Source organism: Tamandua tetradactyla, chromosome 16 (genome assembly GCF_023851605.1).
Source record: "Tamandua tetradactyla isolate mTamTet1 chromosome 16, mTamTet1.pri, whole genome shotgun sequence".
Lineage (NCBI taxonomy): Eukaryota > Metazoa > Chordata > Mammalia > Pilosa > Myrmecophagidae > Tamandua > Tamandua tetradactyla.
This window is the reverse complement of record NC_135342.1, coordinates 61903924-62120453: the sequence shown is the minus strand read 5'-3', so window position 1 is coordinate 62120453 and position 216530 is coordinate 61903924. Positions and strand designations below refer to the sequence as shown.

At 38.0% G+C, this 216530-nt stretch overlaps 2 protein-coding genes and 2 pseudogenes across 10 annotated transcripts; 1 reads left to right on the top strand and 3 right to left on the bottom strand.

The window, feature by feature from the left end:
* Positions 1–3919: 3919 nt before the first annotated feature.
* ESRP2 (epithelial splicing regulatory protein 2) lies at positions 3920–22102 on the top strand. Of its 5 annotated transcripts, none has more exons than XM_077132804.1 (18): positions 3922–4949; positions 5057–5172; positions 5418–5734; positions 5829–5957; positions 7427–7540; positions 7632–7746; positions 8086–8184; positions 8391–8445; positions 8515–8625; positions 8701–8833; positions 8915–8957; positions 9129–9430; positions 9544–9756; positions 9864–10062; positions 10215–10401; positions 10739–10904; positions 10984–11089; positions 21369–21481. In XM_077132804.1, exons 3-17 carry the CDS (start codon positions 5537–5539, stop codon positions 11071–11073), a joined length of 2154 nt encoding a protein of 717 aa, XP_076988919.1. In that variant the 5' UTR covers positions 3922–4949; positions 5057–5172; positions 5418–5536; the 3' UTR covers positions 11074–11089; positions 21369–21481. The 5 variants fall into 5 exon arrangements, with proteins under 5 accessions (XP_076988923.1, XP_076988919.1, XP_076988920.1 ...); XM_077132805.1 differs by lacking the exon at positions 21369–21481 and adding an exon at positions 11784–11915; XM_077132807.1 differs by lacking the exon at positions 21369–21481 and having other exon boundaries at positions 8518–8625; positions 10984–11915.
* Positions 12023–215999, bottom strand: NFATC3 (nuclear factor of activated T cells 3). 5 transcript variants are annotated; one of them, XM_077132800.1, is made up of 11 exons: positions 215606–215998; positions 140715–141849; positions 138678–138840; positions 105079–105278; positions 104068–104240; positions 96885–97025; positions 86701–86756; positions 85684–85810; positions 45108–46103; positions 29343–29446; positions 14738–14851 (listed from the first exon to the last, which is right to left on the bottom strand). In XM_077132800.1, exons 1-10 carry the CDS (start codon positions 215706–215708, stop codon positions 29346–29348), a joined length of 3195 nt encoding a protein of 1064 aa, XP_076988915.1. In that variant the 5' UTR covers positions 215709–215998; the 3' UTR covers positions 14738–14851; positions 29343–29345. The 5 variants fall into 5 exon arrangements, with proteins under 5 accessions (XP_076988914.1, XP_076988915.1, XP_076988913.1 ...); XM_077132799.1 differs by lacking the exon at positions 29343–29446 and having other exon boundaries at positions 12023–14851; XM_077132798.1 differs by lacking the exons at positions 14738–14851; positions 29343–29446 and adding an exon at positions 41339–43196.
* Positions 46133–55524, bottom strand: LOC143659642 (E3 ubiquitin-protein ligase RNFT1 pseudogene; annotated as a pseudogene).
* LOC143659986 (large ribosomal subunit protein uL18 pseudogene) lies at positions 98420–103919 on the bottom strand (annotated as a pseudogene).
* Positions 216000–216530: the final 531 nt, after the last annotated feature.

The window sequence follows — 216530 nt, the reverse complement described above, 5'->3', positions numbered from 1 at the left end:
GAAGGGTCAGAAAGTGAGCAGCCCCCACCCATTCACACTGACCCTGCCATCCATCCAGTCACCTTGGCTGCAGATCTGGGATGCACCTTGGACACGTCCCTGACCCTCAGATACACATCCAGATGGTCATCAAGTCTTGCCAGTTTCACCTTCCTATATTAGTCAGGGTTCTCTAGGGAAACAGAACATATATATATATATATATATATATATATATATATATATATATATATATATATATATATATATATATATATATATATATATATATATAAAATGTTTTTTTACAGGAATTGTCTCTCATTCAACTGTGGGGATTGGTAAGTCCAAAATTCCACAGAGCAGGCCATAAAACTAGGAACCCCAATGAAGTTTTCTGATGAATCCTCTAGAAGATGGCTGGTGGAAGTAGAGATGGAAATTTTTCCTTCTGTTGCATCAGTTCTCCCGTTAAGGTCTTCAACTGATTGGATGAGACGTCTCTCATTGCCAAAGGCAATCTCCTTTGTTGATTAGCCATAGATACAATCAACTTACTAATGACTTAAATCCACAAAATATCCTCATGTATCGGTAAAACCATTGCTTGATTGACCAAACAACTGGACACCATAAACTAGCCAAGTTGATACATGAATTTAACTATTACACCTCCCAAAGCCAAAGTATCCTCATCCCTACAGCAGCCTTCTTACTGATGTCCCAGCTTATACTTATTCTTGTCAGTTATTCTCCAAATGCCAGGTTGACAACATTAAACACTACATTACTCTCCCTCAAACCCACTCACAATTCTCCCATCACATCCATCTTTCTCACAGTAAGTAAAAACCCTGCAGGGTCCAATAGTCCCATTTTCTTCAACTTCTACCTCCTCTCTCCCCCAGTTCTCTCATCTCTAGCTTCAGTGGCTTCCTTGCTGCCTAAAACAAGACAATCTTATTCCCCAACAGGATTTCTCTGCTGCTCCAGACCACTCTGCAGACCACAGTTTTGAGGACTTGACTGACACCTACATTTAGGCCTCAGCCCAGACATGACCATTGTATTTGAAGCAGCCCCTCCTTGCCTCCCATTAGAATTTAGCCCTGCAACAGCTTTAAACTTTCTCGTTCTTGTCATATCCTCATTCCTAATTACTCCTAGCACAGTCCTTTGTGTACAGCAGATACTTAATATATGTTGAATGAATGAATGATACACCCATTTTCTCTAACCACTCCCCCTCCTCCCACCCTCGTCCCCCAAACAAGGTGCCTGTTAGACCTAGAGGAAAGAGATAGGGGACTAGAAGTTTAGCAGGACTGGAGATGAGTTCTGGAAAAACTGGGGAAATGAGAATGTTCCTATGCAGGGTAACATTCTGGGCAAAGACTAGAAGTAGGAATGAACCCAGAAGCTGAGGAGTCAGGCAAGATGTCACATCTTCCTCAGGTGAGAATACAGCCAACAGCCTCTGCCCCTCCGGTTTCCTGGTCCTTTTGCATCCCCCCACCCTCACTTCTGACACACAGACAAGCTCCAAGTGGGTCAGAGGGGTAGCTGGATTTGGCAACCAAGCCAAGATCCGGGCTTCTGGACTAGTTTGGTAGCCAAAGTTGAGCCCACTTGGAGGCTAATGATGCCTCCCTAAAGCCCAAGGTTCAGTACGCCTCTATCCTCTGCTGACAGAATTTCCCTGGGCTCAGGAGAGGCCAAACACTAACACAATCATGACAGAACCCTGGGGCAAGGGACCCAGAACAGGACATACAACCTAGCTGGGGTAAGGATCATTAGATATGGATCTTGAAAGATAAGTAAGAATTTACCAGAAGAACAAATGGGGGCGGGGGTAAGTAGGTGTGTGCTTGGCATGTTTAGAAGCCTAGAGATCTGAAGAATCTCAGCAGAGTTTCTCTAACACAGGGTGGGGCAGAATGGGTGGGAGTGGAGCAAAGATGGGCTGAGGGCCCTGGAAACTAAGCTTAAAAATTTAGCCTCTGTCCAAGGAGCTAGGAGCCACTAAAAGTTTCAAGCCTGAGGGAAGCAGCCTGGAGTGGTGTAAAGGGAAACCTCCTTCCTCACCTACGGCTTCGCCCGTTGCCCAGGCTCTGGCGACCGAGTCTGTACGCCCCCTGGTGGGTACTCTGTGGAGAGTCGACAAAAGCGCGAAGATGGTAACCCGTTGGCAGCCAGGTCGTTTGCCAGTTACTCTTGAAGCTCGGGAGATTAGGAGGGGTAGCAGCGGGCTTGGCGGGGTGTGTATGGGCCGGAGAGTGTGGATGCCCGCGGACGCCCTTAGCTAGTTACCTCGTATTGTACACCCTCCCCCCGCCGGAACCTTTTTATATCATTCCTAGACTTCCTGGAGGTCCAGGAGAACGACATCTTCCCCTCCTCCACGCCCCGCGTCCGTCGATAGGAGCCCGACCCTGAATATGCCATTGCCTTCTAGTGCCCGCGGCCAAAGCCCCAGCTGCCTTCAGGGCTCCAGCCTAGAGCGGTCGAGGTGAGGCTAGGATTCCCCAAGCGTGTGGCCAATGGGACCCAGTCTCTTCCTCAAATAACCATACTATAATTTAGAAAAGGTCTTTGGCCTCGGGCGGGCTGGGCCTTTCGGGCGTCAATCAACAGGTGCCTATGACTTTGTTTCGGATTCAGCATTCATGAACCCCAAGTAGAACCCCAAGTACGGGAGGCGGGAGCAGGAGCATTTATTAGTGAAGTACGGAAATCTCAAACTACAGTAAGGACCTCTGACACGGAGGGTGATGCCTTGGGAGGATTGTTTGAGAAATCAGGAGGAAGAGTAGGGGCTAATGAGGACAGGGTAAGGTGAGAGGGGGAAAGGGAACAGAAGAGCCTCTGACGCAAAGGCCCTGTGGCCAGAGGGAGGGTTACAGTTGCTGAAATACCCGAAGGCTAGAAGGTAGAGAATGTAGAAAACGATTCATTTAATCAGTAAGTCTTAATGAACAACTTTACTATGGGCCAATTCTGGTGATAGGTACTAGAGATGAGCCTCTGTTCTCCAGGATGGATGTTCTTATGGGTGGAGAGCGGAAGACAATACATGATTAATAAATCGTATCATAAGGTGGTCAGTGCAGGCGAAAAGGAGTTATGAGAGCCGGCTGAAGGACGGAAGTGGGAGGTGTTCAATAGGTTTATCAATAGGGCAATCTGGGAGGTCACAATAGAAGATAAGGGAGCTCAGCAAAGCAGAGGCACCAACATTTCTTTAACGGATTTAGTTTTTCAAGAAAAGCGTCAAGGCGTTAGGATGGGGGTTGAGGAAGTCAGACTTATCTGAGATTTCATTCGCAATTCACTGAAGGTGGGGGTGGCCGGATGGGCAAGCGGGAGTTGGGGGCGGCCACCTCACGCTGCCAGTCTGGGGACTAAGGTTCACCAACCAGCGGTGACCTGGACACGCAGGAGCGCGATTCTAGAGGACTGAGCTCAGAACGGCAAGAGGTACCACATAGGAGAGGTCACCTCGAGCTTAAGTGGGAAGCTTCCCGGAGAACCGCGCTGAAGGAAGAGAAAAAGAATCTTGCGCAAAGGTCTGGAAGTTGAACAGATGGGTGCGGCAGGAGGGGCGAGCCAGGGTAGAGGCCCACGCCGCGGCTCTGTTCAGTGGGAGCGCTAGTCCAAAAGCGGGGGAAGAAGCAGCGAGTGCTAAGAAAGTTTGACAAAGCGCTTTTGCGTCGAACGCGAAAAACGCTTTCAGAACGCGAGCTTGTTGCAAAAACTTCGACCCGAGAAAGACTAACTCCTCCTGGCGCATGCGCTCTTCAGGGCGGGTGGAGGCAGGGCCTTGCTTTGCAATTGCGCCCCGCCCCGCGGACAAATATTTGACATTCCAGGCTTAACTGGAGGGGGCGAGGCCCTACAAGAGACTTGCCCCGCCCTCGGAGCCTGATTCGCTCAGCACTTCCGGGGGTGGTTACACGTCGGGAGAGGCGCCTCCACAAGCCCGCACCTGCCTTTGCCCCTAGGGGAAGCTGGGGCCACGCGAAGCCGCTGGACAATTCCCACCCGCTCCTAGCCACAGTGCCCTGATGAGACTCACTTCCCTCCAAGACGTCTCAGTCTCTTCATCTGTCTAGTGAGGACCCGCTGTTGTATGGGTTCAGCGAGGAAGGCTTCGGAGGCTCTCCATCCACCCCGGGCTCCCTCGTCTTGGGCTGCGCCCCTTCCCTCGGTCTGAGCTGAGGATATTCCCGGGTCCCCTACTCTCCCCACTGTCTGCAAGCTCGGTCGCTGCGCCCCGCTTCTCCAAAAGTGCAAGGTGGGGCCCACGCATCAGTCTCGGGCGGAGCTTGGCAACCCTGTCTTTGCTTTCGCGCCCCTCCCTCTCCACCCCACCGCTTCGATTTTCCTTGTTTCTCAGTCAAGTAAATGGGTGAATTCGGGGAAGTCCGAGGCGGCTAGGGGACGGGCTGTAAAGAAGCCTTACCAAACTCGAAGGGGCGAAGGCCCCTTGGGAACCCTCAAAGTGGGACTGCCGGAAATGGGATGTTGGCCCGGGACGCAAAGAAGCTGGAAAGGCTGCGGTCCGCACGCGTGCGCACCCACACGCCGCTAGCCCCCGTCCCCGCCAACAAGTTCACTATCTTGTTGTAGCAGGCCGACCCTGGGCCTTTCCCCGTCGTCAAGGGGGTAAAAATGGGGAGGCAACGAAGACAGGGAAGAGCCTCCAAGCGGGGGAGGGATGAGGCTCCAGTCCCGAACCATCTGGCTTAGACTCATCCAGGATGCTGTTATCAGTGAGGAGAAGCAGGGGGCTTCCTATAGCCCTACACCAGGCCAGCGAACCCTACGCCCCACGACGACCGCTTTTCGATACTGCACTGCCTGGAGCCGGGCTCAGGACAAGCTCTGCCCCCGTGACCTCTGGTGACCCCAACCCCATAACTCTAATGAACCCCCAGGCGCCTTCACGGGCCTCTGGACGATACCCGGTGAGTCACCGCTCCCCACTTCCCGACCCCTGGTGACTTCCATCGCCCTCAGACGGGTTGTGGCAGCTCCCTACAACCCCCTGAGAGAATCCTGGTGACTTCCACAGGTCCGGCGTGACCCTCACAGACTGGGGAAGCTTGGGGTCCTGCACGTTCTTTTGCGGAGGTCTCACGGTTCCTGGAAGAACTGGGGATATCCCAGAAGTAAAGTAGGGCCAGCCAGGTTAGTGGGAGTCCCAGCCCTACGTGCGTGCCTGGGCCGAGAACGTGTGCGCGCGCGCGGCCAGGGCTGGGTCCTGGCGTCCCCCCTCCCCCAAGGTTCCCGGGGGGGCCGCCCCCGGTCACGTGGCTGCCGGGCCCGGCAGGTAACTCGCCCAGAGAGGGCGGGAGCCGGGGGCTGCCCCGCCTCGCTCCGCGAGGCGCCGCGGGAGCGTCTCAGCAGCGCCTATTGAGCCTGCCCTGCCGCAGGTGCCGCCCCCGTCATACCGTGTCCCGCCCAAGCTGATCCGCGTCTGCCATCGGTCGGTGCGTGCGTGCGCCTCGTCGGTCCGCGTGTGTCTGGCCGATCGCCCTCTTCCTCTGCGGCCATGACTCCGCCGCCGCCTCAGCCACCGCCCCCGGGCCCGGACCCCACCGCAGACTCCGCTGCAGATCCCTGTCCCGGGCCGGGACCCCTGGTCGTACTGTTTGGGGCCACAGCCGGTGCGCTGGGGCCAGACCTGGGCTCCGACGAGTCCGACCTAATCCTCCTGGTCTGGCAAGTGGTGGAGCCGCGGAGTCGCCAGGTAGAATGAGAAAGAAAGAGGGCGGTGGGGCCCTCTGGGAGCTGCAGGGCCCTGGGGGGCGCGGTGGCTGATCGCGTTACCCGGTTGCTCCCAGGTGGGAACGCTGCACAAGTCCCTAGTGCGCGCCGAGGTGGCCGCCCTGAGTCCGCAGTGCTGCGAGGCGAGCGGCCTGAACGCCGACAGTCTAGCGCGAGCCGAGTCGCTGGACAAGGTGCTGCAGCAGGTGAGCTCCGGGGCCCGGGTGGGTGGCGACTCGGCCCGACCGCGGGGACATTTCTCAGCTAGAGAGGAGGCATGAGGAGAGGCCTGGCGCGCCGCAATCAACTGGCCAGGGCGGTAGGACGGGTTTCTGTTGTTTGAAACTTTCAGTGACTCCCGCGTGTGCGTGTGTGCATGCGTCCGCGTGTGGTGGCCATTCCCGGGAGACGCCTTACTTTTCAACCTTTCCAGGGGTCTACTCCTACTGTGGGGTGAGAATGGAGGTTGCGAGAACCCTCTCAGAGTCCCCGGCCAGCGGGGGACAAGCTAAGATGTCTCTATGAAACTGCCGGGCCGGGTCTCTCAGAGCAGCAGCCAGAAGCCAAAAGAGGCAAGGGTCCCGAACATGGCCTTAGGTCATTGTCTTGACCGCTCGAGTCCTCCGCCCACCCGCCTGCCTGGGAGCCGCTGTGGCAGGGGCGTAGGGCGGTGTCTGCTGCTAGTCTAGGCCTGTCGCGGTCGGCTGGCCAGACGTGGGCGCTGTCCTGACCCTGCCTGGGGGCACCTGCCTGCTGAGTGCCGGGGCCACTTCGCCTTGGCTGATGTGCGTGATATTACCCACTGCTGTTTTCTTTGTCTTCACTATGCATTCACTCTTGCCCTCCTCTAGGTTCAGTGTAATGAGTGTTAAGTGCCTTATTCCCAAAGTCATCCTGTGGGTCCTGACAAGTAAAGGAGGCACAAAGATGTTCAATCTGTGTGTTCCAGAAGGGCTCCCAGACTAACTAGTCTCCACTGGGGGAGCATACTGAAAGAGGGCTGGGTTATTCTACCCTGCCAGTAACAGACTGTAAAGTGTCACAGAATTGGTAAGGGTGGGGGAGGGGCTGTGCTTAGTATTTATACCTGTTCTTCAGCAGAGGTGAAGGCTGGGGGAGGGGACCAGGCAGCTTTAGGAGGGCCACCCCCTCTATTAGCAAACAGTTCAATACCAACAGGTCAATAGGGTATGGGTCAAAGCTCATACTGCCCCTGGCGTCCAGGTGTGGTGCCCAGTCCTTGGAGCTTCTCTGCCTCTGGGTTGGTCAGACCTGGAGGCGGGGCTGCCATTGACCATGAGCCATCCGGGCTTCCCCCACCTGTCTGAGGGTGGTGCCTGGTCAGGGACAGGTTTAACCTGCTCTGCCCCACCCCTTCCCACCTGTTCGTCCCACTCCACCAGGTGTTTGTTCTGGCCCCACTCCAGACTTCTTTACTGTGCATGATGGGGGCTTGGGTGATGTATGACTGCCCCCATTCGGCCTGGAGGAGTTAACATTGAACTGGGGGTGGGGTCTCAGGGCCAGGCCCAGCAGGTGTGGCCTCCTCTGCCAGCAGGCTAGGGCTGAACATCCAGCTGAACCAGCTTTGCAGCTTGTGTCCCCCTCCTCCTGCCCCCAGCCCCTGCCTGCCCTGCTTTGAGTCTATGTCTTCCTCCCCACTCCTCATCCTCAGTTCTCACAGCTGGTGAGCAGGGACGTGGCTCTGCTGGGAGGGGGCCCCAACATGCTCTGCACTGACGGGCAGCAGCTGCTGCGACAGGTTCTACACCCCGAAGCCTCCAGGAAGGTATGCCACTAAGGGCACAATGAGGGACTCTTGTGGGGGTTGGCAGAGCAGTTCAGTTCTCATTCAACCCCTGCCCTCCCTGTGTCCCCAGAACCTGGTGCTCCCTGACACCTTCTTCTCCTTCTACGACCTCCGCAAAGAGTTCCATTTGCAGTATCCAAGCGCCTGCTCTGCCAGGGACCTCACTGTGGCCAGCATGGCACAGGGTATCTGTGACCCTGCCAGGGCTAGGTTGAAGGGGTGGCTATACGTGTCTGAGTATGTATGTGCATGCTGGTGAGTTACGGAAACACACATGCTTGCATTTTCTGCTGAGCCCTTGAGTGTACCCATGTCTTATGTCTGTGCTGGGATCCATTTGGAATGTGGGTGTGTGTCTGCATATAAATGGGTTGGAGACCTGTAAGTACATACATGAGCTGGGACAAAACAATTGTTATTTGCTGGGGGTCTGCGTATCTGGTATGGCCAGGGTTAGTGTCTATGTTGGTTGCCCCAAGGCCTCTCATATTAGGATTTCTTCATCATGACTTCTCTGCCCACAGACTTGGGATTGGAAACAGATGCCACAGAGGATGACTTTGGGGTCTGGGAAGTGAAGACAATGGTAGCCGTCATCCTTCACTTGCTCAAAGGGTGCAGTGGTGAGGTTCCTTTTACCACCTATCAACTGCTTTCAAGGCTACAAGGGGAAATGCCTATTATTTCCTCAAAGCACCCCCTTCTACTTGTTACCTTCTCTGAGAAGCCCGTCAGTTCCTTTTCCCTCAACTGTCCTCTTTTTGCAGAGCTTGGTGGGGAGACACCCCCTCCACCAGACCCTGCTGACTCCCATGCCATCTTCTCTCAGGTCAATTGTTTTCAAAGCCCGAGGTGGTAAAGCAGAAATATGAGACAGGGCCTTGGTGAGTTTGGGGCCAGGGTTTGGGGTGACAACAGCTGTACAGCTCTCACCCTGTGCCTTGCCCCCACAGCAGCAAGGCCGATGTGGTGGACAGTGAGACTGTAGTAAGGGCCCGTGGGTTGCCCTGGCAGTCATCAGACCAGGACGTGGCTCGCTTCTTCAAAGGGCTCAATATTGCGAGGTAGGTTTGGTGGGATGGGTGGATCCAGGAGGGTAGGCCTGTCCTGGAGGTGCTAACGCAGCACTGGCTTCGCAGGGGTGGTGTAGCACTCTGCCTCAACGCCCAGGGCCGCAGAAATGGTGAGGCCCTCATCCGCTTTGAGGACAGTGAGCAACGAGACCTAGCACTGCAGAGACACAAGCACCACATGGGCGTCCGCTACATTGAGGTGGGGCTCTGGGTTGGGGGAGGAGCAGGATAGAGCTGAACCAGGACTGAGATCCATGGTCTGTTCCCACTGTACCCATAGGTGTATAAAGCAACAGGGGAGGAGTTTGTAAAGATCGCAGGGGGTGAGTGTACCCCCAATAGGACCTAGCTCCTGTTGGTTCTTAACCTGCATCCCATTTCCCCACAACCCCTGCCTGTCTCTGTTTCTTTGTGTCAGGTGTGGGTGGGTGTTAGGAAGGGTTTGGATGAAGTCTGCAAGTGACTTCCACACTGACTCTCATTCCCGCACCCAGGCACATCACTAGAGGTAGCCCGTTTCCTGTCACGAGAAGACCAGGTGATCTTGAGGCTACGGGGACTGCCTTTTTCAGCTGGGCCAGCAGATGTGTTGGCCTTCCTGGGGCCAGAATGCCCAGTGACTGGGGGTACTGATGGGCTCCTCTTTGTGCGCCATCCTGATGGCCGACCCACTGGTGATGCCTTTGCCCTCTTTGCCTGTGAGGAGCTGGCACAGGCTGCGCTGCGCAGGCATAAGGGCATGCTGGGTAAGCGATACATCGAGCTCTTCCGGAGTACTGCAGCTGAAGTGCAGCAGGTGAGCATCCAGGGCTCCTCACTTCTAATGTACTTCTTCCCCAGGATGGTCCTTTGTCCCCTGTGCTCCTGCCCTACTGGGCATGACCAGCCTGCTGCTCACTTCCCTACCAGGTCCTGAACCGCTATGCATCCAGCCCACTCCTTCCAACACTGACTGCTCCACTGCTGCCCATCCCCTTCCCACTGGCAGCTGGAACTGGGAGGGATTGTGTACGTCTTCGAGGTCTGCCCTACACAGCCACGATTGAAGACATTCTGAACTTCCTGGGGGAGGCAGCAGCTGACATCCGGCCACATGGTGTGCACATGGTGCTCAACCAGCAGGTGAGGCTGCTTCTGGAGGGGGCAACATACATACATAGAAAGGGGTGTGTGATTAGGGGTAAGACATTCTTGTGCAAGACAGACTGCTTACAAGATGGTATGTACAGGGCCGGCCATCTGGCGATGCCTTTATCCAGATGACCTCACCAGAGCGGGCCCTATCTGCTACTCAGCGTTGCCATAAGAAGGTGATGAAGGAACGCTATGTGGAGGTGGTCCCCTGTTCCACAGAGGAGATGAGCCGTGTGCTGATGGGGGGCACTTTGGGCCGCAGTGGCATGTCCCCTCCACCCTGCAAGCTGCCCTGTGAGTTTCTCAGAGGCTAGGGAAGGAGGCGGCCTGTAGAGGTCAACCTGGTATAGCCTCTACTTTGCACAGTGGGGAACTCGTTTTGGCTGCCCTACCCAAGACAGTACTGGACTCTCTACAGATAACACACTCTATACTTCTGCCTCCAGGCCTCTCGCCGCCCGCCTATGCCACCTTCCAGGCCTCCCCAGCCCTCATTCCCACTGAGACGGCAGCTCTTTATCCCTCTTCGGCACTGCTTCCAGCTGCTAGGGTGCCTGCAACCCCCACTCCTATTGCCTACTACCCAGGACCAGCCACTCAACTCTATATGAACTACACAGCCTACTACCCCAGGTACCCAGTTGCTAAAAGAACCCCATAGTCCTGCTCTTCAGCCTGGTTTGGGGGTGATGATGAGTCATGATTACCTTCTTGGGCCAGATAATCCCAGGTTTATTGAAGCTTAGACTTTATTCTGAGACAACAGGGAAGTGAGAAGTGTGAGCTGGCTGATGATATATACAAACTACCCTGGACATGAGAATGTAGACAGGTTTTAGGTGGGGAGGAAGAGTAAGTTAAGAGTACTTACCTAAGAGTAAGTAACACGGCAGGGAGAGAGGAAGAAGGTAAGCCTTGGTGTAGGCCACAGGTGAGAATGCACCACTGAACTCTTCCTCTCCTATCCTAGCCCCCCAGTTTCCCCAACCACGGTGGGCTACCTCACCACACCCCCTGCTGCCCTGGCCACTGCTCCCCCCTCAGTATTGTCTCAGCTGGGAGCCTTGGTGCGAATGCAGGGCATCCCATACACAGCGGGTATGAAGGATCTGCTCAGCGTCTTCCAGGCCTACCAGGTGAGGTTGTGTAGCTAGAGGGCTTGTGGGCCTGACTGAGCCTGGAACTCCTTGGGCTAAGTCTCTGTCCCTTCTACAGCTAGCGCCTGATGACTACACCAGTCTGATGCCTGTTGGTGACCCACCTCGCACTGTGCTACAGGCCCCCAAAGAGTGGGTGTGTTTGTAGGTGAGGGAGCCAAGAGGTAAGAGCTAGCTGATGTCTTCAGCTAACATGCCTCTCCTACATCCAGAAGACTAGTGCCTTCAAACCGGTGGCTTCTTTCTAGCTTGTCAGAGCTCTCAGAAATCACCCAGAGGAGACCAAGTCCCGCTCCACCTCCCACTTAATCCTCTGCTGTTCTTCCCAAAGATGACGGTTGCACTTGTGTGCAGGGCTTAGGATAGAATGGCACCTAGCCTGCTCCCAATGGCCTGTCCTGGGCCACCTTAAGAGCCTTTAGTCTGTCCTGGCTATGGCCCATGCCCATGGAGTCTGTGGGGTTGACAAGTCTACAGGCAGGCTTTCTTTCTTCCATTTTTAATACTGTAAGCCCTGAAGCCTTCAATCTGTGACTCCTTCCAGGAGAAGCAAGGGGACATCTGAGCCTGGTCCTGATGCTCTGCATGCCCCTGTCCCTACTGGTGGGAGGTAGGGAGGCAGGAAGAGCTGGCCCCATCTCCAGGGTTCTTGAAGCTTAGAGGCGACTTGTGCCAGGGGTGTTCCCATCTAAGGATGCTAGCCCTCTCCAGCTTGACACAAGGAATATCAAATGGGAAAATCACAGGCTATTTCAATGGATTGTGTTGCAGTATCTCCTAAGGACACTAGGGGGCAAGAGGCCCCCATGCAGAAATTCAGGCTTGATTTTGCCTATTTTTCATGTACATCTTGGGCAGGTCAGTTGTCCTGAACACAGCAGAAACCATGGAATGTCCTTTGCATCCATTCAAGGGTGCAGAACCTAAGCCTCAGAAGGAATTTGGAACTCTACCCTTACCTATGTAAAATAAATATAGGTTCATGGCCAAGTGGACTTTTTAAAAGCCGCAATGCCCTTAACTTTGGTCCCAAGAATGAGGGGCTCCACAGCAGCCCCAGGAGGTGGAAAACTCAAGACAAGATTTCAAGGAGACGGTTGACCTGTCACCATTTATTGTTTCAGCACTATAAGTGATGAGCCTGAAGTGATGGCTCCTTTTCCCTTTGTATTTCTCTAAGGAGCACTGCACTCCTATAAAAGTTTTTAAAGTACAAAATGTAAAGGAAAACAATCTCAGCTGCTGTAAACATAACTGTTCTTTAACTAAACATCCATTTTATAAAATACAAGCTTTCAACTTGAGCCCATCTGAACCTTAGGGATGACTATCTGCTCTTGAGTATCAAAAACAGCTTAGTGGCTAGGCCCAGCAGAACTCTGATGCTACTGGCTAGCCCTGAGTAAGGGTGAGTTGCACACTGGACAGCAGCACTGCATGTGAATCCAAAGACATCTGTTCCTTTTAAAGCTGTTTTCAGCCATATTTCTCTATATATCTCCAGTAAACAGAAGGTTGCTCAAACTGTTCCTCAACCCAACATCTAGCATGGGTTGGAGGGAAGGGATGGGTACCATCACATGACCAGTTACTCAGTGCTGCTATGAGAAATCAGTTTGCATAGACCAAGGATGACTTGTGCATCAACACCACTATGCTGCACAAAAAAAATACTGACTCTTAAACCAAAGCTTTTACAAAGCTGATACAAAACTGCTTACATAGTATACAATGCTCTATTTTAAAATTTGACTTTTATTTTAAATAGGAAAGCATTTCTAAGTGCTACAGGCATCAAGGTATTTAAAAGGCATTAAAATTTGGTGCATAGCAACTCTGGATCATAGAGGCTCTGATTCTTAAGGTTAGTAGAATAGCCCCCAAAGGGTCTTGCAAGGGGGACAATTGCAAGAATCCATATGAGGCAGCTATACCAGGGGCAGGAGGGTGGAGGCAAGTCTGGTGGCCTTCTCTGACACTTCATCTGAGAGGGTAGCCCTGTCCCCCACCTCCACCCTCACCCCACCCCAGCCAAAGCTTTGTACACAGGCCCTCAAGCAAATCTTACTATTCACACATGGACACAAAACTCACTTCCAAAGAAAGAAAGGTTCAGCTTCAAGAGGGGCCAGAGTGAATTGCTAAAGGATAGACATGTTTCTCTAACTAGCTTTAAGAAAGGAATCTAAAATACAATAATTTCAAAAAGAAAAAAAAAAAGAACATACTTCCTCATCCTGGGTGAACAGCTCCCACTGAGCTGATGAGGTGTTGGATAAAAGGCCAACTCCCTCAGCCCAGCCCTCACCTGACCTCTGCAGAGTCCTGGAATCTAGGGCCCACAATCCCTTGGAATAACAGCTTCAAGCCTTTGACCAGTCCAGCACATTTGTCTCACATATAGGCACTCGATAATTTGCTTCCTGAATAGATGAAAGTACAATATTTCACTTGAAAACCTACTGCAAACTTCAGAGACTGACATAGGCTCAGTCAACTGATTCCATTAGGGGCAAGGAGTGAGGGCAGAATTTGAAAAAAAAAAAAAGGCACCCAACTTGGGCACCTCCTTTGGTAGGCAGCAGGCTGGGATTTATTAAGCACCCCTGCTTTGGGTACCAGTCTCACCAGGAGCAGCACCAGCATATCTTTGGTATGGAGAGTCTGGTCTGTCATGCCACTTCATTTTTAGATTTGCCTCAAAGCCTTTTTGGGAAAAGGGCATACAGATAGGACAGGGTACACAAAATAGGTGATCAGCCTTTCATGCCAATATGAATCTTAAACCATCCTCTTTAATGCATTTTCTCTGTTCCTGTCCTGACGCATAGTTCATTTGTGCTTAGCTCCTAGCACAATCTGGCCTCTAGAAATGAGTTAGAACCAGCAAAGTTGCCTAAACCATCAGGACACTGTGTGGCATTGAAGGTTACAAGACAGCCAAAGGCAGAGATGCTCCCACTTGGAAAAAGCTCTGGGACCAGTGGTCACAAACAGAAGCACATTCTACAGCCTACTTGTTTCTAAAATGGTGGGAAATGAAAGCTAACAAGCTACTCTCCCCCCTCCCTTTCCAAGTCACCTTACATGTACCATTTTACCCAAAGTCCTAAGGGAAAAATTGTATTTCAACGTGGAGCCATTATAGAGAGATTGTAGGAAAATTACCTATTACCTAAAAGTTACAAAAGGGCTATGATCTGGAATGTCTTTTTATACTCCAACACTTCAATGATGGAATGGTCTCTTCTCATCCTATCTAAGAACAGTTTACTTTTATAAAGAGATTCAAGCTACATTTGGCTTTATTTCCTATGAATCTATGAAAGGCTTCAGGACACATGCTGAGTTTCTGAGGCTTGGTGTGGGCTTGAGAGAATTTTTTTTCTTTTGTTTGCCTCTGGAAGGTTTTATCAAAAGTTCTATTTTAAAAATATCATCAAAGCTAAAAGGCCTTCAAATGACCATAAAGCAGTACAAATCACCAATGCTAGCTAAGGAACTGGGGCACCTGCAAAAGCAGCACCTCTGAAATGGAGGGCCTGCTTCATTCACACTCAAAAGCACCCATCATATAAAAGTATCCTATTTAAATACAAAAAGCAAAGCTCATTTCCCCAAAGCTCAAACAGACTGCTGCTCATTTTTAACCAAAGCCTGAGGTGGAAGAATGCTGCTTTCCCCACATGGTGATCCCAACTCCTATCATCAGTCCTGAAGGCCGCAGAGTTGGAAACCCAACAAATCCAAGGAAAGAACATGCTGATATAGACATGGTGATGCACAAAGGTACAGTGAGCACTGTTAGAGTCCATCAGATCTTCCTGAATCCAGGGACTCAGGACCCTGGAGGGGAGCATGTCTGCTCACCCCTATTCCTTGGGAAACAGAAATCTGGGACATGTCTCTCCCAATTATCTCGTTCACTGAAAAACAAGAAAAGGGGAGAGTTGTTAGTGACTTCTGAGTGCCTGACCATATGATGCTCAACACCAAGCTGTACCTTCAAAGACATTCTCCCCTTCCCATGGAAATCCTATAAATGTAAAACTGTCCTTTGAAGTCTACTCCTGAGCTGAATGGCACCAGAAAAGAATATTATTCCACTAGTTGCTCCAGGCCTCTCCTCTCCCTCTCAGTTCAGTTTGAGTTGGGAAGAAGGATGGCTCCTAAAACAAGGAAATATTCTTACTATCACTCTAAAGGCTCATGCTCTGGAGTAGATGATAGGAAGCATTTGAAATGAGCGTTCATCTTAATTTAACTTTTTCTTAATTTGCATCCCTTTGGAAGAGTTTCCCCTTTGTGGTCTCTTCCTCTGTGAAGTAAATGAGAGAATAAATGCTTTGGTCAGGGTAAGCCACCGAATAAACATCCTCTTATGGTGGGGGTGGGGGGAATTTGTATTGTTTGTGATCATTTCTGACCACAGACTTTTCACTTCTGTTGGCCCCTATGATTACCAAGCACCACATGGTGTTTTGAAATCCAGAGCAATCAATATCAATTTTATGGAACCTATATAGAAGGGAATACCCCAAATTGTCCAAACAAGAAACTTTAGTTCTCATATCATCTCATTCTTTGCTTTAACTAAATATTCTATACTGATTCCACTACTACGTATATATACAAGATAACCGAAAACATATCTACATAAAAAGAGCTAAAAGGTAGAAACAACCCAAATGTTTACCAAGTGATAAATACATAAACAAAATGTAGTATATCTATACAATGGAACATTATACAGCCATAAAAAGGAATGAAGTATAAAATCCTAAAACTTGGATGAACATTGAAAACATGCTAAATGAAAAAAGACAGACACAAAAGTGACATATTGTATGATTCCATTTATAAGAAATATGTAAAATAGGCAAATCCATACAAACAGCATATTTAGTGGTTGCCAAAGATTGGGAGAGAGTAGGCGATGGGAAGTGAATGCTGGTGGATACGGAGTTTCTTTCTGATGTGATGAAAATGAAATCTGATATGGTGATGGCTACACATATTTGTGAATCTAAAAACCAATAAATTGTAAATGCACATCGTGTTTCATTGTGCTTTGCTTCATTGCATTTATGTTTTTTTTTTGGGGGGGGGGATGCATGGCTAGGGAATTGAACCCAGTTCTCCAAGGAGCAGGTGACAATTCTACCACTGAAATACATGTGCACCCAGCTAATGTGTTTTTTACAAACTGAATGTTTGTGGCAACCCTGCATCAAGAAAGTCTATTGGCACCATTTTTGCAAAAGCACGTACTAACTTCATGTCTATTTTTGTACATCTCTCATTGCTTGAAACTTTTTCAATAATACTACATCTGGTATGGTGATGTGCGATCTCTGATGTTACTACTGTAATTGTTTTGAGTGCCACAAATCGAACCTATATAAGAGGGTAAACTCATGTGATAAAGGTGTATGTTATGACTGCCTCATCAGCCCACCGTGTGCCCCCCATCTCTCCCCCCTTTTGTGCCTTACTATTCCCAGAGCCACAAAAATCATGAAATTAGGCCAATTAATATCCCTACAATGGCCTCTAAATGTTCAAGTGAAAGGAAGATTCAACTTAGTGAGGAAGACATGTCGAAAGATGAGACAGGCCAAAAGGCAGGCCTCTTGTGCTAAACACTTAGCTAAGTTGCGAATGCAAAGGAAAAGTTCTTGAAGGGAATGAAAAGTGCTACTTACTCCAGTGATAAGAAAGCGCAATAGCCTTACTACTGATATGGAGAAAATTTTAGTGGTCTGGATAGAGGATCAAACCAACCACAACACTCCTTTAAGCTAAAACCTAGTCCAGAGCAGAATCCTAATTCTCTTCAATTTGATGAAGGTGAGGAATTCAGAAGAAAAGTTTGAAGCTAGCAGAGGTTGGTTCATGAAGCTTAAGCAAAGAAGCCGTCTCCATAAAATAAAAGTACAAGGTGAAGCAGCAAGTTATCCAGAAGACCTAGCTAAGATCACTGATGAAGGTAGCTTCACTGAACAACAGATTTTCACTGTACACAAAACATCCTTCTATTAGAAGTAGAGGCCATCTAGACTTTCATAGCTAGAGATTTGAAGTCAATGTCTGGCTTCAAAGCTTCAAAGCACAGGCTGACTGTGCTGGTTTGTATCTGTTATGTACCTAGAAAAGCGTATCTTCTTCTAATCCATCCCTAACAATGCAGACCTATTGTGGTTGGGACCTTTTGCTTAGCTTGTTTCCATGGAGATGTGACCCAGTCCATTCAAAGTGGGTCCTAATCCTCTTGCTGGAGTCTTCTGTGAGAGGATAAAAGGCAGAGACATTTTGGAGAGAACCACTGAAACCAGAACCCAGTAGGAAAATGTACAGAGAAGCTCAGAGACATTTTGGAAAGAAGGACCAGCAGACATTGCCATGTGCGAGATGCCAGCAACTTTCCCAGGAGAACGTATCTTCTTAAAGCCTTAATTTGGACATTTTCATGGCTTTAGCACTGTTAATTTGTAACCTAATACATTTCCACTGAAAAAGCCAACCATTTCTGGTATAATGCATTCTGGCAGCTTTAGCAAACCAAAACATTGACTCCCTTGTTAGGGGCTAATGCAGCCTGTGCCTTTACGTTGAAGCCAATGCTCATGTACCATTCCGAAAATCTTAGGGCCCTTAAGAATTACACTACATCTACTTTGCCTGAGCTCTATAAATGGAACAAGAGTCTGGATGACAGCGCATCTCTTTACAACATGGTATACTGGGTATTTTTAAGCCCACTGTTGAGCCCTACTGCTCAAGAAATAAAAAAGATTTCTCTAAAATATGACTGCTCTTTGATAATGCATCTGGGTCTGATGCATTATCAAGAGCTCTGATGGATACATACGAGATTAACATTGCTTTCATACCTGTTAACACAACATCCATTCTGCAGCCCATGGATCAAGAAGTCTTTTTGACTTTCAAGTCTTATTATTTAAGAAATACATTTCTTCTCTCACTTGTGTTTCGGGTCAAGATGGCGGCTTAACAATGTGCATGTTTTAGTTTGTCCTCCAGAACAACTACCAAATAACCAGAAACAGTACAGAACAGCTCCTGGGGCCACGTCAGTGACCAGACACATAGCGTACCCCAGTCTGGACCAGCTGGACAGGCTGCGAGCACCCCTCTGAACCGTGAGTTCCCAAAGCTGCAGCGGCCAGCACCCCTCCCCCACAGGCCGTTTCCCAGAGGGGAAAGGAAAGGACTGTACCAGCAGCAGGGACTGGGCACAATCAAACGCCAATTGTGGAACTAATTAACAAATTCTGACTACTAAAAATAGGCCCCCAGCTTAGGTGAACCTGATCAAAGCGGAGGTTGCTCATTTTTGCCCCGTCCGCAAGGGGGCAGGACTGACAGAAAAAGGGGGAGAAAAAAAAAAGAAGGAAACAGGTTTTTGTGGCTGTGTATCTACAAAGGCTTGACTGCCTCTGGATACAGCGGCAGGACTTTTCAGGCTGCAACTGCCCCAGGCATAGGCAGAAGTGAGCTCTTTTGGGGGCTTGTCTGGAGCCTGTGCCTTCCCCAGGGCAGGGGTAAAGCCCCACCCAGGTGAAATCCCTCCATCAAGGAATTCAGACACCAGGGCTTGTTAATTTGAAGCCACTAAAACCAGCCTACAACCTCTCCTCTTTTTCCACCACGCCCCCAGCAGGGAGAGTCTGCCAAAGTTAAAGGTACCACATCATCTTATGCTGGTGGGACCTGCAGTCAGACAAGTGCCACACACAGGTCAGGATAAGAAAAACAGAGTCCAGAGACTTCACAGGAAAGTCTTTCAACCTGCTGGGTCTCACACTCAAGGAGAACCGATGCAGGTGACTCTTTCCTCCTGATAGGAGGCCAGTTTGGTCTGGGAAAATCTGGCTGGTGTCTAAAATATCTAAGTAAACCCTCCTAAGTGTGTGTGTGGGGGAAGGCACCACATAAGCAGGGCAAGAAACAAGAAAACAAGAACTGAAAAATTATCCTCTGTTAAACAAAACCTAAGCTAAAGGTCCAGATAAAGCTGAACGGAATGTCAAAGAACAGATAGACAACAAATTCATCCAGCAAGAAAACCCTAGATAAAAGAAGTGAAAGCAATCTCCAGAATAAACTAATTAAGGTAATTAAATGCCTAGACGCCAGCAAAAAAGACCAAATCACACTAGGAAAACTGAAGATATGGCCCACTCAAAGGAACAAACCAACAATTCAAATGACATACAGGAGCTGAAACAATTAATTCAAATGTACGAACAGACATGGAAAACCTCATCAAAAACCAAATCAATGAATTGAGGGAGGATATAAAGAAGGCAAAGAAAGAACAAAAAGAAGAAACTGAAAGTCTGAAAAAAGCAAATCACAGAACTTATGGGAATGAAAGACACAGTAGAAGAGATGAAAAAAACAATAGAAACCTACAATGGTAGATTTCGAGAGACAGAACATAGGATTTCAAAACTGGAGGATGGAACATCTGAAATCCAACAAGAAACAGAAACTACAGGGAAAAAAATGGAAAAATATGAGCAGGGACTCAGGGAATTGAAAGACAATATGAAGCGCACAAATATACGTGTTGTGGGTGTCCCAGAAGGAGAAGAAAAGGGAAAAGGAGGAGAAAAACTAATGGAGGAAATCATCACTGAAAATTTCCCAACTCTTAAGAAAGACTTAAAATTACAGATCCAAGAAGTGCAGTGTACCCCAAAGAGAATAGATCCAAATAGACATACTCCAAGACATTTAACAATCAGAATATCAGAGGTCAAAGAGAAAGAGAGGATCTTGAAAGCAGCAAGAGAAAAGCAATCCATCACATACAAGGGAAGCCCAATAAGACTATGAGCAGACCTCTCAGCAGAAACCTTGAAGACGAGAAGACAGTGGGATAATATATTTAAATTATTAAAAGAGAAAAACTGCCAACCAAGAATTCTATATCCAGCAAAACTGTCCTTCAAAAATGAGGGAGAAATCAAAACATTTTCAGACAAAAAATCACTGAGAGTTTGTGACCAAGAGATCAGCTCTGTAAGAAATACTAAAGGTAACACTAGAGACAGATATGAAGACAGAAGAGAGAGGTGTGGAGAAGAGTGTAGAAAAGAAAACTATGAGTAAAGGTAAAAAGAAGGAAAATTAGATATGACATATAAAATCCAGAAGGCAAAATAGTAATAAGAAAGTACTACCCATGCAGTAATAACACTGAATGTTAATGGATTAAACTCTCCAATCAAAAGACATAGTCTGGCAGAATGGATTAAAAAACAGGACCCATCTATATGCTGTCTCTACTCAAAGGACACGAGGCCAAGGACACAAATGGACATTTACACACCAATGTTTATAGCAGCATTATTAACAATTACCAAGAGATGGAAACAGCCAAAATGTCCATCAACAGACAGTTGACTAAACAAACTGTGACATTTACATAAGATGGAATATTATGCAGCTGTAAGACAGAATAAAGTTATGAACTATGTAACAACATGAATGGACCTTAAGGACATTATGCTGAGTGTGATTAGCCAGAAACAAAAGGACAAATACTGTATGGTCTCACTGATATGAACTGACATTAGTGAATAAACTTGGAGTATTTCCGTGGTAACAGAAACCATCAGGAGATAGAAATAGGGTGAGAAATTGGGTAACTGGAGCTGAAGGGATACAGATCGTGTATCAGGACTGAATATAAAAACTCAGAAATGGACAGCACAATACTACCTAACTGTAATGTAATTATGTTAAAACACTGAATGAAGCTGCATGTGAGAATGATAGAATGAAGTTAGAAAGAAAGATAGATGGTAAAGATCGAGATGGTATCATCTAGGAATGCCTAGAGTGTATAATAATAGGGAAATGTACAATGTACAAATTTTAAAAATGTTTTTGCATGAGGAAGAACAAAGGAATGTCATTATTGCAGGGTGCTGAAAACAGATGATAATTAATACTTTAAAATGTCACCTTATGTGTGAGACTAAAGCAAAAAATGTTTGTTACAAAATTTATATTTTGACTAGAGCATCTCCTAATATAACTCATGTAGATAGTTTGATTGAATATCATAAGTACTTGGAATCTCAGGTAGGACATGAGATTCTGTTGGTTTGTCCAGAGTGATGCCCCGATGAATCCCAGAGTGATTTGATCAGTGACTGGAAAAGTATTTGCAAGCCCCCTTCGAGGAATGGTGAAAGCGGGGAGAAATTCAACTTCCCCAAGTTGAATTCTTGATATTCTCACAAGCAGTGTGGACAACCAAAGCTATAGGCTGAGCCCCCAGTCTTGGGGTTTGTTCATATGAAACTTAACCCCGCAAAGGATAGGTCAAGTCTACTTAAAATTTAGGCTTAAGAGTCACCCCCAAGAGAGCCTCTTTCGTTGCTCAGATGTGGCCTCTCTCTCCAGACAATATGACGAGCAGTCTTACCACCCTCCCCGTCTCTGCGTGGGACATGACTCTAGGGGTGTGGACCTTCTTGGCAACGTGGGACAGAGATCCTGGAATGAGCTGAGACTCAGCATCAAGGGACTGAGAAAAACCCTAGAATGAGCTGAGACTCAGCATCAAGGGATTGAGAGAACCTTCTCGACCAAAAGGGGAAGAGTGAAATGAGACTAAGTGTCAATGGCTGAGAGATTCCAAACAGAGTAGAGAGGTTATCCTGGAGGTTATTCTTACACATTAAGTAGATTATCACTTTGTTGTTCAAGATGTAGCAGAGAGGCTGGAGGGAACTGCCTGAAAATGTAGAGCTGTGTTCCAGTAGCCATGTTTCTTGATGATGATTGAACAATGATATAGCTTTCACAATGAGACTCTGTGAATGTGAAAACCTTTTGTCTGATGCTCCTTTTGGCTACTGTATCAACAGAAGAGTAGAACATATGGAATAAAAATAAATAATAGGGGGAACAAATGTTAAATTAAATTTAGTTTGAAATGTTAGTAGTAAATGAAAGTGAGGGGTAAGGGGTATGGTATGTATAATCTTTTTTTTTTCCTCTATTATTTTCTTTCTTTTTCTGTTGTCTTTTTATTTCTTTTTCTAAATCGATGCAAATGTTCTAAGAAATAATGAATATGCAACTATGTGATGATATTAAGAATTACTGATTGTATATGTAGAATGGAATGATATCTTAATGTTTTGTTTGTTAATTTTTTTTAATTAATAAAAAAAGTTAAAAAAAAAGAAATACATTTCTTAAGGCTATAGCTGCCATAGATAGTGATTCCTCTAGCCCTTAGAAATAGCCTTACTGCTGATATGGAGAAAATTTTAGTGGTCTGGATAGAGGATCAGAAATAGCCTTACTGCTGATATGAATCTAGGCAAAGTAAACTGAAAACCTTCCAGAAAGGATTCACCATTTCAGAAGCCATTAAGAACATTCATGATTGATGGGGGGAGGTCAAAATATCAACATTAACAGAAGTTTAGCAGAAGTTGACTTCTACCTTCATGGGATGCCTTTGAGGGGTTCAAGACTTCAGTGTAGAAAGTAACTGCAGGTGTGGTGGAAACAACAAGAGAACTAGAAGTAGAAGTAGAACCTGAAGATGTGACTGAACTGCCACAGTCTCATAAAACCTGAACGGATGAACAGTTAGTTGCTTCTTCTGGACAACCAAAGAAACTGATTTCTTGAGATGGTATCTACAGCTGGTGAAGATGATCTGAGCATTGTTGAAATGGACAACAAAGGATTTAGAATATTATATAAACTTAGTTGACAAAGCAGCAACAGGGTTTGAGGACACTCTAATTTTGAAAGTCCTACTTCTAGGTAAAATGCTATCAAACAGCTTTGCATGCTACAGAGAAATCTTTCATGAAAGGAAGATTCAATCGATGTGGCAAACTTCATCATCATCCTATTTTAAGAAATTTGATAGGCACTTCAACCTTCACTATCTTGATCAGTCCGCAGCCATCAATACCAAGGTTATTGATTATGACTTGGTTATGGTTAAAGTTATGACTTGCTGAAGGCTCAGATGATGGTTACCACTTTTACCATTAAAGCTTTTTTTTTTAATGGAAGGACTAATTGTGAATATACACAATAAAGCGTTTTTGAATTAACTGTACATTTTTTTACTAGACATAATGATATTGCACAATTAAGAGACTACAGTATAGTCTCAGCATAACTTTTCTAAGCACTGGAAACCAAAAAATTTATGACTCGCTTTACTGAGTCATTCATTTTATTGTGGTTTGGGAACCAAATCTGCAGTATTGCAGAAGCCTATCAGTATACTTTAATATCTAATCTTTTTATAGCTTGGATAGTTAAGAAAAATCAATTCTTCATACTTACATACTCATTATGACTAGAAGGAGAAAGGAGCCAATATTTATTCATTCCACAAATTTATTATCTATGGTTATACTTTATAACTGAAATTTTATCTATATTAATCTTCATAACACTTTAAGATAATTATTATCCCCCTTTACAGATGAGTTAACTGAGGCACATACTTGATAAGTGGTGGAATCAGCTCCAAAATCAGCTGCCACATTCTCAGAGATCAAGAGTAGAGTGGCAGAGAAACCATTAAGACAAAGAAAATGCAAAGAACTGGGCAAATGTGGTGGGGGAGGGAAAGCAAATGAAATGATACTAAGGAAGAGGGAGAGAGGAAGAAAAGTCTGGTTCATTAACACCAAGCTTTTGAGCCTAAGAGAGAAAAGAAAGGTGCTGTCATGACTAGAAATAAGCTATGAAAGAGCAGTTTAGAGAAGGAAGGTGGTAGGTTAGGTGTGGATTTGTAACTGGAAATGAGAACATATGAATAGCAAAATCCAGTGGGCTGAAAGCTACAAAGAATGGTCAGAGCAAGAAGAGATGAAGGAATCTTCATGGTATTCTAGTGCCACTGAAAGGCAAAAGGATGAAAATAATGAGTGGAGTGGCATTGTGCTCTGATGAGAAGACAGGATCCAAGAAAGCAAATATGTGAGCAGTTATGGTTGGAATACAGGCTCTGCCACTAGCTCTACGGGTGGCCTTCAACAAGTTACCTCATATTGCTAAGACTCTATTCCCTTATCTATACAATGATGGTGTTAGATTAATAAGATCTCTTTCACCTGTAGAAATCTGTGGTTTTATAAACGGCAGCACTCAGAAGACATGCAATGAAACAAAGGATGAAGATTTGGCATGACAGCAGTTATAACTCTTTACCTTTGTAAAAAGGTAAGAACTAAAAGTTAAAGGAATTTAGTTACAAAAGGGTGAAGATTAATCAGTGCTGGAGAGCTAATCACTAATAACTGAGAATAAATTCTGAAGGTCACTGGTACAGAGTTATGAATGTCTTTGTCAAATAGAGAATACCTTTTAGGTAAGTTTTCCAGGATAGAACTTCTACATTTTCTCTTCAGTTTAGGTATTAGCATAAAGTGGGGGGAAAAAAACAAAGGAAACCTATGTAGGCAAAGCAATTCCAAGTCACAGAACAGGCAAGAAGCAGTGTTTTCAATGTGGATTCTGGGGTCTGTGGACTAGTCTCATACTACAAAGGAACATAAGGATGGTCCACAATCTCTGAGCATGACCTCTAGCAATACTCCTTACATTAGATTATCAGGAAGCAGCATCATTATTGTCTCCCAAATGGATTGTGATCTTTTGAAGGAAACATCAATTTCTAATAACTGAATAAATGGATCCTAATTTTATACAATCATCAGGAAGCTATATGGAACTAGTACACTGATAGTTCATTAGATGGTAGGGTAAGAAGAGGGCCAGAGAATGTTAACATTAAAACATGGTATTAGATTGTGACAGGGTCTATCTTAGTCAGGCCTCACAGCAGGGACAAAAAGCCAAACATATAAGCAAGTAGTCACATTTAAGTAATCTTTTCCTATCACTTATCCCTCCTCAAAATGATAAAGGCTACCATGAAACACCTTTTTCAATTCTTACGTCAATGCTGAAGTTTTAAAACTACAAGCTGATTAGACATGAAGCTTTATCATCATAAAAAAATTAAAATACGTTGTTTTTCGGTATCATCTTTATGAGGAAATCAATGTTTTAACATTTTCCTGAAGATGAGGCGCCAGCCAGGTCCACCACTAACCATCCATTTAACAAGTACATTTTGATGATAAGGATGAAAACTCTTTTCTGAAGTGACCAAGTAGTTTGGATTATAGAAAAAGTCTGATCAAAGTTGTGTTATTTCTGTTCCCCCTTACTAAAGTTCTGCTGTTATTTTGCCTGGTTGCCTAAAGTCATTTAGCTGAAGCAACCTGGAAGGTTCCTGACAAATTAAGATTTTTAAGGACTATGATAAAGCTAAGATTTTCCATAAAGGAGTACTCAGACTGACTACTCTCAAATATAAATGAAACTACAGGTTTTCTTATGTGTAATTCACTGTTAGTCACTAGATTTAGGTTCCAATTGGACAGGGACCTTGTCTATCTTATTCCCACTGAATCCTTAGTGCTTAAGTAGATACAGAGTGCCAAATAAAATTATTTGCCAACTGAATCTTTAATATAATGTGGGGACTTGGGACAACAATAAATTTTATGCTCAAGTAACTGCTTGTTGAATAATGAATACAAAATTTAGCATAGGGAATCAGAATTGCAACAAGGCACTTTCTTTCACAGTCCTTTGGCAAAAGCTTGAGCCTGGAACTTATACAAGTCCTCTGGTCTCCTTTTCTCCCCACTTTTCCCTTAGGCTGGGGGCTCTGGGCTACAGCTCATACCTCTGGATTCCTGAAACAGCATCCTGTTGTCACTGGCCAAAACTTGGGTGTCCATGTAAGCAAGTAAAAGTCATTACTGGTATACAAGACTTTAATTTTTATGTTAATCATTAACAATCTTATAAACAATAATTAACAATAAAAAACAAAAGTATTGTGTTTATCATTTAAGTTGTTATTTCTTAAAAATACTGATGATTGCAATTTCATTCTTCACTTCCTTTTGGATGCATATATGCATAAATCTACTGATATATTTAAACTCTTCACAAAATATTAAGCTGTTTTCTGTAATTTTTTCCCATCAATTTAAGATAAGAACATAATGACTTACTTGTTACACTAATGTACAAATTTACAATCTTTTGCCTTTTAAAGGGTAGAGTGAGTTAAAAGCATAGAACAAGAGTCAGCAACCCTCAACAACAATGCTAGCAGGTTATGTAGGTTAAAGCATCTAACCCACCACCTGGATTTGCCTGCACCAGCAGAACAGAAGTAGAGTCAGAGTCATCAGCAATATCTGCTGTAAGGAAAAAAAAAACTTCCTATCAAAGAAATGTTCAAATTAGCATTCCGCTCTACACACAAGAACAAAGTGTCTGAATAACGAGAGACCTCTAAGGAGCTATTTCCCATGCTCAAAGGATTCAAAGTTAGAGCTGACAAGAAAGGTATAGTATGAAATTTCACAATCAGGTGGTAAGGGTAACTAGTGGACTCTCTTTTTGGAGTAGATAGTTGCACACTACCATGGACACAAAAGTCCAAAGGGTCTTTGTAAGTGACATATGAGCATATTGACATTTTTGTAAAGGATCTTTGAGTATCATTAGACCCCATTTATATATATGTTATTTCATTTTGAGGTTGTAATGAACATTTACCAAAGCTTGGTTGAATCCATCTTTTCTTTTCTTTCCTAAGCCCCAAGATTAAAGGTATAATGCATTCTCTGGGTCAATGTTCTGGAGATGTTATTTTTATAAAAATAAAGGCTCGTTTAGGTGCAATCAATTGCTGTATTTCACTTCAAGTAAAGAAATGAGAAATTTGGAAGTCAAGGAATATAAACGATTTAAATGGATGAGAAATCTAGTATCACTTTATAGTTTATTACTTTGTAGCAGTTTTGCTAACATGTATTTTTAGGCTACCTGGTGAGTTATAAGAACACTGTTTAAATGAATGAAATACCAAATTCACCTCTTTGCAGCCTGAGTTGAAGAATTTGCTTTAATCAAAATCTGATTAGCTAAATTGTCTCCTCAAACTACAGAAATAAATATCTGAAAATTCAGAAAGTATCTACAGTAGACTACTGTCTTAATTCATTCTCTCCTAGTAATTGAGGTTTAGCTGGTCACATGACCACTCAGCTATAGACTGTATTTCCGATTTCTTCCTTGCAGTTAAATGTGATCATATAATTAGTTTGCACTTCTCTTCCCCCTTCCCCCTTCCTTTGGGATGACAATATGAAAGAAGTCTGGTTCCTGAATTACCATGTGGTGTGAAAGAAGCTTCCAATGTAGTTAAATTATTGCATTTTAGGTTCTCTCTTATAGTAACTTAGCTTATATTATTAACCAAAATCAAACTCAGCACCATAATGGTAACAAAGAATTTAAGTATTTCAAACAAGTACCATGATAATGAGCTTGAGATCTATCATTCCAAGTTGATGACTACATTTTAAACTTCACTCTGAACACTAGGCAGCTTCCAAACAGGATAGAAAATATATGCCCAGTGATCAAAAGATATTCTTCAGTTTCAATATTAGCTAATACTAGTAAAGGAAAATTATCGTGCTTTTCTCACAACTGATTGGAGAGATGAGTCCTATTTAAGAGTCCTTTCTTCATAAGCAAATGCTTGTGTGCATGCTGCTCTACTCTGTAATACAGATCTTTCCTCTAGAAAGCTTGTAACTGTAAACATTCTACACAGACAAATATTAAGTCTTCTGCTGAGTAAACAGTACACAGGAACGTGGAAGTGTATTCAAGTATCAGCATGCACCTTTTGTATCAGCAAAAAAACAAATTGTGAAAGAACAAACACTTATTTTCAATCTAGGTTAAGAGATGGGAATCGGAAGCATTTTAGGAGTATCAGAAGATTCTCTTTTCCCTATTTTTTCTCCCATTTTGCAATTTTCTCTGAACAAATCTTTATTTCTAGAAGCCAAACCTAAGCTCCAGGGCCATAAATCCAAATGACTCACTCCACCACCTGTGCTCTGGATCCCATACCCATGCCTTTTCAAGAACCTTGCTCCATCGCTTTTGTACTCCCTCCCATATCTTTAATCAATCTCAATCTTCCCTCTTCCCCACAAACCCTTAAATACGGGCAAATCTATCTCAAACAAGCAAGCTAGCAAGCAAGCAAGCAACTAAAAACTTTACACCCCACATTCCCTGTGTATCTAGATCTCTCTTTCATGGCTTAACATCTTGAAAGAGTTGCTTATACTGCTATTTCTATGTTCTCATCTCATACTCATTCCTTAGTATCCCTTTACTCCACGGAAATACAAAGGTCACTGATGACCAACATGTTGCCAACACACGAGAAGAGCACTGGGCTAAACACTGGAAGAAATAAGATTGAGTCCTGGTTCAACAGTGGTATGACTAAAGATTTGCTTAATCTTTCTCCATCTGATTTTTTCAATCATAGTATAAGGAATTCTTTTAATTCTATGGATTTAACTCTCCTGAGAGTTTTATATTTATTATTGTAGAAATTTGGTCACCACTTTTATTCTTCTCATGGTTAGATAAGCATGACATGAGACCAGGATAGGTTCAGTTTCTGGGAGAAGCCAAGGTCTGAGGAGTAATCAGGAGGCTTCACTATCCTGAATATTAAAGATTTGGGTACTGGACATGATTACTAAGGCCCCTTTCTAAATCTACATTTTTTAAAAAATGAAATTTTCTAATAATATTTTGGTAATTAAAATTTGAATATTTACAATTTCTATCATATAATTAAAGTGGCTTTGAGAGTCTTTGAAGATAGAAGATGACATGATAGTGAGGGCAGGCTGTGTTCCTAGTTGGTTGATCGAGAGGTCTGAGACAGCCTGTTCCCTCACAGACACAGTTTCCACTATTCCTGCTTCTTCCAAGTGGAACTTCAGATGAACTACCAGGAATGCAATCATAGGACTACAGGGCAGGCCCAAGAGTAAATAATCAGGTTGCCTTTGGCAAATGCAAAATATTCCTGCTTTCATTCCATACTACCTCATATCAAAACTTCCAAGTACTTGACCAGAAATGAGTTAGCTTACACACCTGCTCAACAACCAAATCTACTCAGTATCCAAGCCACAGAATTCATATATGTGGACTTCCCTCTGTTTGGTTTAATAAATCCAATTAAATATTTGCCTTTCATTCAAACTCAGACTAATATAAGCACAGGTGTGGGAGCCTGAGTGTGTAAGTTTTAAAAAGCAGAGTCTTGCAATCAAAGTGTAGCTCCAAAGATAATGAGAGGGCCTACCAAGAAGGTGCCTGTGAATATCCCCTCCTCTGTAGCACATGCAACCCAGCCACTGCATGCAAACATCAGACGTGGGCACAAAAACAATGACATATTTCATCAACACTCACCCTCTAGATTCTCCAGAAAGGAGCTGGACATGACAGCTCACTGTAGTTAGGCCATTTCTCTGCTGAACCTGATGGCTGGTGTTCCAAGTCAGACATAAACTGGTCTGTGTCAAAGAAGACAATATCACTACTGAATGGAACAAACCAGAGGGTGAACTTAATCTACTACAGTGCCCAGCCTGTTTTTTCTATAACCAAGTGGAATTTAATTATTCTCTACCGGCCAATTACTGCATAAAACAGTTTCCCACATTTTAACAGATATGTAGTCCAGATAGTTTAGGTAATGGTTGATTTATATTTTAATATTAAAAGGGCAACAATTTAAAGACTTACAATTATGTTTTTCAGTGGTTTTAAGAGATAAATTAAATTTGGTTTCAAATGAACTAGTTTTTAATCAGATTAGATGAAGTAGTAGCTCACAAGTACTCGTCTATGGCTACATGAGAATTATCTGGGGCACTTGGTAAATCATAAACTTCCTGGATTCTATCTCAGACTACAGGGTCAAAATGTCTAACAGTAGGAGCTCAGAAAACTATACACACAACCAAATTTGTCTGTTACAGAGGAGTATTTTTTTAACTGAAGTTCATATCCATTAGCAGGTTATGATGAAACCAGTATTTTTTTAAAAAGAGAGTAAAATAGAAGATATTATACTGTTATTTCCTTTGATACAGGTTAAAAATTGGTTTGTGAACTTTCTGTCAGTTATACACATGTTTTTGGGTGTATTTATTAGGCCATGTCATAAAACTTACTTCTTATTGTTGGAAGCTGTCAAAAATGTTTGAAAGCCTTTGCACTCAAGATCACCATCAGTCAGTTCTGTGGTCGTGCTGAAGCACTTAGATACCCAGTTAAAGAGATAAATAGGCAAAGCCTCTTTGGGCTATAAGGAATCATTTTTGGCCTTTGCTTTACAACTTCAAACAAAAGGATGTCCTACCATAGATTCTGGAAGAGTGGCTGTTTTACCTTGGAGGAGAAGAATCTGTATGAAATCTCTGAGAATAATAATTAATAACCTCACCGTAGGTAGACAAAGGAAGGAGAACAAAGGAAGAGCCAATCTGTGTAAATTGCAGCCTCATTAAAGACATAAGGAAAAAAAATAGAAATCCCTTTTTTAGGTAAAAATTTTCTACCTCAAGCTTTTTATTACTAAATTTGAGATCACCCACCTAGTTTTCAGTGGGTGATTTAAAGATTACAACATGAGCAAAATATTTTAAAGACTGAAGATATATCGTCAAAAGTACACTTTGCCCAATCTCCACAACTGAATTCTCTAAGAAAGACTTAAAGGTGTAGGTACCTTTGATTCCAGTTAAATCAGCATATAAATATGAAAAAAGAAGCCAGGGAACAAAGTCAAGAGGGCAGCTGACATTGTAGAAGCTTTTGTGAGTTCCCTGACTTAGTGTAATTTTAGACTGCGCTTTATGGAAATTTTGTAGTCCCTGAGACATCTTCCTAGTGCCTTGAAACACTGTTGACAGCTCCATAAACATGTCTGACTTATTTTTCGCTACCACAAAAACTTCAGGTTTTCTCATGGAAGACAATGTGTAAAATGACTAATTTAGGTTTTCACAGCTCTAACCATTAACTCAAAGCAAGGCTTGGAGTACTTTTCTAAATTCCTCTTTTAAAATTTTTATGTCCAGGGTTCAGAATCTGTTCTTCTGGTCTCGAAGTTTTAAATATTAATTAAATATTTACCAATGCTGAAATATATTTGGGGAATCTCAGTGAAATGTCCTCACCTGACCAAGCTGCTTACTTTAGCCATCTTATCAATACCTATATGTTTCTAGTTTACACGAAAAAGGAAATGACCTCAAGGTATGTATGAAAGTAAAGGCTCTAGAATCTTAGTTTTATCATTTACAGGATTGGTGATGTTGGGGGAGTCATTTAACCCTTCTGACTCTATTTCATTATTTTCATAAAGAGAGCAGTGTCTCCTGAAATGTATGTATAGGTACTCTGTAACATTTTTCAGAAATGCACTTACTACTTGAATTGATAAATGTGAGACAATTAATTTATCATTTGGTGACCTCATTTAGTTTCATGGCTCTAAAGACCACCTAAATGCCAACTCCCAAATTTATGTCTTCAGTTTACATCTCACTCCCAAACTTCATACTCATTTATCCAACTGACTACTTGACCTTTCCACTTAAATGTTCGATAGACATTTCAAACTTAGCACATTCAAACCCCAAAGCCAAATCTTTCTCTAACACTTGCTCCATTCCCCATTTTAGTTGCTGGCAACTCCATCCTTCCAGTTGCTAAAGCAAAAAACCTGGTATCATCCTTGGTTTCTCTTTCTCCCAGACCTCATAGGAAATCTGTCAGGAAATGCTATTAGTGCTAACTTTAAAATACATCTCAAATCTGACCACTTCCTACCCTCTCCACTGCTCCTAAACTATCATCATTTTTGGCCTAGGTTACTGCGAAACATCTGAATCAGTCCTTCTGTTTCTGCCATGGCCCCTCTAAAATCTTTTCTCCATCCAACAGCCAGAGTGATTTTGTTAAAAACTAAATCAGATCAGACTCATTTGTTCAAAACCTTATACTACAGTGGCCTACAAGACCCTACATTACAGGTCCTTATAGTATGATTAGGGGATACCTGGGATTACCCAAGAACTTTAAAGGAGATCTGTGAGGTCAAAACTATTTTCATAATAATACCTAGACTTTTTTTTTTTTTGGCCTTTTTTGCTTTCATTTTCTCATGAATTCACAGTGGAGTTTTCCAGGGGCTACCTGGTATGTGATAATTTCATTGCTCTGATAGGTAATGGAATATGTGCCTATATATTCTTGCTTTAAGAAATTCTCAGTTTTAATTTCTAACATGATAAATACTGATAGATGTAACCCACATTAACAAAAGCTCTTTGGGATCCTTAATAATTTTTATGAATATAAAGGGGTCCTTAGACCAAAAGTTTGAGGACTGCTGTCCTACATGTTCTAGCTCCCCAATACCTCCTTGATTTTATCTCCTACTATTTTCCCCTTAGATCCTGCTTGTTTCAGCCACACTGGCCCCACTGCTGTTTCTCAATAAAACAGACATGCTCTCACTTTAGGGTCTTTGCTCTGGCTGTCCTCTTTGCCTGGAATATTCTTCCCACAAGTATCCATATTGGTAACTTTCTCACCTTCAAGTTTTTGATCAAATGTATCCTCATCAATTAGGCTTACGAAGAGTATAGCTTGCCCCCCACTTTACCCCTTACAGCACTCCAAATACTTGAATCTTTTTCCATAGCACTTATTACCTTCCAACATACTTTATAATGATTTACATATTTATTGTATTTATTTTTTATTCTTTGCCTCTCCCCACTAGAATGTAAGTTCTTGATAGCTGGAGTCTGGGTGTTCTGTTCACTGAGGGCCTATACTGCTTAGCATGTAATAGACACTTGTTAAATTTTGTTTTAATGAACAAATGAATACAGATTAATTAAAAATTTGGACAAAGTAAAGTGAAAATGTAATCAATGCATAACTTGATCAATTCATAAACTTTAAATATGCAATAATTAATATTATAGAACATGAATCAATGTTCTATTGTAAAAGCATTGATAACATTATAAAAAAGCTGTAAAAAAAAATAAAGATCATATGTTGTTTTACCCACACTATGAGATTTCTGATACAAAGGAAAAGATTTTAAATTAAAAATTCTACTGTAAGAAAGTCCAGAGCTAGATCCAAATATACAGGGAAATTTAGTCTAAGATAAAGTTAGAATTTTAAATCAAAGGGGGAAATAAGAATTATTTAATAAAATAAATGACATTTGGACAACTTGGTAGCCATCTGAAAAACTGAAACTGGATCATTACTCAATTCTTATATTAAGATAAATTCCAGATGGGTCAACATTTATAAAATCATAAAAGTAACAGAGGCTATAGGAGACAAAAGATTCATAAGTTATATTATATAAATGTAAAAAAATTATTCTTGGTAAAAACCACAACCTGTTGGGAAAACATATTTACCTATAACTCATATCTTGATGAGCTAATAAATCTAACACTTAAGGGACATCTATAAATTAAGAAAATGACCAATAATCTAATAGAAAGTAAGCAATTATGAATAGAAATCAGATATATGATAAAATATTTGCACTTAATCATATAAAAAGTTAGACAACCTTACTAACTGAGATGCAAATTAAAATTACAAGAAGAACATATTTTTTACCCATTTCACTGGAAAATATGCTAATGGAGTACACTAGTGAAGGTATAGGGAAACTGGCACTCTCTCACAATGCCAGTATCAATGTAAACTGTAACAACCCTTATGGCGGACAACTTAGCAATATTTCTCAAAATACTGACCTAGAAATCCCATACCTTGGAATGTGTGTGTGTGTGTGTGTGTGTGTGTGTATAACCACAGATGTCTAAAGATCTGTAAAATTGGCAGGAAATGATATAAGTTAAAAGTTATTCACTGTAGCTGTAAAATGGATAATGGTACATCTATACAATCGAATATTTCAAAGAATACTTTATTATGCAACAGCAAAGAATGCTTACGAAGATTCACTATTACATGGAAAAAGCAAAACGCAGAATAGCACATATAAATGAGTAAAAATAAGGAAAAACATATGCAATTGCTTAGAAATGCATAAAATAGTTTTGGCACAATAGTCACGAAGCTGATAACTCCACCTGCCCAATATGGATGACAACTGGGGACCTAGGAAAGAGATTTTTTACTACATAAACCTTGTTGTACTTTTAGCATTTCAAGCTATATGAATGAATGTCCTACTTGTTAAAAAATAACACGGATTATTTTAAGAAATCCAAATTACATTAAATAATCCCATCTATATAAAAACATCTAAAAATGCTTTTAAATGCACAATATGACTATCAATGACTGAATTTGTTCCACATTCTTGTAGATGTTAAGGCTAGGATGCCTGTAACCACTACTTCCAAACCTACCCTATCTTTCACCAAAACAACAAAGGAGTCTGAGATTAATAATCAGATTTTCAAATTTATCTTCTTGCCTAGTTAGAAATATATATTTCTATAAAGCTAGATATATTCAAACTAGATCTACTTGGGTATATCTATAGAAGTTCTATCAAAAGCTAAGAACCGGCTTAACAACACACTCTTAAACAACAAGTGGGTCAAAGAAGAAATTGCAAGAGAAATTAGTAAATACCTAGAGGCAAATGAAAATGAAGACACACCATATCAAAACTTATGGGATGCAGCAAAGGCAGTGCTAAAAGGGAAATTTATTGCCCTAAATGCATTTATCAGAAAAAAAGAAAAGGCAAAAATGCAGGAATTAACTGTCCACTAGGAAGAACTGGAGAAAGAACAGCAAACTAATCCCAAAGCAAGCAAAAGGAAAGAAATAACAAAGATTAGAGCAGAAATAAATGAAATTGAAAACATGAAAACAATAGAGAAAATCAATAAGACCAGAAGTTGGTTCTATGAGAAAATCAACAAGATTGATGGGCCCTTAGCAAGACTGACAAACAGAAGAAGAGAGAGGATGCAAATAAATAAGATTAGAAATGGAAGAGGAGACATAACTACTGACCTCACAGAAATAAAGGAGGTAATAACAGGATACTATGAACAACTTTACGCTAATAAATACAACAATTTAGATGAAATGGACAGGTTCCTGGAAAGACATGAACAACCAACTTTGACTCAAGAAGAAATAGACGACCTCAACAAACCAATCACAAGTAAAGAGATTGAATTAGTTATTCAAAAGCTCCCTAAAAAGAGAAGTCCAGGACCAGACGGCTTCACATGTGAATTCTATCAAACATTCCAGAAAGAATTAGTACCTACTCTCCTCAAACTCTTCAACATAATCGAAGTGGAGGGAAAACTACCTAATTCATTCTATGAAGCCAACATCACCCTCATACCAAAACCAGGCAAAGATATTACAAAAAAAGAAAACTATAGACCAATCTCTCTAATGAATACAGATGCAAAAATCCTCAATAAAATTCTAGCAAATCAAATCCAACAACACATTAAAAGAATTATACATCATGACCAAGTAGGATTCATCCCAGGTATGCAAGGATGATTCAACATAAGAAAATCAATTAATGTAATACACCATATCAACAAATCAAAGCAGAAAAATCACATGATCATCTCAATTGATGCAGAGAAGGCATTTGACAAGATTCAACATCCTTTCCTGCTGAAAACACTTCAAAAGATAGGAATACAAGGGAACTTCCTTAAAATTATAGAGGGAATATATGAAAAACCCACAGCTAATATCATCCTCAATGGGGAAAAAGTGAAAACTTTCCCCCTAAGATCAGGAACAAGACAAGGATGTCCACTATCACCACTATTATTCAACATTGTGATGGAAGTTCTAGCCAGAGCAATTAGGCAAGAAAAAGAAATACAAGGCATCAAAATTGGAAAGGAAGAAGTAAAACTATCACTGTTTGCAGACGATATGATACTATACGTAGAAAACCCAGAAAAATCCACAATAAAATTACTAGAGCTAATAAATGAGTACAGCAAAGTAGCAGGCTACAAGATCAACATTCAAAAATCTGTAGCTTTTCTATACACTAGTAATGAACAAGCTGAGGCAGAAATCAAGAAACGAATCCCATTTACAATCGCAACTAAAAGAATAAAATACCTAGGAATAAATTTAACCAAAGAGACAAAAAACCTATATAAAGAAAACTACAAAAAACTGCTAAAAGAAATCACAGAAGACCTAAATAGATGGAAGGGCATACCGTGTTCATGGATTGGAAGACTAAATATAATTAAGATGTCAATCCTACCTAAACTCATCTACAGATTCAATGCAATACCAATCAAAATCCCAAAAACTTATTTTTCAGAAATAGAAAAACCAATAAGCAAATTTATCTGGAAGGGCAGGGTGCCCCGAATTGCTAAAAACATCTTGAGGTAAAAAAACGAAGCTGGAGGTCTCACACTGCCTGACTTTAAGGCATAGTATGAAGCCACAGTGGTCAAAACAGCATGGTATTGGCATAAAGATAGATATATCGACCAATGGAATCGAATAGAGTGCTCAGATATAGACCCTCTCATCTATGGACATCTGATCTTTGATAAGGCAGTCAAGCCAACTCACCTGGGACAGAACAGTCTCTTCAATAAATGGTGCCTAGAGAACTGGATATCCATAAGTAAAAGAATGAAAGAAGACCCGTATCTCACACCTTATACAAAAATTAACTCAAAATGGATCAAAGATCTAAACATTAGGTCTAAGACCATAAAACAGTTAGAGGAAAATGTTGGGAGATAGCTTATGGATCTTACAACTGGAGGCGGTTTTATGGACCTTAAACCTAAAGCAAGAGCACTGAAGAAGGAAATAAATAAATGGGAGCTCCTCAAAATTAAACACTTTTGTGCATCAAAGAACTTCATCAAGAAAGTAGAAAGACAGCCTTCACAATGGGAGACAATATTTGGAAATGACATATCAGATAAAGGTCTAGTATCCAGAATTTATAAAGAGATTGTTCAACTCAACAACAAAAAGACAGCCAACGCAATTACAAAATGGGAAAAAGACTTGAACAGACACCTACCAGAAGAAGAAATACGGATGGCCAAGAGGCACATGAAGAGATGCTCAATGTCCCTGGCCATTAGAGAAATGCAAATCAAAACCACAATGAGATATCATCTCACACCCACCAGAATGGCCATTATCAACAAAACAGAAAATGACAAGTGCTGGAGAGGATGCGGAGAAAGAGGCACACTTATCCACTGTTGGTGGGAATGTCAAAGGGTGCAACCACTGTGGAAGGCAGTTTGGCGGTTCCTCAAAAAGCTGAATATAGAATTGCTATACGACCCAGCAATACCATTGCTAGGTATCTACTCAAAAGACTTAAGGGCAAAGACACAAACGGACATTTGCACACCAATGTTTATAGCAGCATTATTTACAATTGCAAAGAGATGGAAACAGCCAAAATCTCCATCAACAGAAGAGTGGCTAAACAAACTGTGGTATATACATACGATGGAATATTATGCAGCTTTAAGACAAGATAAACTTATGAACCATGTAATAACATGGATGGACCTAGAGAATATTATGCTGAGTGAATCCAGCCAAAAACTAAAGGACAAATACTGTATGGTCCCACTGATGTGAACGGACATTCGAGAATAAACTTGAAATATGTCATTGGTAACAGAGTTCAGCAGGAGCTAGAAACAGGGTAAGACAATGGGTAATTGAAGCTGAAGGGATACAGACTGTGCAACAGGACTAGATACAAAAACTCAAAAATGGACAGCACAATAATACCTAATTGTAAAGTAATCATGTTAAAACACTGAATGAAGCTGCATCTGAGTTATAGGTTTTTTTTTGTTTTTTTTTGCTTGTTTGTTTGTTTGTTGTTGTTGTTTTTTATTATTATTACTACTTTTATTTCTTTTCTTTATATTAACATTTTATATCTTTTTCTGTCGTGTTGCTAGTTTCTCTAAACCGATGCAAATGTACTAAGAAACAATGATCATGCATCTATGTGATGATGTTAAGAATTACTGAGTGCATATGTAGAACGGTATGATTTCTAAATGTTGTGTTAATTTCTTTTTTTTTTTCTTTCCGTTAATAAAAAATAAAAAAATAAAAAAAATAAAAAATAAAAAAAAAAAAGCTAAGAACCCTAAGTAAGAGGCCACCTGGTAATACAAAGCCAAACAATGGCCATCAAACTACAAAGGCTTGTTTCACTGTTGAGTTAAAATTAAATAATTAACTTTCATTTGAATTATTTTCATCATTATGGATAATCCATATTCAGAGGAACTCGAAAAAAAGGTATGTATTTTTAAATAGAATACATCTTTTAAAAACTGGTTTTACTATCTTAGGGTAGAAATCAGAAAGTTATATTTTAATTACAGAGGAGGGATTATATAAAAGGATCAATTATGGCTAATTAAGAAATCTTTAAACACATGTGAGGCAATCTAAATTTTGGACAGATCTGGATTCAAATGCCAGCCCCAGTATTTTTGGTTGTATAACACTGAGCAAGTACGTAAGCTCTCTCTAAGCCACATCTATAAAAATAAGGCTAATAACTCACACTTCACAGTTTGTTGGAAAGAATTCATGTGCTAGTAGCCAAGTGCCTAGCACATCAAAAAAAATACTTTATTATTAGGAAAAGTAACCATAATTCATCAACTGCTTTTAAATACACATTTTGAAATAAACTTATTCTGTAGATTTCTGGTGTGCTGGTTGTTTAAGGGTAGCCTGTCTTCAGGCTTTCCCAGCTTACGTATACATTTTTTTAATGTACAAATTTAAACATCAATTTGATCCAGAGAAAATTTTTTTTGTTCAAATGGTAGAAAACAATACAATCATTTAAAAAGGGCTACAATTAATTTATACCCATGAAGATACACAGGCACACCTGATATAAGAAATGCAAGATCTTCTTAAATGCTTATTCTTGCTACATTGGGTCTGAAAATTAATTTTTCAAATTGTATGTTTGAGGATGGTCATGTTAAGATTTGAATCCCCATCATGGTTCATTCTACATGAACCACTCTCCAAAGCCTACATGGACATTATTTATGCGACCTTTCTGCCACCGGAATTAATTAACCACAAATATGTTTGCAGCTGGGTGGTACAAGTATGCTTACCAAAAGAGGATTCATGAGATACCCAGCTAACAGGTGTTAAAGGACAAAGTTTAACATTTTCTACCTTCCTCTACCACAGTGACTATAAGTAGAGTAGTTCTAATACCTCCTTCATGGCACACTCTCTTCATTGCTATGGTTTTCTTTCGTTTTATTTATTTAAACACAACACCAGAGAACCAGGTAGACTAGAACACTGACAATAATATCTACCTCTTTGTTTCTCCTCAATACCAGTTCCCTGACTCTCCCACCCAAGATAGTCACTTGAATCTTGTGTTTATCATTCCCATGCTTTAAAAAAGCAACTTCAAAGGGCTCCTGTGTTTGTCACCTACATGCAGAACTACAATTAACTGCAGTCATGTCTAGAGTCCCTATTTACTATCAAATTAGCAAATATCCTACATTTAGGATCAGCCTGTTATTGTACAGAGCCTGCAAGTGGCAGTGTCAGTTTTCATCAGAGCAGCAGGTCAGGCTATATTTAACATGCATCTTCTTCTCTGCTGAAGAGCTGCAGCTGTGACTCAGTTTGTGAACAAAGGACAAGTGGGAAAGAGGGACCCTAAAGGCAAGTTGCAATGGGATTCATATTTGGTTAGGCCAATTACATATTAAACGATCTAATCTCACAATACTATAATGTTGTTTAAAATATAAACCGTGACAATTCCTATATTTGTTATGACATATAATGTATATAATTTGGCAAAAAAGGGGGGGGGACATACACACCACAATAGCACAGATATATTATAGGAAAATCACAACTCCAGGCACAGAATTATAATGTATGGGGTAAAAGCTCACTGATAATTTTATAGATGTATAAAATACTTTTATAGCAGGAGCAATGGTACAAGGAGGCAGCAAATAAAAAAATTAAGGCAAGCAGCAAAACTTTCGAACAATGCCCTTATTGGCTGAATAAGTATATATTTTAGCCTTCAAAGGTGACTGTTTGAAAAACATTACTTGGTTAAAGGTTGGTATTCTGCTGTTGTTATTACCCCAAGGGAGGAATCCTCAGGAGGAAGTCACACTACTCTGAGGCAGACAAATGTTCCTGGGACCTTTCTGAGCTTGGAAGTTCATACGAGGGGCAAAAATCACCTCAGAAAAAGTGAACAAAGATAATGGTCAGCTTTATATTTTGGTTCCAAAAAACTCCGTATTCAGAAACCCAAGTATGGGTAGGGGGATGTGACTTAAGAGTACTTATGACTCACTAAATCAAGTATGAGGGGGGAGAAAAGAAAGTCCCCTGTACTCAGACCATTTTAATAAGGTCTTTGAACAAGGAAGGCAACGGGACTGACCCACTCTGAGCTGGCTATGAAAAAGCACTTAAGTAGCACAGGGTTGAAGCAGAGGGTAACTATCATGCTGGTGAGGGAAGGGCAAAGTTGCTAGAAAGTTTTTAAGCCTAGAAAAGAGACACAGTTTCACACAGTTGAAGGGTTATTACAGAATAAGGATTAGATTTGTTCTGCATGATTTTAGAGGTATCAGAGCCACATGAAACAAGGGGGACAGCTGGAACTCAAAATAAACTGAGATGCTCCAAAGAAGCTAGAGAAGGTACACATAGGAATATAATATCACCAGGGATATAAGACTGTGAACGCTCTAGCATGAAAGAGGATGGTGCAATAGATATCAGACACCTTTTTTTTTTTCCAGATAGCCTTTAAAAGTTCATTTAATACTGAATATCCATAATCTTAAAATTTCCCTGAACCATTCTAAAGCATCATCCGACAGGCTGATTAGAAACATGATTGAAGATACTGGAAAAACTCCTAGAGTAAGGAAGTAGGGGTCAGAAGACTTGAGTCTTAGTCTTTACTCTGCCATTAACTCAGTATGTAACCCTAGACTGAACACAAAAGGTTCTGTAAAATCCTAATTCTTTATCCATAAAATAAGGGAGCTGTATTAGAGTATTTCCAACTGATTAACTTGAAATTCTGAGCTGAGGTGTATTGCTATCTTCCCTATTAAATATCATTTAATTTATAATAAAAATTAGATGCTAATGTTCACACTTCTAAAAATAATAATTAATACATGAGTGATTCCTGAAAGACTCAATTTTACTTAAAAACTTCAAAAATAAAAAGCATATTTCATTTATGTTTTAATGCTTAATTTGGTTAAAAGAGGAAATAAATATAAAAGAGAAATAGGATTAACAAAAATTATTTAGATTAGAAAAAAGGTATATCTAACTTGTATAGTGCAACTTAAAAAAATTATTTGTGTCCTCAGGTTGAAGAGCTGAAATTACTTTGTTCGGAATATTTAACATGTATGGCGTTCCACTACTCTGAAGTAATTTAAAAAGCATGAGGGATTGTGAAGCAGGCAACTAGGCGAATGAAACTTGAGGACAGTATGCTGAATGAAATACCAGAAACAAAAAGACAAATACTATCATACCTCACTCACAGGGACTAACTATAATTCATAAACTCGGAGAACTGAAGTTAAGAGCATGGGTTACCAGTTTGGGGCCTGCTGTAAAGGTTCCTAAATTGTAAGCTCTCACAGCAGTCACATCTATTCCAGAGTTATAACTTTTTTTCTCTACATTCTGAGATGCTGAGGTATTTGTATATAACCTGGTCGTTTCCTAGAATTTAAGGTATTCGTTAGACACCTTAGACTCAGAGTGAGAGCTCTGAAGCTATGAAAGTCAGCATTACCCCATATAGTAACCGTTTAAAAAAGCTGAAAAAGTGATCAGACTTTGACTAGAGATATGAATTAAGCTAATTTGGACAGGACTAAGGTAAATCAGAATACAGGGAAAGGATGATATGGTCTATATTTTAAAACTTCAACTTCTTGTAACATACAAGCTATCAGTAGCTAAGAGAGTTCAAATAGAGTTTGAGAGGCTACACTGGAGGTCACTCTTATGCAAGCTTCAGTTAGACATTGCACCCTATGATAGCTTGTCAAACCTCAACTAAAACCATTCCTGTCTATCCTAAAGAACACCTAGGGCGTTACATAAGATTGTATAAAGGTTCCATGCACTAGAGTAACTTTTCAGAAACCTACAACCTCCAGAAAGGTCGCTGGACCAGATAAGTTCTGAAATGCAGATGGGCAACCTCTCTAGAACATCAAATACTTCCATCTCCCTATCCCATATTATCAACAGCCCATTCCAACATGAAAAAGCTGGAATGGGCATAGCCCAAATACCCCTAAGGAATAGGAGAAAGAGTTATACAGAGAAGGCAGGGTTTAACAAATGAGTATGATTGCTGAATCATTATACTGATATTTCTTTTATCTTAGAGCAGCTAGAAGTAAAAACCTAACATTGTAGAATTGTAACCCATACCAAACTCTGAAATCTGTTCTACAACTAATTGTTGTGATGTGCTTTGAAATTTATTGCTCTTCTGTATATGTGCTATTTTTCATAAAAAAAGGAAACAAACAAACAAACAAAAAACCTCTGTGTGAGACCAAAGGAAGAGATGTTTATTTTGTGCAAAATTTATATTTTTGGTAGTACATTATCTAATTTAACTTGTATAGTCAGTTTATTCAAATCCCATAATTACATAGAATCTTGAATAGGGAGTGAGATCCTGTTGATTTGTACGTTAGTGTGATGCCCTGATACGTCCCAGAGCAATTTGGGCAGAGAATAAAAAAAGTATTTGCAAAGTCCTCTTGGGGACTGGGGAAAAAGGAGGAAATATTAAACTTTCTCATCTGAGGAATTCCTGATATTATCACAAGCAGCGGAGACAAAGAATTCAATAGCCTGAGCCCTCAATCTTGGGGTCTGCCCCTATGAAACTTATACCTGCAAAGGAGAAGCTAAGTCTACTTATGATTATGCCTGAAAGTCATCCCCAGAGAACCTCTTTTGTTGCTCGGATGTGGCCTTTCTCTCTAAGCCAACGCAGCAGGTGAACTCACTGCTTTCCTCCTGATGTGAAACAGGACTCCCTGGTGTGTAACTCTCCCTGGCAACGTGGATCATGACTCCTGGTCATGACTCCTGGATGAGTTGAGGGACCTAGCATCACGGGATTGAGAAAACCCTCTTTACCAAAAAAGGAAAGAGAGAAATGAGACAAAATTAAGTGTCAGTGGTTGAGAGATTTCAGAGTCAAGAGGTTATCCTAGCAGTTATTCTTTTGCATTATACAGATATCCTTTTTTAGTTTATGGTGTATGGGAGTGGGCAGAGGGAAGTACCTGAAACTGTTGAACTGTATTCCAGTAACCTTGATTCTTAAGATAATTGTATAACTATATACCATTTACAATGTGACTATGTGATTGTGTGTGTGAGTGGGGGGGGGAGCTTGAGGGATTCCCTTTAAACAAAGAGTTCTAACCACTCTTTTTTTTTTTTTTTTTACATGGGCAGGCAGCGGGAATCGAACCCAGGTCCTCTGGCATGGCAGGCAAGTGTACTTGCCTGCTGAGCCACCATGACCCCCCCCTCTAACCACTCTTGTTTGGAGGCAGCTGTAGTGCCGGGGCGGGGGGGGGGGACTGAAAAAAGATCTGATTTCAGTCTCAATTCTGCTGGTTACTAATTGGGTGATCCTCAAAATTGCAACTTACAAATTAGTCACTATCTACCTTAGAGATAGAGGATTAGTAAAAAACAATACAACAAACAGGAAAATGCTATACAAATTGTAAGCATTGTTTCAGCTTACGTAACAATGACCTGGCACATCCCCATACGGCTTTCAAAATCAACTATACTGCTTACCCTCAAGCCAATCATGCTTTCCCAGATACATCTCTATGTCTCTGCTTTTATTTTCTGATTTACTCTCTGATTGTCATTTACTGAAAACACACATCCTCTAAGACTCAGCTCAAATGTAACTTCCTCAAGGAAACCTTGCTCAATCTTTCCCGTGAAGTCTATCACGTTTCTATGTTGATCTCCTAACGTACTTCTTTTATACCTTGGTTATAATGATTCAGACGCAATGCCTAATATAACAGTCTTGTACTGGTCTAATGGCAAAGCCTCAGAAAACAAACAATGCCACATCTTATTTAAACCTTCCTTTCTCTTTGCATCTAGGATTTGGGATTTAAAACCAACTCTGCAAATAAGAAGTGAACAACCACTACACAAAATCGCAGAAAGGTGATGGCTGATCTAGAATTATTTTTCTACAATAGACTAATACAGACCAGAGAGAGTACTAAAACTCTATATCCATGTTTCAGACTCTTTAGAATTTTCATACTGGACAATAATCGCAGGTAGCTCCCACTGAATTCCTTGATCTAGACAAAATTTCACTACCATATAAACAATAAAGCCAAGAATAAACTGAAACTATTATGTGAAGATCCTATCCTTAAGGAATTTTTTATTACTAAGATGACTGGTATTCCAGGATTTATCTAATTTATTGATTTGGTAAAAGCAGAGGTCTATATACCAACTTGTTACATTTCTATAAATAGCTTCTTCTTATCCCGTGCCAAACGCTGTAGCAGTATCAGGAAAACAGTCACACCTTGTGCCATCACCACCAACTGACTCAACAAGCTGGGAGGGCCACAGGAGAGCAGGTTCTTTACTTGTGTGACTTTTCTCAAGGACAGGAACTCTATCTTACTATGTTCCTGGTATTTCCAGCACCTAACTTCCTGCCTTGCAAATGTACGCATTCCACAAAGTTTACTGAATTAACACCTTTAAATTTCCTTCTCTGCATAGGATGACCTCGCTATATTTTCTGGGAAAAAAATGTTGTGAATAGAAAAAAATTTAACAGATGTTAGTGGTAAATAGTAAAATAGACTTTACAGTATAGCTTTTAAAATCTATTCATAAAGTCATAAAGGCATTAACATAAATTTCTAATAATAGCAATTGTATGCGAATAAACAATCTACTGTAACTTCCTGTAAGACTCTTAGTTAAGAAAGTTCCTGGATCCTCACTGGTTCAAGTACAGAAAGACGAACTTACCATCATCTAAAGTAATGTCCTGTAGTCCAATGGTTGCAAAGCTAGGTTCCTGCTCTTCAGGTTCAGGTTTAATGTTCACAGTTGCCCCATCAGGTGGAAATGAAGCTGGATCACACAAACTGTGACATATTATGGATGAAGGTGCAGAAAGACCTCCCTGGCCTGTATTTTGTGCTTGAGCTGAATGCTGTCCAGAATGCATTCTGGTGGCTGGAGATGGTGATGAGGCAGTTCCTGAGCTAGGAGACTGGTAAGGCATAGGCTGCAGCTGAGGAGATGGAGGACCAGAGAGTGGTGAACTGGCCAGGGGATGAGACGCTGCTGGAGAAGTTGTAGCAGACCCCGAATGCGAAGGACCATACGTAATGGGCTGTAATTGAGGGGAAGGCTGCCCTGTGACCTGTTTGGCTGCTGGAGAAGAAAGAGACCTTTGTCCTGCATTTGAACAATGGTATACTCCCGTTGACTGAAGATGAGGCAACAAATGCACAGAATGAGGTGGGTGTGCTAAAAGATGTCCTGTTGAGCCGGAATTTGAAGAATGAAATGGTACAGATGACAGTGGTTGACAGCCAAGATTTATTAAACTAGGAACAGTTGCATCCTGCTGAAACAAAATTGGATCAAATTCTTGACTAGAGGCAGCATTAATAGGAAGACAAGTTGGTCCTTTGTACTTGTTATTTTGCATAGCCTGATAGGAAGGAGACATTGGTGTGACTTGAAAAGCCTGGTGCACAACTGAAGAAGGTCTCACAGGCTGTTCTTTACCAGCACTCTCATCCCGACACTGCAACTGTGGCAAAAGGGATGAGGTTACCATGGATGCATATGCTTGCTGGATGGGACAAACCAAACTTCTTTGTGTGGACAGTATACTATCATGTGGGTGTCCTGAATCTGAGGAAGGCCTCTGGGTCTGGGCAGGATGAGGCACAGGCAAAGATGGAACTGAAGACAAGTCCATCTCTTCTCCATGTTCTTGTTTCATTAAAACTGAAACAAAAATGATTAAAGCAAAAGTAATTACACCATACATAAAATAATTCGAACAGAATTTCACTCCAGGCTATACAAGTATAGTATGCATTCAAGCCAAGGGCTGTGAACTCATACCTTTGGGGAAGGCAGATAAGTCAGAAAGCAAGACAACATAGAGTGGTTCTGGCTTTAAAAGCACTCAATTAAAAAACATAACACAGCATAGAGTTTTATGAAATGATATGGAAGGGTCTCTAAGATATGTTATGTGACAAAAAGGTAACTGGAGAATACTTACGTCATAATTTATTTTTTAAAAAACTATGTATACATACATATACACACATGATTTTGCTTGGACATGTATGGATACATCTGGAAAAACAAAAAACTATGGGTATACTGCTATGAAGGGAAAGTAGGAGATTAAGGGACAGAGATAAGAGAGAAGAAATTTACTTTTTCTGTACATTTTTTTGAGCCTTTTGACGATTTTTAACAATGTTTATTATATATTAACTATTCAAAATTAAATGAAGAAAAAGTAAAAATAAACAAATAAATAATTAAGAAACAAATCTATGGCCTAGTAAGACTTGAGTTTGGGATCTCTGCAAATTCAACCTGTCAATCACTTGGTTTTGCATTCTGAATCATACCAGAAATTATGATATTCATAGAGCTTCCAGTTTACTGTGGTTTTTCATATATATCTCATCTGAGTCTCAACAATCATCAGATCCACAAAACAGGAAAAATAGGAGGATGAAAAGAAGTACTGGAAAACATAAACAAGAGTCAATGCTACTTTCTCATTCATTTAATTCCATAATGATAAGGGAATATCCCTCTAGAACACAGAAGAAATTAATTTTGCCCTGAGATAACTTATGCATTACTGAAAGCATACATTTATCTGAAGTTTATGTGTCTACTATGTACAAGTCACTGAAACGATGTGGGACACAAAAATCAAGCACAGATTTCATCCATGTCAATAGGATGTGGCAGGGCCTGTATTAACAATCTTGATGCAGATATCCATACAGATTCATCATCAGCTCATCTCTTAGTGATACATTTTTGTGGTAATGATGATAATGGCTCAGATGCATTGAGGGCTCATTTTATGCCAGACCCTATGTCAGGTACTTCATACACTTTCTCTCATTTAACCTTCACAGAATAGACATCTGTTCCTTTTACTTTCTTCTTTCTTAACATGCATCCCTTCCTTTGAGAATTTCCTTTTCTCCCTGCCTCTATGATTGGATGTTCAATTATAAGGCTCAATTAACTTACCATGAGTAGGAGGAGTATAAGCTTCCCATCATGCCCCACCCCCAGACCCTGTCTTGGTCAGAATCATTTTCTGGGACTGGAATAGAGGGAGATATACATGTGTATGTGTTGAGGGGAGAGGGTGTCAGCTTTTTTTTACTATGATTGCTAATTATGAAGACAATATAATATTAGAGTTCTTCTTCTGTATTGAGAACCTAACTGAGAATAATGTCAACAGAAGGAAAAGCAGTGCTAAGAGAAGAAAAAACCTGAGCTCTACCTGGCACAATATTACTTGCACTTAACCATGTCTGAAGCTAGCCCAACTACTTAATCTTCCAATGACATGAGCCAATATATTCTCTTTATACTCAAGAAATTAAAGATAACAACCAAGATCTCACAACAGTTAAGTGGCAGTGTAATATACTGTATTACAAAGGAAGATTTCACTTCACCATTCCATTAAGCAAGCAAAGGCTATGAATACCAACCATTATCCTTTAACACATCAAAAAAGTAGCAGATCTGTGATTTGGGATGAGTCTACCTGATGAAAGGACTTCTCAAAGAAGGTATCAATAAACTTTGTTTATTTTACTTAAGATGCATATCAAAAGAGAAAACAGCCAACAGTTAATTTATTATGTGTCAATGCAAGTTCACTGGTGTCATTTTTTTTCCCTTCACACTTTTCTCAACATTATCTACTTTGAAATTCCATAACTCACTAAAAAATAATTTCCCTGTACTCACGCCTCATTGCTTCTTTCAGGTTTATACTAACATCACTAAAATCTTTATAAAATATAAGTACCTCATTTTATGTAAAAAGAAAATAAACATGAGACCTAAGCAAGGTCAAATCTCATTTGACCATTTGCCAAACTTAGCCCAGTACAAGTCTCTTCACATAAGCATGGATTCAGTCTGAGGAACTGAAAATTCTGAAAGGTTAAGTATTTTATTCAAAGTCATGTGGTTAGGCCAAGGTTCCAAGATTCAATTTCAAGTCTTTTGTTTAGATTAAGAATTAAGACAGCCCTCAGAGAATATTTTATTATAGAAGAAGTAATTAATGAAGCACTGGTTTGAGAGTACATTTGAGTTCTATACTTCACTTCTCGCTTCCTAACAAGTATAGAATGGGTTTGTGATGAACCAGCCTTAGTCTCTAAATCTGGCAATTGAGGAGCCTACTGCCAATGATGAGACACATTCTTAAGGACAGAGAGAAGATTATCATCAGTTTTCTTGTTGCTTCTGTCCATGTTCCTGATCCATCCAGTTTATGGTACTTGTTCAGGTGTTTCTAGTTTGGTTCACTGTGTCTACTGGCTCCTGGCCTCTCTAACGTCTTGATGTATTTACTTTTCTCCCGACTTTGGCAGAACTACAACTTTTTTTAAAATTTAAATCATTTACATCCTGGTCAAGATGGCGGCTTAACAACATGCGCATTTTAGTTCGTCCTCCAGAACAACTACCAAATAACCAGAAACAATACAGAACAGCTCCCGGAGCCACGATAGTGACCGGACACACAGCGTGCCCCAGTCTGGACCAGTTGGACCGGCTGCGAGCACCCCCCAGAACCGTGAGTTCCCAAAGCTGCGACGGCCAATGCCCATCTCCCACAGGTTGCTTCCCAGAGGGGAAAGGAAAGGACTGTACCAGCAGCAGGGACTGGGCACAATCAAACGCCAATTGTGGAACTAATTAACAAATTCTGACTACTAAAAATAGGCCCCCAGCTTAGGTGAACCTAATCAAAGCGGAGGTTGCTCATTTTTGCCCCGTCCCCAAGGGGGCAGGACTGACAGAAAAAAGGGGGAAAAAAAAAAAAAGAAGGAAACAGAGGTTTTTGTGGCTGTGTATCTACAAAAGCTTGACTGCCTCTGGATACAGCGGCAGGACTTTTCAGGTTGCAACTGCCCCAGGCATAGGCAGAAGTGAGCTCTTTTGAGGGGTTTGTCTGGAGCTTGTGCCTTCCCCAGGGGAGGGGTGAAGCCCCACCCAGGTGGAATCCCTCCATCAAGGAATTCAGACACCAGGGCCTGGTAATTTGAAGCCACTAAAACCAGCCTACAACCTCTCCTCTTTTTCCACAAAGTCCCCAGCAGGGAGAGTCTGCCAAAGTTAAAGGTACCGCATCATCTTATGCTGGTGGGACCTGCAGTCAGACAAGCGCCACACACAGGGCAGGATAAGAAAAACAGAGTCCAGAGACTTCACAGGAAAGTCTTTCAACCTCCTGGGTCTCACCCTCAGGGAAAACCGAAGCAGGTGACTCCTTCCTTCTGATAAGAGGCCAATTTGGTCTGGGAAAATCTGGCTGGTGTCTATAATATCTAAGTAGACCCTCCTCAGTGTGTGTAGGGGAAAGGTACCACACAAGCAGGGCAAGAAACAAGAAAACAAGAACTGAAAAATTATCCTCTATTAAACAAAACCTAAGCTAAAGGTCCAGATAAAGCTGAACGGAACGTCAAAGAACAGATAGACAACAAATTCATCCAGCAAGAAAACCCTAGATAAAAGAAGTGAAAGCAATCTCCAGAATAAACTAATTAAGGTAATTAAATGCCTAGACGCCAGCAAAAAAGAGCAAATCACACTAGGAAAACTGAAGATATGGCCCACTCAAAGGAACAAACCAACAATTCAAATGACATACAGGAGCTGAAACAATTAATTCAAAATGTACGAACAGACACGGAAAACCTCATCAAAAACCAAATCAATGAATTGAGGGAGGATATAAAGAAGGCAAAGAAAGAACAAAAAGAAGAAACTGAAAGTCTGAAAAAAGCAAATCACAGAACTTATGGGAATGAAAGACACAGTAGAAGAGATGAAAAAAACAATGGAAACCTACAATGGTAGATTTCGAGAGACAGAACATAGGATTTCAAAACTGGAGGATGGAACATCTGAAATCCAACAAGAAACAGAAACTATAGGGAAAAAAATGGAAAAATATGAGCAGGGACTCAGGGAATTGAAAGAATATATGTGTTGTGGGGATCCCAGAAGGAGAAGAGAAGGGAAAAGGAGGAGAAAAACTAATGGAGGAAATTATCACTGAAAATTTCCCAACTCTTATGAAAGACTTAAAATTACAGATTCAAGAAGTGCAGCGTACCCCAAAGAGAATAGATCCAAATAGACATACTCCAAGACATTTAATAATCAGAATGTCAGAGGTCAAAGAGAAAGAGAGGATCTTGAAAGCAGCAAGAGAAAAGCAATCCATCACATACAAGGGAAGCCCAATAAGACTATGCACAGATCTCTCAGCAGAAACCATGGAGGCGAGAAGACAGTGGGATAATATATTTGAATTATTAAAAGAGAAAAACTGCCAACCAAGAATTCTATATCCACCAAAACTGTCCTTCAAAAATGAGGGAGAAATTAAAACATCTTCAGACAAAAAAATCACTGAGAGAATTTGTGACTAAGAGACCAGCTCTGCAAGAAATACTAAAGAGAACACTAGAGACAGATATGAAGACAGAAGAGAGAGGTATGGAAAAGAGTGTAGAAAGGAAGACTATGAGTAAAGGTAAAAAGAAGGAAAATTAGATATGACATATAAAATCCAGAAGGCAAAATAGTAATAAGAAAGTACTACCCATGCAGTAATAACACTGAATGTTAATGGATTAAACTCTCCAATCAAAAGACATAGTCTGGCAGAATGGATTAAAAAACAGGACCCATGTATATGTTGTCTCTACTCAAAGGACATGAGGCCAAGGACACAAATGGACATTTACACACCAATGTTTATAGCAGCATTATTAACAATTACCAAGAGATGGAAACAGCCAAAATGTCCATCAACAGACAGTTGACTAAACAAACTGTGACATTTACATAAGATGGAATATTATGCAGCTGTAAGACAGAATAAACTTATGAAGTATGTAACAATATGAATGGATCTTAAGGACATTATGCTGAGTGTGATTAGCCAGAAACAAAAGGATAAATACTGTATGGTCTCACTGATAAGAACTGACATTAGTGAATAAACTTGGAATATTTCGTAGGTAACAGAGACCATCAGGAGATAGAAATAGGGTAAGATATTGGGTAACTGGAGCTGAAGGGATACAGATTGTGCATCAGGACTGAATATAAAACCTCAGAAATGAAAAGCACAATATTACCTAACTGTAATACAATTATGTTAAAACACTGAATGAAGCTGCATATGAGAATGATAGAGGGAGGAGGGCTGGGGCATAAATGAAATCACAAAGAAAGATAGACGATAAAGATCCAGATGATATAATCTAGGAATGCCTAGAGTGTATAATGATAGTGACTAAATGTACAAATTTAAAAAATGTTTTTGCATGAGGAAGAACAAAAGAATGTCACTACTGCATGGTGCTGAAAATAGATGGTATTAATATTTTAAAATTTCAACTAATGTGTGAGACTAAAGCAAAAAATGTTTATTTGGTACAAATCTATACTTTGACTAGTGCATCTCCTAATATAACTTATGTAGATAGTTGATTGAACACCTTAAGTACATGGAACTTTGTACAGGACATGAGATTTTGTTGGTTTGTCCAGGTGATGCCCTGATGAATCCCAGAGTGATTTGATCAGTGAGTGGAAAAGTATTTGCAAAGTCCCCTTCAGGGAATGGTGAGAATGGGGGAAAACTCAACTTCCCCAAGCTGAATTCTTGATATTCTCACAAGCAGTGTGGACAACCAAAGCTATAGGCTTGAGCCCCAGTCTTGGGGTTTGTTCATATGAAATTTAACCCCACAGGGGATAGGTCAAGTCTACTTAAAATTAAGCCTAAGAGTTACCCCCAAGAGAACCTCTTTTGTTGCTCAGATATGGCCTCTCTCTCCAGTCAACACAGCAAGCAGACTCACCACCCTCCCCCTGTCTATGTGGGACATGACTACCAGGGGTGTGGCTCTTCCTGGCAGCATGGGACAGAAATCCCAGAATGAGCTGAGATTCAGCATCAAGGGATTGAGAAAAACTCTAGAATGAGCTGAGACCCAGCATCAGGGGATTGAGAAAACCTTCTCAACCAAAAGGGGGAAGAGTGAAATGAGACAAAGTGTCAATGACTGAGAGACTCCAAACAGAGTCGAGAGGTTATCCTGGAGGTTATTCTTATGCATTAAGTAGATATCACCTTGTTATCCAAGATGTAATGGAAAGGCTGGAGGGAACTGCCTGAAAATGTAGAGCTGTGTTCCAATAGTCGTGTTTCTTGATGATGACTGTCTAATGCTATAGCTTTCACAATGTGACTGTGTGATTGTGAAAACCTTGTTTCTGATGCTCCTTTTATCTACCTTGTCAACAGATGAGAGGAACATATGGAATAAAAATAAATAATGGGGAAAATTTTAAATCATTTATACTGATTATTAATCATACCACAGAGACACAATCCTAAAAAAAATTCTACTTTCCGAAAAAGTGCATCTTAAAAATATTAAGAAAAATATTCTTTACTTTGAAAACAATGTCAGGAAAGAATGCCTGAGTTCCCTTAAAATTACTAGTTGTAGCTATCCAATTCCTGTTGGTAACAAGAAAAACACAATTACAATTTAACACGGCCATCACCTCTCACATAATTAGGATAGACTAAATGTTGTAGCATATACTTAACGATGAATATCAATTCTGTAATTTTTAAAACACAAAGTACTTTCATTCATTTAATCTTTTGATAAACTGAACCTCACACTTAAGTCTTATAATATTTTAAAAACACTTGGAAATATATATATTTTAACTTCTAGCCCTGAAAACGCATTCTAACGCCTTTATCAATAGGCAATGTAAGCAAATGAAATTAGTGTTTCATTGCCTTAATAATTATGGGACTTAATATGTTTGAAGTTGTGAGGAAGTGGCTCCCCATCTTTCCATATTTCTTTGAGTGGTCTGAAATCACAGTTCTGCAAAGTAGATATATATATTTTTTCCTGTTAAACCATAAGACAATGCACTCTTCACAAAATATACATTGAGAAATGAGAAGAATTTGCTTCTGAAATTCGGAACAAATATCACCCACATCTGACCACTGTCTCTTGCTTGGTAGCCAATTTTTTAATATGGTCTTATAAAAATTTTCAAAAAACCTGTCTAAAAGTTCTCAGATGTCAAAAAAAAAAAAGTCCTAAAAAGTTTCAATATGAGATAGAATAAAGCCTGCAATATCTCAAGACTCCATAGAGTTATATGACTAAACTCATAGTTTATAAGGTAATGAAACTGAACTGATATGGGAACACAAGTTTGATAACTTGGTGAATTCTTTAAAAAGCATATACCAGTAATCCCTGAATTTGAAAAACATGAGGAAAAAGAGAACAACAACAACAAAAAGGCATTTTAAGCCCATGAAGAAGAATTTCAGAAAGAAGTCTATAATTCAAACTATCCAAAGTACTGCCCAGAAGCTTGAATGGTCAAAAGTTTTAAAAACACTAAGCTGTTAGACAGTGATTGACAATAAAAGGTGTAATACAAAAGAAGAGAAGATCCTGCTAAGAATATCAGTAACCAAGCACACTGAATCTTTGAGCACCTTTCTTTTAGAAAAATCTGATTTACAATTCTTTTGTTTGCATACATAAAAGCTGTTAGCAGCCCAATTCTAAGACAAATTCCTGTTATATGCTGCACAATGAGTCTGACTCCCAGCAATCAGTTGAAGAGATGGCAGGATACTGAAAAGGAGCTGCTATCACATTCTCCAGACTCCATGGCAGTATCATCTGCCTACCTTGCTTCACTGTATGAGTGACTGCAAATGAGCATAAATTCAAAGGTACAGCCCTAACTTTATATTTCTGGCACTTGGATTTTCACATTCTTTAGAAAAAGTTTATCTAGATATAAGCATCTCCAGAACGAAGACAAGAACCTTCCATCAATCTTATACAGCCAAACTGGGAGGTTGAGAGGCATCCTCATTGCCCTCAGTTGCTGGAGGATTATGCAACTGGCTACAGTTGGTTTGCATGGCCCTTGAATACTTCCTGTCTGATCCAAACTTTGCTTCAAGGCTCTGTCTCCTCCCATGATGATGACTGAGGTCTCAGCAGGAGCGGCAGAACAGCAGGAGACAACATGTCTCAGTCCTTTCAGTTAGGGCCATCACCCTCAAATCCCACCACTAGCAGCTTGGGCCTGGCAGGGTGGTGGTGTGCACATCAGAACAAGAATTTTTGCCCTGGACAATGGGTTTCTTTTTTCTTCTTCTTATGTTGGCTACTATATTAGTCCCAGGATAGTCACAGTGAACCCCATACCCAGAGATACATTTCTACAAAAGGAGGAAGAATATCCAAGATATTCTTGGATCATCTCTTATTCCTGAATGGAATGGGTGGTGCCCTTGGTTACATATAGATGGTTACTGTGTACCATCTGTGTACTGTGTACTGTGTACAAAAAAGGAGATAGAGGGGCTGAAAACTAGGGTACCACATCAACCTGTTTTTGACATGATTCATTCCTTATATCTATATTTGTGACCAATATCTAGGTATCCAGACTGGGAGTCCTACTCTGCTAAATTAACTGTATTTCAATTCTGTCAAGTAAAATATTTTTCTTTCTATAAGCAGTTCTGACTCCAAACTAACCAAACTCTTAAGTCCTAACTGCTGGTCCATCTATAGTAATTTCTTCTTCCATGAAGGTAAATAAAGTTAAAAATATCTAGAATGATATGCCAACAGATTACACAACCTAGATGAAATGGAAAAATTCCTAGAAATACAAAAATTACCTAAAACTAACTCAACAAGAAATAGATCTCAACAAACTTAAACAAAAATAAAGAAACTGAATCAATAATTCAAAACCTCCCAAGCAAAAAAAGTCCAGGATCAAATGACTTCACTGGTGAATTCTAACAAAGATTCAAAGAAAAATTAACACCAATTCTTCTTAGACACTTTCAAAATATTAAAGGAGGAATACTTCTGGCAAAACCCTGATTCCAAAGCAAATGAAAAACATCATGAGGAAAGAAAATTACAGACCAATATTTCTCATGAATACAGACAGAAAAATCTTCAACAAAATACTAGTAAACCAAATGCAACAGTACATTAAATACACAATGATTAATTAATACACAAAATTAATACACAAAAAAATACACAATGATTAAGTAGGAATTATCCCAGTATAAATCCTTTTATTGTGTTTTGATTTTACTGCACTTCGCAGATTTTTTTCTTTTAACAAATTGAAAATCGGTGGCAACTTTGTGTCAAGGAAGTCTATTGGCACATTTTTCCAAAAGCACGTACCAACTTCATATTTCTATGTCCCATTTTTGTACTTCTCTCATTATCTAAAACATTTTCATTATTACTACATTTGGTGTGATGATCTGTGATCTCTGATATTACTACTGTTATTGCTTTGGGTCAGAAACCACACCCATATATGGCAAACTCAAGTGAAATATGTGTGTTATGACTATCCCATCAATCAGACGTTTCCCCCACTCCCCCCCCCCCCACATTTCTTCCTCTCCTTGTGCCTCACTATTCCCAGAGCCACAAAAATCATGAAATTAGGCTAACTAATATCACTACAGGGGCCTCCAAATGTTCAAATGAAAGGAAGAGTCACATGTCTTCCACTGTAAATCAAAAACTAGAAATAATCAACTTAGTGAGGAAGACATGTTGAAAGATGAGTCAGGCCAAAAGGCAGGCCTCTTGTGCCAACACTTAGCTAAATAGTGAATGCAAAGGAAGAGTTCTTAAAGGAAATGAAAAGGACTACTCCAGTGAACAAATGACTGATAAGAAGCGAAACAGCCTTACTGCTGATATGGAGAAAGTTTTAGTAGTCTGGATAGGGGATCAAGCCACAACATTCCCTTAAGCCAAAGCCTAATCCAGAGCAGGGTCCTAATTCTCTCCAATTTGATGAACGCAGAGAGAGGTGAGGAAGCTTCAGAAGAAAAGTCTGAAGCTAGCAGAGATTGGTTTGTGAGGCTTAAGCTAAGGAGCCATCTCCGTAACATGAAAGTACAAGGTAAAACAGCAAGTGCTGATGTAGAAGCTGCATCAAATTATCCAGAAGACCTAGCTAAGATCACTGATGAAGATAGCTACACTGAACAACAGATTTTCACTGTACACAGAACAGCCTTCTATTAGAAGTAGAGGCCATTAGGACTTTCATAGCTAGAGAGAAGTCAATGCCTGGCTTCAAAGCTTCAAAAGCAGGCTGACGAGGCTGGTTTGCATCTATTAATGTAACCTAGAAAAGCATATTTCTCTTAATTCATATCTAATGGTGCAGACCTATTGCGGCTGGGACTTTTTGCTTAGCTTGTTCCCATGGCAATGTGACCCAGCCCATTCAAAGTGGGTCTTAATCCTCTTGCTTGAGTTTTTAATGAGAGGATAAAAGGCAAAGACACTTAGGAGAGAACCACTGAAACCAGAATCCAGGAGGAAAATGTACAGAGAAGCTCAGAGACATTTTGGAAAGAAGGACCAGCAGACGGTGCCATTTGCCTTCCCATGTGACAGAGGAACCCAGGATGCCAGCAACCTTTCCCAGGAGAACATATCTGCCTCTTGAAGCTTTAATTTGTACATTTTCATGGCCTCAGGACTGTTAATTTGTAACCTAGTATATTTCCATTGAAAAAGCCAACCCATTTCTGGTATGCTGCATTCTGGCAGCTTTAGCAAACTGAAATATCCACTCCCTTGTTAGAGGCTAATGCAGATGGTGACTTTAAATTGAGGACAATGCTCAGTAAGGATCCTGAAAATCCTAGAGCCCTTAAGAATTATGCTGAATCTACTCAGGCTGAGCTCTATAAATGGAATAAAAGAGTTTGGATGACTGCACATCTGTTTACAACATGGTTTACTGAGTATTTTAAGCCTACTGTTGAGGCCTACTGCCAGTAAATAAAAAGAATTGCTCTAAAATGTTCTTTAGAGCATTGTTCTAAATGCTCTAAAAAGCATGTTCTTTAGCTAAAGACTAAACTTTAAAGGTGCATTGTTAAAAGACTTGTTTAAAGACTGCTCTTTAACAATGAACCTTGGTCACCCAAGAGCTCTGATGGAGATGTATGAGATTAATGTTGTTTTCATACCTGTTAACACAACATTCATTTTGCAGCCTGTGGATCAAGGAATCTTTTTGACTTTCAAGCCTTATTATTCAAGAAATACATTTTGCAAGCCTATAGCTGTGATTCCTCTGATGAATCTAGGCAAAGTAAATTGAATATCTTCCAGAAAGGATTCACCATTTTAGAAGCCATTAAGAACATTCATGATCCATGGGGGGAAGTCAAAATATCAACATTAACAGAGGTTTGGCAGAAGTTGACTTCTACCCTCATGGGATGTCTTTGAGGGATTCAAGACTTCAGTGGAGGAAGTAACTGTAGATGGGGTGGAAACAGCAAGAGAACTAGAATTAGAAGTAGAAACCGAAGATGTAACTGAACTGCTACAGTCTCATAAAACTTGAACAGATGAGGAGTTGCTTCTAATGGACGACCAAAGTGGTTTCTTCAGAAGGAATCTACAGCTGGTAAAGATGATATGAGCCTTGTTGAAATGGACAACAAAGGACTTAGAGTATTATATAAACTTAGTTGACAAAACAGCAATAGGGTTTGAGGACTGACTCCAATTTTGAAAGAAGTTCTACTCTGGGTAAAGTGCTATCAAACAGCTTTGCATGCTACAGAGAAATCTTTCATGAAAGGAAGATTGAATTGATGTGGCAAACTTCATTGTTGCCCTATTTTAAGAAATTGTGATTTCTTCACCCCAACCTTCACCAACCACCACCTTGATCCATCTGCAGCCATGAAAAGCGAGGCAAGATCTCTACCAGCAAAAAGGTTATGACTTCCTGAAGGGTGAGATGATGGTTACCATTTTTACCAATAAAGCTTTTTTTTACAGAAGGGCTGTGGTATATACAATAAGGCATTTTTAAAATTAAGGTATGTACATTGTTCAGGCATAATGCTACTGCACATTTAGGAGACTACAGCACAGTGTAAACATAACTTTTTATGCACCGGGAAACCAAAAAATTTATGACTCGTTTTATGCAATATTCATTTTATTACGGTGGTCTGAAACTGAACCTGCAATATCTTGAAAGTACGCCATAGAGACCAACAGATTTGAAAGTCTAGAAACAAACTCAAACATCTATGGCCAACTCATTTCGAAAAGGGAAACAAGACCCTGATTGAAAGGGAAGAATAGTCGTCTTCAACAAACAGTGCTGGAATAACTGGATAATTACATGCAAAAGAATGAAGATGAACCCCTACCTCACACCAAATTCAAAAATTAACTCAAAATGGATCAACTCAAAGTGACCTAAATATGAGTAAAAAGAATAAAACTCCTAGAAGAAAATACAAGAGTACATCTTCATGACTGTGGATATGGCAAGGGACTCTTAAATATGACAAAGCACAAGCAATGAGAAAAAAAAATAATTTAGATTTCCTCAAAATTAAAACTGTTAAGGTTTTGCTTTAGAATGATGGAAATGTCATGGAACTAAATAAAGTTGATGCTTACACAACACTATAAATATACTAAACTGTTCACTTTAAAATGGTTCATTGCATAGTAACTTCGCCTCAAAAAAATTTCTTTTAGTTTCATTTTAGCAAAAGCATGAATAAAAAAATCTAAAATGCTACAGAGAAAAGACAGTTACCAACATAGAACAAGAACTGTTCGAAACTCCTGTGGTTCTGTTTTTCCTTCCATTAGTGTATGCCACATGCCACCAGATTTGTATTCTGTCAACCATAAGGTCAGTGATGACAGCTGTAGTCCAATCCAATATTCTCTCTTCACTCACAGGCCCCATTGATTTCCATTTCCATGAGTAATACCCTCTAGATTCTGTCTTTATATTGTCCTCCATGTCCATGCATTAATGATATATTTGATCCTTTTTCTCTGCCAGTTCAAGCACTATCACTATGATGGCAATAATGAGAATCTCTAATCTACTGACCTTATTTCTTCTTTTTTTAAAATTGCAACCCTCTTCTTATTCTCTTCTTATTCAGATTAGATTTTACAGTCCCTCATCTCAATAGCGTTCAACAACCCTCTTGGACCATATGTCTTTAGTAAATCCTCCTTGGAGGAGCCCTAGTATTAATTTCTTACCACCTGCTCTGAAGAATCTGAGTGCTGCTTAAACAACTTACTCAGCAGGGCTGAAGAGTATCTATAAATTCACAAATATCAACATCAAATGTGACCTTCGATCATGCCTGAAATCATTCTAGATTACTGTGGTCAACTTACTCTTCTTCTCTTTACAGGAACTATCTCAAATCTTTCCAATCTCCTCCAACTGTCAAATCACTTACACGTCTGCAACAGGGACTTCATATTATTCCTCAGAGAAGAAAAAAACGCACCTATTATATGGGAACTCCCCCAACTGTCCACTACTAAATTTCTAACTTCCTAATCCACATCCATCTTAAACATTTTTTCTTCCTTCCCCGGTATTCTATCTTCCATTTAAGGCCCATCCCAACGTCCACACTTTAAATCCTATTTCCTCCCACCTTCCTCAGAAACTTGGTATTTTTCATTATCATTGACGTTCTCTGCTCTATATATTCAAAACACTCTTACCACCTGAGTCACCTATTTTAACCTTTTTGGGCCTCTCACATTGAAATTTCCTCTGGCTTCATATACCCCCTTCCTTTAGCTTCCATCCTCTCTTCTGTCTTCCCTTCAGAACCAAACTTCTTAAAGGTAATGCCAGTAGTTGCTGACTCGATGTCCTCACATTCCATTCTAATATAGCTTTTATTATCATTTCTATTCCAAAAGATCTCTTAAAACAGTCAATGACTTTGATCGAGTTAAACCAAATGGGAATTTTTCAGACCTCATCCTGCTGAATGGGCAATATTTACATACAATAAATATGTTCACTATATACTAAACTATTACTTACTATATACTACACTACTGTATAATGAAGTCAAAATGAGCTAAATTCATAAATTAAGAAAAGGCTGTGGAGAAAGAGGCACACTTATCCACTGTTGGTGGGAATGTCAAATGGTGCAACCACTGTGGAAGGCAGTTTGCCGGTTCCTCAAAAAACTGAATATAGAATTGCCATACGACCCAGCAATACCATTGCTAGGTATCTACTCAAAGGACTTAAGGGCAAAGACACAAACGGACATTTGCACACCAATGTTTATAGCAGCATTATTTACAATTGCAACGAGATGGAAACCGTCAAAATGTCCATCAACAGACGAGTGGCTAAACAAACTGTGGTATATACATACGATGGAATATTATGCAGCTTTAAGACAGAATAAACTTATGAAGCATGAAATAACATGGATGGACCTAGAGAACATTATGCTGAGTGAGTCTAGCCAAAAACTAAAGGACAAATACTGTATGGTCCCACTGATGTGAACCGACATTCGAGAATAAACTTGGAATATGTCATTGGTAACAGAGACCAACAGGAGTTAGAAACAGGGTAAGATAATGGGTAATTGGAGCTGAAGGGATACAGACTGTGCAACAGGACTAGATACAAACATTCAAAAATGGACAGCACAATAATACCTAATTGTAAAGTAATCATGTTAAAACACTGAATGAAACTGCATCTGAGCTATAGGTTTTTTTTTTGTTTGTCTGTTTGTTTGTTTGTGTCTTTTTTCTTTACTATTATTATTATTTTTATTTTTTTCTCTATATTAACATTCTATATCTTTTTCTGTTGTTTTGCTACTTCTTTTTCTAAATCGATGCAAATGTACTAAGAAATGATGATCATGCATCTATGTGATGATGTTAAGAATTACTGATTGCATATGTAGAATGGAATGATTTCTAAATGTTTTGTCAATTTCTTTTTTTTTCTTTAATTAATAAAAATAAAAATAATAATAAATAATAGGGGGAACAAATGTCAAAATAAACATCACTAATTTGAGATGCTAGTGATCAATGAAAGGAAGGGGTAAGGGGTATGGTATGTGAAATTTTGTTTTTTTTCTGTTTCTATTTTATTTTTCTGTTGTCTTTTTATTTCTTTTTCTGAATTGATGCAAATGTTCTAAGAAATGATCATGATGATGAATATGCAGCTATGTGATGATATTGTGAATTCCTGATTATATATGTAGACCAGAATGAGCATACACTAAGAATGTGTGTGTTTCTTTCCTGTAATTGTTTTTTTTAATTAATAAAAAAAAATTTTAAAAATTGTTTTTAAAAGGCTGTATATGTATAACGATACCTACAGTAAAAGAAATAAAATATGGAAAAGCAAGCAGACCTTGAGAATGGTTTGCATTATTTAAACCACAAGAGTCAGAGGAGACAAGAATTTAGTGAAGTCTGACAGTGGAAGCTAACTACAAACGTGTTATATCTGGTTGTTTCCATTATCAAGAAAAGTCATATGAAAACGAAGAAAACTGTAATTAGAAATAGACACATACAGAGCTTCAAGCTCCATTTTCTCTCAAGACTTTTTGCTACAAAGAACGTCATAAAAAGAAGGGGTTAAATTGAACCTATGTGTACTCAAAAGTTTCAGGGTATTTCATGTTATTTCACTTCTTCAACTTAATGGGATAACTGCCTAGAAGGGATCTAGAAACATATGTAAGGTGGGTATTATGATAACTGTTGAAACCAACTGCTTACATTATTTTGCTTGCTACTTTAGTGATGGCTAAGAGAGCCGATACTGATGGGAGGAGGAAGCAGGCTTAGAAGTGAGAGGTCTACACTTGATTATACTGACTTCTCTCTTCTTCCTGAAACCTCCTTTTTTGGCAAAATAATATCACACTCTCCTGGTCTACCTGTGGGTTCTACAGCTACAATTTCTCAATTTCTTTTTAAAGCTCAATCTTTTCCACCCCATCAGTGAGCTTTTCAAGGTTTGATTCTTTCTTTACTCTTTCCCTAAACAATAACAACCACATCTGTAGCTTAAGATCAATGTGCCTTTGGCTCAGAAATTCACATCTTCAGCTCCACATCAGTGTACCCAGTAGCCTGCTAAACAGCTCAAAAGCTATCTCAAAGGCACTTCAAGCTCAACTAATGATTTCCCTTTTCTTGTGTACAAATAGATTCTTTTCAAGGATTCCTTATCTCTGTAAATGGTACCACCATCTATCCAGTTAAGAAAGCCAGAAACATCTGAACTATTCTTGACCTTCCTCTCTCTATCTCTCACCTGGTCACTCCTATATCCACTCCATCACTTTTTTTTTTTTATACTAATTTCTTTGATTATTAGAAATGTTTAATTTTTTAATACTTTTTTTATTAATTAAAAAAAATAACTAACACAACATTTAGAAATCATTCTATTCTACATATGCAATCAGTAATTCTTAATATCATCACATAGATGTATGATCATCATTTCTTAGTACATATGCATCGATTTAGAAAAAGAAATAGCAACACAACAGAAAAAGAAATAAAATGATAATATAGAGAAGAAATAAAAATAAAAAATACAAAAATATATAAGAAAAAAAAACTATAGCTCAGATGCAGCTTCATTCAGCATTTTAACATAATTACATTACAATTAGGTAGTATTGTGCTGTCCATTTTTTTTTTTTTAAAAATCATACCATTCTACATATGCAATCAGTAATTCTTAACATCATCACATAGATGCATGATCATTGATACATTTGCATCGGTTTAGAAGAACTAGCAATACAACCGAATAAGATATAGCATGTTAATATAGAGAAAAAAAAGAATAAAAGTAATAATAGTAAGAACAAAACAAAACAAAAACCTATAGCTCGGATGCAGCTTCATTCAGTGTTTTAACATGATTACTTTACAATTAGGTATTATTGTGCTGTCCATTTCTGAGTTTTTGTATCTAGTCGTGTTGCACAGTCTGTAACCCTTCAGCTTCAATTATCCATTATCTTACCCTGTTTCTAACTACTGCTGGACTCTTGTTACCAATGACATATTTCAAGTTTATTCTCGAATGTCCGTTCACATCGGTGGGACCATACAGTATTTGTCCTTTAGTTTTTGGCTGGACTCACTCAGCATAATATTCTATAGGTCCATCCATGTTATTACATGCTTCATAAGTTTATCCTGCTTTAAAGCTGCATAATATTCCATCGTATGTATATACCACAGTTTGTTTAGCCACTCGTCTGTTGATGGACATTTTGGCTGTTTCCATCTCTTTGCAATTGTAAATAACGCTGCTATAAACATTGGTGTGCAAATGTCCGTTTGTGTCTTTGCCCTTAAGTCCTTTGAGTAGATACCCAGCAATGGTATTGCTGGGTCGTATGGCAATTCTATATTCAGCTTTTTGAGGAACCGCCAAACTGCCTTCCACAGTGGTTGCACCATTTGACATTTCCACCAACAGTGGATAAGTGTGCCTCTTTCACCGCATCCTCTCCAGCACTTGTGATTTTCTGTTTGGTTGATAATGGCCATTCTGATATCTCATTGTGGTTTTGATTTGCATTTCTCTAATGGCCAGGGACATTGAGCATCTCTTCATGTGCCTTTTGGCCATTTGTATTTCCTCTTCTGAGAGGTGTCTGTTCAAGTCTTTTTCCCATTTTGTAATTGGATTGGCTGCCTTTTTATTGTTGAGTTGAACAATCTCTATAAATTCTGGATACTAGACCTTTATCTGATACGTCGTTTCCAAATATTGATTCCCATTGTGTAGGCTGTCTTTCTACTTTCTTGATGAAGTTCTTTGATGCACAAAAGTGTTTAATTTTGAGGAGTTCCCATTTATTTATTTCCTTCTTCAGTGCTCCTGCTTTAGGTTTAAGGTCCATAAAACTGCCTCCAATTGTAAGATTCATAAGATATCTCCCTACATTTTCCTCTAACTGTTTTATGGTCTTAGACCTAATGTTTAGATCTTTGATCCATTTTGAGTTAACTTTTGTGTAGGGTGTGAGATATGGGTCTTCTTTCATTCTTTTGCATATGGATATCCAGTTCTCTAGGCACCATTTATTGAAGAGACTGTTCTGTCCCAGGTGACTTGGCTTGACTGCCTTATCAAAGATCAAATGTCCATAGATGAGAGGGTCTATATCTGAGCACTCTATTCGATTCCATTGGTCGATATATCTATCTTTATGCCAATACCATGCTGTTTTGACCACAGTGGCTTCATAATATGCCTTAAAGTCAGGCAGTGCAAGACCTCCAGCTTCGTTTTTTTTCCTCAAGATGTTTTTAGCAATTCGGGGCACCCTACCCTTCCAGATAAATTTGCTTATTGGTTTTTCTATTTCTGAAAAATAAGTTGTTGGGATTTTGATTGGTATTGCATTGAATCTGTAAATCAATTTAGGTAGGATTGACATCTTAACTATATTTAGTCTTCCAATCCATGAACACGGTATGCCCTTCCATCTATTTAGGTCTTCTGTGATTTCTTTTAGCAGTTTTATGTAGTTTTCTTTATATAGGTTTTTTGTCTCTTTAGATAATTTATTCCTAGGTATTTTATTCTTTTAGTTGCAATTGTAAATGGGATTCGATTCTTGATTTCCCCCAAGCTTGTTCATTGCTAGTGTATAGAAACACTACAGATTTTTGAATGTTGATCTTGTAACCTGCTACTTTGCTGTACTCATTTATTAGCTCTAGTAGTTTTTTTTTTTTTTTTTTTTTTTTTTTTTTAAAGGAAAGACAGAGAGAAGGAAGGAAGGATAGAAGGAAGGAAGGAAGGAAGAAAGGGAAACATTTTAAAACATTTTCTTGTTTTATTGTATTCTGTTTCTCCGTTTTTGTTACATGGGCTGGGGCCGGGAATCGAACCGAGGTCCTCCGGCATAGCAGGCAAGCACTTTGCCCGCTGAGCCACCGCGGCCCGCCCCTCTAGTAGTTTTTTTGTTGTAGATTTTTCCGGGTTTTCGACGTATAGTATCATATCGTCTGCAAACAGTGATAGTTGTACTTCTTCCTTTCCAATTTTGATGCCTTGTATTTCTTTTTCTTGTCTAATTGCTCTGGTTAGAACCTCCAACACAATGTTGAATAATAGTGGTGATAGTGGACATCCTTGTCTTGTTCCTGATCTTAGGGGGAAAGTTTTCAATTTTTCCCCATTGAGGATGATATTAGCTGTGGGTTTTTCATATATTCCCTCTAACATTTTAAGGAAGTTCCCTTGTATTCCTATCCTTTGAAGTGTTTTCAACAGGAAAGGATGTTGAATCTTGTCAAATGCCTTCTCTGCATCAATTGAGATGATCATGTGATTTTTCTGCTTTGATTTGTTGATATGGTGTATTACATTAATTGATTTTCTTAGGTTGAACCATCCTTGCATACCTGGAATGAATCCTACTTGGTCATGATGTATAATTCTTTTAATGTGTTGTTGGATACGATTTGCTAGAATTTTATTGAGGATTTTTGCATCTATATTCATTCACTGCAAACAGTGAGGGTTTTACTTGTTTAGGAGTGTGTTGTTGAGCCTCCACGTATTTGTGAATTTTCTGGCACTCTGCCTATTATTGATTTCCATCTTCATTCCTTTATGATCCGAGAAAGTGTTGTGTATGATTTCAATCTTTTTAAATTTGTTAAGACTTGCTTTGTGACCCAGCATATGGTCTGTCTTTGAGAATGATCCATGAGCACTTGAGAAAAAGGTGTATCCTGCTGTTGTGGGATGTAATGTCCTATAAATGTCTGTTAAGACTAGCTCATTTACAGTAATATTCAGATTCTCTATTTCTTTATTGATCCTCTGTCTAGATGTTCTGTCCATTGATGAGAGTGGGGAATTAAGTCACCAACTATTATGGTATATGAGTCTATTTCCCTTTTCAGTGTTTTCAGTGTATTCCTCACGTATTTTGGGGCATTCTGGTTCGGTGCGTAAATATTTATGATTGTTATGTCTTCTTGTTTAATTGTTCCTTTTATTAGTATATAGTGTCCTTCTTTGTCTCTTTTAACTGTTTTACATTTGAAGTCTAATTTGTTGGATATTAGTATAGCCACTCCTGCTATTTTCTGGTTGTTATTTGCATGAAATATCTTTTCCCAAACTTTCATTTTCAACCTATATTTATCTTTGGGTCTAAGATGTGTTTCCTGTAGACAGCATATAGAAGGATCCTGTTTTTTAATCCATTCTGCCAATCTATGTCTTTTGATTGGGGAATTCAGTCCATTGACATTTAGTGTTATTACTGTTTGGATAATATTTTCCTCTAACATTTTGCCTTTTGTATTATATATATCATATCTGATTTTCCTTCTTTCTACACTCTTCTCCATACCTCTCTCTTCTGTCTTTTTGTATCTCACTCTAGTGCTCCCTTTAGCATTTCTTGCAGAGCTGGTCTCTTGGTCACAAATTCTCTCAGTGACTTTTTGTCTGAGAATGTTTTAATTTCTCCCTCATTTTTGAAGGACAATTTTGCTGGATATAGGAGTCTTGGTTGGCAGTTTTTCTCTTTTAGTAATTTAAATATATCATCCCACTGTCTTCTAGCCTCCATGGTTTCTGCTGAGAAATCTACACATAGTCTTATTGGGTTTCCCTTGTATGTGATGGATTGTTTTTCTCTTGCTGCTTTCAAGATCCTCTCTTTCTCTTTGACCTCTGACATTCTAACTAGTAAGTGTCTTGGAGAACGCCTATTTGGGTCTAATCTCTTTGGGGTGCGCTGCACTTCTTGGATCTGTAATTTTAGGTCTTTCATAAGAGTTGGGAAATTTTCAGTGAAAATTTCTTCCATTAGTTTTTCTCCTCCTTTTCCCTTCTCTTCTTCTTATGGGACACCCACAACATGTATATTTGTGTGGTTCATATTGTCCTTGAGTTCCCTGATACCCTGTTCAAATTTTTCCATTCTTTCCCCGATAGTTTCTGTTTGTTTTTGGAATTCAGATGTTCCATCCTCCAAATCACTAATTCTGTCTTCTGTCTCTTTAAATCTATCATTGTAGGTATCCATTGTTTTTTCCATCTTTTCTACTTTATCCTTCACTTCCATAAGTTCTGTGATTTGTTTTTTCAGTTTTTCTATTTCTTCTTTATGTTCAGCCCATGTCCTCTTCATGTCCTCCCTCCATTTATCGATTTCATTTTTGAAGAGGTTTTCCATTTCTGTTCGTATATTCAGCATTAGTTGTCTCAGCTCTTGTATCTCATTTGAACTATTGGTTTGTTCCTTTGACTGGGCCATATTCTCAATCTTCTGAGCGTGGACCGTTATCTTCTGCTGCTGGCGTCTGGGCATTTAGTCAGATTTCCCTCGGTGTCGGACCCAACAAGGTTGTAAGATTTTTCTGTGAAATCTCAGAGTTCTGTTTTTCTTATCCTGCCCAGTAGGTGGCGCTCATGGCACACGTTTGTCTCACGTGTTTGGAATGGATCCCCCCGGTCACCGATCTCCGCGGCCTGGGGATTTCCGATCCAATTCTCTCCGTTGGTTCAGGGGGCCGCGCGAGGTGGGGGCATCAGCCGCCGCGGCTTGAGGGGACCCTGTGGCTGGTCGCCGGCCGCATCGGGCCCAGGGAATTCGCCACCAGACCAGGAAGTCGCCTGCGAAGGAGGGCCACCGCAGCTTGGATAGCTCTCTGATCCGAGACTCGTAGTCGCGGACTCGAAGCCGAGACTCGAAGCTGCCTGCAAAAGAGGGGCGCCGGCCGCCTCGGCTTGGGAAACTTGCCTCTCCGAGACTCTCAGCCGGCCCGGGAAGGAGGGAGGGAGTAGCTCCGGCGCCGCAGCTACCGCTGCTCGGGAAATCGCGCGCCGCTCGGGGATCTCACCGCAGCCGAGTCTCGCAGTCAGACTAGCCAGTCCAGACTGGGGTACGCTGTGCGTCCATTCCTTGCCGTAGCCCTGGGAGCTGTTCTGCACTGTTTCAGTTCACCTAGTAGTTGCTTTGGAGGAGGAACTAAGACGCACGTACCTTACTAAGCCGCCATCTTGTCCCCCAGACTCCATCACTTTTTATTTAGATTTTACCTAAATATCTTTGAAAACCAAACTAGGCCAAATGACTATTACCTCGTTCCTGGACTGCTGCTATAGCCTACTGAAAGATCTCCCTGAAACTACTCTAGCCCTGCCAATTTACTCTCCAATTAGTAATTTAAAAAAGATAATAAACCAGTCATTGATGCCTTATAAAGAGACAGAAAAAAATAGGGAGAAAATGATTTTGAAACTCAAATCTGATCACATCACATTTCCGTTAAAGCCCATTCCTTATAGCTCCTTTAATATACCATGATCCCACCAACCACAAGGTCTTTGCAGATGCGGCTGCCTTTATCTAGAACATCCCTTCACTTATCTAACACAGTAAATAACAGTTTGGATTGACTGCCTAGATTTAAATTCCACCTCTGACACTACTGCTCTGTGACCTCACCTCATTCATTTGTAAAATAGGGATAAAAACAGTATGTAACTTATAAGATTATTGGAGGATAAGTAAGTTATTGTGTGCAAAAGCTTAGCATAAGACTTCCAGGAAGATGGCTGAATCGAGTAGCTCAAGATTAGCCCTGCTCCATGAAAAGTTAGAGAAGGGACACAAGGGGGACTGAAGCAGCAACTCAAGAGTGCAGCTGACCTGGGAGAGTCTTCTACACCACATAAGACAGCCCGAGTTGCAGAGGCTAAGGAACTGAGAGGCAGAAAGCTGGAACATGGCATGGAGGCACGGAGCCCACAGGAGTACATGGATGGGAGCCGGAAACTTGACAGGCCATGTACCTTGAGTGTGCTACCCCCACCAGCGTGGCCCCGTGACAGGTGACTCGCACCACACCCCACACACCCAAACCCCATCACCCGCTCCCATTCCCTGTGATCCAGACGGATCCATCCCACCAGCCCATGTACTAGCCCCACACCCCTACCCCAAGTGCAGCCCAACTCACCTCTCCTGCACCCGTCCAGAGCACTACCTTCCCTCCCTGTTCCCTGCAGGCTGTTGCCAGCACATAAAGTCTGCAGGCACTAACCTCCATACCCAGGCTACCCCTGGCCCCCATCCATAGTGTAACACTGCCTCACCCTGTTCGCACATCAGTTTATGGCACTCCTAGGTACACATATGCGCATGGGACCCCAATCAGGTCATTCAGCTCTGGTAACCGCACTTTACTGCAGTCTTAGAACCGCGCATATGCACAGCCCTTGGCCACAAATCCCAGCTGTGAGGAAGGGCTGACCTGTGCAGCCGGGTCATATCCACCCCCAATTCACAAAGGCATAACGCCAACCTGCTGCCACAGCTCTAAACACGCACACAAAGGGCCTTGTGCCTTAGACCAGTGCACACCAGGGTTATATCCCCCAGACCAGTGCACCTGCACAGCTACATCCTCCCTGGTCACTGGGCACTCTGGTTCACAAACTTCAGCATAACATCCCCAACCTGTGCCTATACCTGCCCTGAAACAAGGCACCACACTGAATACCCCACAGGTATTCCCCAACAGGAAAACCCTGTTCCCTGCTGTACAACCATCCCACAAACACAACGTCTTAGACTACTGAAAGAAATCAACTCCCAAAGTAAATCAATCAAAATATTTACATGCCATGAAGACAAAAGATCACTATGCATAGTGCTGGTTTGAAAGATGTATGTCCCCTAGAAAAGCCATGTTTTAATCAAAATTCCATTTCATAAAGGTAGACTAATCCCTATTCAACACTGTATGTTTGAATCTATAATTAGATCATCTCCCTGGAGATGGGATTTAATCAAGAGTGGTTGTTAAACTGGATCAGGTGATAACATGTCTCCACCTATTTGGGCAGGCCTTGACTAGTTTCTGAAGTCCTATAAAAGAGAAAACATTTTGGAGAATGAGATATTCAGAGAGAGCATAGAGGAATGACACAGCCACAAGAAGCAGAGAGCCCACAAGCCAGTGAACTTTGGAGATGAAGAAGGAAAACATCTCCCAGGGAGCTTCATGAAACAGGAAGCCAGGAGAGAAAGCTAGCAGATGACGCCTTGCTCGCCATGTGCCCTTACAGCTGAGAGAAACTGCGACTGTGTGAACCATGTGCCTTCTTACTTAAGAGAGAAACCCTGAATTTCATTGGCCTTCTTGAACCAAGGTTATCTTTCCTTGGATGCCTTTGATTGGACATTACTATAGACTTGTTGTAATTGGGACATTTTCTCAGACTTAAAACTATTAACTATTATTAACTATTAACTTTTTAAAAGCCATTCCATTTCTGGTATACTGTCTTCTGGCAGCTATCACACTAGAACAGCATATAACAATGCAAACAGATCTAGTCCAATCTAATGACCAAATTAAAACACCAGAGGAGACACAGATGTCAGAACAACTAGTCGAAAGTGTTCATACAACTCTACTTAATAAAATAAGTGGGATAGTAAAACACATAAAGGAGATCAAGAAGACAGTAGAAGAGCATAAAGAGGAATCTGAAAGAATAAGTAGAAAAATAGCAGATATCACAGAGATTAAAGACTCTGCCAACCAAAAAAAAAAAACATACTAGAGGCAAATGATACAAGATTTGAAGAGACAGAGAAAGAATAAGTGACATAGAGGACAGGATAACTGATTTAAAAGACTCAAAACAGCAAATGGCAAAAAAGATGGAAAAAATTGAATTGGACCTCAGGGAAATGATAGACAAAACAAATCACACAAATATAAGAATTACTGGTTCCCAGAAGGAGAAGAGAGGAGTAGAGGGCTAGGAAGAGTAGTTGAGGACATAACGTGGGAAAACTTCCCAACCCTCATAAAGGACATAAATATACAAATCAAAGAAGCCCAACGAACTCCAAACAGAATAAATTCAAATAGGCCTTCCCCAAGACACATACCAATCAGTCTGTCAAATATTGAAGAGAAGCAGAAAATCCTGAAAGCGGCAAGAGAAAAACAATCTACTACATTCAAGGGAAATCAAATAAGACTGATTTCAGACTACTGAAGTAGCAACCTGGAGGTGAGAAGGCAGTGGTGTGATATATTCAAGATCCTGAAACAGAAAGACTTTTAGACAAGAATTCTGCACCCAGCCAAATTGTCTTTCAAAACTGAGGGAGAGATTATAGTTTTCACAAGGAAGTCCAGAAAGAATTTGTCAACAAGAGATCGGCCCTACAAGAAATACCAAAACAAGTTCTGCTGGCTGAAAAAAAGAGACAGAAGAGGGATGTCTAGAGCAGGGCACAAAATTGAAGAGTAACACGAATGGTAATTTGAGGACTACAAAGAGAAAGAGGGAAGAGAATATATAGGTTTGACAAACAAAATAAATAATATGGTAGATTCAAGAAAGCCTTTTCAGTAATAACTCTGAATGTTAATGGACTAAATTTACCAATTAAAAGATACAGATTGGCAGAATGGATTAAGAAATATAATCCAGCTATATGCTACTTCAAAGTGACTCATCTTAGACACAAGGATACAAATAAATGGAAAATGAAAGGATGGAAAAAGATTTTCCACACAAGCTGTAATCAAAGGAAAGCAGGATTAGCTATACTAATATTGGATAAAACAGATTTTAAATGTAAAGACATCATAAGAGACAAAGAAGGACACTAAATAATAATTAAAGGGTCAATTCAACAAGAGGGAAATTTATTGCCCTAAATGCATTTATTAAAAAACAAGAAGGAGCAAAAATCAAGGACTTCGCAGCATACCTGGAGGAACTTGAGAAAGAAGAGCAAACTAACCTGAAAGGATACAGAAGAAGAGAAATAACAAAGATTAAAGCAGAGTGAAATGAATGGGAGAATAGAAGAACAATAGAAAGAATCAATAAAACCAAAAGTTGGTTCTTTGAGAAAATCAATAAAATTGATAGGCCACTAGGCAAGATTGACAAAGAAAAAGAGAGAGAGGATGCAAATAAACAAAATCAGAAATGAGACAGGGTGTATTATCACAGACCCTGAAGGAATAAAAGAAACCATAAGAGGACACTATGAACAACTATATGCCAACAAACTAGACAACTTAGATGAAATGGACAAATTCCTGGAGATACACTAAAAGTACACTGACTCAGGAAGAAATAGAAGATCTCAACAAACCAACTGCAAGTAAACAGATTCAATCAGTCATCAAAAATCTGCCTACAAAGAAAAGCCCAGGGCCAGATGGCTTCACAGGGGAATTTTATCAAACATTCCAAAAGGCACTAACGCAAATCTGGCTAAAACTTTTCTAAAAAATTGAGGAAAAAGGAACTCTACACCTAACTCATTTTATGAAGCTAATATCATTTTAATACCAAAATCAGGTAGAGATGCTATAAGAAAGAAAAACTAAGGACCAATCTCCCTAATGAACACAGATGCAAAAATTCTCAATAAAATATTAGCAAATGAAATCCAACAACATATTAAAACAATTACACACCATGACCACCTGGGGTTTATACCAGGAACGCAAGGATGGTTCAAGACAAGAAAATCAATTAATGTAATACAGCACATTAACAAATCGAAAGGGAAAAATCACATAATCATCCCAATTGATGCTGACAAAGCATTAGACAAAATTCAGCATCCTTTCCTGATAAAAACACTCCAAAAGACAGGAACCAAAGGTAACTACCTAAATACAATAAAGGGAATATATGAAAAACCAATAGCCAGCATCAGACTCAATGGGAAAAAGTGAAAGCCTTTCACCTAAGATCAGCAACAAGACAAGATGCTTTCTGTCACCACTATTATTCAACATTGTGCTAGAAGTTCTAGCTAGAGCAATCAGGCAGGACAAAGAAATAAAAGGTATCCAAATTGGAAAAGATGTAAAACTCTCATTATTTGCAGATGATATGATACTATACTTGGAAGATCCTGAAAAATCTACAACAAAGTTATCTAAGCTAATGAATAAATTCAGCAAGGTGGCGGGACATAAAATTAATGTGCAAAACTCAGTAACATTTCTAAACACAAGCAATGACCTAGCTGAGGAGTCAGTTAAGGCAAACATTCCATTCAAAATAGCAACTAAATGAATCAAGTACTTAGGAATGATCTTAACTAGGGAAGTAAGGGACTTGTACACAGAAAACTACACATTGCTGAAAGAAATCAAAGGGATCTAAATAGGTGGAAAGACATTCCCCGCTTGTGGGTAGGAAGGCTAAATATAGTTAAGATGTCAATTCTCGGGGGACTTCCTGGAAGATGGCGGCTTAGTAAGACGCGCGGATCTTAGTTTCTTCTCCAGGACAGCTACTAGGGGAGTAGAAACGATACAGAAAGCGCCCAAAGCCACAACAGAGATAAAAAAGACAGCGTACCCCATCCTGGAACGGCTGGCTGGCTGAGAGAAGCAGCTCGGGTGAGATCGCCGAGGCGCGCGGGGCTCACCGGGTGGGGCGGCAAGCGGCCGGAGTTACTCCCTTCCCCCTTCCCGGGCCGGCTGGGAGAATTGGAGAGGCGGTCCCCTGAAACCAAGGGGGCGGGCGCCCACACCACGCGCAGTCCCCCGGACCAACTGAGAGAATTGGATCGGAAATCCCTAGGCCGCGGAGAACGGTGACGGGTGGGGGAGGCCCCTTCCAAACCCGTGACTCCTGGGGAACGAGCACTCTCTCGGGTGGGCTGCTGCCGCTGGCGCCCTCCCGCCACGCTTGTCGCCCAGGGCCGACTAGGAAATTCCGACGGGCTCTTTCCCGGGCTGCGGCGACCAGCAACCCTCCCTGCGTTCGGACCCCAGGCCGGCTCAAGCCGCTTCGGCTAGCGAACCCCCGGACGGCGAGAGTTTTCCAAAGTTTAAGGTCCCACAGCACCTTTTACCGGTGGGACCCGCAGACAAACGTGTGCCACGAGCGCCACCTACTGGGCAGGATAAGAAAAACAGAACCCAGAGATTTCACAGGAAAATCTTCCAAACTTTTGGATCCAATACCCAGGGAAATCTGTCTAAATGCGCAGGCGACAACAGAAGATAACGGATCACGCTCAAATAATTGAAAATATGGCCCAGTCAAAGGAACAAACCAATAGTTCAAATGAGATACAGGAGCTGAGACAACTAATGCTAAATATACGAACAGAAATGAAAAACCTCTTCAAAAACGAAATCGATAAATTGAGGGAGGACATGAAGAAGACATGGGCTGAACATAAAGAAGAAATAGAAAAACTGAAAAAACAAATCACAGAACTTATGGAAGTGAAGGACAAAGTAGAAAAGATAGAAAAAACAATGGATACCTACAATGATAGATTCAAAGAGACAGAAGATAGAATTAGTGATTTGGAGGATGGAACATCTGAATTCCAAAAACAAACAGAAACTATCGGGAAAAGAATGGAAAAATTTGAACAGGGTATCAGGGAACTCAAGGACAATATGAACCGCACAAATATACGTGTTGTGGGTGTACCAGAAGGAGAAGAGAAGGGAAAAGGAGGAGAAAAACTAATGGAAGAAATTTTCACTGAAAATTTCCCAACTCTTATGAAAGACCTAAAATTACAGATCCAAGAAGTGCAGCGTACCCCAAAGAGATTAGACCCAAATAGGCGTTCTCCAAGACACTTACTAGTTAGAATGTCAGAGGTCAAAGAGAAAGAGAGGATCTTGAAAGCAGCAAGAGAAAAACAATCCATCACATACAAGGGAAACCCAATAAGACTATGTGTAGATTTCTCAGCAGAAACCATGGAGGCTAGAAGACAGTGGGATGATATATTTAAATTACTAAAAGAGAAAAACTGCCAACCAAGACTCCTATATCCAGCAAAATTGTCCTTCAAAAATGAGGGAGAAATTAAAACATTCTCAGACAAAAAGTCACTGACAGAATTTGTGACCAAGAGACCAGCTCTGCAAGAAATACTAAAGGGAGCACTAGAGTCAGAACCGAAAAGACAGAAGAGAGAGGTATGGAGAAGAGTGTAGAAGGAAGGAAAGTCAGATATGATATATATAATACAAAAGGCAAAATGTTAGGGGAAAATATTATCCAAACAGTAATAACACTAAATGTTAATGGACTGAATTCCCCAATCAAAAGACATAGATTGGCAGAATGGATTAAAAAACAGGATCCTTCTATATGCTGTCTACAGGAAACACATCTTAGACCCAAAGATAAACATAGGTTGAAAGTGAAAGGTTGGGAAAAGATATTTCATGCAAATAACAACCAGAAAAGAGCAGGAGGGGCTATACTAATATCCAACAAGTTAGACTTCAAATGTAAAACAGTTAAAAGAGACAAAGAAGGACACTATATACTAATAAAAGGAACAATTAAACAAGAAGACATAACAATCATAAATATTTATGCACCGAACCAGAATGCTCCAAAATACGTGAGGAATACACTGCAAACACTGAAAAGGGAAATAGACACAAATACCATAATAGTTGGAGACTTTAATTCCCCACTCTCATCAATGGACAGAACATCTAGACAGAGGATCAATAAAGAAATAGAGAATCTGAATATTACTATAAAGGAGCTAGACTTAACAGACATTTATAGGACATTACATCCCACAACAGCAGGATACACCTTTTTCTCAAGTGCTCATGGATCATTCTCAAAGATAGGCCATATGCTGGGTCACAAAGCAAGTCTTAACAAATTTAAAAAGATTGAAATCATACACAACACTTTCTCGGATCATAAAGGAATGAAGTTGGAAATCAATAATAGGCGGAATACCAGAAAATTCACAAATACCTGGAGGCTCAACAACACACTCTTAAACAACGAGTGGGTCAAAGAAGAAATTGCAAGAGAAATTAGTAAATACCTTGAGGCAAATGAAAATGAAAACACAACATATCAAAACTTATGGGATGCAGCAAAGGCAGTGCTAAGAGGGAAATTTATTGCCCTAAATGCCTATATCAGAAAAGAAGAAAAGGCAAAAATGCAGGAATTAACTGTTCAATTGGAAGAACTGGAGAAAGAACAGTAAACTAATCCCAAAGCAAGCAAAAGGAAAGAAATAACAAAGATCAGAGCAGAAATAAATGAAATTGAAAACATGAAAACAGTAGAGAAAATCAATAAGACCAGAAGCTGGTTCTATGAGAAAATCAACAAGATTGATGGGCCCCTATCAAGATTGACAAAAAGAAGAAGAGAGAGGATGCAAATAAATAAGATCAGAAATGGAAGAGGAGACATAACTACTGACCTCACAGAAATAAAGGAGGTAATAACAGGATACTATGAACAACTTTACACTAATAAATACAACAATTTAGATGAAATGGACGGGTTCCTGGAAAGACATGAACAACCAACTTTGACTCAAGAAGACATAGATGACCTCAACAAACCAATCACAAGTAAAGAAATTGAATCAGTCATTCAAAAGCTTCCTAAAAAGAAAAGTCCAGGACCAGATGGCTTCACATGTGAATTCTACCAAACGTTCCAGAAAGAATTAGTACCAATTCTCCTCAAACTCTTCAAAAAAATCAAAGTGGAGGGTAAACTGCCTAATTCATTCTATGAAGCCAACATCACCCTCATACCAAAACCAGGCAAAGATATTACAAAAAAAGAAAACTACAGGCCAATCTCTCTAATGAATACAGATGCAAAAATCCTCAATAAAATTCTAGCAAATCATATACAACAACACATTAAAAGAATTATACATCATGACCAAGTAGGATTCATCCCAGGTATGCAAGGATGGTTCAACATAAGAAAATCAATTAATGTAATACACCATATCAACAAATCAAAGCAGAAAAATCACATGATCATTTCAATTGATGCAGAGAAGGCATTCGACAAGATTCAACATCCTTTCCTGCTGAAAACACTTCAAAAGATAGGAATACAAGGGAACTTCCTTAAAATGATAGAGGGAATATATGAAAAACCCACAGCTAATATCATCCTCAATGGGGAAAAATTGAAAACTTTCCCCCTAAGATCAGGAACAAGACAAGGATGTCCACTATCACCACTATTATTCAACATTGTGTTGGAGGTTCTAGCCAGAGCAATTAGACAAGAAAAAGAAATACAAGGCATCAAAATTGGAAAGGAAGAAGTAAAATTATCACTGTTTGCAGACGATATGATACTATACGTCGAAAACCCGGAAAAATCCACAACAAAACTACTAGAGCTAATAAATGAGTACAGCAAAGTAGCAGGTTACAAGATCAACATTCAAAAATCTGTAGCATTTCTATACACTAGCAATGAACAAGCTTGGGGGAAATCAAAAAAAGAATCCCATTTACAATTGCAACTAAAAGAATAAAATACCTAGGAATAAATTTAACTAAAGAGACAAAAAACCTATATAAAGAAAACTACATAAAACTGCTAAAAGAAATCACAGAAGACCTAAATAGATGGAAGGGCATACCGTGTTCATGGATTGGAAGAGTAAATATAGTTAAGATGTCAATCCTACCTAAATTGATTTACAGATTCAATGCAATACCAATCAAAATCCCAACAACTTATTTTTCAGAAATAGAAAAACCAATAAGCAAATTTATCTGGAAGGGCAGGGTGCCCCGAATTGCTAAAAGCATCTTGAGGAAAAAAAACGAAGCTGGAGGTCTCGCGCTGCCTGACTTGAAGGCATATTATGAAGCCACAGTGGTCAAAACAGCATGGTATTGGCATAAAGATAGATATATCGACCAATGGAATCGAATAGAGTGCTCAGATATAGACCCTCTCATCTATGGACATCTGATCTTTGATAAGGCAGTCAAGCCAACTCACCTGGGACAGAGCAGTCTCTTCAATAAATGGTGCCTAGAGAACTGGATATCCATAAGTAAAAGAATGAAAGAAGACCCGTATCTCACACCTTATACAAAAATTAACTCAAAATGGATCAAAGATCTAAACATTAGGTCTAAGACCATAAAACAGTTAGAGGAAAATGTTGGGAGATATCTTATGGATCTTACAACTGGAGGCGGTTTTATGGACCTTAAACCTAAAGCAAGAGCACTGAAGAAGGAAATAAATAAATGGGAACTCCTCAAAATTAAACACTTTTGTGCATCAAAGAACTTCATCAAGAAAGTAGAAAGACAGCCTTCACAATGGGAGACAATATTTGGAAATGATATATCAGATAAAGGTCTAGTATCCAGAATTTATAAAGAGATTGTTCATCTCAACAACAAAATGACAGCCAACCCAATTACAAAATGGGAAAAAGACTTGAACAGACACCTATCAGAAGAGGAAATACAAATGGCCAAAAGGCACATGAAGAGATGCTCAATGTCCCTGGCCATTAGAGAAATGCAAATCAAAACCACAATGTGATATCATCTCACACCCACCAGAATGGCCATTATCAACAAAACAGAAAATGACAAGTGCTGGAGAGGATGCGGAGAAAGAGGCACACTTACCCACTGTTGGTGGGAATGTCAAATGGTGCAACCACTGTGGAAGGCAGTTTGGCGGTTCCTCAAAAAGCTGAATATAGAATTGCCATACGACCCAGCAATACCATTGCTGGGAATATACTCAAAGGACTTAAGGGCAAAGACACAAACGGACATTTGCACACCAATGTTTATAGCAGCGTTATTTACAATTGCAAACAGATGGAAACAGCCGAAATCTCCATCAACAGAAGAGTGGCTAAACAAACTGTGGTATATACATACAATGGAATACTACGCAGCTTTAAGACAGGATAAACTTATGAAGCATGTAATAACATGGATGGACCTAGAGAACATTATGCTGAGTGAGTCTAGCCAAAAACTAAAGGACAAATACTGTATGGTCCCACTGATGTGAACAGACATTCGAGAATAAATTTGGAATATGTCCTTGATAACAGAGTCCAGCAGGAGGTAGAAACAGGGTAAGATAATGGCCAATTGGAGTTGAAGGGATACAGACTGTGCAACAGGACTAGATACAAAAACTCAAAAATGGACAGCACAATAATACCTAATTGTAAAGTAATCATGTTAAAACACTGAATGAAGCTGCATCTGAGCTATAGGTTTTTGTTTTGTTTTGTTTTGTTTTGTTTTGATTTTACTATTATTACTTTTATTTTTTTCTCTATATTAACATTCTATATCTTTTTCGGTTATGTTGCTAGTTCTTCTAAACCAATGCATTTGTACTAAGAAAAGATGATCATGCATCTATGTGATGATGTTAAGAATTAATGATTGCATATGTAGAATGGTATGATCTCTAAATGTTGGGTTAATTTCTTTTTTTCCGTTAATTAAAAAAAAAAAAAAAAGAGAAGGGATAATTGGAGCTGAAGGGATACAGACTGTACAACGGGACTGGATATAAAAACTCAGAAATGGACAGCACAATACTACCCAATTGTAATGCAATTATGTTAAAACACTGAATGAAGCTGCATGTGAGGTATAGGTTTTTTGTTTTTTTTTGTTTTTTTTTTCCTATTGTTTTAATTCTTATTCTGTTGTCTTTTTATTTCTTTTTCTAAATCGATGCAAATGTACTAAGAAATGATGAATATGCAACTATATGATGTTATTAAGAATTACTGATTGTACATGTAGATTGGAATGATTTCTAATTGTTTTGTTAATTCTTTTTTTAATTAATAAAAAAAAAAATTAAAAAAAAAAAGATGTCAATTCTCCCCAAAGGGATCTACAGATACAATACAATACCAATCAAAATTCCAACAACCTACATTGAAGACTCAGAAAAGCTAATTACCAAATTCATTTGGAAATGAAAGAGACAATGAATAGCTAAAAGCATACTAAGAAAGAAAACCGAAATGGGATGATTAACACTCTCTGACTTTAAAACCTATTACAAAGCCACAATGGTCAAAACAGCATGGTACTGGCACAAAGACATAAGCATTGACCAATGGAACTGAATCGAGAATGCAGAAATAAACCACCAAATCTATTGGTCAACTGATTTTTGACAAGGCCCTCAATCCTCTGAACTAGGACAAAATAGTCTTTTCAATACTTACGCATGGAAGAACTGGATATCAATAGTCAAAAGGATGAAAGAGGACCCTATCTTACATCCTTCACAAAAATTAACTCAAAGTGGATAAAACACCTAAATTTAAGAACTAGCACCATTAAGCTTCTAGAAGAAAACGTAGGGAAACATCTTCAAGACCTAGTCATCGGAGACAGCTTCCTAACCTTTACATCAAAAGCACAAGTAACAAAAGAAAAAATAGATAAATGTGAACTCCTCAAAATCAAATGCTTCTACACCTCAAAGACTTTGTCAAAAAGGTGAAGAGGCAGCCAACTCAATGGGAAAAAATATTTCGAAATCACATATTAGACAAAGGTTTGATTTCCTGTATATACAAAGAAATCAAACTCAACAAGAAAAGAACAAACTATCCAATTATAAAATGGGCTAAAGATATGAATAGCGATTTTTTTCAAGAGCAAATATAGATGGCTCAAAAGCACAAGAAGAGATGCTCATTTTCACTGGCTATAAGGGAAATGCATATCAAGACTACAATGAGATACCACCTCACACCTATAAGAATGGCTGCTATTTAATAAACAGGAAACTATAAATGTTAGAAAGGATGTGGAAAAATGGGACACTTACGCACTGCTGGTAGGAATGTATAATGGTGCAGCTACTATGGAAGACTGTTAGGCGGTTCCTTAGGAAACTAAATATCGAGTTGCCCTATGACCCAGCAATAGCACTACTTGGTATAAACCCAGAAGAGCTGAAAGCAACGACACAAACAGACATTTGTACACCGATATTCACAACAGCATTATTCACAATCGCCGAAAGATGGAAACAAACTAAATGCCCATCAACAGACAAGTGGATCAACAAAATGTGGTATATACATACAAAGGAACATTATACAGCAGTAAGACAAAATGATGTTCTGAAACACATGACAAGATGGATGAGCCTTGATGACATAATGCTGAGCGAAGTTAGCCAGACACAAAAATATAGATACTGTATGATTCCACTTTTATGACCAGCATAAAGGTATAATCAGAGGCTTATAATACAGAATATAGGGGACTCAGAGATACACAGACGCTAGAGATGGGTGAATTGTTAGCTAATGAGCTTCAACTCCAATGTAAGGGAATAGATATGTGTGAAAGTGGTTCTCTCTAGTGGATCTGTAAGTAATATTACCATATCGAAGATGAACAAGATTGAAAGGGGTTGTATAGACCTACGTGTTCCACTGCTTAATGCTAGAAATATGATTTAGTCCTTACAAGATTACTTCAAAGATAATATTCACGTACAAAGAGTGCTGAAGTCCAGGGCACAGGGGGAAAACTGCTATTGCATGCTATGAGCTACGTTCAAAAGGAAACCATCAGCACTACCATAGTAACAGCAGAGGTAAATAATGGGGGAGAGACAAGAGTTAAGAGGAGGTTCAGATTTCCTATTTGGCAAGGGTGCGTTTATTGGTTTGCTTTCTCTTGGGAACAATTAAATTATCTAAAATTGAGAATGTTGATGGATTGTGGACTTAGGGCCCTATATATGACGCCTGATAAATGCAAGCGGCTAGAGGACGCACTGACGGAGAAGTAGACTGACGAATGATGGTGCATACTTATGAACAAAGGTTGTGCTATTACAAAAAGTAACAAAGTTGTGAGGCATGCAATGATGTGAATGAACATGTGGGACATTTGGTGAGAAAAAATAAGCCAGAAACAAAAGAACAAGAATGGTATGGCCACCTTTACAAAATGCTTATAAGAAAACAAGGGCCGGGCGGGCCGCGGTGGCTCAGCGGGCAAGAGTGCTTGCCTGCCGTGCCGGAGGACCCCGGTTCGATTCCCGGCCCCAGCCCATGTAAAAAACAAACAAACAAACAAAATATAATAAAACAAGAAAATGTTTAAAAATGTTTCCCTTTCTTCCTCCCTTCCTTCCTTCCATCCTTCCTTCCTTCTCTGTCTTTAAAAAAAAAAAAAAAAAAAAAAAAAAGAAAACAAGGGCCTAGTTTGTAAGCTTTTAGAGCAGACACATTAAGTCCAGAGTGGTAATTATTATTTCTGGATTTTGAGAGGCTGTTTTATATATATAACCTGATATTTATAGATAAAAATGAAGCTGAACAGGTTGGGGTTAAAGTAATTCAGAACATAGGAGTAAGGAAGACAGTGTCTATATTTTAGAACCATTACATACTCTTTGAGACCAATGGAAAAAAGGTTTATTTGGTCAGGAACTGAAATTTTTTGTAGTGCATAGTCTAACTCAATCTATGTGTACAGCTCATTTGAACAACTGAAACACAGGGAGCACAGCAAAAGAAAGAGGTGCTTAAATCCTATATAGATTATTGTAATGCCTGGATACATCCTAGTGTATATTAAGCAGATAATCAAAAGTATTGGTAGAGTAATTTGAATAGTGAATTAAAAAGTATATGCAAAGACCCCGTGGGGGAATGGCAAGAAAGGGGGAAAATACAACTTCCTGATTTGGAGCATCCTGATATTCTCACAAGCAGTGGGGACAAGCAAATCAACAGGCCGAGCCCTCAATCTTGGGGTTTGTTCATATGAAACTTATGCCCACAAAGGATAGACTAAGCCTACTTAAAATTAGGCCTAGGAGTCATCCCCAGAGAACCTCTTTTGTTACTGAGATGTGGCCTATCTTTCTCTCAGCCAACATGGCAAGCAAACTCAATACCCTCCCCCTTTCTATATGGGACATGACTCCTGGCAACGTGCAACAGAAATCCCAGAATGAGCTGGGACTCAGCATCAAGGGATTGAGAAGACCTTCTCGACCAAAAGAGGGAATAGAGAAATGAGACAAAATAAACTGTCAGTGGCTGAGAGATTTCAAACAGAGTTGAGAGGTTATCCTGGAAGTTATCCTTACGCATTTCATAGCTAACCTCTTTTTAGTTTAAGTTTATTAGAGAGGCTAGAGGGAAGTGCCTGAAACTATAGAGCTGTGTTCCAGTAGTCACGTTTTTTGAAGATGAATGTATAATGAAATAGCTTCTGCAATGTGACTATGTGATTGTGAAAATCTTGTGTCGGATGCTCCTTTCACCTACGATATTGTCAGATAACTAAAAAATATGGATTGAAATAAATAAATATTAGGGGAACAAATGTTAAAATAAATTGAGTGGACTGAAATACTAGTAAACAATGAAAGGGACAGGTAGGGGTATATAAAAAAACTAGGGGGAACAAAGGTTAAAATCTACTGAGTAGATGGAAATACTAGTGGTCAATTAGGAGGGGTAAGGGATATAGCATGTGTGAGTTTTTCTTTTTTCTTTTTATTTCTTTTTCTGGAGTGATGCATTCCATTGATTACACACCATACATGGAATGTTTATATGTTAAAATGTTCATGCTTCTACGTTGTTTTGGTTTGATAATACAAAATAAATTTTAAAAAAATAAAAGAAACAAAGAAGTACTGGGAAAGTCCACTGAGGGATGGAAGAAAGAATATGTAACTTTATCATCAGAAAATCCCCTGATACTGTTTCAAACTTTAGGGACACCCAAACCAATAGGTCATGCCCTCGATCATGAGGCTTGCTCTTATGAAGCTTATGTAGGTAGCAGAGAAGCTTAGACTACCTATAGGCATCCCTAAGAGTTACTTCTGGAGGACCTCTTTTGCTGCTCAGATGTGGCCTCAGTCTCTCTAAGCCCACTCTACATGGGACATGACATCCAGGAGTGAAAGTCTCTCTGGCAACATGGGAAATGACTCCCAGGGAAGAATCCAGACCTGGCACCGTGGGATCAACAATCCCATTCTAACCAAAAGAGGGAAAAGAAGTGTAATTAATAAAAGTATCAGTGGCATAGAGAGTTCAAATACAGTCAAGAGGCTACTCTGGAGGTTGATCTTATGCAAGCTTCAGTCAGACCTTGCTATCTATCATAACCTGCCAAGCCCCAACCAGGACCATTCCAGCCAATCCTAAAGTACACCAAGGGTAATACATAAGATTCCATAAGGGTTCCATGCACTAGAGTGACTTTCCAGAAACCATGGCCTCCAGATGGGTCCCTGGTCCAGATAAGGGACCTGAAACCTAGTCCAGCCTCTCCAGAACATCAGACAGTTCCAACTCCCTACCCCATGTTAGTGACAGACCCTTTCAAAATGAAAAAATTAAGAATTGCCAAAGCCCAAACACCCCTAAAGAGAGGGACGGAAAGATCAAAGGAGTTATACAGAGAAGATAGGATTTAACAAATGAATATGAATGTTGAATCATTAAACTGAGATCTCTTAGATCTCTTTTAGTCTCCGGTATTTTAGAGCAGCTAGAAGCAAAAACCTAAAATTGTGAAATTGTAACCCATGCAAACTCTGAAATATGTTCTACAACTAATTGTGGTGCTGTGCTTTGCAATTTGCAGTTTTACATGTATGTTATTTTACACAAAGAAGGAAGGAGGGAAAGTTGATTGTGATGATAAAAAAATATTTAAGCCCTCTGGCCTCCTATGTTCTTTGGAGCAGCTAAAAGGAAAAATATTAGAGGACTGTATAGTAGCCCATGACAAACACTGGGATCTGTCTTGTAACTACCTGTTGAAGAGTGCTTTGAAAACTATTGCTTTCCTATTTCTTTGCTTTGTATATATGTTATACTATACAATAAAAGAAAGTTAAAAAAATTTTTTGTCCTATAATTATGTAAGCATTAGCATGCATTATGTCACAACTGAGAACTAGAAAGTTACAGCAGTTGAACTGCTAAACAATGTGCATATCTCCTTTTGGTATATCTATAAAACCAGGAACACTGGCATCAACTGCTTGAAAAATAAAAATATGAGAGGTTTTTCATCTGATTGAGGATGGTTGATATGAAGTGCTATGAAATAGGTAAACTGTCTTCCTTCAGTGCTAAGGGTGTAAGAGGAGTTCAGGAACCAGGAGCACATACATATTCACAAATACCTGCCCTTCCTGGAAGGCTGTTGATTTCTGTTAGCTCCTGAAAAAAAGGACTTCCCACCTATATACAGTTATCTGATTTCCTTATAATTAAAAAACAACTAATATCACATTTAATATTCAAAGTCAACACAAGCTTTAAATATTAGGCATACAGTGGTAATTTCATTGCTTATAAGCACCCTACCTTAAGCATTCTAATACAGGATTCACTGGGCAGCTTTTTATTCATTATGAAAGAAAGGTTATAGTAAACTATAACAACTCCATGTACCTGGTGTATAAGTAAAACGTTGAGACTGGCTTTTTTTCCTCTTGCCATTGCAAAGATAAAAATGCACCTGCACTGCAGCTGTAACTGCTGGGTTATGATATGGAGGAACTTCAAGGACAATGTGAGCCTAAGGAAAATGGAAAGAGATTGTGTTACACTCAGAACTAAAAATGAAATGCACCTGTTGAACTCAGCACAACTGATGCTGTCTTAACCACAAACCTCTCCCATCACAGAAAATTAAATACATCAACTGGTTATCTAAGTCACTTAGAGATTTACTATATGGATACTTTAGTCTTGATGAGATAAGCCCTTTAAAGTAAATCATTAAAGGAGAAATTGCTTTTTATCCATCAAATTAGGTTTTTAGTTGTAAAAGAAATAAAAACAGTCATATCCTATATAGGAAGACATGGTCTATAAACTGACAATATACAAAATCTGTATCCCTATCAAAAATAATTTTACACAAGCAGGGTAAAAATCTTTCTATCAAACCAAACATAATGTTTGACCTAATTTCTCCAGGTTTTTGGAGAGCAGTATGGGGAGTAATATTTCCTACTCAGAGAAAATTCTGTTTTCATTTCACACAGATTTCAGTGTGGATTCCTAGAAGGCTAGGAGTTAGAAACAGTGTATTAAATTAAATACACAAACACCTGAGCAGATAATCTCCTACTGCCTTCTGTCTACCATCTATGTTCGTTATTGACTGTTTCAATTTCTTCACTGAATTCAGAGAAATAAATTAATGACTGACAGAAAGAACTTTCTGATAGTCTTCTTATTTCTTCTTTCAAATACACAAAAAAGGAAAGAACATATCACTTATTTGTCTGCTAAACTTTAATTTTAATATTAGGACAACATCTCTTTCAAAGTTCTAAAAATTCAAATTAACTTTTCTATTATTCATTTGGATAAAATACTCCGTATCTATATCATAAAGCAGCATTATTCAATTTCTTCATTAAACTTCTTAAGTATTTCTAAAGAAAGTAAATTTCTCACCCCTTGACATTTTTCCTTGATTATTCTCCCTTCTACCTCCCATTGAGGTCGTCCATCTATTAAGAGAAACAAATTACAGTTAAAAGCAATTCAAGTTACAAAACATATCAACAAAATCTAATGTAGGTAATCATAAATTTATTGGTAAAGGGAATCTTTTTCTCTCTGACTTCAATCATGAACCCATGGGAAAACAATGGAAAGACAGATCTTCAGCTGCCCAAGTTGGCAGGGCCACAGAGTTCATTCTACCCAACCATTCAAGTGATATTTAAAAGCCCCCTATCAAATGGTGCCCTTCTTTTGCCTGTATACCTCAAGTGATGGGAAACTCATTCCCTCACAAGGTAAACCATTCCATTCTTAGGCAATAATTACTGATAGAAAGGTCTTCATGATAGACGAAATTTGTCTCCTTATAGTAACCAACCACAGGTCTAGGACCTTACTCCTTGTGGTCACCAAAGAAGGTGCTTTTCCGTGAGATAATATTTCAGCTGTCAGATAGCACTTTTCATGTTTGCCACATCCCCTCTCTTGGTTAGCATCCTCAGTTTCACATCTATCCCTTACACAATATTTTAGCCCCTCACCTTTCTGGTCACTATCCTTTGAACATGTTCCTCAAAGGTAACCAACTCTCTCACAGTGCATCAGGCCCAGGACTGACAGTCCAAGTGAGAAATGACCCAGTATGGTAGAGACTAACTGAGCTCTCACCACCGTATGTGGACATGCTGTGTTCCTACAAATGAAAGCTTTCTTGGCAGCCACAACATGCTGACTCTCTAAATATGCAGCCAATAAGTGTCCCTCAGTCTGCTACACATCCCATTGCCAAGCTTGATCTCTTACATCACGTACATATGCAGCTGGGAGTTGTTTTCCCGGTTTTTTTTCCCAATCCTTGTAATGTTAATTTTGTTGGGACACATAGTTTATCAAGATCTTTTTAGATCCTGATGGCCTTCTAAATAAAATATTTGCTAGCCTTTCCTGATTTGTGTTATAAAAATCTCACCAGCATGCTTTCTGCCTATACATCTAAGTGATTTACAGAATTGTTAATTGGGAAAAGCCCCACCTTCTACTAAAGCTGTCACCCCAGAATAATACACAGCTATCAAAAAAGCATTTGTTTATGCATAGAGTGTATAACAAAAGTGAAATGTACAATGTACAAATTTTAAAAATGTTTTTGCATGAGGAAGAATAAAAGAATGTCATTATTGCAGGGTGATGAAAATAGATGGTAATTAATATTTTAAAATGTCACCTTATGTGTGAGACTAAAGCAAAACAATGTTTATTGGTTACAAAATTTATATTTTGACTAGAGCATTTCCTAATATAACTTATGTAGATAGTTTGATTGAACATCATAAGTACTTGGAATCTCAGGTAGGACATGAGATTTTGTTGGTTTGTCCAGAGTGATGCCCCGATGAATCCCAGAGTGATTTGATCAGTGAGTGGAAAAGTATTTGCAAGCCCCCTTCAGGGAATGGGGAGAATGGGGAGAAATTCAACCTCCCCAAGTCGAATTCTTGATATTCTCACAAGCAGTGTGGACAATCAAAGCTACAAGCTGAGCCCCCAGTCTTGGGGTTTGTTCATATGAAACTTAACCCCACAAAGGATAGGTCAAGTCTACTTAAAATTTAGGCCTAAGAGTCACCCCCAAGAGAGTCTCTTTTGTTGCTCAGATGTGGCCTCTCCCTCCAGCCAATATGACGGGCAGTCTCACCACCCTCCCCTTCTCTGCGTGTGTGCTGGTTTGAAAGGAAGTATGTCCCCTAAAAAAGCCATGTTTTAATATAAGTCCCATTTCATAAAGGTAGAATAATCTCTATTCAGTACTGTATGTTTGAAACCATAATGAGATCATCTCCCTGAATGATGTGATTTAGTCAAGAATGGTTGTTAAACTGATTAAGGGACGACATGTCTCCACCCATTTGGGTGGGTCTTGACTAGTTTCTGAAGTCCTTTAAAAGAGGAAATATTTTGGAGAATGAGAGATTCAGAGAGAGCAGAATGATATAGCCACGAGAAGCAGAGTCCACCAGCCAGCGACCTTTGGAGATGAAGAAGGGAAAAGTCTCCCGGGGAGCTTCATGAAACAGGAAGCCAGGAGAAGACGCTAGCAGATGATGCCGTGTTCCCCATGTGCCCTTCCAGATGAGAGAGGAACCCTGACTGTGTTCGCCATGTGCCTTCTCACTTGAGAGAGAGAAACCCTGAACTTCATCGGCCTTCTTGAACCAAGGTATCTTTCCCTGGATGCCTTTGATTGGTCATTTCTATAGACTTGTTTTAATGGGGACATTTTCTCGGCCTTAGAACTGTAAACTAGCAACTCATTAAATTCTCCTTTTTAAAAAGCCATTCCGTTTCTGGTATATTGCATTCTGGCAGCTAGCAAACTAGAACAGCGTGGGACATGACTCCCAGGGGTGTGGACCTTCCTGGCAACGTGGGACAGAGATCCTGGAATGAGCTGAGACTCAGCATCAAGGAATTGAGAAAAACCCTAGAATGAGCTGAGACGTAGCATCAAGGGATTGAGAAAACCTTCTTGACCAAAAGGGGGAAGAGTGAAATGAGACAAAGTATCAATAGCTGAGAGATTCCAAACAGAGTCGAGAGGTTATCCTGGAGGTTATTCTTATGCATTAAGTAGATATCACCTTGTTGTTCAAGATGTAGTGGAGAGGCTGGAGGGAACCATCTGAAAATGTAGAGCTGTGTTCCAGTAGCCATGTTTCTTGATGATGATTGAACAATGATATAGCTTTCACAGTGAGACTCTGAATGTGAAAACCTTGTGTCTGATGCTTCTTTTATCTACTATATCAACAAAAGAGTAGAATATATGTAATAAAAATAAATAATAGGGGGAACAAACGTTAAAATAAATTTAGTTTGAAATGCTAGTGGTAAATCAAAGTGAGGGGTAAGGGGTATGGTATGTGTAACTTTTTTTTCTCTACTATCGTTTTATTTCTTTTTCTGTTGTCTTTTTATTTCTTTCTAAATTGATGCAAATGTTCTAAGAAATGATGAATATGCAACTATGTGATGATATTAAGAATTACTGATTATATATGTAGAATGGAATGATATCTTATTGTTTTGTTTGTTGTTAATTTTTTTTAATAATAAAAAAAGCATTTGTTTGATGTCACCAGCATTCATCCAGTGACTAATCCACATTTTCACAGCTACCATGACTTCATCTAGAGTTTGTGAATGTAATAGAAGAGTCTTCATCAAATGTCTTCCAGGATGTGACTACCATTTTTCAGTCCAGTAACTAGATAATGGCTATCCTTGTTGCCCCAGAAATATTACAGACAAGTGTTATGACTATTTAGAATTAAAACTTAGTTCATAGCAACCATCTGCTGGGTCTCTAAATGCCAGCTCCTTTGGATTACTGATGGAGATAAAATACACTACTTTTAGTCTGTGGATGAAAGACAAACACACTGTTCATTATAATTAAATGTGGTAGGGAAAATAACTAATAAAGGTACATTCCAGATGTACCAAGAGCACAGAGGTCAATGTCCCTAACCTAATCTTAGGATGGGGGAGTGAGACTAGGAGAGCTTCATGGAGTAGTGTTTAAACAGAGGTTTCAAGATAAGGGAGAAGTCATATGATGTGGGAGGAGGGTAGCTGAGGCAGAGTAGACAGCAAGAGAAAAGGCAAGAAACCATATGATATAGGGACCAAAAGCAGCTGTGTTGGTGGAGCATAAAATACGAGCAAGGGAAAGTAAAAAATGAGTCTGGAAAGAAAAGCAGCAGATTCTGGCCTGAGCATCACTTTGAGGACCTTGAAAAATGAAAGAGTACACTTAGGTGGTTTTAGGGGGGGCATTACATATTCATCTGAGGCTCTGGGAAGCTCTAGGTTAAATAATGGAAATCCTATAATGGAACAATATTATACATACTTATTTATTGTATTTGGACACATATTAATTTTTATAACGGAAATATCTTGTTTCAGTTAATATATGACCTTCACAGGAAAACATTCTTTAACTGCCTGATCTAAATAGTTCACTTTTCAGTCACTAGCACCTGACTCTCTCTTACTTCATAGCATTTTTCCCTTCTTATTTCTTTATGTTTATTATCTGCTCCCACTCCCACCCGCACTAGAATATATATACTCTCAGAGCAGGAAACTGAAGGTTTTGTTCACTATTATATCCCCAATGCCTAGACTAGTGTCTGTCACATAGCAGCTGCTTCACAAATAACAGAACTGATATTTTAAAGTAAACTGTGAAACAGAATTGATGGGCAGGATATTGGGCATAGTTGAGGAGGCTGAAGGGAAGTGAACTTCAAGAGGAAAAAACAGATAGGGTTGTGGTTTCCAACTCAATAAGAAGGACTGCCATTTTGGGAACCCAAGTAGCTGAACTGGTTTGTGGAGTCATACCTGTTTTTTTACTTTTAAAGTATCAGTTGGTACATTCATGTGGCAATATCCAGTGGGTACTTTAAAGTGCAGTTTAGTAGTTTCGGAGAAAAGATGAAGCTATAGACAGATTTGGGAGATAATAAAATTTCCCAGGAAGAAGGAATATGATGAAAAGAAAGCTAAATGTAGAACCTTGGGAAACAGCTACATTTAAGGGCCATTAAAACTGGTTAAAAAAAAAAAAAAAGATTGGTGGGAAAAGGTAAAGGTGTACTAAGAACCAGATTAGTAAAATTTCACAAAAGCATAGAAAGAAAGGAGTCATAAGAAGGGTAGCTGGTTAACAAATGGTGCAGTCTGAGAAACAGTCACCACTGGATTTTTAGAAGGTTAAGATTTCCATGGAGTGAAAGATAGACTAAAGTGTAAAAGTAAGTAGCTGGTAAGGATATGACAGTAAGTAACAGATTATTTTTATGAAAGGTTGGTTGATAAGTGGAAGAAAAGTGGAGCGATAGCTTAAGAGGATTAGAGTCAAAGGAAAGGGAAGATTTAGAATGAGGAGATTTGAACATATTTAACTTTGAAAAAAAGAATTCAGTATAAAGAGAGGTGTTAAAATTTACAAGAGATGGATGGTAACAGTAATGTATAGCCTTAAATGCTTTAACTAAGTGCTTAAGTTAGAAAAAAGATGAAAGGATAAAAACAAATAAACAGCTGCTTTGGAAAACAGCTAGCAGTTCTTCAAACAATTAAACACAGAGTTACCTTAATGTTCAGGCAATACCACTTCTAGGTATATATCCAAGAGAAATGAAAACCTACGTCCACAAAGAAACTTGCACATGAATGTTTACAGAAGCATTATTCATAATAGCCAAAAGGAGGAAACAAACCAAGTGTCTTCAACAGACAAAAGGATAAACAAAATATGATATATCCACACAGTGGAATATTATTCAGCCATAAAAAGGAATGGAGTACTGATACATACTACAATAGGGATGAACCTTGAAAACATTATGCTAAGTTAAAGAAGCCAGTCACAAAAGACTCTATGATTTCGTTCATAGGAAAAGGGAATCTTATAGATGCAGAAAACAGATTAGTGGTTGCTTAGGGCTGGGGTTTTGGGGGTGGGGAAGAGCCAAATGAGATGAGGTAGGGGATGACAGCTAAAATGGAAGGGCTTTTTTTTTTTTTTATGATGAGCACTGTCTAAAATTGACTGTGGGGATGGTTTTACCCATTTGTGAACATACTAAAAACCACTAAACTGTACTCTTAAACTAGGTGAATTATATGGTAAGTGAATTATATTTCAATAAAGTTGTTTTAAAAATGAAAGTATGAGAACAAGAGTGGTATGGTCACATTTGATCTTTGATAAGGCAGTCAAGCCAACTCACCTAGGACAGAACAGTCTCTTCAATAAATGGTGCCTAGAGAACTGGATATCCATATGCAAAAGAATGAAAGAGGACCCGTATCTCACACCCTATACAAAAGTTAACTCAAAATGGATCAAAGATCTAAACATCAGGTCTAAGGCCATAAAACAGTTAGAGGAAAATGTAGGGAAATATCTTATAAATCTTATATTTGGAGGCGGTTTTATAGACCTTACACCTAAAGCAAGAGCACTGAAGAAAGAAATAAATGAATGGGAACTCCTTAAAATTAAACACTTTTGTGCATCAAAGAACTTCATCAAGAAAGTAAAAAGACAGCCTACACAATGGGAGACAATATTTGGAAACGACATATCAGATAAAGGTCTAGTATCCAGAATTTATAAAGAGATTGTTCAACTCAACAACAAAAAGACAGCCAATCCAATTACAAAATGGGAAAAAGACTTGAACAGACACTTCTCAGAAGAGGAAATACAAATGGCCAAAATGCACATGAAGAGATGCTCAATGTCCCTGGTTATCAGAGAAATGCAAATCAAACAATGAGATATCATCTCACACCCACCAGAATGGCCATTTTATATATACACAACCTGATATTTAGAGATAAAAATGAAGCTGAACAGGTTGGGGTTAAAGTAATTCAGAACACAGAGGTAAGGAAGACAGTGTCTATATTTTAGAACCACACATACTCTTTGAGACCAATGTAAGAAAGGTTTATTTGTTCTGGAATTGAAATTTTCTGTAGTGCATAATCTAATTCAATCTATCTGCATAGCTCATCTGAACAACTGAAATATAGGGAGCACAAAATAAGAAAGAGGTCCTTTAATACTGTATAGATTATTGTAATGCCTGGATACATCCTAGAGTATATTAAACAGATGATAAAAAAATATTGGCAGGGCGGGCCACTGTGGCTCAGCAGGCAGAATTCTCACCTGCCATGCCAGAGACCCGGGTTTGATTCCTGGTGCCTGCCATGAAAAAAAAAAAAAAAGTATTGGCAAAGTTCCCTGAGGGATGGGAGAAAAATATGGAACTATTAAACCTTTACCATCAGGAAATTTCCTAATACTGTGTCAAACCTTAGGGACACTTAAATCAATAGGCCATGCCCTCGATCAGGAGGCTTACTCCCATGAAGCTTACAAAGGTAGCAGAAACTACCTATAGATATGCCTACGAGTTATTTCTGTAGGACCTCTTTTGCTGCTCAGATGTGGCCTCAGTCTCTCTAAGCCCAGTTCTGCAAATGAACTCATTGCCCTCTCTACTACGACGTGGGACATGATATCCAGGGGTGAAAATCTCCTGGCAATGTGGGAGATGACTCCCAGGGATGAATCCAGACCCGGCACCATGGGATCAACAATCCCACCCTGACGAAAAAGGGGAAAAGAAATATAATTAATAACGTATCAGTGGCAGAGAGGGTTCAAATAGAGTCAAGACGCTACTCTGGAGGTTGCTCTTACATAAACTTCAGTTAGATTTTGGTACCTATCATAACCTGCCAATCCCCAACCAAGACCATTCCAGCCAATCCTAAAGAACACCTAGGGCAATATATAAGATTCCACGAGGGTTCCATGCACTAGAGTGGCTTTTCAGAAACCACAGCTTCCAGATGGGTCCCTGGTTCAGATAAGTCCTGAAACCTAGCCCAGCCTCTCCAGAATATCAGATATATCATCTCCCTACCCCATATTAGTGACAGACCTTACCAGTATCAAAAATTTAGAATCACCAGAGCCCAAACACTCCTAAAGAAAAGGATGGAGATATCAAAGGTGATGGTGGAGTTATACAGAGAAGACAGGATTTAACAAATGAATATGAATGCTGAATCATTAAATTGATTGCTTTTAGTCTCCAGATTTTAGAGCAGCTAGAAGTAAAAACCTAAAATTGTGAAATTGTAACCCATGCAAACTCTGAAATATGTTCTATTACTAATTGTGGTGCTGTGCTTTGAAATTTATAGCTTTTTTGTATGTATGTTATTTTATATTTTACACAAAGAAGGAAGGAAAGTTGATTGTGGTGATAAAAAAAATATTTAAGTCCTCTGGCCTCCTATGTTCTTTGGAGCAGCTAGAAGGGAAAATATGAGAGGATTATATGGTAGCCCATGACAAACTCTGGGATCTGTCCTGTAACTATCTGTTGAAAAGCGCTTTGAAAACTACTGCTTTTTTATTTACTTTGTATACAGGTTTTACTACACAATAAAAAAAGATTTAAAATAAATAGATAAATTTGAGGAAAAAAATGAAAGAATGAACACAGACAAGCTAAGAGTTTAAATTAAGATAAAGAACATAATACCATCACCATTTCAAGCCCCCCCAAAAAAGTAAAAAAAAAAGAATTAATACAGAAATTGGTGTAATGGAAAACAAAGCTACAGCTGAAAGGATCAATAAAGCCAACAACTCTGTAAAAACTGATTAAAAAAACTGAAATGGCACAAATAAATAATAGCACAAATAAAAAAGAAGATATAACTCCAGATACAGAAAGAGATCATTAACAAATTAGTGTTAATAAATGTAAAAACTAAGGTGAAATGAATACAATTCTCAAAAAATATAAATTATCAAAACTAACTCATGAAAAAATAAACTTCAGTGGTCCTTTAACCATCTATGAAATTATACTGAGATAATAGCTACTCACAAAGGCAGACCCCAGATCAGAAGATGTCAGAGGTTTCTACCACAAACTCAAGGACCAGCAAGACTACAACGCAGATACTTTTGGAGAATGAAAAATTTGATGCCCAGAATACAGAAAGAATTCCTAAAAGTCAGTAAGAAAATGACAAATAATGCAATGGGGAAAAAACATGGGCAAAGATACAAATAGCTATTTCATTAAATAAGGAAAAACAAATGGCCCAAAACACCCTCAAAAGAAATCAGGGAAATTCAAATCGACAGCTTAAGATATCATTTTATACCTACTGGATAAACAATATGCAAGAATTAAGACATTCTTGCCCTTTTCCCACCAGGTAATAAGACCTAGAACATTCATAAGAGCATTGTTGGCTATTGTTCATCAGTGCCAGAAACCAGGTGTGGTCCAAATATCCAGTGAGAGAATGGATAATAAACTGTGGTACAAACTGTGTAGCAGTGACAATGAAGGACTTTCTGTTACACAGATCAATGTGGTCAATCTAAAAAACATCAATATTGACCTCTGAAAAAATCAGCTTTCAGAAAAATACAAGTGATATTAGATAAAGTTCAAAAAGGGGGAAAAGAAATAATATTTATTTACAAAATTATAAAGAAAAGCAAGGGTTGATTCAGGAGAGAGGGATCCACTGCAAAGGGTACCAGGAAGCTTTCAAAGGTAAATGATCTCCTTCTTAAACTGGGAAGTATTTATATAAGTATTGGCTATAATATTCTTATAAGAATTTTTATGTTTAGAAAATATTTTTATGTCTAAAAATATGAGAGAGGGAATAACTGACTGAAATTGTTTTAAATATGCTAAGTAACAGACAGAATCAAATATCCTGATGAAGGATTCTTCTACTTTTTAAAAACTGAGATGTAATTCACATACCATAAAATTCACCCTTAAAGTACATAATTCAGAGGTTTTTAGTATATTCACAGAGGTGTGCAACCATCTCCACTATTTAAAAATCCAGAACATTTTTATCACTCCCCCAAAGGAAACCCTTTACCTGTTAAACAGTCACTCCTCATTGCTCCCTCCTCCCAGCTGCTGTTAACACTCATCTATTTTCCATCTTTATGGACCAGCCTATTCTGAACATTTTCCATAAATTGTAGAATACAAAACATGGCCTTTTGTGTCTAGTTTCTTTCACTTGGTATAATGTTTTCAAGGCTCACCCATGTTATATAGCAAGAATTAATATTTTATTATTTTTAATGGCTGAATAATATTCCATTGTATGAATATACATTTGTTTTATTCACGCCTCAGTTACTAGGCATTTGAGTTATTCCAGTTTTTGGCTATTATGAATAATGCTGCTATAAACATTTGTGTACAAGTTTCTACGTGGACATATGCTTTCAATTTTCCTGGGTATAAACGTAGGAATAAAATTGTTGGGAGAGTTATCTACTTCTGAGACATTCTTAAGAAGTAGTTAATATATATATGGAAATTTAATAAATGTTTTATTTACAGGAAAATCTACATAAAGGGTGACTAGAGCTTTAGGAAAATTATTTTGTTTTAGGCTATTGAAAAAATCTGAATAACTTATTTTACCTTCTTACCCCTCAGTTTGAAGTCAATCATCTCAAATCTTACATTATTTACCTTGTCCTTTTTCAAGAAAAATGATTTTGGATTCTGGAAGAAAATTAGATCCAGTCACAATCATTTCATGACCTCCATTTACAGAACAACTGTTGATACTGCATTTCTCAATATGAGGAAGTTCTTGAGCAGACCGCTGGGCTGTTTTATTTTGAATAAGAGTTGAGAAGAAACAAAATATTAGTATAGAATCTTTCATATATAAACAACAGATCCAAACGATAAAATAAAAATACAGAAAAGCAAATTCTGGGATGAATCTGTAAATTAGATTGAATGATATTTTCCCACTTTAACGAAAAAGATTAATTATATATTACATTCATCATGTAAAGCTCTAAAGATAATTTAGTTACAACATTAAACTTGTAAAATCATTCAGGCTTTTAAAATTCAAGACAATGGTGACAGCACCCATTTAAAATAACTAAAGTTGTACAGAAAACAAATATTCCTTAGATTTATATTATTTCTAAATTAGTTTTATAGACTACAGCTGCAAAAAAAGACTAATAAAGAGAAATTAACTAACTTCCATTGCTTCTTACTGATGCCAACACATTAACCTCATCAGTTTTTCTTTATACCTTGTCTTTATTATCTTTCTTTCATAGAAATACGTTAAAATTTGTGAATCTATTACAAAAAGCAAGTTAAGTCCAAAGTTGTAAAATTACATTGCTTACAACTAAAAGAAAAGTTTCTAAAGAACTACTATAGCGCTAGTGATCAATGAAAGGGAGGGGTAAGGGGTTTGGCATGTATGAATTTTTTTCTGTTTTCTTTTTATTTCTTTTTCTGAATTGATGCAAATGTCCTAAGTAATGATCATGATGATGAATATACAACTATGTGATTGAAAACAAGAATGTTCATACTGTACACTGATTGGTTTTATTAATAAAATTTTTTTTTTAAAAAAGAACTACTATAGGACTAACACCAAGTAGCCCTTTTATAAAAAACATACCTCAATCAAGAAAATACCTAGATCAGGAGTTATTTATCCAACAATGTTGAGACTCAGGATCCCATTTTGGTCTATTTTCTAAATAACTAAAGCATCCCTGATCCACACAATTCAATAGCGAACATTTTTAATGTAAATATCTATATAGCACATTTCTCTGTCTTACCAAAGTTTGTGGAACATAACCTAATTTTTCTTAATGTCTTTGAGCCATTATTTAAATGATCAACTTTTATAATCAGTACCCTTAGTGCCATCATTCTCTGATAGTGACTGGATCCAAGTTAGCTATATTTTCTGTAGGTCCTTTTTCTGCACTTTACCTTTCCTGCCCAAACTACTGGAACTTCAAGCTGTAGTATATTTCTTTCTATACTTTTTGTAGTTAGTTGGTCAATAAATTTGTTGCCTTTATCTGAAAAATGTTCACAGAAAATTCTTAGCAGTCTACTCCTGAGCTCTGAAGAAGTTTGCCTTCTTATGAGCTACCCAATCCTTCTTCTGTGCAAGAGTCACTTTGGAACAGTTCTTCCTCTTCTTTCAAACTTCTTTCTTAGGCTTCTTCTCATAGAATGAATTCTTCCATAGAGCAGCAAGAGCTTTCTTGTATAGCTCCTCCTCTATCATGCCTGGAGTTCTTCTCCTCTATCATGCCTGGAGTTATGCTGCTCTTTATTTAACAGAATAACTGTTTCTTGTAAGTATATTCAACTTCTTCCTTTAGGTAATGCATATAAGTCCACAATGTTCTGAACCATGATGATCTTTTAATATACTTTTGCACTGAATTCCTTGCTTTCTGAATCATAAACAGGGAATTGTTTGGTATTGTGAGGAATAGAGGAGCCTCCATCCACAGCTCCCTCCAGAGCCCTCAAAACTATTCCAGTGGAGTATTTCCAAGGCCTGCATCCAAATAGCAGGGGAAGGCAAGTATTGATCATCAATACATCCCATGTTATATTCATCTTCACTTATCTCCACTTGGCCTTCACAGATCTTATCTATGCCAAACCTACTGAGAAATCTGCAGGCAAGAGCAGGCCAGTACAATACGCAACAGCACAATTTGTGAGGCCAGTCTTCACTCTAACTTTGGGAGCTTATGAGCACAGGCTGCACAAACCATCACATCCCCTTCTCTATGGGTACAAACAAACTGACAAACAATATCTCTGTTAGTTATATGAGGTATCATCCTCTGGGTGTGTTGTACAGTTATTTTTTCCTGAATTACCAAGTGTTTATGAGCAGAGTAATCAGTTTTATTCTCTTGTGGTATTCTAAATTTCACTTGGTATCTTCTTTAATTATTTTTTTTTTCTAAAGAGAGAGGGAGGAAAGGAAGGAAAGACAGAGAAGGAAGGAAGGATAGAAGGAAGGAAGGGAGGAAGAAAGGGAAACATTTTTAAACATTTTCTTGTTTTTTATTATATTTTGTTTGTTTGTTTGTTTTTTACATGGGCTGGGGCCGGGAATCGAACCGGGGTCCTCCGGCACGGCAGGCAAGCACTCTTGCCCGCTGAGCCACCGCGGCCCGCCCGGTATCTTCTTTAAATAGGCCTTATTCATGACCACTTTAACACATTCCATTCTGTAGAACAGAGGCAGCTTGCCACAGACCTGCTGGCCTAGGAGAGATACAGGGTAAAAAGTATAGTACATTTCTTTTGATTGCTTAGGTTCTCTAATGGTTTCTTCTTGTCAAATGACTAGATACCTGCATTTCTCTTTGGATTAAATAAAAAAAAAGTACTGACCATGCTCTCTCCATATGTGGTAAATAGGTTTACTGTTAGTTCTAACATAGAAAACTGGTAAATCCGCAGATCAGACGTGTTTTATTTGGCCAGCACACCATTTTAAAAGAAATTTAAAATTGAATGCCTTTAGGAAAATATGCATTCAATTCATTATGGTTACTGTCTCTCAACTATTTAATACCTAGCCACAAAACATATGTGAGTTGGGACTCCTGCCCCATTCAAAGAGAATATTAAAACAGACTCTCTTAGGCAGTGCAACGGTGGCTCAGCGGCAGAATTCTTGCCTCCATGCCGGAGACTGGGGTTCAATTCCCAGTGCCTGCCCATGTTTAAAAAAAGAAAGAAAAAAATACCCAACTCTTTCATAAGGAATAGTGCTGGGATTCAAGATCACCTACCATTAGGGAAGGACTGGGCACCAAATTAAATCTCAAAAAAGACTTATGTCTCAAATGTTCCAAACAGTTCAAAGGGAAGAGGCACGAAAATAAGCAATGATTGCTTTAGTAAAAAGACCAATTCAAGTTTTAGAATTTATGGTGGAAAGAGGTCACCATAGGTACATTCTAAATAGTATCTTAAACATGTATTCAACATTCATTTCCTGGTCCATTAAAAAAAAATGTATTCAACAAATGACACAAACTTCCTGCAATATTTTTCATGTGTTAAAATATTTAAAGATATGGGAGAATTCCCACAATAGTATAATAACTAAAAACAGCAAAACAAGGTATAAAACTGTTTCAGGGTAAGGTCAATTTAAAAAATTGTGTGCGTGTAAAGAAAATCCAATAAAAGCTAATAGTGATTATCTCTGAGTAGTGATATTACAAAAGATTTTAATACCACTTTTGTACCATTCTGAATTTTCTATAACCACATATTAATTTTATAAAGAGAAAGAAAAAAATTTAAACTATTAAAGGATAACTTCATTTCAAAAATTCAAGCTACTCTATGTACTCGAATGACTATGCTTTAAAAAAATAGAAAGATTATCTATTTATATAGGCATAGAACACTCTGGAAGGATAAATAAGAAGCTGACAATGATAGCTGCTCCTAAGGAGAGGAACTGGATATCTTAGAAATTTGCTTTCTAATCTATATCCTTTTATTCTTTTTTAATTTTATACCATGTACCTTTATTACTGTTTCAGTTTGCTAAAGCTGTCAGAGTGTAATATACCAGAAATGGATTGGCTATTATAAAAGGGATTTATTAAGTTACAAATGTACAGTTCTAAGGTCATGAAAATGTCCAAATTTAGGCACCAACAAGAGGATACCTTCTTGGAGGAAAGGCAGCCAGCAGCCAGAACACCTCTTTCAGCTGGAAAGGCATGTGGCTGGCATCTGAGGTTCTTGCTCCCAGTTTGCTGCTTTCACCTTCTGATTCCAGTGGCTTTCTCACTTATATTCTCCAAGGCAAATTCTGTATTTCATCTCTTAGCTTCACTTGGCTCTCTCCAAGTTCTGGCTATTTCTGTGAGTCCTTGCTTAGCACCCAGGGTATTTCTGTCGGTGTCTGTGTCAGCTTTCCAAGCATCTGTGCTTTCTCCAAAATAACCCCCTTTTAAAGGACTCCAGTAAACTAATTAAGACCCACCTTGAATGGGTGGGGCCACACAGCCACAGAAGCAATCTAATCAAATGGTCCCACCCACAACTGGGTGGGTAACATGTCCATGGGAAAAAAACAAATAAAAAATCCCCCCTAATATCAGGTTTGCCTCCACAAGACTAGATCAGGATTAAAAGAACATGGCTTTTTGTTTCTGATGATCCTTTTATCTACAGTATGGTCAGATGAGTAAAACACATCGATTAAAAATAAATAAATAATAGGGGGAACAAATGCTAAAATTTAAAAATATATATTGGATAGACAGAAATATTAGTGGTCAACGAGAGGGAGGGGTAAAGAGTATGGTATATATGAGTTTTTTCTTTTTTCTTATTTTAATTTCTGGAGTGATGCAAGTGTTCTAAAAAATAATCATGGTGATAAATATATAACTACATGATGATACTGATTGTATACCACGTACAGAATGTTTGTATGTTAAGAATGTATATGCTTTTATGTTGCTGTATCAATAAAAATTTTAAAAAAAGATTTTCATTTGTTAATTGTAAAAATATTTGTATCTTTATATTTTCCTGAAATCAGGAAAATGTTCAGTAACATAGGTTATTACTATAGCAATGTTGATATTTGTAAAAACTTTCTACTCAATAGTTTGAGAAAAATCAGTTTTGACACCTTATCAAATGGTATTTAAGTTAGTGTTTAATATTTAGAATTTAAGAAACTCTGATATCTAAATTTGTAAATTTTTTCCCTTGTTTCCTTAATTTTAAATTGGCTTATGAAACTTATTGTGCAAACACAGGTTTTACAGTAATAATTTGGATACTCTGTTTGAATATTTCTATGGATAAGCTAACATATCCATTCTTTGTGGTTCTAAGTGTATTGTCTATTTTCTTAAATTTAAAAAAAACATGGCTTTTCTGGGGTACAGAACAGTTTCAAAACAGTACAATTAGCTATTAAAATTAGTATAAAAATTATGTTTATAGTGAATTCTATTATCGTGGATTTTCCACAGTTGGTTGAGAAATGCTAAAATATTACTCCAATTCAGCAAACAGCAAAAGAGGTATAGAAAGCTTATATGGCAGATGTGATTCCAAATTAAGAAGAATGTATGTGCTTAACAGAAATAAAATTGTGTAATAATATAATTAACGAGTACTCAGGAAACCTGTGTTCAAGGCACAGCTCTATCACCAACAAGCAAGTAACCTTGGATGGGAACTTGTGATATTTGTGCCTCAGTTTCCTATTATATAAAATTAAGGCATGGAATTAGAATATTTTTAAGTCTATGGCCTAGAGATATAAACACAAGTCTCAATATTTCAGTCATACCACGTAACCTGCCCAAGTCCACAGTCCTTCAGTGCTTGAGAAGATATCAGGTTATAGGGCTCTTTCTATAATCTTGTCTTTGGAAAGCAGGGACAAAATCATTCCTTTCTTAATCTGACATAAATAATTTGTGATTGAAAAAAAAACCTCTTTAAGTTCTTATTTAGCTGAGAGGTCAGTTAACAGAGACAGTCCTCTTCCAAGATCGAGGCTGGTATTTTACTTTCTTTCTTTTTTTTTTTTATGTTCAGAAAAAGTGTTTTATTGAACATTGCTTCCTTAATTTCAGCCAAACCAGAGAATAGTCATTTATGGGATTTGAAAACTTCTCATCCATAGTTGGCGGAAGTGTAAACGGGTACAACCTTTATATAGTTGCCAGGTTCTCCACCAAAATCTAGGATACATTTGGTAAAAATAAGCACTGAAACAATACACAACAAATAATATCAGAAGCTTATTGATATGATACGCAATATATTTTACATATAAGTTAATTAGTTCAAATTTTGTCAATGTTTTTTCCTTCAAAAATTCGGATTATCTTTACTTCAACCAAAATTTCTAATACAAATATGTATAAATTCAAACTTCTCTTACTCAATACTTAATTGATTTTGTTCACTAGAGTATGGATACTCTAGTGAACAAAATTATACGCTCTCTACATGCATACATACATAGGAATTCACACAATACTGAACTGGATTCTTTTTTATCTGAATGCACTTTTTCTCATACGCTTTTATTACTCATCTACCCATACAACAGATAAAGGGGGTGTCAGTTTCAAATGTTTTTACAATCACGTGGTCACAAAATGAAGGCCATATAGTTACACAATCATTAACAAAGATTAAATCTTCTGAAATACAGTTCAACAACTTCAGGGATTTCCTTCTGGTGATTCTAATGCACTAGAAACTAAAAAAGAAATATCTATTTAGTGACTCAGTAGTCATAATGATTTGTTAAATCCCAACTTCTCAGTTAAACTCTTCCCTCTCATTTGATCATTCTTTCAATCTTCAGGAATATCTGTGCAATGACATCCTAACTTCTTTGCCCTGCAAAGGAGTGTCGACATTATAAGGTAAAGGAATGAAACTGGCTGATGTTCTTGGACAGACCGGTACATCTGGGTTTCAGTGTTAAAGGCTGGTATTTTAATGAAACAAAGACTTAACAGTATCAGAATCATAGCTCATGATTTGATCAACAGATGCCATCAAGCCCACGTTCCTCATTTACAGATATGGTCAGGAGAATTTGTCAATAGTAATACAGCTACATAGGGGCAAATTACAGTGAGAAACCACATTCTGGTTCCAAGAACAGTACTTTTTCAACCTAATCATGTTAGCTCATTTCCACATAAGAAAATCACATCATTTATCCAGACTCCGTCCCTCAGTTTATACTTCTGAACAAAACATTAAGTTATAAGCAAAACAGAAAATAACCTATGTAACCAAAGTCTTATAACATTATTATATGCACACTTACAGCACTCAACAGGTATAGAAGCTGTCTGCAGAGAAAGGACTTTTCCATTGGGCTGTGGGATGTGTACACGAAACACAAGTCGTACTCTAGTATTCTTTCTACCAATATCAGTCTCTCCTTTCCGAAGTTCTATATCTGAGTTGCGGAGTTTCAAAATACCTGCACAGTCAATACTAGGAGAAAAATATTAAAAGTTTATTTGCTTATTGGAAACCAGTAGTTATAAACAATTACATACACATTGCTAATTTGGCAGAACTTTTACACTAAAATCAACTCCAAGAAGAAAAATATATGATTGCTATTCTATACTATTTATATTTGGGAGTAAGTGTGGTAGACTGGCTCCAAAGAATGGTCAATGAAAATGTAAATGCATTGTTGAGTAGGTTTCTGGGAAAAGCTCTTTAAAGAGGCCTGACTCAGACAGAAATTCTCTTTTACCTTTCCTCCCATGCTTTCTTCTTATGCCTTCCTGTAATATGATTGTTAAGGTTAGAGCTCCTGCAGTCATCTGAATCATAAAACAAGTTTAAAAATGGAAAGCAAATGCTATTGAGAGTAGAAAAGAGAAAGAGCCCCCAAAACTTATGAAGTCACCATAATAACCCTAAAATGTCTCTGTATATATTTTTTATGTGATAAAAAACTAAATCTCTCACTGTTTAAGCCACTGAATTTCAGGGTTTTGTTATAGGCAACCATATCTAATCTTAACTAATACACTTGAACAAAATTCTACTGCATTCTTTCATTCAGAGGTTGGTCAACATACTTTATTTGCAAATGTATTGTATGGGATGCCAGGAGAGAGAGTAAAAGTTTTCCTTAAAAAGACAACAATCAAAACTGTACTGCCATTGTTAATCTGTCTACCTCATCAGACTGTGTGAGCTACTTGTAAAAAACCCACATATAGTTTTAAATTAACTCTTTATATATACAATTTTTCTCAAACTTGCTTAGAAACAGAAAGAGCTGACTATTATTATGAGCTATGTTTCAAGATACCTGGCTGACATATTGTTTTCCGGAAGAAGTGGAATTTCCAAAACTTTTGTGCTAGCAATTATTATCTCTTGGCTTGCAGTAGCAACTGTTTTCCCAGTAATTCGATGCACCTGATAAAATGCATGGGGTCGTAAATATCGATCATCAGCTGTTCCAATAAACATCTGTAGATTTATTGGCTTTTCACTATAGCCCAGGAGCTAATTAGGAGAAACAAAAACAGAAAAGAACAGCTTATTACCAAAGCATTTTACAATAAGTTTACAACAGTAAGTATTATAATTGTATCATATACTATTGAGAGATACGTTATTTCCAAAAAGATAAACTATAATCAATAGATAACCATACAAATTTCCAAATTTAAGAATTTTAATACACTGGAACATGTTATAAACAGACGCAACTTTTTAAAAATAAATATCAGGGTTAATAAAAATTTTGCATTCTTCTTAGTATACTGTGGACAATAAAAAAGAAATGTCGATTCTGTATTCTTGGCAACATTAATCATCCAGATCAGACCTAACAACTTGAGTGTAGGTATGTGTTGATGCCCTTTGCCAGCCTGAAATACTTCCTTCTATTCCTAGTTTCCTGAGAATTTTTATTATGAAAGAGGGTTGGCTGAAAATTCTGTTTGTGGGAAGTTTTTTTTTTTTTTTTAGTTTTTTGGTGTATGGTGCAGGAATTGAACCCAGGTCTCCTGCATGTAAGGTAAGCATGCTACCACTGAACCACCCATGCAGCCCCTACCTCATTTCTGAAGGACAATTTTGCTGGATATAGAATTCTTGGTTGGCAGTTTTTCTCTTTTAGTGTCTTAAATATATCATAGCAGTGTCTTCTCACCTCCATGGTTTCTGCTGAGAAATCTACACATAGTCTTATTGGGCTTTCCTTGTATGTGATGGATTGCTTTTCTTCTTCTGCTTTCATAATTTTTTCTCTTTCACATCTAACATTCTAATTAGTAAGTGTCCTGGAGTACATACATTCGAATCTATTCTGTTTGGGGTACGCTGAACTTCTTGGATCTGTAATTTTAAGTTTTTCATAAGAGTTGGGAAATTTTCAGCGATAATTCCCCCATTAGGGTTTCTCCTCCTCTTTCCTTCTCTTCTCCTTTGAGGACACCCACAACATGTATATTCGTGTGCTTCACGTCGTCATTTAATCCCCCAAGTCCCGGCTCATATTTTTCCATTCTTTTCCTTACATTTTCTTTCGCTTGTGGGATTTCAGATGTCCCATCCTCCTGTTCACTAACCTTATCTTCTGCCTCTAGAAATCTAACATTGCAGGTTTCCGTTGTTTTTTGAATCTCTTCTACTGTGCCTTTTTATTCCTATAAATTCTGTGAGTTGTTTTTTCAGACTTAAGATTTCTTCTTTTTGTTCATCCTTTGCCGTCTTTATATCCTCCCTCAATTTACTGATTTGATTTTTGATGAGGTTTTCCATGTCTGTACAAACATCCTGAATTGTTTCAGTTCCTGTATCTCGTCTGAATTATTAGTTTATTACTTTGATTATGCCATATCTTCAATTTTCCTAGTATGAGTTGTTATTTTTTGCTGGCATCTACCCATTTAATTTCCTTAATTTATTCTGGAGATTGTTTTCACTTTTTTTTACCTAGGATTTTCTTGCTAGATGACTTTGTTGTCTATCTGTTCTTTGACATTCAGTTCAGTTTATTCTAGATCTCTAGGTTAGGTCTTGTTTAACAGATCAGAATTTTTGCATTCTTGTTTTCTTGTTTCTTGTCCTACGTGTATGGTGCTCTTTTATTTTTCCCCCTTAGGAGGGTCTACTTAGGTATTATAGACCCCACTCAGATTTTCCCAGACCAGACTGGCTTCCTCTCAGGAGGAAAAAGTACCTGCATCAATTTTCCCTGAAGATGAGACCCAGCAGGTTGAAAGACTTTCCTATGAAGCCTCGAGATTCTGTAATTTTTCTATCCTGCCCGGTATGTGGCGCTTGTTTGCCTCTGGGTCCCACCAGCATAAAGTGATGTGGTGCCTTGAACTTTAGCTGACTCTCCTTGCTGGGGATGTGACTGAGATAGAGGAGAGGTTGTATGGTGGCTTTAATCGCTTCAGTTTTCCAGGCCCTAGGGTCTGAATTTCTTGAGGGAGGGATTCCACCTGAGCTGCCCCCCGCCCCCCCCCCGCTCCTGGGAAGGTACAGCCTCTAGACAAGTTCTCAGACAAGCTTAATTCTGCCCTTGCCTGGGTTAGTTGGAGCCTGAGTAGCTTTACAGTTGTATCCAAAAAGCAGTCAAGCCATAGAAACACAGCCACAAAAAAGAAGAAAAATCCTTTTCAGAGCAGGACCCCTGTTCCTTGGGTTTGCCAATCAAGAGCTTAAATTGGTACGCTGCTCTGTGTATCTCCAGGTCCTACATGCCCCCTCTTTCTTTCAGGGCCCAGACCCTTCCGAGTATTTTGCGCTATCCGATAAAATAAAATCTGTTTTCTCTTTTATTCTTTTTTTATTAGCCTTGCCCCCTCTGCACCAGGGCAAAAACCAGCAACCTCAGCTTTTATTCCAGGTTCTGTTAAGCTGGGGCCTATTTTTAGTAGTCAGAATTTGTTAATTAATTCCACAGTTAGAGCTTGGTTGAGCTCAGTCCCTTGCTGTTAGTAAAGTCTCTTTCCTTTCCCCTTTGGGAACCAGTCTGTGAGGGAGGGGTGCCAGCCTCAGTGACCTGGGGGACTCATGGTTCTGGGGGGGATCACAGCTGGTCCAGCTTGTCCAGATTGGTTTAGGCTGTGTGTCCAGTCACTAATGTGGCCCCAGCAGTTGTTCTGTACTTCCTGGCTATTCACTAGCTGCTCTGGAGGATGAACTAAATCCCACACCTCACTAAGCCACCATCTCGGACCCCCCACACCAATAAATTTCCTTTAAAAAGCCATTCTGCTTCTGGCATACTGCATTCTGGCAGCTTTACCAAACCAATACACTTGCTAAGATGTCAAAGTACAAAAATCATGTGTACTGAAAGTTTAGAATTGAGGTGGGAACATAAATAGAAAATGGAAATGGAGAGGGATGAAGTATCAAGTCTTTCCTAAGAAACTCTAAAGAGATTTTTTTGTAACTGACAAAATATACATATAGAATAATAAAGAGAGGGCCCATTCAAAGAATTCAAAAGTTTTGAGCTTAGATACCCAGGGAGAATGATTCTATTACTAGTAAATATAGAAGGTAAAGAAGGCATTAATTTAGAACATATTTCAAAGAAAATACACAAATGTTTACAAGTTTAGTCATGATGTATTTAAGATTATAGTGAGACATCTACATGGAAATATGAACCTATATAAGGCATATAATCTTTTAGCACAGCCATAGTGTTACTGCATGATAAATACAATGTTTTACCATCTAATTTGATAGGAAAACACAAAGTCCACTATGTCTTAAAAACAAGGCATTTGAAATTCACTTTTCTCCTTTTTCATAGTGTTAACATGATGGGTACGTACTGGTTATAAAAGAAAAATCCTAGTACAGCAATAAGTGTGGCATTTGAAACACTGTTGATTTATACCAACATCACTATGATTTGTAGTGCCCTTAGCAGCAGTGCAAACTAATTAGAGTGATGCAAATCATCACTCTCTTTAACTACTCAACTCTGTCATGGCAATGCCAAAGCAGCTATAGACAATATGTATATGAATAAGCGTGGCTGTGTTCCAATAAAACTTCATGGATGCAGAAATGAGTTTCATACAATTTTCATATGTTAAGAAATAATAACCTTTTTTTTTTCAACCATTAAAAAATGTAAAAACTATTCTTATCTCATGGGCTATACAAAAACAAGACAGTGGGCCAGTTTTGGCCTGCAAGCCATAGTTCACCAACCCTTGCTGAGAACAGTAATTCTTAATCTGGGCAGTATCACTCTCAGAGTGGGGATGGGGGGTGGGGGGGGTAGGGGCATTGTGAAATTTTATGGAGGCACATTTAGTAGTAAACTTGAGTGAGTAGCAGTCAAGATGCTTAAGGGGCCAGAGATTCTTGTCCTCTTCAATGCATGGGATAATCAATGCATGGGATAATCATGGCTCTGCAAATCAAAGAATTATCCTATCTTCACAGAGCTTCAGCACTGTGTCACCAGACATTAGTGTACATGCAAACGTTTACAGTTATCTGAATTCAGAATCTGATTATTCATTATGTATAAATAAAATTTTTCTTCTGTATTTTAACATACATGCATTTTTCATGAATGCAACTACCATACAAATCAAGGAAAATTTTACCAACATTTCATCATTTCCAAAATTCATGCCATTGTTAGGGATAACACTCATGGAATTTAAGCTGCAGGTCAAAGTACACTTACAGTGGTACTGCAGGCACAAGTATCTGATGACTTCACTGTATCTTCTATAATCATTATTAAGACTTCATTTTGAAACATACTATTGTATTATAGTTTAATATTCCGTATTTATTTCCTCTTAAAATTACAGCAGTATATTGATATTTTGAAAATTATATGCGTAGGTAGGTCGTATTATCTTTGAATTTCCATTTTAGATTAATAAACTAGGCATTAAAAATGGTTTTTAAAGGTGGGGTTGATTTCGGTAGGGTTGGGAACTACTGGTCTAAAAGATTTGCAAAACTAAAGAGGTGGGTGGGCCACGGTGGGTCAGCAGGCAAGAATGCTTGCGTGCCATGCCAGAGGACCCGGGTTCGATTCCCGGCGCCTGCCCATGTTAAAAAAAAAAGAAAAAAAAAAAACTAAAGAGGCACAAACATCTAGAGACATGTCTACTAAAGATTTATAAAAATGTTTTATAACAGGCAAGAATCTTGTTGTATAATTTGTATTGCAGAAACAATTCAAGAAGGATGACAAAGCATAATTACAAATAAACTTCTTAAAATGAGATAGATCAGAAAACAAATGACTAATATACATGAAAATCTGCATTCTTAGTATATACCAAATGAGAGGATGGAAAAATGGTAATAGTCTATGCAGATGTGATAACTTTCCTCAACTTTTTATTTTGAAATAATTTCAAACTTACAGAACAGCTACAAAAATAAAGCAATATTCAAAGAACTCCAACATACTCCCCAGATCCATTTTTAACATTTTGCCACATTTGGTGTATCATTCTACTTATCTGTCTACCTGTCTATCAATCTATCCATCCACCCACCTATCCACCCACTGGTCTACCTTCTAAACATCTGAGAGGAGATTATATAAATTACACTTGTTGAAAACATAACACATCCATTTACAATTTCCACAAACAAGAACATTCACTTATGTAAAATCTTAAGAACAGTTATCAAGTTTAGCACTGATAAAAACCTTTCAGTCTGTATTCCAATTTTTTCTTGTCCCAATAATGTACTTTTGGGCATTTTCCCCTCCATTTTACAATCCACTACAAGATCATATATTGCGTTTAATTGCCATTTATCTTAAGTTGCACTTTTTAAGTTGCACTTTTTTTTTAAAAAATATTTGTGAGTCCCTTGTCCTTCCATATGAATTTGATGAACAGCATTTTCATTTCTTCAAAAGAGGATGTTGCGATTTTGATTGGGGCTGTGTTCAAATTATCAATCATTTTGGGGAGTATTAACTGCTTAATGATATTAAGTCTTCCAGTCCATGAGCTTCTATATCTCTCCATTTATTTAGGTCTTCCTTAATTTAAGTGATTTATACTTTTCTGTGCACAAGTCCTTTACATCCTTGATTAAATTTATTCCTAGATATTTTATTCTTTCAGTTGTAACTGTAAATAGAATTTTTTTCTTGATTTCATTTTTGGAATATTCATTGCTGGTATATGGAAACAATACTGGCTTTTGTATATTGATCCTTTAATCCTGTTATTTTGACGAATCCATTTAATTAACTATAATAGCTTTCTTTACAGTTTCTTCTGGATCTTCTACATATAAGATCATCTCATCGACAAACAGGAACAGTTTGTACTTCCTCCTTTCCAACTGGATGATTTTCTTTTTCTTGCCTAATTGCTCATGCTAGCATTTCCAGTACAATATTGAATAGTAATGGTGATAGTGGGCCATTCTTGCCTAGTTCCTGATCAAAGGGGGAAAGCTTTCATTCTTTCACAAGTGGATATAATATTAGCTGTGAGTTTTTCATATGAGCCTTTTATCATATTAAGGAAATTCCCCTTGGACAGATCTCCTGATCAGTAGCTTGTTCCTTTTCACTACTGAATAGTAGTCATAGTGCTCATTATATGGATATACCAGAATTTGTTTAATCATATGGCCATTAAAAGACATTTAGTTCTTTCCAGTTTGAGACATTAAAAATAAATGTGCTACAAGCATTTCTGTACAGGCTATTGTGTGTACATAGGTTTTTCTTTTTCTGGGATAAACACTCAAGAGTGTGATTGCTGGGTCATGTGGTAAGTACAAATTTAATTTTGAAAAAAAACTGACAAACTACTTCCTAGAGTGACAGTACCCTTTTACAGTAGTTTATGAGGGGATCTAGTTTCTCTGTATACTCACAAGTATTTGAGATTATCACCACTTTTTATTTTAGCTATTTTACTAGTATATAGTGATATGTCATTGCACTTGTGGTTTTAATTTGACTTCTTCAATGGCTAATGATGTTGAACATCTATTTGCTTGCTTATTTGCCACCTCAAATTTCCTTCTCAGTGAAATGTCTGTTACGTCTTTTGCCATTTTCTAAGTTTATTTTTTTTTCACTGTTGAGTTTTGAAAGTTCTTTATATATCCTAGATTCAAGTCCTTGATCAGATTTGTGGTTTCCTAATGTTTTCTCCTTGTCTACAGCTTGTCATTTCATCCTCTTTATAGGATCTTTACAGAGTTAAACTTTTTTATTTTGATGAAGTCCAAGTTACCTTTTTCTTTTTTTCCTTTTCTTTTAGGGATTATACTTTTGATATTTTATATAAAAACCATTAACCTACAGCTAGGTCCCAAAGATTTTCTTCAATAGTTTCTCCTAAAAGTTTTATAGATTTACACTTTACATTTAAATCCACAATCCATTTTTAATTAATTTTTGTGAAGATGTGAGGTTTAGGTGAAGGTTTATATTTCTGTTTATGGATGTCCAATTACTCCACCATCATCTGCTGAAATAATAATGCTTGTAAATGCTTTTAATGCTTAAAAATGCTTTTAAATGATAAGCATTTTAAATGAAAAGCACTTAATGCTTTTAAATATAAGCTTTTAAAGAACATTCATCTCAGTTCATAAAGAGTATAACTTACATAAACACAGGTGCCATTACAGATGTCAAGTTAAAAACTGATAATTTCAGGTAACACTTAAAATCCTAATACCTTTTTGATAAATGAAACCAAATTCTATTGCTGTATATTTCCTGTACTTCTTTAATATGCTGTAGTCTGTAATTCAGGCTTCTAACCAGCATTGTCCAGTACTACAATATGAAAATATTCTATATCTGTATTTTTTAAAAAAACCCATGGTCCTCTGACTTATTCTTTGCATATGATATGAGATTTAGATCAAGGCTTTTTTGTTTGTTTTAATGCCTACGGATAGTCAATTGTTCTAGCACCATTTGCGGAAAGACAATGTAGTCACTAGCTACATTTGGCTACTGAACCTTGAAATGACATTAATGCAAAAAAAGAATTAAATTTTAAACTTTAGTTAATTTTAATTTAAATAGACACATTGGTGAATGGCTACCAGATTGGACAAGGCAGTGCTCTCTTTAGTATCTGCCTTTTCCCTAGCTATTGTTTCTTTATTAGCTAGGACCTCTTCTTAAGTAAGCAGTTTTTGATTCCAACCCTCCCTCATTTGTGTTTCTGGTTCCTGTCTGCTATAAAGAGATGTGAATTTACCTGTTTATTATCCTTTATTATTATCTCATTTTTGTAAGCCTCACTGAACTATAAGCTTCATGGGAGTAGGCAACTTGTCTGATTTTTTACCCCACTGAACCGCCAGCTCCGCTAGCAGAGATTCAATGTACTAATCATTTGCTGGCCATATTAATTAATCAGATGACTTACTCTGAATTAAAAAAAAGTCAATTTGCAAGTGGCTAGAAGATATGTGTCATTTTCCAATAGCTCCATAGTTTGAATCCTCCATAATTTCAATAAGAATGCATTTCAGAAAGTTCTTAGCTCTCAATGTGTGAGTATATACTAACAACATTTAAAACTGTCCTTGGCTGAGCATCAGCAAGATCTTTAGAACTGGTGCTTATGTGCCCTTCTGCTTTCCATTCTGACACACCACTAGTCTGTGTATTACATACACAACTCTTCCAAATATCAGTAATCAATCCAGCGGAATTTCAGGATGCTAATGTAGATACATTATTTTGATACATAAAAATTCATCAGGGTTCATACAGCCTTTATCAGGCTGCTCAAAGCCTAATAACAGTGATATTAGCTAACATTTACTGAGATTTACTATGGGCAAGGCACTATATATCTTGTCCTTCACATGCAATAATTCATTTAATCCTCACAACTTTTTAGATAATATTATCCCAACTTAACAAAAGGAACCCAAGGTGAATTTCCCTCCATAATTGATTTCTCCCAGGTCATATGCTAATTTCCATTAAGTAACTTAACATATTTTATTACTATTTTGTTTATTCATTTGCTCATTGTCTCTTCTCACATTAATGTCAAAAAGCTCAAAGAGGGTGAGGACTTTGTCTGTCTTGTCCATCTCTCAATCCCTGGCAACTACAATATTTTCAGTAACAATGAGCAATCAAAAAATATTGAATGAATGAATGGGTATATGGTTGAATAAATTAAGCAATGAATACTTTTTTTTTTTAACAATGAATACTTTTTTAAAAGCTTTAAAAGGTTATTTCGACTAATATATAATGAAATCCAGGATTCAAACTCCAGTAATCTGGCTTCAGAACCCAAATTACTCACTTGGTCACTATTAACTCCCAAATGTAATTAAATTAAAAACTACCATTGTGGGTGGGCAATGGTGGCACAGTGGCAGAGTTCTTGCCTGCCATGCCAGAGGCCCTGGTTCGATTGCCGGTGCCTGTTCAAGCAAAAAAGAAAAAACCCACCACTGTGTATGTGGCAGAGAAGGTAAGCTAACCAACAAAGATGTATGTACAGAGTTGAACAGTATAATATACTGAAGTACAGTAGAGTATAGAGTACAGAGTGCCTACTGAGGAAAGGATGCCCAACTAGTGGCTATTTTTCTCAGTCACTTTCCATATAAGAGTTATCCCACTGTGAATGGCAATAATTGGTAGTAATTTCTAGGTTGATGTTATAGTTAAGTACCCTATGTGCCCTCTAGATACTCCCTCCACCTTTTCGAGGAACCACGGAAGCTGTGTGTTAAAGATGATGGCATCATAAGAAGGACAGACTTTGAATTTCTAAGTGACAAAATGAAAAAAAGTGAAAAATAAACTTTTTTTGTTTTTAAGTCATTGAGAATTGGGGGTTATCTGTTATAGCAGTTAGCCTAACATGACTAATCCAGGAGAGGAGAGCATGAATAAATGTAGGCAGGATGGGCAATGGTGGCTCAGTGATCTCTGCCATGTCGGAGACCTGGGTTCGATTCCTGGTGTCTGCCCATGCAAAAAAAAAAAAAAAAAAGGTACGCAAGGTTAAAAATAAATAAATAAATTCAACAAATAAATAAATAAATAATTAAAAAAATTTTTTAAAAGAGTGCACAGCGGAGTTCAGTGGTAAAATGCTTGCCTTCCACGCAGGAGACCCGGGTTTGATTCCCGGACCACACACCTAAAAAAAAAAAGTAGGCAAGGCCTAAGATTTTAATCACGGGCTATAAAGGTAGTAAAAAAAGAGAACTTAACTTCAAGTCAAAGACCAAGGTTTCTAAAAGGCTTATTCTGAAAATTAAATGATATAATATAAAAGTAAGTTTTTAAAAAGGTACTATGAAATTTTTTATAAGATAAATATAGTGTTTAAGAGCCAATATGGTATAACAGAAAGAGAAGAAGCAGATTCAAAAGACCTGGGTTTAAAATCACTCTGCCAGTTACATCATGTGTATCTTATGTCACCTATAAAATGTATCTGTCTTGCCTTTTTCAAAGAACTTTTGTGAAGATTAAATGCAAATTCTGAGAAAACATCTTGTAAACTATAAAGTATTATTAAAAAAAGGTCAATTCTGAAAACCTTCTGGACCAAAAGGGGGAAGAGGGAAATGAGACAAAATGTCAATGGCTGAGAGATTCCAGAGTTGAGAGGTTGTCCTGGAGGTTATTCTTATGCATTAAGTAGATATCATCTTGTTATTCAAGATGTAATGGAGAGGCTGGAGGGAACTGCCTGAAAATGTAGAGCTGTGTTCCAGTAGCCATGTTTCTCGAGGATGACTGAATAATGATACAGCTTTCACCATGTGACTGTGTGATTGTGAAAACCTTGTGTCTGATGCTCCTTTTATCTACCTTGTCAACAGACGAGTAAAACATATGGAATAAAAATAAATAATAGGGGGAACAAATTCTAAAATAAATTTAGTTTGAAATGCTAGTGATCAATGAAAGCGAGGGGTAAGGGGTATGGTAGGTATAATTTTTTTTTCTTTCTTTCCTGTGTTTGTTTTATTTCTTTTTCTATTCTCTATTTCTTTTTCTGAATTAATGCAAATGTTCTAAGAAATGAGTAATATGCAACTAAGTGATGATATTGTGAATTACTGATTATGTATGTTGATGTTTTGTTTGTTAATTTTTTAATTAATAAATAAATTTTAAAAAAACAGGTCAATTCTTACAATTAGCAGCAGCACAAACCTGCAGAACGTCAACGAAATGGGCAATTTCAATAGAATGTTGTCTTCCTGCATTTTTTAAGATAAATGTTCACAGTAAAACATAAATTTTTATAAAATATTTGTTCTGTACCCAACCATTATTAAAAATGTATGGAGAATCTATAAAATATTAACTTATCTCAATTAAAATTCAGGAAGGTAAGGGCTGTGAAAGTCTCTTCTGATTCTAGTGACTGAAAATGTGCATTCTCACTGGACTCCAATAAAAACTACTGACTTTAATGAGACAATTCTCCCATATTTGGAAAATAATCTGATTAAACACCTATTATACACTGTAAAATTTGTTAAAGATTCATATCCCAGAAAAAAGCACACAATTTAGTTTAGTTTTAGAGAAAAATACATCTATTTCTCACTTGCACATGTGTACCCTGGAAGCTTTATACAGATTCCTCCCCTTTCACTATAACATAAAGACATTACAGACATATAAACAGAAAGCAAGAATATCATTGGGAACTTGGATGAAAATTATTAATAGTGCTGCATAATTCTACAGTCCCTAACCATTAAGTATAAAAACAAATGAGACTAACATTTGTGGGAGTTTGAAGCTACTATGTACCCCAGAAAAGTCATGTCCATTAATCCTCATTCAATATTGCTGGGTAGAATCTTTTTTACTGTTTCATTGGAGATGTGACCCACCCAGTGTCTCCATCCATTCAAGGAGCCCTTTAAGGGGGAACCATTTTGGAAAAAACTTTAGTGCTAACAGAGCTGAGAAAGCCACTCAGCCAGAGATATTTAGGGATGTAGAAAGAGAACACCCCTGGGTAATCCCTACAGAACGAGAAGCCAGGAGAGAAAGCTAAGCAGACATCACCACATGCCTTTCCAGGTGAGCAGTGCTCTGGACTCATCGGCCTTTCTTGAATTACAGTATCTTTCCCTGGATGCCTTACTTTGGAAATTTTCACGGCCTTCAAACTGTAAACTTGCAACTTAATAAATTTCCTTTTTTAAAAGCCATTTCATTTCTGGTATACTGCATTCTGGTAGCTTTAGCAAACTAAAACAATGTTATTCATTCATCTATCAGTCCAATTTAATAATAAAAGAACACTGATGATCTATTTTGCATACATGATCTATGAAGTCACCACATCATGGAAAACACAAGAAGCTGCATGATTCTTATCTAACATCCCTGAAATAGAAAACAAATCTGTTGAAACCACTCAACACATACTCAAGGGACAAAAAAAAAAAATCTGACAAATTAGGTAAAGTTGATCCTTAATCTGATAAAAGCATACAAAAAGAAAAACTGGAAATTGGTATGGAGTTTCTGTTGGGGTAATGGAAAAGTTTTGGCAATGGATAATGGAGAAGGAGGTAAAACTTCATGTATACAACTGGCACCACTGAATCATATATTCAAAAAAGGAAAAAGGGGGAAACTTCAGGTTTTGTATAAATTACCACACACAGACACACCCTTAGTTCATCACAATGTGTTTGACACAATGTAAACAGTGTGCAAAAATTAATAGCACAATTATAATAATATTGTGTCATGAAGGTTTGAAACTGTTATGTACCCTAGAAAAGCCATGCTCTTTTAAACTGATCTTGTGAATGCAGACTTACTGTGGGTGATATCTATTGATTAAGTTGCTTTCCATGGAGATGTGACCCACCCAACACAGACCTTCTGATTACAGTATTTCCATGGAGATGTGGCCTCACCCATTCAAGATGGGCCTTAATTAGCTTACTAGAGTCCTTAAAAGAGCTCACAGATACAGAAAGCTCAGAGAAAATACAGAGAGCAGTCACCAAGACACAGACATATGAAGATGCTTGGAGAAAGACAGAAGTTCACAGAGGAGGCCACTGAAACCAGCAGCTGAAAGCTCTGAACCCCTGGAGCAAAGGGCCAGCAGACTTTGTCTTATGTGTTTCCATGTGACAGAGAAACCCTGAACACAATCAGCCTTTCTTGAGTGAATGCATCCATCCTCTTGCTGATGCTTTAATTTGGACATTTTCATGATCTTAAAATTGTAACTTGTAAATTAATAAATCTCCTTTATAAAAGCCAAAACATTACTGGTATATTGCACTCTGGCAGCATTAGCAAACCAGAACAGTACCACACTGGCAAAATGATAATAGAGAAAATTGGCACCAGCCAATTAAGTCAAACATCACTCATTGCAGCAGACACGCCTCCTAGCCGACTGCAGATGTAATTAGCAACAGATGAGGTTCATGTACCATTGGCTGTGTCTGCAGCAACAGAACTAGGTATGCTCACCTGGCCAAGTTGACAACTGAATCTAACTAACACAGGGAATTTTATAAGAGAATAAATAGAATTGTTTTTACACAGAGATAATCTGAATGAGAATATAGACCCAAAGAAAGTGAAAATAAACAGTTAGATTACTAGATATAAAGTCAGCATTAAAAAAAATCAATTATATTCCATATTTTAGAAACAACAACCCCAAAATGAATATCATTTACAATAGCATAAAAAATCAAATACCTGGAAATAATTAACAAGGAACGTTTACGATTTCTACATTGAAAACCTATAAAACTGTTGACAAAAATAAAAGAACATCAAAATAAATCAAGGGATAGATCACGTTCAGGTGTCAATGTACCCTAATCAAAAACCCAAGGTTTTGTATTTTTTTGGTGGAGACTTACAAGCGTATACAAAACTTCTTAAAGAAATACAAAAGACCTAAAATAGCCAAAACTATTTCGAAACAAAACTACAAAGCTGGAAGACTGACACTATAAGAGATTCAGATTTACTATAAAGCCACTGTAATAAATAAGATAATGTGGTGATGGTATTAAGACTGGCAAACAGACCAATGGTGCCGAATAGAGAATAACAAGAGTAACTAGTAGGCTACCTGATTTATGACAAAGGTAACAATCCAGTACAGCAGGAAAATGATGGGCATTTTCAATAATGTTTCTGGGTCAAGCAAATATCCATATAACTTACCTTTACCTTTATACGATAATAAAAATTAATTTAAGATGATTCATAGCTCAAATGTAAAAAAGGTAAAGCAAGAAAGCTTCAACAATAAAACAAAGGAGACTGTCTTCATGACCTTGAGATAAGCAAAGGTTCTAAAACAGAATACAAAAATAGTAACCACTGAAGAAAAGACTGATAATTTCAACTTCTTTAAAATCAAGGATTTTCGTTTATCAAAAGACACAATTAAGGAATTGAAAAAGGAAGCAACAGACTCAAAATTTCATTTGCAATACATATATCTAACAAAGGGCTTTTATCCAGAATATTAAGAACTCTTAAAAATCAGTAAGAAAAAGAAACAACTAATTAAAAAATTGGTCAAAGACACAAACAGGCACTTCACAAAAGAGGAGAGTCAAAGGTCTAATAAATATATGAAAAGGTATTCAACATAACTGGTCATCAGGAAAATGCAAATTAAAATCAGTGAGATACCATACTCCACCACAATGATTAAAAGTAAAAAGACTCAAACCAAGTGATGGCACTGATAAGAATATGGAGTAACCGGAATTTTCATATACGGCTGATTGGAAGTAAACCTTGGTATAGCTATTTTAGAAAACCAGTAATTCTACTCCTAGAAATATGCTCCAGAAAGTGAATGCTATGCCCACCAAAAGACACAGAGGTACAAAATACATAGTAACTTTATTCATAATTGTTCCAAATTGGACACAATTCAAATACCCAAGTACAGGACAGCAGATAAAGAAACTGTAGCAAATTCATACCATGGAATACTACAGAGCAATGATAAATACACAGAACTTTTTCTGTCACAAGCAACAAAAGGATGAATACAGTTACAATGTGGAAAGAACTTCAGATGAAAAGAGAGTATCATAGGTACTGGGAAAAACTGATGAAGAACCATCAACATCCAGGTATATGCTGGTTAAGTTACTAACTCCAAGTATAATAAAATAAGTCTTCAAGAAAGGAACAGGAAAAAAAAAATTAGTCACTCACAAGGAGAATATTAAAACACTGAAGATTTCAGAAATGCTACACTCCCTTAAGCAGGGAATCAATTTTGAATTTAAAGGAAAACTTTGGAAAGAAATTACTCCGAGCCCCATAATACTGTTGTTCATTTAGATGCAATATTTAGGCATTTGCTGTACAGCACTTCTTTCTGATGAGAATGGTCAAAGATATAGAAAATTAAGCAATAACAATCTGCCCACTTATTCAAACTGAAATGCTCTCTCATTTAAGACCAAAATATGACTCTAATAATAAATGGCGGAATTTCTATATTACTTTGTCTTGCTTGGCATTTAGTACATAAGAAAAGGGATTTCTCTCTACAAATCATTTAAAACCCATTATAAAATATAAATCTTTAACAGTTATAAAGTATATTTAGATAATAGATGATAAATCATAAAGCATGGCTGGTATAGGAGATTAGAGTTCATAAATTATATGGATGATAATCATTTAGATATAATTAATTTCTCTACTACAATACTCAATATCATAAAACAACAGAAAAATATCTATACAATTCTAAGAAAATGGGTGACTCAAGATCATTATACATAACCAGAAACATATATTCTCAAACACGAAACTTAAGGAATAAAGAATCCAAACCCCTTCTTAAAAGAACAAAAGCTGACAGACCCTAAAAAAATACAAAAATCGTAAGATTTTTGTTCATAAGGATACTATGAACAAAATATGGCAACAAACTAGACAACTTAGATGAAACGGACAAATTCCTAGAAACACACAACCAAGCTACACAGACTCAGGAAGAAAATGAAGATTTCAACAAACAATCACAAGTAGAGAGATTCAATAGTCATCAAAAATCTGCTACCCAAAGAAAAGCCCAGGGCCAGATGTCTTCAGAGGGGAATTTTATCAAACATTCCAGAATAACACCAATATTGCTCACACTTTTCAAAAAACTTGAGGAAAAGGGAACTCTACCTGTTCTAGTTTGCTAGCTGCCAGAATGCAATATACCAGAAATGGAATGGCTTTTAACAAGGGGAATTTAATGAGTTGCTAGTTTACAGTTCTAAGTCCGAGAAAATGTCCCAATTAAAACAAGTCTATAGAAATGTCCAATTTACGGCATCCAGGGAAAGATACCTTGGTTCAAGAAGGCCAATGAAGTTCAGGGTTTCTCTCTCAAGTGAGATGGCATATGGCGAACAAAGTCAGGGCTTCTCTCTCGGCTGGAAGGGCACATGGCGAATATGGCATCATCTGCTAGCTTTCTCTCCTGGCTTCCTATTTCATGAAGCTCCCTAGGAGGCGTGGATTCTCTGCTTCATGGTGCTACAGCATTCTCTGCTCTCTCTGTGTCTCTCTGAATCTCTCATTCTCCAAAACATTTCCTCCTTTATAGGACTTCAATAAACCAATCAAGATCCACCCAAATGGGTGGAGGCATGTCGTCCTCTAATCCAGTTTAACAACCACTCTTGACTAAATCCCATCATCCAGGGAGATGATCTGATTACAGTTTCAAACATACAGTATTGAATAGAGATTATTCTACCTTTATGAAATGATATTTTGATTAAAACATGGCTTTTCGCGGCCGTAGTGCCTCACACTGAGAGGCTAGAGGCGGCTCCTGGCGTCGCCCAGAGGGAACGACTGAGCGAGCAGAGTCTGACGCGGGCGGCGGCGGGCGGAGAGCGAGAGGGAGCCCCCTACAAGTGTTCTCGCTCCCCGCCACTCTCCGATGAACTGGGCATAATAAGCAGAGCCTCTAACAGGGGCTGTGCCTCATGAATCCCTAAGTTTTTTTTTTTTCTTTCTTTCTTTTCTTTCCCTGCTTCTCACCCCCATCCCGAGTTCTGTCCCGCCTCCTCCCTATGGCGGCCCGCGTCCAGGTGCGGAGTCCAGAGCGGAGCACAATGGCGTCCAACCCCGAGCGGGGGGAGATTCTGCTTACGGAGCTACGGTAAAAAGGGTTTTCCATGAAAAAACCGATTACTTCCGCTCTCAACTCAAACAGTCACACAAGTGCTTTTCTTGGAGACGACCATCAAATTTTGATCCTCTCTTTCGTTCCGGAGAAGATGGCGGCTTAGTAAGACGCGCGGATCTTAGTTTCTTCTTCAGGACAGCTACTAGGGGAGTAGAAACGATACAGAACAGCTCCCAAAGCCACAACAGAGAAAAAAAAAGACAGCGTACCCCATCCTGGAACGGCTGGCTGGCTGAGAGAAGCCGCTCGGGTGAGATCGCCGAGGCGCGCGGGCTTCACCGGGCGGGGCGGCAAGTGGCCGGAGTCACTCCCTTCCCCCTTCCCGGGCCGGCTGGGAGAATTGGAGAGGCGGTCCCCTGAACCCGCAGCGGCTGGCGCCCACACCACGCGCGGTCCCCCGGACCAACTGAGAGAATTGGATCGGAAATCCCCAGGCCGCGGAGAACGGTGACGGGTGGGGGAGGCCCCTTCCAAACCCGTGATTCCCCGGGAACGTGCACTCTCCCGGGCGGGCCGTTGCGGCTAGAGCCCTCCCGCCACGCTTGTCGCCCCGGGCTGACTAGGAAATTCGGACGGGCGCTTTCCCGGGCTGCGGCGAACAGCAATCCTCCCCGCGTTCGGACCCCGGGCCGGCTCGCACTCTTCCAAGCCGCTTAGGCTAGCGAACCTCCCTGACAGCGAGAGTTTTCCAAAGTTAAAGGTCCCACAGCACCTTTTACCGGTGGGACCCGCAGACAAACGTGTACCACGAGCGCCACCTACTGGGCAGGATAAGAAAAACAGAACCCAGAGATTTCACAGAAAAATCTTCCAAACTTTTGGATCCAATACCCAGGGAAATCTGTCTAAATGCGCAGACGCCAACAGAAGATAACGGATCACGCTCAAATAATTGAAAACATGGCCCAGTCAAAGGAACAAACCAATAGTTCAAATGAGATACAGGAGCTGAGACAACTACTGCTGAATATACGAACAGAAATGTAAAACCTCTTCAAAAATGAAATCGACAAATTGAGGGAGGACATGAAGAAGACATGGGCTGAACATAAAGAAGAAATAGAAAAACTGAAAAAACAAATCACAGAACTTATGGAAGTGAAGGACAAAGTAGAAAAGATAGAAAAAACAATGGATACCTACAATGATAGATTCAAAGAGACAGAAGACAGAATTAGGGATATGGAGGATGGAAAATCTAAACTCCAAAAACAAACAGAAACTATCGGGAAAAGAATTGAAAAATTTGAACAGGGTATCAGGGAACTCAAGGACAATATGAAGCGCACAAATATATGTGTCGTGGGTGTCCCAGAAGGAGAAGAGAAGGGAAAAGGAGGAGAAAAACTAATGGAAGAAATTTTCACTGAAAATTTCCCAACTCTTATGAAAGACCTAAAATTACAGATCCAAGAAGTGCAGTGCACCCCAAAGAGATTAGACCCAAATACGCATTCTCCAAGACACTTACTAGTTAGAATGTCAGAGGTCAAAGAGAAAGAGAGGATCTTGAAAGCAGCAAGAGAAAAACAATCCATCACATACAAGGGAAACCCAATAAGACTATGTGTAGATTTCTCAGCAGAAACCATGGAGGCTAGAAGACAGTGGGATGATATATTTCAATTACTAAAAGAGAAAAACTGCCAACCAAGACTCCTATATCCAGCAAAATTGTCCTTCAAAAATGCGGGAGAAATTAAAACATTCTCAGACAAAAAGTCACTGACAGAATTTGTGACCAAGAGAACAGCTCTGCAAGAAATACTAAAGGGAGTACTAGAGTCAGAACCGAAAAGACAGAAGAGAGAGGTATGGAGAAGAGTGTAGAAAGAAGGAAAATCAGATATGATATATATAATAAAAAAGGCAAAATGTTAGAGGAAAATATTATCCAAACAGTAATAACACTAAATGTTAATGGACTGAATTCCCCAATCAAAAGACATAGAATGGCAGAATGGATTAAAAAACAGGATCCTTCTATATGCTGTCTACAGGAAACACATCTTAGACCCAAAGATAAACATAGGTTGAAAGTGAAAGGTTGGGAAAAGATATTTCATGCAAATAACAACCAGAAAAGAGCAGGAGGGGCTATACTAATATCCAACAAGTTAGACTTCAAATGTAAAACAGTTAAGAGAGACAAAGAAGGACACTATATACTAATAAAAGGAACAATTAAACAAGAAGACATAACAATCATAAATATTTATGCACCGAACCAGAATGCCCCAAAATACGTGAGGAATACACTGCAAACACTGAAAAGGGAAATAGACACAAATACCATAATAGTTGGAGACTTCAATTCCCCACTTTCATCAATGGACAGAACATCTAGACAGAGGATCAATAAAGAAATAGAGAATCTGAATATTACTATAAAGGAGATAGACTTAACAGACATTTATAGGACATTACATCCCACAACAGCAGGATACACCTTTTTCTCAAGTGCTCATGGATCATTCTCAAAGATAGACCATATGCTGGGTCACAAAGCAAGTCTTAACAAATTTAAAAAGATTGAAATCATACACAACACTTTCTTGGACCATAAAGGAATGAAGTTGGAAATCAATAATAGGCGGAATGCCAGAAAATTCACAAATACGTGGAGGCTCAACAACACACTCTTAAACAACGAGTGGGTCAAAGAAGAAATTGCAAGAGAAATTAGTAAATACCTCGAGGCAAATGAAAATGAAAACACAACATATCAAAACTTATGGGATGCAGGAAAGGCAGTGCTAAGAGGGAAATTTATTGCCCTAAATGCCTATATCAGAAAAGAAGAAAAGGCAAAAATGCAGGAATTAACTGTCCACTTGGAAGAACTGGAGAAAGAACAGCAAACTAATCCCAAAGCAAGCAAAAGGAAAGAAATAACAAAGATTAGAGCAGAAATAAATGAAATTGAAAACATGAAAACAATAGAGAAAATCAATAAGACCAGAAGTTGGTTCTATGAGAAAATCAATAAGATTGATGGGCCCTTAGCAACATTGACAAAAAGAAGAAGAGAGAGGATGCAAATAAATAAGATCAGAAATGGAAGAGGAGACATAACTACTGACCTCACAGAAATAAAGGAGGTAATAACAGGATACTATGAACAACTTTACACTAATAAATACAATAATTTAGATGAAATGGACGGGTTCCTGGAAAGACATGAACAACCAACTTTGACTCAAGAAGACATAGATGACCTCAACAAACCAATCACAAGTAAAGAAATTGAATTAGTCATTTAAAAGCTTCCTAAAAATAAAAGTCCAGGACCAGATGGCTTCACATGTGAATTCTACCAAACGTTCCAGAAAGAATTAGTACCAATTCTCCTCAAACTCTTCAAAAAAATCAAAGTGGAGGGTAAACTGCCTAATTCATTCTATGAAGCCAACATCACCCTCATACCAAAACCAGGCAAAGATATTACAAAAAAAGAAAACTACAGGCCAATCTCTCTAATGAATACAGATGCAAAAATCCTCAATAAAATTCTAGCAAATCGTATACAACAACACATTAAAAGAATTATACATCATGACCAAGTAGGATTCATCCCAGGTATGCAAGGATGGTTCAACATAAGAAAATCAATTAATGTAATACACCATATCAACAAATCAAAGCAGAAAAATCACATGATCATTTCAATTGATGCAGAGAAGGCATTTGACAAGATTCAACATCCTTTCCTGTTGAAAACACTTCAAAGATAGGAATACAAGGGAACTTCCTTAAAATGATAGAGGGAATATATGAAAAACCCACAGCTAATATCATCCTCAATGGGGAAAAATTGAAAACTTTCCCCCTAAGATCAGGAACAAGACAAGGATGTCCACTATCACCACTATTATTCAACATTGTGTTGGAGGTTCTGGCCAGAGCAATTAGACAAGAAAAAGAAATACAAGGCATCAAAATTGGAAAGGAAGAAGTAAAACTATCACTGTTTGCAGACGATATGATACTATACGTCGAAAACCCGGAAAAATCCACAACAAAACTACTAGAGCTAATAAATGAGTACAGCAAAGTAGCAGGTTACAAGATCAACACTCAAAAATCTGTAGCATTTCTATACACTAGCAATGAACAAGCTTGGGGGAAATCAAGAAACGAATCCCATTTACAATCGCAACTAAAAAAATAAAATACCTAGGAATAAATTTAACTAAAGAGACAAAAAACCTATATAAAGAAAACTACATAAAACTGCTAAAAGAAATCACAGAAGACCTAAATAGATGGAAGGGCATACCGTGTTCATGGATTGGAAGAGTAAATATAGTTAAGATGTCAATCCTACCTAAATTGATTTACAGATTCAATGCAATACCAATCAAAATCCCAACAACTTATTTTTCAGAAATAGAAAAACCAATAAGCAAATTTATCTGGAAGGGCAGGGTGCCCCGAATTGCTAAAAACATCTTGAGGAAAAAAAACGAAGCTGGAGGTCTCGCGCTGCCTGACTTTAAGGCATATTATGAAGCCACAGTGGTCAAAACAGCATGGTATTGGCATAAAGATAGATATATCGACCAATGGAATCGAATAGAGTGCTCAGATATAGACCCTCTCATCTATGGACATTTGATCTTTGATAAGGCAGTCAAGCCAACTCACCTGGGACAGAGCAGTCTCTTCAATAAATGGTGCCTAGAGAACTGGATATCCATATGCAAAAGAATGAAAGAAGACCCATCTCTCACACCCTATACAAAAGTTAACTCAAAATGGATCAAAGATCTAAACATTAGGTCTAAGACCATAAAACAGTTAGAGGAAAATGTTGGGAGATATCTTATGGATCTTACAACTGGAGGCGGTTTTATGGACCTTAAACCTAAAGCAAGAGCACTGAAGAAGGAAATAAATAAATGGGAACTCCTCAAAATTAAACACTTTTGTGCATCAAAGAACTTCATCAAGAAAGTAGAAAGACAGCCTTCACAATGGGAGACAATATTTGGAAATGATATATCAGATAAAGGTCTAGTATCCAGAATTTATAAAGAGATTGTTCATCTCAACAACAAAAAGACAGCCAACCCAATTACAAAATGGGAAAAAGACTTGAACAGACACCTCTCAGAAGAGGAAATACGGATGGCCAAGAGGCACATGAAGAGATGCTCAATGTCCCTGGCCATTAGAGAAATGCAAATCAAAACCACAATGAGATATCATCTCACACCCACCAGAATGGCCATTATCAACAAAACAGAAAATGACAAGTGCTGGAGAGGATGCGGAGAAAGAGGCACATTTATCCACTGTTGGTGGGAATGTCAAAGGGTGCAACCACTGTGGAAGGCAGTTTGCCGGTTCCTCAAAAAGCTGAATATAGAATTGCCATACGACCCAGCAATACCATTGCTGGGTATCTACTCAAAGGACTTAAGGGCAAAGACACAAACGGACATTTGCACACCAATGTTTATAGCAGCGTTATTTACAATTGCAAAGAGATGGAAACAGCCAAAATCTCCATCAACAGAAGAGTGGCTAAACAAACTGTGGTATATACATATGATGGAATACTATGCAGCTTTAAGACAGGATAAACTTATGAAGCATGTAATAACATGGATGGACCTAGAGAACATTATGCTGAGTGAGTCTAGCCAAAAACTAAAGGACAAATACTGTATGGTCCCACTGATGTGAACCGACATTCGAGAATAAATTTGGAATATGTCCTTGGTAACACAGTCCAGCAGGAGGTAGAAACAGGGTAAGATAATGGGTAATTGGAGCTGAAGGGATACAGACTGTGCAATAGGACTAGATACAAAAACTCAAAAATGGACAGCACAATAATACCTAATTGTAAAGTAATCATGTTAAAACACTGAATGAAGCTGCATCTGAGCTATAGGTTTTTGTTTTGTTTTGTTTTGTTTTGATTTTACTATTATTACTTTTATTTTTTTCTCTATATTAACATTCTATATCTTTTTCGGTTATGTTGCTAGTTCTTCTAAACCGATGCAAATGTACTAAGTAATGATGATCATGCATCTATGTGATGATGTTAAGAATTACTGATTGCATATGTAGAATGGTATGATTTCTAAATGTTGGGTTAATTTCTTTTTTTCCATTAATTAAAAAAAAAAAAAAAGAGAAGGGGTAATTGGAGCTGAAGGATACAGACTGTACAACGGGACTGGATATAAAGACTCAGAAATGGACAGCACAATACTACCCAATTGTAATGCAATTATGTTAAAACACTGAATGAAGCTGCATGTGAGGTATAGGTTTTTTGTTTTTTTTTTCTTTCTATTATTGTTTTAATTCTTATTCTGTTGTCTTTTTATTTCTTTTTCTAAATCGATGCAAATGTACTAAGAAATGATGAATATGCAACTATGTGATGTTATTAAGAATTACTGATTGTACATGTAGAATGGAATGATTTCTAATTGTTTTGTTAATTCTTTTTTTAATTAATAATAAAAAAAAAAACATGGATTTTCTAGGGGGCATACTTCCTTTCAAACCAGAACACTGCCTAACTCATTTTATGAAGCTAGTATCATTTTAATACCAAAACCAGGGAAACATGCTATAAGAAAGGAAACAAACAGGCCAATCTCCCTAATGAACAGAGACGCAAAAATTATTAAGAAAATATTAGCAAATCGAATCCAACAACACATTAAGAGAATTATATACACTGCAACCAAATGGGGTTTATACCAGGGATGCAAGGATGGTTCAACACAAGAAATCAATTAATGTAATAGAGCATATTAACAAATCGAAAGGGAAAAATCACATAATCATCCCAATTGATGCTGAAAAAGCATCAGACAAAATTCAGCATCCTTTTCTGATTAAAACACTCCAAAAGATAGGAATCAAAGGTAACTACCTCAATAACATAAAGGGAACATATGAAAAACCGACAGCCAGCATTGTACTCTATGGAGAGAGAATGAAAGCTTTCCCCCTAAGATCAGGAACAAGACAAGGATGCCCACTGTCACCACTACACTTCAACACTGTGCTGGAAGATCTAGCCAGATCAATTAGGCAGGACAAAGAGATAAAAGGCATCTAAATTGGAAAGGAAGAAGTAAAACTCACATTATTTGCAGATGACATGATACTATGCTTGAAAGATTCTAAGAAATCTACAGCAAAGTTACCTGCGCTAAATAAGCAAATTCAGCAAGGTGGCGGGATATAAAATTAATATGCAAAAATCAGTAACATTTCTATGCACACTCAATCACAGAACTGAGGAGTCACTTAAGGAAAAAATCCTATTCAAAATACCAACTAAAAGAATCAAGTACTTAGGAATGAACTTAACTAAGGACGTAAAGGATTGTACACAGAAAACTACATAACACTGCTAAAAGAAATCAAAGATTTAATCGGGTAGAAAGACATTCCTTGCTTATGGAGAGGAAGGCTAAATATAGTTAAGATGTCAATTCTACCCAAATTCATCTACAGATTCAACATAGTACAATTTTAATTCCAACAGCCTACTTTGAAGACTTGGAAAAGCTAGTCACCAAATTCATTTGGAAGGAAAAGAGACCCTGAATAGCTAAAAGCATTCTAAAAGAAGAAGAATGGAGTGGGAGGATTAACACTCCCTGATTTTAAAATCTATTATAAACCCACAGTGGTCAAAACAGCATGATACTGGCACAATGGTAGAAGCATTGACCAATGGAATCAAATAGAGAGTGCAGAAATAGATCACAAATCTACAGTCAACTGATTTTTGACAAGGCCCCCAACTCCTCTGAACTGGGACAAAATAGTCTTTTCAATAAATGGGCATGGAAGAACTGAATATCAATAGCCAGAAGAATGAAAGAGGACCCCTATCTTACAGCCTATATAAAAATAAACTCAAAAAATACAAAACAAAAAAATAAACAAAAAAATTAACTCAAAGTGGATCAAACATCTAAATATAAGAACTAGCACCATAAAGCTTCTAGAAGAAAATGTAGGGAAACATCTTCAAGACCTAGTAACAGAAGTAGCTTCCTGAACTCTACACCCAAAGCACAAACAACAAAAGAAAAAACAGATAAATGGGAACTCCTCAAAATCAAATGCTTCTGCACCTCAAAAGACTTTGTCAGAAAGGTGAAGAGGCAGCCAACTCAATGGGAGAAAATATTTGGAAATCACATATTGGACAAAGGTTTGATATCCTGTATACACAAAGAAATCATACAACTTAACAACAAAAGAACAAACAATCTAATTATAAAATGGGCTAAAGATATGAACAGGCATTTTTATGAAGAGCAAATACAGATGGTTCAAAAGCACATGAAGAGATGTTCATTTTCATTGAGTATATGGGAAATGCAGATCAAGATTACAATGAGATACCATCTCACACCTATAAGAAGGCTGCTATTAAACAAACAGGAAACTATAAATGTTGAAGAGGATGTGAAGAAATTGGGACACTTACATACTGCTAGTGGGAATATATAATGGTGCAGCCACTATGGAAGGCTGTTTAGTGGTTCCTTAGGAAACTAAATATCAAGTTGCCCTAAGATCTAGCAATAGCACTGCTTGGTATGTGCCCAGAAGAGCTGAAAGCAATGACACAAACAGACGTGTACACCGATGTTCATAGCAGCATCATTCACAATCGCAAAAAGATGGAAACAAACCAAATGCCCATCAACAGATGAGAGGATTAACAAAATGTGGTACATACATACGAAGAAATATTATGCACCACTAAGGTGAAATGACGTCCTGAACCACATAGCAAGATGGATGAGCCTTGAGGACATAATGCTGAGTGAAATAAGCCAGACACAAAAGGATAGATACTGTATGATTCTACTTTTATGACCATGGTAAAGGTAAAATCAGACACTTATAATACAGAATATAGGAGACTCAGCTATATAGAGAAGCCAGAGATGGTGAATGGTTAGTTAATAAGGTTGAACTCCAATGTAAGGTGTGCTGGTTTGAAAGGTTTATTTATCCTAGAAAAGCCATGTTTTAATCCTAATCCCATTTTGTAATAACAGCTGCTTCTTCTAATTCCTATTCAGTACTAGATGTTGGAAACTTTAATTTGATTATCTACATGCAGATGTGACTCAATTAAGTGTGGAAATTAAACTTGATTATGTGGAGACATGTCTCTACCCATTCCAGGTGGATCTTCCTTTTTTTTTTTTTTTCAAAAAATTTTCCTCTTTACTTAAACATAAAACACATTTACAACACGGAGGTTAATTTAAAATTATACGGTGTCTTCCCCAAACCAATTATCTTTGAATGCATCCTAAGGCACCGAAAATAAACCAACATATTTTCACAGGTAGACTCTTCTCTGTCATTTTATGTCAAACTGAGAGTTACACACAGTAGTTAGTATTCTTAAGTTAGGCAAATAATTTTATTGATCACCATGAATAAATATTACTTTTATTTCACTGAGATTCTCTTCTGAGCCTTATCAATACCATTCAGAGGAATGTAAATATATTCAGTCCAAAAAAAAAAAGACACTGCAACTTGGAATGAGTGTCAGTGTTCTACAAGAAGAGATTTTCATGTATAAGAGTGCATGGTCTGTTAAACAACCTATCATAGTAAAAAGAAAGAGTAGTTCCACTGAAAACAAATTCATGAAATTCCTGATACATTCTGTGAAAGGTTTGAAATTATAAATAAAAACATTACAATTTTTTTTAAAAATTATGTTCTGAACCATGCTAGTTACAAATGAATTGTTTTTGTTATAGCACTAATACTAATGATACGTTACTTATAGGTATGAAACAACCATATTCAGACAAGAAAAAAAGAAATTCTGCTTTATTTATGAATGTTGTCAAAGATACAAGTTTTTCATTTGATAACAAAATATAAATGTTTATGTGAATGCAGCCAAATGTTTCCCCATTTAGAGAATTATCATATAAATAGGCTATAGCATTTATTTATTTTTTTAAACAGTTAACTGCATTACTTGTATTTTGCTGCACCAAGGTTTCATCTCAATTTTCAGTGTTTCTTTTTATCAGCCCTAAGGCAACACAAACATTTTAAAGGTTGTAGACTACAAAAGCAAGTATTTTTGACTGTTAAAAAATAAATTTATCTAAAAGAATTATATATTTTAAATAAAAATTCTTATAAAAGTGGAAATTACAATAGTTAAGGAAACAGAAAAATAAGGCAATTATGATCTGAGTCTTCTGACTATGGCTCCAAATTTAATACAAGTATCTGTGTATTATACCAATCATATTCTAATGCAGAACTTTCCAAGTTTTTCTACTAAATTCCTTAGATCCCCATTTTCTCCTAATTTCTGCTAAAATAATTAGTCACCTCCCTCCCATGAAGCAAATACTGAAATATCCTTTTCCTATTATTTGTATAACTTCCAAAAATACACCAATGATTCAGTTCAATAATCTAAGGAAGAAATGACAAAAATAGGTACACAGCATTAATTACAAAATTATGGGCTATAGCTAACAAAATAATTCAATGAGAATTACTAGTGATTTGCAAACAATTCATTATTTTGAAGCTAAACAAAAAATAAATCATAGTGTATGACTTGGTGTAGAAGTTTAAAAACACCTCAAGGTATTCAGACCAAAATTCACCTATGTATTTTTTTAAATTCACCATATATTTGTCCCGTTTTCAACATTTTTTTTGCCATTTCCATAGTCTATAAATTTAGATCAACCAGTACAATACTAGTAAGAAGTAACATTTAATTCTATAATATCTTAATTCATTTCACTATATTAAAGATAACAAATTACTATCTGTCCAATTCTTGTATTACCTAGCAGGCTCACCAGAATGAAACAGGGTTATTTTAATTCCATCAAGCTATGCTGAGTATAGAATCAGGAAGAAGAGAACTATCATTCCTTTTCCAAACACTCTTGTTAAGATTTGCTTTTTTTTTTTTTTTACATGGGCAGGCACCAAGAATGGAACCTGAGTCTCTGGCATGGCAGGCGAGAATCCTGCCACTGAGCCACCGTCGCACCACCCTAGATTTGCTTTTGATAAGTAAAGTATTTCTATTCAAAATAACTCAGCATCAGACATTTCATGAGAAAAAGTTTAAGTAAGCGTTGTTCAGCAGTTTTAAGATTTCAGTGCTCAAACAATAATTATCAGAAGCAATTTTAGAGACAATACAAATAATTTTAGCCCTGAAATCATTTCAAGGGATTTAAAAAATACAGTACTGACCTGATGCATTTTGTGGGCATGTAGTGTTGTATATAAGTGGCAAACTGTACAACATTTAATCTAAATGTCTCTCCCCTAAAATAAGGAAGACAATTTAATAAGAAAAGAAAAACAAGAAGCAGTAGCAGCTAGTTAATTTAAACTGAGATTAAAAACTAAACACACACAAAAATACAAAAACAAAAAACACAATCCTGTAAGGCACCGTTAACTTGGCACAGTGAAGGCTAAATCAGTGTGACTGAATCAAGTGTGGGTATTAAATGTGATTAGGTGGAGATGTGTCTCCACCCATTCTAGGTGGGTTTTGATTAATTTACTGGAATCCTATAAAAGAGGAATTATTTTAGAGAAAGCTGGAGATTCAGAAAGAGCTGAGAAGAATGACATAGCCACAAGAAGCAGAGTCCAGCAGCCAGCGACCTTTGGAGAGATGAAGAAGGAAAACGCCTCCTAGGGAGCTTAATGAAACAAGAGGCCTGGAGAGAAAGCTGGCAGATGCCACCATGTTTGCCACATGCGTTTCCAGATGAAAGAAGAATCCTGACTGTGTTCAGCATGTGTCTTTCCACTTGAGAGAGAAACCCTGAACCTCACTGCCCTTCCTGAATCAAGGTATTTGTCCTTGGATGCCTTAGATTGGACATTTCTATAGACTTGCTTTAACTGGGATATTTTCATGGCCTTAGAAGTATAAACTTGTAACTTATTACATTCTCCTTCTTAAAAGCCATTCCATTTCTGGTATATTGCACTCTGCCAGCTAGCAAACTAGAACATAAGGAAACAGATAGAAGCGCAGGTGGTTCTCTAGTGAGTATATAAGTATTATCACCATATTGAAGATTAACAAGATTTAAAGGGGTTGTATAGCCCTACGCGTCCCACTGATTAACAGAGACCTACAAGTCCCACTGAGTAACACTAGAAATATAAATTAGTTCTTGCAAGAATTATTTCAAAGGTATGATTCGTGTACAAAGAGTGTTTAAGTCCAGGGTACAGGAGGAAAATTGCTATTGCATGCTATGGGCTATGTTTAAAAGAAAAACATCAGCACTACCACAGCAACATCAGAGGTAAATAATGGGGGAGGAACAAGAGTTAAGAGGAGGCTTATATTTCCTTTTTGGTGAGGGTGTGTGTTCTAGTTTGCTAGCTGTCGGAATGCAATATACCAGAAAAGGAACTGCATTTAAAAGGGGAAATTAAATAAGTTGCTAGTTTACAGTTCTAACGCCAAGAAAATATCTCCATTAAAGCAAGTCTACAGAAATGTTCAATCAAAGGCATCCAGGAAAAGATACATTGGTTCAAAAAGGCCGATGAAGCTCAGGGTTTCTCTCTCATCTGAGAAGGCACATGGTGAACACAGTCATGCGTTCTCCCTCAGGTGGAAGGACACATGGCAAGCACAGCATCATCTGGTGGCTTTCTCTCCTGGCTTCCCGTTTCATGAAGCGCCCCAGGAGGTATTTTTCTTTTTCATCTTCAAAGCGCTGGTTGATGGACTCTGCTTCGTGGTGCTGCAGCATTCTCTGCTCTCTCTGAATCTCTTTCATTCTCCAAAATGTTTCCTCTTTTATAGGACTCCAGAAACTTATCAAGACCCACCCAAAACGGTGGAGACATGTTGTCACCTAATCCAGCTTAACAACCATTCTTGATTAAATCATATCTCCAGGGAGATGATCTGATTATAGATTCAAACATACAGTAATAATAGGGATTATTCTGCCTTTACGAAATGGGATTTAGATTTAAACATGGCTTTTCTAGGGGATATACATCCTTTCAAACCAGCACAGTGTGTTTACTGGTTTTCTTTCTCATGGAACAACAAAATTATAATTCAGAGTGTTGATAGACTGTGGACTTAGGGCACTACACATAATCTCTGATGAATGCAGGTGGCTGAAGGATGTACTGACTGAGAAATAGATTGGCGAATATGGTGTATACTTATGAACGAATGCTGTGCCACTACAAAAAAGGAACAAATTCTTGAGGCGAGCAACAATGTGAATGAATATGTTGGAGTTTTGGTGAGGCAAAATAAGGCAGAAACAAAAGAACAACAAAATGCTTTCAAGAAAACAGGCCTAGATTGTAAGCTTTTATAGCAGACACATTTAGTCCAGAGTGGTAATTATTATTTCTGAATTTTGAGAGACTGTTTTATATATATACACATATACATAAAACCTGATATTTAGAGATAAGAATGAAGCTGATGAGATTGGGGTTAAAGTAATTCAGAACACGGGAGTAAGGAAGACAATGCCTATGTTTTAGAATCACATATACTTTTTGAGACCAAAGGAAGAAAGGTTTATTTGGTCTGAAATTGAAATTTTCTGTAGCACATAATCTAACTCAACCTATCTGCATAGTTCATTTGAACAACCGAAACACAGGAAGCCCAGAATAAGAAAGCAGTCCTTTAATCCTGTATAGCCTAATGTAATACCTGGATACATCTTAGAGTATATCAAGCAGATAATTAAAAAGTATTGGCAAAGTCCCTTGAGGGATAAGAGAGAAAATATGGAACTACTAAACTTTATCATCAGGAAAACCCCTGGTACTGTGTCAAACTTTAGGGACATACAAATTAATAGGCCATGCCCTTGATCTTGAGGCTTACTCTTGTAAAGATTATGTAGTGTAGTGGAGAAGCTTAGCCTACCTATAGGTATGCTTAAGAGTCACTTCTGGAGCACCTCTTTTGTTGCTCAGATGTGGCCTCAGTCTCTAAGCCCAACTCTGCAAGTGAAATCAATGCCCTCCCCCCTACATGGGGCATGACATCCAGAGGTGAAAGTCTCCCTGGCAATGTGGGAGATGACTCCCAGGGATGAAACCAGCCCTGGCACTGTGGGATCAACAATTTCAACCTGACCAAATGGGGGAAAAGAAGTATAACTAATAAAAGTATCAGTAGCTGACAGAGTTCAAATAAACTCGAGAGGCTACTCTGGAGGTTGCTCTTATGCAAGCTTCAGTTAGACATTGCTACCTATCATAACCTGCCAAACCCCAACCAAGACCATTCCAGCCAATCATAAAGAACACCAAGGGCAATATGTAAGATTCCACAAGGGTTCCACCTACTACTGTAACTTTCTAGAAACCTACAACCTCCAGATGGGTCCCTGGACCAGGTAAGTCCTGAAACCGAGAGGGCCCAGCCTCTCCAGAATATCAGATAGTTCTGTCTACTCCATATTAGTGGCAGACCCTTATGATATGAAAAGGTTAGAATGGCCATAGCCCAAACACCCCTAAAGAGAGGGATAGAAAGATCAAAGGTAATGGTGGAGTTATACAGAGAAGACAGGATTTAACAAATGAGTATGGTTGCTGAATCATTAAACTGGTATCTCTTTTAGTCTCCAGTATCTTAGAGAAGCTAGATTAAAAACCTAAAATTGTAGAACTGTAACCCACATCAAAGTCTGAAATATGTTCTACAACTAATTGTGGTGCTGTGCATTGAAATTAATTGTTTTTGTATATATGTTATTTTTCACCAAAAAGAAAGAAAAAAAGTCAATTGTGGTGATAAAAAAATATTTAAGCCTTCTAGCCTCCTATATTCTGGATCAGTTAGAAGGAAAAATCTGAGAGGATCGTATGAGCCCATGACAAACTCTGAGATCTGTCCTGTAACTACTTGTTCAAGACTGCTTTGAAAACTATTGCTTTTTTATTTCTTTGCTTTGGATATATGTTATAGTAATACAATTAAAAAAAAAAAACTAAAAACCTTGATGAAATGAATAAAAAAGATCTTGAAGTAAAACTGAGCCTGGGCTAAGGCTAAAAACAACAGGGTGAATTATGGCTATAAATCTGAAAGGAAAAACATAAGCAACAAAACTCAGGAGATAGAGCATAGGAAAGTGGGAGGAAGTTTTAAAAAAAACAATTAACTCATTTTTCAGAGCAGGGATGCAATTCATAGCATCTAGTGAGTGAACACAAGTTCAATGACTCAATAATTTAATCTCATTTTGACCTTAGAAAGATCTTTTAGGAACTCTTAGAATGAAGAACAATATCTAAGATTTGTTAGTTCTTAGTTTTACTTTAATTTCATTTTCTCATGTTCATTAAAATAAAATTAAAATTAACCATCAACTCTTATGCCCCAAACTTGTATGTATTAAATACATTTCATGTTATCAAATATTACATAATTTTACTAATTTCACTTTAGTTTTCTTCTAATAAACTCAAATACAACAAATATTTTACTTACAAAATCAGTTAATATAATCCCATTCTTAAACTCATTCATTTCTTAAGCATCCATCCAATTTTCTACTAAATATATATGCACGGAATTATTTTGAATGTTTAACAATGTTAATTTAACACTGCTTATTTCTAAGGGGGTTAGATGTTGGGTAATTTATTGCTTTATTCTTTTTACTTTTGTGCATTACTTTACTCTTTTCTTTTTATTAATTTTTAAATTTTTTTCAAAATATCAAAAAACACCAAACACAAACATTCCTAACTTTTGATCATTTTGTTCTACATATAAAATCAGTAATTTACAATATCATCACACAGTTGCATATTCATCAATCATGATCATTTTTGGAACATCTGCATCTATTCAGAAAAAGAAATAAAAAGAAAAAAATTCATACATACCATACCCCCCACCACTCCCCCTCACCGATCACCAGCATTTCAATCTAAATTTATTTTGACATTTGTTCCCCCTATTATTCATCTTTATTCCATGTTTTACTGGTCTGTTGATAAGGCAGATAAAAGGAGCATGAGACACAAGGTTTTCACAATCACACAGTCACATTGTGAAAGCTATATCCTTATACAATTATCTTCAAGAAACATGGCTACTGGAACACAGTCCACATTTTCAGGCAGTTCCCTCCAGCCTCTCCACTACATCTTGACTAATAAGGTGATATCTATTTAATACGTAAGAATAACCTCCAAGATAACCTCTCAACTCTGTTTGGAATCTCTCAGCCATTGACACTTTATTTTGTCTCATTTCACTCTTCCCCCTTTTGGTCGAGAAGGTTTTCTCAATCCCCTGATGCTGAGTCCCAGTTCATTCTAGGGGTTTTCTCAATCCCTTGATGCTGACCATGTATTATAAATAAGCATGTATTATATTTATAAACAGAACAAAGTCATCGTTTTTTTTAAAAATCAGAGTAATAGCTGTATGACACCATAACCTTCTTTTATCCCAAGAGTTTCCCTGGATGGAGAGTCAGTCAAGGAAGAATATCTTTTAGCCAAGCTGAGAGAGCTCAGTTGTAGAAGTGCTGTCATATTAACGAGCACATAAAACTTCAACAGAGAATTTCTGGTTTTGAGTTTTCTCCCTTTGAGCTCAATATTAACAAACTGAATAGACTCTTCTATCATTGTTTTGGCATCTGCAAAACAAGCCCCAACAGTCTCATACCTTCACAACAGGGTGTCCCCCAGTAGATGCTTTTACTGCCCCTCGGCTACCTTCAGTTTCATAATGGGCTCGATGATGAGTTTTAGGTTGTACTTCTATTTTCAGTTCACACTGTCCAAAATGAGTTGGTAAAGGCCAGTCTAGTGGAGGCAATGAAGATGTGCTATAAACAAAGCACAAAGATCCATTTTATCATATTAGTATTGCCAAACGGCAATTCAAGTGGCTTCTTTGCAAATACCAACATTTCTTCTGCTGATCTCTGAAACAAAGTATTGCAAAATAAAACTTCATTTACCAAGTTATAACACTGGATATGGTGGGTGCTTAACAGATAATTTATTAATCTTAAATATAAAACCTAATTTCTCTACTTTTTTGTTTACTATTTTTAAAAAGAACCAATTTTAGCATTTTGTAAAACTGTAACTGCTTCTGAACTATGTGTACATCATTACAAAAACAATCAAAACAATAATTCAATGTTTAAAGCAAAATGCCTAACCCTGTGTTGTGTATCAGTCTTTCTCCAAATACTGGCTATGTCTCCCTTCCTGGTGTACAGCTGTGGAAATGAATCTAATATACACATTGCTTTCCCTTATTTCTTCTCTAGTACTCTGAAGTATTGCTTATATTCAGCAATATATTGCAATTTGAGGTGAAAATTTGATTTCAGTACATATTGGACTACAAAAAAAATCATGGCACCTTTTCTAGATGTTAGTTGTTTTTTTTTTTTAATTGTTCAATGAAATAATTTAAACAGCGTAAAGGCCTAAAAGCTCATTTAGATATATTAACAATGAAAATATACAACTAGAAAAAACAAGTCAGTGTCTATAGGTCAAATATTAATGGACCCAATGACTTGTATAAAACAGTAACATTATTTTAGGGAATAATGAAATGGTCCCTTTTACCTCTGAAACACTATCATTCTCACCTGTAAAATTTCTAAAGTATTTCATTGCTTCCTGGTATACCCTTAGCTTAGTTTTAGTCTTCTTACTATGAAGCCCAAAGATATTTATTCTTATTAGTCTGAAACAACTAAACTTCATCAACTCTCTGCTAGTTCTGCACTTTTGTTTCCAAGTTTAAGCAAACCCCTAAAAAGTTTAAGATCATTTTCAGAAACAGAGTAATAGGCTCAAAGGTATCTTTAATACCATAATTCCACATTCTACTTTTCTAAAGATCAGAATCCAAAAATAAACCTTAATTTCAATGAAAGAACATAAAAAGTCCCTAGACAGAAACAACCCAATGTAAGAATTTAATATATGATAAATGTCTTTTCCATATCAAAGACTAGATTGATTCTACAAATTATATTGCAACAATTTATACATTTGGAAAATAAACTTGTTACACTATATATTGCTCCTTACAGCCAAAATAAATTTTAGCAAGACTCAAGATTCAAATACTTTTTTTAAAATAGGCTTATTAAATGAAAGTATTTTTGTTTATTTTAAGAATGATAAACTTTCAAATATAATACAAAATCCAAAAGCAACACAGGAAAAGACAAATTTGAACATATATAACCAGAAATTTCTCTACAACAACAAATCATAAACTTAAAAAGTCAAAAGACAAAAAATAAAAAAATACTTGACACAAATATGAAAAGCCAAATTTCCTTTGTACTCTGAGCTTTTAAAAATATGAAAAGTCTATTTCCAATTTATTTTATTGGGAATTTATTTTATACCATAATCAATCTTTTACAAGCTTTTCAAAACAAAAAAATTTCATCTAGGGATTTATAAGTGTAAGTTTTATAATCTATAATTCATCATCTATCTACAATTTTTAAATTATAACTTTAGCCTATCTAAAGACGTTTTTAAGATTCAAAGGAAAATACAGAGTTTAAGCTATCTGTCTGGAAGATACTGCCAAAAAAATAACAACAAAAAGGAGAAAGTGGAGAAATGGTCAAGTCATTATATACAGATTACCACAGTTACATTCCACTAATAACCCATAACCACAAAAAATGACCAGCAGCCATTTCTATCAACTCACCGAAATACAGGGGTATGGCCAGGCTTTGGTTTGCTCCAGGGAAAGGGTGAAGGAACTGAAAGAAATTGGTCACCAGATGAATCTTTCTTTAAAGGATATTGAGATCCAAGGCCATCATCTATTGAAGTATCCCGGGATGGTGATAAACTCCCTTGGTCATCTGAACAGAGCTCTAATTTTCCTGGTAGTATGGCAGCTTTGTCTTCAGAAGTCTTCCTTGTTTTCAGAGGGATATCAGTCTCTGCACAGTACTGAAATGGAAAAAGTGCAGGGCCAAGGCCTGATCCACTCTGGACAGAGGCATTGAGCCAGGTGTCTTCTGTTATACTTCCCCTGGGGGAGTGACCAGGGGAAGGGACTGGTGAGTGATGGGGTGAAAGGGAGCCAGCGTAACAAACCTCAGCACTGGAGTGCCGACGTTTCCCACAGGGGGAAGTGGGCCTCGAGGAGGGTCCTGAGGCTGGTCTGGGACTCAGCCAATTCTCATCAGTGACACTGGACCTAGGAGAGTGGCAAGGAGACTGCCTGGGTGACAAGGAGTACCCAAGTCCATACTGTTGATGCCAGGAGTCTTCTCCTGGGCAGCCTCCTGGAGAGCCACCAGGAGAAGTCAGAGGGGATCCAAGAGTAAATCGGGCAGCAGCTTCATTCAACTCTGTGTCCACATCATCATAAATATGTGAAAGAGACTCACAAGAAGATGCATCTGAGAACCAACTCCTAGAAGAGATGCTGCTGGCAGGACTAGGACTAAGGGAAGATTCCCGGTATGATGGTTCAAGGGGAAGATAAAGATGATCTCTAGAAGGCCTTTCCAAATATTCCCTTTCTGGGTCATTTATGTGTAGATCATCTTCGTGAACATCTATTTCTTGATGACAATTAGGAGAGATGGATGTAATTTGAATACTTGGGCACTCAAAAGGTTTGGGACCAACTAATGGGCTATATTTAGATTCAGGAATCTCACAAGTTCCTTCGTAGTTTTTGTGACCTTGGAGCTGAAACGATGATGACAAAACAGAAGAGTGAGACGGTAATCCATGATGTGGTAAGCAAAGTGGTGAGTTTAAAGTAGATGGAGGTGGATCTACATTAAAGATGTAAATGGATGCACAATCATCTGGCTCAAGATCTATGGGGGAGGGAGGGTGGAGAGCAAAAAAAAAAAATCAACAAAGTAAGAAATTAGAAAATTTGAATGCATAAATTACTAGATGAGAAATCAATCATATTAAAATAATCTTGGAGAAAAAAGTGGGACACCCAATACACATTGTGAGCTCCACTAAAAAGATGATACATACATTTTTTTATTTTAATGCATCTAGTTATTTCTACAGATATATGTAATTATTACATCTTTATAAACATAATTATAACATGCAATTATTTTTTCTCCCCTTTCTTTATTTCTACATTTCCTAAAATGAAAATCAGAGAACATAATCTGAAAACAAGCACTTTTATAAAAGAAATAATCATACCCATAATTCTAAAAAACATTCAGAAAATTATAGAATTCAGCCTCACTTGCAGGCATGCAGGTTAAAATGGAGGAAAAGGATAAAACAGTCTTTGAAAGGCTATTTTAGTTATATGTATGCACAGTATACATATATGCATGTGTATGTATATACGTAAATGCACAGTAAGTTTATTAATGAAAAGAACTATTTACTCATACTCAGGAGACCCAGAATTGAGTCTATCTCTGTCATTAACGATGAGATCTTAGTTATTTCATTTAACTTCTCAAGGCCTCTGTTTCCTTGCAGTAAAATTGAAAACCTCCCTTTTCTTTAAGGAAACTTTTATAATTAACAGTGACACCTTTTTCCTTCTCATTCATGCCATTAAGAATTGATTGTGGAGGCGGGGCCAAGATGGCGGCTTAGTAAGGTACGTGCGTCTTAGTTCCTCCTCCAGAGCAACTACTAGGTGAACAGAAACAGTGCAGAACAGCTCCCGGGGCCACGGCAGGGAATGGACACACAGCGTACCCCAGTCTGGACTGGCTAGTCTGACTGCGAGACTCTGCTGCGGTGAGATCCCCAAGCGGTGCGCGATTCCCCGAGCAGCAGCAGCTGTGGCGGCTGGAGCTCCTCCCTCCCTCCTTCCCGGGCCGGCTGAGAGTCTCGGAGAGGCAAGTTTCCCAAGCCGCGGCGGCCGGCGCCCCTCTTTTGCGGGCGTCTTCCTGGACCGGCTACAAGTCTCGGATCAGAGGGCTACCCAAGCCGCGGTGGACCTCCCCCGCGGGCGGCTTCCTGGTCTGGCGGCGAATTCCCCAGGCCGCGACGACCAGTGACCGACGCCCCTCCCCCGTGGGCGGCTTCCTGGTCTGGTGGCGAATTCCCCAGGCCGCGGCGGCCGGTGACTGACGCCCCTCCCCCGCGGCGGCATCCTGGTCCGGTGGCGAATTCCCCAGGCCGCAGAGGCCGGCGACCGACACCTCTCCCCTGCGAGCGGCTTCCTGGTTCGGTGGCGAATTCCCCAGGACTGCTGCGGCCGGCGACCAACACCCCTCCAGGGAGAGGAGGGAATTTCCGACATTGGCAGGGACTGGGTCCAACCAAACACCAATAGGGGAATTAATAAAGGAGCCACAGGGTCCCTTCAAGCCGCGGCAGCTGACGCCCCCACCACGCGCGGCCCCCCGGACCAACTGAGAGAATTGGATCGGAAATCCCCAGGCCGCGAAGAACGCTGACCGGGGGGATCCCTTCCAAACACGTGAGACAAACGTGTGCCAAGAGCGCCACCTACTGGGCAGGATAAGAAAAACGGAACCTAGAGATTTCACAGAAAAATCTTACAAGCTTGTTGGGTCCGACACCCAGGGAAATCTGACTAAATGCCCAGACGCCAGCAGAAGATAACGGACCACGCTCAGAAGATTGAGAATATGGCCCAGTCAAAGGAACAAACCAATAGTTCAAATGAGATACAGGAGCTGAGACAACTAATGCTGAATATACGAACAGAAATGGAAAACCTCTTCAAAAATGAAATCGATAAATTGAGGGAGGACATGAAGAAGACATGGGCTGAACAAAAAGAAGAAATAGAAAAACTGAAAAAACAAATCACAGAACTTATGGAAGTGAAGGATAAAGTAGAAGAGATGGAAAAAACAATGGATACCTACAATGATAGATTTAAAGAGACAGAAGATAGAATTAGTGATTTGGAGGATGGAACATCTGAATTCCAAAAAGAAACAGAAACTATCGGGAAAAGAATGGAAAAATTCGAACAGGGTATCAGGGAACTCAAGGACAATATGAACCGCACAAATATACGTGTTGTGGGGGTCCCAGAGGAGAAGAGAAGGGAAAAGGAGGAGAAAAACTAATGGAAGAAATTATCACTGAAAATTTCCCAACTCTTATGAAAGACCTAAAATTACAGATCCAAGAAGTGCAGCGCACCCCAAAGAGATTAGACCCAAATAGGCGGTCTCCAAGACACTTACTAGTTAGAATGTCAGGGGTCAAAGAGAAAGAGAGGATCTTGAAAGCAGCAAGAGAAAAACAATCCATCACATACAAGGGAAACCCAATAAGACTATGTGTAGATTTCTCAGCAGAAACCATGGAAGCTAGAAGACAGTGGGATGATATACTTAAATTACTAAAAGAGAAAAATTGCCAACCAAGACTCCTATATCCAGCAAAATTGTCCTTCAAAAATGAGGGAGAAATTAAAACATTGTCAGACAAAAAGTCACTGAGAGAATTTGTGACCAAGAGAACAGCTCTGCAAGAAATACTAAAGGGAGCACTAGAGTCAGATACAAAAAGACAGAAGAGAAAGGTATGGAGAAGAGTGTAGAAAGAAGGAATATCAGATAAGAAGGAAAATCAGATATGATATATATAATAAAAAAGGCAAAATGTTAGAGGAAAATGTTATCCAAACAGTAATAACACTAAATGTTAATGGACTGAATTTCCCAATCAAAAGACATAGAATGGCAGAATGGATGAAAAAACAGGATCCCTCCATATGCTGTATACAGGAAACACATCTTAGACCCAAAGATAAACATAGGTTGAAAGTGAAAGGTTGGGAAAAGATATTTCATGCAAATAACAACCAGAAAAGAGCAGGAGTGGCCATACTACTATCCAACAAATTAGACTTCAAATGTAAAACAGTTAAAAGAGACAAAGAAGGACACTATATACTAATAAGAGGAACAATTAAACAAGAAGACATAACAATCATAAATATTTACGCACCGAACCAGAATGCCCCAAAATACATGAGGAATACACTGTAAACACTGAAAAGGGAAATAGACTCATATACCATAATAGTTGGAGACTTCAATTCACCACTCTCATCAATGGACAGAACATCTAGACAGAGGATCAATAAAGAAATAGAAAATCTGAATATTACTATAAATGAGCTAGACTTAACAGACATTTATAGGACATTACATCCCACAACAGCAGGATACACCTTTTTCTCAAGTGCTCATGGATCATTCTCAAAGACAGACCATATGCTGGGTCACAAAGCAAGTCTTAACAAATTTAAAAAGATTGAAATCATACACAACACTTTCTTGGACCATAAAGGAATGAAGTTGGAAATCAATAATAGGCGGAGTGCCAGAAAATTCACAAATACGTGGAGGCTCAACAACACACTCTTAAACAACGAGTGGGTCAAAGAAGAAATTGCTAGAGAAATTAGTAAATACCTCGAGGCGAATGAAAACGAAAACACAACATAGCAAAACTTATGGGACGCAGCAAAGGCAGTGCTAAGAGGGAAATTTATTGCCCTAAATGCCTATATCAGAAAAGAAGAAAAGGCAAAAATGCAGGAATTAACTGTCCACTTGGAAGAACTGGAGAAAGAACAGCAAACTAATCCCAAAGCAAGCAAAAGGAAAGAAATAACAAAGATTAGAGCAGAAATAAATGAAATTGAAAACATGAAAACAATAGAGAAAATCAATAAGACCAGAAGTTGGTTCTATGAGAAAATCAATAAGATTGATGGGCCCTTAGCAACATTGACAAAAAGAAGAAGAGAGAGGATGCAAATAAATAAGATCAGAAATGGAAGAGGAGACATAACTACTGACCTCACAGAAATAAAGGAGGTAATAACAGGATACTATGAACAACTTTACGCTAATAAGTACAACAATTTAGATGAAATGGACGGGTTCCTGGAAAGACATGAACAACCAACTTTGACTCAAGAAGACAAAGATGACCTCAACAAACCAATCACAAGTAAAGAAAATGAATCAGTCATTCAAAGGTTCCTAAAAAGAAAAGTCCAGGAGCAGACGGCTTCACATGTGAATTCTATCAAACATTCCAGAAAGAATTAGTACCAACTCTCCTCAAACTCTTCAAAAAAATCGAAGTGGAGGGAAAACTACCTAATTCATTCTATGAAGCCAACATCACCCTCATACCAAAACCAGGCAAAGATATTACAAAAAAAGAAAACTACAGGCCAATCTCTCTAATGAATATAGATGCAAAAATCCTCAATAAAATTCTAGCAAATCGTATCCAACAACACATTAAAAGAATTATACATCATGACAAAGTAGGATTCATCCCAGGTATGCAAGGATGGTTCAACATAAGAAAATCAATTAATGTAATACACCATATCAACAAATCAAAGCAGAAAAATCACATGATCATTTCAATTGATGCAGAGAAGGCATTTGACAAGATTCAACATCCTTTCCTGTTGAAAACACTTCAAAGATAGGAATACAAGGGAACTTCCTTAAAATGATAGAGGGAATATATGAAAAACCCACAGCTAATATCATCCTCAATGGGGAAAAATTGAAAACTTTCCCCCTAAGATCAGGAACAAGACAAGGATGTCCACTATCACCACTATTATTCAACATTGTGTTGGAGGTTCTGGCCAGAGCAATTAGACAAGAAAAAGAAATACAAGGCATCAAAATTGGAAAGGAAGAAGTAAAACTATCACTGTTTGCAGACGATATGATACTATACGTCGAAAACCCGGAAAAATCCACAACAAAACTACTAGAGCTAATAAATGAGTACAGCAAAGTAGCAGGTTACAAGATCAACATTCAAAAATCTGTAGCATTTCTATACACTAGTAATGAACAAGCTGAGGGGGAAATCAAGAAACAAATCCCATTTACAATCGCAACTAAAAAAATAAAATACCTAGGAATAAATTTAACTAAAGAGACAAAAAACCTATATAAAGAAAACTACAAAAAACTGTTAAAAGAAATCACAGAAGACCTAAATAGATGGAAGGGCATACCGTGTTCATGGATTGGAAGAGTAAATATAGTTAAGATGTCAATCCTACCTAAATTGATTTACAGATTCAATGCAATACCAATCAAAATCCCAACAACTTATTTTTCAGAAATAGAAAAACCAATAAGCAAATTTATCTGGAAGGGCAGGGTGCCCCGAATTGCTAAAAACATCTTGAGGAAAAAAAACAAAGCTGGAGGTCTCAAGCTGCCAGACTTTAAGGCATATTATGAAGCCACAGTGGTCAAAACAGCATGGTATTGGCATAAAGATAGATATATCGACCAATGGAATCGAATAGAGTGCTAAGATATAGACCCTCTCATCTATGGACATTTGATCTTTGATAAGGCAGTCAAGCCAACTCACCTGGGACAGAACAGTCTCTTCAATAAATGGTGCCTAGAGAACTGGATATCCATATGTAAAAGAATGAAAGAAGACCCATCTCTCACACTCTATACAAAAGTTAACTCAAAATGGATCAAAGATCTAAACATTAGGTCTAAGACCATAAAACAGTTAGAGGAAAATGTTGGGAGATATCTTATGGATCTTACAACTGGAGGCGGTTTTATGGACCTTAAACCTAAAGCAAGAGCACTGAAGAAGGAAATAAAATAAATGGGAGCTCCTCAAAATTAAACACTTTTGTGCATCAAAGAACTTCATCAAGAAAGTAGAAAGACAGCCTACACAATGGGAGACAATATTTGGAAATGACCTATCAGATAAAGGTCTTGTATCCAGAATTTATAAAGAGACTGTTCAACTCAACAACAACAAAAAGACAGCCAATCCAATTACAAAATGGGAAAAAGACTTGAACAGACACCTACCAGAAGAGGAAATACAAATGGCCAAAAGGCACATGAAGAGATGCTCAATGTCCCTGGCCATTAGAGAAATGCAAATCAAAACCACAATGAGATATCATCTCACACCCACCAGAATGGCCATTATCAACAAAACAGAAAATGACAAGTGCTGGAGAGGATGCGGAGAAAGAGGCACACTTATCCACTGTTGGTGGGAATGTCAAATGGTGCAACCACTGTGGAAGGCAGTTTGCCGGTTCCTCAAAAAGCTGAATATAGAATTGCCATACGACCCAGCAATACCATTGCTGGGTATCTACTCAAAGGACTTAAGGGCAAAGACACAAACGGACATTTGCACACCAATGTTTATAGCAGCGTTATTTACAATTGCAAAGAGATGGAAACAGCCAAAATGTCCATCAACAGACGAGTGGCTAAACAAACTGCGGTATATACATACGATGGAATATTGTGCAGCTTTAAGACAGGATAAACTTATGAAGCATGTAATAACATGGATGGACCTAGAGAACATTATGCTGAGTGAGTCTAGCCAAAAACTAAAGGACAAATACTGTATGGTCCCACTGATGTGAACCGACATTCGAGAATAAACTTGGAATATGTCATTGGTAACAGAGTCCAGCAGGAGTTAGAAACAGGGTAAGATAATGGGTAATTGGAGCTGAAGGGATACAGACTGTGCAACAGGACTAGATACAAAAACTCAAAAATGGACAGCACAATAATACCTAATTGTAAAGTAATCATGTTAAAACACTGAATGAAGCTGCATGTGAGCTATAGGTTTTTTTTTTCTTTTTTTTTTTACTATTATTACTTTTATTTTTTTTCTCTATATTAACATTCCATATCTTTGTCTGTTGTGTTGCTAGTTCTTCTAAACCGATGCAAATGTGCTAAGAAACGATGATCATGCATCTATGTGATGATGTTAAGAATTACTGATTGCATATGTAGAATGGTATGATTTCTAAATGTTGGGTTAATTTCTTATTTTTCTGTTAATTAATTAAAAAAATGAATTTAAAAAAATGAGTAGAGACATACAAAAAAAAAAAATACCAATAAGCTATTTCATGAAGTTAGGCAAACTGATACTAAATCAAAATTTCTTATGGGAAAACAAACATGCCAAGAATAGCCAGAAAATAATAAAAATGAAAAACGACCTGAGAGGACTAGCCTTACTAGACATTAAGTATAACTCTTAAGCCTTCATCAATAAAGTGTACTACAGAAGCACAAACAGACAAACAGACCAGTGGAATAGCAGAAAGTCCAGAAATTCACCCAAATGCTTACAGAAATTACATATATTGATAAAGGTGTCATCTAAAATCACTTGAGTAAAAATAAATACTTTAATTAATGATGCTGGGACTACTAGGTGGCCAGTTTGGAAAAGATAAAATTAGATTCACACCTCATACCATACTTAAGAATACATTCAAATGCATTAGAGATCTAAATGTAAAAAATGAAACCACACAAGTACTAGTAGAAAGAACAGGTGAACTGCTCTCTAACCATGGGAAAGAGAAAGGTTTTCTAACTATTACTCAAAATCCAGAGACAATAAAAGAAAACCTTAATAAATTTGACTGCATAAAAATAAAAGGTTTACATAGCCAAAAAAACAAGTCAAAAGAAAACAGACAAACTAGGACAAAATATTTGTAACACATATCATATAATATCCCTAATATATAAAGAACTCTTAAAATTGAGGTATAAAGGTAGCATTAATGATCTCTCTATATACAGTTTTTTATCTTCTCTTGAATTGTTCTGCAAAGATAAATTCCAAAGGGTGGGTTTATTAGATCATAGGGCACATACATTTTTAGCACACTACTACTGAGAGACATTTGTTTCAAAGCACTAGTTCCAATTTTCAATGTACACTGCAGGTACAGCAATATCAATTTCACTGCAGCCTCTCCAACCAGAATGTTATTTCTAAATTTAGTCTAATTTAGAAGTAAAATGATTCTGTATGAAATGTGTTTCAGGCTGCAAAGAACAGAAAACCCAACTCAAAGCAGCTAAAACATAAAATAGGAGTGGTTTATTCTCTAACATAACAAGAAGTCCAAAGGTAGTGCAGCTCAAAATTGGTTATTTCATCAACTCAACAGTGTCATCAAGGAATTAGTTTCTTTCTATATTCCTATCTGGCCATTTTGATGAGGTTGGCTTTGTGCTTTTAACCATATATGACGATTCCGTCCTAAACTGGAAGCAATTTGATGATCCCATTCATTTAAAAAATATTTTGCATACCTACTGTATAGCAGGCATGTTCTAAATAGTAAAAACACAATAGTAAACCAAAAAAAATCCCAACTTTTATGGAGGTTATATTCTAATAGCATATGTCAGGTAGTAGTATTTGCTATAAGGAAAAATGAAATAGAGTCAGGAAGATAGTGAGACTGAGAAGGAATGTCAAGAGGGAGGTGAGAAAGGCCTCTATTGAGTAGATAGAACGGGAGGAACTGAGCTATGCAGAAATCTAGGGGAAGAACATTGTGGGGAGGAGCAAACAATAAGTGCAAAGCACTAAGCAGAGAGTGTTCTTGGAGTTTAGGAGAAGAAGCAACAAGACCAATGGGATTAGAACAGAGCAAGCCACAGAATGATAAGGACTAGGGTGGGAGCAGGGGAAGAAGAACAAACTAGTTAAGCAAGGTCATAAAATCCATTATAAGGACTGTTTTTTTTGAGATGGAAACCTACTGGAGGATTCTTAGCAGAGGAGTGACATAATCTAATACATCTGATCTAATATAACATACATTTAAGAAGCTAATATAAAAATTGAGGTGAGAAATAATAGAGCATGAACCTTGGTTGTAACGGGATGGTTGTTAAAAACAGAACTGCTAAGGTGTGACAGTAGGATTGTGGGAAGGTGGCAGAGTAAGGCGTTCTAGGACTCAGTTTCCCCACCAAAGCAACTAATAAACTGGCAAGAACTGTTTGAAACAACTATTTTGAAACTCCAGAGGCCAGAAGAACACTGTACGGCATCGAGTAAAAGCAGGACAAAGCGACTAATAGACTGTGGTAAGGAACAGTAAGTTGCTTTCGCGAATTGGTGGCTGCCGACGCTCATGCCTCACTTTCATGGCAGGCTGCCCTGGGGTCCAGTCCATAGCTAACTCGCTGGTGACAGAAAGACACAAAGATCCTGTTCCCCCAAAACAGAGGTGGGTATAGCTGATTACTGATCACGGCTTTTAATTAGCAAATTCAGATCACTGGGGGCTCAGCTCTCAGGGCAGCCAGCATTTCAACCCACCCAACCAAAGGTGGCAGCAGCCATTATTTCAACCCTTCTCCCACGACAGGAGCAGGAGCAGTGGAGAGTTAAAGGCTGTACTTTCTCAGGGCTGCAGGGGGAGTTAGTTGAAGGACTACATTCTGGACAAGCCAGGTAAGAGCTCAGTCTTGGGGCGCCATTAGAAAAGCTCTAGGCAACCTTCCTCATTTCCCCCGGGTATTTTCGAGCCAGTTATGTGCCCCTTTTGTGGGTCTCTGGTCCTGTTTTGGTTGAGAAAGACTGACTTTGGAAAGTCCTCTCAGGCATGCTTCTTCTCCCAGACTTTGCCATCCAGGCAAAAGCCTAAGACAATGAAAGGGGTATCAAAAACTATAGAGATGGACAGTGTGAGGTAAAGACCGGCCAGCCTGAAACACCAGGGAATTTTAGGAGAACTCCATAATAACTAAGAAGCAAAAGCCCAGAACAAGCAAGACAGGGGTTCAGAAAGACGGAAAACCTTGCACACTGCATTTGCCTTGGGCAGCCCTTCCTGAAAGGATCACCAAATGGTTACAAAATCAGTAAACAGACATCCCAGGGAATAAATCCCAGAGTTCGCATTGTAAAATATTAAAATGTACAGTGTGCAACAAGACTACAGACAAAGAAAGAGGAAATAATGGCCCATCCAAAGGAAGAGGATAAAAATTCACAAAACAATGAAGATGAGAATGTGGGCATATGAAACAAGGCCTTAAAAATTAATCTTAATTTTAAAAAGGAACCAAACAGAACTCCTGCAATTGAAGAACCCAGTAACCGAAATGAAAAAATGCCCAGAAGAGTGTCAAAAATCAAAAATTGGAACTGGCAGAAGAAAGAATCGGTGAACTCAGACAAGACAAGATATCTGAAATGAGTCACACTGAGGAGCAAAAAGAAGAGAATTATTAAAAGCGAAAATAGCCTAAGACACCTCTGGGAAACGATCAAGTGCACCAATATACAAATTATGTGAGTCCCAGAGAGAGAAGAAAGAAAGGAACAGAAGAAGTATTCAAAGAAACAGTGACAGAGAACCTTCCAAACTTAGCAAAAAATATGAATACGCACAAAGCTCAGAGAACACCAAACAGGATAAACACGGAGAAAAATACACCCTAACCTAAACTGATCATACTATAAAATGTTAAGGACAGCGAAAGAGTTCTGAAAGCTGAAACAGAAAAGGAACATCTTACTTACAAGGGAGTCCCAATTAGTTTCAGTGCTGATTTCACATTAGAAACTATGGGAGCAATGCTCACCTTCCCTGTGGAGACCCAGGTTCGATTCCTGGACTATGCACCCAAAATCAAACAAATAATCTATGAGGGCAAGAAGTTAAAATATTTAAAATACTGAAAGCAAACAACTGCCAGCCAATGACTATATCTGGAAAGACTTTCTTTCAAAAATTAATGAGATTTTAAGACATTCTCAGATAAAAGCAGAGGGAGTTCATTACCACTAGACCACTATAAGGAATGCTAAAAGGAATTCTTCAGACTGAAAGGAAAGGGCACTAGACAGAGGGGTTCAAAGTGGCATAGAGAACTAAAGACCTACAAAAAAGGTCCATTAACTGATGAATGGATAAGCAAAATGTGGTAAAAACAAACAATGGAATATTATTCAGCAGTAAGAAGAAATGTGGTCCTTATGCATGGGACAACAGGGATGAACCTGGATGACATGTTCAGTAAAGGGAAATACTGTATGATATTACTGATATTAACTAATTATAATAAGCAAACTCACAGAGTTTGAATCTAGAATATAGGTTACTAGGAGATAGAATAGGGTAAAAAAATGGGGAAATGATGCTTAATTAGTGCAGTATTATTATTTAAGTTAACTGTAAATATTTGAGAATGAACAGAGGTGATGGCAGCATAATACTGTGAGTAAAATTAACAGCGCTGAATTATATGTGTGGCTGAAGTTGAAAGGGGGAGTTTAAGGTCATGGATGTTATTAGAAAGCTAGAGAATAAAATGTGAGACCTATGTATAACATAGTGAACCCTGTGGTGGACGATATCTGTGGTGAGTAGCACAAATAAGAATGTCCTTTCTTGGGCGGGCCGCGGTGGCTCAGCGGGCAAAGTGCTTGCCTGCTATGCCGGAGGACCTCGGTTCGATTCCCGGCCCCAGCCCATGTAACAAAAACGGAGAAACAGAATACAATAAAACAAGAAAATGTTTAAAAAATGTTTCCCTTTCTTCCTTCCTTCCTTCCTTCTCTCTGTCTTTCCTTTAAAAAAAAAAAAAAAAAAAAAAAAAAGAATGTCCTTTCTTGAGCTATAAGAAATGAACAGCACGATTACAAGACATTAATAATAGGGGGGAATTCGGGAAAAAATATACCTAATGCAAACTATGAAGAGTAATATTTTAATATTCTTTATAAAATAAATCTATAAAGATAGAATTATATCAGAGGTTATGGAGGGCTCGGGAAGGATAGAGGGATTACGAAGTGACTGCTATGGGGTATTAAGTTTTTCTTTTTGGAGTAATGAAAATGTTCTAAAATTGCCTGCAGTGAAGGATGCAAAACCCCATTATTATTGTAAACATCACTGTTCTGGCCCCTTGGATAGACTGTATGGGATGTGAATATATCTCAATAAAACTGCTTAAATTCAAAAAAAATAAAAATAAAAATAAAAAAAGGAAGACATGCGGTAAGGTAAACAAACATTTGGGTAACCACAAATTTCAGTACCTTTGGTATTGTAATGTTTGATATATAATTCCACTTCTTACTTCCTATGGGTTCCAAAATGCAAACGCACAAAAATAATGATAAATCTATGTTTTGGACATACAATTTACAAAAATTTAAGTGGTAACAAGTACAAAAAAAATGGTGAGGGAGGCCGAGGGGTATAGGAAAAGTACAAGTGTATGCTACTGAAATTAAGCTGGTATCAAACCAAATGAATGCTATATATTTAGGGTGTTAAATTTTAACCCCATGGCAACCACAAGGAAAAAAGATGAAAAAGTATATCCAGAGAGAAGTGAGAATGTGGTACAATACAAAAAAAACAAATAAAAAAGGAGGTATCAACAGAAGTGAGGGACGAAAAAGGTATAAGACTTAAAGTTTAAGTAGCAAAATGGCAGAAGAGAGTCCTGTATGTATTAGGGACAAAAAAGGTGTAAGACTTAAAGTTTAAATAGCAAAATGGCAGAAGAGATTCCTGTATGAATTATCAGTAGTGACTCTGAATGTAAATGGATTATTAAACTCTCCAGCCAAAAGTGCAAAGACTGGCAGAATGGATAAAAAATCATGACCCAATTATATATACAGTCTGCAAGAGACAGCTTAAATTCACAGAAACAAGTGAATTTGTTTAAAATGGAAGGAAATACCATGTTCATGGTTTGAAAGACTAAATATAGTTGTCAATCATACCCAAACTGATTTATAGATTCAATACAATACCAATGAAAATTCCAACAACTTACTTTGCAGAAATAAAAAAACCAATAAATCAAATTTATTTGGAAGGGCAGGGTGCCCCGAATAGCTAAAAACATCTTGAAAAAGAAAAATGAGGTTGGAAGTTTACACTACCTGACTTCAAAGCACATTACAAACCTACAGTGGTCAAAACAGCATGGCACTGTCACAAAGATAGATATAATGACCAATGAAATCAAGCTGAATGCTCTGAATTAGACCCTCTCTCCTACGGACAACTTATTTTTGATAAGGCAGTCATGTCCACTAAACTGGGACAGAGAAATCACTTCAACAAATGGTGCTTGGAGAATCAGATATTCATATCTAAAAGAACAAAAGAAAATCCCTATCTCACATCTTATACAAAAATTAACTCAAAATGGATCAAAGAACTAAACATTTGCACTAACACCATAGAACTTTTTGAAGTAATTTACAGAAATATCTTAAGGATTTAATGGTACAAGGTGGTTTTCTAAACCTTATGCCCAAAGTCTATTTTATCTGATATTATCCTGCTTCCTTTTGGTTACAGCTTTCATAGAATATCTTTTTCTATCCTTTCACCTTCAATCTATTTGTGCCCTTGGGTCTGAGGTGAGTCTCTTATAAACAGCATTTAAATGGATATTTTTAAACCCATTTTGCTGATCTGTATTTTTTATTTGGTGAGTTTTATCTGTTAATGTTCAAAGTTATTACTGTAAAAGCAGTTCTTGAAACCACCATTTTATCCTTTAGTTTTTATCAGATCTACATATTCTTTCCTTCATTTTTTAGCCTTTAAATTACTCTTACTGGTATTCTTTAATTACAGAGCCCTCCTGCATAACTCCCTCTCTTGTTTTTTCTTCAGCTGGCAGGACTCCCCTTAGCATTTCTTGTTGGGCAGGCCTCTTACTGACTAGCTCTCTCCATCTTTATTTGTCTTTGAAGACTTTAATTCACCCATAATTTTGAAGGACAATTTGGCAGGATACAGATTTCTTCACTGGAAGCCTTTCTCGTTCAAAATCTTAAATATATCACTGCCTTCTCATCTCCATGGTGCCTGTTGAGTACTCCTAACTCAATCCTCTGTGGTTACCCTTGTATGTAGTAGACTGCTTTTCTCATGCCGCTTCCAGGACTTTCTGTTTCTCTTCGACATTTGACCGTGTGATTAGTGTGTGAATTGGAATAGGCCTATTTGGATTTATTCTATTTGGGGTGCATTGGGCATCTGTGATTTGCATACTTATGTTTTTTATAAGAGTTGGGAAGTGTTCTCCGATTATATCTTCAACTAATCTTCCCAGCCCTTTTCTCTTCTCTTTCTGGGACACCAATTATTCTTATAGTTGTCTACCTTCTGTTGTCCATCACTGCACTGAGATACAGTTTCATTTTTTCCAGCTTTCTTGCCATTTGTTCTCTTGTGCTCTCAAGTTCAATTGTTCTGTCTTCTACTTCACTTACTCTATCTTCTACTTCTTTGAATATGCTATTGTGTGTCTCTAGTACGTTTCTCATTCAGCCTACAGTGTCGTTCTCTGAGATCTACTATTTTTCTATTTAATCTTTCAAATTGCTCTTTATCTGTTTTAGTGTCTTCTTGTTATCCTTTACTCCTTTATAAATATCCTTGGGTAGTTGTTTCATATGCTGTGTCCCCTCCAGTGTTTTGAGTTTGTCATTCAGCTGGGCCATTTCTGCCTGGATCCTCATGTACTTTGGGATTTTCTATTGTGTTTGGGGCTTTTGATTATCTTAAGAAGGTTATCTGGCACACTGGTTTCCTTCATTCATCTAAAGTTTTGTAATAACTTGTGTTTGCATTGAAGGTCCCTTTTTCACTTGGTTTCTCAGAAATTCCCCATCAAACAAAGACCCAGACTTCATATAGGGGATGCAATTCTACTTGAGAGTCTATTACTAGCTAGGGAGGGGTGCACAGGTATTTCAGTGACGGAACGCCCACCTGCCATGTGGGAGACATGGGTTCAACTCCTGGTCCGTGCACCCCTCACCCCAAATTAAAAACACCCTCAGCAATAGTAGGCCCCAAAGCCAGGAGACACCCCAAGATATATTAGAAATGAACTCAGACTGGTGCCCACAGAAAAGAAAAAATCATATAGAAATAAAAATTATAAAACAAAACAAAACTAGACAAATAGGGAGTTTGCCAAATAGTACCTAACACTTCTTCCCTGCAAATGGCACTCTTGAGCCACCCCCTCTCCTCTGGCCTGCTTCTCCCTGACTATGGTGGTTGGCTAGGCAAGATGGTGTGCAGGGCCACTCCATTCCTAGCACACACAATGGGTTACCTGATCACAAAGACTGGCAGTGTAGCTAATCACAACATCCAGTGGGGCAGCCGACCACTGTGGTTGGTATCGAGCAGATCCACTGCCTACAGCTCCTGATGAATGTACACTCATGGCACCCCATGGGGTGACTGATCCCAAGGCCCAGGTGTTGTGGCTCCTCACAGCATGTGGCTAGGAGCACCCCTGGGCTCCCCACAGGGGCTTCCTCCTGCAGAACTGCATGGCAAAGTCTCCCTGGCTAGCTGCCGAGGCAGGGTGGGGCAGAGAGATGGTCCTGCTTTCTCAGATCCACACTTCCCTGCATGCCATCACCGATGAAAATCAGCCTGCTCTCCTGATCCCAATCCCCCTGCCTCTCTACCAGGACCTCCCTATTGCTTGATAATTTCTGATCATGTTTTATACTCCCTTTCTCACTGCTCCCCCAATAAGGGTTTAATATGAAGAATAAAAAAGAGGTCTTACAATTCAACAAAAAGACAAACAACCCAACAAAAAAATGGGCACAAAACATGGATGGGTACTTGTCCAAAGAGGAAGTACAAATGACTCAAAAGTATATGAAAAGATGCTCAACTTCATTAGCTATTAGGGAAATGCAAATCAAAAGCACAATGAGATATCTCACACCTATCAGAATGGCCATTAGCAAACAAACAAACAAAAAAATCAGAAAACTACAAGTGCTGGAGAGGATGTGGAGAAACAGGTATATTTATTCACTGTTGTTGGGGATGTAGAATGGTGCAGCTGCTCTGCAAGACAGTTTGGCAGTTCCTCAGGAAGCTAAATATGGAAGTGCCGTATGATCCCAGCAACCCCATTACTAGGTGTATACCTGGAAGAATTGAAAACAGGACCCAAACAGACATTTGCACGCGATGGTTATAGAGGCATTATTCAGAACTGCCAATAAAAGGAAAGAGCCCAAATGTCCATCAATGGATGAGTGGATAAACTAAGTGTAGTATATTCATACAATGGACTATTACACAGCTGTAAGACAAAATAAAGTCATGATGCATGCAATAACATGGATGAACCTTGAGGACATTATGTTGCACGAAATAAGCTAGAAACAAAAGGACAAATGTGGTATGGTCTCATTAATATGAGACCATAGTTAATTATAATGAGCAAACTGAGAGCTAAAGTTGAGGCACAGATTATCAGAAGATAGAAAGAGGGTAGAGATTTGACATTTGATGCTGAAGGAGTGCAGAATGTTTAACATGATAGATTGTAAAGATTCAGAAATGGGTGGCACAATACTGTGTGATGGTAGCACAATATTATAAATATAATGAACAAAGCAGAGTGTCAGTATGTCTGAAGAGCAAGGGTAGGGACATGTATGACACTAGAAAATAAATGATAAAAGGTAAAAACTGGGTTATATAACTTAGCAAAACCCAGAGTGGACAATGATTGTGATTAGATGTATAAATGTAAGAAAATTATTTGCATGAGAAGAACAAATGAATGTCACCATTGTAAGGTGTTAAAAATGGGATGGTATATATAAAAAATACAATTAATGCAAACTACCATCTACTGCTAACAGTAACATTCTAATGTTCTTTCATTAACATAACAAAGATAACATACCAAACCTAAATATCAAAAAGAGGGAATACAAGGGAGGGGTATGGGATTTTGGTTGTTGTTGTTTTTCCTTTCTTTCCCTATATATTTTTTTTTACCTCTTCTTTCTTTGCAGAAGAAATAGCAATGTTCTCATACAAATTGTGGTGGTGAATCCATGACTATGTGATTATATAGGGAGCCACTGATCGTACTCTTACGATGGACTGTATGGCATGTGAATAAAACTTTTTTAAAAATAAACAGAAACCGGTGCTTGTCTGTTCTAGTTTGCTAGCTGCTGGAATGCAACACACCAGAGATGGATTGGCTTTTAATAAAAGGGGATTTATTGCATTAGTTCTTCAGGGGAAAGACAGCAAACTTTTAACTGAGGTTCTTTCTTACGTGGGAGGGCTCAGGGTGATCTCTGCTGGCCTTCTTTCCAGGCCTCTGGGTTCCAACAACTTTCCCCGAGGTGATTTCTTTCTGCATCTCCAAAGGCCTGGGCTGAGCTGCGAGTACTGAGATGAGGTATGCTGAGCTGCTTGGGCTGTGCTATGTTGAGCTCTCTCATTTAAGCACCAGCTAATTAAGTCAAACATCATTCACTGCAGCAGGCATGCCTCCTAGCCAACTGCAGAAGTAAACAGCAACAGATGAGGGTCACATACCATTGGTTCATGTCCATGGCAACAAAATTAGGTGCCTTCACCTGGTCAAGTTGACAACCGAATCTAACTACCACACTGTCCATGCAAAAAATTAAAAAAAACTAAAACAAAGATACAAGTGCTGGAGAAAATGTGGAGATAGAGATATTCACTGATCATAGGGAAATAGAACTCTCCTCTGGAGGGGAGTGTGGTGGTTCCACAAGAGGCTAAGTACAGGGTTGCCATATGATCCTGCAACCCTATTATTAGGTATATTCTTGGAAGAACTGAAAGCAGGGACACAAATAGACATTTGCACACTGCTGTTTATGGTGGCTTTATTCCCAATTGCTAATGGATGGAGGGTACATCAACTAATGAACAGAAGGGCGAACCGCAGTGTGTATATATGATGGAATATTGAGTAGCTGTATATATACAATGGAATATTGAGTGGATGTTTATATATGATGGAATACTAAGTGGCAGAAAGGAATGAAGTCATGAGGCATTCAATTAGGTGAATGAGCCCTGAGGATAACAGGTTGACTGAAATAAGCCAGAAACTAAAGGACAAGCATTGTATGGTCTCACTAATATAAACTATAATAAGTATACTTTGAGAAGTGAATTCGAAAGCACAGGTTATCATGGGATAGAAAGTAGGCAGATACTGAGCAAAGATTAAGGAGTACAGAATGTTCAATAAGGCTCCTTGTTAAAGTTCCTAGATTGGGAACTCTTAAAGCAGTCACATTTATTCCTGAGTTTTAACTGTTATTTCTAAATTCTGCTCTTTATGTTATAACCTGGTAATTCTCTGAAACACTGGGTATCTGTGTGACACCCGAGTTAGAGTTTTACAGCTCTGAAAATCAACATTTGTATGCTTAGTATTGTTCCATAGGTGTTCTGGTTTGCTAGTTGCCAGAATGCAATATACCAAAAACAGAATGGCTTTTAAAATGGGGAATTTAATAAATTGCTAATTTACACTTTCAAGGCCAAGAAAACGTTCCAATTAAAACAAGTCTACAGAACTGTCCAAACAAAGGCATCTAGGGGAAGATACTTTGGTTCAAGAAGGCCAATGAAGTTCAGAGTTTCTCTCTAAGTGAGAAGGCACATGGAGAACACAGTCAGGGTTTCTCTCTTGGTTGGAAGGGTACATGGGAAAACGATGTCATCTTTTAGCTTTCTCTCCTGGCTTCCTGTTTCATGAAGGTCCCCAGGAGGCGTTTTCCTTTTTCATTTCCAAAGGTTGCTGGCTGGTGGACTCTCTGCTTGTCGTGGCTATGTCGTTCTTCTCTGCTCTCTCTGAATCTTCCGCTTCCTCCAAAATGTTTCCTCTTTTATAGGATTCCAGTAAACTAATCAAGACCCACCAAAAAAGAGTTTAACACCCGCTCTTGATTGAGTCACATCTCCAGGGAGATGATCTAATTATAGATTCAAACATACAGTACTGAATAGGGATTAGACGAAATGGCTGTTTTTACAAAATGGGATTAGGATTAAAATATGACTTTTCTAGGGTATCTATATCCTTTCAAATCAGCACAATACGTCTCTTAGGTTTTGTGGGCACTTTCTTCTTTGTTTCTGCTTCTCAGCCTGAACCACTTTAATTGTCTTGTCTTTGAGATCACTGATTCCTTCTGAGACAAGCTCCCTCAGTCCCTCAGACTTCCTTCCAATCTAAAGAATGGCACTGACATACATGGAATCCAGTAGACTCACAAGGGTCACTTTGATCCTTCTGGATTAGGGCCAAGGAGTACTAACTATCCCCACTCTGCATTGTGTAGAGGATAAGAGAGGGGTCAGCAAGAATGCCAGAAACTTCTTTTATGGCTTTTAAAGGTGTGAATTTCTTTTTATTCTGCACTGGCACCCAGTTAATACAACCTTTGAAATGTCTATAGTTTAAGATTCCTCCGCCATCTTTGCCTGAAAGAGGATGGGTTGGAAAAATGTCCACCCTCAGAGCCAACCCTTAGAGATCTAAAGAAACTAATCAAAAGCTGTGATTATCCTTGGAATGAGCTGAGATGCAGCATCAAGGGATTGAGAAAAACCCTAGAATGAGCTGAGATTTAGCATCAAGGGATTGAGAAAACCTTCTCAACCAAAAGGGGGAAGAGTGAAATGAGACAAAGTGTCAATGGCTGAGAGATTTCAAACAGAGTCCAGAGGTTATCCTGGAGGTTACTCTTACGCATTAAGTAGATATCACCTTGTTATTCAAGATGTAGTGGAGAGGCTGGAGGGAACTGCCTGAAAATGTAGAGCTGTGTTCCAGTAGCCATGTTTCTTGATGATGACTGAATGATGATACAGCTTTCACAATGTGACTGTGTGACTGTGAAAACCTTGTGTGTGGTGCTCCTTTTACCTACCATGTCAACAGAAGAGTAGAACATACGGAATAAAAATGAGGAATGGGGGAACAAATGTTAAAATAAATTTAGTTTAAAATGCTAGTGATCGATGAAGGTGAGGGGTAAGGGGTATGGTATGTATAACCTTTTTTTTCTGTTATCGTTTTATTTCCTTTTCAGTTGTCTTTTTATTTCTTTTTCTGAATTGATGTAAATGTTCTAAGAAACGATGAATATGCAACTATGTGATGATATTGAGAATTACTGATTATATATGTAGAATGGAATGATAAGTTAATGTTTTTGTTTGTTTGTTCTTAAATTTTTTTAATTAATAAATAAATTTTTTTTAAAAAGCCGTGATTATCAATCAGACCACACACAACTGATTTCTGGAGGACTAGTTCTTTATATATGACCCCAGCATCAGCAAGATGCACAAGGGTCTGAGCTGCAGTCCAAATACTACCCATCAAGAGAACTAGATGAGACATCATAACCACTGCAAGAAGAGCGGAATTCACTGATATTTACCAACTTCTTCCCTCTTGCTCTTTCCTGGATGCTGCACAATGTTGTATTAGATTCTCAACTTTCAAAATAATGGACTCAGACAATTCTGACAGTTCAATAGTTGTTTGGTAGAAGAACTGATTCTTGGAGCTTGCTACTTCTCCATCTTCAGGCAATCATAGGACTTAAGTTTTACATCCTAAATACATAACAATCTTATTTGCTTTGATACCAACTTAACTTTAATTGCATACACTTACTATAACCCTACAGCCCTGTCACCCCACCTTCATGTAGTTCTTGTAAAAAATTTCATGTGGTTTATCCTAAACCACTGACTTTTCATTACATTTAAAGCATTTACTATTTAGATCCTATAGAAAGTAAAAAGGAGATTTACAAACCATCAGAGGCAGAAGAAAGGAACAGCAAACTTGAAGATAATTGAAATTATCCAGTGTGAGAAGAAAAAATAATAAAGAAAAATGAACAGTGCCTGAGGGACCTGTGGGACACCATTAAGCATAGAAACATATAAATCATTAGAGTCCCAAAAGGACAAGAGAGAAAGAAAGGAGCAGAAAAAAACTATATGAAGAAATAATGACCAAAAATTCCCCATTTTGAAGAAAGACATGAATATACACATCAAGGAAGCTGAATGAACCCCAAGCAGGTAGACTCTAGGAGAGCAACACCAAGACACATTATAGTGAAATTATCCATATTCAGAGGTTAGAAAGAAAGGATTTTTAAAGCAGTAAGAGAAAAGTGATGCGTCACATACAAAAGAACCCCATAAGATTAACAGTGGATTTCTCATTAGAAACCATGGAGGCCAGAAGACAATGGGATGGTATATTTCAAGTCCTTAAAGATTCTGCATGATTCTTCTATAAGCTTGAAATTTCTCTAAACAAAAAAACATATTTTTTAAAAATCCTCAAAGAAATATACTGTCAACCAAAAATTCTTTATCTAACAAAATGAAAGCAAAATTAAGACATTAATAAACAACTAAAACTAATAAGTTCATTACCAGAAGACCAAACATAGAAGCAATATTATAAGGAGTCTTAAGGTTGCAATAAAAGGATATTAGAGACCAAAAAATACCAAAAAAAGGATATTAGAGAGCAACACAACCATAAGAAGAAATAAGGAACGCTGGTAAAAATGATATAGATTAATATAAATCCTGCATTATTGTACATTTGGTTTGTTAACTGCCACCCCCTCATATGACTTGATAGGCAAACGTTAAAAAATTTAAATCTATGTTAATGGGCATAGAATATAGAAAGATGTAGAGTGAATATTATCGATACAAAGGGCATGAGAAAAAATATATAGAAGTAGAGAGTTTGTACACTACTGAAACTAGGTTGATACTAGTCAAACTAGATTATATTTCATTTAAGATGTTCACTGTAATTACAAATGACTCAACCCAGCGCTAAAAAAGCGTAGGTCAGTGCAGTCCCAGGACTAACGAACATATCAGGCACAGGGTCAGATGTCAATTTTATTAGGACTTACGAGCAGAAGATTCTTTCCAATGGCATCGTTCAGGAAATGGAAGTTAGCACTACACAAGGCGAGGACGGAGTTCAAGAGAATGCTTATAAGAGTTTAAGACAAGGACATTTGAAAGGGTATGAGAAGAGAGTTTCAGCAGGGTCTTGTGACAAAAGGGTTTAGAGATTTTTTTATCAACAGTGATCAGGGAAGAGGAGTTTCAATGCTTTATAAGTTAAGTGGCTTGTGATACCAACTGTACATTCTTTCTTCCTTGAGATGATCAGGGGACCTTTAACTTCTGTCCGAGTCATGTAAGCGGCTACATTCAGTAACTTACGCTCAACATGGATGTGGAGCCCAAGCCCTAGGTCTCCACAAAAGGAAAACACTAAGAAAATAACTAAAAATTATAAAAAAGGAAAAATGAGATTCAAAATTGCATACTACAAAAAAAGCAACTAAATACAAAAGAGGCAGTAATACATCCAGGGGCATAAGTCTCCCTGGCAACATGGGACATGACTCCCAGGGATCAGCCTGGCCCTGGCACTGCTCAATCGACACCATTCTCCTGGCCAAAAGGAGGAAAAGAAAAGTAACAAAATAAGGTATCAGTGGCTGAGAGAGTTCATATAGCTAGGCTATTCTGGAGGTTACTCTTAAATTAGCTTCAGCTAGATATTCCTAATTACCAGGGTCAGCCAAACCCCAAACAAAATCATTCCTGACAACTCTAAAGAACACCTAGGGCTCTATTTGAGATTCTGCTATTATTCCATTTCTGGTATATTGCATTCCAGCAGCATTAACAAACTAAAGCAGATATGAAATTAGAAAAAAAAAAAAAAAAAGATTACCTTTCCAGAAACCTACAATCTCCAGATGGGTTCCTCGGCCAGATAAGTCCTTGTTCTAGTTTGCTAGCTGCCAGAATGCAATATACCAGAAACAGAATGGCTTTTAAAAGGGGAATTTAATAAGTTGCTAGTTTACAGTTCTAAGGCCGAGAAAATGTTCCCATTAAAACAAGTCTATTGAAACGTCCAATCTAAGGCATCCAGGGAAAGTTACCTTGGTTCAAGAAGGCTGATGAAGTTCAGGGTTTCTCTCTTAAGTGGAAGGGCACATGGCAAACACAGTCAGAGTTTCTCTCTTATCTGGAAAGGCACATGGTGAACACGGCGTCATCTACTAGTTTCTTCTCCTGGCTTCCTGTTTCATGAAGCTCCCTGGGAGGCATTTTCCTTCTTTATCTCCAAAGGTCGCTGGCTTGTAGACTCTCTGCTTCATGGTGCTGCAGCATTCTCTGCTCTCTCTGAATCTCTCATTCTCCAAAATGTTCCCTCTTTTATAGGACTCCAGTAAAACAATCAAGACCCACCCAAATGGGTGGAGACACACCTCTCCTAATCCAGTTTAACAACCACTCTTGATTAGGTTACATCTCCGGGGAGATGATCTGATTACATACAGTTTTGAATAGGTATTATTCTACTTCTAAGAAATGGGATTTTGATTAAAACATGGCTTTTCTAGGGTACATACATCCTTTCAAACCAGCACAGTCCTGAAACCTAGAGGAGTAGCCTCTCCAAGTACATCAGCTAGGTTCATCCCCCTAACACATATTACTGACACCCCTTTCCAAAATGAAAAAGTTAGAATGGGCGTAGCCCAAATGCCCCTAAAGATTGGAAGAAGGCTCAAAGGAAAGGGAGGAGTGATAACAGAGAGCACAGAATTTAACAAATGAGTATGAATGCTGAATCATTATATTGATATTTCTTTCAGTCTCCAGTGTCTTAGAGGAACTAGAAGGAAAATACTAGAATTTTGGAACTGTAACCTATACCAACTCTGAAATATGTTGTATAACTACTTGTTACAATGTACTTTGAAATATATTCGTTTTCTTGTTTAAAGTTATATTTCACAATTTTAAAAGCTCAATAAAAAAGGGCAGTAATAAAGTAATTACAATGAATTTTTAGATTTTACACCAAAACTACAAGCAACAGAAAGAAAAGTCGATAAAACGGACTTCTTCAAAATTAAAAACTTTGGTGCATTAAAGGACATATCAAGAAAGTGGGAAAAAAAAGCCTATAGAATGGGAGAAAATATTTGGAAACCATATGACTGATGAATATTTAATACAGTGCGCATATCAATTCCTTCTACAACAAAAAGTAAACAACCCAATCAAAAACTGGGCCATAGGCAAGTTCCTGGAAGATGGCGGCTTAGTAAGACGCGCGGATCTTAGTTTCTTCTCCAGGACACCTACTAGGGGAGTAGAAACGATACAGAAAGCGCCCAAAGCCACAACAGAGATAAAAAAGACAGCGTACCCCATCCTGGAACGGCTGGCTGGCTGAGAGAAGCCGCTCGGGTGAGATCGCCGAGGCGCGCGGGCCTTACCGGGCGGGGTGGCAAGCGGCCGGAGTTACTCCCTTCCCCCTTCCCGGGCCGGCTGGGAGAATTGGAGAGGCGGTCCCCTGAAACAAAGACGGCTGGCGCCCACACCACGCGCAGCCCCCGGACCAACTGAGAGAATTGGATCGGAAACCCCCAGGCCGCGGAGAACGGTGACGGGTGGGGGAGGCCCCTTCCAAACCCGTGACTCCCGGGGAACGTGCACTCTCTCGGGCGGGCCGCTGCCGCTGGCGCCCTCCCGCCACGCTTGTTGCCCAGGGCCGACTAGGAAATTCGGATGGGCTCTTTCCCTGGCTGCGGCGACCAGCAACCCTCCCTGCGTTCGGACCCCGGGCCGGCTCAAGCCGTTTCGGCTAGCGAACCCCCAGGACGGCGAGAGTTTTCCAAAGTTTAAGATCCCACAGCACCTTTTACTGGTGGGACCCGCAGACAAACGTGTGCCACGAGCGCCACCTACTGGGCAGGATAAGAAAAACAGAACCCAGAGATTTCACAGAAAAATATTACAACCTTGCTGGGTCCAACACCAAGAGAAATCTGAATAAATGCCCAGACGCCAGCAGCAGAAGATAACTGTCCACGCTCAAAAGATTGAGAATATGGCTCAGTCAAAGGAACAAACCAATAGCTCAAATGAGACACAAGAGCTGAGACAACTAATGCTGAATATACGAACAGAAATGGAAAACCTCTTCAAAAATGAAATCGATAAATTGAGGGAGGACATGAAGAGGACATGGGCTGAACATAAAGAAGAAATAGAAAAACTGAAAAAACAAATCGCAGAACTTATGGAAGTGAAGGATAAAGTAGCAAACATAGAAAAAATAATGGATAGCTACAATGATAGATTTAAAGAGACAGAAGATAGAATTAGTGATTTGGAGGATGGAACATCTGAATTCCAAAAAGAAACAGAAACTATAGGGAAAAGAATGGAAAAATTTGAACAGGGTATCAGGGAACTCAAGGACAATATGAACCGCACAAATATACGTGTTGTGGGTGTCCCAGAAGGAGAAGAGAAGGGAAAAGGAGGAGAAAAACTAATGGAAGAAATTATCACTGAAAATTTCCCAACTCTTATGAAAGACCTAAAATTACAGATCCAAGAAGTGCAGCGCACCCCAAAGAGATTAGACCCAAATAGGCGTTCTCCAAGACACTTACTAGTTAGAATGTCAGAGGTCAAAGAGAAAGAGAAGATCTTGAAAGCAGCAAGAGAAAAACAATCCATTACATACAAGGGAAACCCAATAAGATTTTGTGTAGATTTCTCAGCAGAAACCATGGAAGCTAGAAGACAGTGGGATGATATATTTAAAATACTAAAAGAGAAAAACTGCCAACCAAGACTCCTATATCCAGCAAAATTATCCTTCAAAAATGAGGGAGAAATTAAAACATTCTCAGACAAAAAGTCACTGAAAGAATTTGTGACCAAGAGACCAGCTCTGCAAGAAATACTAAAGGGAGCACTAGAGTCAGATACAAAAAGACAGAAGAGAGAGATATGGAAAAGAGTGTAGAAAGAAGGAAAATCAGATATGATATATATAATACAAAAGGCAAAATGTTAGAGGAAAATATTATCCAAACAGTAATAACACTAAATGTCAATGGACTGAATTCCCCAATCAAAAGACATAGATTGGCAGAATGGATTAAAAAACAGGATCCTTCTATATGCTGTCTACAGGAAACACATCTTAGACCCAAAGATAAACATAGGTTGAAAGTGAAAGGTTGGGAAAAGATATTTCATGCAAATAACAACCAGAAAAGAGCAGGAGTGGCTATACTAATATCCAACAAATTAGACTTCAAATGTAAAACAGTTAAAAGAGACAAAGAAGGACACTATATACTAATAAAAGGAACAATTAAACAAGAAGACATAACAATCATAAATATTTACGCACCGAATCAGAATGCCCCAAAATACGTGAGGAATATACTGCAAACACTGAAAAGGGAAATAGACTCATATACCATAATAGTTGGAGACTTCAACACACCACTCTCATCAAGGGACAGAACATCTAGACAGAGGATCAACAAAGAAATAGAGAATATGAATATTACTATAAATGAACTAGACTTAATAGACATTTATAGGACATTACATCCCACAACAGCAGGATACACCTTTTTCTCAAGTGCTCATGGATCATTCTCAAAGACAGACCATATGCTGGGTCACAAAGCAAGTCTTAACAAATTTAAAAAGATTGAAATCTTACACAACACTTTCTCGGACCATAAAGGAATGATGTTGGAAATCAATAATAGGCAGAGTGCCAGAAAATTCACAAATACGTGGAGGCTCAACAACACACTCCTAAACAACGACAGGGTCAAAGAAGAAATTGCAAGAGAAATTAGCAAATACCTCGAGGCGAATGAAAATGAAAACACAACATATCAAAACTTATGGGACGCAGCAAAGGCAGTGCTAAGAGGGAAATTTATTGCTCTAAATGCCTATATCAGAAAAGAAGAAAAGGCAAAAATTCAGGAATTAACTATCCATTTGGAAGAACTGGAGAAAGAACAGCAAGCTAATCCCAAAGCAAGCAAAAGGAAAGAAATAACAAAGATTAGAGCACAAATAAATGAAATTGAAAACATGAAAACAATAGAGAAAATCAATAAGGCCAGAAGTTGGTTCTATGAGAAAATCAATAAGATTGATGGGCCCTTAGCAAGATTGACAAAAAGAAGAAGAGAGAGGATGCAAATAAATAAGATCAGAAATGGAAGAGGAGACATAACTACTGACCTCACAGAAATAAAGGAGGTAATAACAGGATACTATGAACAACTTTACGCTAATAAATACAACAATTTAGAGGAAATGGACGGGTTCCTGGAAAGACATGAACAACCAACTTTGACTCAAGAAGACATAGATGACCTCAACAAACCAATCACAAGTAAAGAAATTGAATTAGTCATTCAAAAGCTACCTAAAAAGAAAAGTCCAGGACCAGATGGCTTCACATGTGAATTCTACCAAACGTTCCAGAAAGAATTAGTACCAATTCTCTTCAAACTCTTCAAAAAAATCGAAGTGGAGGGAAAACTACCTAATTCATTCTATGAAGCCAACATCACCCTCATACCAAAACCAGGCAAAGATATTACAAAAAAAGAAAACTACAGACCAATCTCTCTAATGAATACAGATGCAAAAATCCTCAATAAAATTCTAGCAAATCGTATCCAACAACACATTAAAAGAATTATACATCATGACCAAGTAGGATTCATCCCAGGTATGCAAGGATGGTTCAACATAAGAAAATCAATTAATGTAATACACCATATCAACAAATCAAAGCAGAAAAATCACATGATCATCTCAATTGATGCAGTGAAGGCATTCGACAAGATTCAACATCCTTTCCTGTTGAAAACACTTCAAAAGATAGGAATACAAGGGAACTTCCTTAAAATGATAGAGGGAATATATGAAAAACCCACAGCTAATATCATCCTCAATGGGGAAAAATTGAAAACTTTCCCCCTAAGATCAGGAACAAGACAAGGATGTCCACTATCACCACTATTATTCAACATTGTGTTGGAGGTTCTAGCCAGAGCAATTAGACAAGAAAAAGAAATACAAGGCATCAAAATTGGAAAGGAAGAAGTAAAACTATCACTGTTTGCAGACGATATGATACTATACGTCGAAAACCCGGAAAAATCCACAACACAACTACTAGAGCTAATAAATGAGTACAGCAAAGTAGCAGGTTACAAGATCAACATTCAAAAATCTGTAGCATTTCTATACACTAGTAATGAACAAGCTGAGGGGGAAATCAAGAAACGAATCCCATTTACAATTGCAACTAAAAGAATAAAATACCTAGGAATAAATTTAACTAAAGAGACAAAAAACCTATATAAAGAAAACTACAAAAAACTGCTAAAAGAAATCACAGAAGACCTAAATAGATGGAAGGGCATACCGTGTTCATGGATTGGAAGACTAAATATAGTTAAGATGTCAATCCTACCTAAATTGATTTACAGATTCAATGCAATACCAATCAAAATCCCAACAACTTATTTTTCAGAAATAGAAAAACCAATAAGCAAATTTATCTGGAAGGGCAGGGTGCCCCGAATTGCTAAAAACATCTTGAGGAAAAAAAACGAAGCTGGAGGTCTCGCGCTGCCTGACTTTAAGGCATATTATGAAGCCACAGTGGTCAAAACAGCATGGTATTGGCATAAAGATAGATATATCGACCAATGGAATCGAATAGAGTGCTCAGATATAGACCCTCTCATCTATGGACATTTGATCTTTGATAAGGCAGTCAAGCCAACTCACCTGGGACAGAGCAGTCTCTTCAATAAATGGTGCCTAGAGAACTGGATATCCATATGCAAAAGAATGAAAGAAGACCCATCTCTCACACCCTATACAAAAGTTAACTCAAAATGGATCAAAGATCTAAACATTAGGTCTAAGACCATAAAACAGTTAGAGGAAAATGTTGGGAGATATCTTATGGATCTTACAACTGGAGGCGGTTTTATGGACCTTAAACCTAAAGCAAGAGCACTGAAGAAGGAAATAAATAAATGGGAACTCCTCAAAATTAAACACTTTTGTGCATCAAAGAACTTCATCAAGAAAGTAGAAAGACAGCCTTCACAATGGGAGACAATATTTGGAAATGATATATCAGATAAAGGTCTAGTATCCAGAATTTATAAAGAGATTGTTCATCTCAACAACAAAAAGACAGCCAACCCAATTACAAAATGGGAAAAAGACTTGAACAGACACCTCTCAGAAGAGGAAATACGGATGGCCAAGAGGCACATGAAGAGATGCTCAATGTCCCTGGCCATTAGAGAAATGCAAATCAAAACCACAATGAGATATCATCTCACACCCACCAGAATGGCCATTATCAACAAAACAGAAAATGACAAGTGCTGGAGAGGATGCGGAGAAAGAGGCACACTTATCCACTGTTGGTGGGAATGTCAAAGGGTGCAACCACTGTGGAAGGCAGTTTGGCGGTTCCTCAAAAAGCTGAATATAGAACTGCCATACGACCCAGCAATACCATTGCTAGGTATCTACTCAAAGGACTTAAGGGCAAAGACACAAACGAACATTTGCACACCAATGTTTATAGCAGCATTATTTACAATTGCAAAGAGATGGAAACAGCCAAAATCTCCATCAACAGAAGAGTGGCTAAACAAACTGTGGTATATACATACGATGGAATATTATGCAGCTTTAAGACAAGATAAACTTATGAACCATGTAATAACATGGATGGACCTAGAGAATATTATGCTGAGTGAATCCAGCCAAAAACTAAAGGACAGATACTGTATGGTCCCACTGATGTGAACGGACATTCGAGAATAAACTTGAAATATGTCATTGGTAACAGAGTTCAGCAGGAGTTAGAAACAGGGTAAGACAATGGGTAATTGAAGCTGAAGGGATACAGACTGTGCAACAGGACTAGATACAAAAACTCAAAAATGGACAGCACAATAATACCTAATTGTAAAGTAATCATGTTAAAACACTGAATGAAGCTGCATCTGAGCTATAGGTTTTTGTTTTGTTTTGTGTTGTTTTGTTTTGATTTTACTATTATTACTTTTATTTTTTTCTCTATATTTAACATTCTATATCTTTTTCGGTTATGTTGCTAGTTCTTCTAAACCAATGCAAATGTACTAAGAAATGATGATCATGCATCTGTGTGATGATGTTAAGAATTAATGATTGCATGTGTAGAATGGTATGATCTCTAAATGTTGGGTTAATTTCTTTTTTTCCGTTAATTAAAAAAAAAAAAAAAAAGGGAAGGGATAATTGGAGATGAAGGGATACGGACTGTACAACGGGACTGGATATAAAAACTCAGAAATGGACAGCACAATACTACCCAATTGTAATGCAATTATGTTAAAACACTGAATGAAGCTGCATGTGAGGTATAGGTTTTTTGTTTTTGTTTTTTTTGTTTTTTTTCTTTCTATTATTGTTTTAATTCTTATTCTGTTGTCTTTTTATTTCTTTTTCTAAATCGATGCAAATGTACTAAGAAATGATGAATATGCAACTATGTGATGTTATTAAGAATTACTGATTGTACATGTAGATTGGAATGATTTCTAATTGTTTTGTTAATTCTTTTTTTAATTAATAAAAAAAAAAAAAAGAATCAAGAAAAAAAAAAAAAAAAAAAAAAAAAAAACTGGGCCATAGGCTGTTTTATATATATAACCTGATATTTAGAGATAAGAGCGAAGCCAAACAGGTTGGGGTTAAAGTAATTCAGAACATAGGGGTAAGGAAGACAGTGTCTCTATTTTAGAATCACATATACTCTTTGAGACCAATGTAAGAAAGGTTTATTTAATATGGAATTGAAATTTTCTGTAGTGCATAATCTAATTCAACCTATCATTTGAACAAATGAAACACAGGAAGCATAGAATAAGGAAGAGGTCCTTTAATCCAGTATAGATTATTGTAATACCTGGAAACATCCTAGAGTATGTTAAACAGATAATCAAAAAGTATTGGCAAAGTCCCCTGAAGGAGGAAGAAAGACTATGGAACTATTAAATCTTCCCATCAGGGATTTCCTTGATACTGTGTCAAACTTTAGGGACACTCAAATCAACAGGCCATCTCCTCGATCATGAGGTTTACTCTTGTGAAGCTTAAGTAGGTAGCAGAGAAGCTTAGACTACATATAGACATGCCTAAGAATTACTTCTGAAGGACCTCTGTTGCTCAGATGTGGCCTCAGTTTCTCAGCCCAAATCTGCAAGTGAAATCACTGCCCTTCCCCCTACGTGAGACATGACATCCAGGGGTGAAAGTCTCCCTGGTGATGTGGGAGAGGACTTTCAGGGATGAATCCACACCTGACACAAGGTTTTCACAATCACACAGTCACACTGAGAAAGCTATATCATTATACAATCGTCTTCAAGAAACATGGCTATTGGAACACAGCTCTACATGTTCAGGCACTTTCCTCCAGCCTCTCCATTACACCTTAACTAAAGAGGTGATATCTATTTAATACATAAGAATAACCTCCAAGATAACCTCTCGACTCTGTTTGGACTCTTTCAGCCACTGATACTTAATTTTGTCTCATTTCTCTCCTCCCCTTTTGGTCAAAAAATTTTTCTCAATCCCTTGATGTTGAGTCCCAGCTCATTCTAGGATTTCTGTTCCACGTTGCCAGGTAGGTTTGCACCCCTGGGAGTCATGTCCCACGTAGATAAGGGGAGGGCAGTGAGTTTGCTTGTTCTATTGGCTGAGAGACACAGGCCACATCTGAGCAACAGAAGAGGTTCTCTTGGCAGACTCAAGCCTAATTTTGTAGGCTTAACCTATGCTTTGTGGGGTTAAGTTTCATATGAACAAATCCCAAAATTGGGGGCTCAACCTATTGCTTTGGTTGTCCCCCACTGCTTCAGAGAATATCAAGAATTCTCCACTTGGGGAAGTTGAATTTTCCCCCTTTCTCACCATTCCCCCAAGGGGACTTTGCAAATACTTTTTTATTCACTGTTCAAATCACTCTTCAGCTAGATATTTTACAACAATGTTCACTGCAGCATTATTCACAAAAGCCAAAAGGTAGAAGCAACCCAATGTCATTCAACAGATGAACCGGATAAACAAAATGGGGTATATCCATATAATGGAATATATTTAGCCATAAAAAGAAATGAAGTGTTGGTACATACCACAACATGGATGAATCTTGAAGACATCATGTTGAGTGATATTTAAGCCAGGCACAAAAGGACAAATATTGTGTGATTTCTCTTCTATGAAGTACTTAAGCAAATTTATAGATGCAGAAAAGAGAACAATACTTACCAGAGGTAGGGGAAGGGGATAATGTGGAGTTACTGCTAACTGAATATGAGTTTTAGTTTGATATGATGAAAATAGTCTGGAAATAGTAGTGAAAGTTACAGAATATTGTCAATGTACTTAATTGTCAAAGAAATGTCTTCCTAAAATGGTTAAAATGATTTTGATATTATGTATATCTACCACAACTAATAATAAACTATTAAAAAAAATAAAAAGAAATGTTAAAGGGAGTGTGCTGTTTTGAATCTCTTATGTATCCCCAGAAAAGTCTATATTTTAATCCATCCCTGTGGGGACAAACCTATTGTGGGTAGAATCTTTTTGTTTTTAACTTGGGCAGGCTCCGGGAATCGAACCCAGGTTTCCAACAGCAGGTGAGAATTCTGTCACTGAGCCAGCACTGCCCACCCAGAACCTTTTTGATTAGGTTGTTTCCATAGAGATGTGGCCCACCCAATTCAAGGTGTCTTTATTCTCTTCTGTACTGGAGTCTTCTATGAAGAGAATAAAGACAGAAAACACAGAGAGACAGATATAAAGAGCAGAGAGAACCTAAGAGAGAAACACCTAGGGACATTTTATAGAAGCAGATGTCACAAGGTGCCTTCTCAAGTGACAGAGAACCCTGGATGCCAGCAGCCTTTCCCAAGAAAAAGTACCTTCCTCTTGGTGCCTTCATTTGCACATTTTTATGGCCTTAGAACTGTAAAACTTATAACCTAATAAATTCTCTCTGTAAAAGCCAACCCATATCTGGTATACTGCCTTCTGGTAGCTTTAGCAAACTGAAACAGGGACTTTTGTACATTGAAAGGAGAGGATACTAAACAAGCGACCAAAGCTGCATGAAGAAATAAAGACTCTGGTAAAGGCAACAACATAGGCAAATAAATACATATGCCAGTACTATTGTATTTTTGGTTTATAACTCCACTTTGTTTCCTTTTTTTTTCCTCCTGCTACAAGTTCTAAAAGGCAAATACATAAAATATAATGCTATAGCAATGGTTTTAGTCTTATAATGTATAAACATGTAATCTGGGACAAAAATTAAATAAAGATGAAAGGACAGAGGGTTATAGGAACATAGTTTGTATATGCTATTGCAGTCAAGTTGTTATCAAACCAAATAAAAGTATTATAGATTTGGGATGTTAAATTTAAGCCCCACTGTAACCACAAAGAAAATATCAGAGAATATGCAAACTCTTAGAGTCAGAAAGTAAAGTGCAGGTTACAGAGTGGGAGTGGGGAAAATGAGGAGTAAATGCATAATGGGTAGAGGGTTTCTGTTTGGGGGCTAGGGGAAGGTTCTTGGAGTGGATGGATGAAAATGACATCTATCTCAAGTCAAGTTAACCAATTAAACTATAATTATTAAGTGTGAGGGGAAGAATAAAAACATTTTTAAATATGTAATATCTCATAATTTGAATTCCCATTACTCTCAATAAGCTATTGGAGGAAGTACTCCACCAAAATTAATGTAAAGCAACCAAGCAACAGGAGAGCAAGTATCTAAGAAACTGGTAATCCAATAAAACAAAGGCAAAGGGACACCTCAAGATACTGAAGAGAGATCTCAAAATGAGACATGTACAAAAGCCTAAATAACAACCAGTCCAGATTAGAGCAGGTCAGAAGGCTGAGAGAGAAGTCTGCAAGAAATTCAATAGAAAGATGAACTGGTATGTCTGAAAGTACAGAGATGAGCTTCAGGAACCTGGAGAAAAAATTAGGAATGAATTAGTAGAAGTAAAAAGGCAAAAAAAATCATTAACTCTACAAACATTTAACAAATTGTACAAGGAAGGAAAAACAATAATAGTACACCACATAACTTAGCTATGAATAGCACAGTGTATAATTATAATAACGTAAACAACTAATTGATAAAACAATTATATAACCATATCAGTGAATGATAAATGTGCCTGTGTATGATTGGTAAAGTGTGCTAAAGCCTCATTTTTCATAAAGGAAAGTGAATAAAGAATGCCTTAAACTAAAAAAATCAAGAAACAGCAGTATAAGCATGCTATCCATAGCTCTGAAGGTAAATGCCAAAAGAACTGAAAGCAGCTGCCTCTAGGCAGGGGGAAAGGGCAGCTGAGGTGCCCTTTACTGACCTAGTGATTCTTAAAACTAAGTGTATGTGTAACTTTTGTAATACTTGAATAATTTTAAGAAAATAGTACTATGTAAGAAAGAGGAGAGTTAAGCTATCAACTGGCTAAACACAGCACTCTTCAGAAACTTGGAAGGGAAAAATGAGAACATTACAAAAAAAGACAAGGGAGGAAAAGAAGGAAAATTATGCTGAAATTGATATTAGGTCAGAATCTAAAGTCTGAAAATATAATGCAACAAGGAAAAGAAAGTGAACTAATATCACTCCTCCTGAGGGTAGGGGGAGGGGAGGGGAAGGGTGGAAAGTGAAAGGAATCCACTTCATTCAAGAACATACTGAGAAGCCCTGTACTAGAATGAATGGGAAATTTTACACAGGTACTCAATTCTGCTATATGCCACCAAAGCAGGAAAAAAAAAAACATTCTACTGTCCCTAGGTTGTATCATTGCTAAAAAAGAAATAATAATGTAAAGGTGATAAAAGGAATTCTCAAAAAACAGAAAAAAGAAAAGTCAGGAAAATAATTCAGCAAACAATTATGCCTGAATACAGGACACAAAGTCAAAAGCATAGAAATAGTGCCGCAATCACAGCTTAACATCTATCTACATGTAGAAAAATAAGGTCAATTTACAGTCATTTAAGAAAAGACAGAAAATGTACTAGTATAATCTTGTAAATTGCAAGAAAAACTTAATTTTCTCCAAAGATAACTATTATAGCATCCTTTAGTGAGAAAGCAATTAGGAAAAATCAAATCCACCTTGAATACAGTAATAAGCCTTTGAGTTCATCCTGTGTGAGATTCTCACCAAAAGGGAAGGAAAACATGGTAGCAATTAGGTACCTAAATTACTGTTTTGAAAACAATAACCCATAGAGATCAACATTTCAAAACTGCTGTTATCAAATTATTTATGAATGGACAAAATAAATATTTTAAATATTTTAATTCAAGAATTGCACTATATGACCTAATTACACCTAACAGTTACTACTATGGAAAACAAATTTCAAGATGGCCATGAGAAGCTGGGGGGAAAAAGCCCTTAAACACAGAAAGAAAACAAGGCAGTTTGATTATGATTCCAACACAATCAGAGACTATAGTAATGCCATATTACTAGACAAAAACTGGACTATCATATCTGGGAGGTAGGGTGAGATACCACAAGTTCAAAGGGAAAAATATAACAGAAAACACTAACCCTGGAGTGAAATTATACTACTTACTAGCTCTCTGACTTTCAGCAAATGAACTACCCTGTTTGAGCTTCAATGACCTTATTTGTAAAAAAAAAAGGACATCTATACTGAAAGGTTGGTGTAAGGATCCCAGACAATCTTTACCAATACCTAGCATCACATCTGGAACACAGACACCAAGTAAGTGTTAGATTTACTAGATATAATATTTAACAGTACAGAAACAAATGTGGGTATTATTGAGCACTGCTATTGACTACCACCTTTAATTCAAGGACAGCGCTCCATTATGTAAAAAAACTAAAGCATATTATCAAATAATAATAGCATTATAAAAGAATTTTAAAAGTAGCCCTCTAAATTATAACAGAAGACAGGATTTAACAAAGGAGTATGACTGCTGAATCATTATATTAATATTTCTTTTAGTCTCCAGTGTTTAGGAGAACCTAGAAAGAAAAATCTAAATGTTGAAAATATAACCCACATCAAACTTTGAAATTTGATCTATAACTACTTATTAAAATGTACTTTAAACTTTACTGCTTTTTTTGTATGTATGTTTTATTTCACAATAAACAAGTTAAAAAAAAAAAAGTAGTCCTCTAATATAGACAGCATCAATAAGTCCTTTACCATGCTGGATGGACACTAATCCCTCTACTTCCAATATGCAAGCACCATGGTTTCTGAAAAGGAACCTATCATATAATATACCTCCATCCCTTCCCCAAACCAAGGATTCTCTTTGAGGCCCCAACTTCTTCTCCTAAACCCTTACATGCTGTACTTTTCTTCAGGACCTCAGACTACTAAAAAGGAGGATGAAATCCACCTAAATCTTCTATGTATAACTTCTTAGTTTTATCTGCATTTAACTTCTTAACAGGAGAATTCCTACATCCCCACCCCACCAAAATTTAATCTAAAGGCTGGTTCCCTCTACAGGACAACAATTTCCTGGTAGTCACTGTAGTACTGTGCACAGCTGCTCATTCACCACTTCTCAAAAACACACTCTAAAGCCAAAAGGCAGAGCTGGCATTTTTCAATTACTCCTATACACCTACCCCAACTTTCAGAACATTTTAAGGCCAACACCATCCAGCTAGATCACCTTCCATCCTCCCTCATCTCCATTATCTAATGTCCTCCAGGTCACTGGCATCTGGCACAGGCTTCATCTCCACCCCAATGTCTACTTTTTTTTCTAAACATCTTCAACACCCATTTCCTTCTTCCTCACCTCACTTCAGCATCCAATTGCCAGGTGTACACCCTGGACCTTGACATTGCCAGGGCCCATTTGTTCCCTCTAATCTTAAATCACTAATACCCTATCCTTGACCACTAACTACCCCTAACAACTCAACACTTCACTATTGCTGCTGTATGTTACCTCATACAGATGTACAGTCTCTTAAATATTTCCTTTTCTCTGAATCTATCTTTCATCTCTTGGCTTTACTTCCTTTTCTATCTAGTGTAAATCTCAAATTCCATCACTTTCAACTGCACTTCTACTGACAGTTAACTTCCATCACCTCTTTGACCTACCACCCAGCAAATCTCAGACCAATCGAGTCATCTGTCTTCTCTACTATGACACATAAGTAGTCAAATATTCTTGTGGGGAAAAAAAATAAACACCAATTCAGTGTAGTAAAAATACAAATTTTCAGACTATATAGACTTGAGTTCTGAATGCCACATAGCAATCTTTCTGTGTTTTCCTACTCAGCTCTCTTTTCTATTTCCCATATCCAAACCTCTTTAGTCATTCTCTTTACAGTGACATTCCATTTAGCAAGTGACCTTGACTCCTACTTGACAGAAAGACAGAAGACAACAACTACCTCCTACCTAACCCTCAAAAATATATGCATCTATAAAATATGTATGCATCTCTATGGATACCCATACTTATCCTACTTATTTCTTCATTTCTTAGAAATGTGTCTTGCACACAAACCTACATCTTTCACTTATGCTCTGAATGCTACCTCCTAATTCTTTCATATCTTCAATCTTTCCCTTCTTACTGGCTGCTTCTTTCAATCCTAAAAAGAAAGCTTTCCTGAGCTGTCAGATTTTCTTTCTCCTGCTTCATAAAAAATACTGGTTTCTCTACAAGGAGAGATTGTCCTCCTTAGGGTACGTGTAGGAATATCTTGAAGACAACTGTGGAGTTGGGTAGGAACCAGGGATGCTAACAACAATCTTGAAAAGATATGTTGTGAAAAAGAAGAACAAAGTCAGAGCATTCACACTTCCAAATTTCAAAACTTAAAGCTATACTAATTAGAACAGTGTGGTACTGGCATAAGAACAGACTTATAGGCCAATGGAATTGAGTGTAGAGTCCAGAAATAAGCCCAGATATCTACGGTCAATTGATTTTTAACAAGAGTGGCAAGACCATTCAATAGGGAAAGAACAGTTTCATTAGCAAATGATGCTGGGACAACTGGCAAAATAACGAAGTTGGACAACACTAGTTTTACAATATAGAAAATTTAACTCAAAAATGGAATCAATGGAATCAAATTTAGAGCTCAGAAATAGACCTCAGAAAGTTGACATCAAATCTATGGTCAACTGATTTTTGATAAGGCTCCCAAGTCCACTCACCTTGGACAGAAGAGTCTCATCAATAACTGGTGTTGGGAGAACTGGATATCCGTAACAGAAGGAATGAAAGAGGGCTGCTATCTTACATTCTGTTCAAAAAATAACTCAGAATGGATCAAAGACCTAAATATAAAATCCAGTACCATAAAACTCCTAGAAAAAAATGTAAGGAAATATCTTCAAGATCTATTAACAGCCAACAGCTTTTTAGTCTTTACAACCAAACTGTAAGCAGTGAAAGAAAAAACAGATAAATGGGAATCAAATTGAGATCCATGACTGAGACCCTCCAGTGCAGGACCCCACCCCCTGACTCATCCTCCATAAGCAGCACAGCCTGTGTACTTCCTGCCATGGATGCAAACTATAATGTCACTCACAGCAGGGAGTTAGAAACCACATATATCCAGGTACAGGGACCCAAGAATGCAGAGACCTAGCATGGCACACAAGCGGCTGACTAGCATGTACACACTATAAGTCCCGCAGGAAATATAAGAGAACTTTTCTCAATAGCGGCCGAATTGTTGGCAAAAGGTACACATACTCTGGCCAGTGTCTGCTGGATGACCTACATGAAAAAAAAGAGACCTTTTAAATTGCACCAATCTGGCTCCCTCGGATAGGATAATCCTAACAGGGAAGTTACTGGAAGCAGAAAAACCTTACAGGAGAACAAAAAAGGTGGGGGAAACAGAACCACTGTAAGGCAGGTTGGGTCCCAAAACTGAAAAGTGTAACAAAAGGGGGACACTTGTGATGATGTTAAGAATTACTGACTGCATATGTAGAATGGAATGATTTCTAAATGTTGTGTTAATTTCTTTTTTTTCTTTAATTAATTAAAAAAAATTTTTAAAAAGGGAGGGGGGCACTGAGTAAGGAAGAGAAGATAAATCACAGGAGATGGAGAGAAAATCCTGCACAAAACAAACATAACAGATCAGGATTCCTGGAGAAGGAACAGAAGAAACGTAGCTTTCTCCTGGAGGTGAAACAACTGCACACAAAAGGGTAATCTTAAAAGCTGTATCACATATCCAGGACAACAGGTGCAGAAGACTTGAGAAAATATGAACAAGTGAACACAGTCTACCCAAAAAGTCCAGTGTAAGTCGGATCAAGCATCAAAGAAGAGCCTTAACACACAGCCAATCTATAACAAAGCCCTAGGCAAGAGTGAAAAACTGACCTTCAGAGTTATCAAAAAAATCAGATGCCTAGAAATCAGCAAAAAATTACAAACCCTACTAAGAAATATGAATATATGGCTCAAACAAGGGAACAAATTCAAACTTCAGAAAAGACACAGACTTTGGAACAACTAATCAAAGAAGTTCGAACAATCTCCTAAATCGATTCAAGGGAATGAAGTAAAATAGGGATGGAAATAAATTAATAGTGGCTACAGAGCTAAAGGATATTAAGACAACGATGTCCTATGCGACTGTGAAAACCTTGTGTCTGATACTCCTTTTATCTACCTTTTCGACAGACGAGTAAAACATATGGATTAAAAACAAATAATAAGGGTGGGCCACAGTGGCTCAGTAGGCAGAGTTTCAGGTTTGTTTACTGGTGCCTGCCCATGTAAAGAAAAATAAAATAAAATAAATAAATAATAAGGGGAGCAAATGCTAACATAAATTTAGTAGATTGAAATGCTAGTGATCAATGAAAGGGAAGAGTAAGGGGTACGGTATGTATGAATTTTTTTCTGTTTTCTTTTTATTTCTTTTTCTGAATTGATGCAAATGTTCTAAGAAATGCTCATGATGATGATGAATATACAACTATGTGATGATATTATGAATTACTGATTATATATGTAGAATGGAACGATCATATGGTAAAAATGTGTTTGTTGTTATACTATTTTAAAAACTTTTAAATTAATAAAAAAAGAAAATGTGTGAACATAAAAAAGAACTAGAAAATTTACAAAGAAACATAACAGAAAGTATGGGAATGAAAGGCCCAATGATGGAGATTAAAAATACCTTAGAGGCATGAAACAACAGATTTCAACAGGCAGAAGAAACCATAAGTGAACCAGAAGACAAGACAATGAAAATCATAATCAGAAGAACAGATACAGAAGAGAAAAAAATTGAGCAACATCTTAGATATCTGAGTGATAGCATGAGGCATACAAACATGTGCATCATAGGAATCCCAGAAAGAAAAAAGAAGGGAAAAGGGGCAATAAAGAATATTTGAGGAAATAATGGCTAAAAATTTCCCAATTCTAATGAAAGATATAAATATACATGTTCAAGTACAACGTACCACTAAACAAAATAAACCTCAAGATCTACTTTGAAACACATACTTATTAGAATATCAAATGCCAAAGATAAAGAGAGAATTCTCAAACAAGGTAATTTGTTACATACAAGGAATCTTCAATAAGATTAAGTGCCAATTTCTCATCAGAAACCACGGAGGCAAGAAAGCAGTGGGGTACGACATATTTAAGGTACTGAAAAAGAAAAGCTGTCAGACAAAAGTTCTTTATCTGGAAAAAACTGGCCTTCAAAAATGAGGGAAAGTTAAAAAAAAAAAAAAGAGAGAGAAGAAAGAGAAAAAAATTAAAAATAAAAAAATAAAGGAAAGTTTAAAACATTCGACAGATAAAGGGAAACTGAGTTTGTCACCAAAAGGCAGTCCTTCAGGTTGAAAGAGAAAGAGAGGAAAGAGTGGCTTGGAGAAAGAGAGGAAAGAGTGGCTTGGAGAAATGTCAATAAGTGGAGATCTTCAGTAAAAATAACTAAATGGGTAAATGCAAAACCCAATAGCACTATATCCTCAATATAAGAACTCTAACATTTAATTCATATAAGAGATAGAATAAAATTGAGTAAGAAATAAAACTATTTCTTGATAATGGACACACAAAATACAAAGAGGTATTATGCGATTAAAAACAACATAACAAGGGTATATGGAAGAATATGGGACCAGAGAGTGTATACGTTACTGAAGTTATGTTGCTATCTTTTCAAATTAGTAGGTTATAGATGTAGGATGTCTAATACAAACCCCAGAATAATCGCAAAGAAAGTATTTTTTAAAATATACAAACAGAAATCAGAAAGGATCAGTCAGATGCATCATGGAAGTTCAACTATACAAAAAAGAGGCTGAAATAAAGGAAAAGAGACAATGAAAGATATAAAAAAATAAAATACAAGATGGTGGAAGTAAGTACTGCCTTTACAGTAACAGCACAGAATGTTAACAGATTACAATCTCCAATCAAGAGATAAAGATGACCAGACAAAGATACCAGAAAAGAAAATTACAGAACAATTTGTCTTATAAATACAGCCATAAAAAACCTCAACAAAATACTAGTAAATCAAATCCAACAGCATACTGAAAGAATTATACACCGTGATCAAGTGGGATTTATCCTAGGTATGCAAGGGTGGTTCAAAAGAAAATGAATTCATGTAATACACACCACGTTAACAGAACAAAGGAAAAAAACACATGATCATCTTAATTGATCCACAAAAGGTATCTGACAAAATCCAGAATCCTTTCTTGATAAAAATACTTGGAATTTTAGAAATAGAAGGAAACTTCTTCAATATGATGAAGTGCAATATGAAAAACCCACTTGCTAATGTCATACTCAATGGTGAAACACTGAAAGCTATCCCTCTAAGATCTGGAACAAGACAAGGATGCCCACTGTCACCACTGTTACTCAACATTGTATTGAAAGTTCTTGCCAGAGCAATTAGGTAAGAAATGAAAGTCACCCAAATTTGAAAACTAAATATCATTAAGATCTCAATTCTACACAAAGCAATTTACAGATTCAACACAACATTGTGTAGGTAATTAACAGCACTGAATTATATATGTGAATGCAGTTAAAAGGGAAAATTTTAGAGTGCATATATGGTAAGTCTGTACAATACAGTGAACTCTATTGTAAACAATGAACTACAATTAAAAGTACAATTACAAAAATGTTCCTTCACAAACTGTAACAAACAACACAAACATAACAAACAAGTGTTAATAATAGGGTGGTATATGGGAACTCCATATTTTATGCATGACTTTTCTGTAAGCCTATAACTTCTCTAACAAAAATAAATAAATAAAAAGACAATCTATTTAATCTTTCATCAACTGAAACAAGGGTAAGTACTGTTAAAAAAAACTTAAAACTATCACTGACCTAGCAATTCTAATCCTAGGTATATTCCAAAAGAATTGAAAACAGGAACTCAAATACATTACTTTTATGCCAATATTCACAGCAGCACCATTCAAAACAGACAAAATATGGAAACAAAAAAAATGTGTCCATCAACAGACAGATGGAAAAAAAATGTGGAATATACATACAATGAAATATTATTCCATCATAAAAAGGAATAAATATTGATACATGTGAGAACATGGCTGGAACTCATAAATATTATATGCTAAGTGAAAGAAGACACACATCATATAAAGTTGCATTTGTCTGATCTTGCTCATATGAAGTACCCAGAACAGATAAATCTAGAGATATAAAGCAGATTAATAGTTGCCAGGGAATGAGGGGGGGTAGGGGAATGAACAGCAACTGCTTAAACAGCACGGGGTTTTCTTTTGCGGTAATAAAAATGTTTTATAGCTAGATAAAGGTGATTGTTGTGCAAGATTTAAAATGTACTAAATGCCACTGAATTGTACACTTTAAAATGGTTATTTTACACTATGTGAATTCCATCCAGTTAAAAAAAAACACAACAGCAATGTTATTGCTTACAATAACATCAAGAAATATTAAATACTTAAGGGTTGTGCTGGTTGAAAGGATTATGTTCCCTAGAAAAGCCATTTGTTTTTTTTGTTTTTTACATGGGCAGGCACCGGGAATCAAACCTGGGTCCTCTGGCATCGCAGGCAAGCATTCCTGCCTGCTGAGTCACCGTGGGCACCCAAAAAGCCATGTTTTAATTCTGATCCATTTTATGGAAGCAACCATTTTTTTTAATCCCTATTCAGCACTGCAGGTTAGAAGTGTGACTGAATTTTCTGCAGGGAGCTGTGATGCGACCAACTGTGGGTATTAAACTCTGATCAGAGGGAGATGTGACTCCACCCATTCCAGGTGGGTCTTGATTAGTTTACTGGAATCCTTTAAAAGAGGAGACATTTTGGAAAAAGCTAGAGAGCCATGAGAACCAGGAGAGCCCAGGCAGTCAGAGACCTTTAGAGATGAATAAGGAAAACCAAAAGCTAGAAAGCCATGAGAACCAAGAGAGCACATGCAGCCAGAGACCTTTAGAGATAAAGGAAAACATCCTCAGGGGAGCTTCATGAAACAAGAAGCCTGGAGAGAAAGCTAGCAGACATCACCATGTTCGTCATGTGCCTTTCCAGTTGAGAGAGAAACCCCCTTTTAAAAGGGGGAAATTTGTCGTTTCTGGTGTATCACATTCCAGCAGCTAGCAAAGCAGAACAGGGATAAACCTGATTTAAAAAAAAATCCAGAGCCTGCCCATGTCAAAAAACAAAAAAACAAAAAAATTTCCAAGATCCGTATACTAGAAACAACAAAATATTACTGAAAGAAATTAGAGAATAATAATAAATAATAAAATAACTGGAGGAACTGACCTCATTTGCAGGCTAGAAGACCCAAACCGTTAAAACAGCAGCTGTCCCAAAACTGGTTATAGATTCCAAACAATCTCAATGAAAATCACATAGGCATTTTTTATAGAAACTGACAAGCTGATTCTAAAATTCATATGGATGATCAATATACAATTATGTGATGATATTGTGATCCACTGATTGTACACCAAGTATGGAATATTCATATGTTAAGAATATTCATGCTTGTATGTTGTTTGGTTTTATCAAAAATTAAAAAAAAGAAAAACATGTTGTTTGCAGGCGGTGCAATGGTGGCTCAGTGGCAGAATTCTTGCCTGCCAAGCCGGAGACCCAGGTTTGATTCCCAGAGCCTGTCAATGCCCCAAAATACAGAAAATAAAAACAAAATAAGCAAAAAAAAAGTTCATATGAAAAGGCAAAGCAGACAGAATAGCCAGAATAATTTGGGGAAAGAACAAAGTCAGAGAACATGTTCAAACCATGTGATTTCAAGAGTTATAAAGGCACAGTAATCATGATAGTGTGGTATCAATGAAAGAACAGACACAGCTCAAAGGAACAAAGCTCACATATACATAGTCAACTGATTTTTTTTTTTTTTTTTTTTTAGGTGCATGGTCCAGGAATTGAACCTGGGTCTCCCGCATGGAAAGCAGGTATTCTACCACTGAACCACCATCGCAGCCCATTCAGCTTTTGACAAAGGTACAAAGGCAATGAGAGGCAAAAGGATAGTTTTGGGGAACTCTGGGTTAGGCAAAGATTTCATAACTATGACAGCAAAACCACAATTCATAAAAGAACAAATTGATAAATTTCATTAAAATTAAGTCACAGACTGGGAGAAAATCTTGCAAAGCATCTATCTAATAAAGGACTCACATTCAGAAAAAATAAAGAACTCTCAAAACTCAACAATAAGAAATTAAGGAAGCCAGTTTTTAAAAGGGCAAAAAATTGAATAGATATTTGACCAAAAAGGATAGACAGAATTCAAAAAGGACAAATACAGATGCTCAACAAACATCAGTAGTTGGTGAAACACAAACTAAAACACAATGAAATAACCACTACACATCTATCAGAATAACAAAAATAAAAAAGAATGATCATAGCAGTGCTGCCCAATATCAGATAAATGAATAATTCATGTAATGCTGGTGGGCATATAAAAGTTTGGCAGTTTCTTATAAACCTAACTTTGGATTTAGGGAGGCAACTGTACTTTGAGACACTATCCCAGAGAAACACATGTTCACACAAAAGCCCTAAACCTCACTTTCTGGCTGTGAGAAAGTGCCCACCTGCGTAGCCGGGTCACATCTGCCCCCAATCCACGAAGGACAAACAATCCAATTACAAAATGGACTAAAGATATGAATAGGCATTTTTCTGAAGAGCAAATACAGAAGGCTCAAAAGCACATTAAAAGATGCTCATTTTCATCGGCTATAAGGGAAATGCAGATCAAGACTACAATGAGATACCACCTCACACCTATAAGAATGGCTGCTATTAAACAAACAGGAAACTATAAATTTTGAAGAGGATGTGGAAAAACTGGGATACTTATGCACTGCTGGTGGAATATATAATGGTGCAGCCACTATGGAAGACTGTTTGGTGGTTCCTTAGGAAACTAAATATTGAGTTGTCCTATGACCCAACAATAGCACTACTTGGTATATACTCAGAAGAGCTGAAAGCAATGACACAGACATTTGCACACCGATGTTCACAGCAGCATTATTCATAATCGCCAAAAGATGGAAACAAACCAAATGCCCATCAACAGACGAGTGGATCAACAAAATGTGGTATACACATACGATGAAATATTATGCAGCAGTAAGACAAAATGACGTCCTGAAGCACATGACAAGATGGATGAACCTTTAGGACATAATGCTGAGCAAAATTAGCCAGACACAAAAGTATAAATACTGTATGATTCCACTTTTACGACCAGCATAAAGGTATAATTAGAGACTTATAACACAAAAGATAGGGGACTCAGAGATACATAGAAGCTAGAGGTGGGTAATGAGGTTGAACTCCAATGTAAGGGAATAGATAGGAGCAAAGGGGATTCGAATTGCCATAGCCTAAACAACCCCAAACAGAGGTATGGAAAGAGCAAAGGTGCTGGTGGAATTATACACAGAAGAAAGGACTTAATAAATGAATATGAACACTGAATCATTACAATGATATCTCTTTTAGCACCAGCATATTACAGCAGCTAGAAGTAAAAATCTTAAATTGTGAAATTTAACCCATGTCAAAGTCTGAAATTTGTTCTACAACTAACTGTGGTGCCCTGCTTTGAAATTTATGTTTAAACCTTCTAGTCTCCTATATTCTGGAGCAGCTAGAAGAAAAAAAATATGAGAGGATTGTATGGTAGTCCCTGACATACTCTGGGATCTGTCCTGTAACCACTTTTTGAAGAGTGCTTTGAAAACTACTGCTTTTTTATTTTTTTGCTTTTATATATGTTATACTATACAATAAAAAAAAGTTAAAGCCAAAAAAAAAAAAATAGTCAACTGGGGGCAGTGCTACAGTGGCTCAGTAACAGAGTTCTCGTCTGCCAAGCTGGAGACTCAGGTTCAATTCCCAGTGGCGCCCATACGAAAAAAAAAAATCAATTGGCCACTGATGTGAGAGTCTATTTCTGATTTCTCAATTCAATTCCATTGGTCAACATGTCTATAATAAGTCTTGTTTTAATACCATGTATATTTGACCACTGTACCTTTTAAACATGCTTTAAATTCAGAAAGTGTAAGTCCTCCAAGTTCCTTCTTGTTTTTCAGAATGGTTTTGGCTATTCAGGTCTCTTTATCTTTCCAGAAAAATTTGATATTTGCTTCTCCATTTCAGCAATGTAGAATGTTGGTGTTTTGGTTGGGATTGCATTGAATCTGTAAATCTTTTTCCATAAACTATACATCTTAACAATATTTAGCCTCCCAATCTATAAGTATACGGTATCTTTGCATTTAAGTTCAATCTTCTTTGATGACTTTTGGCAAAGTTTTTTTGTTTTCCATGTAGAAGTCCTTCATATACTTGCTTAAATTTATTCCTAGTTATTTGATTCTTTTAATTACTATTGTAAGTGGATTTTTTCTTTGACTTCCTCCCCAGATTGTTCATTACTAGTGTATATAACATGACTGATTTTTGCATGTTTAACTTATATCCCAACATTTTCTGAATTCATTTATCAGCTCTAGTTGCCTTGCTGTAGTTCTGGGGATTTTATATATCTCAAACATTGTCATCTGCAAATATTAAAAATTTAACTTCTGGGCGGGCCACAGTGGCTCAGCAGGTAAGAGTGCTTGCCTGCCATGCCCGAGGACCCGGGTTCGATTCCCAGTGCCTGCCCATGTATAAAAACAAAAAAAAAAAAAAAAAAAAAATTTAACTTCTTCCTTTGTAAAAAAAAAAAGTATTGAGAAAGTACCTCAAGGGATGGGAGACAAATCATGGAACTTTAAACATAACCATCAGAGAAACCCCTGATACTGTGTTAAACATTACAGACACTTAAATCAATAGGACAAGCTTTTGATCATGAGGCTTGCTCTTGTGAAGCTCATGTACACCTACTTACAGGAATGCCTAAGAGTTATTTGTGGAGGACTGGCCTCTCTAAGCCCAACTCTGCAAGTGAAATCACTGTCCTCCCCACTTCATGGGACATGACATCCAGGGATGAAAGTCTCCCTGGCAGGGTGGGAAAGGACTCCCAGGGATGAGCCAGGCCCTGGCACTGTGGGATCAACAATGCCATCCTGACCAAAAAGGGGAAAAAGAGTGTAACAAATAAGTTATCAGTGACCGTGGGATTTCAAATAGAGTCAAGAAGCTACTATGAAGGTCACTTTTATGAAGAAGAAAGTAACTGTTGCAAAATGAGAAACAGGAATGTGTAGGACAAAATGGATGGATACAGAAAATTGTAGAAATCATGTGGAAGTGAATTTTATTGGCTGTGGTTAAGGTTGGCTAAGTTCTTAAAGTTTTATAAGATTTTTAATATTTTCTTATCAGATATACCTTCAAGCAAACAAGAATTTGGTTTTCACTCTGTTAAAATGACAATGTTTTCTTGGATTTTGTTTGCTCTTAGTGAGAAGCTATAAAAGGTTTTTAACCATCTGAGTAATCTGCCTAGATGACAAAGATTCTGTTTTATCAGACCAATATACTTCCTAATATGTATGTTGACAATCTCCTTCCTTACTGTTTTAGACAATGCCTCCACACTTTAAAAAAAATTATCTTTTTAAAATCATGTTAACTCCTCTACTTACTTTCAAACTGTTATGTCACCTTGATTAAATAAAGAGCCAAAAAAATTTTTTAATTAAATAAAATAAGACTTCATTACAGTGATGAATATACAACTAGGTGATGATATTGTGACAGCACTGATTTTATACTATGGATGGACTACATGTGTGTGAAAATTTCTCAAGAAAAATATTTTTAAAAATTGGAATAAAAATAAATAATAGGGGGAACAAATGCTAAAATAAATTTAGTTTGAAATGCTAGTGATCAATGAAAGCAATGGGTAAGGGGTATGGTAGGTATAATCTTTTTTCTTTTCTGTTTTCATTTTATTTCTTTTTCTATTGTCTTTTTATTTCTTTTTCTGAATTGATGCAAATGTTCTAAGAAATGATGAATATGCAACTAAGTGATGATATTGTGAATTACTGATTATATATTAATGTTTTATTTGGTTTGTTAAATTTTTTTAATTAATAAAAAAAAGGAAACCCAAAGCACTCCACTTAATAAAAAAAGAAGATTTCTTCAGAGACCTAACCTCAAAACTGAAAAAACTAGAAAAGAGCAAACAAAATTCAAAGTGAGCAGAAGGAAAGAAATAACAAAGATTATAGCAGAAATATATGAAATTAAAAAAGAGAGAGAGACTCAAGAAAACCAAAAGTTTGTTCCTCGAAAAGAGTAATAAAACCTCAACAAACCAATTTCTACTAAAGAATGAAAAACCTCCCAAACAGGAAAAGCCCAGGAACCAATGGCTTCACAGGAGAATTCTACCACATGTTCCAAGAAGACTTAATTCCAATTCTTCTCAAACTCTCCAAAAAAAAAAATAGAAAAGAAGGGATTACTTCCCAACTCATTCTTTAAAGACAGCATTATCCTGATATCAAAGCTAGATAAAGACAGCATCAGGAAAGAAAATTATAGATCAATATACCTTTTGAACACAGATTCCAAAATTCTCAGCACAATATTAACTAACTCAATCTGACAGTACATTAAAACGGTTATACAACTTGACCAAGTGGGATTTATTAATGAATACAATGATGGCTCAAAAGAAGAAAGTCAATCTATGTAATGCCTCATATTCATAGAATAAAGGAAAAAAATGTTATGATCATATCAATTAATGCAAAAAGGATTTGATAAAATCTAATGTCCTATCAGGATAAAAACACTCAGAAAGCTAAGAATAGAAGGGAATTTTCTCAATATGATAAAGGGCATTTATGAAAACCCAGAGCAAATATCATAATCAATGATAAAAGACTGAAAGCTTTCCCCCTAAGATAAGGAACAAGACAAGATGCCCATGGTCACCACTGTATATCAACATTGTACTGGAAGTTCTAGCCAGAACAATTATGCAAAAGAAAGAACTAAAAAGGGCATCCAAATTGGAAAAGAAGAAGCCAAATTATCCCTATTTGCAGAAGATATGAGCCTAAATACAGAAAATCCCAAAGAATCCAGAAGAAAGCCACTAGAACTAATAAGCAAATTAAGCAGTTTCAGGATACAAAACAAACATGCAGAAGTCAGCTGGATTTACATACACCAGGAATGAGCAATCTGGAATGGAAATCAAGGAAGCAATTCCAATTACAATAGTATCTAAAAGAACAAAATACCTAGGAATGAATTTAATCAAGGAGGTAAAAAGGCGTGTACACTGAAAACTACAAAACACTGCTCAAAGACATTATTAAAGACCTAAATAAATGGAAAGACATCCCATGTTCCTAGACTAGAAGCCTTAACATTGCTAGATTTCAGTAACACTTAAAGCAATTTACAAATTCAATGCAATCCCTATCAAAATTCCACAGTCTTTTTTGCAGAAATGGAAAAGCTGATCCTCAAGTTCATATGGAATTACAAAGGGCTTCCAACAGCCAAAATTCTCCTGAAAAAGAACAGAACTGGAGCCTACACTTCCTGACTTCAAAACTTACTACAAGACTTCCGGAGAAGATGGCGGCTTAGTAAGGCGCGCGGGTCTTAGTTCCTCCTCCAGAACAACTACTAAAGAACTAGAAACAGTACAGAACAGCTCCCGGAGCCACGACAGAGACCAGACACACAGCGTACCCCATTCAGGAACGGCTGGACCGGCTAAGAGACTCCGCTGCGGTGAGGTCCCCGAGAGGCGTGCGCTTCCCTGAGCCGAGGCGGCTGGCGGCCGGAGCCCCTCCCTCCCTCCTTCCCAGGCCTGCTGGGAGCTTTGGATAGGGTTCTCCAAGCCGCAGCGAAGCCCCTTACACACATGCGGCTTCCTGGGCCAGCTGGAAACCTTGGATCAACGGTTCCCCAAGCCGCAGCGGCCCTCCCACACACGGCTTCCCGGGCGGGCTGGGAGCTTTGGAGCGGCAGTTCCCCAAGCCGCAGCAGCTGGCGACCCTCCCCCACACGCGGCTTCCCAGGCCGGCTGGTAGCCTCGGAACAGCAGTCCCCCAAGCCGGAGTTTTCAGCGACTGCAGCCCTTTCCACACACGCGACTTCCCAGGCCAGCTGGGAGCATCGGAACAGGGGTTCCCCAAGCCGCGGAGTCCGGCGACCCTCCCCCACACGCGGTTTCCCAGGCCGGTTGGTAGCCTCGGAAAAGTGGTCCCCCAAGCCGTGGTTTCCGGCGACCGCAACCCCTTCCACACACGCGGCTTTTTGGGCCGGCTGGGAGCATCGAAACAGCGGTTCCCCAAGCCACAGCGGCCAGCGACCCTCCCCTACGCGCGGCTTCCCGGGCCGGCTGGTAGCCTCGGAACAGTGGTCCCCCAAGCCACGGTGGCCGGCGACCGCAGCCCCTTCCACACACGCGGCTTCCTGGGTCGGCTGGGAGTATCGGAACAGCGGTTCCCCAAGCCGCAGCGGCTGGTGACCCTCCCCTACAGGCGACTTCCCGGAGGGAAAGGAAAGAGTCTCCAACAGTAGTAGAGACTGAGCCCAACCTAACACCAATAGTTGCATTAAGGAACAACTTCTGACTACTAAAAATAGGCCCTCAGCTCAGGCGAAACTGATTAAGGCGGAAGTCGCTGATTGGGCGAACTGAAAAAGAGGAAAGGGAGCAAAACAGAGCCTTCTGTGGCTGTTTCTACGGAGGCTTCGTTGTCTCTGGGCTCAGCGCTGGGATTACATAGGTTACAACTGCCCCAAATGCAGAAACAGGCTGCTTTTAGGGCTCTCTACCACCTGAACCTTCCCAGCGGGAGGGGTGAAACGCAACTCAGGTGGAATCCCTCTCTCAAGGAATTCAGACCCCAGGACTTCACAATTTGAAGCCATTAAAAACAACCTACAACCTTTCCTCTGTCTCCACCACACACCCAGCAGCGAGAGTCTTCCAAAGTTAAAGGAGCCACAACATCTTTTGCTGGTGGGACCTGCAGACAGACAAGCACCACGTACTGGGCAGGTTAAGAAAAACAGAGCCCAGAGACTTCACAGGAAAGTCTTTCAACCTGCTGGGTCCCACACCCAGGGAAATCTGATTAAATCCCCAGAGGCCAGCAAAAAATAACAAATCACACCAGGAAAACTGAAGATATGGTCCAGTCAAAGGAACAAACCAATAGTTCAAATGAGATACAGGAGATACAACTAATTCTGAATATACGAACAGAAATGGAAAACCTCTTCAAAAACCAAATCAATAAATTGAGGGAGGACATGAAGAAGGCATGAGATCAACAAAAAGAAGAAATGGAAAGTCTGAAAAAACAAATTACAGAACTTATGGGATTGAAAAACACAGTAGAAGTGATGAAAAAAACAATGGAAACCTACAACAGTAGACTTAAAGAGACAGAGGATAGAATTAGTGAACTGGAGGATGGAACATCTGAAAGCCAAAAAGAAACAGAAACTATAGGGAAAAGAATGGAAAAATTTGAGCAGGGGCTCAGGGAATTGAATGATAATATGAAGCGCACAAATATATGTGTTCTGGGTGTCCCAGAAGGAGAAGAGAAGGGAAAAGGAGGAGAAAAACTAATGGAAGAAATTTTCACTGAAAATTTCCCAACTCTTATGAAAGACCTAAAATTACAGATCCAAGAAGTGCAGCGCACCCCAAAGAGATTAGACCCAAATAGGCGGTCTCCAAGACACTTACTAGTTAGAATGTCAGGGGTCAAAGAGAAAGAGAGGATCTTGAAAGCAGCAAGAGAAAAACAATCCATCACATACAAGGGAAGCCCAATAAGACTATGTATAGATTTCTCAGCAGAAACCATGGAAGCTAGAAGACAGTGGGATGATATATTTAAATTACTAAAAGAGAAAAACTGCCAACCAAGACTTCTACATCCAGCAAAATTGTCCTTCAAAAATGAGGGAGAAATTAAAACATTTTCAGACAAAAAGTCACTGAGAGAATTTGTGACCAAGAGACCAGCTCTGCAAGAAATACTAAAGGGAGCACTAGAGTCAGATACGAAAAGACAGAAGAGAGAGGTATGGAAAAGAGTGTAGAAAGAAGGAAAATTAGATATGATATATATAATACAAAAGGCAAAATGGTAGAGGAAAGTATTACCCAAACAGTAATAACACTAAATGTTAATGGACTGAATTCCCCAATCAAAAGACATAGACTGGCAGAACGGATGAAAAACAGGATCCTTCTATATGCTGTCTATAGGAAACACATCTTAGACCCAAAGATAAACATAGGTTGAAAGTGAAAGGTTGGGAAAGATATTTCATGCAAATAAAAACCAGAAAAGGGCAGGAGTAGCTATACTAATATCCAACAAATTAGACTTCAAATGTAAAACAGTTAAAAGAGACAAAGAAGGATACTATCTACTAATAAAAAGACCAATTAAACAAGGAGACATAACAATCATAAATATTTATGGACCGAACCAGAATGCCCCAAAATACGTGAGGAATACACTGCAATCACTGAAAAGGGAAATAGACACATCTACCATAATAGTTGGAGACTTCAATTCCCCACTCTCATCAATGGACAGAACATCTAGACAAAGGATCAATAAAGAAACAGAGAACTTAAATACTACAATAAATGAGCTAGACTTAACAGACATTTATAGGACATTACACCCCAAAACAGCAGGATACACCTTTTTCTCAAATGCTCATGGATCATTCTCAAAGATAGGCCATATGCTAGGTCACAAAGCAAGTCTTAACAAATTTAAAAAGATTGAAACCATACACAACACTTTCTCGGATCATAAAGGAATGAAGTTGGAAATCAATAATAGGCAGAGTGCCAGAAAATTCACAAATACGTGGAGGCTCAACAACACACTCTTAAACAACGAGTGGGTCAAGGAAGAAATTACAAGAGAAATTAGTAAATATCTCAAGGCGAATGAAAATGAAAACACAACATATCAAAACTTATGGGACACAGCAAAGGCAGTGCTAAGAGGGAAATTTATTGCCCTAAATGCCTATATCAGAAAAGAAGAAAAGGCAAAAATTCAGGAACTGTCCACTTAGAAGAACTGGAGAAAGAACAGCAAACTGACCTCAAAGCAAGCAAAAGGAAAGAAATAACAAAGATTAGAGCAGAAATAAATGAAATTGAGAACATGAAAACAATACAGAAAATCAATAAGACCAGAAGTTGGTTCTATGAGAAAATCAATAAGATTGATGGGCCATTAGCAAGATTGACAAAAAGAAGAAGAGAGAGGATGCAAATAAATAAGATAAGAAATGGAAGAGGAGACATAACCACTGACCTCACAGAAATAAAGGCGGTAATAACAGGATACTATGAACAATTTTACGCTAATAAATACAACAATGTAGATGAAATGGACAAGTTCCTAGAAAGGCATGAACAACCTACTTTGACTCAAGAAGAAATAGATGACCTCAACAAACCAATCACAAGTAAAGAAACTGAATCAGTCATTCAAAAGCTTCCCAAAAAGAAAAGTCCAGGACCAGACGGCTTCACATGTGAATTCTATCAAACATTCCAGAAAGAATTAGTACCAACTCTCCTCAAACTCTTCAAAAAAATCGAAGTGGAGGGAAAGCTACCTAATTCATTCTATGAAGCCAACATCACCCTCATACCAAAACCAGGCAAATATATTACAAAAAAAGAAAACTACAGACCAATGTCTCTAATGAATATCGATGCAAAAATCCTCAACAAAATTCTAGCCAATCGAATCCAGCAACACATTAAAAGAATTATACATCATGACCAAGTAGGATTCATCCCAGGTATGCAAGTATGGTTCAACATAAGAAAATCAATTAATGTAATACACCATATCAACAAATCAAAGCAGAAAAATCACATGATCATCTCAATTGATGCAGAGAAGGCATTTGACAAGATTCAACATCCTTTCCTGTTGAAAACACTTCAAAAGATAGGAATACAAGGGAACTTCCTTAAAATGATAGAGGGAATATATGAAAAACCCACAGCTAATATCATCCTCAATGGGGAAAAATTGAAAACTTTCCCCCTAAGATCAGGAACAAGACAAGGATGTCCACTATCACCACTATTATTCAACACTGTGTTGGAGGTTCTAACCAGAGCAATTAGACAAGAAAAAGAAATACAAGGCATCAAAATTGGAAAGGAAGAAGTAAAACTATCACTGTTTGCAGACGATATACTATACGTCGAAAACCCGGAAAAATCCACAACAAAACTACTAGAGCTAATAAATGTGTACAGCAAAGTAGCAGGTTACAAGATCAACCTTCAAAAATCTGTAGCATTTCTATACACTAGCAATGAACAAGCTGAGGGGGAAATCAAGAAATGAATCCCATTTACAATTGCAACTAAAAGAATAAAATACCTAGGAATAAATTTAACTAAAGAGACAAAAGACTTATACAAAGAAAACTACAAAAAACTGTTAAATCACAGAAGACCTAAATAGATGGAAGGGCATACCGTGTTCATGGACTGGAAGACTAAATATAGTTAAGATGTCAATCCTACCTAAATTGATTTACACATTCAATGCAATACCAATCAAAATCCCAACAACTTATTTTTCAGAAATAGAAAAAAAACCAATAAGCAAATTTATCTGGAAGGGCAGGGTGCCCCGAATTGCTAAAAACATCTTGAGGAAAAAAAACGAAGCTGGAGGTCTTGCGCTTCCTGACTTTAAGGCATATTATGAAGCCACAGTGGTCAAAACAGCATGGTATTGGCATAAAGATAGATATATCGACCAATGGAATCGAATAGAGTGCTCAGATATAGACCCTCTCATCTATGGACATTTGATCTTTGATAAGGCAGTCAAGCCAACTCACCTGGGACAGAGCAGTCTCTTCAATAAATGGTGCCTAGAGAACTGGATATCCATATGCAAAAGAATGAAAGAAGACCCATCTCTCACACCCTATACAAAAGTTAACTCAAAATGGATCAAAGATCTAAACATTAGGTCTAAGACCATAAAACAGTTAGAGGAAAATGTTGGGAGATATCTTATGGATCTTACAACTGGAGGCGGTTTTATGGACCTTAAACCTAAAGCAAGAACACTGAAGAAGGAAATAAATAAATGGGAACTCCTCAAAATTAAACACTTTTGTGCATCAAAGAACTTCATCAAGAAAGTAGAAAGACAGCCTTCACAATGGGAGACAATATTTGGAAATGATATATCAGATAAAGGTCTAGTATCCAGAATTTATAAAGAGATTGTTCATCTCAACAACAAAAAGACAGCCAACCCAATTACAAAATGGGAAAAAGACTTGAACAGACACCTCTCAGAAGAGGAAATACGGATGGCCAAGAGGCACATGAAGAGATGCTCAATGTCCCTGGCCATTAGAGAAATGCAAATCAAAACCACAATGAGATATCATCTCACACCCACCAGAATGGCCATTATCAACAAAACAGAAAATGACAAGTGCTGGAGAGGATGCGGAGAAAGAGGCACACTTATCCACTGTTGGTGGGAATGTCAAAGGGTGCAACCACTGTGGAAGGCAGTTTGGCGGTTCCTCAAAAAGCTGAATATAGAACTGCCATACGACCCAGCAATACCATTGCTAGGTATCTACTCAAAGGACTTAAGGGCAAAGACACAAACGAACATTTGCACACCAATGTTTATAGCAGCATTATTTACAATTGCAAAGAGATGGAAACAGCCAAAATCTCCATCAACAGAAGAGTGGCTAAACAAACTGTGGTATATACATACGATGGAATATTATGCAGCTTTAAGACAAGATAAACTTATGAACCATGTAATAACATGGATGGACCTAGAGAATATTATGCTGAGTGAATCCAGCCAAAAACTAAAGGACAAATACTGTATGGTCCCACTGATGTGAACGGACATTCGAGAATAAACTTGAAATATGTCATTGGTAACAGAGTTCAGCAGGAGTTAGAAACAGGGTAAGACAATGGGTAATTGAAGCTAAAGGGATACAGACTGTGCAACAGGACTAGATACAAAAACTCAAAAATGGACAGCACAATAATACCTAATTGTAAAGTAATCATGTTAAAACACTGAATGAAGCTGCATCTGAGCTATAGGTTTTTGTTTTGTTTTGTGTTGTTTTGTTTTGATTTTACTATTATTACTTTTATTTTTTTCTCTATATTAACATTCTATATCTTTTTCGGTTATGTTGCTAGTTCTTCTAAACCAATGCAAATGTACTAAGAAATGATGATCATGCATCTATGTGATGATGTTAAGAATTAATGATTGCATGTGTAGAATGGTATGATCTCTAAATGTTGGGTTAATTTCTTTTTTTCCATTAATTAAAAAAAAAAAAAAAAAGAGAAGGGATAATTGGAGATGAAGGGGTACAGACTGTACAACGGGACTGGATATAAAAACTCAGAAATGGACAGCACAATACTACCCAATTGTAATGCAATTATGTTAAAACACTGAATGAAGCTGCATGTGAGGTATAGGTTTTTTGTTTTTGTTTTTTTTGTTTTTTTTCTTTCTATTATTGTTTTAATTCTTATTCTGTTGTCTTTTTATTTCTTTTTCTAAATCGATGCAAATGTACTAAGAAATGATGAATATGCAACTATGTGATGTTATTAAGAATTACTGATTGTACATGTAGATTGGAATGATTTCTAATTGTTTTGTTAATTCTTTTTTTAATTAATAAAAAAAAAAAAAGAAGGAAAACAAAAAAAAAAAAAAAAAAAGAATAAAATACCTAGGAATAAATTTAACTAAAGAGACAAAAGACCTATACAAAGAAAACTACAAAAAACTGTTAAATCACAGAAGACCTAAATAGATGGAAGGGCATACCGTGTTCATGGATTGGAAGACTAAATATAGTTAAGATGTCAATCCTACCTAAATTGATTTACACATTCAATGCAATACCAATCAAAATCCCAACAACTTATTTTTCAGAAATAGAAAAAAAACCAATAAGCAAATTTATCTGGAAGGGCAGGGTGCCCCGAATTGCTAAAAGTATCTTGAGGAAAAAAAATGAAGCTGGAGGTCTCAAGCTGCCGCACTTTAAGGCATATTATGAAGCCACAGTGGTCAAAACAGCACGGTATTGGCATAAAGATAGATATATCGACCAATGGAATCGAATAGAGTGCTAAGATATAGACCCTCTCATCTATGGACATTTGATCTTTGATAAGGCAGTCAAGCCAACTCACCTGGGACAGAACAGTCTCTTCAATAAATGGTGCCTAGAGAACTGGATATCCATATGCAAAAGAATGAAAGAGGACCCGTATCTCACACCCTATACAAAAGTTAACTCAAAATGGATCAAAGATCTAAACATTAGGCCTAAGACCATAAAACAGAGGAAAACGTAGGGAGATATCTTATGAAACTTACAATTGGAGGCGGTTTTATGGACCTTAAACCTAAAGCAAGCACTGAAGAAAGAAAGAAAGAAATGGGAGCTCCTCAAAATTAAACACTTTTGTGCATCAAAGAACTTCATCAAGAAAGTAGAAAGACAGCCTACACAATGGGAGACAATATTTGGAAATGACATATCAGATAAAGGTCTAGTATCCAGAATTTATAAAGAGATTGTTCAACTCAACAACAAAAAGACAGCCAACCCAATTACAAAATGGGAAAAAGACTTGAACAGACACCTCTCAGAAGAGGAAATACAAATGGCCAAAAGGCACATGAAGAGATGCTCAATGTCCTTGGCCATTAGAGAAATGCAAATCAAAACCACAATGAGATATCATCTCACACCCACCAGAATGGCCATTATCAACAAAACAGAAAATGACAAGTGCTGGAGAGGATGCGGAGAAAGAGGCACACTTATCCACTGTTGGTGGGAATGTCAAATGGTGCAACCACTGTGGAAGGCAGTTTGGCGGTTCCTCAAAAAACTGAATATAGAATTGCCATACGACCCAGCAATACCATTGCTGGGTATCTACTCAAAGGACTTAAGGGCAAAGACACAAACGGACATTTGCACACCAATGTTTATAGCAGCGTTATTTACAATTGCAAAGAGATGGAAACAGCCAAAATGTCCATCAACAGACGAGTGGCTAAACAAACTGTAGTATATACATACGATGGAATATTATGCAGCTTTAAGACGGAATAAACTTATGAAGCATGTAATAACATGAATGGACCTAGAGAACATTATGCTGAGTGAGTCTAGCCAAAAACTAAAGGACAAATACTGTATGGTCCCACTGATGTGAACTGACATTAGAGAATAAACTTGGAATATGTTATTGGTAACAGAGACCATCAGGAGTTAGAAACAGGGTAAGATAATGGGTAATTGGAGCTGAAGGGCTACAGACTGTGCAACAGGACTAGACGCAAAAACTGAAAAATGGATAGCACAATACTACCCAATTGTAATGCAATTATGTTAAAACACTGAATGAAGCTGCATGTGAGGTATAGGTTTTTTGTTTTTGTTTTTTTTGTTTTTTTTTCTTTCTATTATTGCTTTAATTCTTATTCTGTTGTCTTTTTATTTCTTTTTCTAAATCGATGCAAATGTACTAAGAAATGATGAATATGCAACTATGTGATGTTATTAAGAATTACTGATTGTACATGTAGATTGGAATGATTTCTAATTGTTTTGTTAATTCTTTTTTTAATTAATAAAAAAAATTGCATTAAAAAAAACACTGAATGAAGCTGCATTTGAGCTATAATTTTTTTTGTTTGTTTTTTATATATATTTTTTGTATTCTTTATTTTTATTTTTTTCTCTATATTATCATTTTATTTCTTTTTCTGTTGTCTTGCTATTTCTTTTACTAAATCGATGCAAATGTACTAAGAAATGATGATCATACATCTATGTGATGATATTAAGAATTACTGATTGCATATGTAGAATGGAATGATTTCTAAATGTTGTGTTAGTCAATTTTTTTTTAATTAATAATAAAAAAAACTTACCACAAACCACAGTAATTTAAAACTGTGTGGTAATGGGCATAAAGATAATCATATAGACCAAGCAAATAGAACTTAGAGTTCACAGACAAATCCACACAATCAATGGAAAAGAACAGAACAAATGGCATTGGGACAATTGGTACTCCAAATGCAAAAAGTATGAATGTGGATCCCTACCTCTGACCATATGCAAAAAACTCACTCAAAGTGGATCAACAACCTAAATGTAAGAGCTAAGATTATAAAACTGCTACACGAAAACATACAGAAATATCTTTAGGACTTTGTATAGGCAATGGATTTTTTTTTTATTTTACATCCAAAGTACTAGCAACAACAACAAAAAAAGATAAAACAGACTTCATCAAAATTACAAACTTCTGTGCATTAAAGGATAGTATCAAGAAAGTGTAAGGACAACCTATACAATGGGAGAAAATATTTGAAAACACATATCTGTGAAGGTTCAATATTCAGAACATATAAAGAACTTTACAATGCAAACACAAAAACAGAAACAACCCAATTTTAAAAAGGGCCAAGTATTTGAATAGACATTTCTACAAAGAACATATACACATGGCCAATTAGTATATCAAATTAGCTCACCGTCATTAGACATTAGAGAAATGCAAAGTAAAACTACAGTGAGTTAACATTTCACATCCAATATAAAGGCTATTATTTACAAAACTGAAAATAACAAGTGTTGTAAGGATGTAGAGAAATAGGAACCCTTGTACATTTTTGGTATCAATATGAAATGGTGCAATCACTGTGGAAACAGTTTGGCCGTTGTGAGAAAGTTGAAGAGAATTACCATATAGTCTGGCAATGTTCACTTCAGCATTATTCTCTGGCAAGAGCCAAAGGTGGAAACAACTTAAGTGTCCATCAAGAGATGAATGGATAAACAAAATGGAATATATCAGTGGTAAAAAATGAAGAGCTGGTACATGCTACAAGAGGGATGAATTTGAAGACATCATGTTGAGTAAAATAAGCCAGACACAAAAGGACAAATACTGTATGATTTATCTTATATGAAATAGTGAGAATAAGCAAATTCATAGAGATAGCAGAATAGTTGTTACAAGGTGCAGTGGAGAGGAGGGAATGGAAGTTAGTGCTAAATGAGTATGAGTTTCAGTTTGGGATGACAAAAATAGTCTAGAAATAGACAATGGTGAAAGCTGCACAGAGCTGGCAATGTGACGATGTACAAAGTCAAAGAACTGTCTGCTTAAAATGGTTAAAATTATTTTTATGTTATGTATGCTTTACTATAACTAAAAATATGTTTAAAAAAATAAGTAACTTGAAAGTAATGAGGATTACAAACATTGTTCAGATAGATGTGTGGTGGGAAAGCTTTCGCACTGAGACTGAAAAGAGATGAATAAAATTAAAGGTGATGAGCTAGATTTTAGAGTACAGAATGAGAGATATAAAATAGGTGGAGCACAATGAGGGAAACCAGTGTAGAGGTAAGTCACAGGTTCAAAGGAGCAGGAATTGAAGATAAACTCAGCCGTAACTTTCAAAACTGAACTTGGAGGAATTAAAACATGAAAACTACCCAAATCTAAACAAGAGGTAACCAAAACTTTGACTCTGGCCATAGGTTAGAGAGAAAGGGAAAGATAATAATATTCAGTAAGTGGCAAAATTTAGCAAGTAACTAACACAATAAAAGGATACCAATAAGATAATTCAATAAGAAAAAATAATTTTACAAATAAACATGTGAAAGAACTACAGATGGGAGAAATAGGACCTGAATAACAAAAACATCTGAATGCTTAACATTTTTAATAAAATCTGGAACCATTTCCTAGAGTTCTGTTTTTCAAACTGAAGGCAGTGACCAACAATGAGTTGTAACCAACAATTTTTTAATAGAATAAAAGAAAACAGAGTAATACTATGGTGAAAAGTTTAACACTTTAATGTGAAATTTCTATTTCAGTTATCTGTATATAAACTGTTTATGTATATACTGGGTTGAATCACAAAATGTTATTTCTTACTCTGGATCATGATCCAAAGGTTTGGAGAGTATAGTATAATGAGTTTCCATATACCCATCATCGACTTCATCCATTTCTGAATGTTACTTTTATTGAACAATCTTTACTGAAAGGAAGGGAAAATTACATAGAAGTGTTGACTGTGGAAGAAGTATCAAGTTTCCTCAAACGTCTTAGGTTGCAATAAAAATTTAAAAGTTAACATTTAAATAAAACCTTATATATATTCCCCCCAAGACTTTCCTTATATAAAGGATACAGTTAAAGCTTCTATTCCTATAGTATTCAACATAATCTCACAAATGGCAAAATACAAGACATAAATTTCAGACCTCGTTTGTTCTTAAATGTCCACAAATATAATTTATGTCTATTCGTTTTGAGAGTTAATCCTTATCAATTAAATAGTAAAACTAAAAATCTAGTCTGAAAATTCCAAGCAAATTCTCTGGTTTCATTTCATCAGGAATAAATTTAAAAGTTCAAGTGAATTTGGTAATAATAAATATTAGACTAATGGATAAAAGTAACATGATAAATATTAAAACTTTTAAAATAATTTCAGACCCTAACTTTCTAAACAGTAAGTGAATTTTCCCAACACCCATATGATTAATTAGAAAATATTTTTAGAACAAAGAAATATCTACTCAAAATATCATAAAATCAGTTTATGTATTTATATATACCAGTAATTCACCTCACCATCCCACTGCTAATACTATACCAAAAGGAAGATAGGTTTTGTAAACCAGACATACCACAACTAATTTTTATTTTCTATTCATTTGTTAATGAATAGAAATAATAAGAATTAGCAAGAAAAAATAAAGAAAAATGTAAATGTATTTGTGGCTTTTAAAATAAAATCATTTACAAATATTCTAGTATCTTAATGTGGCCAAGAGGGAAAACGTTAGGCTGTACATATGGTACTAGAATACATATTTTTTTAATCCATGTAACTACACAATACAAAATGAGCCCTGAGATAAACCATCGACGATAGTTAATAACACAATTATAAAAATGTGCTTTCATTAATTGTAACAAATGCATCATACCAATGCAAAGTATTAATAACTGGATGATATTTGAGAATCCTATATTTGTTGCATGATTGTCCTATAAACCCACAACTTCTTTAATTAAAAAAAACTATTCCTTTGAAAATACAGAGAAAAGGACGTAAATAAAATAAAATGAAATCACAGGAAATGGAGATAAATTTTTATCATAAGATCAAGAAATTAGTGACACTCAGAAAATAAAAAAATAGTCATACAAGCCACAAGAAGACCAGGGCAAACAGACTGAGGGAGAATGGCAATTCAAGTTTTCCTTGAGCCCTCTACTTTCAGTGTTTTTCTCTGACAAGTTACCAGCCAGCTCAAAAATATTCAAGTTATATACCGTTTTATCTCTACCTACCTTACATAATGATGAAGCCATTTATTTAATAAATACAGTATCAGGAAAAGGGATTGTCTCCATCCAGAAAAGGCACTAGGAGAACCACTAGCTCAAAGTGGCTTAGAATTCTCTTTAAGGAATAGCATCATATAACACAAGAAGCACATCTTTTCATAAGCTGTTACCTTAATTCAAAACCAAGCTTTATCGCCTTTCATGCTGGAGACCCGGGTTCGATTCCCAGACCATGCACCACCCTTCCGTCCCCGCCCCCCCGCCCCCCCAAAAAACAAGTTTTATTCTCTTCTCTGTACAGGGAGAGCCCTGGAATCCTTGAGTGGGTAAATGGCAAGAGCAATCTCTTACTCCATACACTGCGCCCAAGGTTATTCCCTTTCCCTCTTTCAATTTATAAGAACAAATATAAGAAACACACAAATTGTGAAAAGGTGGTGCTGGGAATATAATAAAAGAGAAGAGAAATGGCTACCAATTGTACTTGAGACAGTTACTAATAAAACCCTCAGTAGCTTTATGATTTGGAGTGGCTTTTGAAATCTGGACAATTCAAGTTAATTAACTTTTCAATTTTTTAAGAGGAAGGCTGGGACAATATCTATTTCTGGAATCCATACAGAAGGATGGTTGTTGTGAAATGAATTCTTTCTGAGACTGCTGCAACAACAGATCCTGTTAACTTCAGATTGCTTTTCTAAAAAGTAAAAATTTTGTCCTATCCTAACCTATCACACTGCAAGAGCCTGAATAGCTCCTAAATGTCATTTTTTAACTTTTTATTATGTAAATTTAAAAATCATTTTTTTCTGAGTGTCATTTTATTTAAGAACCTTCACTTAAAGGTTTTCAAAAAGCAATGCTGAAAAATATTTTCATTTAAGTACAACTCACAAACTGTTCATTCAAGTGTTCTAGCCAACGATTACCTAGATGGAAAAAAAAGTTTTAAAGAATATTTTTAATTGTGATACAAAGCGAATATCTATTGCCAAAAAAAAGTCATAAAAGGATTAATCTGAAACTAACCCAATTTCAGGACTCACATAATCCTGAGAATTTAAGATACTGAAAAATATTATTTCAAAATATTAAAGTTCTCTCTAGCACATGAGTTTTTGTTGGTTTGTCCAGAGTGATCCCCTGATGAATCCCAGAAAGATTTGAACAGTGACTGGAAAAATATTTGCAAGCCCCCTTCGGGGAATGGTGAGAGTGAGGGAGAAATTCAACCTCCCCAAGTTGAATTCTTGATATTCTCACAGGCAGTGGGGACAACCAAAGCAATAGGCCAAGCTTCCAATCCTGGGGTTTGTTCATATGAAACTTAATACCGCAAAGGATAGGCTAAGCCTACTTAAAATTAGGCCTAAGACCTAAGAGTCACCCCCGAGAGAGCCTCTTTTGTTGCTCAGATGTGGCCTCTCTCTCCAGCCAATATGATGAGCAGTCTCACCACCCTCCCCCTCTCTGCGTGGGACATGACTCCCAAGGGTGTGGACCTTCCTGGCAACGTGGGACAAAGATCCTGGAATGAGCTGAGACTCAGCATCAAAGGACTGAGAAAAACCCTAGAATGAGCTGAGAATTAACATCAAGAGACTGAGAGAACCTTCTCCACCAAAAGGGGGAAGAGTAAAATGAGGCAAAGTGTCAATGACTGAGAGATTCCAAACAGAGTCAAGAGGTTATCCTGGAGGTTATTCTTACGCATTAAGTAGATATCACCTTGTTGTTCAAGATGTAGTGGAGAGGCTGGAGGAATTGCCTGAAAATGTAGTGCTGTGTTCCAGTAGTCATGTTTCCTGATGATGAGTGAACAATGATATAGCTTTCACAATGAGACTCTGTGAATGTGAAAACCTTATGTCTGATGCTCCTTTTAGCTACTATATCAACAGAAGAGTAGAACATATGGAATAAAAATAAATAACAGGGGGAACAGATGTTAAAATAAATTCAGTGGGCGGGCCGCGGTGGCTCAGCGGGCAAAGTGCTTGCCTGCCATGCCGGAGGACCTCGGTTCGATTCCCGGCCCCAGCCCATGTAAAAAACAAACAAACAAACAAAAATACAATAAAACAAGAAAATGTTTAAAGATGTTTCCCTTTCTTCCTCCCTTCCTTCCTTCCATCCTTCCTTCCTTCTCTCTGTCTTTCCTTCCCTTCCTCCCTAAAAAAAAAAAAAAAAAAAAAAAAAAATAAATTCAGTTTGAAATAGTGGTAGGTGAAGGCAAGGGGTAAGGGGTATGGTACGTATAGTTTTTTTTTTTTCTCTCTATTATCGTTTTATTTCTTTTTCTGTTGTCTTTTTATTTCTTTTTCTAAATCGATGCAAATGTACTAAGAAATGATGAATATGCAACTATGTGATGACATTAAGAATTACTGATTGTATATGTAGAATGGAATGATTTCTAAATGTTTCGTTAGTTAATTTTTTTTAATTAATAAAAAAGTTCTCTCACTTGCTGCTATTAAAAATAAGTTACATTGAAACTGTACATTTTGTAGGAAAATGAAGCCTACAAGTTACTTCCCCAGTATACCTGGGATTTTCAGGCTTTCATAGATATATAGTTCTCTTTCCACAGAAATACCAATATGTTGATTAGAACTGTCCCAGAGATTAAATTTCAGCTGTTGGTACACTACCAATTCATAGGCCATACTACTTAAATCTTAAAGGTTCAACTGTTCCTCTCTCCTGAAGTTTGCCAAATTCAGACAAACAGATGAGAACCAAGCAATAAAATTATGTAAATATTACCAGAAATGCTGTACACATATGCAGACTCGTGTTACATTTTATTTTAAATGACGGCTGTTAAAAAAAGCTTGCTCCTGCTTGTGACTCTCCTAAAGCCTCCCTGAACAACTCACTCCTCTTAAATTCCACTGTTACTTGAACCTCACATGGCATGCCCAGACAAATTTGATGACTTGGATTTTGTTTTAGAAGCCAGGCTTACTGCCAAGTCTGCTGTGTGTCTACTCCCCTGACCCACCACGATAACTTTAGACACCTCCTTTATTTATGTTACTGCTGTCACCAGTCAAACCATTGCTTACTATCAAATAAGGCTCAACCTACTCAGGTTTCCAACTTCTCGTAGCTGAGTTAAAAAATATGGATAAAAAAATAAATAAATAATAGGGATGATAAGGGCTAAAATAAATTGGGCAGATTGAAATACTAGCTGTCAATGAAAGGGACGGGTAGGGGATATGGGATGTATGAGTTTTTCTTTTTGTTTCTTTTTCTGGAGTGACATAAATATTCTAAAAATGATCATGGTGATGAATACAAAACTATGTGATGATACTCTAAGCCACTGACTGTACACCATGTATGGGCTGTGTGTGAAAAAAAAACCAGCAACGTAATTGACTTCACTGTATTATGGCTTTCTCAACTCCACCCTTTATTTAAAACAAAATATTACCATATTAAATCATCTACTACTCAACTAGCAATGCTAAGGATAGTAAAGGGCATATTAAGCTTCACAAACATTAAATAATACAACACATTACCTTTTCTTAAGAGGGCTCAATTTTATATACCAGTTTTTTATTTATGATTTTCTCTGACAAGAAAAGTGAATCTACATTTTCTCACAAAAAAGTCCTCATAACCACACTTCATTAAATAAGAACAACAACAAAGAACAAACTATAATAGCAGAGCTTAAAATATGCTTTCTATAAAAAACACAACTTTATGCAAAGTTTACTGACTGCTGCAGAAAGGCAAGTCATAATATAAGTTATTCTACAACTTATCCTTTAAATAAACACCCTTAAATGCTTAAGTTACAGATTTAATATTTGGTCCCTACAATTTCGTGGCCATGGATATAATACCCAAGTTTAACTTTTATGTCATCTAATAAAACTACCACAACATTACTTCTGCTAACAGTTTAGAATAATATATGCCAAAATATCCCTTCTGGACAAAATAAAAAAATCTAAGAAAGCACAGGCATAAAAATGCTCTTACAATGATAAAGTATTAACAAAACAATATGACATTGAAAATTTTTTTCCTTGATTTCTCCCCATATTCGCTCATCTCCATCATGAAATGCCACTAAATAGCCCCAGCAGCATCTTCAACCCCAGCCAGGAAAAGTGTCAAAAACAGAAAACTAACAACAAAAAGACAGCCAACACAATTACAAAATGGGCAAAAGACTTGAACAGACACTTCTCAGAAGAGGAAATACAAATGGCCAAAAGGCACATGAAGAGATGCTCAACTTCCCTGGCTATCAGTGAAATGCAAATCAAAACCACAATGAGATATCATCTCACACCCACCAGAATGGACATTACCAATAAAACAGAAAATGACAAGTGCTGGAAAGGATGTGGAGAAAGAGGCACACGTATTCACTGTTGGTGGGAATGTCAAATGGTACAACCGCTGTTGTACAAAGCAGTTTGGCGGTTCCTCAAAAAGCTAAATATAGAATTGCCATATGACCCAGCAATACCATTGCTAAGAATCTACTCACTCTGTGGACTCACAGTGTGGACTTAAAGGCAAGGACACAAATGGACATTTGCCCAGCAATGTTTATTGCAGCATTATTCACAATTGCGAAGAGATAGAAACAGCCAAAATGTCCATCAACAGATGAGTGGCTAAACAAACTGTGGTACATACACAGGATGGAATATCATGCAGCTGTAAAACAGAATAAAGTTATGAAGTATGTAACAACATGAATGGACCTTAAGGACATTATGCTGAGTGAGATTAGCCAGAAACAAAAGTACAAATACTGTATGGTCTCACTGATATGAACTGACATTAGTGAATAAACTTGGAATATTTCGTTGGTAACAGAGACCATCAGGAGATAGAAATAGGGTAAGATTTTGGGTAATTGGAATTGAAGGGATACAGATTGTGCAACAGGACTGAATGTAAAAACTCAGAAATGAATAGCACAATACTACCTAACTGTAATACAATTATGTTAAAATGCCGAATGTGAGAATGATAGAGGGAGGAGGGCTGGGGGCATAAATGAAATCAGAACGAAAGACAGATGATAAAGATTGAGATGGTATAATCTAAGAATGCCTAATGATAGTGACAAAATGTACAAATTTTAAAAATGTTTTTGCATGAGGAAGAACAAAAGAATGTCATTACTGCAGGGTGCTGAAAACAGATGGTAATTAATATTTAAAAATTTTAACTTATATGTGAGACTAAAGCAAAAAATGTTTATATGGTACAAAATTTATATTTTGACTAGTGCATTTCCTAATATAACTTATGTAGACAGTTTAACTGAACACCATAAGTACATGGAACCTTGAGCAGGACATGAGATTTTGTTGGTTTGTCCAGAGTGATGCCCCAATAAATCCCAGAGTGATTTGAACAGTGAATAGAAAAAAGTATTTGCAAAGTTCCCTTTGGGGAATGGTGAGAAAGGGGGAAAATTCAACTTCCCCAAGTTGAATTTTTGATATTCTCACAAGCAGTGTGGACAACCAGAGCTATAGGCTGAGCCCCCAGTCTTGGGGTTTGTTCATAGGAAACTTAACCCCACAAAGGATAGGTCAAGCCTAATCAGAATTAGGCCTAAGAGTCACCCCAGGATAACCTCTTTTGTTGCTCAGATGTGGCCTCTCTCTCTAGCCAACATAACAAGCAAACTCACCACCTTCCCCCTGTCTACGTGGGACATGACTCCCAGGGGTGTGGACCTTTCTGGCAATGTGGGATAGAAATCCTAGAATGAGCTGAGACTCAGCATCAAGGGACTGAGACAACCTTCTCCACCAAAAGGGGGAAGAACGAAATGAGACAAAATAAAGTGTGAATGGCTGAGAGATTCCAAACAGAGTCGAGAGGTTATCCTGGAGGTTATTCTTACACATTAAGTAGATATCACCCTGTCAGTCAAGATGTAATGGAGAGGCTGGAGGGAACTGCCTGAAAATGTAGAGCTGTATTCTAGCAGCCATGTTTCTTAAAGATGATTGTATAATGATAGAGCTTTCATAATGTAACTGTGTGATTGTGAAAACCTGTGTCTGATGCTCCTTTTATCTACCTTGTCTTGTCAACAGACGGCGCAGAACATATGGAATAAAAATAATAGGGGGAAAAATGTTAAAATAAACTTAGTTTGAAGTGCTACTGCTCAACGAAAGGGAGAGGTAAGGGGTATGGTATGTATAAATTTTTTTACAGTTTAAAAAAAAAAGAAAACTAATTATTCTTCCAAGCGAAATAGTAAAATGTTTATCAATGTCTCAATCATGTAACACATACTCTCAAGGCATTCAAGTTTAAAGAAGAAGCTAACATAGTGTATGAAAATACGGCTCAGCAGCAATCAAATCCTCCTTTACAGTACCAAGCTGTACAAACATGCCATTAAATTTCTACAAGAAACCATAGAAGCAACTTCCCTTTTTTCATACTGATTTAAATACCCAATTATACTTAGTAATGGTAAGTAAATTAATCATCATCCACACCATTCTGAGTCAGGAGTAAACAACTCGATTCAAGAACATGAAAAAGCATAATTAAAATCTAATGACCTTCAATACATACACTTGGTAAGACATGAGAGAGGAGATAAGTAATATTGAAAGGAGTATTAAAATCAAGATAATAAAATATGTATAAGACCAAACATTCCAACTCATCTAAATAAGATTTAAATTACTGATCTCCCACCTGCCTATCCTCTCTTTTCAACGTTTTGGTTTAGGATAGGGACAAGTGTCTAGGAGAGAGGAGGAAGTAAAAAATAACCAATCATCAGTTTGTCTATTTTTTTTTTAAGAAATGATAACTTCCACCACTTAATAAACACTGAACCAGGGACTGTGCTAAGAGCTTTATATATGACCTCATCTAAACAAAATACAATAAAAATCTTGTAGAAAAATAATCAATAAAAACTGAAAATGACAAAATTATCTAATAGCAAATTTAAAAGAACACAAAAAATTTAGTTTGAAATGTTAGTGATCAATGAAAGGGGTATGATATGTATAAGTTTTTTTCTGTTTTCGTTTTATTTCTTTGTCAGAATAGATGCAAATGTTCCAAGAAATGATCATGATGATGAATATGCAACTATGTGATGATATTGTGAATTACTGATTATATATGTAGAACAGAATGTTCAAAATAGGAATGTTTGCATTTGTTTGGTGTTTTTGGTATTTAAAAAAATAAAATAAAATAAATTAAAAAAGAACACATAAATCTGATTTCTAAGCATTTAACGTAAAAACAGACAATGATTTAGGAAAACTTAACTTTACATCTGAAAAGGTTGTGTATTAAAGAACTAGTTGACAAAATTACACATATCTTATAAAGTTATTACAAAAATACATACCAAATAAAAAAATCTCTCCCCTTTTAAAAGGCAGCAGTAGAGAAGATACTACATACCATCTTTTGTATTGTACATACTCCTTCCAGTGACATATTCAGGACTAGAAAGTCAGTATTTAAATAAAGGCCAAACCCTAAGAATGAAACTTTGAACTTGCAACATAATTATTATTATAACCTCAAACTAAATTAGAGGTATGCTTCAGTACAACAAAACAGAGCATGAGAAGCTGCACTTTATAATGGCAAATAACGTTAATGGGATACATTAAACAATTAGCTATTTTTCATTATCTATTTACTACTTGAGGTGTACTTTCGCTCTGAAGCCAGGTATTATGTAAAAGAAAAAGGTACTGCAAATTTAAACAAAATTCATTTTTAACTGGAAAAATCAGAGTTGGCACTGTCCTATTTAAAAATAAATAAATAAATACACAGATTCTAGGTTTTAAATTTTCTTTAGTGGAAAAATCTTAGAACACCTTCATAAGCAGTAATCTTTTAAGTCAGTCATAATATACCTCAAATCACCCGATTTGTATTTTAGCAAGCTGTTTAGGATATTCATTAAATCCAGCCCTTTGCTTTGTCCTGACTCTTCATCCCCTCCCCGTCTCAAACATTTTTCAAAAATCTTCTCCCTGTATAGAAATTCAGATATAATACCAGTACTCTCCAACCTTCAGAGATAAAAAACCACTGCAGACTAAAAGTACCAGAGTCTGCTGTCTTATGGAGCTAACAAAAGCCAAACAGCTGTAACAATTCTTAATTTCTTCTGCCAAAAAAATAACAGCACGCAGTGACTCAAAACTTAAGTGGTATGTACTCATTAATTTAATAAATACTGGTTGCTTAATATGTTAAAGGCACTGTGCTAGGCACTGGCATACAACTATGAAAAAGATAAAAGATACTATCTCTACCTTCATGGAACGTAACATGCCAGTGACAAAAAGAGTACAAAAACAAGTAAATGCACTGATACAACCCAACACTGATCTGAATTCTACCAAGCAATTTTATTCTCATGGCCCACTTAACTGTAATGTCAGTTAATTCACTTTTATTTCAATCTATAGTCTTAAAATTACGCTCACAAAAATGAAAACTAATTTTGTGAACAAATTGTGGAATCAATTCTGACTATATAACAACACATCTTTCTCAATAGTACTTAAAAGTGAGTCGCTAGGGAAAAAAAATTAGCTACTTGGTGTTCACAGTCATATTATTACAATACCCAAAAGGTGGAAAAAGCCCAAAAGTTCATCAATGGATAGATGGATAAACAAATCGCACCAAATCCATACAATGGCATATTAATAAGACATAAAAAGGAATGAAGTTCTGACACATTTTACAATGTGGATTGAACCCTGAAAACATTATGCTAAGTAAAAGAAACCAGACACAAAAGGTCTTATATCATATGAGTTCATTTGTTTGAAATATCCACAACAGATAAATTCATTGGGACAGAATGCAGACTGGTGGTTGCCAGGAACTAGGGGTAGGGAAGAATAGAGAACAAATGCTTAATGGGTGTGGGATTTCCTTCTGAGGTGATGAAAATGTTTTGGAATTAGGTAAAGGTAGTGGCCGTACAACATTGTGAATGTAGAAAATGCCACTGAATTACTCATTTTAAAATGGTTAATGTTGTTCTGTGACTTTCACCTCAATAAAAAAAATTAATATGTTGATGTTTTATTTGGTTTGTTAATTTTTTAATTAATAAATTAAAAACAAACAAAAAAATTAATTAGTTGCTGGAACATTTTAAAGTGGACTTTTTAATCACAAATAAAACTGCTCATGTTTACCATTGGGAATTTCAGTTACAAACCTTAACTCCTCAAGCCACTTTAATATCAGAATTTTTTGTGTGTATAGTAAAAACAGGTTTTTAAGAAAGCTGTTTTCAGTATTTTAAATGTTATTCGGTATTTTGGTAGTATACACAATTCCTACTCACATGATGACACTTCTTTATTAATCATATATTTAATTAATACCTTTATTGATCATATATTTGGTATATAATGTGCTCCAAACAAGTCTATACCCAACAAAAGTTTATTAGCTATCAACCATCTACCGTCTCCATATTGAAAATACTAACGGAACCGAGTTCTTTTCCATTTCTATTAAATCCCAGTAATCTAAGCACAATTCAGTGCCACCCTCCTCAAAAATGCCACTATTTCCCAACTATTCACACACTGCCAAGCAGCACAGTTATTTAGGTTATGTCTTCCCCAACTATTTACCAAGCTCCTCAGGGGGCCTCAGTCCTTTCTGTATCCATTATAACATTACAAAATACCTAACAGTACGTTCAACATAATAGGTGCTCAAATGGTATTAGTGGAAATGAAATAAACGCAACCAACGAATAACTATCGTAAATTATTTATTAGTTTGAAGAAGGCATCTAACATATAAAGACTAAAAAAGACTGACAAACAAGTACGGAGCAGAATATCCTTATGCCTCACGCTCAGATGTTTTCAGAAGAGTGTGTTGAATATCATTACGGACATTAAACAATTTACCTAATACCTAGAAAGAATAAGCGGGGATTATTCTTCTCCATCTCCTTCTTAAAGTTAGCCTGCGTATGTAATAGGGAAAATGAACTTAATGAACCGCAGTATTCCAAACCAGGTCACAGGAGAGTTCTATATCCCCAGTCACCCTGTTTCTATTTCCTGATTGGTCTGACCTCCAAATATTATGGAGACCAGCCTACCCAATTCACGATCTACTTTAAAACATCTTCAGAGGTGAGCGTTTTCTTTAAATAAAATTTGGCTTCTAGAACTTTCTAGAATTATGAAAAAGGCATCCCACCTCTCTTTCAATCTTCAAAAAAATTGTGTTCAAGAAAGGAAACCCAGTTTTCAGGAAAGTGCCATTATAGTTATACTTTGAATTTAATATGGGCCATCAACTTGCATAAATGGACGTTACCAGGAAAATATTACTTACTCTCCTAGCAAAATCGATTTAAACAAACACGTGCACGAATTTCAGAGCAGCCCTACAACTTCAAGAATACGCACCTGTTAAATATGGAAAAAGAAAAAAACTAGAATAGATGAAAAACCAATAAGCTTTCAGCGCTTACACTTCTCAGAACGTTTTCTCCGCACACGCTGGCAAAGCAGACAACCAGACGCCACTTGGGCAGCGGCCCCGACCCTCGGCCTCCCAACCCCGGGCTTCACCGGCCACAGACGTCCTGGAGCCGAGTTCCCCTCTACCTCGCTTTCAGCCAAGCCGCGGCCACTTCCACGTCGCTGCGACCCACACGCCTCCCCAGCAATCTAAATCCACTCTTCTCGCACCCACAAACGGGGTTCTGCCGCCAGACATCCCAGGGACCAGGAAGGGGGGCGAGTTTGCGTGGGTGAAGAGGGGAGGGGACGTTCCTCGTCCCGCCCGGGTCCGCACCCACCTGCAGGCCGCGGGCCCGAGGGCGCCGGCGCCGGCGCCCCGTCCTCGCCGAAGACGAGTTTGAAGTCGAGCTCGTCGTGGGCGCCACAGTTTGCAGTAGTCATCGGCGTGGCCCAGGCTGCTGCGGCTCCTCCTCAAGCGGCGGCGGCGGCGGCGGCTCCTCAGCGCCGCTTCATGCCGGGCCGCGCCGGCCAAGAGGTCGCGGCTCCGCAGCAAACTTTCCGGGCGGGGCCCGCGACGCCGAGCGTTCTGTTCTGAACTCAAAAGCTGGCCCCGAGCCGAGCCGCACCAGGAGCGGCCGCCGCCAGTTACCGGTGCCTAAGAAGCTACCAAAGCCTCCCTGAGGCTCCCCGCCCCCCAACGGTAGCTGCCAACACCACCGCCGCCAGCGCGCTCCCGCGCCGTGCCGCGCGCCCGACCCCGCCCCCTACCGCGTTCATTGGGCTGAGCTGCCCATTGGCCCCGGGTGCCGCGGGTCAGCCCCGAAGGCTCCGCCTACCCCCCCTCCCTCGCCGGCCTACCGCGTGACGCCCTCTCCGGCAGGAGGAAGTCACGTTAATACCGAGAGCTGGAGAGTACCGCTAACCTCTTGGGAGTTGTAGTTTGACCTCTACTCCCTTCGCGAGTCCTAAACCAGACCCCGACACCCCGGTGTGGGGTCGATAGTCCTTTTGATTGGATCGTGGAGCCCACCATCGGCCAATCGGAGAAGGCCCTTTGTGGGCGGAGCTCACGTCGAGGAAAGGGCGCCAGAGCCCTGGGGGTACCCGGACGGTGATGATCGGGTGCACCTTGTTTATTCCGGGTAACTGGATTTGGAGAAGGTATCAGGACACCACGAAGTCAACTGGACGCCACTGTCCCCCATCCCCACAATCTAAATGACGGACCTGGCGGAGACCCTACTGAACCTCCAGCTACATTGG

Bases quoted from the DNA above. Each gene is read 5' to 3' on its own strand.
- NFATC3 (XM_077132798.1), bottom strand. From the start codon at position 215,708: ATGACTACTGCAAACTGTGGCGCCCACGACGAGCTCGACTTCAAACTC. The intron at 86,757-96,884 runs GTAAATAATGTA...TTCTCTTAATAG, and splicing joins TTTTCTTGAAAAAGGACAAG to ATGGACGACCTCAATGGGAG. The intron at 43,197-45,107 runs GTAAGTTCGTCT...TTTTTGGTAAAG, and splicing joins GGACATTACTTTAGATGATG to AGGGTTTTCTCAATCCCGTG.
- ESRP2 (XM_077132804.1), top strand. From the start codon at position 5,537: ATGACTCCGCCGCCGCCTCAGCCACCGCCCCCGGGCCCGGACCCCACC. The intron at 5,958-7,426 runs GTGAGCTCCGGG...CCTCATCCTCAG, and splicing joins TGGACAAGGTGCTGCAGCAG to TTCTCACAGCTGGTGAGCAG. The intron at 8,834-8,914 runs GTGGGGCTCTGG...CTGTACCCATAG, and splicing joins TGGGCGTCCGCTACATTGAG to GTGTATAAAGCAACAGGGGA.